General features: G+C 42.2%; 2 protein-coding genes, 2 long non-coding RNA genes and 100 other non-coding genes across 112 annotated transcripts; 101 read left to right on the forward strand and 3 right to left on the reverse strand.

Moving 5' to 3' along the window:
* The first annotated feature begins 26,634 nt into the window (after window positions 1–26,634).
* LOC148780829 (5S ribosomal RNA) lies at window positions 26,635–26,753 on the forward strand. Its single transcript, XR_016039796.1, has one exon. It is a non-coding gene; the product is annotated as a 5S ribosomal RNA (ribosomal RNA).
* A 119-nt stretch (window positions 26,754–26,872) lies between these two features.
* Window positions 26,873–26,991, forward strand: LOC148780830 (5S ribosomal RNA). Its single transcript, XR_016039900.1, has one exon. It is a non-coding gene; the product is annotated as a 5S ribosomal RNA (ribosomal RNA).
* Window positions 26,992–27,338: 347 nt separating this feature from the next.
* Window positions 27,339–27,457, forward strand: LOC148780831 (5S ribosomal RNA). Its single transcript, XR_016039797.1, has one exon. It is a non-coding gene; the product is annotated as a 5S ribosomal RNA (ribosomal RNA).
* Window positions 27,458–27,576: 119 nt separating this feature from the next.
* LOC148780832 (5S ribosomal RNA) lies at window positions 27,577–27,695 on the forward strand. Its single transcript, XR_016039901.1, has one exon. It is a non-coding gene; the product is annotated as a 5S ribosomal RNA (ribosomal RNA).
* Window positions 27,696–28,042: 347 nt separating this feature from the next.
* LOC148780833 (5S ribosomal RNA) lies at window positions 28,043–28,161 on the forward strand. The gene has a single exon (XR_016039798.1). It is a non-coding gene; the product is annotated as a 5S ribosomal RNA (ribosomal RNA).
* Window positions 28,162–28,280: 119 nt separating this feature from the next.
* LOC148780834 (5S ribosomal RNA) lies at window positions 28,281–28,399 on the forward strand. The gene has a single exon (XR_016039902.1). It is a non-coding gene; the product is annotated as a 5S ribosomal RNA (ribosomal RNA).
* A 347-nt stretch (window positions 28,400–28,746) lies between these two features.
* LOC148780835 (5S ribosomal RNA) lies at window positions 28,747–28,865 on the forward strand. Its single transcript, XR_016039800.1, has one exon. It is a non-coding gene; the product is annotated as a 5S ribosomal RNA (ribosomal RNA).
* Window positions 28,866–28,984: 119 nt separating this feature from the next.
* Window positions 28,985–29,103, forward strand: LOC148780836 (5S ribosomal RNA). Its single transcript, XR_016039903.1, has one exon. It is a non-coding gene; the product is annotated as a 5S ribosomal RNA (ribosomal RNA).
* A 347-nt stretch (window positions 29,104–29,450) lies between these two features.
* LOC148780837 (5S ribosomal RNA) lies at window positions 29,451–29,569 on the forward strand. The gene has a single exon (XR_016039801.1). It is a non-coding gene; the product is annotated as a 5S ribosomal RNA (ribosomal RNA).
* Window positions 29,570–29,688: 119 nt separating this feature from the next.
* On the forward strand, window positions 29,689–29,807 carry LOC148780838 (5S ribosomal RNA). The gene has a single exon (XR_016039904.1). It is a non-coding gene; the product is annotated as a 5S ribosomal RNA (ribosomal RNA).
* A 347-nt stretch (window positions 29,808–30,154) lies between these two features.
* On the forward strand, window positions 30,155–30,273 carry LOC148780839 (5S ribosomal RNA). The gene has a single exon (XR_016039802.1). It is a non-coding gene; the product is annotated as a 5S ribosomal RNA (ribosomal RNA).
* Window positions 30,274–30,392: 119 nt separating this feature from the next.
* On the forward strand, window positions 30,393–30,511 carry LOC148780840 (5S ribosomal RNA). Its single transcript, XR_016039905.1, has one exon. It is a non-coding gene; the product is annotated as a 5S ribosomal RNA (ribosomal RNA).
* Window positions 30,512–30,858: 347 nt separating this feature from the next.
* On the forward strand, window positions 30,859–30,977 carry LOC148780841 (5S ribosomal RNA). Its single transcript, XR_016039803.1, has one exon. It is a non-coding gene; the product is annotated as a 5S ribosomal RNA (ribosomal RNA).
* A 119-nt stretch (window positions 30,978–31,096) lies between these two features.
* LOC148780842 (5S ribosomal RNA) lies at window positions 31,097–31,215 on the forward strand. Its single transcript, XR_016039906.1, has one exon. It is a non-coding gene; the product is annotated as a 5S ribosomal RNA (ribosomal RNA).
* A 347-nt stretch (window positions 31,216–31,562) lies between these two features.
* LOC148780843 (5S ribosomal RNA) lies at window positions 31,563–31,681 on the forward strand. The gene has a single exon (XR_016039804.1). It is a non-coding gene; the product is annotated as a 5S ribosomal RNA (ribosomal RNA).
* Window positions 31,682–31,800: 119 nt separating this feature from the next.
* On the forward strand, window positions 31,801–31,919 carry LOC148780844 (5S ribosomal RNA). Its single transcript, XR_016039907.1, has one exon. It is a non-coding gene; the product is annotated as a 5S ribosomal RNA (ribosomal RNA).
* A 347-nt stretch (window positions 31,920–32,266) lies between these two features.
* LOC148780845 (5S ribosomal RNA) lies at window positions 32,267–32,385 on the forward strand. The gene has a single exon (XR_016039807.1). It is a non-coding gene; the product is annotated as a 5S ribosomal RNA (ribosomal RNA).
* Window positions 32,386–32,504: 119 nt separating this feature from the next.
* Window positions 32,505–32,623, forward strand: LOC148780846 (5S ribosomal RNA). Its single transcript, XR_016039908.1, has one exon. It is a non-coding gene; the product is annotated as a 5S ribosomal RNA (ribosomal RNA).
* Window positions 32,624–32,970: 347 nt separating this feature from the next.
* Window positions 32,971–33,089, forward strand: LOC148780847 (5S ribosomal RNA). The gene has a single exon (XR_016039808.1). It is a non-coding gene; the product is annotated as a 5S ribosomal RNA (ribosomal RNA).
* Window positions 33,090–33,208: 119 nt separating this feature from the next.
* LOC148780848 (5S ribosomal RNA) lies at window positions 33,209–33,327 on the forward strand. The gene has a single exon (XR_016039909.1). It is a non-coding gene; the product is annotated as a 5S ribosomal RNA (ribosomal RNA).
* A 351-nt stretch (window positions 33,328–33,678) lies between these two features.
* LOC148780849 (5S ribosomal RNA) lies at window positions 33,679–33,797 on the forward strand. Its single transcript, XR_016039809.1, has one exon. It is a non-coding gene; the product is annotated as a 5S ribosomal RNA (ribosomal RNA).
* Window positions 33,798–33,916: 119 nt separating this feature from the next.
* Window positions 33,917–34,035, forward strand: LOC148780850 (5S ribosomal RNA). Its single transcript, XR_016039910.1, has one exon. It is a non-coding gene; the product is annotated as a 5S ribosomal RNA (ribosomal RNA).
* Window positions 34,036–34,382: 347 nt separating this feature from the next.
* LOC148780851 (5S ribosomal RNA) lies at window positions 34,383–34,502 on the forward strand. Its single transcript, XR_016039851.1, has one exon. It is a non-coding gene; the product is annotated as a 5S ribosomal RNA (ribosomal RNA).
* Window positions 34,503–34,622: 120 nt separating this feature from the next.
* LOC148780852 (5S ribosomal RNA) lies at window positions 34,623–34,741 on the forward strand. The gene has a single exon (XR_016039911.1). It is a non-coding gene; the product is annotated as a 5S ribosomal RNA (ribosomal RNA).
* Window positions 34,742–35,087: 346 nt separating this feature from the next.
* Window positions 35,088–35,206, forward strand: LOC148780853 (5S ribosomal RNA). The gene has a single exon (XR_016039810.1). It is a non-coding gene; the product is annotated as a 5S ribosomal RNA (ribosomal RNA).
* A 119-nt stretch (window positions 35,207–35,325) lies between these two features.
* Window positions 35,326–35,444, forward strand: LOC148780854 (5S ribosomal RNA). The gene has a single exon (XR_016039912.1). It is a non-coding gene; the product is annotated as a 5S ribosomal RNA (ribosomal RNA).
* A 347-nt stretch (window positions 35,445–35,791) lies between these two features.
* On the forward strand, window positions 35,792–35,910 carry LOC148780855 (5S ribosomal RNA). Its single transcript, XR_016039811.1, has one exon. It is a non-coding gene; the product is annotated as a 5S ribosomal RNA (ribosomal RNA).
* A 119-nt stretch (window positions 35,911–36,029) lies between these two features.
* Window positions 36,030–36,148, forward strand: LOC148780856 (5S ribosomal RNA). The gene has a single exon (XR_016039913.1). It is a non-coding gene; the product is annotated as a 5S ribosomal RNA (ribosomal RNA).
* A 348-nt stretch (window positions 36,149–36,496) lies between these two features.
* On the forward strand, window positions 36,497–36,615 carry LOC148780857 (5S ribosomal RNA). The gene has a single exon (XR_016039812.1). It is a non-coding gene; the product is annotated as a 5S ribosomal RNA (ribosomal RNA).
* Window positions 36,616–36,734: 119 nt separating this feature from the next.
* Window positions 36,735–36,853, forward strand: LOC148780858 (5S ribosomal RNA). Its single transcript, XR_016039914.1, has one exon. It is a non-coding gene; the product is annotated as a 5S ribosomal RNA (ribosomal RNA).
* A 347-nt stretch (window positions 36,854–37,200) lies between these two features.
* Window positions 37,201–37,319, forward strand: LOC148780859 (5S ribosomal RNA). Its single transcript, XR_016039813.1, has one exon. It is a non-coding gene; the product is annotated as a 5S ribosomal RNA (ribosomal RNA).
* Window positions 37,320–37,438: 119 nt separating this feature from the next.
* LOC148780860 (5S ribosomal RNA) lies at window positions 37,439–37,557 on the forward strand. Its single transcript, XR_016039766.1, has one exon. It is a non-coding gene; the product is annotated as a 5S ribosomal RNA (ribosomal RNA).
* A 347-nt stretch (window positions 37,558–37,904) lies between these two features.
* Window positions 37,905–38,023, forward strand: LOC148780861 (5S ribosomal RNA). Its single transcript, XR_016039814.1, has one exon. It is a non-coding gene; the product is annotated as a 5S ribosomal RNA (ribosomal RNA).
* Window positions 38,024–38,142: 119 nt separating this feature from the next.
* On the forward strand, window positions 38,143–38,261 carry LOC148780862 (5S ribosomal RNA). Its single transcript, XR_016039767.1, has one exon. It is a non-coding gene; the product is annotated as a 5S ribosomal RNA (ribosomal RNA).
* A 347-nt stretch (window positions 38,262–38,608) lies between these two features.
* Window positions 38,609–38,727, forward strand: LOC148780863 (5S ribosomal RNA). Its single transcript, XR_016039815.1, has one exon. It is a non-coding gene; the product is annotated as a 5S ribosomal RNA (ribosomal RNA).
* A 119-nt stretch (window positions 38,728–38,846) lies between these two features.
* Window positions 38,847–38,965, forward strand: LOC148780864 (5S ribosomal RNA). Its single transcript, XR_016039768.1, has one exon. It is a non-coding gene; the product is annotated as a 5S ribosomal RNA (ribosomal RNA).
* Window positions 38,966–39,313: 348 nt separating this feature from the next.
* LOC148780865 (5S ribosomal RNA) lies at window positions 39,314–39,432 on the forward strand. Its single transcript, XR_016039816.1, has one exon. It is a non-coding gene; the product is annotated as a 5S ribosomal RNA (ribosomal RNA).
* Window positions 39,433–39,551: 119 nt separating this feature from the next.
* Window positions 39,552–39,670, forward strand: LOC148780866 (5S ribosomal RNA). Its single transcript, XR_016039769.1, has one exon. It is a non-coding gene; the product is annotated as a 5S ribosomal RNA (ribosomal RNA).
* Window positions 39,671–40,017: 347 nt separating this feature from the next.
* On the forward strand, window positions 40,018–40,136 carry LOC148780867 (5S ribosomal RNA). The gene has a single exon (XR_016039818.1). It is a non-coding gene; the product is annotated as a 5S ribosomal RNA (ribosomal RNA).
* Window positions 40,137–40,255: 119 nt separating this feature from the next.
* On the forward strand, window positions 40,256–40,374 carry LOC148780868 (5S ribosomal RNA). The gene has a single exon (XR_016039770.1). It is a non-coding gene; the product is annotated as a 5S ribosomal RNA (ribosomal RNA).
* Window positions 40,375–40,721: 347 nt separating this feature from the next.
* Window positions 40,722–40,840, forward strand: LOC148780869 (5S ribosomal RNA). The gene has a single exon (XR_016039819.1). It is a non-coding gene; the product is annotated as a 5S ribosomal RNA (ribosomal RNA).
* Window positions 40,841–40,959: 119 nt separating this feature from the next.
* LOC148780870 (5S ribosomal RNA) lies at window positions 40,960–41,078 on the forward strand. Its single transcript, XR_016039772.1, has one exon. It is a non-coding gene; the product is annotated as a 5S ribosomal RNA (ribosomal RNA).
* Window positions 41,079–41,425: 347 nt separating this feature from the next.
* On the forward strand, window positions 41,426–41,544 carry LOC148780871 (5S ribosomal RNA). Its single transcript, XR_016039820.1, has one exon. It is a non-coding gene; the product is annotated as a 5S ribosomal RNA (ribosomal RNA).
* A 119-nt stretch (window positions 41,545–41,663) lies between these two features.
* LOC148780872 (5S ribosomal RNA) lies at window positions 41,664–41,782 on the forward strand. Its single transcript, XR_016039773.1, has one exon. It is a non-coding gene; the product is annotated as a 5S ribosomal RNA (ribosomal RNA).
* Window positions 41,783–42,129: 347 nt separating this feature from the next.
* On the forward strand, window positions 42,130–42,248 carry LOC148780873 (5S ribosomal RNA). The gene has a single exon (XR_016039821.1). It is a non-coding gene; the product is annotated as a 5S ribosomal RNA (ribosomal RNA).
* A 119-nt stretch (window positions 42,249–42,367) lies between these two features.
* On the forward strand, window positions 42,368–42,486 carry LOC148780874 (5S ribosomal RNA). The gene has a single exon (XR_016039774.1). It is a non-coding gene; the product is annotated as a 5S ribosomal RNA (ribosomal RNA).
* Window positions 42,487–42,833: 347 nt separating this feature from the next.
* Window positions 42,834–42,952, forward strand: LOC148780875 (5S ribosomal RNA). The gene has a single exon (XR_016039822.1). It is a non-coding gene; the product is annotated as a 5S ribosomal RNA (ribosomal RNA).
* A 119-nt stretch (window positions 42,953–43,071) lies between these two features.
* Window positions 43,072–43,190, forward strand: LOC148780876 (5S ribosomal RNA). Its single transcript, XR_016039775.1, has one exon. It is a non-coding gene; the product is annotated as a 5S ribosomal RNA (ribosomal RNA).
* A 347-nt stretch (window positions 43,191–43,537) lies between these two features.
* LOC148780877 (5S ribosomal RNA) lies at window positions 43,538–43,656 on the forward strand. Its single transcript, XR_016039823.1, has one exon. It is a non-coding gene; the product is annotated as a 5S ribosomal RNA (ribosomal RNA).
* Window positions 43,657–43,775: 119 nt separating this feature from the next.
* LOC148780878 (5S ribosomal RNA) lies at window positions 43,776–43,894 on the forward strand. Its single transcript, XR_016039776.1, has one exon. It is a non-coding gene; the product is annotated as a 5S ribosomal RNA (ribosomal RNA).
* A 347-nt stretch (window positions 43,895–44,241) lies between these two features.
* Window positions 44,242–44,360, forward strand: LOC148780879 (5S ribosomal RNA). Its single transcript, XR_016039824.1, has one exon. It is a non-coding gene; the product is annotated as a 5S ribosomal RNA (ribosomal RNA).
* Window positions 44,361–44,479: 119 nt separating this feature from the next.
* LOC148780880 (5S ribosomal RNA) lies at window positions 44,480–44,598 on the forward strand. The gene has a single exon (XR_016039777.1). It is a non-coding gene; the product is annotated as a 5S ribosomal RNA (ribosomal RNA).
* A 347-nt stretch (window positions 44,599–44,945) lies between these two features.
* LOC148780881 (5S ribosomal RNA) lies at window positions 44,946–45,064 on the forward strand. Its single transcript, XR_016039795.1, has one exon. It is a non-coding gene; the product is annotated as a 5S ribosomal RNA (ribosomal RNA).
* A 119-nt stretch (window positions 45,065–45,183) lies between these two features.
* Window positions 45,184–45,302, forward strand: LOC148780882 (5S ribosomal RNA). The gene has a single exon (XR_016039778.1). It is a non-coding gene; the product is annotated as a 5S ribosomal RNA (ribosomal RNA).
* A 347-nt stretch (window positions 45,303–45,649) lies between these two features.
* Window positions 45,650–45,768, forward strand: LOC148780883 (5S ribosomal RNA). Its single transcript, XR_016039825.1, has one exon. It is a non-coding gene; the product is annotated as a 5S ribosomal RNA (ribosomal RNA).
* Window positions 45,769–45,887: 119 nt separating this feature from the next.
* Window positions 45,888–46,006, forward strand: LOC148780884 (5S ribosomal RNA). Its single transcript, XR_016039779.1, has one exon. It is a non-coding gene; the product is annotated as a 5S ribosomal RNA (ribosomal RNA).
* A 347-nt stretch (window positions 46,007–46,353) lies between these two features.
* LOC148780885 (5S ribosomal RNA) lies at window positions 46,354–46,472 on the forward strand. The gene has a single exon (XR_016039826.1). It is a non-coding gene; the product is annotated as a 5S ribosomal RNA (ribosomal RNA).
* A 119-nt stretch (window positions 46,473–46,591) lies between these two features.
* LOC148780886 (5S ribosomal RNA) lies at window positions 46,592–46,710 on the forward strand. Its single transcript, XR_016039780.1, has one exon. It is a non-coding gene; the product is annotated as a 5S ribosomal RNA (ribosomal RNA).
* A 347-nt stretch (window positions 46,711–47,057) lies between these two features.
* On the forward strand, window positions 47,058–47,176 carry LOC148780887 (5S ribosomal RNA). Its single transcript, XR_016039827.1, has one exon. It is a non-coding gene; the product is annotated as a 5S ribosomal RNA (ribosomal RNA).
* Window positions 47,177–47,295: 119 nt separating this feature from the next.
* LOC148780888 (5S ribosomal RNA) lies at window positions 47,296–47,414 on the forward strand. The gene has a single exon (XR_016039781.1). It is a non-coding gene; the product is annotated as a 5S ribosomal RNA (ribosomal RNA).
* A 347-nt stretch (window positions 47,415–47,761) lies between these two features.
* LOC148780889 (5S ribosomal RNA) lies at window positions 47,762–47,880 on the forward strand. Its single transcript, XR_016039829.1, has one exon. It is a non-coding gene; the product is annotated as a 5S ribosomal RNA (ribosomal RNA).
* Window positions 47,881–47,999: 119 nt separating this feature from the next.
* LOC148780890 (5S ribosomal RNA) lies at window positions 48,000–48,118 on the forward strand. Its single transcript, XR_016039891.1, has one exon. It is a non-coding gene; the product is annotated as a 5S ribosomal RNA (ribosomal RNA).
* A 347-nt stretch (window positions 48,119–48,465) lies between these two features.
* On the forward strand, window positions 48,466–48,584 carry LOC148780891 (5S ribosomal RNA). Its single transcript, XR_016039830.1, has one exon. It is a non-coding gene; the product is annotated as a 5S ribosomal RNA (ribosomal RNA).
* Window positions 48,585–48,703: 119 nt separating this feature from the next.
* Window positions 48,704–48,822, forward strand: LOC148780892 (5S ribosomal RNA). The gene has a single exon (XR_016039783.1). It is a non-coding gene; the product is annotated as a 5S ribosomal RNA (ribosomal RNA).
* Window positions 48,823–49,169: 347 nt separating this feature from the next.
* LOC148780893 (5S ribosomal RNA) lies at window positions 49,170–49,288 on the forward strand. Its single transcript, XR_016039831.1, has one exon. It is a non-coding gene; the product is annotated as a 5S ribosomal RNA (ribosomal RNA).
* Window positions 49,289–49,407: 119 nt separating this feature from the next.
* LOC148780894 (5S ribosomal RNA) lies at window positions 49,408–49,526 on the forward strand. Its single transcript, XR_016039785.1, has one exon. It is a non-coding gene; the product is annotated as a 5S ribosomal RNA (ribosomal RNA).
* A 347-nt stretch (window positions 49,527–49,873) lies between these two features.
* On the forward strand, window positions 49,874–49,992 carry LOC148780895 (5S ribosomal RNA). The gene has a single exon (XR_016039832.1). It is a non-coding gene; the product is annotated as a 5S ribosomal RNA (ribosomal RNA).
* Window positions 49,993–50,111: 119 nt separating this feature from the next.
* Window positions 50,112–50,230, forward strand: LOC148780896 (5S ribosomal RNA). Its single transcript, XR_016039792.1, has one exon. It is a non-coding gene; the product is annotated as a 5S ribosomal RNA (ribosomal RNA).
* A 347-nt stretch (window positions 50,231–50,577) lies between these two features.
* On the forward strand, window positions 50,578–50,696 carry LOC148780897 (5S ribosomal RNA). The gene has a single exon (XR_016039833.1). It is a non-coding gene; the product is annotated as a 5S ribosomal RNA (ribosomal RNA).
* A 119-nt stretch (window positions 50,697–50,815) lies between these two features.
* On the forward strand, window positions 50,816–50,934 carry LOC148780898 (5S ribosomal RNA). Its single transcript, XR_016039786.1, has one exon. It is a non-coding gene; the product is annotated as a 5S ribosomal RNA (ribosomal RNA).
* Window positions 50,935–51,281: 347 nt separating this feature from the next.
* On the forward strand, window positions 51,282–51,400 carry LOC148780899 (5S ribosomal RNA). Its single transcript, XR_016039834.1, has one exon. It is a non-coding gene; the product is annotated as a 5S ribosomal RNA (ribosomal RNA).
* A 119-nt stretch (window positions 51,401–51,519) lies between these two features.
* LOC148780900 (5S ribosomal RNA) lies at window positions 51,520–51,638 on the forward strand. Its single transcript, XR_016039892.1, has one exon. It is a non-coding gene; the product is annotated as a 5S ribosomal RNA (ribosomal RNA).
* A 347-nt stretch (window positions 51,639–51,985) lies between these two features.
* LOC148780901 (5S ribosomal RNA) lies at window positions 51,986–52,104 on the forward strand. The gene has a single exon (XR_016039835.1). It is a non-coding gene; the product is annotated as a 5S ribosomal RNA (ribosomal RNA).
* Window positions 52,105–52,223: 119 nt separating this feature from the next.
* Window positions 52,224–52,342, forward strand: LOC148780902 (5S ribosomal RNA). The gene has a single exon (XR_016039893.1). It is a non-coding gene; the product is annotated as a 5S ribosomal RNA (ribosomal RNA).
* Window positions 52,343–52,689: 347 nt separating this feature from the next.
* Window positions 52,690–52,808, forward strand: LOC148780903 (5S ribosomal RNA). Its single transcript, XR_016039836.1, has one exon. It is a non-coding gene; the product is annotated as a 5S ribosomal RNA (ribosomal RNA).
* A 119-nt stretch (window positions 52,809–52,927) lies between these two features.
* Window positions 52,928–53,046, forward strand: LOC148780904 (5S ribosomal RNA). Its single transcript, XR_016039894.1, has one exon. It is a non-coding gene; the product is annotated as a 5S ribosomal RNA (ribosomal RNA).
* A 347-nt stretch (window positions 53,047–53,393) lies between these two features.
* LOC148780905 (5S ribosomal RNA) lies at window positions 53,394–53,512 on the forward strand. The gene has a single exon (XR_016039837.1). It is a non-coding gene; the product is annotated as a 5S ribosomal RNA (ribosomal RNA).
* A 119-nt stretch (window positions 53,513–53,631) lies between these two features.
* On the forward strand, window positions 53,632–53,750 carry LOC148780906 (5S ribosomal RNA). Its single transcript, XR_016039895.1, has one exon. It is a non-coding gene; the product is annotated as a 5S ribosomal RNA (ribosomal RNA).
* Window positions 53,751–54,097: 347 nt separating this feature from the next.
* On the forward strand, window positions 54,098–54,216 carry LOC148780907 (5S ribosomal RNA). Its single transcript, XR_016039838.1, has one exon. It is a non-coding gene; the product is annotated as a 5S ribosomal RNA (ribosomal RNA).
* A 119-nt stretch (window positions 54,217–54,335) lies between these two features.
* On the forward strand, window positions 54,336–54,454 carry LOC148780908 (5S ribosomal RNA). The gene has a single exon (XR_016039896.1). It is a non-coding gene; the product is annotated as a 5S ribosomal RNA (ribosomal RNA).
* Window positions 54,455–54,801: 347 nt separating this feature from the next.
* On the forward strand, window positions 54,802–54,920 carry LOC148780909 (5S ribosomal RNA). The gene has a single exon (XR_016039840.1). It is a non-coding gene; the product is annotated as a 5S ribosomal RNA (ribosomal RNA).
* A 119-nt stretch (window positions 54,921–55,039) lies between these two features.
* On the forward strand, window positions 55,040–55,158 carry LOC148780910 (5S ribosomal RNA). The gene has a single exon (XR_016039897.1). It is a non-coding gene; the product is annotated as a 5S ribosomal RNA (ribosomal RNA).
* A 347-nt stretch (window positions 55,159–55,505) lies between these two features.
* LOC148780911 (5S ribosomal RNA) lies at window positions 55,506–55,624 on the forward strand. The gene has a single exon (XR_016039841.1). It is a non-coding gene; the product is annotated as a 5S ribosomal RNA (ribosomal RNA).
* A 119-nt stretch (window positions 55,625–55,743) lies between these two features.
* On the forward strand, window positions 55,744–55,862 carry LOC148780912 (5S ribosomal RNA). The gene has a single exon (XR_016039898.1). It is a non-coding gene; the product is annotated as a 5S ribosomal RNA (ribosomal RNA).
* A 347-nt stretch (window positions 55,863–56,209) lies between these two features.
* Window positions 56,210–56,328, forward strand: LOC148780913 (5S ribosomal RNA). The gene has a single exon (XR_016039842.1). It is a non-coding gene; the product is annotated as a 5S ribosomal RNA (ribosomal RNA).
* A 187-nt stretch (window positions 56,329–56,515) lies between these two features.
* Window positions 56,516–56,634, forward strand: LOC148780914 (5S ribosomal RNA). The gene has a single exon (XR_016039899.1). It is a non-coding gene; the product is annotated as a 5S ribosomal RNA (ribosomal RNA).
* A 347-nt stretch (window positions 56,635–56,981) lies between these two features.
* LOC148780915 (5S ribosomal RNA) lies at window positions 56,982–57,100 on the forward strand. The gene has a single exon (XR_016039843.1). It is a non-coding gene; the product is annotated as a 5S ribosomal RNA (ribosomal RNA).
* A 119-nt stretch (window positions 57,101–57,219) lies between these two features.
* On the forward strand, window positions 57,220–57,338 carry LOC148780916 (5S ribosomal RNA). Its single transcript, XR_016039793.1, has one exon. It is a non-coding gene; the product is annotated as a 5S ribosomal RNA (ribosomal RNA).
* Window positions 57,339–57,685: 347 nt separating this feature from the next.
* LOC148780917 (5S ribosomal RNA) lies at window positions 57,686–57,804 on the forward strand. The gene has a single exon (XR_016039844.1). It is a non-coding gene; the product is annotated as a 5S ribosomal RNA (ribosomal RNA).
* A 119-nt stretch (window positions 57,805–57,923) lies between these two features.
* Window positions 57,924–58,042, forward strand: LOC148780918 (5S ribosomal RNA). The gene has a single exon (XR_016039787.1). It is a non-coding gene; the product is annotated as a 5S ribosomal RNA (ribosomal RNA).
* A 347-nt stretch (window positions 58,043–58,389) lies between these two features.
* LOC148780919 (5S ribosomal RNA) lies at window positions 58,390–58,508 on the forward strand. The gene has a single exon (XR_016039848.1). It is a non-coding gene; the product is annotated as a 5S ribosomal RNA (ribosomal RNA).
* Window positions 58,509–58,627: 119 nt separating this feature from the next.
* On the forward strand, window positions 58,628–58,746 carry LOC148780920 (5S ribosomal RNA). Its single transcript, XR_016039788.1, has one exon. It is a non-coding gene; the product is annotated as a 5S ribosomal RNA (ribosomal RNA).
* Window positions 58,747–59,092: 346 nt separating this feature from the next.
* Window positions 59,093–59,211, forward strand: LOC148780921 (5S ribosomal RNA). The gene has a single exon (XR_016039845.1). It is a non-coding gene; the product is annotated as a 5S ribosomal RNA (ribosomal RNA).
* Window positions 59,212–59,330: 119 nt separating this feature from the next.
* LOC148780922 (5S ribosomal RNA) lies at window positions 59,331–59,449 on the forward strand. Its single transcript, XR_016039790.1, has one exon. It is a non-coding gene; the product is annotated as a 5S ribosomal RNA (ribosomal RNA).
* Window positions 59,450–59,796: 347 nt separating this feature from the next.
* LOC148780923 (5S ribosomal RNA) lies at window positions 59,797–59,915 on the forward strand. The gene has a single exon (XR_016039846.1). It is a non-coding gene; the product is annotated as a 5S ribosomal RNA (ribosomal RNA).
* Window positions 59,916–60,034: 119 nt separating this feature from the next.
* Window positions 60,035–60,153, forward strand: LOC148780924 (5S ribosomal RNA). The gene has a single exon (XR_016039789.1). It is a non-coding gene; the product is annotated as a 5S ribosomal RNA (ribosomal RNA).
* Window positions 60,154–60,389: 236 nt separating this feature from the next.
* LOC148780925 (5S ribosomal RNA) lies at window positions 60,390–60,508 on the reverse strand. The gene has a single exon (XR_016039794.1). It is a non-coding gene; the product is annotated as a 5S ribosomal RNA (ribosomal RNA).
* A 119-nt stretch (window positions 60,509–60,627) lies between these two features.
* On the reverse strand, window positions 60,628–60,746 carry LOC148780926 (5S ribosomal RNA). The gene has a single exon (XR_016039847.1). It is a non-coding gene; the product is annotated as a 5S ribosomal RNA (ribosomal RNA).
* A 739-nt stretch (window positions 60,747–61,485) lies between these two features.
* On the forward strand, window positions 61,486–61,604 carry LOC148780927 (5S ribosomal RNA). The gene has a single exon (XR_016039849.1). It is a non-coding gene; the product is annotated as a 5S ribosomal RNA (ribosomal RNA).
* Window positions 61,605–61,723: 119 nt separating this feature from the next.
* On the forward strand, window positions 61,724–61,842 carry LOC148780928 (5S ribosomal RNA). Its single transcript, XR_016039791.1, has one exon. It is a non-coding gene; the product is annotated as a 5S ribosomal RNA (ribosomal RNA).
* Window positions 61,843–65,789: 3,947 nt separating this feature from the next.
* LOC18440465 (structural maintenance of chromosomes protein) lies at window positions 65,790–144,095 on the forward strand. Of its 9 annotated transcripts, none has more exons than XM_088873846.1 (18): window positions 65,790–66,006; window positions 71,392–71,613; window positions 72,878–72,973; window positions 93,897–93,972; window positions 100,297–100,393; window positions 104,146–104,219; window positions 105,209–105,314; window positions 106,300–106,410; window positions 109,492–109,568; window positions 115,119–115,185; window positions 139,490–139,558; window positions 141,949–142,056; window positions 142,165–142,295; window positions 142,494–142,560; window positions 142,714–142,781; window positions 142,879–142,978; window positions 143,302–143,372; window positions 143,474–144,095. In XM_088873846.1, exons 4-18 carry the CDS (start codon window positions 93,911–93,913, stop codon window positions 143,856–143,858), a joined length of 1,593 nt encoding a protein of 530 aa, XP_088729972.1. In that variant the 5' UTR covers window positions 65,790–66,006; window positions 71,392–71,613; window positions 72,878–72,973; window positions 93,897–93,910; the 3' UTR covers window positions 143,859–144,095. The 9 variants fall into 9 exon arrangements, with proteins under 9 accessions (XP_088729972.1, XP_088729973.1, XP_088729974.1 ...); XM_088873847.1 differs by having other exon boundaries at window positions 139,490–139,555; XM_088873848.1 differs by having other exon boundaries at window positions 93,920–93,972; window positions 104,146–104,380.
* A 53,134-nt stretch (window positions 144,096–197,229) lies between these two features.
* Window positions 197,230–199,089, forward strand: LOC148780929 (uncharacterized). Its single transcript, XR_016061047.1, has 2 exons — window positions 197,230–197,737; window positions 198,786–199,089. It is a non-coding gene; the product is annotated as an uncharacterized LOC148780929 (long non-coding RNA).
* Window positions 199,090–200,044: 955 nt separating this feature from the next.
* On the reverse strand, window positions 200,045–205,666 carry LOC110007800 (uncharacterized). Its single transcript, XR_016060795.1, has 4 exons — window positions 205,254–205,666; window positions 201,236–201,298; window positions 201,038–201,121; window positions 200,045–200,376 (listed from the first exon to the last, which is right to left on the reverse strand). It is a non-coding gene; the product is annotated as an uncharacterized LOC110007800 (long non-coding RNA).
* Window positions 205,667–211,897: 6,231 nt separating this feature from the next.
* On the forward strand, window positions 211,898–214,277 carry LOC18440463 (putative membrane-associated kinase regulator 4). The gene has a single exon (XM_006850606.4). The coding sequence runs from the start codon at window positions 213,003–213,005 to the stop codon at window positions 214,107–214,109; it is 1,107 nt and encodes a 368-aa protein (XP_006850669.1). The 5' UTR covers window positions 211,898–213,002; the 3' UTR covers window positions 214,110–214,277.
* The last annotated feature ends 42,060 nt before the right edge of the window (window positions 214,278–256,337 follow it).

The following is a 256,337-nucleotide window of genomic DNA, read 5'->3' on the forward strand; positions in this document are numbered from 1 at the left end:
TATTTGCCCCAAAGCATCCCACAATAGTGTTCATGTTTATTTTTTATATAGCCAAGACTTTTTTCAATTATACATCCTTGAGAAAAACCATTTCTTATTTAGGTCAAGCACAATAAGAGTTAGATCTAGACTAAGTGTTGACTCCACATAAACAAAGTTTGATACTTCAACATTTCTTAAAAGCCAGGGGCAACATCTAAAAATCACTCCCTCTAGCATGCATCTTTGACCTTTGGTTGTATAACTGGCCTTGATTCACCCTTACACTTTTTTGCGAGACTATCCAATGATTCACTCTTTTTTACACCACTCTCCAACGTATCCTCATACCAAATACACACTTACCAACAATGTTTATTTTATGCGTCCTGGTGTGTGGAATATCCAAATCCTTTTTCTCATCTCAAGATTTGTTATTGAAAAAAAAAATCCCTTCCTCTGTTCTTTCCCCTCAATCATGAGGACCAGAGTATGTGAATACATCATGGATGAAGCAATCCTATACTTACTGGAGAGGCAAAAGAAGAAATATAAGCTATATCCCTTACTTCACTCTAGAGCATCGTATGGTTAAGCACGTGTTCGACATGGCACGAACATGTTAGCACCCACTAAATGACGTGATGATCGTGCAAAACCACATGTCACTTCAACCACTAGACACACGAGCCACTACACACACTTCACCGAAACTACTGGATATGATCACAATTGCCAAATCAAATTATTTGTTGGTTATAAAAAGAGATCATAAGAAAACATTTTAAATACACAAAAGAGAACTGAGAAAGATACATGCATATGCATAAAATACATACAAGCAGTATTATTAGAGCATAAAAGACCCCTTATATGCAAAGGTATTTACACTTGGATTTGTGCCGATCTCTGAGCAATATCAACTCAAATCTCATGTGGAACGAGTTATTTTAAAAGATCAATAGAGAGATTGGGGTAATTCAATTATGAGATAAAAAACATTACAAATCTGTATAGATTGAGTCCTTTTTTTAATCCACTGACAATGCCAACTCCAAATCCATATATTAGACCTTAAAAAACTTCTAAAATTTAAATAAATATAAAAATAAAAAAAATATCCAGAAAAAATAAGATAAAACTGAAAATAAAGAAATAAAGAAATAAATAAAAATAAAAGAGAGAGAAAGACCACATACCTGAGGAACCCAGAGTTGAGGCCCTTATCAGGACTATATGTTGATTTAGATCTTTTGATGCCTTCTCTTGCTTTCTTGAAGCATGGCTCTAAGACTTATATCTAGGATAACTTGTTTCTAGGGTTTGATCTTGATTTTGGAGAATATTTGAGAGGATTTGGGCTTATGGACTTTTACATATGCCTTTCTAGAGTTTTTTAAAGGTTTTCCTTAATTTTCTAGGGTTTTAGGATTTTTTTCATTTTTTAGTATTTTTGAACACCCTATTTTCATAGTCTTTTTTAGGAATTTACCTATTTTCTAAAATTTCCTAATTATCTAGGATTTTTTCTAAAGATTTTTCTAGTGATTTTCAGTCTATTTTCTGGGATTTTAGAGAGGATATTTAGAAGTTTTAGCTAATGTTAGGGTTGAAATTAATTGATTTAATCTACTAGTTATAGTTTGATTAGGATTAGGCTAATTTTCAAATTTTTCTAGAATATTCCAGTAAAACCCCACCTTAAATCTAGTCAAAATAGGACTCAAAACATGTTTTGGTCCATCCCCAACCCATTCGATCGAGCAACATGTGGCCTGTCGCGCGACCCGATACACGACGAGTCGTGTATCAAGAACGAGACACATGTCGAGTTGTGCACCCACTAAAATGTCATGTTTAAAAAAATATTTCCGGGCCATAACTTTCTAACCATAAGTCGAATTCCGGATATTCTTAGACCATTGGAAATACTTAGACCTCCTCTAAAATTTGGAATCAAATTTGGTCAAATATGGCTTACTTTTGAAGGGTCTATAAGGCTAGGACTTTAAGATTGTGGTTTCAGGTTTTTGTATTTCAGATTGGTGTTCGGGTTAGTTTTCTTGGTTCATAAGGCTCATGAGTGTCTATGATAAATATTTGAGGGTATTAGGGTAGCATTTGGGTGAATTTGGGACAAGTCAAAGGGTTTAGGATCACTATGGTTTACTATGGCTCATGTCGTCCTCAGGGCTCAGAACCCAGGCTTCTGGAAATTCTATTCACCAGAATTTCTAGGGGGGTATCTATAGGTGCCTTTATTTGGCATTCACCTGGGACACTGGTGAATGACAAAGAAGTAGACATCCAAGATATGATGGAAACAAAATGAGTGATCATCGTTTTGCATGACCAGTACCCTATAAGAAGGCGATATGCCGATGTATATTTTTTATTCGTAAGATATCGAACTGGCAATATGCTATCTTTAAGGCAATGGCATTGAGAGGTCTCAGACAATCAGAATCCGAAGTGTCAATTAGCAAGAACTATGTGATATTTGAGCCCGTGACTTCTCCTTGCTGAGGTCACCCCAATGCTTCTAGGGATGCTAGTATAGTCATTTTCATATATTGACCTTTGCTTTTGGGTCTTGGTTTTCAATTGAATGGGGATTCAAATTTTGAGAAGAAATGATGGTGATAAATTTTTTGGCTAGTTGAACTTCCATTCATATTTGATTCTAAAATCATTGGATTCACAAGTTCAAGGTGAGGTTTCGGGAACCTATGGGTTGTTCTTCACAAAAATAAGTTTTCTTAAGGGTTTGAGTCCATGCTTCGATATTTTTTGAGAAGACGGAAATGTGGTAACATCATGTATGGGCTTGTCCAACTCCATTTTTTGTAAAACATTTTTAGCAATTTTGAAAACAAAGAGAGAATTTTTGAAAAAATAGAACAATGTGTCTGGGCATACGATTTTAACAAACAATCTAAGCTTTTTGAAATCTAACAAATACATAGGGGAAAGTTTTTTGAAAAGGGGAAAGAATTTCAAAAAAGGGTTGGTAAGCAATTTGGGCTCATACTACGACAGAGCTTCTCCTTTTTTTTTCTTTTTTTTTTTCGAATATGAACTTGCCTAGCCTCTACTTGGGACCTTCAAGAGGAGAAATCATCAAGTACTCTTTCATCATCCAACCTTGGCTCTTATATGACAACTCAAGGGAGAGTTTTTCTTGAAGTTTTCCAAGCAAGCCAGTGTCTTGGATAATATTTACTCAGACTTATGCCTTCAAATTTCCTTGTTTTTGACACCGTTTTGAATTGAGAAGAGAATTTGAGAATAATTTTTAAAGATTTTAGAGAAGAGCCGCAAAGAGAGAGAAGTTTTCTTTTATTTCTTTTTTTTTCATTGCCCCCAGGGTCCCTTTTGAGTGTTCATTCTAGTGTTTGTTTTTTAACACTTGTGGTTCCTTTCAGATTTTTAGCCCAGTAAAATTTCTTTTCATTTTTCCTTTTTTTTTTGTTTTTGTTTTTTTTATCGCCCCTAGGGTCCCTTTCAGGTATTCTGCCCGTTGGACGTTTTTCCAATGCTCGGGATTCCTTTCGTATTTTCAACATACATAATTTCGTTTTCTTTTCTTTTATTTTCTTTTCACTTTTAAAGAAGATAAAGAAAATAGAAGAGAAGAAAAAGAGGATGAAGAAGAGTCTGTGGTGTTTTTTTCTTTTGTGGTGCTTCGTCCTAAAAATAGATGAGAACTCGATCACCATTCCTTCTTCCAGGTGGTAAACAGGGTCTAGTCTTGGTTATCTTTGGATTTTCCTTGCCTCTCGTTGATATCACATACATCCTTGAAAATGGTTGTTGAATTTTTCTCCTTGAATTGCTTCACTTGAACCTTGGGCTTTAGACTTGGAGTCACTCTCAACTTCTTAGTCCTTCGATCTCCTGTTCAGTTGGCTCAGCTCATTTCTCTTTTTTTGCATTTTTCCTTTTGTTTATGTCCTTAAGCGTACTTGGGATGAGCTTTCGATTTACTCTTTTTAATTATTTTGAGTCCACTACGCATACTTCGGACCAATCCCATTTTTTATTTTTTTTTACTAACTACTTAGGCCATTAATTCCACAGAGTAAGATGCCTAAGTGAATGCCCCACTTGGCTTATTGGGGAGGGAGTAGTTGGCCCTCGATCTCGTTGGGTTGAGGACCGTGAGTGGGGAACCAGATGTGGGGTGAGATTGCTCTCTCGAAAACTACAGTTCGTGTGGTGCCCGTGCGAGTAGGTACCAACTAACGAGAGAGAATTATAGGGTGTGAGGTGGGACCTATCTCACGATGGGTTCGTGACAAGCTTGAGCCTGCGGAGACGGCCTCTTAGATCACAAGGAAAGCCCCCTAGCCTAAGGCTGGTTTGACTTTGGCTCCCTTGCTGCATTATGCGCCTCATGAACACACATGCGTAAGATAACCAGACAAGTGGATCGGAAGACCCTGACTTGTCATTCAATGGGTAGTTTATTGAGGATGTGATGGGGAAAGCTAAAGAAGATAAAAGACAATTTATCAATCTGAGTTCCTTTCGACGTCATCTTAACAAATGGCCTTATAGTAGTAGAAATAATAATAATATTACTAATAATGATAATAATAATAATAATTAATGAGATATCTCATGAAAGGAGTAAAAGAGGGAAAAGAGGACATGCATAAGCAAAAGAAGGATAAAGTAAATAAAGGGAAGAAATTGAGAGATATGGGAGTAGAAGAAACGTAGAAGATGACAGATAGGGATAAGAGAAGAAGAGATGAGATGAGAGGAAGAAAAGATAAAAGAGTGGAAAAGACGGGGAGATTAAAAGAGAACATGGAAGAGAGAGAGAGAGAGAGAGAGAGAGAGAGAGAGAGAAATCGAGAGAGAGAGAGTGGGAGAAGACGAGAGAGAGGAAGAGAGAATGTGAGTGAGAGGCAGAGAGAAAGAGCGAGCAGGAGAGTGTAGGAGAAAGAAACCAATAGAGAGATAGAAAGGAGAAGAGAGAGAGGGTAAGACCAAAAGAGAGAGAGTAAGACTAAAAGAGAGAGAGAGAGAGATTGAGAGCAAGGGAGAGAGAGTAAGAGAGATATCGAGAGAGAGGGAGGAAGAGTGAAGTCGAAAGAGAGTGAGAAAGAGGAAGAATGCAGTAAAGTATGACTGAGAGAGAGAGTGGAGGAAATCAAGAGAGAGATAGAGTAAGACAATAAAAAGAGATCGAGAGAGTGGGAGAGAGTACGACTGAGAAAGAGAGAGGGAGTGAGAGAGATATCAAGAGTAAGAGCGGAAGGGAGTAGGACAAAGAGAAAGAGAACGATTGAGAGTGAGGGAGAGAGAGATAGTGAGAGAAATCGAGAGAAGGAGAGAGAAAAAAGAGAAAATGAGGGGGAGTGAGAGATATGCAGAGAGAGAAGAATAGAGAAAGGGAGAAGGAAAGAAAGGAAAGAAGAGAGAAAAAAGAAAGAATATAGAGTGAAAGAAGAGAGGAGAAAGAGAGAAGGAGAAAGAAAGAGAAGAGAGAAGCCCCCGGTCCGAGACCAAGAGAGAGAGAAAGAGAGAAAGAGAGGAAAAAGAGATAAGAAATCAAGAGAGAGGAAGAAGAGAAAGAGAGAGGAAAAAGAGATAAGAAATAGAGAGAGAGTAAGAAGAGAAAGAGAGAGTGAAGAAGAGAGAGGGAAAGAGAGAGAGAATTGAGAGAGAGGGAGCAAATGAGGTGAGAGGAAGAGAGAAGAAGGAAGCCGGGCCAGTGCCTAGATGTGGGTCCATGATTTTAGATGAGAGATAGAGAGTAAATGAGTAGAGATAAAGATAGAGAAAGAGAGAGAAGAAAGAGAAAGAGAGAAAAAAGAGAAGGAGAGAGGAAAGATAAAGAGAGAACGCGAGGGAAAGTGAGAGAAAAGAAGGAAAGGAAAGAGAAAAAGAAAGAATATGGAGTGAGAGAATAGATGAGAGAGAGAAGAGAGACAAGGAGAGAGAAAGAGAGGACAGAAAGAGAGGGGGACTGGGGGTTAACCCTCGGTCTAAGACCAAGAGAAAGTGAGAGAGAGGGAAAAAGAGGGAGAGGAAATCGAGAGGGAGGAAGAAGAGAAAGAGAGAGAAAGAGAAAGAGAGGGGGACCGGGGGCCTATCCCCCCATCCGAGATCGAGTGAGAGAGAAGAGAAAGATAGAAAGAGAGAGAAGAAGAGAGAGAATGAAAAAGAGAGAGAGAAGAAAGAAAGAGAGGGGGACAAAGAGAGAGATAGAAAGATGACGAAATAAAATAAAATGAAATAAATGAATGGCTTAAAGAGTATTGGTTTAAAGAAAAAAGAATGAAGAATATGGGTGCAAGTGATAAGAGTGGTTAGAGATAATGGGGATACATGGGCGGCTAGAGTTTGGGAGAGTGTTAGGGGTGCATAGAGTTTGGTGAGGATTAGGGGCGGATTGAGTTGGGTGAGGATAAGGGTAGTTGGATGTGTGGGTGTAATGTCGCAGGCAGGGGTGTAAGGTGTGGCTAAGTGCGGATTGAGTGGGGCGAGAGATTTGAGTGAGGGGCGCGATTGGAGAACAAGAGGTGAGCGGAGAGGGGAAAAAGAGGGGAGGAAGCCAAGCCCTCGCCTAGACATGGGTTCGTGATTTTAGACGAGAGAGAGGGAGTGAGTGAGGCGAGAGGGAAGAATGAGGGGAGGAAGCCGGGCCCTCGCCTAGATGCGGGTTTGTGATTTTTAGACAAGAGAGAGGGGCCGAGTGAGGAAGAAAGAGGGCGAGTGAGGAAGAAAGAGGGGAGAAAGCTGGGCCTCCGCCTAGATGTGGGTCTGTGATTTTTTAAACGAGAGAGAGAGCGAGCGAGTGAGGAAGAAAGAGGGGAGGAAGCTGGGCCCACGCCTAGACGCGGGTCCGTGATATTTTTTAGATAAGAGAGAGGGAGCGAGTGAGGAAGAAAGAGGGGAGGAAGCCCGATCCGCACCTAAATGCGGGTCCATGATTTTTTTAAACGAGAGAAAGGGAGCAAGTGAGCAAGGGGGAAGAAAGTGGGGAGGAAGCTGGGACCGCGCCTAGACGCGTGATCGTGATTTTTAGAGGAGAGAGAGGGGGCAAGTGGGTAGAGAGAGAAAAAGAGTGAGAGGTTCTCGACCATAAGTTAGAGAAGGGAGAGAGGGCGAGAGAAAGAGAGAGAAAAAGAGAGAAAGAGAGGAGAGAGAAAAAGATAGAAAAGAGAGAGAAGAGAGAGAAAAAGAGAGAAAGAGAGGAGAGAGAAAAAGAGAAAAAAGAGAGAGAAAGAGAAGAGAGAACGAGAGATTGAGAAAGAAAGGAAAGGAGAGAGAAAAGGAAAAAGGAAAAAAGAAAAAAAGAATAGAGAGTGAGAGAAGAGAGGAGAGAGAAAGAGAAGAGAGAAAGGGAGGGAATCGGGGGCTTAGCCCCAGTCCGAGACCAAGAGTAAGTGAAGATGTCACACCCCAAGAATTTACAATACTATTATTCCTGAGATGTGACGGACAAAACATATATACATCTATTGATAGGACAAATTTACAGTGGCGAGGTCTTACAAAGTAAATAAAGAAAGCTAGTACAACAACAGTATCTTCCAAGGTTGATCTTGACTATTACTCAAAATGAATCCGCAGTTATCCTGAAAAAATGTTTACCATAGTTTGATGAGTTTGGTTACTCAGTAAGTGATCATCATAATCCTAAAAATAATCATGATTGAAAGATATCAATATTTTCCAAAATGAGATCTATTAACAGAAATGCATCAACAGTTTCACTTTCAATAAATGCATAATTAAGTCTAATCCGAGTAATTGAAATGCTTATAACACTTTTAACGGCAGTACATAATTCAAAGGATTTCACAAAATACCCTACTGGCGTCCTAAGTAGATCACCTATATACCCCATCAGCGTCTTGATGAGTCCACTTAATCCCTATCAGCGTCCCAGATAGGTCCACTTAATCCATGCAGGTCCACTTATACCTCACCGGCGTACCGGATGAGTCCACTTAATCGCTACCGGCGTCCCAGATAGGTCCACTTATACCTCACCGGCGAACCGGATGAGTCCACTTGCATACTTAAATTATTTCTTTAAACCTCTTTAAACATTCGAAAGCAGCAATATCATGTACTCAACATATTACTGAAATCATTAATATGAATTTCACTTAAACCATTAATAACAGTCACTCTCTATAACATTTCAAAAAGAACCAATCAAATATTTTGGGCTCAAATTTAGAAAGGTAGCAGTTTGTAAAGGCATTCTAGCATAATTGCCAATTTAATATGTATAGAAAAACTCTTATAAAAATTCAAGAATACGGAATTATCACAATTTATGGAATATCAATTCACAAATAAACATTTCACAACAATACTATAATCAATTGCAAAAATGTCAATTTTTAAATAATAAGGCAGTCATTTGCACATGAATTTTACAATGTCTAAATTTTCAAAACAGTAGAAAGAAATATCACAATTTTACTAAAAGCAGAAATATCACATTTATTTCTAACAATAGACAAGAAAAATAAATAAATTTATTTTTCTAATTTACAGCATTCAAAATTTCTAACATAGATAAAATATCACAATTTTTATTAAAAAGATTATTTTTCAAGATAATGAGGTCACGTGCGCATAAAATTTATCGCGCCTAAAATTCATGATAATAAGCAGAAATAATTATTTCATTTTATTTTTAAAAAGAATGGATTATTTTTTGAGACAATGAGGTCGCTTACACATAAAACTGATAAAATAAAGATCCTAGACGGAAATATCACTATTTATTAAAAATAGACTATTTTTCAGAAAGACGATGTAACTTACCCACAATTATTTGAGAGGGAGCTTCCGATAAAAAAATTCGGTTCGAGAGAGAAGTTCACTGTGTTTCGACCAGGGAGAGAGATCTCAAAATTTTGTTTTAGGGTGGGAGTGCTCACATCCCCTATTTAAATTCTTATAACGTATTATTATATTGTTTTATTACGCTCTACCTCATACCTGAGGTGTCGCGTTAAAAGCAGACTTTTATCGTACAAAAACCACGTCCGCTAAAGGACGTTGCCAGCTGCAAGCAGTAGGAGGCAAAAGCAGGCAAAAGAAAAAAAAGTAAAGGCAAAGGCAAATCTTTTGAAAATAGTGATGGTCCTCAAGGACCATCATATTCAAACAGAACATCACCTATTTAAAAGCATATTTTCTCCTTTTTTTTTTTTTTTTGAAATTTTAGGATTGTTACAGAAGAGAAAGAGAGAGAAAGAGCGAAGAAGAGAGAGAAAAGGAGTAAGGGTGGTTACTTAATGTCCTAACCTTCTTAGTGCATCCTTGAATGCGGGTTGAGTGCTTTGATGTTAAAGTGAGGGTGTAGGGTTGAGGCTTGTGAACTAAGGACTATGGAAAGTGGGCCTAAGGTGTATGGGGTAGGTACTATGGGAGATGTGACTAGGGTGTATGGGAGTAGGGATTAAGGGAGATAGAAGTAAAGGGTTCTAGATTGGGAGTTAGAAGTTCTAAGTTGGAAGTGGGAGATTCTAGGGGAAGTCCACAATGAATGAAAGTTTTCTCTCTCCTCTCTTTAAGGTGAAGAAGATTGATCTAAAATCACAAACTAAGGGGAAGCTCAATGTATTCCATTAATATTTTCCAACACTTTGAACTTACATCCAACTTATATAATTTAGGGTTACAAATGAGAATAAGGTGCTTATATATCATTGGTTAGGTACCTCAATCTCACCTTCCGGATCTAGATGATCTGGCGGCACGTATCTCAGGTTTCTGGCGAATACGAGATTTGAGATCGCTCTCTCATAACCTTGCTCGAGAGCAAGAGCAGGTATACCAACCTATGAAAGAGGAATTGAAGGTGGGTTCGGTACTTACTCGGACTGGCTCTCGTGGGCGCCCTCTTAAATAACGAAGAAAGCTCCCCAGCTGCTTTAACTGGTTCGAAATCGCCTCTCTTGACCTAAAATCCTCTTGCTTTTTGCACAACACTTCTATGGTTAATTTATAAGACAAGTGGGTTAGAAAGACCCACCCTTGTCTTAGGCCAATGTACGTTCATACGAGAGGGTGATGAAGTGTAAGGTTCAAATAAAGATAGAAAAGGGAAGAAAAACTTGATGAAGAGGCGAGACTAGCATGGCAATCGGGAAGTCATCAACTCGGAGTGGTAGCAAGACGGGCATGGTTCTCAAGACCAGTACGACGACAATACTACTCGAAACTGAGACTGATATGGCGATGCTAGGCTAAGTCTACCCTCAGTCAAGTGAGAAGAGGAAAAGAGAATGAAAAGAAAACACGAGACGGCTGAGAGATGGGTTCCCAATGGTGCTAGGCATTGCCACTCACGACCGTGGAATAATAGTGTTGTGGCCCTTGGGCGACGCTCAATACTACTTCTCATGGCTAGAGAGTGAGAAATGAACTACAAATGGAGCTAGGCATCGCCGTTGGCAATAAAAGGAGACAACATGCTCCTACGTCGGTAACAATAGTCTTTGATGAAGCATCCGACAATCTTCCTTCGTAAAGCGCATGACGGTAATCCTCACGAGGCTCACGACGATAGGTGTGGGACGTCAAAAAGATGACGAAAAGCACCGAATATGCGAAGGAAGCTTGCGGACGGCGGTAGATGTTGCCGAGGTCTCTAGCAGGCGGCGGTAGACATTGCCAAGGTCTCTAGCGGGCGGTGAAAGGTATCGTCGCCTATTATAGATGCGCAACAAGGTAGGACCCCTACGGGCAGCACCAAGTTCCGCCGTTTGGGTTCTTCACAAAGATGTCGAAGCTACGTCTGTGAATGGTGATAGGCAGCGCCGTCTATAGGCCTCACTGAGAGAGGAAGATAGAAGAATGGAAGGAGAAGGAGACTCGCGACCCAATAATGAGAAGAAAGAGAAACTTGTATTAAGTAAAAACTCTCTTTTGTGAAAGGTTGAGATTTTTGGTGCGTACAATGCTGGTACGTATATATAGAATTTGTCCTAAATATGGGTAGATGATCAAAAGTAACCCTAATTCCTAGAAATTAAGATTAAATTGAATTCAAAGAAATTAGAAAATAGGGTGAAAAATGACAGATTTGCCCCTTCCTAACAATTCACAAAATTCCAGAACAGTCCATGCGTTGCCCTATAACTTGTGTGATCTTGCATAGCTTATCCGAGGTCATTCTGATGTCCAGTTGATCGTAAGATGATTGTTTTCTTGTAGGACTCGGCATGGCGATCGATTTGATACCAACTTCGAGCCATGGATTGTGGTTTTAGTGTACAATCATGTGACTTGAAATTTGAATGGATCTTGAAACTTCGAATCGATAGTGTACTCTTTCCTTGATGCTTTTTGGTGATTTCTTTATTAAATTATATTGAGCATGCCGTTATGATCGCAGGGCAACAAATGCAGTTCGATTCCGTGCCCGAATGAAGATTTTGCAACTTTAGAATTTCAGCCAAAATATAGAATTCCATTGACAGAATTTACAGTCATTTCATCAGCTTTGTGTGGAGAATCCGATTGTTCATCATGTACGGCGTTCGGGTTAGTGATAATCTGAGACCTTATGCACATGATTGAATTGGACTCGAGAGGATCGGGCTTGGAAACGGCGTGATCTGGCCTCTTAAGCGAGGCACGACGCTGTTGAATTTCTTGCACTTTCTTCACGGATCAGCAACTTTTCTCTAGCTTTTCTTCGCGCTCGGGTGTCGTCACGGGGCGTGCCACATATCGAATCGTTCGTCTTGACTAGACAAACATGCTCACTAAATTTGAGCGCGATCCAATTTGGGACAAATGAGATATGAGCATTGAAAATCACTGGTCATGACTGTCCCTTCCATGGCGTGGAGTTGCAGGGTGGCCGCACGGGAATAGCGTGCAGCCCCTCCGGTTTCACTAGTTTGCCTATAACTTCTTCCTAAAGTGTCCATTTGAGCTAAAATTTGACCCTTGGGAGGTTTTCAACCTTGTCGGATCCAATAGTGGTGGTCCCAAATTAATTTGAGACGCTGAAAATGTATGTCTAGTTATAAGGGCCATTTCAGGGTGCTAGAGACCGATTCTGCTGGAACTGTTTCTCTGTCTACACTGCCTTAGGCATGTCAGACTATGATGAAACTTGGCAGGAGACTTTTGAGAGACCTTATAAAGATCTTGACCGATTTCAAGGCTATTCTAAGACTTCCAAAATTTCCACTGTTTGCTAGGGGTTATTGAGCGGGGCCCCACTGAATGTTGTGCTTCGAGAGAATCGAGAGGTTCAATCATTTGAGAAGTTTTAGGGATCTTGTCAAAGCCCTCACCCTCAAAGGATTATTTGCGATTCTGAAGCGTGAGGCTTGTGCAGGGGCCTCCTCGGACAGAATCAGGCCTTTTCTGAAGGCCTCTGAACCTTAGGGCATTTGATGCTCAGGGTATCTCTGTAGGTCCCGTCAATTGGGGTCCAGTCGAGGGCTTCTGACCCATCCCGAAAGTCTGGTCCCATGTAGGCTAGGGGATTTTGGCGAGGCATACCCTGAAGCCCATAGCAGGTTAGACCCTGACTTCATAAGTTTCTTGCCTTCGTGATAGTTCTTAGCATTTTCAGAGGGGGATCTTTTGGTCATTGTCCTCACCCTTAAGGACTCTTGTTGTTATTGAACTAGGGAGATCTTATGCGGCTCTCACTCCCTGATGAGCTATGTTGAAGCGTGGGGGATCTTATGCAGCCCTCACCCCTTGATGAGCCATGATTGTTGGGAGTTCTCATGTGGCTCTCACTTCCTGATGAGCCATGTTAAAACATGAGGGATCTTATGCGGCTCTCACCCCCTGATGCGTCATGATGGTTGGGAGATCTTATGCGGCTCTCACTCTCTCTCTGATGAGCCATGTTGAAACGTGGGGGATCTTATACGGCTCTCACCCCCTGATGAGCCATGATTGTTGGGAGATCTTATGCTGCTCTCATTCCCTGATGAGCCATGTGGTGTTTAGATGCTGGCATTTGAGGATTTTAGACAGACTTCATTAGTTAGGATTGTGACGATTTGGAGATTGAATGTTGGCTGAGGCGGTGGTCGTGTGTTAACCTGTCTTATCGGTCCAAGCGTCCTTTTGTGGGTTTTCACTTGAACAGGGGAAGTGGCACTGTGAAGATGGTTTTCACCAACTTCTGCTATTTCTGGGGCTCTTTTACCCATGACCTATGATCATTTCCATCATTTTCATCTGTTTTTACTCACGATGCCCTTTTGGGGTTTTCACCGTGCTTGGATTTTATTTTCTACGGAACTCTCTTACTCATGGTTTTGTGACCATGCCCGTCCGTCATTTTTACTTATGGCGTTCCCTTGTCAGGTGTACACCATTCCTTTTTTTTCACATATGAAGGCGTATTTAGAGTCATGCCTTCGAGACCTATGCGAAGCCTTTTAAAGTCATGCGGCTAGGACGTGCACTATAGTTTAGGGTCATACAGCTAGACCATAGCAGTGGTGAATGAAAATTTGTGGAGGCCGTAGAGTGAGCTTAGTGATGACTTTGACCCACTTGGGAAGATGGCATGAAGTTGTCTTGTGAAGAGTTGATGATGCATGGATGGTGGGTGAACAATGGTGACCCACTAGCTGACGGCAAGTATGGCTCGTGAAAGGGTTCGCCATTTGGCGAGCATGGGTAAGACTCACTGGAGGAAAATATGGTACTGATGGTAAAGGTGGTGCATGCACACAAATGGGCCGGCTAAGGAAGGCGTGCGTGAAGATGCATGTAAAGGGCATGTGCGCGTATGTAGGCTCACAGGGGGAGGAAATGGAGGTGGTATACACACATGAGGGGGTCAGTTAGGGAAGACGTGCATGAAGATGTACGTAAAAGGCGTGTGCGCGTGTGTGGGGGTGTCTTTAAGGTCATGCCTCTTGAACCTAGGCAAAGCAGTTTAATGTCATGGGGGATGGGTTGTGGACAACAATCTGACTCCCTGAGAATAAATATAGTTAAGGCTATACACAAGTGAGAGGATATAGATGGCGGCACTCGAGGAGTGGCAGACGGACGTGACTTTACCAGGGATTAAGAGGTCCAGTGTGTCTTATTGGGGATAATGAGCAAAGGCATGCATGTGACTATGTTGAAGATGGCAAGCCAGAGTATAGATGAACCTCATGAGAGTTGAGAGAATAAGAAGGGCCCTAAACTCCCGGGGGATAGTGGGTCATAGTAAGACGTGACTCTTACTGGGATGTTGGTGTGAAACAAACCCATTAGGGGTTAAAGGGGTAGGTATGACTCACATCTAACTCCATTGGGGATGTTGATGAAATGCCCTTTCAGCGAGGAGGTGTTCTATCTCTCTATTGGAGTTGTGCGTATGGACCCTTTGTCGTGACGTGCGTTACAATTTTAGGGTCTCGTAGCTTGGACCATGACTATGCAGTTTAAAGTCATGTGGCTAGGACAGTGCAATTTAAGGTCGTGCAACTCGATCTTCACTACAGTTTAAGGTCGTATAATTTGGCCCATGGCTGTGCAGTTTAAGTTCATGAAGCATGGACCGTGATTGTATAGTTTTGAGTCATGAGACAAAGACTATGCAGTTTATGGTCGTGCCGCTAGACCTTTGCTACAATTTAAGGTCATATAGTTCGGACCGTGGCTGTACAATTTTGAGTCATGGGATAAGGACTATGCAGTTTAAGGTCGTGCAACTAGACCACCACTCTAGTTTAACGTCATATAGTTCAGACCTTGTATTTTAGGGTCGTGCATCTAGACTGTGGCGTGATGAGAGAATTTGACTCCATGGGGAACAGAGCCGTCACCAGAGGCTAGACTCCCCGAGGAGTGAGGCTGTGGTGCAGGGGAATGAACTTCCTGAGAGTAAAGGATGATGGTTCAACTGAGAGTGCCATGGCGTGAGCGTGACACTAAGTGTCGGATGGAGCATGGGGCATTAGGCCCCTTGGTGAAGCGTGCGGCAGTGGCCCTTGGCAAAACTCGCGGCGATAATTCTTTTGAAGAGGCGCGCGACGATGGCCCTTGATGAAGGCGCGCGACGATGATCCTTTGACGAGGGCGTGCAGTGATGGCCCTTGATGGAGGCGCGTGGTGATAGCCCTCTGGATGAAGGGCGCAACTAGAGCCCTCTCGTGCTTGACCCGCCCGAGCCTGGTCTTATTGCCACCAAGAACTGGGGACTAGAGCATCATTTCTTGTTTGTTGAGGGTAGTTTATAGCATTGCTGGGTATAAAAGGGGGGAATACCCCACTTTACTATTTTATCGAAGGGTCAAACATTAGAAGAGTTTTTAGAGAGGGAGGGCCAAAGCTTTTGAAAAGGTTTTATGGCGAGAACTTCCAGGTCAAACTTCGCAGAGACAGGAGGTTAGGAGATTTTTTGGTGAGCGTCAGGAGGTCGTGAAGCTTCATGCCATGATTGCGAACCGTTTTGGGAAGTGTCGAGGCTTTCTGAGCAAGGAACAGGGCTTCTCGAGGCCTTAGCAGGATTTGCAGAGGTGCCCTACCGGGGTTTGAATGCTTCTCCGGTCATTCTGCTGTTGAAGTGGAGATTGCATCAAGTTCAGTGGGCTCTGTAGGTCTTCTGGTTATCGGAGGAGAAGAAGGGAGAACAACAATGAGCTCACTGGCAGCTCAGTAGAATTCTGGTGAGTTGGTGGTGAACTCGCTAAAGGGGGAAGAGCAAGGAGAAGGGAGATCCGCACTCAAGGAAGCCTTCTGAGGATTCCGGTGGTTTTCCGCTAACTCTGACAGCAAGTGGAAGGCAGGGAAGGGGTTTCTCGATTGATGGGGGTGGATTCCCAGCGAGGAGGGGAAACACCGGTGGGAGCCCAAAGGGTTGGGGGACAAGAAGGTGGACGATCGCCACAGGCAGGTAGCTGGGGAAACCGAAGAAACACAAGGGTTAATTCCCTTTGAGAATTGGGGATGGTGGGAACCGAGGTACGTCAAGGTCATGCGCGACATTAAGTCGTATATGGCACCGCCTTCACGTGTCCCTAAGCCACATATGGCGATAGTCGCGTTGAGGAGCATGCTGGTTGTGACAATGGTCTCGCGCAGCATTGGTTTTCCCATGGTGATGGTAGAACGCAGCATTGTGTTGCGCACGGTGATGGTTGTGCATGGTGTTGAGTCACACGCAGTGATGATCATGGATGGCGATGTCTCATGGGGGTCACAAGTTATGGCAAACGAGAAGGTTGTGTTGCCGCAGTCTGTTGGAAGCCAAATTCTCTGGCACAGCCATGAAGTCCATGTTGTTTCTTCATGGGCCGGTCCCTTGGAAACCAACCATGCCTCGTCAGATGAAATTAAGCTGACTCGGAAATGGTTGGCTCCTTCTTTTGGCATGTAACCCTCCTCTTTTGGTGGGACTGAAGCTAACTTCTCCAAGTGGTTTTGCTTCTTCTTCATGAGGAGATTGTTTCTTTTTAGCATGTAGCCGCCCTCTTATCCTCAAATGCAAGTGCGTTGTAACTTCCTTAGTAATGGGCCTTTGATTGTAACTTGTAACTCTTTTTAATGCAATGAAAGAAACAAACTTCTTTTGAACTGGCTCGATGTTCTTCTTTTCCATTTCCTTCTTTTCTTGCAGCACATACCGCCTTTTAGGGATACATCAAGGATAATACTTCTTTAGGTATCGTTCATTGATAGGGGGCATCACCTCTCCTCCAACCGAGTTTGCCAATACATCGGCCTCGTTTGGCATGACCTTTTTTTACTATGAATGGACCTTCCCATTTGGGCTCGAATTTTCCTTTGCGGCGCCTATGCATAATAATCGGTCTCTTGACTGCTAAAATTAGATCCCCACAAGCGAATGAGCGAACCTTGACAGACGTGTCAATGGCTCTCTTCATTCTTCCTTGATTGAGATCGAGGTTCTATTGGGCCTGTAGTCTCTTTTCATTAAGGGCATCCAACTCTTATTAACAGAGATTGACCCTCTCGTTTTCAGTCAGTCCCTGATGTATAGTGACACGGAGTGAGGGTATTTGAACCTTGAGGGGCAAGATCGCCTCACCTCCGTAGATCAAGGAATAAGGAGTGGAGTTTGTAGCATTCCGAGTGCTTCCCGAGATTGCTCTACATGTCGAGGCATCCAATCCACCCTCCATGTCAGAGCTCATCTCCAAGGCAGTTCGTATTGAGGGATTATTCAAGCATCATGGAAACCCTAGGCGCGGTTCCTGAAACCCTATACCTTTTCAAGGCACAGGCGTCTTTGACCATGGGCAAGCAGCAGTCTTACAACAATGTCCCACCTCCTAAAATTTTTAAGTGAAACGACTATTGGGCCCAGCACTAGAATAAGCTTTACTCCTTCGACATAGAGTGCACTACTTTGGTTGCTGTTAGAACAGAACATGATAGAGTTGCCAGAGGCCAATACTGTGGAGTCGGTTGGGCAAGAGGCAAATGAGAAGTATTGCGCTTATCATAGGAGGGTATGCCACCCCACTTATGACTGTTATAAGCTCAATGGCACGATTGAAGCCCTTATCAATCCAAGAGGACAACAGGGAACCCGCTATCCTTCGTGCATTTTTCTCCATAATGCTCGAAGAAGGGCTCGTCATCACTCTCAAGCCGGCAAGGCAGCCCAAGTTCCTGCCTCCAGAAACTGAGAACCTCTAGTGCTCATATCACCACATACGAGGCCATGATGTCAGTGAATGCACTAGCTTCCACAAGCTCTTAGCAGAGAAGATGCAACAATACCATGAAGTTCAAGGCAACCAAGAAGGCACGCTTGAGTCCCTCTTCCGCATGAGCAAGAAGACCTCCTAACGCAAGCCCAAGGAAGCACTGAGCTAGACCCTCTGCAGGCCATCTTCATGGCAATGCTCCAACAAGGCCTTGTCACTCCCAAGCCTGCCAGGTAATCGAGGCGTCTTGCCCAAGGCACGGAAAAACTTTGGTGCCCATATCACCAAGTATGGGGCCACGAACTTAACGAATGCGTGTTCGAAGCTACAGTCTCGGAGAAAGTCCAGCAAGGCCACATCGTTTGTGTTGTTTTCTCCGAACACGTCCAGGGCGTCGCTCCCGTTTCAAAGGAAACCACACTACTAGCCCCTCCTGAGTATACACTGGACCCTTCAGAGCCTTTGACCTCTCAGCCCTGAAAAGTCTACCATGGGCGACCCTTCAGAGCCTTTGACCTCTCAGCCCTGAAAAGTCTACCATGGGCGGAGTAGGCTCAAATCCTTGAAACATGAGGCAGTCTACCAAGCTAGGGCTACTCACCAACCTGATAGGGTGGTCCAGACACCCCCTCAAGGATCCCAAAGGAGACAATGGGCACCTAAGTCAGCCCACCAAAGGAATCGTCCTCCTCAGCCACCAGTCGAGGAGGAATCCCTCAGGCCCCTTCCTCCACTACCTACCTTACAAGACTTTATCCCAAGCACAACTCGCCTCATCCTTTTGTCCAATCAGGCAGACTTCCCTGAGTCATCAACAACTTCGAATTCCCTCAATAGGGGTGACGATGTTAAAAGCACCCCACGACGGTCAAACCCGGGGCATGACCTAAAATATTTGGGCACGTCCAATTCCGGCAACAACGTAAAAAGCTGCCCAGAACGTTCTAAGTCTTCTTCTCCTCCCTCATCTTCTATTTTCTCCACAGGTGCAGCTCGACATGGCTAGACTTCGACACTCTAAGCAAAGAGTTCGGAGACACCAGCCTCACCCAGCCACAGCAAGAGCGCCTTAGAGAGATGCTGGCCCAGGTGACTGGATTCTCGACAGCCGCCGATGCCCTATCAACCCGAGTAAAAAATCGAGTCATCTTCAGGTTCCTACTCCCACGAGGCCTGCCACATGATCCAGGTGCATGAAGCGTCACCTAGCTCGGGGCAAGCACCAAGTGATCCCAGTCACGAGGTCATGGACTCCCCGTTCGAAGTTGACCTTTCCATCGCCTGGACTAGCCCAAGACAGGTACTCCCCACACTGCGCCCCTCCTAGAAGCCAAGATGTCCGGATCATGGGCTTCTACATTCGAGGTCAATGAAAATCCTGGTGAGTCTCCTGACGAGGAACTCTAGGAAGCTCCAGAAGAGTGGGAAGAAGGTGATCAGGCCACGACTGATGAGCTCGAAGAGATCAACCTAGGGGATAAGGCCGACCTAAGGCTGACTTTTATCTCAGCAAAAATGTCCCCAGAGAAGAAAGAAAGTTATATCTCCCTCCTCCGAGCAAATTAGGATGTCTTTGTCTGGCACTATCATGAGATGCCCGGTCTAGACCCTCAGATTGTTGTCCATCACCTTGGTATTGATCCAACCATTAAAACCATGAAGCAGAATTCAAGAACGTTCAGACCCGACCTCGAGATGTAGATCGATGCTGAGGTGAACGAGCTCAGGCAAGCAGGATTCATAAGTGGAGTCAAATACCCAAATGGCTGGTAAATGTTGTCCCAGTCAAAAAGAAGAATGGCAAAATCAGGGCCTATATTGACTTTCACGATTTGAACACGTTACACGAGTTTGACGTTTTTTGTCTCGGTTCTTTTAACGTCACACGAGTTTGACGTTTTTTTCCTCTCTCGGCTCTTTTATGTCGTACGAGTTTGACATTTTTCTGAATTGGACTTTGGGACATCATACGCACACATGGGGATGAACTTGCCTCATTTTGCTTCAGGGGATCCAGTCGAGAGAAAAACGCTCTTAGACTAGCCAATATTGTCATTGGCGAGGTTCACCCATCTCCGATATGTGGTAGGTGGTAGTTATGCTCATACAACTATGGAGTGCCTGACTAGTTTCAAACCTTCATAATAGGTGTAGGAAGTTGGCTTCGAGAATGAGGCCAGATCGACTAACAGTTTAATCTCTTGGAGTGATGGAAGAAGTCCTTTCTAAAAGGGTTTTGGAAATAGACCACTTTAAAAAGGGACGGGGCTTACAGTTTTGCCACCTGTGGCCCCTTTGGTGGTCCCTATGTGAGCGTATCTGATCCTTGCTTGAATCTTCGGGACGAGGAATCATCAAGTATTTCTTTATCTTCAAACCTCAGCTCTTGTATTGCAATTCAAGGAGAGTTCTCTTGAAAATACGGGATACCACCCTTCAGTGTTCAGAATCTCTTTGGATTTTCGATTTCGTTCCTTCACTACTCACCTTTCGAAGTTTCAGACTCTCTAGGTTCTTAACAATGTTTCGTCAGGCTAATGTTTATTGATTTTCTTTTAACACCACTTTAACTCAGGGGGAGGAAGAGAAGATGTTTAGAGATAAAAGACTTTGGAGAGTAGAAAGAAGGAGAGAACTTATTCTTTTTTATAGTCTCAGGGTCCCTTTCGGGTGTTCAGCTCGATAGCCTTTTTCTTCCAATGCTTGGGGTGGTTCCTTTCGGATTTTCAGCCCCGCGTTTTTTTTTTTTTTTTAATCACTTCAGGGTTCCTTTCGGGTGTCCAGCCCAGTAGCCTTTTTTCCAACGCTCGAGGTTTCTTTCGGATTTTCAGCCCAGCGGATTTTTTTTTTTTGTTTTTGAAGAAGAAAACATTGACAAAGGAAGAGGGGGAGGAAGAAGAGTAGTCAAAAGGTGCCCCTTTTTTTTTTTTTTTTTAGCAGCTCACCTTAAGATCATGTAAGAATTCGATCATCTTTCTCTCCTCCAAGTGGCAAGGAGGTTCAAATATCGGTCTTCCTCTTATTTCCCTTAACTGACCACTGGGTTATTATATGCCGAGTATATATAGGCATCCACTAAAACATGGGTGGATGCCTAAAAAACTGTCGAGGTTTTGAGCTGTGAACTTGAGGCGGCAAAAAAGTGAGAAACTTGCGATCTTAGATTCAAGATCTCGCTCATTTCTCAATTTTTTTTTTTCCGTGATTCCTTTGTTGTAGAATGACAAGCAAATCATCATGATCGTTTGGCAACAAGAATGGCTCGATTTGGTGCCCGAATGATCACTTTCTCAATTGGGGAATTTTGGCCGAAATTGGAATTTCGGTGGCCAAAAAATGCCTCTTCTTTGTCCCTGAGATACAACTAATCTAACCGTTCATCATGCACAATGTTTGGCTCGAAAGAAGCCCTCGACCTCATGGTTGTAATGAGTATGCTTTCAATTTGATCCATTACATGAGCGCATGATACAGTTGTTCGATCGAAGGGACATTCTTCTTGAAAGTTTTTGCAACTTATGCATCTCAATGGCGATCTTCTCTTTATGATTTCTCTCGGCTCGGTCCCTGCCGTTGAGCATGCCATATATCAAAATGATCAAGCCGATGAGATGAACATCCGTTCAAAATTTGGGCTCGTTTTGACCTAGGATGAAGGAGATATGACCCTTAGAAGGTAGCCCCATAAATGGAAACTACGTCACCGAGGGTTCACCAGAATTGTGTGCGACCTACCCATTTTTGGTATGTTGGCAGCAGAATGCTCTAGAAGCGTTCGAATGAGCCAAAATTTGGCATCCTTAGGTTTTTGGATGTTCTGAATCCAATAGAAGCAATCTGGTGTTAATTTGAAGCTCCAGTGATAGGGCTGTAGTTATAGGGTCTTCTTTCAGTGTGCTAGAGGCAGAATTCTGAAAACGGTTTTTGCATCTGGCCCACCTTAACTTCGTCTGATTGTGACGAAACTCAGAGGGGACCCTTAGGGCATCAAGAATCGTACTTCCAGGCATTATTGGACCAGAATTGTGTGCGACCTACCCATTTTTGGTATGTTGGCAGCAGAATGCTCTAGAAGCGTTCGAATGAGCCAAAATTTGGCATCCTTAGGTTTTTGGATGTTCTGAATCCAATAGAAGCAATCTGGTGTTAATTTGAAGCTCCAGTGATAGGGCTGTAGTTATAGGGTCTTCTTTCAGTATGCTAGAGGCAGAATTCTGAAAACGGTTTTTGCATCTGGCCCACCTTAACTTCGTCTGATTGTGACGAAACTCAGAGGGGACCTTTAGGGCATCAAGAATCGTACTTCCAGGCATTATTGGACCATTCTAAGGCTTTTGTCATTTCTGCTTAGGATCAGGGCAAGTTGTCGAACTCGTGCGACGTAAAAGAGCCATGGTAGATATTGTCTACCCCCGTATGACATGAAATGTTGAGTGTATCCAGGGCACAACCACCCTATTTGATGGAAAAATGTCAAACTCATATGATGTAAAAGAGTCGAGGTAGGTACCGTCTATCCCTGTATGACGTGAAAGGTCGGATGTATCTAGGGCACAACCACCTTGTTGGATAGATTCCGTCTATCCTCGTATTGATGTAACATGGTCGGGTGTGTGGTCTATCGTTGCATGACGCTAATGGGTCCTATTTCGAGCTAATCCCTTACACGAGCACCATGATACAGTTGTTTGTTCGAATTGACCTTCTTCTTGAAAAATTATGCAACTTATGCATCTCAATGGCGATCTTCTCTCTATAATTTCTCTCAGCTTTGTCCATGCCATCGGGCGTGCCATATATCAAAATGATCAGGCCGATAAGATGAACATCCTTCCAAAATTTGGACTCGTTTCAACCCAAGATGAAGGAGATATGACCATTGGAAGTTTGCCCTGGAAAGCACAATTTTTATGAATGGAAACTGCTTCACTGAGGGTGCACTAGAATTGTGTGCGATCTACCCATTTTTGGGAAGTTAGCCACAAAATGCTCCAGAAGCGTCCAAATGAGCCAAAATTTAGTATCCGATGGTTTTCAGACATTCTGAATCCAATGGAAATGATGTAGCATTGATTTAAAGCTCCTGTGATAGGGCTGTAGTTATAGGGTCTTCTTTCAGCGTGCTAGAGGCAGAATTCTGAAAATGGTTTTTGCATCTGGCCCACCTTAACTTCGTCAAATCGTGACGAAACTCGGCGGGGACCCTTAGGGCATCAATAACCGTGCCTCCAGGCATTATTGGACCATTTTGAGGCTTTTTCCGTTTTTGCTCCGGATCAAGTCTTATTCTACTATTGTTTCCTCTTATTCGTATCGGGGATTACAAGAGTCGAAAAATACCCTTCAACAGTTGAAACAAAAAAGACCTAATGAAGTGGGAAGAAAGCCCTTAAAAAAAACCCTCGTCAGTAGCTCAAGTCTCTTCTCCCCCAAAATTCTTGATGATTATGGGCTTACAAGCCCTTAAACAAGGCTAAAGCCTAGCAAACAGTGGAAATTTCGACTGTCTCAGGATAGCCCTGGAATCAGCCAAGATCTTCATAAGGTATCTCAATAGTCTCCTGCGAAGTTTCCTCTCTCTTCCCGGAGTGGCGGTCTAAGCCTAGCAATCTCGCCCTCCTTGTCCCTTCTTTCTCTTCGCTTTCCCTCTCCATCTCTCTTCCCCTTCTTCCTGTCTCTCTCTTCTCATCCTCTTCTCTCTCTCTCTTCTTCCCTCTTTCCCTGAATAGCAGTCTAAGCCACTGTCTCGCCCTCTCTCTCCCTCTTCTTCTTTCTCCTTCTCTCTCTCTCCCCCCGTCTCTCGCTCTCTTGTCTCTCCCCTCTCCCCAAGCGACGGACTAAGCCGTTGTCTTGCTTCCCCTTCCTTAACTTTCTTTCTCCCTCTCCCCCTTCTTCTTCTTTATTTCTCTCTGTTCTCTCTCTTCTTATCTCTTATTCTTTTTCTCTCCCTTCTTATCTCTTTTTCTTTGTCTCTTCTCTCGCTTTCTCTCTTTCTCTCTCTTCTTATCTCTTATTCTTTCTCTCTCTTCTTATCTCTTATTCTTTCTCTCTCCCTTGTTATCTCTTTTTTCTTTGTCTCTTCTCTCGCTTTCTCACTTTCTCTCTTCTCGACCTCTCTCTCCTTCTTTTCATCTTTTGTTCTCTCTTTCCCTCCCTTCTTTCTTAGCTCTTCTCTCTCTCTCTCCTTTCTTCCCTCTCTTCTTTCTGGGTTCTAATCTCTCTCTCATCTCTTCCTTCTCTTTGATTCCTCCCCCACTCATTGTCTACCCTCCCACCTCCAATTTTCCCTCTCTCCTAAGAGTACCATGAGTCCTTTGTTAAGAAGATGTCATGAGGCTATCTGATTGACACAGACTCTACAACACCATCCCCCCCTTCTTCTTTTGTAAAATATACTCACCCAACGATAAGTCAGGGTCTCACAACCCGCTTGTCTGGACATCTCACATGTGTGTGTGTGGTTGTAGGAGTGCAAAAAGCGGTCAGGGGAGTCGAAGCCGAACTGGTCTTGGGGGCTTTCCGTCGTGATCTAAGAGGGCGCCCATGCGAGCAGCCCGAGCTTGTCACTGACCCAACGTGAGGTAAAGTCCCACTTCACACCCTAATTCCTCTCTCATTAGTTGGCACCCTGCCCGCATCTAGCGTGCATGCCGCCCACGCGCGTCATACTTCCCGAGAGAGCGATCTCCAGTCATGGGCTCTCACGAACTTGGGTCCCTGTCAGCCGGGTCTTCCAGACCCAACCGGCGAGGTCAAGGCACCCAAATAGCTTGGCGACTCCACTGGGGACACGCTACCCCATCGTCGGCTCTTCTTGCTTAACCTTGCTTTCTTTCATTCACACTCTCTTACACACACATGGCTTCGGGGTTGTTTAACCCCTATGTCCGAGTCGGGGATTTTATGATCCCCGCACTTGTGAGTTCATCTTACGGGAGTCAGGTTCTGTGAACCTTGTTTCATGTTTTTCTTTTGAGTGTTGATTTAGCATCACACTCCCGGGTTCTTACCCGGCTTGAGGAGAGGAGGGGCTAGCGAGTCCCTCAGTCCTTACCCTTCGGCATTGGTGGACACCCTCTCGCAACTGGCAATTCACTTGCCATTGCCACTGCGGATCACCGTAAGGCCCCCCCCCACTCTTCATCACTTCGAACCCCCGCAACCGGAGGTTCAACACTACTAGGAGAAGGCTCCAAAGCCACCACATCCCACACACCCACCAAGGCTCGTGGTCTGCCCACTAGAGCCGCACCCCAAAGTTGCCTTCAGGCAGCTTCGGATCACTACTTGGGACTCGACCTTCTAGGACGAAGCCCCATACACCGCATGCATTACCCATCTTGGGGCAACCTTGTCATTGTGCCCCGTCGAGCACATGGACGACGACCTCGTCGCTCCTCTTTACACATATCTGCTCACCTCATGAGGGATGGTCACAAGGCCGCTCCGTCACACACACCTGCTTGCGAAGCTGGGCTTCCGAAAGCCCGATCTATCGCTCAAGCCCGGGTCGACCCCCAAGTCACCCAGAAGCCTTCTTCTAAGGGTGCACACGCACTAGATCCTCAGACTTCTTCAAGCACCTGAGGTAAAGGCCATTGACAGGTCTCCTCTCCCCCTTTCGCCCCTTCCCCCTTGGTGAAACCTCTGACCACCATCTCTATGATCACTCATCACAAGGGTCTTCACGAGTGAGGTCCATGGATGGGTCTAATCAGCACCCTCACATCTCTGACTCCTCGTTGGTGCTGAGGCCTTCTTGGCTAGGAACTTTGTAGTTCTCCCCTAGGCAATACTTCTTATAATAGGTTGTCCCTCGAGCGAAGGCAAGCAATACATCCAACCCCTTGTTATGTGTGGGGTCAACGCAAGGTGGGAAGCGTGACAAGAGGATTGAGGGGTTGTGTCGCAAGTGTGGGGACAACCAATTCCCATGTTAGGTTGTAAAGGTGGCTGAATGTACGCTTGTCTTTCATTGTCATGCCCTAATTAGGTACTAACGAAATTTTGACAATATAACGGCCCAGCTTATCCTTCATGAATAACTCCAATAGTGTCCAATACCCCATAAATGGCTCCCATGGGATCATGGCCTCATTTTGAAGGCGAGTAGAGAGGGTGCATAAAAGTGGAACGAGTGTTAGATGCCACGAACCATAAGGCGGGGAACATAGGTGTGTTGAATGGGGTTGGTGCGGATTTCATATCCCTCATTATAAGGTGGGGATAGAGCAGGTTGATTGCCCACAACCTTGGTTCCATCGAGGATACAGCCGTTGTCCCCACTCAAGAACAGGAGTTTTCAATCTCATCATGAAAATCAGTTCAAACTTCGATGAGAATTTTGGGGCCTTTAAAAGCACTTTTTGGAGAACGCGGTTGGGCCAACCCACCTTCAGGTAGGTTGCCATGGCGTAGAGCTCAGAAAGAGCTTTCCGTAGAGTACCAATATGCCCCAATCGGAATTACGAGCAAAACGTTAGATCATATTGAAGGGACATAGGTCAAAAACGTTCTTTGGCCACCACTAAAAGACCAATCGACCAATAAGCCCCCAGTGACGTAAATGTGTGGCGGGGAGAGGGGGGGAGCAAGTTAAGCGTGCTTGGGCAAGAGTAGTACTAGGATGGGTGACCTCCTGGGAAGTCCTTGTGTCGCACCCCTTTTTGTTGCGGCCGCCAATTCTCTTTCTGCTCCAAATGCGGGCTACAGAGCTTTCGATGCCATTTTTTTCGGAATGGGGTGCCAGTTGCGATTTCGGCATTGGGAGCGAAAAGTTATGCCCGCACGAAGTCATGGGGCCTTCTTGCGAACGATGGGGCCCGCGCGTGCCGTCACCGTCGGTAGGGGCCACATGCGCCCCCACGGACCACGCGTCGTTCGACGGCCCCGACGCCGCTCCCCATACATCCGTGAGCCCTCGGGCCGTGGGGTCCTCGCCTCCGAGCCAATGCCGGGAGGCCATCAATGTCGCGATATTATGTCATTTCTTGCCAGCCCTCTCCATGAGGGGTGCGGTCATACCAGCACTAATGCACCGGATCCCATCAGAACTCCGAAGTTAAGCGTGCTTGGGCAAGAGTAGTACTAGGATGGGTGACCTCTTGGGAAGTCTTTGTGTCGCACCGCTTTTTGTTGCGGCCGCCAATTCTCTTTCCTCGGGCCGTGGGGTCCTCGCCTCCGAGCCAATGCCGGGAGGTCATCAATGTTGCGATAGTATGTCATTTCTTACCAGCCCCCTCCATGTCGGGTGCGGTCATACCAGCACTAATGCACCGGATCCCATCAGAACTCCGAAGTTAAGCGTGCTTGGGCAAGAGTAGTACTAGGATGGGTGACCTCCTGGGAAGTCCTTGTGTCGCACCCCTTTTTGTTGCGGCCGCCAATTCTCTTTCTGCTCCAAATGCGGGCTACAGAGCTTTCGATGCCATTTTTTTCGGAATGGGGTGCCAGTTGCGATTTCGGCATTGGGAGCGAAAAGTTATGCCCGCACGAAGTCATGGGGCCTTCTTGCGAACGATGGGGCCCGCGCGTGCCGTCACCGTCGGTAGGGGCCACATGCGCCCCCACGGACCACGCGTCGTTCGACGGCCCCGACGCCGCTCCCCATACATCCGTGAGCCCTCGGGCCGTGGGGTCCTCGCCTCCGAGCCAATGCCGGGAGGCCATCAATGTCGCGATATTATGTCATTTCTTGCCAGCCCTCTCCATGAGGGGTGCGGTCATACCAGCACTAATGCACCGGATCCCATCAGAACTCCGAAGTTAAGCGTGCTTGGGCAAGAGTAGTACTAGGATGGGTGACCTCTTGGGAAGTCTTTGTGTCGCACCGCTTTTTGTTGCGGCCGCCAATTCTCTTTCCTCGGGCCGTGGGGTCCTCGCCTCCGAGCCAATGCCGGGAGGTCATCAATGTTGCGATAGTATGTCATTTCTTACCAGCCCCCTCCATGTCGGGTGCGGTCATACCAGCACTAATGCACCGGATCCCATCAGAACTCCGAAGTTAAGCGTGCTTGGGCAAGAGTAGTACTAGGATGGGTGACCTCCTGGGAAGTCCTTGTGTCGCACCCCTTTTTGTTGCGGCCGCCAATTCTCTTTCTGCTCCAAATGCGGGCTACAGAGCTTTCGATGCCATTTTTTTCGGAATGGGGTGCCAGTTGCGATTTCGGCATTGGGAGCGAAAAGTTATGCCCGCACGAAGTCATGGGGCCTTCTTGCGAACGATGGGGCCCGCGCGTGCCGTCACCGTCGGTAGGGGCCACATGCGCCCCCACGGACCACGCGTCGTTCGACGGCCCCGACGCCGCTCCCCATACATCCGTGAGCCCTCGGGCCGTGGGGTCCTCGCCTCCGAGCCAATGCCGGGAGGCCATCAATGTCGCGATATTATGTCATTTCTTGCCAGCCCTCTCCATGAGGGGTGCGGTCATACCAGCACTAATGCACCGGATCCCATCAGAACTCCGAAGTTAAGCGTGCTTGGGCAAGAGTAGTACTAGGATGGGTGACCTCTTGGGAAGTCTTTGTGTCGCACCGCTTTTTGTTGCGGCCGCCAATTCTCTTTCCTCGGGCCGTGGGGTCCTCGCCTCCGAGCCAATGCCGGGAGGTCATCAATGTTGCGATAGTATGTCATTTCTTACCAGCCCCCTCCATGTCGGGTGCGGTCATACCAGCACTAATGCACCGGATCCCATCAGAACTCCGAAGTTAAGCGTGCTTGGGCAAGAGTAGTACTAGGATGGGTGACCTCCTGGGAAGTCCTTGTGTCGCACCCCTTTTTGTTGCGGCCGCCAATTCTCTTTCTGCTCCAAATGCGGGCTACGGAGCTTTCGATGCCATTTTTTTCGGAATGGGGTGACAGTTGCGATTTCGGCATTGGGAGCGAAAAGTTATGCCCGCACGAAGTCATGGGGCCTTCTTGCGAACGATGGGGCCCGCGCGTGCCGTCACCGTCGGTAGGGGCCACATGCGCCCCCACGGACCACGCGTCGTTCGACGGCCCCGACGCCGCTCCCCATACATCCGTGAGCCCTCGGGCCGTGGGGTCCTCGCCTCCGAGCCAATGCCGGGAGGCCATCAATGTCGCGATATTATGTCATTTCTTGCCAGCCCTCTCCATGAGGGGTGCGGTCATACCAGCACTAATGCACCGGATCCCATCAGAACTCCGAAGTTAAGCGTGCTTGGGCAAGAGTAGTACTAGGATGGGTGACCTCTTGGGAAGTCTTTGTGTCGCACCGCTTTTTGTTGCGGCCGCCAATTCTCTTTCCTCGGGCCGTGGGGTCCTCGCCTCCGAGCCAATGCCGGGAGGTCATCAATGTTGCGATAGTATGTCATTTCTTACCAGCCCCCTCCATGTCGGGTGCGGTCATACCAGCACTAATGCACCGGATCCCATCAGAACTCCGAAGTTAAGCGTGCTTGGGCAAGAGTAGTACTAGGATGGGTGACCTCCTGGGAAGTCCTTGTGTCGCACCCCTTTTTGTTGCGGCCGCCAATTCTCTTTCTGCTCCAAATGCGGGCTACGGAGCTTTCGATGCCATTTTTTTCGGAATGGGGTGACAGTTGCGATTTCGGCATTGGGAGCGAAAAGTTATGCCCGCACGAAGTCATGGGGCCTTCTTGCGAACGATGGGGCCCGCGCGTGCCGTCACCGTCGGTAGGGGCCACATGCGCCCCCACGGACCACGCGTCGTTCGACGGCCCCGACGCCGCTCCCCATACATCCGTGAGCCCTCGGGCCGTGGGGTCCTCGCCTCCGAGCCAATGCCGGGAGGCCATCAATGTCGCGATATTATGTCATTTCTTGCCAGCCCTCTCCATGAGGGGTGCGGTCATACCAGCACTAATGCACCGGATCCCATCAGAACTCCGAAGTTAAGCGTGCTTGGGCAAGAGTAGTACTAGGATGGGTGACCTCTTGGGAAGTCTTTGTGTCGCACCGCTTTTTGTTGCGGCCGCCAATTCTCTTTCCTCGGGCCGTGGGGTCCTCGCCTCCGAGCCAATGCCGGGAGGTCATCAATGTTGCGATAGTATGTCATTTCTTACCAGCCCCCTCCATGTCGGGTGCGGTCATACCAGCACTAATGCACCGGATCCCATCAGAACTCCGAAGTTAAGCGTGCTTGGGCAAGAGTAGTACTAGGATGGGTGACCTCCTGGGAAGTCCTTGTGTCGCACCCCTTTTTGTTGCGGCCGCCAATTCTCTTTCTGCTCCAAATGCGGGCTACGGAGCTTTCGATGCCATTTTTTTCGGAATGGGGTGACAGTTGCGATTTCGGCATTGGGAGCGAAAAGTTATGCCCGCACGAAGTCATGGGGCCTTCTTGCGAACGATGGGGCCCGCGCGTGCCGTCACCGTCGGTAGGGGCCACATGCGCCCCCACGGACCACGCGTCGTTCGACGGCCCCGACGCCGCTCCCCATACATCCGTGAGCCCTCGGGCCGTGGGGTCCTCGCCTCCGAGCCAATGCCGGGAGGCCATCAATGTCGCGATATTATGTCATTTCTTGCCAGCCCTCTCCATGAGGGGTGCGGTCATACCAGCACTAATGCACCGGATCCCATCAGAACTCCGAAGTTAAGCGTGCTTGGGCAAGAGTAGTACTAGGATGGGTGACCTCTTGGGAAGTCTTTGTGTCGCACCGCTTTTTGTTGCGGCCGCCAATTCTCTTTCCTCGGGCCGTGGGGTCCTCGCCTCCGAGCCAATGCCGGGAGGTCATCAATGTTGCGATAGTATGTCATTTCTTACCAGCCCCCTCCATGTCGGGTGCGGTCATACCAGCACTAATGCACCGGATCCCATCAGAACTCCGAAGTTAAGCGTGCTTGGGCAAGAGTAGTACTAGGATGGGTGACCTCCTGGGAAGTCCTTGTGTCGCACCCCTTTTTGTTGCGGCCGCCAATTCTCTTTCTGCTCCAAATGCGGGCTACGGAGCTTTCGATGCCATTTTTTTCGGAATGGGGTGACAGTTGCGATTTCGGCATTGGGAGCGAAAAGTTATGCCCGCACGAAGTCATGGGGCCTTCTTGCGAACGATGGGGCCCGCGCGTGCCGTCACCGTCGGTAGGGGCCACATGCGCCCCCACGGACCACGCGTCGTTCGACGGCCCCGACGCCGCTCCCCATACATCCGTGAGCCCTCGGGCCGTGGGGTCCTCGCCTCCGAGCCAATGCCGGGAGGCCATCAATGTCGCGATATTATGTCATTTCTTGCCAGCCCTCTCCATGAGGGGTGCGGTCATACCAGCACTAATGCACCGGATCCCATCAGAACTCCGAAGTTAAGCGTGCTTGGGCAAGAGTAGTACTAGGATGGGTGACCTCTTGGGAAGTCTTTGTGTCGCACCGCTTTTTGTTGCGGCCGCCAATTCTCTTTCCTCGGGCCGTGGGGTCCTCGCCTCCGAGCCAATGCCGGGAGGTCATCAATGTTGCGATAGTATGTCATTTCTTACCAGCCCCCTCCATGTCGGGTGCGGTCATACCAGCACTAATGCACCGGATCCCATCAGAACTCCGAAGTTAAGCGTGCTTGGGCAAGAGTAGTACTAGGATGGGTGACCTCCTGGGAAGTCCTTGTGTCGCACCCCTTTTTGTTGCGGCCGCCAATTCTCTTTCTGCTCCAAATGCGGGCTACAGAGCTTTCGATGCCATTTTTTTCGGAATGGGGTGCCAGTTGCGATTTCGGCATTGGGAGCGAAAAGTTATGCCCGCACGAAGTCATGGGGCCTTCTTGCGAACGATGGGGCCCGCGCGTGCCGTCACCGTCGGTAGGGGCCACATGCGCCCCCACGGACCACGCGTCGTTCGACGGCCCCGACGCCGCTCCCCATACATCCGTGAGCCCTCGGGCCGTGGGGTCCTCGCCTCCGAGCCAATGCCGGGAGGCCATCAATGTCGCGATATTATGTCATTTCTTGCCAGCCCTCTCCATGAGGGGTGCGGTCATACCAGCACTAATGCACCGGATCCCATCAGAACTCCGAAGTTAAGCGTGCTTGGGCAAGAGTAGTACTAGGATGGGTGACCTCTTGGGAAGTCTTTGTGTCGCACCGCTTTTTGTTGCGGCCGCCAATTCTCTTTCCTCGGGCCGTGGGGTCCTCGCCTCCGAGCCAATGCCGGGAGGTCATCAATGTTGCGATAGTATGTCATTTCTTACCAGCCCCCTCCATGTCGGGTGCGGTCATACCAGCACTAATGCACCGGATCCCATCAGAACTCCGAAGTTAAGCGTGCTTGGGCAAGAGTAGTACTAGGATGGGTGACCTCCTGGGAAGTCCTTGTGTCGCACCCCTTTTTGTTGCGGCCGCCAATTCTCTTTCTGCTCCAAATGCGGGCTACAGAGCTTTCGATGCCATTTTTTTCGGAATGGGGTGCCAGTTGCGATTTCGGCATTGGGAGCGAAAAGTTATGCCCGCACGAAGTCATGGGGCCTTCTTGCGAACGATGGGGCCCGCGCGTGCCGTCACCGTCGGTAGGGGCCACATGCGCCCCCACGGACCACGCGTCGTTCGACGGCCCCGACGCCGCTCCCCATACATCCGTGAGCCCTCGGGCCGTGGGGTCCTCGCCTCCGAGCCAATGCCGGGAGGCCATCAATGTCGCGATATTATGTCATTTCTTGCCAGCCCTCTCCATGAGGGGTGCGGTCATACCAGCACTAATGCACCGGATCCCATCAGAACTCCGAAGTTAAGCGTGCTTGGGCAAGAGTAGTACTAGGATGGGTGACCTCTTGGGAAGTCTTTGTGTCGCACCGCTTTTTGTTGCGGCCGCCAATTCTCTTTCCTCGGGCCGTGGGGTCCTCGCCTCCGAGCCAATGCCGGGAGGTCATCAATGTTGCGATAGTATGTCATTTCTTACCAGCCCCCTCCATGTCGGGTGCGGTCATACCAGCACTAATGCACCGGATCCCATCAGAACTCCGAAGTTAAGCGTGCTTGGGCAAGAGTAGTACTAGGATGGGTGACCTCCTGGGAAGTCCTTGTGTCGCACCCCTTTTTGTTGCGGCCGCCAATTCTCTTTCTGCTCCAAATGCGGGCTACGGAGCTTTCGATGCCATTTTTTTCGGAATGGGGTGACAGTTGCGATTTCGGCATTGGGAGCGAAAAGTTATGCCCGCACGAAGTCATGGGGCCTTCTTGCGAACGATGGGGCCCGCGCGTGCCGTCACCGTCGGTAGGGGCCACATGCGCCCCCACGGACCACGCGTCGTTCGACGGCCCCGACGCCGCTCCCCATACATCCGTGAGCCCTCGGGCCGTGGGGTCCTCGCCTCCGAGCCAATGCCGGGAGGCCATCAATGTCGCGATATTATGTCATTTCTTGCCAGCCCTCTCCATGAGGGGTGCGGTCATACCAGCACTAATGCACCGGATCCCATCAGAACTCCGAAGTTAAGCGTGCTTGGGCAAGAGTAGTACTAGGATGGGTGACCTCTTGGGAAGTCTTTGTGTCGCACCGCTTTTTGTTGCGGCCGCCAATTCTCTTTCCTCGGGCCGTGGGGTCCTCGCCTCCGAGCCAATGCCGGGAGGTCATCAATGTTGCGATAGTATGTCATTTCTTACCAGCCCCCTCCATGTCGGGTGCGGTCATACCAGCACTAATGCACCGGATCCCATCAGAACTCCGAAGTTAAGCGTGCTTGGGCAAGAGTAGTACTAGGATGGGTGACCTCCTGGGAAGTCCTTGTGTCGCACCCCTTTTTGTTGCGGCCGCCAATTCTCTTTCTGCTCCAAATGCGGGGCTACGGAGCTTTCGATGCCATTTTTTTCGGAATGGGGGTGACAGTTGCGATTTCGGCATTGGGAGCGAAAAGTTATGCCCGCACGAAGTCATGGGGCCTTCTTGCGAACGATGGGGCCCGCGCGTGCCGTCACCGTCGGTAGGGGCCACATGCGCCCCCACGGACCACGCGTCGTTCGACGGCCCCGACGCCGCTCCCCCATACATCCGTGAGCCCTCGGGCCGTGGGGTCCTCGCCTCCGAGCCAATGCCGGGAGGCCATCAATGTCGCGATATTATGTCATTTCTTGCCAGCCCTCTCCATGAGGGGGTGCGGTCATACCAGCACTAATGCACCGGATCCCATCAGAACTCCGAAGTTAAGCGTGCTTGGGCAAGAGTAGTACTAGGATGGGTGACCTCTTGGGAAGTCTTTGTGTCGCACCGCTTTTTGTTGCGGCCGCCAATTCTCTTTCCTCGGGCCGTGGGGTCCTCGCCTCCGAGCCAATGCCGGGAGGTCATCAATGTTGCGATAGTATGTCATTTCTTACCAGCCCCCTCCATGTCGGGTGCGGTCATACCAGCACTAATGCACCGGATCCCATCAGAACTCCGAAGTTAAGCGTGCTTGGGCAAGAGTAGTACTAGGATGGGTGACCTCCTGGGAAGTCCTTGTGTCGCACCCCTTTTTGTTGCGGCCGCCAATTCTCTTTCTGCTCCAAATGCGGGCTACGGAGCTTTCGATGCCATTTTTTTCGAATGGGGTGACAGTTGCGATTTCGGCATTGGGAGCGAAAAGTTATGCCCGCACGAAGTCATGGGGCCTTCTTGCGAACGATGGGGCCCGCGCGTGCCGTCACCGTCGGTAGGGGCCACATGCGCCCCCACGGACCACGCGTCGTTCGACGGCCCCGACGCCGCTCCCCATACATCCGTGAGCCCTCGGGCCGTGGGGTCCTCGCCTCCGAGCCAATGCCGGGAGGCCATCAATGTCGCGATATTATGTCATTTCTTGCCAGCCCCTCTCCATGAGGGGTGCGGTCATACCAGCACTTAATGCACCGGATCCCATCAGAACTCCGAAGTTAAGCGTGCTTGGGCAAGAGTAGTACTAGGATGGGTGACCTCTTGGGAAGTCTTTGTGTCGCACCGCTTTTTGTTGCGGCCGCCAATTCTCTTTCCTCGGGCCGTGGGGTCCTCGCCTCCGAGCCAATGCCGGGAGGTCATCAATGTTGCGATAGTATGTCATTTCTTACCAGCCCCCTCCATGTCGGGGTGCGGTCATACCAGCACTAATGCACCGGATCCCATCAGAACTCCGAAGTTAAGCGTGCTTGGGCAAGAGTAGTACTAGGATGGGTGACCTCCTGGGAAGTCCTTGTGTCGCACCCCTTTTTGTTGCGGCCGCCAATTCTCTTTCTGCTCCAAATGCGGGCTACAGAGCTTTCGATGCCATTTTTTTCGGAATGGGGTGCCAGTTGCGATTTCGGCATTGGGAGCGAAAAGTTATGCCGCACGAAGTCATGGGGCCTTCTTGCGAACGATGGGGCCCGCGCGTGCCGTCACCGTCGGTAGGGGCCACATGCGCCCCCACGGACCACGCGTCGTTCGACGGCCCCGACGCCGCTCCCCATACATCCGTGAGCCCTCGGGCCGTGGGGTCCTCGCCTCCGAGCCAATGCCGGGAGGCCATCAATGTCGCGATATTATGTCATTTCTTGCCAGCCCTCTCCATGAGGGGTGCGGTCATACCAGCACTAATGCACCGGATCCCATCAGAACTCCGAAGTTAAGCGTGCTTGGGCAAGAGTAGTACTAGGATGGGTGACCTCTTGGGAAGTCTTTGTGTCGCACCGCTTTTTGTTGCGGCCGCCAATTCTCTTTCCTCGGGCCGTGGGGTCCTCGCCTCCGAGCCAATGCCGGGAGGTCATCAATGTTGCGATAGTATGTCATTTCTTACCAGCCCCCTCCATGTCGGGTGCGGTCATACCAGCACTAATGCACCGGATCCCATCAGAACTCCGAAGTTAAGCGTGCTTGGGCAAGAGTAGTACTAGGATGGGTGACCTCCTGGGAAGTCCTTGTGTCGCACCCCTTTTTGTTGCGGCCGCCAATTCTCTTTCTGCTCCAAATGCGGGCTACAGAGCTTTCGATGCCATTTTTTTCGGAATGGGGTGCCAGTTGCGATTTCGGCATTGGGAGCGAAAAGTTATGCCCGCACGAAGTCATGGGGCCTTCTTGCGAACGATGGGGCCCGCGCGTGCCGTCACCGTCGGTAGGGGCCACATGCGCCCCCACGGACCACGCGTCGTTCGACGGCCCCGACGCCGCTCCCCATACATCCGTGAGCCCTCGGGCCGTGGGGTCCTCGCCTCCGAGCCAATGCCGGGAGGCCATCAATGTCGCGATATTATGTCATTTCTTGCCAGCCCTCTCCATGAGGGGTGCGGTCATACCAGCACTAATGCACCGGATCCCATCAGAACTCCGAAGTTAAGCGTGCTTGGGCAAGAGTAGTACTAGGATGGGTGACCTCTTGGGAAGTCTTTGTGTCGCACCGCTTTTTGTTGCGGCCGCCAATTCTCTTTCCTCGGGCCGTGGGGTCCTCGCCTCCGAGCCAATGCCGGGAGGTCATCAATGTTGCGATAGTATGTCATTTCTTACCAGCCCCCTCCATGTCGGGTGCGGTCATACCAGCACTAATGCACCGGATCCCATCAGAACTCCGAAGTTAAGCGTGCTTGGGCAAGAGTAGTACTAGGATGGGTGACCTCCTGGGAAGTCCTTGTGTCGCACCCCGTTTTGTTGCGGCCGCCAATTCTCTTTCTGCTCCAAATGCGGGCTACAGAGCTTTCGATGCCATTTTTTTCGGAATGGGGGTGCCAGTTGCGATTTCGGCATTGGGAGCGAAAAGTTATGCCCGCACGAAGTCATGGGGCCTTCTTGCGAACGATGGGGCCCGCGCGTGCCGTCACCGTCGGTAGGGGCCACATGCGCCCCCACGGACCACGCGTCGTTCGACGGCCCCGACGCCGCTCCCCATACATCCGTGAGCCCTCGGGCCGTGGGGTCCTCGCCTCCGAGCCAATGCCGGGAGGCCATCAATGTCGCGATATTATGTCATTTCTTGCCAGCCCTCTCCATGAGGGGTGCGGTCATACCAGCACTAATGCACCGGATCCCATCAGAACTCCGAAGTTAAGCGTGCTTGGGCAAGAGTAGTACTAGGATGGGTGACCTCTTGGGAAGTCTTTGTGTCGCACCGCTTTTTGTTGCGGCCGCCAATTCTCTTTCCTCGGGCCGTGGGGTCCTCGCCTCCGAGCCAATGCCGGGAGGTCATCAATGTTGCGATAGTATGTCATTTCTTACCAGCCCCCTCCATGTCGGGTGCGGTCATACCAGCACTAATGCACCGGATCCCATCAGAACTCCGAAGTTAAGCGTGCTTGGGCAAGAGTAGTACTAGGATGGGTGACCTCCTGGGAAGTCCTTGTGTCGCACCCCTTTTTGTTGCGGCCGCCAATTCTCTTTCTGCTCCAAATGCGGGCTACGGAGCTTTCGATGCCATTTTTTTCGGAATGGGGTGACAGTTGCGATTTCGGCATTGGGAGCGAAAAGTTATGCCCGCACGAAGTCATGGGGCCTTCTTGCGAACGATGGGGCCCGCGCGTGCCGTCACCGTCGGTAGGGGCCACATGCGCCCCCACGGACCACGCGTCGTTCGACGGCCCCGACGCCGCTCCCCATACATCCGTGAGCCCTCGGGCCGTGGGGTCCTCGCCTCCGAGCCAATGCCGGGAGGCCATCAATGTCGCGATATTATGTCATTTCTTGCCAGCCCTCTCCATGAGGGGTGCGGTCATACCAGCACTAATGCACCGGATCCCATCAGAACTCCGAAGTTAAGCGTGCTTGGGCAAGAGTAGTACTAGGATGGGTGACCTCTTGGGAAGTCTTTGTGTCGCACCGCTTTTTGTTGCGGCCGCCAATTCTCTTTCCTCGGGCCGTGGGGTCCTCGCCTCCGAGCCAATGCCGGGAGGTCATCAATGTTGCGATAGTATGTCATTTCTTACCAGCCCCCTCCATGTCGGGTGCGGTCATACCAGCACTAATGCACCGGATCCCATCAGAACTCCGAAGTTAAGCGTGCTTGGGCAAGAGTAGTACTAGGATGGGTGACCTCCTGGGAAGTCCTTGTGTCGCACCCCTTTTTGTTGCGGCCGCCAATTCTCTTTCTGCTCCAAATGCGGGCTACAGAGCTTTCGATGCCATTTTTTTCGGAATGGGGTGCCAGTTGCGATTTCGGCATTGGGAGCGAAAAGTTATGCCCGCACGAAGTCATGGGGCCTTCTTGCGAACGATGGGGCCCGCGCGTGCCGTCACCGTCGGTAGGGGCCACATGCGCCCCCACGGACCACGCGTCGTTCGACGGCCCCGACGCCGCTCCCCATACATCCGTGAGCCCTCGGGCCGTGGGGTCCTCGCCTCCGAGCCAATGCCGGGAGGCCATCAATGTCGCGATATTATGTCATTTCTTGCCAGCCCTCTCCATGAGGGGTGCGGTCATACCAGCACTAATGCACCGGATCCCATCAGAACTCCGAAGTTAAGCGTGCTTGGGCAAGAGTAGTACTAGGATGGGTGACCTCTTGGGAAGTCTTTGTGTCGCACCGCTTTTTGTTGCGGCCGCCAATTCTCTTTCCTCGGGCCGTGGGGTCCTCGCCTCCGAGCCAATGCCGGGAGGTCATCAATGTTGCGATAGTATGTCATTTCTTACCAGCCCCCTCCATGTCGGGTGCGGTCATACCAGCACTAATGCACCGGATCCCATCAGAACTCCGAAGTTAAGCGTGCTTGGGCAAGAGTAGTACTAGGATGGGTGACCTCCTGGGAAGTCCTTGTGTCGCACCCCTTTTTGTTGCGGCCGCCAATTCTCTTTCTGCTCCAAATGCGGGCTACAGAGCTTTCGATGCCATTTTTTTCGGAATGGGGTGCCAGTTGCGATTTCGGCATTGGGAGCGAAAAGTTATGCCCGCACGAAGTCATGGGGCCTTCTTGCGAACGATGGGGCCCGCGCGTGCCGTCACCGTCGGTAGGGGCCACATGCGCCCCCACGGACCACGCGTCGTTCGACGGCCCCGACGCCGCTCCCCATACATCCGTGAGCCCTCGGGCCGTGGGGTCCTCGCCTCCGAGCCAATGCCGGGAGGCCATCAATGTCGCGATATTATGTCATTTCTTGCCAGCCCTCTCCATGAGGGGTGCGGTCATACCAGCACTAATGCACCGGATCCCATCAGAACTCCGAAGTTAAGCGTGCTTGGGCAAGAGTAGTACTAGGATGGGTGACCTCTTGGGAAGTCTTTGTGTCGCACCGCTTTTTGTTGCGGCCGCCAATTCTCTTTCCTCGGGCCGTGGGGTCCTCGCCTCCGAGCCAATGCCGGGAGGTCATCAATGTTGCGATAGTATGTCATTTCTTACCAGCCCCCTCCATGTCGGGTGCGGTCATACCAGCACTAATGCACCGGATCCCATCAGAACTCCGAAGTTAAGCGTGCTTGGGCAAGAGTAGTACTAGGATGGGTGACCTCCTGGGAAGTCCTTGTGTCGCACCCCTTTTTGTTGCGGCCGCCAATTCTCTTTCTGCTCCAAATGCGGGCTACAGAGCTTTCGATGCCATTTTTTTCGGAATGGGGGTGCCAGTTGCGATTTCGGCATTGGGAGCGAAAAGTTATGCCCGCACGAAGTCATGGGGCCTTCTTGCGAACGATGGGGCCCGCGCGTGCCGTCACCGTCGGTAGGGGCCACATGCGCCCCCACGGACCACGCGTCGTTCGACGGCCCCGACGCCGCTCCCCATACATCCGTGAGCCCTCGGGCCGTGGGGTCCTCGCCTCCGAGCCAATGCCGGGAGGCCATCAATGTCGCGATATTATGTCATTTCTTGCCAGCCCTCTCCACGAGGGGTGCGGTCATACCAGCACTAATGCACCGGATCCCATCAGAACTCCGAAGTTAAGCGTGCTTGGGCAAGAGTAGTACTAGGATGGGTGACCTCTTGGGAAGTCTTTGTGTCGCACCGCTTTTTGTTGCGGCCGCCAATTCTCTTTCCTCGGGCCGTGGGGTCCTCGCCTCCGAGCCAATGCCGGGAGGTCATCAATGTTGCGATAGTATGTCATTTCTTACCAGCCCCCTCCATGTCGGGTGCGGTCATACCAGCACTAATGCACCGGATCCCATCAGAACTCCGAAGTTAAGCGTGCTTGGGCAAGAGTAGTACTAGGATGGGTGACCTCCTGGGAAGTCCTTGTGTCGCACCCCTTTTTGTTGCGGCCGCCAATTCTCTTTCTGCTCCAAATGCGGGCTACGGAGCTTTCGATGCCATTTTTTTCGGAATGGGGTGACAGTTGCGATTTCGGCATTGGGAGCGAAAAGTTATGCCCGCACGAAGTCATGGGGCCTTCTTGCGAACGATGGGGCCCGCGCGTGCCGTCACCGTCGGTAGGGGCCACATGCGCCCCCACGGACCACGCGTCGTTCGACGGCCCCGACGCCGCTCCCCATACATCCGTGAGCCCTCGGGCCGTGGGGTCCTCGCCTCCGAGCCAATGCCGGGAGGCCATCAATGTCGCGATATTATGTCATTTCTTGCCAGCCCTCTCCATGAGGGGTGCGGTCATACCAGCACTAATGCACCGGATCCCATCAGAACTCCGAAGTTAAGCGTGCTTGGGCAAGAGTAGTACTAGGATGGGTGACCTCTTGGGAAGTCTTTGTGTCGCACCGCTTTTTGTTGCGGCCGCCAATTCTCTTTCCTCGGGCCGTGGGGTCCTCGCCTCCGAGCCAATGCCGGGAGGTCATCAATGTTGCGATAGTATGTCATTTCTTACCAGCCCCCTCCATGTCGGGTGCGGTCATACCAGCACTAATGCACCGGATCCCATCAGAACTCCGAAGTTAAGCGTGCTTGGGCAAGAGTAGTACTAGGATGGGTGACCTCCTGGGAAGTCCTTGTGTCGCACCCCTTTTTGTTGCGGCCGCCAATTCTCTTTCTGCTCCAAATGCGGGCTACAGAGCTTTCGATGCCATTTTTTTCGGAATGGGGTGACAGTTGCGATTTCGGCATTGGGAGCGAAAAGTTATGCCCGCACGAAGTCATGGGGCCTTCTTGCGAACGATGGGGCCCGCGCGTGCCGTCACCGTCGGTAGGGGCCACATGCGCCCCCACGGACCACGCGTCGTTCGACGGCCCCGACGCCGCTCCCCATACATCCGTGAGCCCTCGGGCCGTGGGGTCCTCGCCTCCGAGCCAATGCCGGGAGGCCATCAATGTCGCGATATTATGTCATTTCTTGCCAGCCCTCTCCATGAGGGGTGCGGTCATACCAGCACTAATGCACCGGATCCCATCAGAACTCCGAAGTTAAGCGTGCTTGGGCAAGAGTAGTACTAGGATGGGTGACCTCTTGGGAAGTCTTTGTGTCGCACCGCTTTTTGTTGCGGCCGCCAATTCTCTTTCCTCGGGCCGTGGGGTCCTCGCCTCCGAGCCAATGCCGGGAGGTCATCAATGTTGCGATAGTATGTCATTTCTTACCAGCCCCCTCCATGTCGGGTGCGGTCATACCAGCACTAATGCACCGGATCCCATCAGAACTCCGAAGTTAAGCGTGCTTGGGCAAGAGTAGTACTAGGATGGGTGACCTCCTGGGAAGTCCTTGTGTCGCACCCCTTTTTGTTGCGGCCGCCAATTCTCTTTCTGCTCCAAATGCGGGCTACAGAGCTTTCGATGCCATTTTTTTCGGAATGGGGTGCCAGTTGCGATTTCGGCATTGGGAGCGAAAAGTTATGCCCGCACGAAGTCATGGGGCCTTCTTGCGAACGATGGGGCCCGCGCGTGCCGTCACCGTCGGTAGGGGCCACATGCGCCCCCACGGACCACGCGTCGTTCGACGGCCCCGACGCCGCTCCCCATACATCCGTGAGCCCTCGGGCCGTGGGGTCCTCGCCTCCGAGCCAATGCCGGGAGGCCATCAATGTCGCGATATTATGTCATTTCTTGCCAGCCCTCTCCATGAGGGGTGCGGTCATACCAGCACTAATGCACCGGATCCCATCAGAACTCCGAAGTTAAGCGTGCTTGGGCAAGAGTAGTACTAGGATGGGTGACCTCTTGGGAAGTCTTTGTGTCGCACCGCTTTTTGTTGCGGCCGCCAATTCTCTTTCCTCGGGCCGTGGGGTCCTCGCCTCCGAGCCAATGCCGGGAGGTCATCAATGTTGCGATAGTATGTCATTTCTTACCAGCCCCCTCCATGTCGGGTGCGGTCATACCAGCACTAATGCACCGGATCCCATCAGAACTCCGAAGTTAAGCGTGCTTGGGCAAGAGTAGTACTAGGATGGGTGACCTCCTGGGAAGTCCTTGTGTCGCACCCCTTTTTGTTGCGGCCGCCAATTCTCTTTCTGCTCCAAATGCGGGCTACAGAGCTTTCGATGCCATTTTTTTCGGAATGGGGTGCCAGTTGCGATTTCGGCATTGGGAGCGAAAAGTTATGCCCGCACGAAGTCATGGGGCCTTCTTGCGAACGATGGGGCCCGCGCGTGCCGTCACCGTCGGTAGGGGCCACATGCGCCCCCACGGACCACGCGTCGTTCGACGGCCCCGACGCCGCTCCCCATACATCCGTGAGCCCTCGGGCCGTGGGGTCCTCGCCTCCGAGCCAATGCCGGGAGGCCATCAATGTCGCGATATTATGTCATTTCTTGCCAGCCCTCTCCATGAGGGGTGCGGTCATACCAGCACTAATGCACCGGATCCCATCAGAACTCCGAAGTTAAGCGTGCTTGGGCAAGAGTAGTACTAGGATGGGTGACCTCTTGGGAAGTCTTTGTGTCGCACCGCTTTTTGTTGCGGCCGCCAATTCTCTTTCCTCGGGCCGTGGGGTCCTCGCCTCCGAGCCAATGCCGGGAGGTCATCAATGTTGCGATAGTATGTCATTTCTTACCAGCCCCCTCCATGTCGGGTGCGGTCATACCAGCACTAATGCACCGGATCCCATCAGAACTCCGAAGTTAAGCGTGCTTGGGCAAGAGTAGTACTAGGATGGGTGACCTCCTGGGAAGTCCTTGTGTCGCACCCCTTTTTGTTGCGGCCGCCAATTCTCTTTCTGCTCCAAATGCGGGCTACAGAGCTTTCGATGCCATTTTTTTCGGAATGGGGTGCCAGTTGCGATTTCGGCATTGGGAGCGAAAAGTTATGCCCGCACGAAGTCATGGGGCCTTCTTGCGAACGATGGGGCCCGCGCGTGCCGTCACCGTCGGTAGGGGCCACATGCGCCCCCACGGACCACGCGTCGTTCGACGGCCCCGACGCCGCTCCCCATACATCCGTGAGCCCTCGGGCCGTGGGGTCCTCGCCTCCGAGCCAATGCCGGGAGGCCATCAATGTCGCGATATTATGTCATTTCTTGCCAGCCCTCTCCACGAGGGGTGCGGTCATACCAGCACTAATGCACCGGATCCCATCAGAACTCCGAAGTTAAGCGTGCTTGGGCAAGAGTAGTACTAGGATGGGTGACCTCTTGGGAAGTCTTTGTGTCGCACCGCTTTTTGTTGCGGCCGCCAATTCTCTTTCCTCGGGCCGTGGGGTCCTCGCCTCCGAGCCAATGCCGGGAGGTCATCAATGTTGCGATAGTATGTCATTTCTTACCAGCCCCCTCCATGTCGGGTGCGGTCATACCAGCACTAATGCACCGGATCCCATCAGAACTCCGAAGTTAAGCGTGCTTGGGCAAGAGTAGTACTAGGATGGGTGACCTCCTGGGAAGTCCTTGTGTCGCACCCCTTTTTGTTGCGGCCGCCAATTCTCTTTCTGCTCCAAATGCGGGCTACGGAGCTTTCGATGCCATTTTTTTCGGAATGGGGTGACAGTTGCGATTTCGGCATTGGGAGCGAAAAGTTATGCCCGCACGAAGTCATGGGGCCTTCTTGCGAACGATGGGGCCCGCGCGTGCCGTCACCGTCGGTAGGGGCCACATGCGCCCCCACGGACCACGCGTCGTTCGACGGCCCCGACGCCGCTCCCCATACATCCGTGAGCCCTCGGGCCGTGGGGTCCTCGCCTCCGAGCCAATGCCGGGAGGCCATCAATGTCGCGATATTATGTCATTTCTTGCCAGCCCTCTCCATGAGGGGTGCGGTCATACCAGCACTAATGCACCGGATCCCATCAGAACTCCGAAGTTAAGCGTGCTTGGGCAAGAGTAGTACTAGGATGGGTGACCTCTTGGGAAGTCTTTGTGTCGCACCGCTTTTTGTTGCGGCCGCCAATTCTCTTTCCTCGGGCCGTGGGGTCCTCGCCTCCGAGCCAATGCCGGGAGGTCATCAATGTTGCGATAGTATGTCATTTCTTACCAGCCCCCTCCATGTCGGGTGCGGTCATACCAGCACTAATGCACCGGATCCCATCAGAACTCCGAAGTTAAGCGTGCTTGGGCAAGAGTAGTACTAGGATGGGTGACCTCCTGGGAAGTCCTTGTGTCGCACCCCTTTTTGTTGCGGCCGCCAATTCTCTTTCTGCTCCAAATGCGGGCTACAGAGCTTTCGATGCCATTTTTTTCGGAATGGGGTGACAGTTGCGATTTCGGCATTGGGAGCGAAAAGTTATGCCCGCACGAAGTCATGGGGCCTTCTTGCGAACGATGGGGCCCGCGCGTGCCGTCACCGTCGGTAGGGGCCACATGCGCCCCCACGGACCACGCGTCGTTCGACGGCCCCGACGCCGCTCCCCATACATCCGTGAGCCCTCGGGCCGTGGGGTCCTCGCCTCCGAGCCAATGCCGGGAGGCCATCAATGTCGCGATATTATGTCATTTCTTGCCAGCCCTCTCCATGAGGGGTGCGGTCATACCAGCACTAATGCACCGGATCCCATCAGAACTCCGAAGTTAAGCGTGCTTGGGCAAGAGTAGTACTAGGATGGGTGACCTCTTGGGAAGTCTTTGTGTCGCACCGCTTTTTGTTGCGGCCGCCAATTCTCTTTCCTCGGGCCGTGGGGTCCTCGCCTCCGAGCCAATGCCGGGAGGTCATCAATGTTGCGATAGTATGTCATTTCTTACCAGCCCCCTCCATGTCGGGTGCGGTCATACCAGCACTAATGCACCGGATCCCATCAGAACTCCGAAGTTAAGCGTGCTTGGGCAAGAGTAGTACTAGGATGGGTGACCTCCTGGGAAGTCCTTGTGTCGCACCCCTTTTTGTTGCGGCCGCCAATTCTCTTTCTGCTCCAAATGCGGGCTACGGAGCTTTCGATGCCATTTTTTTCGGAATGGGGTGACAGTTGCGATTTCGGCATTGGGAGCGAAAAGTTATGCCCGCACGAAGTCATGGGGCCTTCTTGCGAACGATGGGGCCCGCGCGTGCCGTCACCGTCGGTAGGGGCCACATGCGCCCCCACGGACCACGCGTCGTTCGACGGCCCCGACGCCGCTCCCCATACATCCGTGAGCCCTCGGGCCGTGGGGTCCTCGCCTCCGAGCCAATGCCGGGAGGCCATCAATGTCGCGATATTATGTCATTTCTTGCCAGCCCTCTCCATGAGGGGTGCGGTCATACCAGCACTAATGCACCGGATCCCATCAGAACTCCGAAGTTAAGCGTGCTTGGGCAAGAGTAGTACTAGGATGGGTGACCTCTTGGGAAGTCTTTGTGTCGCACCACTTTTTGTTGCGGCCGCCAATTCTCTTTCCTCGGGCCGTGGGGTCCTCGCCTCCGAGCCAATGCCGGGAGGTCATCAATGTTGCGATAGTATGTCATTTCTTACCAGCCCCCTCCATGTCGGGTGCGGTCATACCAGCACTAATGCACCGGATCCCATCAGAACTCCGAAGTTAAGCGTGCTTGGGCAAGAGTAGTACTAGGATGGGTGACCTCCTGGGAAGTCCTTGTGTCGCACCCCTTTTTGTTGCGGCCGCCAATTCTCTTTCTGCTCCAAATGCGGGCTACGGAGCTTTCGATGCCATTTTTTTCGGAATGGGGTGCCAGTTGCGATTTCGGCATTGGGAGCGAAAAGTTATGCCCGCACGAAGTCATGGGGCCTTCTTGCGAACGATGGGGCCCGCGCGTGCCGTCACCGTCGGTAGGGGCCACATGCGCCCCCACGGACCACGCGTCGTTCGACGGCCCCGACGCCGCTCCCCATACATCCGTGAGCCCTCGGGCCGTGGGGTCCTCGCCTCCGAGCCAATGCCGGGAGGCCATCAATGTCGCGATATTATGTCATTTCTTGCCAGCCCTCTCCACGAGGGGTGCGGTCATACCAGCACTAATGCACCGGATCCCATCAGAACTCCGAAGTTAAGCGTGCTTGGGCAAGAGTAGTACTAGGATGGGTGACCTCTTGGGAAGTCTTTGTGTCGCACCGCTTTTTGTTGCGGCCGCCAATTCTCTTTCCTCGGGCCGTGGGGTCCTCGCCTCCGAGCCAATGCCGGGAGGTCATCAATGTTGCGATAGTATGTCATTTCTTACCAGCCCCCTCCATGTCGGGTGCGGTCATACCAGCACTAATGCACCGGATCCCATCAGAACTCCGAAGTTAAGCGTGCTTGGGCAAGAGTAGTACTAGGATGGGTGACCTCCTGGGAAGTCCTTGTGTCGCACCCCTTTTTGTTGCGGCCGCCAATTCTCTTTCTGCTCCAAATGCGGGCTACGGAGCTTTCGATGCCATTTTTTTCGGAATGGGGTGACAGTTGCGATTTCGGCATTGGGAGCGAAAAGTTATGCCCGCACGAAGTCATGGGGCCTTCTTGCGAACGATGGGGCCCGCGCGTGCCGTCACCGTCGGTAGGGGCCACATGCGCCCCCACGGACCACGCGTCGTTCGACGGCCCCGACGCCGCTCCCCATACATCCGTGAGCCCTCGGGCCGTGGGGTCCTCGCCTCCGAGCCAATGCCGGGAGGCCATCAATGTCGCGATATTATGTCATTTCTTGCCAGCCCTCTCCATGAGGGGTGCGGTCATACCAGCACTAATGCACCGGATCCCATCAGAACTCCGAAGTTAAGCGTGCTTGGGCAAGAGTAGTACTAGGATGGGTGACCTCTTGGGAAGTCTTTGTGTCGCACCGCTTTTTGTTGCGGCCGCCAATTCTCTTTCCTCGGGCCGTGGGGTCCTCGCCTCCGAGCCAATGCCGGGAGGTCATCAATGTTGCGATAGTATGTCATTTCTTACCAGCCCCCTCCATGTCGGGTGCGGTCATACCAGCACTAATGCACCGGATCCCATCAGAACTCCGAAGTTAAGCGTGCTTGGGCAAGAGTAGTACTAGGATGGGTGACCTCCTGGGAAGTCCTTGTGTCGCACCCCTTTTTGTTGCGGCCGCCAATTCTCTTTCTGCTCCAAATGCGGGCTACGGAGCTTTCGATGCCATTTTTTTCGGAATGGGGTGACAGTTGCGATTTCGGCATTGGGAGCGAAAAGTTATGCCCGCACGAAGTCATGGGGCCTTCTTGCGAACGATGGGGCCCGCGCGTGCCGTCACCGTCGGTAGGGGCCACATGCGCCCCCACGGACCACGCGTCGTTCGACGGCCCCGACGCCGCTCCCCATACATCCGTGAGCCCTCGGGCCGTGGGGTCCTCGCCTCCGAGCCAATGCCGGGAGGCCATCAATGTCGCGATATTATGTCATTTCTTGCCAGCCCTCTCCATGAGGGGTGCGGTCATACCAGCACTAATGCACCGGATCCCATCAGAACTCCGAAGTTAAGCGTGCTTGGGCAAGAGTAGTACTAGGATGGGTGACCTCTTGGGAAGTCTTTGTGTCGCACCGCTTTTTGTTGCGGCCGCCAATTCTCTTTCCTCGGGCCGTGGGGTCCTCGCCTCCGAGCCAATGCCGGGAGGTCATCAATGTTGCGATAGTATGTCATTTCTTACCAGCCCCCTCCATGTCGGGTGCGGTCATACCAGCACTAATGCACCGGATCCCATCAGAACTCCGAAGTTAAGCGTGCTTGGGCAAGAGTAGTACTAGGATGGGTGACCTCCTGGGAAGTCCTTGTGTCGCACCCCTTTTTGTTGCGGCCGCCAATTCTCTTTCTGCTCCAAATGCGGGCTACGGAGCTTTCGATGCCATTTTTTTCGGAATGGGGTGACAGTTGCGATTTCGGCATTGGGAGCGAAAAGTTATGCCCGCACGAAGTCATGGGGCCTTCTTGCGAACGATGGGGCCCGCGCGTGCCGTCACCGTCGGTAGGGGCCACATGCGCCCCCACGGACCACGCGTCGTTCGACGGCCCCGACGCCGCTCCCCATACATCCGTGAGCCCTCGGGCCGTGGGGTCCTCGCCTCCGAGCCAATGCCGGGAGGCCATCAATGTCGCGATATTATGTCATTTCTTGCCAGCCCTCTCCATGAGGGGTGCGGTCATACCAGCACTAATGCACCGGATCCCATCAGAACTCCGAAGTTAAGCGTGCTTGGGCAAGAGTAGTACTAGGATGGGTGACCTCTTGGGAAGTCTTTGTGTCGCACCGCTTTTTGTTGCGGCCGCCAATTCTCTTTCCTCGGGCCGTGGGGTCCTCGCCTCCGAGCCAATGCCGGGAGGTCATCAATGTTGCGATAGTATGTCATTTCTTACCAGCCCCCTCCATGTCGGGTGCGGTCATACCAGCACTAATGCACCGGATCCCATCAGAACTCCGAAGTTAAGCGTGCTTGGGCAGGAGTAGTACTAGGATGGGTGACCTCCTGGGAAGTCCTTGTGTCGCACCCCTTTTTGTTGCGGCCGCCAATTCTCTTTCTGCTCCAAATGCGGGCTACGGAGCTTTCGATGCCATTTTTTTCGGAATGGGGTGCCAGTTGCGATTTCGGCATTGGGAGCGAAAAGTTATGCCCGCACGAAGTCATGGGGCCTTCTTGCGAACGATGGGGCCCGCGCGTGCCGTCACCGTCGGTAGGGGCCACATGCGCCCCCACGGACCACGCGTCGTTCGACGGCCCCGACGCCGCTCCCCATACATCCGTGAGCCCTCGGGCCGTGGGGTCCTCGCCTCCGAGCCAATGCCGGGAGGCCATCAATGTCGCGATATTATGTCATTTCTTGCCAGCCCTCTCCACGAGGGGTGCGGTCATACCAGCACTAATGCACCGGATCCCATCAGAACTCCGAAGTTAAGCGTGCTTGGGCAAGAGTAGTACTAGGATGGGTGACCTCTTGGGAAGTCTTTGTGTCGCACCGCTTTTTGTTGCGGCCGCCAATTCTCTTTCCTCGGGCCGTGGGGTCCTCGCCTCCGAGCCAATGCCGGGAGGTCATCAATGTTGCGATAGTATGTCATTTCTTACCAGCCCCCTCCATGTCGGGTGCGGTCATACCAGCACTAATGCACCGGATCCCATCAGAACTCCGAAGTTAAGCGTGCTTGGGCAAGAGTAGTACTAGGATGGGTGACCTCCTGGGAAGTCCTTGTGTCGCACCCCTTTTTGTTGCGGCCGCCAATTCTCTTTCTGCTCCAAATGCGGGCTACGGAGCTTTCGATGCCATTTTTTTCGGAATGGGGTGCCAGTTGCGATTTCGGCATTGGGAGCGAAAAGTTATGCCCGCACGAAGTCATGGGGCCTTCTTGCGAACGATGGGACCCGCGCGTGCCGTCACCGTCGGTAGGGGCCACATGCGCCCCCACGGACCACGCGTCGTTCGACGGCCCCGACGCCGCTCCCCATACATCCGTGAGCCCTCGGGCCGTGGGGTCCTCGCCTCCGAGCCAATGCCGGGAGGCCATCAATGTCGCGATATTATGTCATTTCTTGCCAGCCCTCTCCACGAGGGGTGCGGTCATACCAGCACTAATGCACCGGATCCCATCAGAACTCCGAAGTTAAGCGTGCTTGGGCAAGAGTAGTACTAGGATGGGTGACCTCTTGGGAAGTCTTTGTGTCGCACCGCTTTTTGTTGCGGCCGCCAATTCTCTTTCCTCGGGCCGTGGGGTCCTCGCCTCCGAGCCAATGCCGGGAGGTCATCAATGTTGCGATAGTATGTCATTTCTTACCAGCCCCCTCCATGTCGGGTGCGGTCATACCAGCACTAATGCACCGGATCCCATCAGAACTCCGAAGTTAAGCGTGCTTGGGCAAGAGTAGTACTAGGATGGGTGACCTCCTGGGAAGTCCTTGTGTCGCACCCCTTTTTGTTGCGGCCGCCAATTCTCTTTCTGCTCCAAATGCGGGCTACGGAGCTTTCGATGCCATTTTTTTCGGAATGGGGTGCCAGTTGCGATTTCGGCATTGGGAGCGAAAAGTTATGCCCGCACGAAGTCATGGGGCCTTCTTGCGAACGATGGGACCCGCGCGTGCCGTCACCGTCGGTAGGGGCCACATGCGCCCCCACGGACCACGCGTCGTTCGACGGCCCCGACGCCGCTCCCCATACATCCGTGAGCCCTCGGGCCGTGGGGTCCTCGCCTCCGAGCCAATGCCGGGAGGCCATCAATGTCGCGATATTATGTCATTTCTTGCCAGCCCACTCCACGAGGGGTGCGGTCATACCAGCACTAATGCACCGGATCCCATCAGAACTCCGAAGTTAAGCGTGCTTGGGCAAGAGTAGTACTAGGATGGGTGACCTCTTGGGAAGTCTTTGTGTCGCACCGCTTTTTGTTGCGGCCGCCAATTCTCTTTCCTCGGGCCGTGGGGTCCTCGCCTCCGAGCCAATGCCGGGAGGTCATCAATGTTGCGATAGTATGTCATTTCTTACCAGCCCCCTCCATGTCGGGTGCGGTCATACCAGCACTAATGCACCGGATCCCATCAGAACTCCGAAGTTAAGCGTGCTTGGGCAGGAGTAGTACTAGGATGGGTGACCTCCTCGGAAGTCCTTGTGTCGCACCCCTTTTTGTTGCGGCCGCCAATTCTCTTTCTGCTCCAAATGCGGGCTACGGAGCTTTCGATGCCATTTTTTTCGGAATGGGGTGCCAGTTGCGATTTCGGCATTGGGAGCGAAAAGTTATGCCCGCACGAAGTCATGGGGCCTTCTTGCGAACGATGGGGCCCGCGCGTGCCGTCACCGTCGGTAGGGGCCACATGCGCCCCCACGGACCACGCGTCGTTCGACGGCCCCGACGCCGCTCCCCATACATCCGTGAGCCCTCGGGCCGTGGGGTCCTCGCCTCCGAGCCAATGCCGGGAGGCCATCAATGTCGCGATATTATGTCATTTCTTGCCAGCCCACTCCACGAGGGGTGCGGTCATACCAGCACTAATGCACCGGATCCCATCAGAACTCCGAAGTTAAGCGTGCTTGGGCAAGAGTAGTACTAGGATGGGTGACCTCTTGGGAAGTCTTTGTGTCGCACCGCTTTTTGTTGCGGCCGCCAATTCTCTTTCCTCGGGCCGTGGGGTCCTCGCCTCCGAGCCAATGCCGGGAGGTCATCAATGTTGCGATAGTATGTCATTTCTTACCAGCCCCCTCCATGTCGGGTGCGGTCATACCAGCACTAATGCACCGGATCCCATCAGAACTCCGAAGTTAAGCGTGCTTGGGCAAGAGTAGTACTAGGATGGGTGACCTCCTGGGAAGTCCTTGTGTCGCACCCCTTTTTGTTGCGGCCGCCAATTCTCTTTCTGCTCCAAATGCGGGCTACGGAGCTTTCGATGCCATTTTTTTCGGAATGGGGTGCCAGTTGCGATTTCGGCATTGGGAGCGAAAAGTTATGCCCGCACGAAGTCATGGGGCCTTCTTGCGAACGATGGGGCCCGCGCGTGCCGTCACCGTCGGTAGGGGCCACATGCGCCCCCACGGACCACGCGTCGTTCGACGGCCCCGACGCCGCTCCCCATACATCCGTGAGCCCTCGGGCCGTGGGGTCCTCGCCTCCGAGCCAATGCCGGGAGGCCATCAATGTCGCGATATTATGTCATTTCTTGCCAGCCCTCTCCACGAGGGGTGCGGTCATACCAGCACTAATGCACCGGATCCCATCAGAACTCCGAAGTTAAGCGTGCTTGGGCAAGAGTAGTACTAGGATGGGTGACCTCTTGGGAAGTCTTTGTGTCGCACCGCTTTTTGTTGCGGCCGCCAATTCTCTTTCCTCGGGCCGTGGGGTCCTCGCCTCCGAGCCAATGCCGGGAGGTCATCAATGTTGCGATAGTATGTCATTTCTTACCAGCCCCCTCCATGTCGGGTGCGGTCATACCAGCACTAATGCACCGGATCCCATCAGAACTCCGAAGTTAAGCGTGCTTGGGCAGGAGTAGTACTAGGATGGGTGACCTCCTGGGAAGTCCTTGTGTCGCACCCCTTTTTGTTGCGGCCGCCAATTCTCTTTCTGCTCCAAATGCGGGCTACGGAGCTTTCGATGCCATTTTTTTCGGAATGGGGTGCCAGTTGCGATTTCGGCATTGGGAGCGAAAAGTTATGCCCGCACGAAGTCATGGGGCCTTCTTGCGAACGATGGGGCCCGCGCGTGCCGTCACCGTCGGTAGGGGCCACATGCGCCCCCACGGACCACGCGTCGTTCGACGGCCCCGACGCCGCTCCCCATACATCCGTGAGCCCTCGGGCCGTGGGGTCCTCGCCTCCGAGCCAATGCCGGGAGGCCATCAATGTCGCGATATTATGTCATTTCTTGCCAGCCCTCTCCACGAGGGGTGCGGTCATACCAGCACTAATGCACCGGATCCCATCAGAACTCCGAAGTTAAGCGTGCTTGGGCAAGAGTAGTACTAGGATGGGTGACCTCTTGGGAAGTCTTTGTGTCGCACCGCTTTTTGTTGCGGCCGCCAATTCTCTTTCCTCGGGCCGTGGGGTCCTCGCCTCCGAGCCAATGCCGGGAGGTCATCAATGTTGCGATAGTATGTCATTTCTTACCAGCCCCCTCCATGTCGGGTGCGGTCATACCAGCACTAATGCACCGGATCCCATCAGAACTCCGAAGTTAAGCGTGCTTGGGCAGGAGTAGTACTAGGATGGGTGACCTCCTGGGAAGTCCTTGTGTCGCACCCCTTTTTGTTGCGGCCGCCAATTCTCTTTCTGCTCCAAATGCGGGCTACGGAGCTTTCGATGCCATTTTTTTCGGAATGGGGTGCCAGTTGCGATTTCGGCATTGGGAGCGAAAAGTTATGCCCGCACGAAGTCATGGGGCCTTCTTGCGAACGATGGGGCCCGCGCGTGCCGTCACCGTCGGTAGGGGCCACATGCGCCCCCACGGACCACGCGTCGTTCGACGGCCCCGACGCCGCTCCCCATACATCCGTGAGCCCTCGGGCCGTGGGGTCCTCGCCTCCGAGCCAATGCCGGGAGGCCATCAATGTCGCGATATTATGTCATTTCTTGCCAGCCCTCTCCACGAGGGGTGCGGTCATACCAGCACTAATGCACCGGATCCCATCAGAACTCCGAAGTTAAGCGTGCTTGGGCAAGAGTAGTACTAGGATGGGTGACCTCTTGGGAAGTCTTTGTGTCGCACCGCTTTTTGTTGCGGCCGCCAATTCTCTTTCCTCGGGCCGTGGGGTCCTCGCCTCCGAGCCAATGCCGGGAGGTCATCAATGTTGCGATAGTATGTCATTTCTTACCAGCCCCCTCCATGTCGGGTGCGGTCATACCAGCACTAATGCACCGGATCCCATCAGAACTCCGAAGTTAAGCGTGCTTGGGCAGGAGTAGTACTAGGATGGGTGACCTCCTGGGAAGTCCTTGTGTCGCACCCCTTTTTGTTGCGGCCGCCAATTCTCTTTCTGCTCCAAATGCGGGCTACGGAGCTTTCGATGCCATTTTTTTCGGAATGGGGTGCCAGTTGCGATTTCGGCATTGGGAGCGAAAAGTTATGCCCGCACGAAGTCATGGGGCCTTCTTGCGAACGATGGGGCCCGCGCGTGCCGTCACCGTCGGTAGGGGCCACATGCGCCCCCACGGACCACGCGTCGTTCGACGGCCCCGACGCCGCTCCCCATACATCCGTGAGCCCTCGGGCCGTGGGGTCCTCGCCTCCGAGCCAATGCCGGGAGGCCATCAATGTCGCGATATTATGTCATTTCTTGCCAGCCCTCTCCACGAGGGGTGCGGTCATACCAGCACTAATGCACCGGATCCCATCAGAACTCCGAAGTTAAGCGTGCTTGGGCAAGAGTAGTACTAGGATGGGTGACCTCTTGGGAAGTCTTTGTGTCGCACCGCTTTTTGTTGCGGCCGCCAATTCTCTTTCCTCGGGCCGTGGGGTCCTCGCCTCCGAGCCAATGCCGGGAGGTCATCAATGTTGCGATAGTATGTCATTTCTTACCAGCCCCCTCCATGTCGGGTGCGGTCATACCAGCACTAATGCACCGGATCCCATCAGAACTCCGAAGTTAAGCGTGCTTGGGCAGGAGTAGTACTAGGATGGGTGACCTCCTGGGAAGTCCTTGTGTCGCACCCCTTTTTGTTGCGGCCGCCAATTCTCTTTCTGCTCCAAATGCGGGCTACGGAGCTTTCGATGCCATTTTTTTCGGAATGGGGTGCCAGTTGCGATTTCGGCATTGGGAGCGAAAAGTTATGCCCGCACGAAGTCATGGGGCCTTCTTGCGAACGATGGGGCCCGCGCGTGCCGTCACCGTCGGTAGGGGCCACATGCGCCCCCACGGACCACGCGTCGTTCGACGGCCCCGACGCCGCTCCCCATACATCCGTGAGCCCTCGGGCCGTGGGGTCCTCGCCTCCGAGCCAATGCCGGGAGGCCATCAATGTCGCGATATTATGTCATTTCTTGCCAGCCCTCTCCACGAGGGGTGCGGTCATACCAGCACTAATGCACCGGATCCCATCAGAACTCCGAAGTTAAGCGTGCTTGGGCAAGAGTAGTACTAGGATGGGTGACCTCTTGGGAAGTCTTTGTGTCGCACCGCTTTTTGTTGCGGCCGCCAATTCTCTTTCCTCGGGCCGTGGGGTCCTCGCCTCCGAGCCAATGCCGGGAGGTCATCAATGTTGCGATAGTATGTCATTTCTTACCAGCCCCCTCCATGTCGGGTGCGGTCATACCAGCACTAATGCACCGGATCCCATCAGAACTCCGAAGTTAAGCGTGCTTGGGCAGGAGTAGTACTAGGATGGGTGACCTCCTGGGAAGTCCTTGTGTCGCACCCCTTTTTGTTGCGGCCGCCAATTCTCTTTCTGCTCCAAATGCGGGCTACGGAGCTTTCGATGCCATTTTTTTCGGAATGGGGTGCCAGTTGCGATTTCGGCATTGGGAGCGAAAAGTTATGCCCGCACGAAGTCATGGGGCCTTCTTGCGAACGATGGGGCCCGCGCGTGCCGTCACCGTCGGTAGGGGCCACATGCGCCCCCACGGACCACGCGTCGTTCGACGGCCCCGACGCCGCTCCCCATACATCCGTGAGCCCTCGGGCCGTGGGGTCCTCGCCTCCGAGCCAATGCCGGGAGGCCATCAATGTCGCGATATTATGTCATTTCTTGCCAGCCCTCTCCACGAGGGGTGCGGTCATACCAGCACTAATGCACCGGATCCCATCAGAACTCCGAAGTTAAGCGTGCTTGGGCAAGAGTAGTACTAGGATGGGTGACCTCTTGGGAAGTCTTTGTGTCGCACCGCTTTTTGTTGCGGCCGCCAATTCTCTTTCCTCGGGCCGTGGGGTCCTCGCCTCCGAGCCAATGCCGGGAGGTCATCAATGTTGCGATAGTATGTCATTTCTTACCAGCCCCCTCCATGTCGGGTGCGGTCATACCAGCACTAATGCACCGGATCCCATCAGAACTCCGAAGTTAAGCGTGCTTGGGCAGGAGTAGTACTAGGATGGGTGACCTCCTGGGAAGTCCTTGTGTCGCACCCCTTTTTGTTGCGGCCGCCAATTCTCTTTCTGCTCCAAATGCGGGCTACGGAGCTTTCGATGCCATTTTTTTCGGAATGGGGTGCCAGTTGCGATTTCGGCATTGGGAGCGAAAAGTTATGCCCGCACGAAGTCATGGGGCCTTCTTGCGAACGATGGGGCCCGCGCGTGCCGTCACCGTCGGTAGGGGCCACATGCGCCCCCACGGACCACGCGTCGTTCGACGGCCCCGACGCCGCTCCCCATACATCCGTGAGCCCTCGGGCCGTGGGGTCCTCGCCTCCGAGCCAATGCCGGGAGGCCATCAATGTCGCGATATTATGTCATTTCTTGCCAGCCCTCTCCACGAGGGGTGCGGTCATACCAGCACTAATGCACCGGATCCCATCAGAACTCCGAAGTTAAGCGTGCTTGGGCAAGAGTAGTACTAGGATGGGTGACCTCTTGGGAAGTCTTTGTGTCGCACCGCTTTTTGTTGCGGCCGCCAATTCTCTTTCCTCGGGCCGTGGGGTCCTCGCCTCCGAGCCAATGCCGGGAGGTCATCAATGTTGCGATAGTATGTCATTTCTTACCAGCCCCCTCCATGTCGGGTGCGGTCATACCAGCACTAATGCACCGGATCCCATCAGAACTCCGAAGTTAAGCGTGCTTGGGCAGGAGTAGTACTAGGATGGGTGACCTCCTGGGAAGTCCTTGTGTCGCACCCCTTTTTGTTGCGGCCGCCAATTCTCTTTCTGCTCCAAATGCGGGCTACGGAGCTTTCGATGCCATTTTTTTCGGAATGGGGTGCCAGTTGCGATTTCGGCATTGGGAGCGAAAAGTTATGCCCGCACGAAGTCATGGGGCCTTCTTGCGAACGATGGGGCCCGCGCGTGCCGTCACCGTCGGTAGGGGCCACATGCGCCCCCACGGACCACGCGTCGTTCGACGGCCCCGACGCCGCTCCCCATACATCCGTGAGCCCTCGGGCCGTGGGGTCCTCGCCTCCGAGCCAATGCCGGGAGGCCATCAATGTCGCGATATTATGTCATTTCTTGCCAGCCCTCTCCATGAGGGGTGCGGTCATACCAGCACTAATGCACCGGATCCCATCAGAACTCCGAAGTTAAGCGTGCTTGGGCAAGAGTAGTACTAGGATGGGTGACCTCTTGGGAAGTCTTTGTGTCGCACCGCTTTTTGTTGCGGCCGCCAATTCTCTTTCCTCGGGCCGTGGGGTCCTCGCCTCCGAGCCAATGCCGGGAGGTCATCAATGTTGCGATAGTATGTCATTTCTTACCAGCCCCCTCCATGTCGGGTGCGGTCATACCAGCACTAATGCACCGGATCCCATCAGAACTCCGAAGTTAGCCCCCTCCATGTCGGGTGCGGTCATACCAGCACTAATGCACCGGATCCCATCAGAACTCCGAAGTTAAGCGTGCTTGGGCAGGAGTAGTACTAGGATGGGTGACCTCCTGGGAAGTCCTTGTGTCGCACCCCTTTTTGTTGCGGCCGCCAATTCTCTTTCTGCTCCAAATGCGGGCTACAGAGCTTTCGATGCCATTTTTTTCGGAATGGGGTGCCAGTTGCGATTTCGGCATTGGGAGCGAAAAGTTATGCCCGCACGAAGTCATGGGGCCTTCTTGCGAACGATGGGGCCCGCGCGTGCCGTCACCGTCGGTAGGGGCCACATGCGCCCCCACGGACCACGCGTCGTTCGACGGCCCCGACGCCGCTCCCCATACATCCGTGAGCCCTCGGGCCGTGGGGTCCTCGCCTCCGAGCCAATGCCGGGAGGCCATCAATGTCGCGATATTATGTCATTTCTTGCCAGCCCACTCCACGAGGGGTGCGGTCATACCAGCACTAATGCACCGGATCCCATCAGAACTCCGAAGTTAAGCGTGCTTGGGCAAGAGTAGTACTAGGATGGGTGACCTCTTGGGAAGTCTTTGTGTCGCACCGCTTTTTGTTGCGGCCGCCAATTCTCTTTCCTCGGGCCGTGGGGTCCTCGCCTCCGAGCCAATGCCGGGAGGTCATCAATGTTGCGATAGTATGTCATTTCTTACCAGCCCCCTCCATGTCGGGTGCGGTCATACCAGCACTAATGCACCGGATCCCATCAGAACTCCGAAGTTAAGCGTGCTTGGGCAGGAGTAGTACTAGGATGGGTGACCTCCTCGGAAGTCCTTGTGTCGCACCCCTTTTTGTTGCGGCCGCCAATTCTCTTTCTGCTCCAAATGCGGGCTACGGAGCTTTCGATGCCATTTTTTTCGGAATGGGGTGCCAGTTGCGATTTCGGCATTGGGAGCGAAAAGTTATGCCCGCACGAAGTCATGGGGCCTTCTTGCGAACGATGGGGCCCGCGCGTGCCGTCACCGTCGGTAGGGGCCACATGCGCCCCCACGGACCACGCGTCGTTCGACGGCCCCGACGCCGCTCCCCATACATCCGTGAGCCCTCGGGCCGTGGGGTCCTCGCCTCCGAGCCAATGCCGGGAGGCCATCAATGTCGCGATATTATGTCATTTCTTGCCAGCCCTCTCCACGAGGGGTGCGGTCATACCAGCACTAATGCACCGGATCCCATCAGAACTCCGAAGTTAAGCGTGCTTGGGCAAGAGTAGTACTAGGATGGGTGACCTCTTGGGAAGTCTTTGTGTCGCACCGCTTTTTGTTGCGGCCGCCAATTCTCTTTCCTCGGGCCGTGGGGTCCTCGCCTCCGAGCCAATGCCGGGAGGTCATCAATGTTGCGATAGTATGTCATTTCTTACCAGCCCCCTCCATGTCGGGTGCGGTCATACCAGCACTAATGCACCGGATCCCATCAGAACTCCGAAGTTAAGCGTGCTTGGGCAAGAGTAGTACTAGGATGGGTGACCTCCTGGGAAGTCCTTGTGTCGCACCCCTTTTTGTTGCGGCCGCCAATTCTCTTTCTGCTCCAAATGCGGGCTACAGAGCTTTCGATGCCATTTTTTTCGGAATGGGGTGCCAGTTGCGATTTCGGCATTGGGAGCGAAAAGTTATGCCCGCACGAAGTCATGGGGCCTTCTTGCGAACGATGGGGCCCGCGCGTGCCGTCACCGTCGGTAGGGGCCACATGCGCCCCCACGGACCACGCGTCGTTCGACGGCCCCGACGCCGCTCCCCATACATCCGTGAGCCCTCGGGCCGTGGGGTCCTCGCCTCCGAGCCAATGCCGGGAGGCCATCAATGTCGCGATATTATGTCATTTCTTGCCAGCCCTCTCCACGAGGGGTGCGGTCATACCAGCACTAATGCACCGGATCCCATCAGAACTTCGAAGTTAAGCGTGCTTGGGCAAGAGTAGTACTAGGATGGGTGACCTCTTGGGAAGTCTTTGTGTCGCACCGCTTTTTGTTGCGGCCGCCAATTCTCTTTCCTCGGGCCGTGGGGTCCTCGCCTCCGAGCCAATGCCGGGAGGTCATCAATGTTGCGATAGTATGTCATTTCTTACCAGCCCCCTCCATGTCGGGTGCGGTCATACCAGCACTAATGCACCGGATCCCATCAGAACTCCGAAGTTAAGCGTGCTTGGGCAAGAGTAGTACTAGGATGGGTGACCTCCTGGGAAGTCCTTGTGTCGCACCCCTTTTTGTTGCGGCCGCCAATTCTCTTTCTGCTCCAAATGCGGGCTACAGAGCTTTCGATGCCATTTTTTTCGGAATGGGGTGCCAGTTGCGATTTCGGCATTGGGAGCGAAAAGTTATGCCCGCACGAAGTCATGGGGCCTTCTTGCGAACGATGGGGCCCGCGCGTGCCGTCACCGTCGGTAGGGGCCACATGCGCCCCCACGGCCACGCGTCGTTCGACGGCCCCGACGCCGCTCCCCATACATCCGTGAGCCCTCGGGCCGTGGGGTCCTCGCCTCCGAGCCAATGCCGGGAGGCCATCAATGTCGCGATATTATGTCATTTCTTGCCAGCCCTCTCCATGAGGGGTGCGGTCATACCAGCACTAATGCACCGGATCCCATCAGAACTCCGAAGTTAAGCGTGCTTGGGCAAGAGTAGTACTAGGATGGGTGACCTCTTGGGAAGTCTTTGTGTCGCACCGCTTTTTGTTGCGGCCGCCAATTCTCTTTCCTCGGGCCGTGGGGTCCTCGCCTCCGAGCCAATGCCGGGAGGTCATCAATGTTGCGATAGTATGTCATTTCTTACCAGCCCCCTCCATGTCGGGTGCGGTCATACCAGCACTAATGCCCCGGATCCCATCAGAACTCCGAAGTTAAGCGTGCTTGGGCAAGAGTAGTACTAGGATGGGTGACCTCCTGGGAAGTCCTTGTGTCGCACCCCTTTTTGTTGCGGCCGCCAATTCTCTTTCTGCTCCAAATGCGGGCTACAGAGCTTTCGATGCCATTTCTTTTGGAATGGGGTGCCAGTTGCGATTTCGGCATTGGGAGCGAAAAGTTATGCCCGCACGAAGTCATGGGGCCTTCTTGCGAACGATGGGGCCCGCGCGTGCCGTCACCGTCGGTAGGGGCCACATGCGCCCCCACGGACCACGCGTCGTTCGACGGCCCCGACGCCGCTCCCCATACATCCGTGAGCCCTCGGGCCGTGGGGTCCTCGCCTCCGAGCCAATGCCGGGAGGCCATCAATGTCGCGATATTATGTCATTTCTTGCCAGCCCTCTCCACGAGGGGTGCGGTCATACCAGCACTAATGCACCGGATCCCATCAGAACTCCGAAGTTAAGCGTGCTTGGGCAAGAGTAGTACTAGGATGGGTGACCTCTTGGGAAGTCTTTGTGTCGCACCGCTTTTTGTTGCGGCCGCCAATTCTCTTTCCTCGGGCCGTGGGGTCCTCGCCTCCGAGCCAATGCCGGGAGGTCATCAATGTTGCGATAGTATGTCATTTCTTACCAGCCCCCTCCATGTCGGGTGCGGTCATACCAGCACTAATGCACCGGATCCCATCAGAACTCTGAAGTTAAGCGTGCTTGGGCAAGAGTAGTACTAGGATGGGTGACCTCCTGGGAAGTCCTTGTGTCGCACCCCTTTTTGTTGCGGCCGCCAATTCTCTTTCTGCTCCACATGGCGCATGTGGCCCCTATCGACTGTGACGGCACGCGCGGGCCCCATTGTTCGCAAGAAAGCCCCATGACTTCGTGCGGGCATAACTTTTCGCTCCCAATGTCGAAATCGCAATTGGCACCCCATTCCGAAAAAAATGGCATCGAAAGCTCTGTAGCCCGCATTTGGAGCAGAAAGAGAATTGGCGGCCGCAACAAAAAAGGGTGCGACACAAGGACTTCCCAGGAGGTCACCCATCTTAGTACTACTCTTGCCCAAGCACGCTTAACTTCGGAGTTCTGATGGGATCCGGTGCATTAATGCTGGTATGAGCGCACCCGACATGGAGGGGGCTGGTAAGAAATGACATACTATCGCAACATTGATGACCTCCCGGCATTGGCTCGGAGGCGAGGACCCCACGGCCCGAGGAAAGAGAATTGGCGGCCGCAACAAAAAGCGGTGCGACACAAAGACTTCCCAGGAAGTCACCCATCCTAGTACTACTCTTGCCCAAGCACGCTTAACTTCGGAGTTCTGATGGGATCCGGTGCATTAGTGCTGGTATGACCGCACCCCTCATGGAGAGGGCTGGCAAGAAATGACATAATATCGCGACATTGATGGCCTCCCGGCATTGGCTCGGAGGCGAGGACCCCACGGCCCGAGGGCTCACGGATGTATGGGGAGCGGCGTCGGGGCCGTCGAACGACGCGTGGTCCGTGGGGGCGCATGTGGCCCCTACCGACGGTGACGGCAAGCGCGGGCCCCATCGTTCGCAAGAAGGCCCCATGACTTCGTGCGGGCATAACTTTTCGCTCCCAATGCCGAAATCGCAACTGGCACCCCATTCCGAAAAAAATGGCATCGAAAGCTCTGTAGCCCGCATTTGGAGCAGAAAGAGAATTGGCGGCCGCAACAAAAAAGGGTGCGACACAAGGACTTCCCAGGAGGTCACCCATCCTAGTACTATTCTTGCCCAAGCACGCTTAACTACGGAGTCCAAATGCGGGCTACAGAGCTTTCGATGCCATTTTTTTCGGAATGGGGTGCCAATTGCGATTTCGACATTGGGAGCGAAAAGTTATGCCCGCACGAAGTCATGGGGCCTTCTTGCGAACGATGGGCCCCGCGCGTGCCGTCACCGTCGGTAGGGGTCACATGCGCCCCCACGGACCACGCGTCGTTTGACAGCCCCGACGCCGCTCCCCATACATCCGTGAGCCCTCGGGCCGTGGGGTCCTCGCCTCCGAGCCAATGCCGGGAGGCCATCAATGTTGCGATATTATGTCATTTCTTGCCAGCCCTCTCCATGAGGGGTGCGGTCATACCAGCACTAATGCACCGAATCCCATCAGAACTCCGAAGTTAAGCGTGCTTGGGCAAGAGTAGTACTAGGATGGGTGACCTCTTGGGAAGTCTTTGTGTCGCACCGCTTTTTGTTGCGGCCGCCAATTCTCTTTCCTCGGGCCGTGGGGTCCTCGCCTCCGAGCTAATGCCGGGAGGTCATCAATGTTGCGATAGTATGTCATTTCTTACCAGCCCCCTCCATGTCGGGTGCGGTCATACCAGCACTAATGCACCGGATTCCATCAGAACTCCGAAGTTAAGCGTGCTTGGGCAAGAGTAGTACTAGGATGGGTGACCTCTTGGGAAGTCCTTGTGTCGCACCCCTTTTTATTGCGACTGCCAATTCTCTTTGTGCTCGGTAAACCGATTTTGATAGGGACCTCCAAATTCAGGTTATAGAGCTTTCGATGAAATTTTGAAATGGGGTGTCAATTGCGATTTCGACATGGGAGTGAAAAGTTATGCCCGCACGAGTCATGGGGCCTTCTTGCACGGGTCTCGAACCATGGGGCTCACACGTGACCTCACCGTCTATAGGGGCCGCATGCGTCCCCATTGCCTATGCATCATTCGACCGCCCCAACGCTGCTCCCCATATCTCCGTGAGCCCTCGGGCTGCTGGGCCAATGCCTCCGACCCCATGCTGGGATTCCATCAATGTTGAGATGTTATGTTAATCATGGCAGCCCTCTCCATGTCCGGTGCTGTCATAACAACACTAATGCACCGGATCCCATCAGAACTCCGATGTTAAGCTTGCTTTTGCAAGAGTAATACTATGATGGGTGAGCTTCTGGGAATTCCTTGTGCCACACTGCTTTTTGTTGCGACCTCCATTTCTCTTTCTTCTCGGGCAACCGATTTTGACTGGGAGCTCCAAATGCGGGTTATAGAGCATTCGATGGCATTTTCGAAATGGGGTGCCAATTGCGATTTCGACGTTGGAGCAAAAAGCTATTCCCACACAAATTCATGGGGGCCTTCTTGCATGGGTCTCGAACTGTGGGGCCCGTGCGTACCCTCACCATCGGTCGGGGTCGCATGCGTCCCCACTGACTATGAGTCGTTCGACGACCACCACTCCGCTCGCCATATCTCCGTCACCACTCGCGCCACGGGGCCTGCACCTTCGAGCCCATACCAGGAGGTCATCAATGTTGCAATAATATTTCATTCTTGGCAGCCCTCTCCATGTCTGGCGTTGTCATACTAGCATTAATGCATTGGATCCCATCAAAACTCCGAAGTTAAACGTGCTTGGGTAAGAGTAGTATTATGATGGGTGATCTCCTGAGAAGTCCTTGTGTTGCTCCCCTTTTTGTTGCGACCGGAAATTCTCTTTCTGCTCCGGCAATCGATTTTGACTGGGACCTCAAAATGCGGCTTATAGAGCTTTCAATGCCATTTTCCAAAATGTGGTGCCAATAGCAATTTTGACATGGGAGCGAATAGTTTTGCCCGCACGAAGTCATGGTGCCTTCTTGCAAGGGTCTCGAACCATGGGGCCAGTGCTTCTCCTCACCGTCGGTAGGGGTTACATGCGCACCCACGGATTACGTGTCGCTCGACGGCCCTAACACCGCTCCCCATATCTTCGTTAGCCCTCGGGCCGCGGATCCTATGCCTCCGACCCCATGCCGGGAGGCTACCACTGTTGCGACACTATGTCATTCCTGGCAGCCCTCTCCATGTTGGGTGCGGTCATACTTGCTCTAGTGCACCGGATCCTATATGAACTCCGAAGTTAAGCGTGCTTGAGTAAAAGTAGTACTCCAAAGTTAAGCGTGCTTGGGCAAGAGTAGTATTAGGATGGGTGACGTACTGGGAAGTCCTTGTGTCACACCCCTTTTTGTTGCAGTTGTCCCTTCTGTTTTTCCTCGGGCAACCCATGTTGACTAGGATCTCCCAATGAGAGTTATAGAGCTTTCGATGCCATTTCCGAAATGGGATGCCAATAGCGATTTTGATATCAGAGCGAAAAGTTATGCCTGCACGAAGTCTTGGGCCCTTCTTGCAATGGTTTCGAACCATGGGGCCCGCGCATACCCACCCCATGGGTAGGGGTCGCATGCTCCCACACTGACCACGCGTAGTTTGACAGCCATGATGTCGCTCCCCATATCTGTGAGCCCAAGAGCCGCGGGGTCCACGCCTCCGACCCCATTTTGGGAAGCCACCACTGTTGCGATACTATATCATTCCTGGCAGCCCTCTCCCTATCGGTGCTCATACAAGCACTATTGCATCAGATCCCATCAGAACTTCGAAGTTAAGCGTGTTTGTGCAAGAGTAGTACTAGAATGGGTGACCTCATGGGAAGTCCTTGTGTCATAACCCTATTTGTTGCGGCCGCCACTTCTCGTTTTGCTCGAGCTACCCATTTTGACTCAGAGCTCCAAATGCGGGTCATAAAGCTTTCAATGCCATTTTTCGAAATGGGTTTCCAGTAGTGATTTCGACATCAGAGCAAAAAGTAATGCCCGCACGAAGTCTTGGGGCCTTCTTGTAAGGGTCATGAACCCTGGGGCCCGCGGGTGCCCTAACGGTCGGTAGGGGTCGCATGTGCCCCCATGGACTAGACATCACTCGACGGCCCTGACTCCGCTCCCCATATCTCTATGAGCCCTTGGGGTGCGGGACTTGTGCCTCGAACCCCATGCCGGGAGGCCACCACCGTTGCGGTTCTATGTCAATCGTGGCAGCCCTCTCCATGTCTGGTGTGATCATACCAACAGTAATGCAGTAGATTCCATTAGAACTTCGAAGTTAAGCATGCTTGGGCAAGAGTAGTACTAGGATGAGTGTCCTGCTTGGAAGTTTTTGTCTCCACACCCCTTTTTGTTGCGGCCGCCAGTTCTCGTTTTGCTCGGGTAACCCATTTTGACTGGGAGCTCTAAATGCGGGTTATAGAGCTTTTGATGCCATATTTGAAATGGGGTGCCAATAGCAATTTCAACTTCGGTGCACCATTTTAACTGGGCGCTCCTCATATGGGTTATAGAGCTTTTGATGTAATTTTTGAAATGGTGTGCCAACAACGATTTTGACATTGGAGCGAAAAGTTATGCTCGCACATTGTCATGGGGCCTTCTTACAAGGTTATTGAACCGTGGGGCCTACGTGTGCCCTCATTGTCGGTAGGGGCCGCATTCACCCCCATTGACTACGCATTGCTCGACGGCCTTGACGTCGCTCCCCATAGTTCTGTGTGCCCTCGGGCTGCGGGGCCCATGCCTCCGACCTAAACAGCAGAGCACTAAATATATCATCACAATTTACATGCCATCAGAATGTCTTATAGTTTAATTAATCATTGAGGACTACATTTCTTGAACCAATATTTACCTTTTTCATATTGAATACACATTCACTCTCTCTCTCTCATTGTCTAAGATTTTGGGTTATTATGAATTGAAGACAATATTGCAAGAACCAATATTTTATTTTCCATTTTCAACGCTCACTCACTCTCTAATTGTTTAAGATTTTGGGTTGTTATAAATAAATCTGGGTCTAAGTAATATGACTATTTATGGAACATCTATACATCTAATTTTGAAAGGCATGACATTTGAATTTATACATACTAATTGTAGCTTATTTCTTTGTACCAATATCTTGGTATCTTATTTTTGGGAAACATAATTTTGATTTCTTACATGTTTTAAATTTTTTTTTTTTTAACTTTTTATATGCCTCATACTTTTACAAAACACGGGTGCCGAGTGTGCATTTCACTAGTAAAAGCATTCCGACCAATGAAACAATATAATCTTTTGGGATAGTATATAATAAGACAATTTAACTTTTGCAAAAAGTGGTCCCAATTAATCTTTGACCATTGGATGTGAAATTGGGTAGCTGTCAGGCTCTAAGTTCAATTTTTTTTCTGGAACTTTAAGAAACACCTCGGCTATCAGGTGTTACATTGATAAATAATTATGACCTCCCATTAAAAAAAAATAAATAAAAATAAAATATGGGTCTCATTATATACAATCCCCAATCCTACTAACTTCATTAAAGAGGAATCCATTAAATTCCACATACAGGGAGAAGAACCGGAAGTAGCCCCGAAAATCAAGACATCCCAATGGGCCACCGCTGACCCAGGATTTCACGCTTTCGCGTTTAACCTGCCACATAGTCGCCTCCTCCCTCTCTCTCTCTCTCTCTCTCTAACATCTCTCCTCTCTATCCCTTCACCTGAAAGTCTCGCTCTGCTTCTCTCTCTACAATTCTATATACTCTCCACGCTTACATACAAAACCGACGTACTGGTTTGTAGATTAACAATTTCTCTCTCATCTTTTGAGGAGCAAAAAGAAAGCCCAAAGAATGTCGTGGCTGAGATCTGCAGTGAGCAAGGCGGTGGAGGTTGGCGGGAAGAACAACTTGACACGCACCGTCCGCAATTACGCGGACACTGTTGTCCAGCATGCCGGTCAAGCTGTTGCAGAGGGTGCCAAAATCTTCCAAGATCGCATGGTCACTTATTGTCCCTCTTCCGTTTCTTTTTTTCTTTTCTTCGTATCTAATTTATGCTTTTTCTCTTTTTTTTCATGGAGAATTTGTACTTGTGTTTATATAATTTGGGTTTTTATGGTGGCAAATGGGTGGTGTGTAATTAGTAGATTGATCTCATTGAATTGGGATTCCCTTCTATGCTCTCGGCTGTGGAATATTTGGGTCCATTTGGGTTGGCATTTAGGTTTTCTGTTTTCAATCATGGTTCCAGAACGCCTAGCATTGTTTATTATGTGTGGATGCATTGTTGGTTTGCAAGATGTCTTAGTTTTTCAACTGGAGGAGGCTGCATTTGAGTTTGTGAATATTAGATGCAGAAAGAGGATTTCATTGTGGTAGGAAGGATTCATAGCACCATATAAACCTCTGGTTAATTTTGGGATTTTGAATATGAGTTGAGAAATACAATACAGGATTATTGTGTGGGGAATCTGATGTCATAGGAGACAAGGTGGCAAACAACATAAAATATGAATAAAAATCAATTCCTAAAATCAATTCTAGTAATGTCTAAGAAAGTGCAATCCTTTTGGTGATGGACTCTCATTTTCAAACATCTCAGTTTTTGAAATCGTCCCAGTGCATGTGAGATGTTTGACCTCTCTGCTTTAGTGTTAACTCCCATGGAGATGGCTAGTTGGAGAGGCAGAATGAGAGGCAGAATGCTTACTACTGTGTCTAGTATTGGGAATTGAAATCATGATTTCAATGTTATGCATTCTTAATCTGCATTTAATGCATTAGAACCCCTATGAGAAGCGTGTTCTCTATCATACTTGGGGATGTACTTGGTGTTTTAGGGACTATTTTATCTGCTTCAGCAGATTGAATGTTCCATTAGGACAGGTATGGGATACATTTTAACCTTCAAATTATGGATGTACTCATGCATATTGATGTTGTATTTCCACTCTTGAAGAAGATATGTAAGAGTCCTTGAAGTAGCGTAGAGGCTCTAACAAGGTAAGTTCCAAGACAAATAGACTGCTTTTTTATCAACTTTAGAATTATGCAGTGGGTCCCTTCTTATAGCCTTCAAAGTGTGGATCTACATACGTATAATGATGTTGTACTTTCACTCTCGAATAAATATCTAAGAGTCTTCAAAGCTAGTGTAGAGGCTCTAACAAGTTCATTTCCAAGCAAAATAGATTGCTCTCGATAACCTTTGGAATTCAGTTCTAGATCCTCCTTTTTTCTTTTCTTCCATGTATATGTCAGGGAGGGTGTTGCATATATTATGCTCCTCATGTGGAGGTCATGCATTTGATAATGAATGTAATAAGTTAAAGGTCCTAGGTTCTTTCAACTAGGAGTGATGTGAGATTAATTTTTAAATAGGGATCACAATATCATGGGAGTTGTGTATTTTATTGCCAATCTTATTTGCAGTGACATGTTGCCCAATCGGTCCATTTTCTTAAAACTCTTGAGCTTTAACCTTTATGCTTACCAATGCTGGAAAAAGTTGTGCGTGGAATACATGCTCTTACCAATTAGATCCAACCTTCTTGAAACTTACATATTTGAGCATGTGCTCTAGAAATTTGCAGTCAATACGACCATAGGCCTTCTCAAGGTGTACTATACAACTCCAAGATACACGACATTGCATATGGACTAAATGAGTTCATGAGCTACTTGATGGATTATAAGAGCTAGGAGACTAAAAAATTTAATTTAAATTTAGCTTTTAATTAAATAGATATGAGTGTACATTTTATTTTTTATTAGGCTTAATTTTTTAGGGATTGTAACATGAGGTTAATCTCCAAGGCTTAATTTCTATTTTTTTTCTTTTTGTACTATTCGTAGGTTACTATTTATGAGTACTGTTCACAGATGGTATTTATGGGTATTGTTCACAGGTTATTAAGGGATTTTAGTATTAATTAGGGGTATTTTAGAGACTTTAAATTGTGTACTTGGATTTCAAGTTAATTTTAGGGTTTCATAGACTTATAAAAGGTGTGACATTATATTATGGGATGCTTATGTTATTGGAATGAATTTTATTTTATGAAAAAATAAAGTTCTTCTCTTGGCTTGATTTACAGCCATGCTTTTTCTCCATTATTGCTGATTTTTACTTGTTTAAAGTTCGGAAAAAAGGTGGATTTAATTTCTACCTTGCCTTCCTGCATCAAGTGGTATTAGAGCTCGGTTCAAAGACGGTTAGAGATTTCTATGGCTGGTTGCGCAAGCGAGATTAACAACAATGTGCCCTAAATGAAAAGGAATCTACATGGATAGATCTAAATCGTGAATGTTTTTATAAAGATCGACGCAAGGCAGAGTCCGAGTTTGAGTGGGATTAAATTGATGATGTGTCAAGTTTATGAAGATGGGTATGATGCACAATTTCATCGAGGGGAGCATAAGTTTGAAGGAGAACAACAAGGATCCAATTTTCAATTGGATTCAATATTCTTTGAATCAGTAGATGGTCCTATCTTTGATAATGCTCTTATCTTTGATAGTAATCTTAGTTTGGATAAAGAACTAGGTGATCCTATCTTTGATGGTGATTCTATTTTTGATGGACCATTGGATGAAATCGAATAACGTGGATTTCCCATCTTGTCACAGGCGATGGTGATGGTCGCTGCAATGATGGTAATGATTGTGATAGTGGTGGTGATGAAGAGTTAAAAGAGGAGATAATTGGAGGCAGCGACTGAAAAGAGCTCTTTTCTCTCACCAATAGTGGGGTTGACCTTTCCTATTTCCAATTGTAGGATTTCAAACCACAAGGGCAGGGACTACTATTGTTGGGTGCACCAAAATGATCAACTTGTTGGAGAATATTTTCGAGGATATTTTGATCAGGCCCATAACCCATAGGTCCCAGGATCAAGCCCCAATGTCAATGCGTAATATTTGGGTTGAGAGAGGCCTTGTATTTAGAGGATTCATATTTACCCATTTCAAAACTCGAGTGTGAGTTTTCTCCAACTAGGGGAGAATGGTGGAGATCAAGAGCTGGGTGATTCAAAACTTTAATTTAATTTAATTTTTTAACTTCATAGATGTGGTTGTACATTTTTTTATTAGGGTTATTCTTTAGGGATTATAACGTGGCGTTAATTTCCAACACTTAATTTTTATTTTTTATTTTCCTTTTTTACTGTTCTCTGGTTACTATTCATGGGCACTGTTTACAAATACTATTGATGGGTACTATTCAAAGGGGTATTTCTATTGTTTAGGGATACTGTAGAGCCTTAAATTGTTTACTTGGATCTCAAGTTAATTTTAGGTTTCATCGGCTTAAAACAGGTGGAACGTCACATTTTGGGATGCTTATGTTATTGGAATGAATTTTATTTTATGAAAGAAGAAAGTTCTTCTCTTGACTTGATATACAATCATGCTTTTTCTCTATTATTGCTGATTTTTATTTGTTTGAGGTAAAGGGAAAAGGTCGATGTAATTTTCTACCTTGCCTTCCCTACATCACTACTTGAACCCCCTCATGGATTTGCCAGTCCCTTGCTCAAACCCCTTCATTGGGGTATGTGGCAGTACCCCTTCAGCCTCCTTGATGATACCTTCATTTGGATCTTAATCACCAAGATTTGGTTACTCTAAAGTGTTTTTGACAAAAGTTGGCTAAGACTAGGGTAAGACTTAAAAAGGCTGGGATATGACTTGATGAATTAGAACTTGAATCATTAACTCAGTGAATCTTTATGAGACTTGCTGATGTTTTACTCCATATGAGTTCGCTTGTTACGCACAAGAGACCCATCCTAGCTGACTTGGGGAAGTCCCAACTCCTACACCTGAGTTTTTGAACACTTCATAGGGCATGTCAAATTGCCAACACCGTATTTCTATGTATTCGCCTTGGTGAAACAATTTTATGGGATACACAACATGAACATAACCATTATCAAGCTACTTACCGCATTATGGGAGTGTCTTTTATGACCTTAACCTTGAGTCATCAGCTATGCAATATTATATCAAACTCGGTTCTACCAAAATATCCTCTTAGTATGCTTATTCTCTGTTATTGAGACTGATATTTAAATGTCTCATGTGATATTGTGGTGTTGGTGGTTTTCCACATGATCGTTCAAGATCACTTCCCTTTTTTCTGACCAATCTTATTGTCAACTTTTTTTTTGATATGTCAATGGTGGGAATGGAGGCTGGGACATTATGTTGAGGCATCTGGCCCCCCCACCCACCCCCGAACCACCGATTCCCCAATCCATTCCCCACTATCAATTTAATTACTTCATATTAGACTTCTGGGATTGGTGTTATATGGATGGCCACATGCCCAATCTTCCAATATTCGTGTTGCATATTTGTATGCATTTCTACTCATTTGTTTGCTAACTGTGTGCACTTATGCTAGGAGATGTTCTTGCCCTATAGATTTGCAGAATGCCCAGCACCATGAGGAAGGTTCTTTGGCTGTTTAGATAGCAGTTGACATCCTATATCAGATAGAGAAATTATTTCCCTACTCCCCTCGTTTTTAATTGTGGGCTACTGTAATCTACTATTTATGAAAAATCTAAAACTTTTTACTGGAATATAATTGATGCTCGTTTTCTTTTAAAGAATGTACTCAAGCCTTTATGGATATTCCTCTTCGTCTTGTCTTTGGAACTTTTACCATCTAGGTTTGTTGTGAAGTTATTTGTTTGGGACTGTGCTTCACCTATTCAGAAGTTTTGAGTTTGTCACCTTGGCCAGAACAATCTGTGTTTTGCAGTTAGAATGAAGTTTGAAAGGAATTAGGAAATGTACAATGTATAAATACCTTAACAGATGGTTTGAAATGGAATTGATCTGCAAGATGAAGCAAGGGTTGTCAGCAGCATGAGTCACTAGCCTGAGCAAACAAGTGGACCCAAATATCAGCGGTAATACTCACATGTGTTTGATTAAAACTTATGATTATATGGAAAGAACGTGTATGAGTATGCATATAGTCATCTGCGGTCATGGGTAAATTTGCCCTGTGCTGGTTTGGGCCAGAGATGGAAAATGCATGCCCTCTGAGGATCATGAAAATTACTGATGATCAGACATCGTAGCTCTTGTGGACATAGAATGTACCTTAGACTCCCTCTGTTGTGATGTCTTGCTACTTTGTAATGATTTAGGCCCTTCAGTTGTTCCTCGTATTCCTCTCAATGATGATCTGGTAAAATTTGATAATAAAATTTCATATCAACAAGCTTTGGTCTTGTCTGCCATTTGAATTTTTCATCACCTAGTGGCATTGATCCTCATTTTGTCGCAGTAAATGATTAAACCACTAGTAACGTCTTTACATTTTATTTTGTTTGGAATTAATTCAGTTATATGTTTTACTTTTTCCAGGGTGCTCGCAATTTCAAAAGCTTTAAGCATACTGTCAAAAGATTGGAAGAAGTTGCGGTGTCCTGCAGAGGGATGGAAAGGATACAGCTACTAAGAAGATGGTTGCTTGCACTCAAAGAAATTGAAATGGCATCTGAAGTTTCTGGTGATAACAAAGAAAAAAATCAGGAGTCACCTCACGTTCTTGATGACACCAACTTATCACCAAGAAAGGCCCTGTTGGTAAGTTGTAACTTTCAATCTGAAGATTCTATGTTATGTTTCCAATATTCATTTTGCACATACAAATTTGTATGGTTGTTCTTGACTTTATGGTGGTGCTTTCTTTGTATGAAGCCCAAACCTGCTTTTATAGTCCATATGTGTGATATTGATAATAAATCTCGTGAGAAACTGTAAAGAGCAAAATATTGTGTCATCGAATAACATTGTACATTATTCTATGTCATGTTCAGTCACCAACAATTGCATTATTCTTATCACTCTTTTAGAGGTGTCATTTGGCTACATTACTACATATTGTTAACCCAGCCAAAATGCCCATGACACTCTCACTCTCTTTTTTTCCCTGTGACAACAACCCCTCCCCCGCCCCCCCCCCCCCCCCCCCCCCCCCTTAAAAAAAAAACAAAAAAAAACCTTCTTTTCCCTGTTTGATTCTTCAAATTTAGTTTTGTTTTTAGCTGCGGAACGTTAAGATGGCATAGAGGGATTTCCTTCTTTCAGCAGAGTTCATTATATAGGGATTTCTTTCTTCAGAAGAGTTCATTATATTTGTCAATTGAAACAAAAATATGAAGAATTTGTTGTAACTGCTTAATGTAAAATTCTTCTTTTGTTCAGCATAAACTTAAGTCAGACAGATAAATAAATCCTGAATGAGACTGGAGCATTTGTGAGGTATGATATGCCTACTCTTTTTAGAAATTTTCAGGTTTTAATATGACAAGTGGGAGGGGTGGGGTGAGTGTCCTGGTTCGGCTGCCTACTTCTTAGATTTGGAGTTAAGTGTAGGAAGTAATCCATCAATGAATCCATTGGCAGCATGCTTCCACTTCCTGAAATTTGCTAGATTATATATTGGAGTACTCCCTTGAGTGGATTTTGAATCAGAATATTGTGCTGTATTGCTTGTCAGTATTTTCAGTCAAATGCAAAGTGCCTCTCCTACTTATTGGCTGAGAAAGTGTTTGGTTCTTGTGAGAGTCAGGATATTCTATGCCATGTTTTGGCAATTTTTGTTACGTGTAGCTTGTTTTTCTTTCCTGATTGATCTTGATACTGGCCATTTTGGCTTGTTCGTTCAAGGACACATTAATTGCTTGTAATTTGTATGAACCAATTATTCTGTTATGCTCTCACCACAAACTGTGCACAATTTTGGTTTGCAGTTAGATGGTTTTTGGATGTTATTGTCAAATCTAATACTGAGATATGCTACTTTCCATGTGTGTTGTAATCTTGTTCTTCATGGTTATATGAATAGGTCCTATACTTTGATTCTGATATGGTTGGAGAACCGATGAACTTTCGTGACGTCTTTCTTCATAGTCAAGCTATAGAAGGAATAATATTGTCTATGGTGAGCTATCATACAGGAAATATTATTTATGATCATCTAATTTAGTATGTTTATAACTTACAGTGCTAGACTGCATATTATTCTATCAAATGAAACTAAGAGAAGTGATGCAAACTTTTTACGATTTTCATTTTTCTATTTGTTTTACCCTGGCATATGACTAACTGGTGGCTTGTTTGTTGATTTACTTGGAAATCTATGTTTTGTTTCTGTTTGCTGATGCCTATATATTATTTGTGAGTCGTGTCCTGTGAACTATTTTGAAACTGCTGTTGTTTTAAAACAATGAAATAACTCTACTTGAAAATCTATGCGAAACTTCAAAAGTTCAAATGAGATACCATTGTGGATGATGAACGCCTTATAGTTATTATCTGATGGGTCCAAACCTTGTACCACCATGAATCTCCCCAGGGCTGCTTAACCTGTGTCATTTCTGCATGGAAACAAGTTTAAAGCACTGGACCTATTAAGAACCTCTAAAAGGGAGCAAAAAAAAGCGAGAGTATGGACGTACTAATTATCAGACTATAGCTGACAAGAGGTTATAAACTTGATGCAAGTCTTTCTTGAGCAGTGGAGTCTGCTTGTGGAGCACTTGGAGCAGCCACTCTCACTTCCTCCTCAAGTTCTGGTATCATGAGTTCTTCAACTGTGATATCATTTTAAAACCTAGGCCATAGGTGCTTCTTATGTTAATGCTCATGGATCTCTTTTTGAGGAGACAACTTAGCAGGTTTTTAAAGCATTCCTGGCCCTTCATTGTTAGGGTACCTCATGCATTATTCAAATCATCTTAGTCTTCCTGTTTCTTGATTCTGGTCCAACCAGTCATTTGACTAGGAATATAAAATTAATATCCTGTTCAATTTTCTTTGAAGAAAATCAGTCCCTCTCATCTAAACCCAGTATCAATGGAGTAGGCTCAGTTTAACACACTTTTTTTTCCAAGACTTGCATTGTATTATTTGTTTCCTCAGTTTACCATTAATGTGCTATCTGCTTGTCTGTTAACCGATCAAAATTGCTTGGTTCTGTTTATTCGTGATGTTTGCCTAATTTAGAAAATCTTGACAAGGAAGCTGACTGGGAAAGATCATAAAGTGTGTCAACTGTTTTACCTAGATTAGTTTTAGATCCTGTTAGTGGTAGTTCATCAATTGCAGTACCTCAGTGTTCAAGACTTGGCATCTATAGTATAGGCGTCAATGTCATTTTGGCTTTGATAGGCTCAAGAAGTTACTTAAGTTGGAAACTGTTCCTTCTTCATGCAGTTTTCTTCATAATTTTAATAGTGAATTAGTTTGTGATAAGTGTTGGTTGGACACTCTATCGACATTGCCTTTTCTTATCTTTGAAAGTAGAAGTGAGAATATGTTTGGTCCTGTTCATTGTGACGTCTCGGGCCCTTCTCCTGTCTTTTTTCCAAAATTCATCCCCAATATTGTGTTATCGTTGCGGATGATTTCTATCATACTTGGATGTACTTCTTGAAAAATGAATATGATGATTGTGATGTGTTCTTTGCCTTTCACAAAATAATTCAAACCCGGTTTGAAAAGAACATTAAGACTCCCGGGATTGATTCTGGTGGTGAATACCCATCTAGAAGTTTTAAGATATTTTAAGTCATAATGCTATCATCCACCAGTGCACATGTCCACATACCCAATAACAAACTGGTTGGAAGTTGGAACAAGAATTGACATATTATGGAGATGGCTCGTGTGTCAGCAACCCAGTGTTCCTGGTGGTTAGTGGGCAGAGGTTGTTCGGATCTCTGTTCATCTTATAAATGGAATTCCTGCAGATGTTCATGGTGATGTTTCTCCTGCAGATTATTGTGTATTTCATGTTTTTGACTAGTATTGAAGGGAGTAAACTCAGCCCTTATATGTTGTCAACTTATCAATCAGTAACACTGCCTCAAATAATTTTTTGAAATGACAACTGACGGCCAGGTTGAAGAAGGGCAAGGTCCAGAGCCAAGTGAGACAAAAATATTATAAGTTGTTAGGAAAAATAGTGAGCACAGGGTGGTTTCATTCGCTGGTTCAGCCTGGTTCTAGGCCAAACTGGTTTAACCTGGTTCTGAGTTCTGACCCATTCTCTAGATTTACTGAGTTTAGGATCAACTGGACCAGATGATTAGCCTGCTCCAAGGCTTAACAGAAACAGAATTTATTCCATTCCAAGTCAGTCAAACTGGTAGATCCAGTGTGGTTTTCAAAATGCTACAACATCCTCAGGGCACTCTTTTTTTGATTGTTATGGGCAATCCCATAATAAATAAATAAATAATGAACTGACTATCACATTTAGGGAACTAAAAATGATATATTGCAACAACACACTTTAAAATTGAAGCATAAATTTTTCCCTAGGTTGTGTCAAAAACTATGCAAAGTGACCTAGAATAATAAAAAAATAAAGAATCATGTAAAATACTAAATGACGTCTACTACTTTCTCGTGAAACGACCAAATTTATTTTATTTCTTGATATAAACCTGGGATCAACTTTCTTTTATTTATTGATACATAACTGGGTCAACAGATAATAATCGAGTGAAAAATAAATTTTTTCCCAATAGTGGATGAAGCCCGATGTTGTATTCACCAATAGCTGGAGCCACTCATTTTATGGCATGATATCTAGCATTTGGCAGAAGACAACCTAGATTCATTTCTTCATGAAACAGTGGAACTTACAAAATCGGCAAACTTCTGTATAGGAGATTTTGACAGCTGGGCTGTCTCAAGTATTTGATTCAAGGCACCGCTAAATCCCACTTTAGCTGCTTTTATATGAAGGACACGTAAGTCCATAGTTACTCCAATAACTGATGAATTAGGGATCTTTATTACTCAGCGTAAGTATGCTTGTAACCTTATCCCCAAACCCAACAGACTCTGAGATTCTGATTCTGATTTTTGATGAAGAAAACAGAAAAGTAACAGTTCCAAGGGCAAAGCACACACACAAATCTGAAGAAACGTAGGGGGTTGTTCTTCAAACCGCAGCTAGGGTTCAAAGCTAAAGCTTTTCTCTCTGTCTTTTTTTTTGGGTTAAATCATGTGACTAGCCCCAGTAGTGCCCCACACACCTCCTTTATTCATTGTCTAATTACGGAAGTGAATAATGCCCCTAACCAAAATGAAAATGACTAAAACAGTACCAACTTAAAATAACTTAAATAATATAACTTAACTTAAAGTAAAATACCTAGAATGTCTCTCATTGAACTAGAAAATAAAAGAAATTAAAACTAAACAAAAAACAAGTGGAAAAATATCCTAAAATAAACCAAAAATCCCATTCAGCCCTTGTTCTTCTTATTTTTCTTAGTACCTCTGCTTGGGTTGGTATTCTCCGAATAGATGTGTGCATTTGGCTGAATCTACAACTCCCACAGATGATAGTGTTCAATTTCTCCACTTGACACACTTTTCACGTCATCGTTCTCCCCTCGTCGAGGAGATCTCGTCCAGGGGTTGCGAACTTCATCTTCATCAATCTCTGGCCCATGGTACTTGGATAAATCAGCAACGTTGAAGACATCAGAAGTCTCCACATATGAAAGCGAAGTGACCTTGTTGCTGCCCCATCTTGTTCAAACTCTTGAATGGTCATGCTTTCTGGTTTTTCAGCTTGTTGTATTTTTTGGATGCCTCTCCTTTCTAAGATACACCATTACCAAATCATCCACAATTGAATTCCTTGAAATGACGATGTTTATTTGTAGCTTCTTTATACTAGTGATGTAGCTCAGAATACTACTGTGATTATCTAGATGAGAGAGACAATCTTAAAATTTACAAGAGGCGTTGTAGAAGGGGAAAATAGTCATTGAATATGTACTTTTATGTCTTTTATTTATTTTTTGAGTCATTTTATTCACTTAGGGGCGTAAGTAGTAATTTCTAGAGTCTTTTATGTCCTTTTATTCACTTAAAGTCTTTTATAATAAATGGCCATGATTAGATTAGTTGGATGGCTAGGATTAAGTCTTGTTTAGGGTTTTCTTATATAAGAGATGTACTCAAGCATAATGAAGCATCTTGTTATGGAGTTTATTCAAAACCCTAGAGCAGCAAGTGCTCCTTCTTTTATCTCTGGTTTATGAATCTTTCTCTAATTTTGGATCTTCCCTATCTTCTTCTTTGTTAAACCCTAGCTTTGAGCTACTAGGTTTGCACCAACTTGGTTGTGTCGCCTTCCAAATCAGCTTGCACCTGCTCATGAACTTTTTTCATCTGCTTAACGAACTTATCAATAGTAGTTTGACCCTCCTTATTAGTTTGGATAGGAACTGAATCTAGTGAGTGGGTAGGGTTTTGCCCATATGCGACTTCAAATGGATAAGCCTTCCCTTCCTCCTTCCCCTCGTTCAGCATGGAATGCTATCTACAATCTTTATCCCTCAACCTCACACCGCTACTATCGATCAGCTGCTTCCTTGGCCACATACGCTCAAGTAGTAGCCTCCTGCTACCCCTTGCTCAACCAGGTGCCCAAAACATCCGTTAAGGGCCTTGTTAAGGGCGTCACTTGTCTTGTCTCGGAGTCTAGCCCACAGGAAAGGAGCTCACTTTATCAACCTCTGATTCTCTCCACAGCGGAGGAGGTGTCCCACCCCCTAACTGTAAAGTTGCAAGATTCTATCGCGGGATCCTTCTCCCTGAGGAGGGACGATATAAGGGGCATCGAGAAATGGGTGCTGCAACTCTGGGGTGAGCCTTAGGTCACTTGTCAGCCATGGCCAAGGGTACGATCCTCTTCAGCCTCCCCTCGCTCGAGTGTTCCGCGAGAATTTCTCAAGCTAGCTTTCCCCCTTCTTTCAAAAGGGCGGTTCTGAAACTTCGGTCTTGGTCGCCTCTAGAGAGGTCCTTCAGAAAGCAGAGAATCTGGATAGCGGTGGCTGACATCCCTCTTCATGCGTGGTCGCCGATGATTTTCAAGAAAGTGGCCGAAGCCTGTGGCTCCTTGGTTGCCATCCACTGGAAATCTTTAGAGTTTCTTCCTCTCGGCTCCATGCGCCTCCTGGTAGAGGCTTTTAACACTCAGCATATCCCTCACTTCATATGGCTTAGGGTGGGTGACTCTTTCTTCCCCCTCTCAATCTCCTGGTCCATGACGTCTCTGGCCTCTGATTCCTTCTGCAACCAACGACTTGATTGGAAACCTCTAGGGCTCAAACTGTTGGGCTGAAATCTGGTGTCCGGGAAGTGACACACCTCTGGCAGCCATCAACGGTTGGCCCCCTCTGATGTCGTCACCCTTAGGTCGACACGTCCCTATGACAACTGTAAATCAAGGTCAGACCCTAGGCGACCCTGGCGCAAGTCTCGATCGCCGCCTTCAGCGCACATCGCGCCATCTCCGCCGTATTCACCGCCTCACCCTGCAACATCACTTCGCCTAGTGGACCATTGCGCTGACGTTGTCTGGCAATCCTCGCATGGGAACGGGAACAAGGTCGGGCCCCAGCGCGGTATTGTTGGTGGCCCTCAAGTCGAGGGCCCGTCCCTCTCTCACTCTCCAGCCTACTCGGGTCTTCGGGCCCCCTCGGGGTCGGCACCTAGGTCTCCTTCGGTGAGTCACACCGTGCCGCCCCACACGTTTTCTAGGATGTCCCGCGTCGACAAGACCCTTGAGTGCCACCCACCAGGTGTCTCGACCAGAGGGTCTCTTGCTTGTGCCGCTCTGCCCTCGGGCTCCGTACTTGCCACGTCGCTGTCTCTGCCTCCTCTTCCGACCTCGAGCCCCATCATTCGACCTGCCCTCAGAAGGGTCGATTCGATGGCCACTCTGGTCATGTCATATTTCTTGGGTAACATTTCGCAAGCTCCCCCCTCGTTGTATCATGGTGCCTCGGTGTCTAAGGATCAGTCGACGATCCTTGAGAGCCTCGGGACCTCCATCGAGGCGGTTTTTACCCCTGCTACCCTTCCGCCGCCTTTCTTTACCCCTTCGTCTTCCCCGCCCGGTCTGAGCCTTGTTTAGCCCCTCCTCCCTCCCTCTCGCCTCCTCCGCTATTTGGCCCGCGCTCTCCCTCTTCCGCACCCCCGCAACCTCTGACTCCAACTGATGTTTTCCTATTCGCGTTCCTGTCCCCCTGCATACCCCTCCCTTCCCCGGTCCCCCCCCCCCTGGAGTGGCTCATTCTTCCTCCCCCCCTCCCCTTTCTGCGATGGACTGGTCACAGTATCCCTTCGGGGTGGTGGCGGTACAAGTTTTGGACCTCGCTACCAATGACCTCGACCTCCTATCCTCTCTCCTACTTACCCTTCACTCCCCACCTCGAGCCTATATGTGAAGTCTCAACCCCCAATCTTTCCGTTCTCTGTCTTCATGGACACCCTTTGTTACCTCTTTCGGCCATCCCTGCTAACGACTGTCCCCAACCCTGCTTTCATCTTTCCTTCAACCCAACATTCTTTCTTGGTAGGTCCCAGTTTTTTGGCCATTTTCCCTTCGTAGCGGGCTCCCCTCGGCCCTCCCTTCCTCTACCCCTCTGACCCCTGGCTTCCTCCTTTCAGGGTAAGTAGGTCTTACCCTCTCTCCAGGTCCCCTAGCCTCTCTTGGGTAGAATCTACAACCCCTCGTTCTTCCCCATCGCTTCCCCCCCTTCGAGTCCATTCCCCGCGGATTATGAACCCCCTCTCTCGCTCTCTGACTCTCCTCCATTGGCTCAGGCGACATTCCCCCCGCGTCTTCTGCCGACCTCCTTGTTTCTTCCTCTTGTGAGGTTCTGCTACCCCCGGGGGCCCTAGTTCTCTGGCATCCAAGGAAGATAACGACAACCATGAAAGAGAGGATGCTTCTACCAGCAAGTAGGCGAAAATCAAACAGACAAAATGATGTAGATTTTCCGGGTAATGGGTTTTCTCGTCGACGGTCCAGAAGGACCCCTCCACCACTTTTTATCGACGGACGCTGAAGGCCACAAAGAAATTCTTAACCTTTTCTCCTCAGTGAACTACGAGAAAAAAACAACTTTTGGCTTCTCCCTCGTCCTCTCTCACAGGCACCCCGTTGCGGGACTCAGGCACTAGGAGGTCCCCTAGATTGGCTTCCTCATCCTCCTCATAGAGATCATGAAAATACTTTCTTGGAACATTCGTGGCCTGGGACAGCCGCACAAACAAAAGGCAGTGAGAGATGCGTGCTCTATACACCGGCCCCTTGTACTAGCCTTAATTGAGACTAAAAAACATGATACATCTCTTTAGCTGATCCGTCAAGTCTGGGGTAGGAAACCATGTCAGTGGCTCTCTTTGCCAGCGACAAGGGCATGCGGTGGTATCCTGGTGATCTGGGATCCTATGGAGCACAATCTGTGATCCTCCCATATTGGAGATTACTCGGTGACGACGTTACTCTCTAGACGGTCAGATGGGGTATGGTGGAAATTTTTCGCAATGTACGGTCCAAACTCACCCCAGCTTAGAACGCTATTTTGGGCTGAACTGGATCTCGTAGCATCCCTCCCTCACCTCTCGTTTTGCATGGGAGGGGACTTCAATATCACCAGATGGTCTTACGAGAGGAATTCCAATTCCAACATTTCCCAAGGAATGTTGGACTTCTCGGATTTCATATCTCGTAATGAGCTCATAGACATCCCGCTTCAAGGGAACAGGTTTACCTGGTCGGATTGCAGTTCCCAACCTAAACTATCCGAATTGGATGGGTTTCTCATCTCCCCCTACTGGGATGAGTTATTCTTTGGGATTCATGCTGTAGCCCTACCTAAACCTACTTTCGACCACTGCCCTATCCTCCTGGACACCTCAGCTGTCCCTAGAGGTCCCAAATCTTTTAGGTTTGAACCGGCCTGTTTCCAAGTAGTAGCTCTTGCCTCACTAATGCTGATATGGTGGAACACCTAGTTTCAGGAAGAGCAGGCTTTACGCTACAAAAAAAACTTCAACTTCTCAAAGACTCCCTAAAAACATGGAGTTCCTCCCTTCAAGGTGATTTCTCATAGTCGAAGAATAGTTTGTTGGAGGCCATCCAAACCTTAGACGTGATGGAGGAATCGAGGCCTCTTAACCTCTGAGGCTAGCCTTAGATCGAATATAAAGTTGGACTATCTCGCTACCCTAAAAAAAGAAGAGTTGTACTGGTACCAAAGGTCCTGAATTAATTGGCTTAAATCAGGAGAGCAGAGTACAACCTTCTTTCACAGGATAGGTAACTGTCGCAGACGAGATAACTCCATCTCCATGATTAAGGACGACAACCTGATCTTGGACTTGGCCCTGGAAATTGAACGTTCCATCCTTAAGTAGTTCCAGAGCCTCTATTTGGCCCCGTCATATTCCAGACCACGAATGGGAAATCTCCCATTCCGATCTCTTCCATCTCATTGGGTGGATTGGTTGGAACGCTTTTCTCCGAGGCTGAAATCCTTAAAGCGATTGAGGATTTGGGTAAAGATAAGGCCCCTGACCTGGATGGATTCTTAATCGCCCCCTTTAAAACTTTTTGGGATACCTTTAGGAACGACTTCCTTCTTTTCTTTGAGGAATTCTTCCATCATGGAATACTGCACAAAGGCATCAACGCCACCTTCATTGTGCTAGTCCCAAAGATTGAAGGGGCTGAGGAATTAAAGGACTTTCGTCCTATTAGCCTGGTTAACTCCACCTACAAAATCCTTTCAAAAGTGTTGGCCTCCAGACTCAAACAGGTTCTCCCTCTTGTCATCTCCCCTTTGCAGTCAACCTTCATCAAGGACCGGCAGATTCTAGACGGGGTGTTGGTGGGCCCATGGGTGCATACACTCTCGCCACTGCGGGAAAAAACCGGGCTTAATCTTTAAGATAGACTGGGAGAAGGCATACGACCATGTCGACTGGTCCATCCTTGACTTAGCTTTGATGAGGATGGGTTTCGGGGAGTGGTGGAGAAACTGGATGAGGGGATGCTACTCCAATCCTTTCTTTTCCATCCTCATCAACGGGACACCTAAAGCCCCTCTCACCATTCCTCTTTACAGTGGCGGCCGAAGTATTTAGCCAGTCCATTTCCTGCATGTATCAAGAGGGATTCCGCTCTGGCTTCACGAGCAGCAGGAATGGCTCGAGTGTATCTCATCTACAATATGCAGACGATACACTAGTCTTCCTGAATGCAAACCCAGAGGAGGTCGAAAACCTCAGACTCTTTCTGATATGTTTCGAGCATGCCACGGGGTTTAAAGTTAACATGGCGAAATCCAAAATGATAGGGGTAGGCCTACCCAACATCCAAACCAAGAACCTCATCCCTTCTCGGGAATGTAAAGTGGAGATCATGCCCACATTGTACTTGAGTATGCCATTGGGACTGGGGAAGCCAAAGAAAGCCCACTGGTCCAACGTAATAGACAGAGGAGACCGTAGATTGGCAGGATGGAAAGGAAGGTACCTATCCCTTGCAGGGAGAACAACCCTTATCAAAGCAGCCCTAGCCAACTCTCCCGTTTACCTCATGTGCTTTTCCAAATGCTAGCCTCGATAGCCAAACGTCTAGACCAATTGACATGGAACTTCCTCTGGTCAGGTGAAGCGGCGTCAAACAAGATCCACCTGATTACGTGGGATAAAATGTGTCTATCGAAATACTAGGGTGGTCTAGGGATCAAAGTGCTCAGGACTCACAACTAGGTGCTCTTAGGTTGTGGGCCTAGGTCATACGAAGCAAGTATAGTATCCCACATGACCTTTGGCTGCCTGAGGGTTTTCCAACGACAAGGCGCTTGGGAGTATGGAAATCGTTACTCTCCTCCCTCAGACCGTTTAAACAACATATCAGGTTCCATGCTAGAGCCGGGGATAGAGTGCGATTTTGGTCTGATAATTGGTTAGGCCACACCTCGCTTAGAGAACGATTCCACTCCCTTTTTGCTGTAGCAATCAACAAAGCCTCCTTGGTATCGGAGGAAATAGTACCTTTAGGCAACCACAGAGTATGGAACCCATCCTTTAGGAGACCCCTCTCAGATAAAGAAACCTTGGAGTTTATGTCCCTCTCGGACTCCCTCCACTCCACCTTCCTCGCCCTATTAGGCCCAGACACCTTGGTCTGGACTCCATCGCCCACCGGTTCCTTCACGGTGGCCTCCTTCTACAAGAAACTCCTACAGCCTTCTTCCCCCTTAAACCCAAACCCGGCGGTCTCCAAAGTTTGGACATCCATAGCCCCCCCAAACGTTCAAGCCTTCCACGGGATTACGTGCTTTGAACGTGCACTCACGACAGACTTACACCAGAGAAGAGGTGTCCAACCCCCTAACAGGTGTGTCATGTGCCTATATAAGGAAGAAATAAACCCCCACCTGTTCATTCACTGCCAGACGACTCTCCAACTTTGGAGTAAAATTATCCAACTCTTTGGAATATCCTGGGTCACCCCTCCTTCAATCCCTGCGTTGACGTCCTGTTCCTTCGAAGCTTACTAGCCGAGGTCGGGTAGGATCTTCTAGAAAGCTGGTCTAGCTGCTACGGTGTGGTCCATCTGGCTAGAAAGAAATTCATGAATTTTCCGTGGTCTCAAAAGCGAACTCCCAGTTTTGTTCCTCAAGGTAACCTCCATGGTTATCTTTTGAGCTACCTATCACAAACTGTTTACTGGGATTTCGGCGGCCACTTTTCTTCGCAATTGGGTGAACCTCATTCAACTAACCCTTCACCGCAACCCAAGAGTATCGCACTCGTACCACTACCGGTGGGTGAGATTAAGTTCAATTTCGATGAATGCTCCTTGGGAAATCTAGGCCCAGCAGGCGCAAGAGGGGTATTTCGCGACCATAACCGTGTGGTCATCTTATCATTCTCAGAACACCTTGGCCACAAAGACTCACAGTCCGCTGAGGCCACGGCCTTATTGATGGGAACCAAGAAATTTAACCCCTCCTGGGGCCTACGCCTGCACATAGAGGGAGATGCTAAAATCGTAATATTATGGGCCACTAGAAAGGCCCCTCCTCCTTGGTTCCTAGCACACATTTTTGACGAAATTGAGCACACTTGCAGGGGTATAAACGTCTCATGGACACATATTTGGAGGACGCCCAACAACTTCGCAGATCGTCTCGCCAAGGAAGCCGTTAGGAACCAGCGTTTTGTAGTTGTATAGATGCACATAATATGAAGATACAATCACTAACACGGTGGGGAGGCCGCCTCCTTCTAGATTCTGGTCTTTTAGCTTGTAACGGGCAGTTCTTAAAGCCCCTTTCTCTTGCCTCCCTGGAATGTTAGAACTAGTTTTCTAGAATAGGTCACTCCCTAGTGACCATGTTTTAGGTTGAGAGTCCCAGTCTGTGGGTTACCTCAACCCTTGCAGTTGTACAAACTCTTATTACTATAATATTAACCGTCAACTTTCAAGAAAAAAATGAACTCATACTAGTTGACCTGCTAAGAGCACTGTTATTGGCAAATTCTACTTGTGGTGGTGCTAGATGCTATTAATTCTTCGTCTCCCACAATACTTTTGACAAGAGTTCCCAGTGTACGATTCACCACTTCAGTTTGCCCATATCTCTGTGGCTGATGGGAACTATTGAATCGTAATCTAGTACCCTATTTCTTCCAAAAGGTTAGCCAAAAATGACTAAGAAACTTAATATCCAGATCCAAAGTGGTCATTTTTGGAATGCTATGTAATCTCACAACCTCTTTGAAGTACATATTAGCAACATGTGTAGCACCTAATGTCTTCTAGCGAGCTATAAAACAAGAAATTTTTGAAAATCCATCCACTACCACAAATATAAAGTCCATGCCTTGTTGAGTCTGCAAAATACCCATCGCAAAATCCTTGCTAACATCCTTTTAAGGTGCATTAGGAATTGGAAGTGGAGAATAAAGCCTGGTGTTCTATCATTGCCCCTTCGTTGGCTGACACGTATGACACATCTCTACAAATTGAGTACTGTCTCTCTTCAACGTTGGCAAGAAATATTTCGACTCCACCAATTCTATGGTTTTATCTCGCCCAAAATGTCCACCAAGAACTCCTCCATGAAGCTTTGCCATCAGAATCTCTCTAAGTGTACTTGCAAGTATACAACGTCAGTTTCCTTTAAAGAGAAATCCATCTTGAATAAGAAAATTCCCACTGATTTTTGCTCAAAAAAAAAAAAAAAAAAAAAAAAAAAAATCCCAACCGACTTCATCACGACGCTGAACCCATATATCCTTGAAATCAACATCATCTGCACAAAGGTCCTTCATATACTCAAACCATGCAACAATTGCTGTCATAGTAGACAAATTTGGCTTTCTTCGCAAAGCATCTGGCACTCAGTTTTGATTGCCTTCCTTATGTCGAATGACGAAAGTAAACTCCTGCAAATATGCTACCCACCATGCATGTTGTTGATTTAGCTTACGTTGCCCATTAGTATACATTAGCGCTTCATGAACGGAGAACAAAAGAAACTTCTTGTGGATCAAGTAACAATGATAATGCCTTAAAGCTTAAGGATTGAATGATATCATAAACTCCACATCATAGGTAGCGTATCGCGGCTGGGTATAATTTGGATTTTCAGATAAGAGGCAACAGGATGGCCCTCTTGATTCAGCACCATGCCAATTCCGACATATTACACATAATCTAGCTCGAAGACTTTGTCAAAGTCAGGAAGAGCCAAAACAAGAGCCTTATTCATTTTTTGCTTCACTAGTTGAAAACTCTTCTTGGCCTCACCTATCCATACAAATGCCCCCTTCTTTCATGAGTTTGTACTGTAGCTGGATTGGTATGTGAATCAGGACTGGAATGTTAACTTTCTAGGTGGCGTCTGGGATTAGGAGTTTGTAGCTTTATGGATCTTCTCTTTGATGCTGATTTTGTGAATATTGAATTCCGCAATTGTGAGAGTATTTTTTGTTTTCTGCTATGTTGTCTTGCTTCTTGTGGAGTATGATGTCCCCAATGACATTAGATAGAAAGCTTTGTGAAACACCTGTACTTTTGTTTTGGGTAAGTCAATGGGGGAGAAGGCCCCCTACCCGTTTTTCATTACTAAAAAAGCAGAGAAAAACAATTAAGATACAACCCTATGGAAGGGCACTTGTGCCAGATCATGTAATAAAAGAGAGGAAAGAAAATCTGGTGGTCTTTGGCGCCACACAGTAGCACTAGGGCCAGCAGTTGCTCTCTTAGCTAGGGCATAAGAAACCATGTTGGCCTCACGAAAGACATGTGTGATGGACCTTCGATGAGAAGACAGTCTGGTGCAACTATTGTCTACAATTGTCTTTAGTCTCCATGGAGCATTGCATCGATTCTGAATGACATTCACAAGCAAGGCCGAGTCATGTTCAATCTGGATTGGAAAACAATTACTTTGAATAACCAATTGCACTCCTTCCTCAAATGCCAAGAATTCTGCATGGTTATTAGAAGCAAAACCAAAATGCTTTGCAAAAGCAGCAATAAAACCACCCGCACTGTTCCTGATAACTCCACCACCACCTGCTAAACGTGGATTTCTCAAGGAAGCACCATCAATATTGAGTTTGTAATTATGAGTCTCAGGAAAAGACCACGCTACCGAAGGTTACCAATGATAACCTTTTCTGATAAATGAGAAGACCACTTCTTAACTTCTGCTAGTGCCTGAACATGCAGGGTAATTCTTTTCACAATAAGCTCTCACCTGGTGGTCTTGACTCAAAAACTCTTTTGTTGCGCTCATTTCATAGAAACCAAATAACAATAAAAAAGATGGAAGACCAAATATTACGAAGTCCATGTGATTTAAACCTGAAAAGTAACCACCATGTAAGTAAATCAGGGACAGAGGTACCAAGGACAAACCTTTTTCCATATCTCCAAGCAATTGATCTCCATACACCCTGCGAAAAGGGACATTGGAAGAATAGATAAAAAAGATTGTCATCACAGATACTACAAAAGGGACATATAGAGTCCAGTTGCATGCCTCACTGCTGTAGTAAGAATGAAGTGGGTAATCGATTATACAAGGCCAGCCATTAAAACCATTTCGCCCTTGGGTGGCATTTGGGGGACCAAAGTGCACGGAAGATAGGCTGTGATGAACCTTGATGCCTAATAAAATCCCATGCCCTTTTAATAGAGAATGATCCATAATGAATCCAGACCAGTGAATCCTTCTTGGGCTGTAGAGGGAGAGTATAATTCTCAACCTCCCTCTATATATTCCTCAAAGAATCAGATGCGGGATGCAGCAAAACCCGAGCTTGAGGAACTCCTCTGAAAAGTCTGAAATGCTCCTCCCTACAGCAGCCCCCAAATATTCCTGAATGTTATCATCATGGAGATTTGAAAGTGGTTGACCTGCTAACCATGGGTCCATCCAGAAATCCACCATTTGACTATTACCAATATTCCACTTTACATTGCCTCTCAAATGAAATAAGCCAAGTAAAATCCCCTTCCATACATGAGAACATCCTCTTCTGCCTTCAGCCTCCCAAGTAGAGGAATTTCTAAAATATCAATGTTTGAAGAACCGTGCCAACAACGAGGATGGATTTTCCAAAATCCTTCATGCGAACTTCATCATTCCTGCGATATTGAAATCTGCCATATCTCTTACCCCAAGACCTCCTTCAGCCATAGGGAGGCACACCGTTTTCCATTTTATAAGATGAACACCTTTTTTTTCTACTTCCCTAGCCCATAAGAAGTTTCTTTATAGTCTCTCTATCATATTACATGTTTTCTTTGGAAGAATGAAGGATAATAACCAGAAAACCAATGACGCCCTCAGTACAGACTTAAGCAACTGAAGTCGACCGGCATATGAGAGGCATAAAGGCTGCCAAGACCCGATCTTACCGAACACCTTACCCACCAGACTATGACAATAACTGTGCCTTAGATGTCCACGAAATAATGGTAGGCCCAAATAGCGGATAGGAAGAGACCCTTCAACAAACTTTAACTCCCTCAGAATTCGCCCCCGTCCTCCCCATGGTGCACCAAAGAAAAAGACCTTGCTTTTAGATGAGTTCAGAATCTGACCAGTACTCCTCTCAAACTTATGAATAAGTTCACGCATAGTTGTGGCAGTAGAGATGGACGCCTCACAGAAAATAAGCACATCATCAGCATAAAAGAGATGAGAGACCCCATAGTCACACCCTGAAGGAAACGCCTTGGGAAACATGCCTTGCAACATATCACACTCAAGCTGTCTGCTAAAAAGATCCATGATCAGCAAAAAAAGATAAGGAGATAGAGGATCCCCTTGCCTCAAACCTCTCTTACCTTTAAAAAAACCTTTGGGTGAGCCGTTCCTCAGAACAGAGAAAGAAGTAGTAGTAATACACAAGTGAACCCAAGAAACAAATAACTCAGGCAAACTCACTGCATGCATCCTACCCACTATAAAATCCCAGGATACTTTGTCATATGCACTGCTCAAATCGATTTGCAGACACATTTTAGGTCGATCCGAGTTCCTATGGCAAAGAGACATAAGTTCGTTTGCCATGAGAATATTATCAGTAATAAGCCTACCTTTCAAAAATGCAGCTTGCTTAGGGTCAATAAAATCAGCAAGAACTACTCGTAGGCGATTAGAAATTATTTTGATGATGATTTTGTATAAGACATTACACAACCCTATAGGTCGAAAGTCTTTCATCACCCTAGGTGCATCCACTTTAGGAATCAGACAAATAAAGGTGGAATTGATTTGCTTGAGCAGCTTACCCTAAGTGAAGAAATCTTTAAGGGCCAGAAAAAGATCCTTTTTAATGACTTCCCATCCCAAATGCATGCTTTAATCTCCTCCATAGATACTGCATCCACTAGCTTGTCCTTTGAGAAGAATTGAGATGGAATGGTTGCAAGACCTGATCAATATTGCTCTCCTGAGCCAATAAGTCTTTGAAATAGCCAATCTTATGATTTTCAATATCATCCTCAGTAGACAAGAGATTCCCATTCTGATCTTTCAAAGAGATAATTCTATCAGTCCTCCTTCTGACCACAGTCGATAAGTGAAAATATTTGGTGTTGGAGTCCCCCTCTTTTAACCAGTTTTGTCTTGATTTTTGCCTCTAGAATCTTTCTTCATTGGCCAGAAGAGTTTGCAATTTCTGAGTATACTCGTTTTCCTGAGAATGGAATGTCTCATTAGAAGGATCCATGTGTAGGCTATCATTCTAAGATGATAGTTGGTGTCGAACTACAGCAATGGATTTCCCAACAAAGCCAAACACCTCCTTGCTCCTCAATCGTAGGTCAGCCTTGAGCCTCTTAAGTATAACAACAAAGCGATACATGGGAGTACCCCCCCACTTGGCCTCGCCACGAATTACAAATAACATCTGGAAAACCTTGATGCTGCTCCCACATAGAAATACTTAAAAAGGCTTGGGCCCAACTGGACCCAGATCAGAAATAGAGACAAGTAAGGGACAATGATTTGAGGTACCTTTAGGGAGTAACTGGACTTTGGATTCAGGGAAGGCCAAAATCCAATCAGTGGTTGCTAATGCTCGGTCCAACCTTCTTCGAATGCATCTTCTGCTCAACTGGTTATTGGACTAGAAGAACCATCCTCTGACTACACTAAGATCAGCAAGAGCACAATCCATCATTACTTGAGCAAAATTGCCCGAGTCTGGTGGTAGAGAATTGCTCCCTCCCACTAATTCCGAGGGATCCAATAGCGTATTAAAATCCCCCAGTAACAGCCAGGGAAGAGCAATAGTTGCTCCTAAGGTTCTCAAATGGTACCATAGTTGGGACACATAATTAAAGGCATAGACTCTTGAAATCACTGAAATGTTTCCATTACAGATACGGGTAGCCTCCACAGTAATCATTTGATCATTTACATCAATCAATTTGATTGAGTAAATTAGAGGATTCCGAAGGACTAAAATTCTGGATCTACCCTCAATCTCATTAGCAATAAAGTTATTATAGAATCCCAACTTTTTTGACCAACTACAGCTCAGCTCCACAAGACAACTACGACTCAGCTCCACAAGAAGTTTAGTTTCCAATAAGAAAATAAGACCAAGATTATGTTGTCCTTTTAAAACCCCAATATCCGATATTCTACCCTGGCCCCGAAGGCCCCTGACATTCTAAGCAGCAATAGACATAAATAAAATCAAAGGTTTGGACGTTTGGTAAGTGGGACCTTACCTTCAGGAGCTGTAAGAGCACTCTGAGCCTTATGGGTTAACCCCATTTTGTCACCAATAGAAGCTGGAGTTAATCCTTTTGTATTATCTATACCTGGTGAAGAATGGCCCCTCTTGTCACCAGAAGCTGCCAAATAAGCTTTTAATTGCGACCTAGTTCGAGCTTGAGGAAGCTTTTCACTATTCGCATGATCCTGCACTCGTTTACTAGAAACATCCACCTTATCGGCTATGTGCTTAGGGTTGTGATCACCAACAATATTCCCCATGCCATCCTCTAGCGTGTCCCCCTGTGGCCATGACCAAGGGTTTTCGGATCCTTAATAAGCAAGTGATCTAAACGGCCCTCAACATCATACTCCTCCCCATCATTCTCTACAATGGCAGTGACGTTAACCTGCTTGGGACTGTGCTCACATATCTTCTTAGAATGGGCAACATGTTTATCATCAGCCTGTTTGTCCAGAGACAATAACGAGGAGTCGCCATCCTCAACAGGTGCCGTCCCAATCACTGGCGATGGAACCACGACCTCTCCAGACACACCAATATTATCAACATGAGTCATAACTGTCACCTCATACTCTTGTTGCATATCAAAATCGCCTATCGGAATGCAAGTGTTGACTGTATTTTGCTCAGAAGAGCTAACTGCTTGCTCGATAAGAGACCCCTCGTTATCCTCATGGACATTGGCTAGAATTGCAAAAGCATTAGAAATGATATCCTTCGGATCTACTCTGTTGTTAGCAAGAGAGACAACAACATTATTCTTCTCTGACAAAGTGGGAAGGGTGGAACAGCAACAATGCTTTCGTTCCCCTTCCTTTTGTAAACTAACTGCTGTCTCCCTTTGACTACCTTCCATCAACCTTCTTCCCCTGAGGGTAATTTAACAGAAATATCACCATTGGGAACAATTGTTGCACTGGCCTTGATGGAAACCTTTGCACTAAAGCCTGCTCGACATAATTCGGGCTTGTGGCCTGCCCTCTGACACGTGGAACAGATCGAGGGTATGAACTCATGGACTATCTCTTGCCTATACTCCTTCCCAAAAAAGTCCGGCCAAACTTCAGTCTAACAAATGGTATATAGATCCAATGCATCACACACCCTTGGCTTAGCCCTTGATCTTAGTTTTGTCGGTTTGTCCACGAAGATGGGTTTGCCAACATTGGAGGCAATACAAAAAAGAATTTCTGGTTCCCAATATACCAATGGTAACCTTGTCAATTTGATCCAAACTGGCACAATATGACGGGTACGCCTAGAGGGTTGAATTGAAGGATCCCATTCTTGAAGCACCAAGCATTTTTTGTTGATAAACCAAGGTCCCCCCATACGGGCAACCTCCATCTCCTTACTAGAATGGAAACGAAAAATAAAAGAAGCCCCCATCAGCGGAGAATACTTCAACATCCCGCTCAAGCCTCCACATCTTCTTCAACATCTCTTTCATGTAGTTCCAATCAGGTTGGCGGCCCAAGAAGTATCCCATTAGACAGTTTTTCCACCGGCTCCAACATGAATCCATCACCTTCTTGTCAATTTTGACAAATTTTTTACCATTGATAATTTCAGTAGGTGAAGTATCCATCTCCTCAAAGACTCCATTTTGGACACCCTTGGCACCAAATAACAGGTCTGAGGACCTACCCGAGCCCCAACAGCTGTTAGCTAAATTATCATTCTTGTTCTTTGGAACCAAGGATGGAAACTCTTCCCGTACGACACCTTCACCATGAAGACCCGAGGTAGATCCTAGGTCGTTCTTACTACCCAAATTTTTTTCCAAAGAGTAGCAGCCACCTCCTTGCCTTTGCTAGAAACGCCCATCATGAGAGGAGAGGCCTCCCTTACAGGTCTCCTAATGACCCTATCAAGAACAACTGTAGATCTCGGGGCAGGACCCGTACGAGGATTTTCAAAGCCAGAATCTGGAAGAAAATCATCGCAAGGGGCAGAACTATGAACACCCAAACCTTCCCCAAAGTGGGCAGCTTCATAATCATCTTCTGTAGACAAAAGATTGTGACCCATAACATTAACTTTCACAATACTATCATCAGCTACCACACGAAAGGCAGCACCATTACTCCTTTGAATTGTTATTCTTCGCAGGCATCTCCCCAAAACCAGACCCAGAAACCACACGATAGGCAGCATGAGAATCTGGCTTCAAAGCTAGAACATCAGAGACTATAGACCCAGATCCATCTCTGCTGATGTATCTTTGGTCAGAAATGATAGGATCATGACCAGATCCATCCCCATCACTACCGAGATGACGCCCACCATTAGAAATACGAACAGATTTGGTTCTATCCTTAAGGGGCTCAGCACCACCAAAACAAATAGCAGTACTACTTCCACATAGATGAGAAAGAAGCTCTTGAAGATCAGGAGGTTTTCTCTCCAAAGGGAGAGGCACACCAGAAGGGGGTGGGCAAGCCATCAAAACATACACGCTTCAGAAAGCAGCATCTCTGGAGCCCTGAGTGGAGAGGCTCTCGCTCCTCGCAGATCTGGTGGCTCTCGCAGTACTCGCTGGTGGCTGGTGGCTTGCAGGAATGGCTCTCGCAGATCTTGGTGGCTCCTCTCCTCGTAGATCTGGTGACTCTCGCAGTATGGCTCTCGCAGATCTGGTGGCTATTGGACCCAGATCTGGTGGCTCATGCTGGTGGCACTCGCTCTTGCTGGTGAAATTTTTTTTTTTTGTCTTATCTTCGTATGTCCTCGATGGGACGAAAAAGTGGTAAGTCAGTGGGGAAAAATTATGGGTAAGTCAATAGGGATTTGGGCCCTTACCCTTTGGTGAAAATGGAGTGAAACACCCGTACTTGTTAAGAAGTATGTGCACAATTGCTCTTTAACTTTTGTTAGAAGAGCTTCATAAGCATATGGCGAGAGACTAATGATGAGGCTGATTACTAACTTATGTGCTACGCATCTGGACCTGCTGTTTTGCATGAGTCACCTCCATTTGGCAGTTTGGAAGGCATCTCTGATTCATTGAAGGGCCCTAAGATTTCTCTGATACAACAATAGTTTCTTGTGGTTTCGTTATAACTATAAGAATACTATAAGAAGAATGTCATTAATGCTATGGATCCTCCATTTTCTTCATTTTTAATTGGAGTAGTCCCCATATCACACATAATGTGATTCCTGGATTGCATTGATGAGTGCATATTCAAAGTCTGGTTTCAGAATTGTGACCTATAAAGTTGCTTGACTGTATCACCCAGACTTATAGTTTTTATAGTAAGTGAATCTGAATAGATAAAATTTACATAATATCAGTGCAGTGCCTCTTCTCTACTGCTTTTCATGTAATTTTTATTTAGGGAAAAGTTTATATAGAGCCAAGGCTTGAAGCAATCACATTAGAGCCTACCTAAAAAATTTCACTAGATGAGGTTATTTTGATACTCAAATATATTCAAATTGATCATCTCGACATCAAGATGCATGGACATAAGAGAAAAATGGATTTCAGGTTTTATAAATAGTGTATTTTGTAATGCTTTTTGGTCCGTCAATTTTCAAGATTTTCAAGTTTTCATAGATCTGTCGATCTACACTATTTTTGAAGCATTTAAACTTTATAAATTAAAATTAAAATATATTTTAAGGCTATCACAAAGATTTTCAGTATTGAAACCACATTTCTGGATACTATTTGAAGGTAGGCTCTAATTTGATTTATCATTATTTAGTTGAGGCTCTGTCATATATTTTCTGATATGTGAGGTTAACCGCAGGTTAACTCTTTTCTATGAATCAGATTCTTGAAGCACCAAGTGACGATGAAGTGTCCCTACTGCTGGAGATATTTGGGTTAGTGCAGTTGTGCTTTTCCTCCTACATGTATCACAACTTTCTCATGCAAATTTCAAAAAATGAAAATTCTGGTGCTTATATGATCTCTCTTTTTTCTCAATTCTGCAAGCTGTAGAGGTAAGATGCTTTGCTTTAAAAAACATGCATAAGAGTATAATCATTATACACCTTTAACGGCTGTTGCGTGTTTTTATTTATTATTATTATTATTATTATTATTATTATTTTTTGGGGGGGGGGGGGGGGGGGGGGATGATGGTTGAAAAGTTGCCTGATCGAGGCAGGCTTTGCCCAAACTCTCAAAGGATTCCAAAAGGGTTGCCATGGGTGGCAACCTCGTAGTGTTTGAAAAGATGATAAATAGATTCCTCTTTGCACATAATGCATCAATTAGGGAGTTGATAACCCCCTTGTAGCTGATCCATGGTGAGAGCAGGTTGGATAATGCGATCCAATTAAAAAGTTGTACATTGTAGTGGATCGGGATGATCCATACTTTATTTGTAATGCAGGGGACCGAAGGGCTTGAGTTAAGGGCCTTATTGAAGGAGACTGTAAATTTTCCACTGGGAATGGTGGCCCAGATAATATAGTCCATTCCCTCTCGAGGCAGGAATAAGGTCTTTAGGTGTTGTATCAGCACAACTTCGTCTTAGATAGCCCTATGGAAAGTGGGATTCCACAGAATAGAGCCCATCTTGATTTCCGAAGAGAGCGTTATGGTGATATGGGGATTTGCTTCTATCGTCATTAGGGGGCCGTTTGGATACCTGAAAATATATTGTCTGTGAAATATATTACGGGCGTAATACATTACTTGCAAATGGATTGTCACTGTTTAGGTAGTATTTAGATGCAACTTGGGAAATACATTGCTACTGTTTGGCTATGTATGGAAGAAATATGAAAAATGCATTACCATCAAAATATGAAAAATATGGCTATGTTTGGTTAACATGATTAGACTTTGGTTTCAACATGATAAGTCATTGGAATAATATGATTGGAATAACATGATTTTATTGTGATAAGCCTTATTTTTATTTATTTTTTATAGAAGTCTTTCAAATGTCTCTCTATATATAATTTCAAATATGCAATAAATTTATGATACTAAAATCAAAATCTTTACGGTACAAGTTAAAAAATAGGAAGAAGTTTGATTAGTAAACTAGAAGGTTTGGTAATTGCAGTAGAAATTTTTGAAGGAGACTAAAGAGGTATCTTATTTCAATTGAGCTTTTACTAATCTCTTATGAGGATTATGTTGTGTGGAATTTTTTATTATGATTGTGTGGTGTAATTTCTCATCGATTACCAATTATTATTTTTATTAGTTTTGTTTTTATACAAGAGGTGATGGCGGGCTACCACCTAAATTGGAGATAAAGGGATGTATAAATTTTTTTATTAAGATTGCAGTAGAAAATTGTCCCTCATCAAGTTCTACAACTGTTCAAATCAATTTAGATTTCCCCTCACTTTCACTTACCAATTCTTAAAAATAAAAATTTTTGTTTTTACATGAGAGTCAAATGAGGGTTACAACCAAATTGGCGATAGAGGAAAGTAAAATTTTTTTATTATGATTGTAGTAGAAAATTGGTCTCGTACACCTATTCAAATCAATTTAGATTCCCCTTTTCATATCCCCTAACTTTCACTTTCTATTTAGTTTAATTATACAATACAACGTATACTTGAGAGAGGGAAATATTTTTTTTAAGCGGGTATAGGGCAGAGAGACCCACGCGAAATATTTTCAAAGATTACCCGTCAACCTCGTAATAGATTTTTCACCTCTTACCGCACGTAATGGATTTCGTTATTTTTGGAGAAATCTCATGTAATCTCGGGTAATGTCTTTCCATTTCTTTACTAGTAAAGTGTACCCAAACAGTGTAAATGCCATATTTCCTTGTAATCTATTGTCACGTAATAGATTTTCACGTACCCTAACGGCCCTTAGATTTGGCCAATGGTTTCCCAAAGTAAAATCTCTGAGCCATAGGTCTTTCCAAAAGCTTTGATTAAACGTTGGAACTAATACCCATAACAACCAGTTCATACCAGCTTGTAGAAACAAACCATCTCAAAGATCTATATGGTCTAAAATAGTTAATTAGAATGTGGCCTATGAAGTGAACGAGAATAGAAGTATTCAAGAGTTTGTTCACCTATGCAAGTCTTTGCCACACAACTGAACCTGTATTCGATATGACTTGGTTAGTCTTCCCTCACCCTATTCGAATACTAAGTATAATTGGTCCATAGTTGTTGGGAGCGGGAGCTTTGGATTGATCAAAGCTTAAGCTCTCTACCTTGAGAGCCTTAGACAGCGTTGTTTAGGAAGCAAGCCTCTATGTGTGTGTTAAATTGATTTAAAAAATTGAAAAATGTACAGTCCACTTTTTAGCATTATCTAGACATGCATAATGAAAACTCCATAATCTAAAAGTCCCATAAAAAAATTGAGAAAAATGGAGATTGGAGGGCCTTGATAAGAGCTTAACTTAGGAATTCCCCGAGAACCTAACTGTACGAGACCAAAGTGATTCGCCGTAGGGAGAACCAGTGGTTTAAAAAACGAATTGGTGCCATGGATTGGGCATCCCAAAAACCCATCCGGATTAGTGAAGTGACGGTTCTGATCGGGAATCGGCCGAATTGGTCAATAAAAAAATCCAAAAAAATTATTAAAAATCATTATAAATGTTGTTTTTTAGGAATCCAATAAGAAATGGGGTACTACATTATTAACTTACATTCTTTTTCATCAATATGTGAATACTGAGATGTTCTATCTTTATATGAATGTTAACCATTAAATTTACATCACACAAAAGAAAAATCTTAGATTTATCATGGATGAAGTATATAATCATACATGGACTACAATAAAGAATAGATTAAATTGATGAAAATATAGCCACCAAAATCTCGAATTGGTGAAAAACCCTAATCCACTAAAAAAAAACCCAAATTATTACAACCTAACTAACTATAATCCAAAATTATTACAACTTAACTAACTATAATATTATATACTGAAATTGAAATTGTTGGTTTACATTTTATAATTATTTTACTATATAAATAATAACAAATCCAAAATATCTTATAATATCATCTAATTTAAAATATATTATTGACAACTGTAAGAAAACTAGTATATTACATAATTTATAATGTAAAAAAATTAATAAATAAAATACAAGATTTGGGTATCAATGTAGAAATTATTAGAATGCATACCAATTTTTGAAATAACACTTTAATTTTTCAAAAATTCTAATTTATTAGGTTTCTAGAATAAATTTAGTGGAAGAGATTGTTAGTATATATATATATTTCAAATGGCCTCATTGTAAGAACCCTATGTTTAAATTAATATTCCTAAATTTATGTTAAAGACCACCATGTTCTAAAGATAAAAAATATAATTAGACCATTTATTTCTAAGAAAAAAAAAAAATCTAACAATAGGCATTCATATATGAGAGAGAGAAAAAGAGCTAACATGCTCCATGCTTATATTGTATTACCTTTACATATCTAATTTAAGCTTACGATAACTTTTTTATTTAACAAGAAATACTTGTTTTCTTTTGACAAGAAAAATAAGAAGATGGTGCTGCCCAGGTTTGGACTAGGGACCTTTAATTGTGTGACAGAAGTGATAACCAACTACACCACAACACCACTTGTTGCATTGCTTTTTATAATAAAAGCCTATATTGTATTACCTTTTCAAGCGTATTACCTTTTATTCACAATAAGTTCCATGCTCAAATCCCACATTGAAAAATAAAAGACATTAGACGTGAATAAAACCCTCCTCAGTACCACATTTAATCGCGTGTTTGAAAAGCATGATGAGGCATGAGGCAGTGTGCCCATAGTTGATAGGGACACGTGGTGCTAAGGAGCTGTGGTTGACAAAGGCACACATGACTACAATAGCCCCGATTTTTAAACAAAAATACAAAAATGCCCTCCCAAGTCATTTGATGATGTCATAATACCAATTTCTTGTGCAGACACGGTCAGATCCCGTTTTATGGCTGAATCCGGAACGACCCAGTCAATACCCGATCCAGATTACCCGGTTTCGGATCGGATCGATGTTTTTTTGATCACTGGGGAGAATTGCTTGGTTCTGCATAACCTTATCAACTTCCTTGTTCAGGACTATCCAGGACAAGGGAGCCCCATAGGTTCGACTGACTCAGGGGATTCCGAGTCGGTTTGCCAGTTTTCAATCACTTAGGCAAAAAACATTCCACAAAAATGGAAAATAAAAATTGTCTGCAGGTTAACTTAGATAGAAAGTTGACAGAAAACAAAAAGAAAAAAGCACAAAATCAATGACGTTTGGTTCAATTTTTCTAAAAAGAAAAATGTTGTTGGTTTAATTTTCAAATTTTTTGAAACTTCTAGAACTGAGATCGTTTCATACCATTTTCAGTGGTGTTGCGATCTCCTTCCAAAGCGATCCAAAACCCTTTTAATTACTGATCGAGATCCTTCTAAGATAGATATCGAGGTATCCCTTGATGGGAGGAGCGAGCTCCACTCGGGCTTTGGCTCCGAAATTGTTTGAGTTAGATCCTGAGGGAGGACCGCCACCCCCCCCAAGCAAGTTCCCCACATATATTGTTTGTTCCCTATTTTAACATATGCTCTCCTTGATTTCATCAAACAATTTTACTCTTTTTAAAATAGGGAAAATTTCGTAGAGACTCTTAATTCCCCATCTTATTTCACGGTAGACCCTCCTTCTATATTTTTTTCAAGCTACATAAAACAACCCTCAAGTATTTAACCGTACCCCCTCTTCTCTTCTCTCCATCGTTTATTCACTTTGGGCCACAAAAACTAGCCCCAACAAATTGTTTTATTCCATCTCAATTCAAAAACTTTTTTAACCCATATTTCAACTAACTTATGAATATAGGACCAATAATAATAAATTTTTTTCAATAATATAATTTTTACAATGGTACCAATAATAATAATAATAAAAAAAAGTTGTGGCTCATCAATAATGTAATATTTATATCACCTCTATGATTTAGTCAAAATAGAGTTAAAAAGGTTTTTGGATTGAGATGGAATAAAACAATTTGTTGGGGCTAGTTTTTGTGGAAAACAGTGAATAAACGTGGGAGAAGATATGAGGGGGTACGGTGAAATACTTTAGGGTTTTTTTATACCGCTTGAAATAAAAATAGGAGGGTCTACTGTGAAATAAGATGGGGAATTAGGGATCTGTACAAAATTTTCCCTTTAAAATATATATTTTATTAACAAGTTGGAATACAATTGTTTCTTGAACTCATGGGTGCTAATCTCTCTGTCTTTCTCTCTCTCTCTCTCTCTCTCTCTCTCTCTCTCTCTCTCTCTTTTTGTCTATATATATTTTAAAGATCACCTCGGACGAGGCGAGTAAGTTGTCCAAGTTTGAGTGGACTCGGCTGAGTTATGTACCCTTAAAAATAAAAAAAAGGGGTAAAAAGTTTATAACAAATAGTTAAAAATAAGAAAAAATTGAAAGTGTTAATATAAATCTTTAGAAGACTAATATATATATATATATATATATATATATATATATATATATATAAGCGATGGATTATTGAACTTTGATTTATACCTTGAACATTTCAGAAAAATTGAAAGAAAAAAAAAAAGAAAATAGGAAAGTTCCTAAATCATCATGAAAACTATCAATATCATCTAAAAGCAAAAATTGTAACTAATATATTATTGGTTTTTTCTAATTTTTTGTAATTTGTTGACCATTTTTTTATTTATTTGTCATTGTTTGGTGGTCGGTGGGTACCTAGTCGCCCCCAATTCGCATCAGCGCCAACAAGGTGAGGCCGAGCTACTCAGCTGAATCCAAAAACGCTAATATATAACAATGGCCAAGATCGAAGGGGCAAGAGTTGAAAAGTCATGATTTTTGGAGTAATGGAACAAGGATTTTGAATGAGTAGCGGTCTGATGGACCGCAAGTTTTGCATGCATGTTCTCCTCCTCTAGGTGCTCCGGGGAAAAGAAATTGAATTTGCATGAAAAATTGGGGGTAAAACGGGTTCTCCATTCTCGGTCGTCCATTTTGTCTCTTCTCCTTTGATCTTGGCCGTCCAGCCCATATATATATATATATATATTGTGTGTATGTGTGTGCTTAGGCACATGCACATGTGCATTTAAACCTATAAATATTAGTCATAGAAATGATGTTTGTGCTTAGACACTCAAGGTTGGCTTGGAATTTTCAATCTGAATATATTTTGGTTTGATTATATGCAGACTCTGTTTTACAGGAGGAAGGGAAGTTCACAATGCAATACTGAGTAGTATACAAGATTTGGCAAAAGCTTTTGAAAGTTACAATGAAGAAGTTCTGGTAGAGCACGAGCACATTACTTTGTCATTCGTCAATGATTAAATTAGATAAAAGTGGCAACATGCATGGATTAAATTTGACTGATTCGTTGCGGAACTGTCTGTGGATAAATTCCTCTTTCATTTTAAAAGTATTGAATAGATCTGGAATTAGCAACTGTAAACTGCATCACATCTGATCTTCAATAGCTTAGGTGCCCTTGAGAGCAACCTTTCTACGACGAATTCCTTCTTCTGAGTGTTTTTGACTGATATTTATCTCCAGTAAAACTCTATATTTGCAATGATACCCTCTGGTATAAACTCAACATTAGCTAATAGCCTAATATACCTTATTGCATGTACTTGTAAAAAAAAAAAAAAAATCGTCTCGTGGAACCTTTTGATCATGAATTTTTGGAAGACATGTAAATCTTACACCATTGGTTTTAGTCATATAATACTGTGAAACACACTTGTTCCAGTTTTTGGCTGTTATTTTGATGTCCCTTGTGCTGGTGTTGTTGTAAGACATTTAGTTTAAGCGAAGTCAAAGTTACGCGAATTGTCGAAGTTTGTCTCAAAACCAAGCCAAGCTGAACCACCTTTTTTCATCAACAATTTTTGCAAATTCCTTTTAGGGATCAAGAGGTATAGAAGAGCTGGGTATTAGATACTTAAGAGCGATGAATGAATATCTTCTAGGATAGTGGCAATGGGGCATTTTCTGGATTTGGATAGTCTAACGTTGACTTTAATGGCACGCACTTAGGAAGTTTTGACAGGGGGCTGTTTGGAGAATTAAGTAGGCTGTCTTGGTGTTAAGTATCTGGTGGAGTAAATTTTACCATTGTCAGAGAGTTCCAGAAAAAAGAATAGATTCATGATAGTCGATGGGAATGGGGTAAGTTTAATACTACCAGTGTTTTAAAACATGAAGGCCGCCTAGGAGGCCAAGGGTTCTCTTACCATAGGTGGCAACCTTGGCCACCTAGGCAGGCGCCTCATGAATTAGGTGCCATAAAGGGAACATACATTGGGAGGGTGTGTGTGTGTGTGTGTGTGTGTGTGAGAGAGAGAGAGAGAGAGAGAGAGAGAGAGAGAGAGAGGGCACATTTTTTGATGGACCCTCATGGTTTTCCTCTGTGCAAAAATATTTTGCTAGTGCAGAAGATATATCAAGTATCTGAAAGTAAGGTGATAAGTTAAAATAGTTTCAGTACTAGTTTGACTTGTGGCATCAAAGTGACTGATTCAAGGACTTGTTCTGCATGAAGTCTATGTTGGAAGAGGAGAAGGTACAGTTCATCTCAGTCCTTTCTTTACTATATGTTTCCACCTCTTCCCTTCCTGTTTTATCTTTTCATGGACTAGAGAAATTGTGTGAGGTTGCTCAGGCATTGAGGATGGTGGTGGTGGTGGTGATGGTGCAGAAATTGGGGACTCTAACCCTTTGACTTAATAGGCTGCCTTTTGCTAGATGCATTGCAGGCCCTTGAATTCGAATAGTTGGACACATTGGGCTTCTATGACCATTTCACCATAAAAATCATAATAAGGTGGTGGGCTACTCATTGGAGACACTTGTTCTTCATCAAGAGGAGGCCTGGAGGACCATGCTGTTAGAATGCAATCAAGGGCAGTTCTGTAATTTCTGTGTATTTAAGTGGTTTATATTGTAAAGTCATTTGCTGTAAGGCATAAGGGAAAATCTGTCGTCACCCAAGACGTAACATTATACATACTCTAATACGAGAATTAGGGCTGGCCCTGGTGTGTGTTTTCAATTGTGTGCCTCTTTTCTCTCTTCTTCTCTATGTTTTTCATCGTATCAGAGCAAGGTTTGAATATGACCTCATTGTGATCAACTCTAATCAAGGTAATCCATATTTTCTCCTCCTTGAAGATTTATTAGACCCTGATCTTTCTTTCTTAATCTTTATCCTCTTTCATTATTTTGATCCTCCTTTCCTGAATTGTAATCTTTCTCTCTCATATTTCCACATTAGGGTCACCTATTGTTCATGCTAGTATTCATGCTACTGTCCACTCAATTTTCTTTCTTTCTTTCAAAGCTTAAATTTCTGCCACAAAACTCTTGGTTCTATCTTCATTCAATATAAAATCCTAGATCTTGTTTGAAGTCTATTATACTACTCTTATCGACCTATTTCTTTTTCTTTACCAAAAAAAATAAAAAATTGTTCCCCGTTTTGGTTCACTAAAATGAAATATCCTGAGAGGTCTAAAAATTCATTTTATTATTTAAAATATAATTAAAACATAAGTAAACATATATTAGAAGTTTTGATGGGATTTGGATCCAAAAAGTTGAGAATATCACAAATATATTGAGGACTCCATCCCTTATAGAGATCACATCTCACAGTCATCTTCTCAAATTGACCCAACAGTTCTCATGACCCACAATATGCTTAGACTATCAAAGTCAGCCAATAAATAAAAGAGACAATCCAAGCCCACGAATTACAGGTTCCTTCCTGAGGACAAGTACAAGCCTCATTCTAGCATTATACCTCATGGGTCCTTTCAATACAATCCAATGTTGCATGGAGACATCTCTTCGACACATTTACACGACACTCCCTCACCCAGAGGGCTGCTTCTCGAACGACTATCTAGTGCAGATGTCATGCGATGGTAGGCCTTTGTCCTCTCTGGCCAACCACCGCTCACATGGGTCACATCCAGTCCCCTGGCCAAACCACCCTGGGCTCAACTCCGACCTCATCAAGGGATGACTCTACATTAAAACCCTCATATGCTGTACACAAATGCCCAATGCTACAGGTTTTTAAACATCAACTTGAATCATAGCCTGTCAAAACTCAGGTGAGTCATGGCATTGGCATCAATGATGCCTCACTATCCACCCTGGACCATGCCACATAGTCCATCCGGACCACGCTCTCACTGGAGCTATCACATCACTATAGTCATAGTTTTACATGCTCTCATAAGGCCTTTAAATGGTCACATAACCTCAACAGGCCAAGGTGTTTGTGAGCATTACATATGTCTTTTGGCCATTTTTGATAGCCAAGCAGATGATGTTGTTCTCCCATAGATGCGGGCAACTTGGTTGGGGGTGGCAGCTCCCCTTTGGAGTCTCATTCCAGTGATCTTGGAGCTAGAGCCTGAGTGCAGCTCGTTTCTTCCATCAAGGGAGCTCAATTTTTAATTGAAAGGGATTTCTGATTGCTTTGGTAGGGGCTTATGATCCCATAGAAAATGGGGTGCGAATGTGTCTCGAAGGAATCTTTATCTTTTGAAGTTTCAAAAGTTCTTCAATTTTGATCCCCACGTCTTTGATGTTTTGTTTTTTTATTAATAATCTTGTTATCATTGAATATTAAGATTTACTTCGACACAGGCTTGATGATTCTTGGCTCTCTTATTTGAATCTCGTTAGCTCTTTTTGTTTGATTTCTATTACGATGTAATTGAAATTCCACTTTGATTGCCTAATATAAAATTTGTCGATTTTTTTTTTATGTCCATATTTCTAGATATTTTTGATGTCTAGAACATATTACTGTTTGGTTTTTGTCCTTGATACATTGATGTAGTGAACCTCTGTTGCTTTGTTATGATCACTTCTTTTTTAGGGGATGCATTGGCCTTCCTTATAAATGGCATTTTTGTTTGAGTTTGGTTCTTGGCATAATCGCCTTGTATCTATAAAGAGTACAAATGAACTCAATTTTTAGCCTGGGCTTTCTCTCCCTTTTATCATTTTATATTCTCGCACAGGTCAAGCGGGAGGAATTGCTTCAGTTTGTAAAGGGTGCCATTTCGGGGTTGAAGTTACATGCAGACATTCCGAGGTACTAAGGCATTCTTAACTGCTTATGGGGGCAAAGGATGTTTATGGGAGAGACAGTGAGACAGACTCCTTCCTTGACCCCTCATCACTAGGGGATTTTTTAATGTTGTCCATGGGCTTCTCAAGAATGGACTCTCTTACTACATTGTTGGGTAGATATAGGTAGCAAATTGTAATTGATTCTCTTACTATATTGTTGGTAGCAAATTTTAATTTACTTATGTTTGATTCAAATAATTTGAATCTCTTTCTAAAAATCTTGAACAGTTATTTACATAGTGTTGGTTTATTTATGTTTTGGTTTTCTATTTCTTTTCATATTTGAATTTATGTTGTGGTTTTAAATGCTTAAAATTTGTAATTAGTCAGCAATATACCTTGTATTGATTTGGATCCTGTGTGTATGGGAAAGACAGTATATTACTTGAGACATCTTTCTTCTTCAGATTATTTTATAGAATTTGACAAGGATGATTATGTAAGATGTAACTAAACGACATCATGTGTTTGTATTTATAATTACCTTATGCATATACTATCTGGAGTGTTTAGCTCCTAAATAATTCAGGCCATTATTCAAAACTAGAATTTGGTTGCGGCTTGGTTGTTACCAAACCAAGTCAACTTGCCAAGTAGAACTGTCAACTCAGGAAAACTTGGGCGGTTTTTCAAACTTCTTGTTTGCAGAATTCTAAAATAATAAATATCTATAGTGGGATTGGAATCAGGTTGTTACAATAATGGCAATGCTACAGTACTGATCAACAACTTGTTATGTGACAAAATAGCAAAAAAATATATATAGGACCAAAATCTTGGACATGCCAGCTTTTTTATTTATGGAATTTGCCCATTGAACATTTTGAGTGGACTAGGGTAGGTTTTTCTGACATTGAATAAACTTTGATTCAATATTAAATAGAAACGTTTGTTATCGTCGCTAATAATTATATTTCTTGTTTTCTTTTCTAATTTTAATTGGTTTTACAGAATAGACGCTGAAGCGGCAGCCTTGCAACAAAAACTCTATGCAAAGAAAGAATCACATGAAACTCAAGAAGCAGCATCTGAAAAAACAACACTTGCCACATTTGAAGTGAGCATTGCTTTTCACTGATGTTATCTCTTTATGTGTGATTGTGAGTTTTTACAATGCATTAGCCATTAGGCATTATAGGCAATTTCACTGTAGAGATTAAGCATTACTTGGTACTGTTAATTAAGAGAACATCAAGCCCTGACAGGAAGGTCATGTGTGGCTGCAAATTGTCTACTTCTTACTTCTTGTTTCACATTGTGTTTCATGCTTCTATATCATATTCACTAGTTTATGGAACTGTAGACTCCTAACTTTTGAATAAGTGTGTTTTTGGGGATAGTATTTCTGGCATTGATACTGAGATACTATCTTTTGTAACACATTTTTCTTGGCTATACATCAAAAGTGTACTCCTAATTTTTGAATATGTGTGTTTTTGGGGAAAGTATTTCCGGCATTGATACTGAGTTACAACCTTTTATAACACATTTTTGTTGGCTATACATCAAAAGCAGCAAGTCTAGATTAATTTGACTATATAACATCACTAGCAGGTATGGTAGTTGATCGAACCATTCTAGTGTTCCTTATATTTTCTATGAGGTTAGTGAGGCTGGAAGGCTGCTGGTGTCCTGTGTATGAAGTTGTAGGATGTCCTATCCTCTTTTCTATGTCCATGGCATGTAGATGTTTGTTTTTGTTATTTTTTCCTTGAGCAGTTTGTTTGTGCTTCATTTTATTTCAGGTACATCTGTAATTCTGTACAATTAGGAAATGAAACAATTAATTTCATAGTTATATGACCAAAAATGGTTAGCTTGATGTGTTACAGTCATGGGAGCTACCCTACGACTACTAAGTAGATTTACAAAAGTTCTATAGTTCCTGCTTTTGTTCTTCTCCTTTTTAATGATAACACAAATACTTTTATTTAGTCTTTGTAGGTGTTATGCTTACTCATATTGTAGTTAACTGGAATTGTTCAGATTCCTTTATTCTTCCAGTTCCACTATTTTATAACAAATGTATGTCTGTAAACTAGGCTTTGAAGGAAGCTCTTGCAGAAGTTACGTCATGTTCTAGACTGGAGGTGCTCTTTCTGAAGAAAAAGGTCCTAAGCAGTGGAGATTCACCTGAGATCCATTCTCAGAAGGTATGGTGAATTTCGTTTCTGATTTGTGACAATTATACTTTTATAACCTTTCCTTGGGTAATTTGCATGGACCCTCAAATGGTAATTGGACATCCTCACCCCTCATATCTCCCCCAATAAATGTTGATTCAGTGTGATGTTCTTATAGGATGCCATGCAAGTGTTTTGTCTCTTTGTACATCTTGTATTGGTGGTTGTGTGTGTAGTTCTGAAGTAATGCTTCCCATGCACTTCCTGTTTGCTCTTTCTCTTCTCCCAACTACACCTGTAGCATTCATAGGCATTTCATATGCTTCTATTGTATAAGATTAAAGACATTCTAAACATTATTATTTCTAATGGAAGTTTTTTGTTTATTGACGTTTTAATTGTGGAGTCTATTTATTCCCTATTTTCCTTTGTAATCATGATCGAATCTTGTATGTGGATATTATATGATGTTTTCATCCCTGGGTCGAGATTCAGTATGTATATTTATACTTGCTTAAAGAAAAATTGTGTATTATTAGGATGGTTTTCTCTGGATTGTCAACATCACATTTGACAAAATTGTCTGAAATCTTCTGTTTTACTATAGTGAATTGTTGGAAATATAGTTGCTATATAAATTAGGAGTTCTCCAACATAATTTTTCCTTTGAAAGTCTACTTATTTGTTTCGTTCACTTCATGATGTAAGTATCAGTTTGGTCTATCAAAATTTATCAATAATGACGGTCAAGAAATACAAAAAAAAAGCGCACTTTCGATATCTTGGGTTGATAATCCAGGAAAATGGAGAGCTTGATGAAGATGTTGCACATAGAATTAGAGCTGGGTGGGCGAAATGGAGATGTGCAACCGAAGTTATGTGATTGCATACCAATGAAGCTGAAGGGCAAGTTTTATAAGATAGCTCTGAGAGCAGCTTTGTTTTATGGGGCGTAATGATGTGCGGTCAAGAAACAACATATACATAAGATCAGTGTAGCTGAGATGAGGATGTTGAGATGGATGAGTGGCAAGGCAAGAAGGGATAGAATTCGAAATGAATACATTTGGTAAAACATAGATGTGGTTCTAAAAGATGATAAGATGAGAGAAAGCAGACTTAAGTGGACTGGACTTGCACAACGCATACCCAATACAACACCGGTTAGGAGGTATGAGTTAGTTCAAGTGGAAGGCTCAAAAAGGCAAATGGTAGGCTAAAAGGACATAGTTGGAAGTAGTAAGAAACACTGTTGGGGCTTATAGCCTCACTGAGGATATGGCCCTTGATAGAGCAAAATGGCGGACCACGATTCATGTAGCTGACCCCAAATAGTTAGGGAAAGGCGTTGATGATGATGATATTATTAAGCCACAGTTAAGGGGTTGACACATGTTGCAAGAATAAAAGAGGACCCAGTCCCAAGAGAGGATATAGGGCCTGTGACCTAGAAAGGTGGGTAGTTGACAAATATAGTAAGGTACATGTCTATATAGAAAGAGTGCCTAGATCTATCTGTATCTTTCTTAAATTGTACTCTCCCTTTTGATCCAAAGTTATCATGATAGTAATTACAGTACACTTCTAATATTATATAATTTTCTTAAACCTATTAAGAGAGTAAGTCTACCTGTCTTTCTTATAGTATTGATTTCTAGGCCCAAAGGAATATGATAGAGATTGAATGCGCCTCTTCCTAGAGAATCCAAAATAGAAATTGTTTATTGCTTTATACACACAAGTGAAGAAACAAAGGTGAAAATAAGTCTGAAGGGTTACATGCTTCGAAGTTCATGAATGAACTTATGTCTCGTTCTAAATTAAGTAGAATTAATATCAAATTTTAAGTTTAAGTTGGGATATATGGGTAAATGCATTATTTGTTTTGACACTTTTTGTACTTGGAATGTTAAATGATATTATAAAGAGGTACGTAGGGGGCCTAGGAGAAGGCAGTCATGTGATTTTCCAGAATTGAGAAAAAGAAAAGCTCACATTTTGCATCCTAGCTTGGATGTGGAGAAAAACCCTTGGTTTTTTGAATTTGTGCTTGTGTTTGGCTTTGTTTCTTGCTATTTTACTGTTTTCTCAAATTTCCTGCATCACATTGTCAACTTCTTAACCAATTAAGTGAAAGGAAAAGATCGGATAAGTGGGGAACTTTCTCCACCTCATTCGTCGAAGGTTAGGAAGGCGGCTATTTGCTGAATTGGGCAATTTGTGACATTTGAGTGGCAGCTCTATGTGTTGCTCGGCCAAGGCATGAGTATCAACTGGATGTCAAGATGGAAAGGAAAATTTAGGTCAGAATCCTGAGGATAGAACTTCTAAAAATTTGGCTCTAAAGGGTAACTTCCAAATCCTGTGTGGACCTTGCTGCAACTCGCTCTTATTCAAACAGATTCTCATATGGAACTGAAGGTGCATGTTCCGCGTGCATGCAATATAACCATGGGCCTTTCTGTGAATTTTCTCACAAATAATTTATTCAATAAAGATTCATTGCATGGATTTCATATTGAAAAAACAACATATTGATAGGCTTATTTATTGTTTTGCATGCAAACATAATTTCTTCAGCATGCAAAGAATATTTTCAACACAAGAATTTATTTTGAAATCGGGATTACTTTACTGACAGGTAATTAAATTGCAGCAAGGTGGGTTTATTGTTTTGAACCTGGAATGTAATATAATACTTCATGGTCACCATAGGAAAATTATAAGTGTTGTTTAAAAGCTTCCCAGGCAATTGAGTACTATAAAATCAGATACAAATCAGAAGGCTTGCTGGAATGAGGGTTCCAAGAAGTGAAATTCTATGCATACACATATGTATTTGTTTTATCTTTTGAATTAATTAAACCTAGTACTAGGGTTCTCCATCTACCTTAAATCAAGTCTATGTATAATCAGCTCTAGCAATTTTTGTCTGAATCTGAATCCCTGCGTTCTATCTCATATGGTCTCTGGGAATAAGATAAGTGTGATTGTCATTAATTATTGGTCCTAGCTAAGTGACAAGCAGGTAGTTCATGGGTATTTTTTTTTTCTTCCTGGATTGTTGGCAAAGGAAGTCTCACATTTTGATTTACTTTGTTGATCATGCAGGTTGATAAGATGAAAATCTTAGCAGAGTCTCTTGCAAACTCAATGTTAAAGGCAGAGAAGCGAATTGCAGATAATAGGTCCAATAACCAGCCCATTTGTGATTTCACTACTGCATATACCTGCCTTTTGGGATTTGTTTCCTTGGATGTTTTTGGAAAGCATCATGAGCACAATATTTAGTCGGATATGTTACCAGTTGTTTGCCTGTTATTTGTGGTTTGGAAACCATGTGGTTTGACTTTCGAAGAAATGTGTGATTTTGTGGTTGGGATAAAAGCAGGCACTTTCTGTTTTTTTTTTGAGATAGTTGACTCAAGAAGTACTTACTGTTTTTATCCCACTGACAAAGCACATACTTTTTGAAAGTGAGTGTGCACGTGAAAAGGCCAAAAATCATCTTCCAAGTAGCCACCGAACCACAAATGGGTCCTTTTGCAAAATGCTGCCCTGAACCATGGTTGAACAGATCTGTGGTCGCATACATATGAGCTACTAGCTTTGTGTTGGTCTTTTTTCCCTCTATAATGGGTTTTTGTTTCCTTGATTGATTGGCTTTCTCTGTTTGTAGGGTATGTCTTATATCTTTCTTAAGGGAACTATCATCATATTTTGGGGCAAGTAAAGTAGTAGGAGGAGATTTACCCGATGGGAAATCAAGGAGAAAGAGCTGTTCATGTCTGAGCCCCATCCAACTACCTTCCTAGTACGAAGATTTTGTATCGAACACAACGAGATAAATGAAATAAGATATGAAATTTATTATCAACAAGCTGTGACTCAGATATGAAAATTTTTGAGTATTAGCCTTTTGGAAAGAGAGAAGAGAGGAGGCGGAAGGAAAACAGATAGGGCTGCAACACTGATATTGGAAGAGAAATTCCATCCGTAGTATACATTTTGGAATCACCATTATAGAAAGATGTGTTTACTTTTCTGCACATCATTTGTCCCATGGGACTAGAATCGATGACCCAAGAGTTAGATGAAAACATGAGGAGGCTCCCTTGTCCTCAATTGCCTTGAGGACCAGATTCCAAAGAAAGCAGCTGAGATGTCCTTGATGCCAGTGGTGGTGTAGACATGGGATTTGTATTTTGTTACCATCTTGCATATGAGTGGAGCTCTCACCAACATTAGCAATCAATGCGTGGGTCTTTGGATTCTTGGGAGGCCTCTTCCTGCTTATGGATATAACACGACCAAATTCATTACAATAGCAACATATGGCACTTGGATTCTTGAGACATTAGGATGACATATGGCCATACTCTTTGCAGGTGTACAGTGGACAACTAACATCCCTTGCTTTTCTCCCTTAAAAATTCCAAAAGAGTTGCATCATGAGGAGATTCGTTACATCCCCTTTATCTGTGTTTCTTTGGTCCGCGGCTCCTCTAGTGCAGTGTCCTAATCTGGCATAATGGGTCTATTCACGATTGAAGATCTGGTGAACTGGAACACATTTTGAAGTCCCATTAGGAACAGGAGCGGACGAAATCTCGCTCTCAAGTAGGCCATAGTCTCCGTGGGTGCTTGAGGAACTAATGGCCTTCTAGTGCAGTGCTCTTCCAGTGCAGTGTGATACTTTTGTATGCTCCTTATTCCATTCAAGTTTATCTGCTAGATTTGTTGGAGTTGAGCATAATTAGTCTGCGTAGATCTTCTTCAGCTAATTTTACCTGTCCTTGCATGTGGCAGGAGTCTAGTGTAGGGCAATGTTGTCCTCAACTGATTGGGGAATCTAGGTTTTAATTTTGGCTGTCATTTCTCCATTTTTAGGCACCTCTGTCTTCAACAGGTCTAGATTTAGAGCCATCAAATGCCCCAAACAAATCTATGCCCTGTAGAAAGTTACTCATGATGGATGAACAGCGGAAATAGTTTCTTCCATTGCATTTGGAAGGCACAACATGTGATGTTCCATTCGTCCTAGCCATTATAAAGCATCACTGGTGTTCAATAGCACAATAATCTAAGAAAAACCAGCTGGAGAAGAATATATAACCAGGAAATAAATGTTGGATTGCCAGTAAATTCTGATTGAGCAATCACCAGACCTCAAAATACTAAAAGAAGTCAGGAAATTAGTGCTGGACTGCCAATAAATTCTTATCAAGCAATAAGTAGCCCTCAAAATACTAATGAAGGGCAAATTTAGAAACCAATCTCCCCCCAGAAAGTGATTGAAGGTTCATCAAAGTCTGCAAATAACCATAAGAAAAACTCTGTCCCTCTATGGAAAGAGCATTCTGTATCAAAATGAGTAGGAAAAGGGGGTTTGGAGATCCACCTATTCTCTATCGAATTTAGTAGAAAATCCCTTAGTTCAAACAACCAGAGTGATAAGCTTAACCAAGAAAGCAAAGGATCTTTACAGCAAAGTTACAGGGTACAAAATCCTGAATTTGATCACCAAGAGGGACAATTGAAACTTTGCAACAGAGAGAAAGGGTGAAAAAGTTCTTATTTGATCACCAAAAAACAACCAAAACTTAATAAATATGCTTTGATACCATATTAGATCATTAAAGGATACTTTTGATCTTATAGATCTGCTCTAAGATTCATCATATAGGTGAAGAATCAAATCCCAAAGAGTTTCCGCGAGCCAGGTTCTATATAGTAAGCAAGGTTCTATACAGTCAAGAGAAGCTGTGAAAACGTTGTCCCACTGGATCACACAATTTTTCATAATATTATTATTAAATAGTAGAAGTACACGATTAACCCGTTGTGATTCCGAATCGTTGTGATTCCGAATCGTTGTGATTCCGAATCGTATCAAGAATTGGAATCGTGGGTGGCCAGATGATTCCTCTTGTCGAAATCATCGTCCATATAATGCATATCACATGAAGCAGGATTTGTACTATTTTGAAATTATGCTTCGATCCAATAGGAATCAAGATTCCTACCTTATGGAATCACAATCCCATCAACTAGTAATCGAGATTTCTAATTACAGGAATCGCACACCAAACCACATAGAACTGGGCTAGAAATTGTCAAGAAACGGGTTCCGGAAGGCAAAAGATTTTTTAGACTGTTTGGAAGAAAGAATTCCTTCGTATTGGATTCCATATATCAAGTATGCTTACCTAGGGCTCCCCTATTCTTGGAATCAATGTCTTTGACAGCCATCGCCTAACATTGGAGTCAATGTATTAGATGTCCTTTATCATAGTTCTCTGAAAACTATTAGAAACAAGTTTGAATACCCTTAACTTAACTAAGTACTTACCTAGAGTTTCTAGATTGAATCATCATCATCATCATTTTAACCTTTTCCCAATTAATTGGGGTCTGCTACATGAATCTTGATTCTCCATTCTCCATTCTGCTCTATTAAAGGTCATATCCTCAGTGAGACTATAAGCCCCCATATCTTTTAGGACTACTTCCAACCACGTTCTTTTGGGCCTACCCCTTGCCCTTTTCAGTCTTCCACTTAAACTAATTCGCCCTCGTAACAAGTGCTGTACTTGGTTGGTGCCATACATGGCCAGCCCACCTTAGTCTACTATTTCTCATTTTATCGCTTATTGGTGCTACGCCTAAATTCTCTCGAATAGATTCATTATGAATTCTATCCCCTCTTGTCTTGCCACTCATCCATCTCAACATCCTCATCTTCGCTACACTCATTCTATGGGTATATCGTTTTTTTTCCGCCCAACATTTCGCTCCATAGTGCAATGCTGGTCTCACCGTTGTCCTATAGTACTTGCCTTTCAGCCTCATTGGTATGCGGCGATTATATAAAATTCGAGTTGCACATCTCCACTTCGCCCATCCAGCTCTAATTCTATTTGCGACATCTTCCTTGATGTCAAAAATACGGTCTTTTTTGTACTTCCTGGTCGTCAATCTTAACTACTTCCTCGTCTCTACTTCTATTATTACTAAACTTGCACTCCATATACTCTGTCTTAGTTCAACTAATTTTAAAACCTTTGGATTCCAGAGTATCCCTCAAAGTTCGAACTTTGTGTCAACGCCGTTTCGGGTCTCATCAATCAAAACTATGTCATCTGCGAACAACATGCACCACGGTACCTCATCCTGTAGGTGCCTAGTTAAGTCGTCCATAACTAAGACAAAGAGGTACGGGCTCAATGCTAACCCTTGATATAGATCTATTGTCACTGAAAATTCACTCGTCTCTCCACTAGTTCATACATTAGTTACCGCTACATTGTACATATCCCTCACCAAGTTGATATAGTGTTTAGAAGCGCCTTTCTTTACCAACACTCGCCAAATTAAATCTCGACTCTATCATAAGCTTTCTCTAGATCAATAAAGACCACATGGAGGTCTTTTCCCTTCGCCCTAAACTTCTGAATTAGTTGCCTAAGTAGGAAAAATTTTAGTTAGGCAAAATTATACGTTGGCTGCCTACCTAACGTAACCATGCCCTTTTACCTGGGCATAGGATGGGTTTAAGGAAAAGTTTAAGGTCATCACCTTCTTAGACCAGTTTTTAGATTTAATATAGAAAATAAAATTAAATATCAGAAATTTTCAAATATTGTTTAAAATATTTCAAGCATTCCATAAGATTTTGGCAATCATTTTGATGTTGTGGATTTAGATTCCTAAAATCTCTGATCGCTACTTCTAAAAATTGGAAGCGAGGTCTCATTGGTTGAATCACGGTTTGTGTGCCCACAATCCCAAACTTTGGTGATGTGGAATCTAGTTTTCAAAAACATTAGAACGAGATTAAAAAATGTGGAGTCGTGATTCCAAACTTGCAGGAATCAGGATTTGTGGTGAGTGCTTCATAGAAACGCAAAATCGCGGTTCCAACCAGAATCGCTAGCTAGGGTTGACGATTCCGGTAACCATAATTTGGCCATATTTCCATTTACTAAATTGATCTCAAGAAGAAAAATTAACAATCAAATTACAAATGAGTTACATCTTTTCACTTCCCAAACTACCCTTCTCTTTATAGAGTATGCCTCTTTCATCAATGAGGTTGTGTTTCTTCTATGCGCCTGCCTCCTTTGGCTTTGTGAAGCGGATCAACTCTGCTACTTCTTATGAATTTGTCATGTCATTTTCTAGCTTATTCCTGGTTTCACATTGTGAACCATCTGGCTCTAATTGTATTAACAGTTCTAGGAAATGATTTTAACATAAATGGGATTTAAAGTGGGTTTGCTGGGGTTGCAACATGAAATGTGATTTTCAATGCGTCGTCATTCAGAGGTCCCGTTTGCATGAGATTTTACTGCTGGAAGTTATGCTAATTTTGATGGCCATCCAAATGATATTACAGAATATCAATCCAGAAAGGGTTTCTTGACTGGGGCCAGAGGCTTCAAACTAATTCCTTGATGCATATTTCTTGGAGTTGCAAGGCTTTATTAGCGTCATAGGGATTTTCTTAAGTATTATTTATCACTGACTTTGCTAAGTTTATTTGCTCTTCATTAATTAAATAATTACACTTCAATGTTTATATCTTATTGTAATGTTATCTCATGTTCGATGATAACGCTTCAAATGACTTGTTCCATGAAAATTGAGGCTCTTTGATATTAATGTATTTCTCCTTTAATTAGGAAAGGTATTAATGATTGCAAGCCTTATCATTGAGTTGCTGCATATTTAAGCAGGCATCTGAAAGAAGAGGCACTTAATTTTCGTGTGGCTAAAGCCAATGAAGTTAGTGAAATTGAAAAGGTACGTTCCTACAATTTTGCTGTGTACTTCTTCAATGAATGCCAGGAAAGCTTTAATACTTTAAGATTTTCAGCCTTCATAGATCCCCTCTATCCTTTGAACTTTATCAAAGTTATGTCATGTTTATCTTATATATAATTTCTTCTTTAATGTTTTTCTTTTTTCTACTGGAAAAAATCCTCTTTTATTAGAATCAAATGTAATTAGAGAGTCTGATGTTTGTATCTTATTCATCCTTCTTTAAATAATTTTTATTAGATTTTGAGAAATCTTAAAAAAATTGTGTGAAAAAAAAATTCTTATAGTTTCATATTAGTGTAATTTTGCTTTTAGAAAATTTTAAACCTATTATAAATTTTTTAAACCTACTTGAGTATTGAGAAAATTTTAAACCTATTATAAATTTTTTAAACCTACTTGAGTATATCACTTGATTGTTTATTTATATAACTCATTGTTTGATCTTCATAGCAGTAGTTGTAGTTTGCAAGTTTGTGATATTTCACCCCGGTGCAATATTATTGTTCTTCTTTGCCTGAATTAGCTACAATGTGGATCCATTTCTCTAGCAACTTGAGGGAAAGCAAGCCTAACTGAGAATTCAATTAAGCGTGTGGTATAGCTCAACATAAACTCCTACCACCTAGCTGAATATGGAGGGATTTACTTTATATACTAATTGACTATCTAATGTGACCAAAGTACCTATTGAATTGAAATTAGATGACACAATAATTGACGAAACATCCCAAAAGTATTGCTTTTTTCAACAAAATCTTTGGTTCAAAGGGGTAACTTTCTGTCGGGGCACATTTGAGAACTGGAAGCTTGGGATTCCTTGGAACTTGGAAGTTTTAGTTCCCTGGAAATTGGAACTATTGATATCTAGAAGTTTTTGAATACTTGTTTGATAGCCTATTTGGACGTTCTCGAACACAAATCAGGCTTCACAATTGTCTAACAAAGCTTCACAGCGATGGCTACATGGCTTCATAGAGAGAGAAAGACAGAGAAAGTGATAGAAGAGAACTATATATATATATATATATAGCCAACCCCAAATCATTGGGATAAGGCTTGGATGGCGATATATATATATATATATATATATAGAGAGAGAGAGAGAGAGAGAGAGAGAGGACTTAGAGAGAAATGACATGGTTAGAGATAGAGGAGTTAGAGAGAAAGGGCACATTTAGTGGGAGAGAGGATTTAAAGAAAAAGGACTTGGTAAAGTGATAAAAGGATACTGTTGGAGAGAGTTAGTAGTGGATAGAGTTAGAGAGAGTAGGACAATGATGAGAGAGAAAGAGAGAGAGAGAGAGAGAGAGAGAGAGAGAGAGAGAGAGAGAGAGAGAGAGAGAGAACATGATTCCGGGGAGCATGGAGAGAAAGGGTAAGGTTAGAGAAAGAAGGGGCATGATTGAGAGAAAAAGGACTTAAAGAGAATGTTAGAGAAAGGCATGGTTAGAGAGAGGGATTTAGGGGATAACACCATGTCTAGAGAGAATGACACAATTAGTTATAGGAAAAGGGTATAATGACAGAGAGAGAGAGAGAGAGAGAGAGAGAGAGAGAGAGAGAGAGAGAGAGAGTTAAGTAGAGAAAGGTGTTTGAGAGAAGTTAAAGAAAGAAGGGGAAACATTAAAAAAGGGGTTGAAACTTCTTACGATATCATTAAAGGGTTCAAAAAATTACAAATTACACTTGACGGTATGCTTTTAACTTTAATTCCCAAATCGCTGTTATTTGGCAATTTGAAGCCCTAATTAGGAGTACTTTGATAATTTTACCTCTAGAGGCCTTAACGAAATGATAATTGGGGGTAAAATTACCAAAGTACCCCTAATTGTTCTAGCTCCCAACACGCAACATGGGTAATTTGGACATTTTGAACAATTTTTTGAGGACATAGCTGATTGATGTCAAAAGTTAAAAGCATTACCCGCAAATGTAATTTGTAATCTTTTCATCCCTTTAGTGATATTGTAAGGGGTTTCAACCTGTTCGATCTATTAACATATACCTTAGCTTATTGCCAATGTCATAGTTATAATATAGTTTAATAAATATCATAAATTTGGTTACTGTGATATTAAACTGTAGTTTTTTAATACCACAATTCTAGTATGCCATGATTTGATATGCACTGCTGTTTAATATATTCTAAAGAAATAAATGTATAATACCAAGGAGAGCAACAATAATTCAATTAATAGTATAATGCTTCTCCTCGGAGGGATCCTACAAGCATGTAGATCGAGATTTAATTTTATAAGTAGCGAGATCCCTATTTCTCTAAACCCACCTTTTCTAAGATCCGTTAGAGGAACTGTGGGATCGAGTTCCTGAGGTGGGATTGTTGCCTTCCCCCCCAAGGTTCCTGCAACTATGGTCCAAGTTCAAACTATTTCCCCCATGCAAAAAGATAAGAATAGGTTTCAACATAATTCGTGTGAAAATAGTTACAATGCTGGATTACATCGAGTAAAGAAATATTTTGTCGGTTTTGAGAGGTGATGTAGCCCCATATAAGGTGGTAACACCAGATGCCAGGGTGAGAAAAGTTTGCCCATTTGGTGGTGGGCCAAAAAACGAAGATGAAAACAATAAATATGAGATTGTTAGATCAATGGATGTGTTTGGGAAAAAAGAAAAAAGATGATTATTAGGGAGAGGCATGTTTAGACAAAGGTACAAAGGTCCTATGATTTGTTATGTTACACGGTCAAGAGGCCGTGGTGAGAATTTGGGAAACAAACTGCTGTAGAGAATCACTTCAAGGAGGACGATGTAAACACATAGCCCAATGGATATACCAAGTGGGAATTTCTTCTAATGTTGCTAGCTTGAAGCTCAGTCAAGTATTTTGAAAGGAGTGAGACAATTTGAGCCTGTTGGTGGCCCATATTCCGTTTGAGCCTAAGTAGCCATTGCCAAAGGAGGTGGAGCTCACAAATGGTTATTTGAAGACCCATAAGATACATGGGGAAATATGGCGCACCATAATAACTGATTCATGGACTGATAGGAAGGGAGAAGTATTATGGAGTTTATGCTGCGTTGTCCAATGGGGATAGTGTTTTTTGAAGTCCATTGATGCATCTGAGGAGACACAATGCAAAATTCATTTATAGCATTGTGGACTAATGTATAGTGTAGGTGGAAGAGCAATGTATCACTAGGTTGTCACAAACATGGTTGTGGCCTATTTTTGGGACACCATGCACAACAACATCATATGGGCCTCATGCTTGAGGTGATTGGTAAGTTGGAAATTGTCATGGGGACAATAAAGGTCAAACACCATTACTATTTTCATTTATGACCACACACATGTCCTTGCCATGATGAGGTTGTTCATTAAGAAGAGGAAGTTCATAAGGCAAGGGATGATGCGGTTTGCCACTTCATACTTGACACTACAATCTACTATTGCACAAATAACAGATCAAGAGCAAGTGGACCAAGCACAAAAGGAAAGGCGGCATTTCGTATTATTCTAGAACCCCAATTTGAGAATGGGGTGGCCTACTCCTACCAAGTGTTCAATCCCTTGATAAAGGTGTTGCATTTGATGGATGGTGAAAAGGAAGATGAGGAACTTTCGGTATGATGAGAAAAAATATTCACCAATTTAAAAGATTGCAGATGAAAAGTGGCGTACCTGCATAGGCCCTTGAGTGGAGTGGGGTATTTTATCAAACCACACTACTTTTATACTAGTTATGAGATTGATTTTAAGAGTCAGATCATGGAACAATTTAATATGTGCGCCATTATGCTCAATACAATGTGAACATTCAAGTGCTCCTAACAATAAAGTTGAATTTGTACGAGTTTTAGATTGTGCCACTAGGGACAAATAATATCAATAAGGCATAAAATTAAAGTCCATCGAGGTAATCTTTGTTCTTACTTATTCCCAGCGTTTAAAAAAGTGTATCGGTGACCCGAATCGGTCATACCCATACCCGTGTCGGATCGGTGGATCGGTTCGAAGAATTGCTGAATCGGCCAGTTTTGTAACGAATTTTTTTCAAAAAATTGCTATAAATCTAAATATAGTGTTCTTTTAGTTTCTAAAAGAAATAGTGACAATTGCATTATGTTTTTTCATTATTGTGTAAAAAAATGTAAACACTGAGAATCTGTTTCATGTCAAGTGTTTGTTGTCTGTATTTTATAATAAAAATAAAAATAAAAATGCAACATGGCAATAAAATGAATATCTCTAACTCAATTTATTTATTTTATTATTATATTAACTTAGGAGTCTTGAATTTTGAAAGAAGATATATGGAACAAGTTTAATGTAATTAATTAGTTAGAATATATTTTTTATAATTATATGTAATTAAAACTTAACTATATGTACTTTTATTTTTTGTAAATTATAAAAAAGAAATTAATATTATTAATTTTAAAAAACATTATTTTATAGATTGTTTCATGTAGGCGAATATAAGCAAGAGAGATAGAAGCAATCAAGAAAAGTTGATGAGTGCCCTTTTACCCTGCCTGAACTCTCTCTTTCCGACGCTACTCATATTTTCCCATGTTCTTGCAACAATTCCATCAAAACCCTAACATCAAACCTCCCATTGACCTTACTAGAATAAGCGCAGGCTCTATCTCTCTACTCTTAATCCGAAGTTTCTCCATTATGATTATAATTTCCTCTGTATCTCTGGCTTCAATCTCCCTCTTTCTGAGCATTCATGTATTAGGGCCCAGCCTTTGTCCTTTTGCTCCCTACGGCATGCCAAATCATTTCTTTCTCTCCCGGTAACTACTCTTTCACTTTTTGTCTCTCTCTAAACATGTAATCTCTCACGAAGCAGAAAGTCCCTTTTAATTCTGTGAAATCAAACATGTAATCTGTTATCGATCCAAAATCCTATTGTTGTTTCAAGGAATCAAAGGTTCTGGGTTTTAATTCCCATTCATGAGGCAATATTTGGTTCCTTGGGTTCCTTTTTTGAGGATTTCTAAGGTTTCTGACTAAAACTCTGCTTGCTGTTCATTATCAAAATAAAAAATAAAAAAATCCCACATCGAAGGATGTGGGGAGCAATCCTTGACGAACTTGCCCTTGTTGAAATGTAGAAGCAATCCCACATCGAAGGATGTGGGGAGGGCATGCCACCATAAAAGGGTGTCGTCAACATCGATGGGTACCATGTGGTACTTAAGACGTAAGCGTGGCATAAGGGAAAGAGCTGACTGTTTGATGAGGCATGTGATGAGACTTGTAGTTGGTGGGGCCCATTACCACATTTTTTATCAGAAAATGGTTCATAAATTCGGCTATACTGTAGCGAATCGGTCAAAAAATCCGGTTTACTGTAGCAAATCGTTCAAAAAGTCCGGATTACTATAGGGAGTGGCTGTTCCATGACATCATCCACCAATTTACTGTAGTGGATCCTGTTTTATTAACGGATCCGGAATGGTACTGGCGATACTTGATTTGGATCACCCGATTTCGGATCGGGTCACCGATTTTTTAAACGCTGCTTATTCCTCATAAATTTGTGATTTGAGTTGAGTTCTACAATGCTATAAGCCTACTATAGTCTATGTATCTATCTTTAAGAAATGTTATTTCTTTGTAATGTAGCTCAACGGGGGGCTGCACATGTTGTAAACGGGTGGCACTTCCAGATGACGGCCCTTTAAATATTGGGCCTAATTGTAGTTCTGTCGCTTGAGACTGCAACTTTAGCTCATCTAAGTCTGTACTTTCGTAACTCACATGGATGTATCAACCTTCAGATACCTTCTACCCCTAACTTTTATTGAATTTTAAATCATGCATTCATGCTTTATCCAACAGATTTACATATAAAAGAGAAACAAACTCGTGCAAAGAGAGGCTGAATGTTCCAATATACATTCATTGATAATCTATATCAGGAGTGTTTTCATATTGACCCCATTGCTTTTAGAGCTTTGGATGATTGAAGTCCGATGCTGGGGACGATCACATGTTCCTTGGAGAGAGTCGGGGTTGTGCTAAGTTTGTAAGGCTGCAAGAGTTCCATGGGACTGTGTGGGTCACTAGATCATCAAAGAAGAGGTTGACATTAGAGGAAGAGGAAGAGTAGGCTGATTGAGAGAAGACAGAAGAGCAAGAGCAATATGTCTCGGAGGGTGACTACTCTGATGATGATAGCTTGGAATCAGATGCAGTGGATAGTGATGATGGAGATGGTGGTAATGCTTCTGTTTTTAAATATCTATGAGATGATTTTATGATGTAAAAGTTGAAATGGTCTTACTATGAAGAAGTTGAAACATGCAATACTACATCAGCATTGTGTTGGAGATGAAAATAAAATGCTTGAGGTGGATGCATCATGGGATACATCAATTGGTCACGACAAAACATTCATGCTTGAGGGGTGTTTTCAACCATTATATAAGGATGAATGTGTTAAGGGGATTTAGGATGATAAGATGGAAGCAGGAAGAAAAGCGCATGTAATTCTATGGATTTGCTGTATGATTAGAGGCGATTCTAGATGTTTTTAAGGACTAGAGAAATCATGTGTGTTCCTCTTGTTGACTCAAGGTCCTATCTTAATATTCTTTCAGATTTCACTCTAATGTCCAGCCATGTGTTTCGCCCCCACTTCCACATGCTTTAAACCTTTGTACCCCCACCCACATCCCACTGTTCCTGATTCAAGCCACGTATCCTCCTCCCGTAGCGAACTGTCCTCCCTTGTCAACTATCCACATTGCTAGGTGGCTCACATCCCTAACTCCTCTTTGACAACCTCGAACCCTATCTCAAGGCGGCCATCCAAACCTCACCCCCCCCCGCTTCCCCTTCTTCCCTCTGCCTCAGCTCATCAACCTTCCACGCTAGCCCCTCCCTCAATTTCCAGCTCAGAGTCTATCCAGCCAGTAAGACCCACCCTTTGGAGCTGGACAATCTTCCAACCCCTCTCCCGCTTTTCCCGATGTCTATTCACACATTCTTGAAGATGCTGTAGACCTTCATCCCGTTTGCATACCTCCCAAGCCCCACTAAGATCCCCTCCTCCTTCGTGGAAGCTTTGCTGCCCCTCGAGTGAAGAACGCCCCTCCCCCCCCTTCTTCACTGTAGGTCACCCCCCTTTCCACCCCTTCCTTTTCTATCCCCTCCCCCCCCCCCCCTTTCTTCACCGTAGGCCACCCCCCTTTCCACCCCTTCCTTTTCTATCCCCTCCCCCTTCCCTTCCCTCCCCTTCCCTCTTCTCTTGGCTTACCCCTTCCCTCGCTCTCCCTTAACCCACTATCCACTCCATCTTCTCCTTGCTTCCCTTCTCGCTCTCCCTCTCCACTGCCTTCGTCTACTATGGCCCTCATTCCTTATTCTGAACCTTCCTTTCCCTAGACCTTGGCCACTCAACCCGTAACGCTGCTTTCTTGACCATCATCTCTATTGAAACGCTCCACGCCTGTCCTGTGGCCATCCCCTCACCTCCAAACCCCGCTTATCATATGGGCATGCTCTAGCACCCTCTTCCCCTCGTCATTTCACCTGTTTATGTGGATACTTCCTTGTCACTTCAGCCCTCTCTTTTCCTCCATCTCTCCCTCCTAACCTTGGACTCCTCCGAGGTTTTACCCTCTCCTTCCACCTCGGTCGCACACTGTGGCCTACATCTCAGCTCTGCACCCTTCCCCTCTGGATCCGCCCTCTACCCTCAACACTACCCTCACCCTAAACCCTTATTCTTTTCCCCTCCTCTGGCACCCATCCCTGGACGCTCCCCTCGGCACCCCCTCCCCTCGTCCCAACCATGTGGACCCAACATTTACAAGCCTTTGGACTCTTGCTGCAGGTTGAGAAAAGTCCCGGTTGGTAAGGAGACACCACCACTTCTATCCTTCGCTTCTCCTGTGGGCTTTCAGATCTTGCCTTCAACCTTTGACCCTGCAGAAAGTTCGTCTTTGGCCTCGCCTCCATCATTGAAGTCCCAATTCATGGAGAACATGGACAAGGCTCAAGGATACCTCCTAACTATGCTGCAGGTTATGGGCTTCTAGTATGACAGGCCCAAAGAAGCTCTAGAGGCGTTTGTCTCAGCCGATGCCCATATTTGATTTGACCCTTCCACCTCGTCAGGCCTCACCTCTCGACGCTCCCTCAGAAGTGTCTCCTTCTCTCCTATCCCATGAAGCTGCTTGCCTGACATGTGCGGGGCTTGTGAATGTAGGACCGCCCACAACTTTTGTGCCTCTTATCCCCTTGCGGTTCTGACCCTTGTCGAGACCAAGCTCCCTAAACCCGCCCTTTCCCTATTTTGCTAGATTTGGGGGTCCAGACCTTGCAATTGGTTAGCCCTGCATGCTCAGGAAGCCTCGGGAGGAATTTGCATCGTTTGGGATCCAACCCTTCACTCACTCACTTCCTCGCATGTTAGTATTTCTCAGTTACTGCCTCCTTTTCTAGGATCTCAGATGACCTTCTTTGGAAGTATACAACAGTGTAGGGCCCGAATGCTAACTCCCTCATAGATCTCTTTCGGCAAGAGTTCGTTCCTTGGGGTGACTTCAACATCACAAGGTGGTCGCTTAGATGTAACTCTAACCCTCCTTTAACCTTCCATGGCCCAGTTCTCTAATTTTGTTGCTAGAACCCATCTACTTGATATCCCTCTTTAGGGGGCCATCCACATGTGGTCCAACCACTCTCATAGTCCCTCTCTATCTAAACTTGACAAGTATCTTACTTCTTTAGAATGGGATTCCTAATTTCTTGGCACTAATGCCCTTGCCCTCCCCAAACTCACCTCATACCACCAACCCATTCTTTTGGGCACCATATCGGCTCGTCAGTGCCCTAAGCCTTTCTGGTTTGAACTTGCTTGGCTAGAAGAGCCCAACGTTTTGTCCCTTATCCCTTCTTGGTTAGAGTCTTTCTCCTCGCAAGTTTAAGGTAGAGCAGGCTTTCGATTGCAGTGCAAACTCAAAATGCTCAAAGGCTCCCTTAAAGAACTAGGCAAGGCAGCTTTGTGGTAATTTCAGAAACCAGAAGGAGGCCCTTCTCGGCTCGATTCAGCACTGAATTCCATCGAAGAGACTCTCCTTCTTTCCTTGGGGAATGCAACCTTCGAAACGAATATAAAATTTCCTTCCATGACATCTTCGCAAGTAGGAAATCTATTGGTCTCAGCAGTCTAGAGTCAAGTGGCGTAAACAAGGCAATCAAAACACTGCCTTCTTCGACAAAATCACCAACTGTTGCCTGACGGATAACACCATCTCCCACATCAAAGTGGGTGACCTTGTTCTGGATCAAATCCCTCTAGTGTAGAGAGACATCTTCAACTTCTTTCAAGCTCTGTTTGCTCAACCCTCTGACCCTATACCTACCATGGCAAATCTCTCCTTTCGCTCCATTCCCCATGCTCAAGTTGACTGGCTAAAACTCAGAGGAGGAAATCCTCAAAGCCGTAAAGGACCTCGGCTAAGATTGTGCCCCCAGGCCGGCGACTATCCTGTGGCCCTATTCAATATCTTTTGGGACTCCCTCAGAGGGGATGTCATATCCTTTTCTGAAGAATTTCACGTTGTGTGGTCATTCACTAGGCCATGAACGCCATGTTTATTGCCTTGATCCCCAAAGTTGAAGGAGCGGAGGAGCTCAAAGACATCAGACCCATTAGTTTGGTAAACTCCTCATACAAACTGCTCTCCAAAGCCCTGGCCTCCAAACTTAAGAAGTCCTTTACTGAGTCATCTGCTCCACTCAAGGGGCCTTTGTTAAAGACCAACAGATTCTTGACGGAGCTCTGGTTGCCCCTTATTATTCACTCTAGGCACCTTGCAAAAGTCTCGGGGCTAATCATCAAATTGGATTGGGAGAACGCGTACGACCATTTGGATTGGTCCATACTCGATTAAGCGTAGGGTAGGATGGGCTTTGGGCCTCGTTGGTTGTGCAATTGGATCCTGGGCTGTGTATCCAATGCCTCCTTCTTCATACTTCTCAACAGAACTCCTAAAGGCTACTTCCCCTCTTCAAGGGGTCTGAGGCAGGGTGACCCCCTCTCACCCTTCTTGTTTGCCTAGCGGCTGAGGTTTTCAGCCGCTCTATCTCGGGGCTTTACAATAATAGCCTCCTCTCAGGCTTCAAACTTGGTAGCCAAGGCCCTGAGATCTACCAACTAGCCCTGAGATCTCCCATCTACAATATGAAGATGAGATGCTACTGTTCTGGGAAGCGACGACTCAATAGGTTGAAACTTTGGTCCTTTTCCTTAAATGCTTTGAGATAGCCATGGGATTCCATGTAAATTTAGCCAAACAACAATGACGGGCATTTCATTGGACCCCCAAACTGTCAAAATCCTAGCCTACCATTCGGGCGGTAAGGTCATACCCTCTACCTATTTAGGCCTACCTCTCTATATAGGCAAGCGCAAAACACAGGCTCTAGCGTCATATTATAGACAACTTCGATCTTCGCTTTGTGTGCTGGAAGGGTGGGTTCTTGTCCTCCGCTGGCCGCATCACTCTCAGAAAGGTGACCCTTTCCAACATCCCAATCTTCCAAATGTCTCTCTTCCACATGCTTGCCTTAGCGGTCGCTCGCCTTGAACAACTCATGAGGAACTTCCTTTGGTCATGGGAAGGCAGCAAGAAATTCCATCTTATCTCATGAAATATAGTTTGCTCATCTAAATCAGCATGGAGAGTGAAAACTTGCAATCTAGCTCTGCTGGGGAAATGGTGGCGGCGTTTTGTGACCCAAGAGAACCATATTTGGAGGAAGGTCCTGAAATCTAAGGATCATTGTGAGGACCTTGCTTGGCTCCCTGGGGGGAGGATCAATAGTAACTCCGAGGGTGTGGAAGGCCCTTAACTGCCTTGAACTCTTCAAGGTCCATATTCGCTTTCGGCCCAAAGCCGGTACTAGAGTTCAGTTCTGATTGGACCTGTGGATAGGTCATACACTGTTGAGAGATATGTTTCATAACCTATACCTCCTGGCTATCAACCGTAATGCGACAGTTGCAGAGCAATTTGACTGCGTGGGACATAGGTTGTGGAACCTGGGATTTAGAAGGCCCCAGATGGACCACAAAGTGCTGGACTTCTTATCGCTTTATTCCCTCCACTCCTTACTCCCTAGTCAGGGCCTAATAAAATAGTGTGGGCCACTTGTACCCTTAGGGTGTCCTCAGTCTCTTCATTTTACCGTGTTCTTTACTCCTCGGTCAACCTCCCTGCCCCCATCCCTGCCACCGCAACCAGAGCTTGGTCTACCCTTTCCTTACCAAAAATTCAAGTTTTCAGCTGGATTGCCATCTCAGAATGGGCTCTCACAGTGGACCAACTGCAGCAGAGAGGCATACAAACCCCAAATCGGTGCATCATGTGCACCAACGACGAAGAAACAAATGCTCACCTCTTTATCCACTGCGCCTTGCACATGCCCTTTGGGGAGTCATCTTAAAGATCATTGGGCGGCAATGTGTGACTCCACCTTGTATCCCTGTCTTTTTAGCCACCTCTACTCTCCCCCTAGGCCCAAATCGGGGCTACTCTTTTGGAGAACTGTTGTGGCAGCCCTCCTGTGGACCGTGGAACGAAAGGAATCAGAGGATCTTTCAAGGGGAATACCCGTCCTTTGACGCCCTCAAAGACCAAGTTAGATCCTCCATTATCTGCTTGGCCAAAAAAAACAATCACTTTAGGCATTCATTCTCATCCAACTTTTACCAGAACTGGCAGGCTTTATTGCGTTTGCGGCCCACCAGGGTACCCAGTTTCACCCTTTCGAGGCCACCCGACCCCGACCAGATCAAGCTAAATTTGACGGGTGTTCCCTAGGCAATCCTGGACCCCCAAGGCATCGGGGGTCCCTTTAGCGATAAGGATGGCTGTACACTATTCTCCTACTCTCGACCTATTGGTTTTGCTGATTCCAATACAGCTGAGGCCACGACACTTCTTGAAGGCCTTAAAGCCTTTGACCCCTCATGGAATCCATTCCTGGTCATTGAGGGGACTCCAAAAATTTGATAGCTTAGGCATTTGGTTCTGCCCCCTGCCCTTAGAGATTTGAACATATCTTTGATGAGATTTCCCAACTCTGCTGGGCCACTCACGTCTCATGGATGCATATCTTATGGGAAGCCAGCGCTGCCACTGACTCCCTCGCAAAAGATGGAGCTACACGGTCAACAAGCATGCGATATAATCTTCAGGGGACTCACTAGCATGCATGGATAACCCATTTTTGTACCTCGCAGTTGTTACTGAATGGCATCTTTCAATAGCCCTCCTAAGGGTGCACATTTTTTGGACCCTTGTGGTTTTTGTACAGGGCCCCAGGTTCATAGGGTATCTTTTACATGCACTTTTATTTACTCTCGCGTACTCAATACAACAATTAACATATTTAAAAAAATAGATAGATACTTTAATTTGGCCTCAGGATCATAGACATGAAGAAAATGCAAATCCGCCTATCAAGAAGTTCCTGAGTCTCACTTCTCGATTCCATGCTGCAGAGACACATTATGATATCCTCAATTTTATGACTATGAGACAGAGATATTGCATCACAAGCGGCTTTGATACCACATATTTAAATTATAGTGGCAAGAGATGCATGTTTTGACATCACTATCAAGTGGCTTACACTGAAATTACAGCAGAGTTTTTCTAGCTCGGATAACTTGTGATTGAGGCTCTCATAGTGCTTTCCAAAAGCTCTTGTAGGTTGTGAGATTGGCATAGAGCTCTTTCTGTCTATCTCTCTCTCTCTCTCTCTCTCTCTCTCTCTCTCTCTTTCTCTCTCCCCCCTTGTGTAGAGATTTTCTCGTTAGAGGTTCACATTTAGCAATAGTCCATGGTGTAGAGAGAGTTTAAGAAACATAGAACTATAAATTTCTGTTTTATTCTACTAGAGCAGAGATATTTAGGTTTTGTTACAAGTGGTCTCCTACCTCTTTTAGACAAAGAAGGGGTTGTCACATCTTATCTCTTTTCATGTGGGTGTCAACTTACAAAAGAAAGAAGAACAAAATTTCCTTCTAAACAAGGGTGATGTCACCTACTTCTTTCGCCCATGTCTTTCGCCCACGTTTTTCGCCCACGTTTTTCGCCCATGTCCCCCACCTTCTTGCTCTGCCATCGCTGCCTCTCAACCACATCTGTCGGCACTTACTTCTCCTCCCAACCTGGCTCTTGTGCATCCTGTCTCTTCTCCCCCTGTTACTGGTTTTGCTCTCCCAAACTTTTGTTCGTCTCCTCGTTTGATCTCCATTTCCCCAATGTCCTCTTTCAAGCTCACCAATCAATTCTGGTCGTCTTAGTGGGAGTTTTCCATCCCCAGAGATGATTTTAGAGGTATTGAAAAATGGGGCAAAAATTTCTGGAAGGAGTCTGATTTGGGCTGCTGGAAACTTTTGGATGGATCAATCTTGTTTTCTTTTCCGTCAGAGAACAGTGCCCTCAGAGTGTTAAAGAGTCCATCTTGTGGTTCCTTTCGGGGAGCAACCCTCTCTCTCTCCATATTGTCAGAAGAAGTAGGTGCCTTCCTTTGCTAGAAGATTTGGCATATGGCCTCATCCATACCTTCACACTCTTGGTGCTTAGAAACCTTCAAGGCCATTGGGAACACCTGTGGCTCTTTTGTGGCGGTCCATTAGCAATCCCTTGAAACCCTCCCTTTACGATACATTTTGATGGTCGTTGACATCCTGGATCTCCAATTCATTCCACCTTTCTCTGGCTCGAGACAGCAAGGTCGTTTTACTAGGTGTTCCTTTCTTGGTCCTTTGCATCCCCCCCTTTGCCTCATTTTGTCTCAGCCTTTGGCTTAGCTTTGAACTCGGGTTCTACCACCCAAACTCGGTGCCCCCTTGCCTGAAGCATCAGGTTCCTTGGACTGTCGTTTCCGGAAGACAGAAGTATCCCCAGTGCCTTCAACTGCTTCAGCATCGCCGTCATCCCTCTCATTTGATGGCCCATGTTATTCAGAGGCTGCCACCCCCCCCTCTCCTCAACAAGCAATCACAATCCTTTTAGCCCCCCTCACCTCGTTACCCGAGACAACTTCTGGTGATTGGAGGGCCTGCCCCCCAATTGACATGTGTCTACCCCTGCTTGACATCCCGTTACCTCCCTTGTTGCGTCTTGTCCAGCCCGTGATGGTCCAGCCGCCTTCTAAGTTATTCTCTGACATCCCTCCTAGCCCTCCTTTGGGGATTGGATCCCCTCGTTGACCCACCACTGCCACCTAGCCCCAGCTTTTTCCCCAATCCCGAGGCTTCCCCTCCTAAGGCTAGCCAAGTGTTCCCCCTTCTCACCTTTCCCCCCATTATTTTTGGTTCCCTTCCTCAGCCACCCCTTCGTCCTCCCTTGGTCTCTAACCTTAATCTTTCCCCCCCCTTTCGTTAGCTCCTCCTCTTCGAGCCTTGTGCCATCGATTGAATCCCCCTCATCCTTATACTGTGAGCCCCATGCGTTGCCTTCATCATTGCAGCCGCCTTTGGAGGCCGTATCGCCTCTTCCCCTTGTTCCCTCCTCAGGTGTCCCCATTCTTCCCTCTCCTTCTCCCCCTTCTCTTCCTCCGTTTGACTTTGTCCCCCTTCCGCCCCTTCCCTCATGACCCCTCCCTTTTGGTGGCTTCTGGGGATATGGATCCCCATCTGTTTGCTTCTCCTGTTCTCGTTGCTCTGATCATCATTGGGATCTCGGCTGACCCTTTCCGTGGTGATCCTCTTATTGTTTCTATTCTGGTTGCTCATCCTCCTCCTACCCTGGCCTATTTACCTATCCCTGTCCCTGTCCCTGTCCCCTTCGTGCCATCCCCTTTTGATCTTGGGCCGAGTAGCACCTGTCTCCCTCTTACCCTGCTCCCTTCCCCGTCCTTTCTTCCTCCCACGGAAACCCCTGTTATATGGGATTCCCTAACTCGCCTTTTGACTCTCTCCCCCTACCAGGTGCCTTGTAACATTATCCCTACTCTTATCACCCACTCCTCGCCCCACTATCACACCTTTCCCAGCCACTCCTCTCTCAACCTACTCGGACCCCCAATCAAACCCTGATTTCTTCAACCCCCCACCCTTGGCAGATATTCTGCAACCCCCACCTTCCCTCCCTTCTCCACCCCATGCTGAGAACCCTTTCGAGCCTCCTTGGACGCTTTCAGGTCACCCCTTGCTGTGGACCCTTTTGGTTTAGCCTCTTCCATTTTTCACATAACCCCATCGGATCGGCTCCCCTCGCTCGGTTTGCCAGCCCCTTCTTCTCATGTGCTATCGCCTTTCGATCCTTCTTCAAGTGTTGCAGGTTCGTTTGAAGATCGAGGTATCACTGATTCCATAGAAACTGCTGAGTCGAAGCATTTTCTTCCATCGGTGGACTCTAATTACGTCGATTGAATGGATGCTGCCCAAGGCAATATACACAATGTGTTGAAAGTGATGGGCTTTCCATACAATGATCCTAAAGGACCTTTCCAGGAATTCTTCAAAGCCTATGCCCAGTCTAGGTTCTGGGAAAGTCGGAAGGCCAATCGTGAGGTTGTAAACCTCGCCTGCAGTATCAATTACGACAGAGCTTCAAGTATTCCCCTCTCTATTTCCCCTTTCCCATTGGAGATACCTTCCAATGGGCTCCTGTTGAGGCGTTCCCCTCAGAACTCCCCCGTTCTTTATCTCCTAAATGTTAATACTCTTGGAATATCCGTGGGTGGGTTTGCCATACAAGAAACAAACGGTCTACTATCTCAAATATCACCCCTCCATCCTTGCTTTAACTGAAACCAAATTACCCTCCCCTTCTCTTCTTCAGGTTAGGCAAGTGTGGGGCTGTCATCCCTGTCAGTGGGAAGCTCTTTCTACTGAAGGGGCTTCGGGTGGTATTTGGGTGATTTGGGACCCTACTGCCCATTCACTCACCTCTACCCACATTGCACGTTTTTCGGCTTCTGTTTTGTTTGCCAGAATCCCCGATGGCTTCCTGTGGAAGTTTTCTACTGTCCATAGACCGAATGTTGACTCTCATAGACCTTTTTTATGGGATGAGCTTAACCTGGTTGCCTCCCTCCCCCTCTTCATTTGGTGCGTTGGTGGGGATTTCAATGTCACAAGGTGGTTCTTTGAAATAAACACTTCCTCTAGGATTACTCTGGGTATGATTCTTTTTAAGGCTTTGTAGCTCTAAACAACCTTATTGACCTTCCCATTCAAGGAACTTAATACATGTGGCCTAATCACTCTTCCTCTCCTTCTCTTTCAAAATTGGATCGCTTTTTGATTAAGCTTGTGGTAGAAAGAGGAGATAGTGAAGGCACCTGAGGCATTTGGGGTCCAAATTATATGGTCCAAACCTTGTGTGGTAATGAAATAGGCTTAAAGAACAGTTGCAAGGTTTGAGAAATGAAAAATCTCGGAGTCATTAAGCGCATGTCTGAACATAGGTTCCAAGAGCAAGATGACCCAGCCACCGTCGTCTCATCTGCCACTGTTGCCCCTTGTGAACAAGCGAGCAAGCAAAGGTTTGGGTACCTCTCCATGAGAGGTGCTTGACCGAGCCAAAGGTCTTTCTAAAAGAGAACCCGACTGCCAACTTTTAGGTGAAACTGAATGCATCTTTTGAACATCTGAAAGGAAGAGCAAATAGATCTCCAAATCCCAGATGGGCTATAATTTGTACTGCATTTGGGTAACCATGGGAAGGAGGATGCGATATTTGTACCTGCGGATATCGATTCACAACTGACCCCTTTTCTAAAGCGATCTTGTTTTGAATCCCCAATAGGATTTTTTGGGGAGAGCACTGCGTCAAGTTTAAATCCTCGGTGGTGTCTTGGGCAACCAACCACAAATGCTTCAAAGGGGTCCCCACTTCTGCCTTTTATCAGGATTGGGCTCCTACCCTTCAATATAGTCAAAATGCCTACCTCAGGCGTCAAATTGGAGACCACCTGACCAAGGCCAATTTACACTTAACTTCGATGGGTGCTCCTTTAGAAACCTCGGGCCTGCAGGTATAGTGCGATACTCAGAGACTATTCTGGCTCAATTGTCGCCTCCATCTCTAAAAATATTAGTTATACTGACTCAACGGAAGTGGAGGCGATAGCACTATTAGAACGGTTCAAGCTTCTTCAACCACACTGGATAGAATCCATTATAATAGAGGGAGATTCTAAGAATGTAATTGCCTGGGCTACAAATTCTAACCCCCTCCCCTTTGGGTTTTGGTTCACATTTTTATGAGATTAACCACGTTTGCAGGGATATGCACATCTTATGGAGGCATACCTGGAGGGAAGCAAACCAAGCAGTGGACACTCTAGCTAAAGAGGCGGCTACCTTGGATTGTTTATAGGATCGATGTTTTGGATCGGCTTCTTTTTGTTGGTTTCTTTGCTTTATAGATATTGTAACTTATATAAAGATGGCTTTTTGATTCTTCTCTCACCCCCTTTTTTCAAAAGGTTTTTTGTACTTTGAGCTTCCGCCTTGTGGATAGCTTATACTTTGTGGTTCGTTGTACTCTTTTCATTCATCAACTATAGGTTAACATTCTAAAAAAAAAAAAAAAAAAGCTTAATCAACCACCCACGTTCCCCATGTCTCCCATATCTCTTGTAGCCCAAGCTTGGTCCTCTTCCCCCCCACCCCCCGCCCCAAATTCAGGTCTTCATGTGGTTAGCCCTCTCCCAGCACACGGTCGACAGCTACAAAAAAGAGGAATCCCATTACCTAATCGATGTGCTCTCTGTATGGCCGATGAGGAAACCGATGCCCACCTTTTCTTACAGTGCCTGTTTGTTTTTAAGATATGGGGAGAACGTCTTCAGCTCTTCACTGTTCAGTGGGTGTACCAGCCACTGTACCCCTTATCCTTACCTGTCTCCAGCCTTTCCCCTAGCCTAAAGCAAGAATTTTGTTATGCAAAATTCCAGCGGCAGCCTCTCTTTGGGAAATCTAGATAGAGTTAAACAATAGGATCTTTTGGGGAGAACACTTCTTGTGGTACGATACTTTCGTCAAGCTTAAATCCTCGGTGGTACGATACTTTTTTCCCTGTGGGTAGCCTATACTTTGTGGTTCATTGTACTCTTTTCCATTAATTGAAAATTCTTTCTAAAGAAAATACTTGGAATCAATACCATTGTTCAAAAAAATGGACAGCCCAGCGCCTAGGCGACCGGCGACTGCCTAGGCGGTCCAGAAGGCCTGGGCGCATTGCCCAGGCTTAGGCGGCCAAACTGGGCGGTGGTCCCTAGGCGGCCGCCCAGCGCCCAGCCCTGGGTGGCCGCCTAGGGCTTGCGCCCCGCTCAGAGGCAGAGAAGTAATTTTTTTTTTTTTGTCTTTTTCAAGATATAAAAGTTTAGAAAGATGGGTTTTAGGGTCATTTGAAACCTAAACCCACAAGAAACCTATTAGAGAGAAAGAAACCTCCAAAAAACTACATTTCATTGGATCGAATCGTCGAAGTGTTTCTCAAAGTTTGGAGTTCTAGCAACCAAAGTAAGTGCATTTTTAGATTGCTTGTTTTATTTTGAGATGTCTTCTTCGGGACTTAGTTGGAGTGGAGATCCGGGTTGGAAATATGGATACAGCCCAAATCCAAATGACAAAAATTGTGTTAGATGCAATTTTTTTGAAAAAGATATAAAATGAGGCATAAACCAGTTTAAGAAACATCTTGCCAGTATTAAGGGGGATGTTTCCCTTTGTAAAAATGTTTCTGAAGCTATCAGAGAGGAGATTAAGCAATTTATAAGTTATGTAAAATAAAAACAAGAGTAAAATCCTTGTCATGGATCTATTTCTACTACTTTTAGAAAAAGTGATCTGGGTTGGAAGTATGGGTACAACCCAAAACCAAATGATAAAAATTGTATAAGGTGTATTTTTTGTGAAAAGATACCAATGGGGGTATTAGTCGATTCAAAAAACACCTTGCTGGTGTTAGAGGTAATGTTGCTTTTTGTACAAAGTTCCTGAAGGAGTTCGGGATGAGATTAGACATCTTTTGAATTTTGAATAACCAGGAAAGGATGAAAATAAGCCTTGTTCTATAGAAGTATCTTCTCTAGATTCTAGACGGAGTAGTGATCCGGGTTGGAAGTATGGTTATAACCCGAATCCAAGTGATAAAAATCGTATTAAATATAATTATTGTGGAAAGGATACTAATGGGGGCATTTACCGGTTTAAAAAATACCTTGTCGGCATTAAGGGGGATGTTGCCCGTTGTAAAAATGTTCTTGAGGCTACCAAGGAGAAAATTATACAATATTTGAGTTCAGAGAAGCACAAAGAAAATGTTAGAGCAGTCAAGACTCCTAGGGCCTCATCTGCACAGACTAGTAAGAGGAAGGTAGAAGAAGAGGAGGAGGAAGAGGCAGATTCAAAAGAAACAGAGGAGGACAAGCGTTATATTGAAGAGGGAGATGACTCTGATGATGGTGGCCTCGACTCTGATGCGTAGGATGAGGCTTTCCCTATTGATATTCCTTCTGATGATGATGATGACGACTACTGAAGACTCTTGCCTCTTGGTGCTAAGTGTTGAGTGTTGAGTCTGTTGACTGTTGTGTTGAGTCATGAGTGTTGACTTTTGTTATACTGTATATTTTTTAAATTTCTGTTGTGTTGAGTGTTGACTTTATATCCTACCTACACTAGTATGGTTTTACAGTTTACTGTTTTAATGATATGGATTATGAAAATTCTCTTCTCAACGTCTATCTTTTTTTTTTTTCAACTTGGAATATGGTATTATATTGGTAATTTGGTATGGCTTTTATTTTTCGCAAATTTCAACTGGTAGCCGCCCAGGTTCTGGGCGGCCGCCTAGGCACTGGGCGGCTTGGATCCCCCCGGCTGCCTAGGACCCGCCTAGTGCTTTTTGATGCACTGATGTGATGGTACCAATGCCAACTAAGAAGAAACTTGAAGATTGTGAAAATGGCGATAGGACTATCATCATCATCATTATCATCATCATAGCCTTTTCCAATTAATTGGGGTCGGCTACATGAATCTTAGTCCACCATTCTCCTTTATTAAATGCCATAAATTCCCATATCTTTCCGAACTACCTCCAACCGCGTCCTTTTGGGCGTACCCCTTGCCCTTTTAAGTCCTTCTACCTGAACTAACTCGCACCTCCTAACAGTTGTTGTACTTGGTCGGCGCTACAAATGGCCAACCCACCTAAGTCTACTTTCTATCATCTAGAACTGTAGTTTTTTTGAACTCTTGTTAATATAGTCAACAAAGAATGTTGCATTGTTGGATTCACCAAGTCTTGTGACCTGAATTCAAGAAATTGTGGAAGCAATATTGCTGCTACAAAAGCTCCAATATGCAATAAAGAATGAACCATATTATGAGTTAGAAAGCTCACTAAGCTTTTGGGAATATTGGAATAGCTACAAGATTCGGCCACATTGTCGGAAGATGGGAGTTTCACCAACAATTCTTTGGCCTGAAGGAAGGGGCAAAATTGGCCAACATACATTGTTCCAAAAAATGACGGGCGGCGCCTAGGCGGCCGCCCAGAACTTGGGCAGCGTAGGTTCAAAAGGAGGCAAATTGTATCCAGTAACCCTATTTTAGGTACATATTTTGTACAAAATATGCATATTCCTGCATTTTTTTATAATCCAAACAAAAAAACACCAAAAATAACCCACCTGATGGGTACCTTTTCACTTAGTCAGGCGCAGTTCCCTGGGCGTCCGCCCAAGTACCTTAGGCACTTCCCCAGGTACAGCTCGCGTAGTTGGTCCGCCCAAGACTGAGTGGTGCGCCCAAGCCCCCCATCGCTCCTAGGCGCTGGGCAGATCGCTTTTTGAATCAATGCCAACATTTGCTAGAGATTATGGAAATCAAATTGGAGAAAGTGAATAATGAGTGTTCTAAAAAATGTCAGGCGACACCTAGGCAGTCGGGGGGGTCTAGGCCGCCCAGCGCCTAGGCGGTCGCCCAGAACCTAGGCAACCTAGGTTCAAAAGGAGGCAAATTGTGTCCAGTAACCTGTTTTAGGTAAATGTTTTGTACGAAATATGTATATTCTTGTTTTTTTTATAATCCAAACAAAAAAAAAACCAAAAATGCCCCACTTGATGGGTATATTTCACCTAGTCAGGCGTAGTCCCCTGGGCGCCCGCCGAAGTACCCTAGTTGCCTACCCAGGGACAGCCCGCCTAGTTTGTCAGCCCAGTACTGGGTGGTGTGTCTAGGCCCCCCTTCCTTCCTAGGCGGCCGCCTAGGCACTGGGCGGACCACTTTTTTAATCAATGCCGACATATGCTAGAGATTCTGGAAATCAAATTGGAGAAAGTGAAATGACTGCAACTTGAAGCACTAACACAACTAGAAGAGGTTGAAGTCTATATAGCGCCATGACGATCATCATGGTTACGGGGGCTCAAACCAAAGTATGCAGATATAGAATTTGCTAAGAAGTTTTTTGGTTCATATGAAATCTCTATGTTATAAGAAGAGAGTCAATATTAAGGTGACTCTTTTAAGTGTCAATGCTGACTCTAGCATGCACCAGAGAAGTCAATGTGCCTTGTGATCAACAATGAAAAATAGTGGGTAGTTTAGGAATTGCAGGTATCTAATTTGTGAAGTTATATTCTTTTTTGTTCTGTATATTATCCTTTACATTTTATTTAATGTCAACTTCTAGAAGGACAAGATCTAGCAACCCTCTACTATATAGGGAAGGTCGATAACCTTTGGAATGCAATGCCATTCTCTCTCTCCCTCTCTCCCGCACACACACACATCCAAGCATGAAAATTTTTATTTTGCTTTCTTTGTCGCTCTATTTATATTGTGGATCTCTCTCTTCTCTCTCTTTCTCATATACAAGTATGAAAATATTTATTTGGCTTTCTGTCTCTCTCTTCTTATATTGTGGATTTCTCCCAGTGTAGCATATGTGTGACTTCTAATGAGCTTCATGTGAGCCTATACACAAGTTATCATGGCTAAATGTTGCCAACATCTCCTTGTGAGCCCTGCAATAGTGGTGCCATAGTTTGCATATGCTGTGCTTGTCTCAACTAGAAAGCTTTTGAGAAGCCTGAAAGCCTACAGATAAAGTCCAAATGAAACAACTCCTTAGCATGGCGATCGAGATTCTATGAAATATTGGAAGGTAATATGACCAGCACAGTAGGATTATTACAAAAGGAGAGGCCATCATAATGACGCCCTGGAGGATCATATGTCAAGGCAAGTGAAGAGGAGATTTAGTAAGGCCTGACAAAATAACGGTACTGAACTGTGTGGAAGAATGAAAAAAGGGGCATAGGCTGGGGCCACTCTTTAAAAACTATTTAGCAAGCTTTGTTGGCATTGGCAAAGGAACAGAGAGAGAATAAGAGACTAAGGGGGCTATTTGGATACCTGGAAATATATTGTCTGTGAAATATATTACGGGTGTAATACAGTACCTGCAAATGGATTCACTGTTTGGGTAGTATTTAAATGCAACTTGGGAAATGCATTGGTACTGTTTGGCTATGTCTGGAAGAAATATGAGAAATGCATTGCCATCCAAATATGAAAAACATGGCTATCTTTGGCTAATATGATTAGACTTTGGTTTCAACATGATAAGTCATTGGAATAATATGATTAGAATAACACGATTTTATTGTGATAAGCCTTAGTTTTATTTATTTTTTATGGAAGTTTTTCAAATGTCTCTCTATATATAGCTTCAAATAAGCAATAAATTTATGATACCGAAATCAAAATCTTTATGGTACAAGTTAAACAATGGGAAAAAGTTTGATTAGTAAATTAGAAGGTTTGATAATCGCAATAGAAATTTTGAAGCATTGGAGGAGACTAAAGAGGTATCTTATTTCAATTGAGCTTCTACTAATGTCTTATGAGAATTATATTGTGTGAAATTTTTTTATTATGATTGTGTTGTGTTATTTCTCATCGATTACCAATTATTATTTTTATTATTTTTGTTTTTATACAAGAGAGAATGGCGGGCTACAACCCAAATTGGGGATACAGGGATGTAGATATGTTTTTATTATGATTGCAGTAGAAAATTGTCAATCATCAAGTTCTACAACTGTTGACATCAATTTAGATTTCCCCTTACTTTCACTTACCAATTATTTAAATTTTTTGTTTTTATATGAGAGTCAGATGAGGGCTACAATCGAAATTGGGGATAGAAATTTTTTTATTATGATTGCAGTAGAAAATTGTCTTCGTACACCTGTTCAAATCAATTTAGATTCCCCTTTCCATATCCCCTACTTTCACTTCTACTTACCTTCATAATTATACAATACAATGTATACTTGAGAGAGGGAAATGTTTTTTTAAGTGGGGATAGGGTAGAGAGACGCACACGAAAGATTTCCAAAGATTACCCGTCAACTTCGTAATAAATTTTTCACCCCTCGCCACGTGTAATTTGGGGAAATCTCGGGTAATGTTTTTTCATTTCCTTATTATTAAAGTGTACCCAAACAGTGTAATGTTATATTTTCTTGTAATTTATTGTCACGTAATAGATTTCCACGTACCCAAACGGCTCCTAAAAGGTGAAGAATGGGAGAGATTGATGTGGAGAAGAGGCAAATAAATGGTAAAGTGCAGAGAGGGAAAGAAGTGCAAAAAAAGAGGAAGCGTTGAGGTACATGTGTGCCTCTGGGTTTCCACCTAAAGTTTCATGCAACCCCATATGTTTGGGAGACATTACAATGTAAAGGTTAATGGGAGCAAGAAGTCATGCAAAAAAAAAAAGAAGTTGATATGATGATATAGGTGGAGGTGAAGGAGAGCGTGTTGGAGTCTTGCAGTGATCACAAATCAGAGGGAATAAAAAAGGAAATTGGAAGATTTGTGAGAGGAGAGATAGAGTGGGGATGAGGTGGATGATTTTTACATGGGAAAATTCTCTGACAGCCCTGTACATACTGTTTATCTCTGGCAGTCCCATATACATCGTGTTGCTTATAAAAGAAATAGGTAGAAGTTAAGTTTCAGGATTTGTTTTAGAGACTAAATTAGCCATGGATTGCATATGATCACCGTTATTGTCTTTGGGGAATGGAATTTTTGTAATATTAATACAACTTTGTACTATTAGTAGATTCTCGTGCAGAAAAGGTTTACCTTGTTCATGTGAATATTTATAGGGAATAAAAACATATAATGTCATTAATGATTTGTCTAATTTTTTACAACAATTTGTGCGAACTTGATTGTATTGTGATCTCAAGTACTGTGTCTGTTAACTAAAATCTGTTCTGTTGTCTCTATAATAGGAAATGGCAGCAGAAATCGGAGAGCTTGAAAAACAAAGGGCTGAGCTTGAAGCTGCACTGAAAAGGGTAGTCGTGCATATATCTGTTTCTTTCATTTTGAACTCTTGCATGCCTAGTGATAATGGATATATTGCTCTTTCTGATCCAATTCAGGTTTTATTTTACATTTGTCAATTCTCTGAGCACCTTTTAACTGGTTGTATACTTTTTTGATGCAGAAGAACTTGAAGAAACATAGAAAATCAACAATAAGCACCTTGAAACAAGCAATTTTGGAGAAACCTAAGGCTTTCTCCCACCTAGGGCTCAAGCCTTAGTCTTCTTTTACAAAACAAAGTTTTTTTTTTCTTAAAGAGGAATACATGAATGACTCTCTAGCCCATCCATGCCCTTAATTATATTGGAAAATTATTGATTTGGACAATATTTATCCATGCAATTAACTTTTGATAAAAAAAGGTCCTAACTTAAGTATAACTTGAAACTAAATTCCCTAACTTTAATTAAAATATCTAAAAAGTCCCTACCTAGTCTAGCAAATAAATAAAAAAAAAAAAAAAATCTTAAATAGCCTCAAAAAACTAAAAAAAGAAACCAAACTATTTCTTGCCCTTCTTGTTCTTCTTGGAAGCCCGCCTAGGGTTTTCATCTTTCAAATATGTGCGAAAATTAGGAGGAATTTGTCACTCCAAAAGAAGATACTTGTGGCTACTTGTTGTGCTTAGACACTTCAAAAGAAGATGCTCGTGGCTACTTGTTGTGCTTAGATCTCTATCAGTATATCTTCTATACATTTTGATTCCAATGTTGATTTTCTTGATCGTGTTGTACAAGCCTTTCATGCCTTCTATGTTGGGTTTCAAAATTTTTGTTGCAAATGACTATTTTGTATCACTTATCTGCCCAACATTTTTGGTACTGCGCTTTCTATCTTATCTGAATTTCCTGGTTTTGAAATAAATGTTTCTCTATTTTGAATAGCTTCTCAAATCTCTTAAGAAGATTAATGTAGATGGTGTAGGAACCACGGCTCAGGCTCTCTTTGACAATTTCTTGCGAAATTTTAAGGAAATCCTTATCAGAGATTTTATTAATAATTGAACTGTATTTTTTAGAGCCTTTTATACATGGTTCCTTTTCAGGGTACACTAATATGCTTTTAATATTTTGTTTGTGAAGCCTTTAGACTAGATGCCTGCCTAATTCACTCTTGTTCTCGATTGATTGTTCTTATGCTAAAAAGAACCAGATAAGAAATTATGTGACGAGCATTATTGGACCTTGAATTTTTTGCACAAGAAATGTACATATAGTTGTATGTATGCAAAACGTTTATGCAAATTTTCTCAGTTGTATATATGTGACTTGTCCTTTTTTGTATTACATTAGTGACTTGGATCACTCTTTGCATCTTATATGTTCACTCTATTTGTTTCACTCTTGTCATCACATATTGACTGGATGGATCTTTTCTTTCAATGTGACGGTTTTTTTACATAGGGAAATATTATGAATCAATCACATATTGACTGGATGGATCTTTTCTTTCAATGTAACTCTTTTTTTACATAGGGAAATATTATGAATCTTGAAACTACCCTATTCGTACTTAGTTCTTTCTCATTTTCTTGTCTCGCCTCCTTAAGATTTTGTCCTTAATATATTTGCCCCCCTTTTTCACGTTGCGGGTCTTGAGAAGGTGGAAGGAAACCTCATTTTTGGATTTTCATAGCAATCCTTTGAGGATCCCCTTCTCATAACCTGTGTTAAACCTGAGAAGACACTTTCTAGTGAGCCATACCTGGGGGTTTAGCTGGTTGATCTTGCATGTCTGATGATTGGCTGAGATGTGATGCTAAGGTGACTTCATTGCCTGGCATTCAGGTGTGATTGTATTGGTTGTCCTTTGGCATGTTCTCTCATCCCTGTTGCTAAAGAAAGTAATTATACCTTCTGGGCTGTATATCGGTCTGCTATTTATTGAATGAATAATAATTTGCTTAGCAAAGGCTGTTCCTTTATGGGGAAATGATAACTTGTCTGGAGAAACTATTGCAATTGGATGTTTGGTTTCCTTTACTTCGTCCATACCTCTCTCTATGGTTCTTAGTTCATTTATGAGCCTTTGGGGTTCTCTATGAATAGATTTTTGAATTCAATTCTCCCCATCCATATTAGATCTGCACATTGTTTTGTCAAATTTGTAATCCTTTTGCTATTTTTAGTGTGACTATTACTCCTTTTTTAAAGTAATGTGATACACACCAACACACACACAAGCACATTATGAACCAGTTATCTTTAGATGGGGATATCACTCACATAATAAATTTTTGGTCCATCCACGTAAATGATTTTTGAAAGAGACCACCTACGTTGCTTTATATTCTTCATTCATTGTGTTAATTCTTTTGAAGGGGAGACCTAATGAAGGTTTGCCATCGTATTTCTTTGCACAGATTAATATTTCCCTGGCAGCTGCACTTGTACGACTCAACAATATGAGGGAGGAGAAAGAGCAATTTGATCAAGCAAACAAACAAATTGTAGGACACTTGAAAACAAAGGTCCTAACCACATTAATTCATGAATTTTTTCCATAATGCATGTAACAGTAACTTAGTAATAGTATCTTAGAAAATATAAAGTAACTCTTTATATGAGATATGTACCAGGAAGATGATCTCTTGAGATCAGTGGCTTCTTGTAAGACAGAAGCAAATGTTGTCCAGACATGGATAAATTTCTTGGAAGACACATGGCATCTTCAGTCCTCATTCACCGAAGAGAAGGACAAACTGATTGAGTACTTATACATCTCCTCTTTTTTCATGAAAGAACATAATTTAGTATTACTGTCTTCAACAAGAAACTGTGATGATGTCCATCTTGTTCGTTGTGTTTGAAGTTTATAAGCTCTCTACATTTTGGTAAATGCATTTCCTCAACTTATCTATTTACTTTTTTTTGGTTTTTTTTGTGTTGTCTACCACCACTATTCAAGAGATGAACTGGAGAAATCTGAAAAGTTTTTTGTGAAGTTGGTGCTTGACTACCTTTCTGCTTACAAGGTACTTCCCCTTGGGTTTCATATATTTTAAAATATAAGCAGGCTGGACATAACATAATCTGTTTGGAAAGCATAATATTTGAAAGACCCAGTATTTTATTGCCGCATGCATGGTAGCCATTTTTAACAATATTGAGTTACCATATGTACATAGGAAGACCTGTGCAATTCCATCATGGATATCAGAAAATGTGTCGATGAACTAGACAATTTAAGAAAGAGGTATGAACATTGTGGCTAAAAGTATGGCAAATGGTAGAATTTGGTAATATTTAATCCAATTTGTAGTTGCTGGCAATCTGTTCATCTTATTTTGCAGGTCCTTTTCAGCCTCTGACGTAAACAATGAGAATCCTGATGCTAAAGAAGCAAAGCAAATAAGGCACCTTGAAGAGGGATATTTGAATGCCGAAGCAAAGGTTAAATATCAGCTCTCTCTTGTGTTTTCTAATATTGTTCACACTCACTTGTATGTGTGTTTGCATGTTGGGTCCACATATAGACAACATGCATGTCCATGTATATTTCTCTAGGTATGATATTTTATATTAAAACTCGGCAATAGTCCTAATTTTGAATGGTTTGAGGAAGAACAATAGTTTGCCACGCTCTCTCATGTTGTTACTTTCATATCAATCTTCAAGATGGTCCCTGGCCCTTGGGAGTCTCAAGTACCACTTTCTACACTACGTTTAAATGCCTTTTTAACATGAGGGCTTAAAATATTCTTTTGCCTGAACAGATTATTACCACCTTCAGTGTTGTGGATAACATGAGGGAGCAGTTTTATTCTCAACAGGGAAGTTCTTCTAGGTATCCCACCTCAATCGATGTATTATTCACTCTTTGGAACATGTTTTCTTGCGTTGTCTTCTTCCTTATATGGATAGCATTTTGGTTTGTTGCTATACCAGGCGAGATACTTCCCTAGTGCAAAATGCGTTTGATGAACTTGAGAAGATGAGGCAGGAGTTTGAGTCAATTCCAAGACCAACTTTGGAAATTGAAACCCCATCCCCAAGAGTAGGAGAGACCACCACAGTATTTGATCCTAAAACACCCAAAACTCCCAAATCACCGCAAGTTGCAAAGCACATAGAGGAGACACCCCCATCAAAAGCAGAAGCATCTGCAGATCAACCAGCAGCATTGGATCCAGAGGCCGAGCTTGCGAAGCTTGAGTCAGAATTTGGGAAGTTGGGCAGAGACTATTCAGCCGAAGAGATTAGTGGATGGGAGTTCGATGAACTTGAACAAGAGCTCAAATCTGGGGATACAACACGCAAGGATGATAAATAGATGCCCTCTGCTTCTTACATTCCGACTTCTCCTGGTCTGAGCATCCTGGTCAATGTTATTTTCTAATTCAATTCACGAAGTTGTGGATTGTATAAAATAAATGCCGTAGGAGGATGGGTGTTTGATTGTGTGTGTGACTAGCGCAGGAGGGAATTTCTTGAAGCCAAGTTGCATGTATCTTTGTGGTCTATGGTCAATTCTTTGGTTGCGTTTATAATATTACCTCGGTTTTTCATATTTGAAATTTTCATGCTGCATACGGTCATTCACATTGATTCATCAAATAACAGGCTATCAAGTGCCATTTAGGTGGCTAACAGTGGACATTTATATTAAATCTAAGAATAGTGTTTAGGGACTTGGCCGAGTCATTGGCAACCTGCCAAGGCGAGTGTTACTGCCCAACTCACTTTTCTTAAAAAATCAAATAATTTTGTTAAAACTCTAATATACAATTTATAAATATTTTTCTAAATGTTTTTTTATATTTTCTTATGATGATTCATGAATTTTCTTACTATATGCTCTAATTGTTTATTTTCCCCCATTTTTTATTGTTCTGAGATATTGCAAAGATAAATCATTTTTTTCAATAATGCAGCTTGTTTATAACTTTTCAAATTTTTTTATGGACTTATAATATTTTATATTACTTATTTTAGTTCTTGCTGAGTTTTAGTTATTTTAAACAAGTTTTTAGCACTCTTTTTATGGATTTTTGGACCTATTTTGGACTCCTGCAGAAGTTGGTTGAGTCCACATGGACTGGGCCGGGTTACTCGTCCGGCCATGGCTGAGTTCAAAGCACAAGCGAGTTTCACTACATTGGATAGCTTTGCCAAATTTATGTAGTCTTTGGCAAAAATATTTTAAGGGTTGAAAAGAGTTGTGTTTTCTGTTTCACTTTGGGGAAAGGTTTCTGTACTTGCCCTACTGTATGGAAGATGTATATTTCTCCCCATCCAGCCATCCAATTTTGACCAAGTGAGTCACTGACCATTTGACTTAGATTTAACACTTCAGAGTATTTTATTTTTAATTTTTTATACAAATTATATACAAGATGAAATTTTGTACCTGCCACCATCTCAATGGGGCGTATCTAAAAAAAATTTTAAAAATATTTTTGGTAAAATACAATGGCCAAAATACCTTTGAGACTTTTAGGTTTATTGAGAAATTTTTTTTTAATGTTGTTTACAAGTGCGAGTTTAAAAGAGGAGTAGACGCCTAAATTTTGGTGTCAAAATGTTTTGTGAAAGCAATTAAAAATAAAATAGTGGAGGCGTGACATTGTGATTGGGGCCATATCTCAGTTGGAGGAAGTATATAAATTTTATACATTAGGGGAAGTATAGGGGAAGTATAGAAAGTTTGACCTTTCTAAGGTTAGTAGGGTATCTGAGTAAGTTAATTTCAAAGTGTGATGGTTACGTTGATAGATATTAGGGAAGCAATCTTAGGTTTAGTCGTCAAGCGTTTCTCTTATGCATCTTCCTGTTGAAGGGGCTGTGATGCTAGAGGGTGTAGCCCCGATGAAACAACCTCTTGCGCTGGTAGAGGCAGACTTTCTTTCTCCCCTGTCGACGGTTAATTCCGGAGACCTCTCACTCCGGCTGACTGTTCAACGGGAGGACCAAACGCTAGCACATTCCAACCCTCCTCCCGTCGGTGCCCTGGACTTGGATGAGGTGAAAGTTTCCTCGATTGTTGAAGATAGCAGTATGGACTTTTGACGTTCCTGTTGGAGTCGTCTTAAGGGGATTGTCAGGAAGTTGAAGACGGAATATGAGACCCATCGTGCAAAGGAGGTTGATAACACTGGTCCCAAGAAATCTATGGAAAACTCCTTTGTGACGGATGCGGTTTTGAAGAAGAAAAAAGGCAAAGCTACTATGAAAGGTGCCCGATCTTCGGTGAGGCCTCAGGCTAAAGGACAGCGTCAAGGGGAGGCTCAGGGTTTCGTGATCCATGATGTTAATTATGTTGGTAGTTCTTCATCCTCTGCATCTTTGGAGATTGCTTTTGAAGCTGCAATGGAGGATTCATTTGAGGATGATGCTGAGAACCACGGTGGTTCTCTTGGTGATGGGCCTGGTCCTTTCTTTTCTTAATTTATGTTTAGTATTTTGTCTTGGAATGTGAGAGGTTTGGGCGACCTCAAACGTAAGAAGGACGTCTTGTTTTTAGTATCTAAATATAAACCTGTTGTGCTTATTCTTCAGGAAACCAAACTTCCTTGTCCTAATTTACAAGGGGCTAGGGAAGTGTGGGGTCCTGGAGCCTTGAATTTTGCTAGGATGGCTCTGTTGGAGCTTCTGGGGGCTTGTAGGTCATTTGGGATCCTACTTTTTTGCTTTCTTTTTCCTTGCTAAAAAAAGATAACTTTCTGCATATTGGTTTTGTGGGTCCTATGGATGGTTTTCAATGGGGTTTGATCAATGTGTATGGGCCCCAATCTATGGTCCAAAAAGTTTCTTTCATTTCGGAATTGTCTGTTGTTATTTTAGAGTGTCAATTTCCAATCTGTATTGTGGGGGGGGGGGATGTTAACCTAATTAGGTGGCCAGAGGAAACTTCCAAGGGTGGGGGAATCACTTAGGCTATGAGTTTGTTTAATCGCTTTATTGAGTCCAATGCCTTGATTGATCTTCCAATCTTAGGCACAAATTTCACTTGGACCAATTTTAGTTTGGTTCATCTTTCAATGCCTAAGTTGGATAGGTTTTTGGTGTCTAGGGAGTAGTCTGAATTGTTTCATTTAGCTTCGGTCAGAGGTCTTTCCAGATCGTCCTCTGACCATTGTCCAATTTTGCTTTCTTCCAAAGTACGATCTGGGAGTCCTAAGCCTTTTAGATTTGAAATTGGGTGGTTCAAAGAAAAAGAAGTGACTGATATTATCAGGAGTACGTGGGAAAATTCCATTTTCCTAGGCTCTATTGATTTTCAACTCCAAAAGCTTATTCGTATTAGACAGAAAATCTTGGATTAGAAGATTGCAAATGCTTATTCGCATTAGACAGAAAATCTTGGATTGGAAGATTGCAAATTGTTACGCTGTTAAAAGGAAAATCCATGAGCTCATGACGAGTATAGAGGTGTCTGATGGTATTATGCAAAAGATAGCGATGTGGAAGGAGGAACATGCTTTGATTAGGAAAAATAATATGGAGGATCTAGCTGAGCTTAAAAGGGTGGAAGAGATATATTGGCATCAAAGATCTGGGATAAAGTGGCTAAAGGAGGGTGATTTGAACACGAAGTTTTTCCATGCCATAGCTAATGGTTGTAGGCGGCATAATGATTTGGATGGGCTTTCGGTAGTGGGAGTAAATAATGATGACCAAGAAGACTTGTCCACAGCCATTGTGTCTCATTTTCAGAAAGCATTCACGTCTAAAATTCTTTCTCCTCCCCGACTCGATAGGGTTGGTTTTAGAGTCCTGGCCCTTAATCTGATTTCCTCTTTGGATAAGGAGGTCACTTTGGAGGAATTAAAATGTGTTGTTTTTGCTCTCCTTGGGGACAAGGCATCGGGTCTTGATGGTTTTCCATTAGTATTTTTCCAACGCTTCTGGAATTTGGATAATGGTGAACTATTGGAGTTGATTAAGGACTTTATAAGGCGGGGACAAATTTTTAAGGGTATTAATTCAACCTATATAGCACTTATTCCGAAAAAATCCACTATTGCGCAGTTGGGAAACATTAGGCCCATCAGTTTACTTACAAGTCTTTATAAAATTGTGGCCAAGGTGCTGGCTGTGAGGCTTAAGGAGGTTCTCCTGGCCATCATCTTAGGACCGCAGGCAGCATTCATTAAGGACATGCTTATCTCGGATAGTGTTTTTGTTGTGCAAGAGTGTAGTCATGCTCAAATTAGTAGTGGACGTTCAGGGGTGGTGATTAAACTTGACATGGAGAAGGCTTACGATAGGGTTGAATGGGCAGTTCTTTTAGAAATTATGAAGCATATGAGTTTTACTGTGAAGTGGAGGAGCTGGATTTTTGGGTGTTAACTTCTGCCCAGATATCTATTCTTTTTAAAGGAAGCGCAACTGGTTTTTTTAAAGCTTACCTATGGGCTCAAATAAGGTTACCCTTTATCACCTTTCCTATTCACGTTATATGCTAAATGTTTTTACCTGATGTTGTCCAACGTTGCTAATGGACGTCATTTTTCAGGTTTTAAGCTCCCTAATGGAGGACCTTCTATCTCCCACTTACAATATGCTGATGACACATTACTGTTTTGTGATCATCGTTGGAACAGGTGTCCAACATTGGAGTCTTCCTTAAATGCTGTGAAATGGGTTTAGGGCTGAAGGTAAACTTTGCTAAAACTTCTATTATTGGAATTAACTGGTCAGAGGAGGTGGTGAACTTGGCTAATGCTTGGTGTTGCAAAGTTGAGAAGTTCCCGATTGAATATCTGGGGATACCCATTTCGGATGGACGACTTCCCATAACAGCTTGGGATACAATTATCCAGCGTATTCAGATCAAATTGGATTTAAATACCTTTCTTGTTACCCTTATAAAAGCATGTCTTTCAAATCTCCCAATCTATCAAATGTCTATACTCCTTATTCCCTCTTCGGTTGCTAGAAGAATTAAATCTATGATGAGGGATTTTTTATGGGGCTCATCTATAGAAGCATGTAAGTTTCATTTGCTTCGATGGGACAAAGTTTGTAACCGAGAAGTGAAGGGGGTCTTGGTATTAGGAGAATTCGTACTATGAATCAAGCATTATTGTGTAAATGGGGGTGGAGAAGTCCCACTGGCAAAGATAACCTGTAGTATCAAGTTGTTATTTCTAAGTATTAGAAGGGGAGGGACGCACTTGTCTTCCTGTTGGAATTCGATCAAGAACTGTAAATCGCTGATCCACAGGGATGTTCGTTGGTTTGTTGGGAGTGGGACTTATATCTCGTTTTGGCATCATAAATGGATTGGGGAGGCACTTTTAAAACTATTCTTCTCAAATATTTTCAATAAGGTAACTAACCCATACGTGCTTGTCTCTGAATGATATGAGTGTAGAGGCAAGCAAATACTGTGGAATATAGATCTCCCCTACAATAGAATCTCGGATTCACTCTTCATTGAACTTTCTAACTTGCTTACTCTTCTTGAAGGGGTGTATATTTCATGAAATGCTGCTGATGAGGTGATATGGGAATTGATAAGAGTGGTATTTTTTCAGTGAATGCAATGTATCACTTACTTTTCTACGACAGATGGCGGTGGGCGAGGCCTGACTTGGCAGTCATCTGGAAGTGGCCTTTGCCACTTAAGATCTAAGGCTTTATTTGGCTGGCAGCCCAAAACAAAATTTTAACACTTGATAAACTTTTCAAGAGAGAAAAGTGCTGCCTAATATCTGCTTACTTTGTAAGAATGATGGAGAATCTGGCTCTCACCTTTTCTTGCATTGCTCCTTCGTTGGGCAGTTGTGGAGAAGTAGTTTTTGATATGTTGGGTGTCTCTACCGCTATGCCTTGTGATGTTGTAGGTATTTTACATTAGTTGTCATTTGATCTACCTAAGGTTGGTTCTATTTTATGGCAAATTTCCAGAGGAGCCTTATTATGGGAAGTGTGGAAAGAGCGAAATAGACGAACTTTTGATAGTAAGTGTTTGCCTTTTGAGATGATTTGGGGGAAGATTTTGCATTCCATTTGGTTATTCTTTTCGGTGACCAAAATTGGGGAGAATATTTTGGAAGTGGATGTGCGGAGTAACATGCGTAGCCTGTTCCTTTAGGCTTTTGAAAATGCAAACCTAAAGGTAGGTGGTTGACACCTTCAAAAGGTTTTTTTAAGCTCAACTTTGATAGAAGCTCCCTGGGGAATCCGAGGCCTGCGGGTTTTGGTGGGGTGCTTCGTGACTGGGTTGGGAATGTCGTCTTTTCCTTTGCTGGTCCGTTGGGTGTTCGTATAGCCAACTTTGCTGAGTTGTAAACTCTATTTTTTGTTATGCGTATTTTTTTGGAAAGACAACTAGGTAGTCATTGTATTTTTTAAGGTGACTCCTTAAATGTGATCAAATGGTGTGTAGAGGGGAGCAGAGGGCTCCTTGGGAGTTTAAGATGCTTCTCTGCAAGATCCTGGATCTCTCTATTTCTCTTCATGTCTCTTTTTGTTCATGTTTATAGGGAAGCCAATGTTTTGGCTGGTACCCTTGCTAAAGGAGGCGTTAATCTTCCAGAGATTGTCGTCTCCAACTCTGTAATTATGTTTTGATCTAATAAATTCTAGAATTTCTCTAAAAAAAAAAAAGAGTACAGGATAGTAGTAGTGAATAAATTATTTTTTGGGCATTTGTATGAACCGCTAAATGGAAACTCTACTATTTCTCTCTTTCACTTGCTTGTTGCTGGTGTGGTTTTCATCCCATTTCTATCACCATTTTGCATAAAACGTGCAAAATAGTGATCGATGATGGAAGGAATTTTTTAGTATTATGTAATTGAGATTGCATATAGTAAGAGACTATTTATTTTGAAAAATGTTTATTTAAGTGTGAGGCTCTAAACAATCTAATTTGGGTGCACTTCAAAAATCTTCAAATTGATCATCTGGACCTCAAGGATGCATGGACTGTCTATTTTCAAATTTTTTAGAAATAGTGCATCTTGTAATGCATTTTTGGACTGTCTATTTTCAAAATTTTCAAGCTTTCATAGATCTCCTTGATCTACACTATTTTTGAAGCTTTAAATTTTATAATTAAAGAATGAAAATATATTTTAAGGCTATCACAAAGATTTTTAATATTGAAATCACATTTCTCAATACTATTTGAAAGTGCGCTTTACTTTAATTGTTTAGAGCCTCGACTCTATACAAGCCGCACCCATTTATTTTTAGTATAAGGAGGTCACACTCGCTTTTAGCCGTTCGATGTGAAATCCAATATATTAAAGTGCGTCAACAGTCAAGGAAATTTTTATTTTGTGCCCAAACAATGAATTTCAAATTAACGTCAGCGATGATTGCGACCTCTTTGTATCAAAAGTAAATGATCTCATTATATACATTTCCTATATAAATTATCACTATTGTATCTTCCTAAATGTGTATGGAAGGTGTACAATAAGATTGTTTGTCTTTGGTTTAGATGTCATAATCACCCTTGGTCGTTAGATGTGAAACGAGTAGAAGAGTTGTCCCATTTGACTTTACTTCAAGCCTTGAAAATTTTTTCGAACTCGGATTTTGTGCAGACAGAAGCTACACCCATGCTGTCCAATTTTATATCCATCAGCCATTTTACAGTGTTTGTAGCTGTTTCAATGTATACAATCATATCATCATCCTCCAAGCCTTATCCTAGTTCATCATCCTCCAAGCTTTATCCTAGTTCTTTGGGGTCAGCTAATATAACATAGGTTTAGGATTCATGATGTAGCAAAATCTTATGCTAGCTGCCTACCTAATGTAACCCACCTTTAACCAGGCTTGGGATGGATTAAAGGAAAAATTCAAGATCCTCACCCTTATTAGACCATGGGTTAAGGAAAAGTTTAATGCATACAACCATGTATATTTAAACCAAAATTTTCGCCTGGCTGAAGTGACGATCATAATGGTTCACTTTTAGTTTAGTTATTATTTTTTCTTCTTAAAATGCACAGTTTGAAGTCACTGCTAGTTTTCCTTTTAGGAAAATTTATATTTGGGGCTTTCTTCCAATTTAATTTTTGCAGTACATGTTTGCATTGAATGAGCACCTGAAGAGGGATAGCGAGAGAGGAGGGGTCTAGGCATAGGTGGTTAGGGCAGTGGGTGCCGCATGATATTTAGGTCACAAGTGATATATATATATATATATATATATATATATATATATATATATATATATATATGATTTCCCCTACCCTTATCACCATCCATACTTCATCGCACAGTCACAGTTGTCCGGTAGTGTTTTAATTTTCATGTTTTTCTTACTAATCAGAATGATATGAAATTGGAGCAGATATACATCTTAGTGAGGCGCACCTAACAAAAATTTTAAAAAAATAATTCATAAAATATAAATTGACCAAAATACCGCAAAAAATTTACGGGGATATTTTGGTCAATTTATATTTTACGAATTATTTTTTTTATATTTTTATTAGGTGCGCCTTACTAAGGTGTACACACGCTCCAAATTTCAAGTAATTTGGATTTGTAGAAATAAACTTGAATTTGAAAAACTACCAAACAACTGTGACCGTGCGATGAAGTTTGGATGGTGATGAGGCTAGGCGAAATCATTGTTCATTTTCGCCTATAGGCGTTGGGAAGAGTTTTCCTATATATATACACATGCACTTTAAAAATCCATCGAAAAAAGCAGTTTTAGTGTTGAAAAACCTTTTGATTGATCATATCGACATCGAGATGTATGGCCATGAAAAATAGAAGGATTTTAAGTATCAGAAATAGTGTATTTTACAACATATTATCTGCACCGTCCATTTTCAAGATTTTCATATGTTTATAGATCTACTTGATTTTAACCATTTTTGAAATTTAAAATTTTATAATTAGATATAAAAATAGATTTTGAGATAATCTTAAGAACATTTTACATCAAAATTATATACCATGATAAAATTTGAAAGTGCACCTTACCTCTACAGCTACGGAGGCATCCATATGCCAACTGCACCCATATATATTTGGGCAATGATTTCATTTAATGGTTGTATCATAGTATAAGGCAACCACACTTCTAGAAAACTATATTTACGGCATTTGTATGACCCAAAATTTTACACACACACTCTCTTTATCTTAATAATCAATTCCCAAAAAAAAAAAGAGTTCAATTTAAACCCTAGATATGGTCAAAATTAGTCCTCTCCAACAACGAATCTAGGCCATTCATTTGGTAAATATCAAGATCTTAGCCGTTACAAGCTCAAAACCTTTTTTTTTTAACATGTTCATCTAATGATAATAAAGCCATCTTAAAAAAATTAAAAATAAAAAATAATAAAATCCTTCTAAGGCCTAGATCTGAGCATCTTATCAAATTGGGTTAAAAAACTACTTTCTAAGTTCCATTTTCAAATTTTTATTTTTTGTGATTGTTCATTAGAATGAAAAGAGTGTATATTTCAAATTTGGATCAAACAAATGGCCCTAACATGATTTTTGAAGATTGTTGCATTATGCTAAGATACAACCGTTGTATGAAATCATTGCTATATATATATATATATATATATATATATATATATATTTAATTTCTTGTTTAAGAGTACAAAGAAATCTTTCTTTGTTTTGTAACTGACTTATTGATAATTGTAACACTTGTAACACTTGTTTACAATACTCTTAGCACACTATTGTACAGTCATACTTATTATAGAGAATCATATTACAATAAAACAAACTGGAAATAAAGATAGAAACAGAAACTAGAAAACAGACAGAATAAAAATAAACAGAGATAGGGAAGGTAAAAAGGTTAACAGAGAGAATTATGAAAACTTACTGGGTGCATATACAGTAGCTAGAAAATAATTTCCAGTGTTCTGGGCAATATGAAGGAAGGGAAGTAATATTGCAGTCACACATAAATTCAGAAAGAGAAAAGATATTGAACCTGAATATTGAGGCTACGAGGTCAGGGTAGCTGGATATTTCTGATTATGATGGTTCAGAGTGATCAGAGCAGAAGGCTATTTCAGAGTAGCAGTAGAGGAGAACTTGAGGTCTGAGGTCTGTGAAGAGCAGAGTAGAAGAAAACTAAGAGAGAGAGAGAGAGGAAGGAGAAGAAAGACGACCTGCTTCAAATGAGAGGTCTCCAGTCCTTTTATAAGCGAGCCTTGGTTGCTTCGTTAATAAGTAACGAATAAAGCAAAAGTATAGGGATGAGACGTAAAGAGGATTAAGATGACTTAAAGGAAAAGTGAGATGACTTAAAGGAAAAGTGAGATGACTTAAAGAAAAGAAAAGCAGACTGACTTGATTTAAATAAGAAAAGACAAAAGAAAAGCTGCCGACAAAGCATCTTTGTACAATAATCTTTTTGTCGATATTCCTGGCTACAGTGTTTCTTGTTGGCCATCTTCTTGTCTTATATGTGAGTGGCTACAGTGTTCTTGAACAGTCTTTTGTCGTTTTTCGTCGGCGGCTTCCTGAACCTACTATTTCTTCTTTTTGATGATTGATTTATTGATGAAGACTTTTTCATGGTCTTTGGCTAAATTCATCCGGATCTTCTTCTGGATCTGATTCTTCCTCCAGATCTTCTATGGGGAGATTGAGATATTGGTTGGTATGTAAGGGAGATGATTGTACGGTTTCTTCTGAGGAAACTGGTTTTTTCCCAGCTTCAGCAAAGATTTCTTTCATTTGTTTTTCTAGTGTTTCCTTAGAAGCATTAGGGTTTGACTGAAGCATGTTTCGGAGATATGTTGGGAAATCAAAGGATGTATTGGCTGTATGCTGGCTTGGTTGATTTTCAAGAGTTTTTGGTGGTATTCTTTTAGATGTAAGTGCTGTGGGGTCCATATTGAAAATGTCCCACCACTTAACAGATATGGTTTTTCCAAGCCTAGGGATATAGGAATTAATTCATCAAATTCTATTTCATCTGTTTCTGAATCTTGTTGAGACAATTGTTGTAATTCCAAAGATTTAATTCTATTTTTTAATTGAACTATTTCAGTCTTTATTTCTTTGATTTCTTTTTTGAGATCTGAAATGGTAGGTTCTTTTTGTTGAGAAGTAAGTTGGTCACTTACTCTCTTCATAATATACGAACTGACTGCAAAGTAGCCAAAGATATCTTGCAAAAAGATGTTCAAAATTTGGTTTCTAAACAAATATTGATGATGTATTAATATTCTCTGAATCGATAGACCAACAAATTAAACATATTAATACTTTTATACATGCAGTCCAGAATGCTGGATTAGCTTACCTTATTATATCCTTTAACCATAGATGAAACAGGAATATCTTCAACTATTCAAAATATTCCAATACATTTTAATTTTATACATAAACCAAAATTAAAAGAACTAAATAGTGTTAAGTGTCAGTTACAAAACAAAGAAAGATTTCTTTGTACTCTTAAACAAGAAATTAAATATAATTTTATTGAAGAACAATTACAAACTTATTTAATACAACAAAAAATTCAAGCATTACAACAACATATAGAAACTTCAATATGTAGTGAGCATTCCAATGCTTTTTGGGAAAGAAAAAAGCATAGTATTAGTTTACCCTATGAATCAGGGTTTGATGAAAAACAAATACCTACAAAAGCTAGACCAATACAAATGAATACTATCCAATTAGATATGTGTCGAAAAGAGATAGGTGATCTTCAAACTAAAAAACTTATAAGACCAAGCTCCTCACCTTGGAGCTGTGCAGCCTTTTATGTCAATGGATTTACTGGCTGGCTACGAGGTTGGTGGGATTTCTATGTAGATGATGAAACCAAACACAGAATCCTCAATAACACTAGGCAATGGACCGCCAGAAATGAACAAAACCAAGAAATAATTTATACTGAGAGTGATGCTGTTAACACTCTAATATATACCATTACACTCCACTTTGTAGCCAGTACAGCCTTACTAGCAGCAAGATCGGAAGATCTGTTATCTAATCTACGCTGTCCTACCCTATCTCATTATAAATGGTATAAAGATGTATTTTTCTCAAGATTATTAATAAGAGAAGATTGTCAGCTAGACCACTGGAAAGAGAAATTTATAGCTGGTCTACCATATTTATTTGCTGAAAAAGTCAAGGAAAGACTAAGGAAAAAACATAATGGAATTATTGTTTATTCATCATATACAGTCGGAGAACTCTCCGTAGAAATATGTGCTGAGGGTTTAGCCTTATGCACAGATATGAAGTTAAAGAAACAATTAGATAAACAAAAAATCATTAAGCGAAAAGAACTTGGTGATTTCTGTGAACAGTTTGGTTATTACCTTGATAAGAAACATATACCTGACAATTTATACAAGAAAAAGAAAAAATCTAAAAAGGAAAAATATAAATCCAAAAATAAAGATAAAGATAGGAAATATTATAAAAAGACTAAAAGAAAACTAATCAATAAATTTTCTCCCAATAAATCTAAAAGAAAATTACCAGTTTGTTATAAGTGTGGTAAAGTAGGACATTATAAGCATCAATGTAAATTAAAGAAGAAAATAGAATCATTAAATTTAGATGACACAATAAAATCAAAATTATATAATATATTCAATTATGATTCTTCATCCTCTACTTCTTCTGATTCTCATATAGATCAAATCCAAGATGATGATCTCATGTGGACAGAATCTTCTGACTCCACTCATTATTCAAATACAGAATCATCCAGCTCAAAGGATGATTGTAGTTGTCCAATATCAACACATAATGTTTACAAACAGTAGAACTGTCCAACAGTGAAACTGTGTAAACAGTTAGACTGTCAAAACAGTAATACTGTTCTTTATCAATAAACCTCTAAGCAAGAGATAAAAGTTACATTTATACTAAAGAAACCAAGTTAAGTTTACATCCCAGAAAGTTGGTCCGAGAGTTAAGACAAGAGACAAGGGAAAGCCTATTGCAAAGTACCGCCAAGGCCAGGAAGAGCCGCTTAGGGAAAACGTTGGGCCCCTGAATGTCCAGATTGTTATTATCAGCAACCTACGGATGGCAAATTTAATAAGGAATCTTACAAGTAAACTGCAACTTCATCTCAAACACTTAGAGTAAAAAATAAAGAACAAATTATCATCAATGAAATTGAAGAAAATATCCAAAATTGGAACATACCAAAGGTACCAATAAATGACATATATCAAAAGGGATCATTTAAATTCAAGATGGGCTATGCCATCAAGACAGTAGAAGAAAGTTTATCTGTCACTCAAAATCAAGAAGACTTTCAACTACTATCAAAGAAAATTATTGAAAAACATAAAGAAAATAATTACAAATATTTACACGTCGGATTAATCCAAATAGCAGTGAAACCTTTAACCCGATTAGGGTTGAACACCTCTGTGCTTGTATGCCTAAGAGATACAAGACACAATATTTTCATAGACTCGCTACTTGGCACGGTTGAATCCAGCCTCTGTAGTGGTCCAACATATTTTAATTGCTTTCCTAATTTTTCTGTTTCTTTGACTGACCCAAATATTTTAGATATATTAACAATAAATTTAAAAACACATGGTTTTAATATGATTCATGGTTCTCAAAATTTAGCAATAGTTTATCGAATATACTATAAAGTCATGAATACTTTATGCCCAAATATTATGAAAATTGATCAAAAAGATCAAACCATATTATTCCAAATAAATATAGAAAAATCTAATATGATTGTTCCTAAGACAATAAAATGGTCAGATAACCACAGTCATGGGCATTACAACATGCCAATCAACCCCAAGAGATTTCTCAAAATCATATTCCAAACCAAATAATAGAACATCCAGATGGAAATATTGAAATAAAATTTCAACAATTACAAGTTCAAGATGACATTAATATTCATAGAAAAAAGAACATAAAAAATAAAATACCAAGTAGAAAATCGTATTCTCAAAATCCTAATGTAATCATACTACCTCCTCCAGCTTCTTTATCTAATTCCGATTTACAATTCCAAGGAACAAGAAGAACAACAGATCATGTTGTTATTCCCACATATACTGCTGAATCTAGTATAACAAATACTCCTGAACCGAGGATAGAAGATTTACAAGATTTCCAAATATTAACTTTACAAATAGAAGATGATATAGAAGAAGACCTAAATTCATATGAACAATATTCTGATGAATATATGGCAGCATATTTAGCAGCAAAATTAGAAAGGAGAAGGCGAAAAGTTAATAAAGAATATATCAGACAAGATTATTTATCTGAAGAAAATAAACATATTCGTGAATGGTATTTACAAACATTTCAACCAAGGTTGATAGAATTAATGCATAAAAATTATAATAAATTCCTTAAAAAAGAAAAATTAAATAAAGGATTTTTTATTTGGTTGAAAGAAATATGTATTGAATATAATATTACTATTCCTTCATTTGACAATATTCAAACAATAGAAGAAAAAACTTATATCAGTACGGATGGTACTACAACTGCTAGTACTCACCCTCCTGAGAAAAGTCTAATACTTAAAGCAGCTGTCCCATCCAAGGATGAATCGCCACAACCTCAATCATTATATGATATAATAGCCACACCTTATAAAATCTTACCTAAAGAACTTGGTAAGAAACAAGAACTGATTCCTCATATTGTGGAACAAAATAATTATACAAATTTATATATACAATCTTTAGGAAAACAAGCAGAAAGGATAGAAAAACTTGTTTCCAAGGAACAGCCTTCTGCTGCTACATCTATTCCTAAAGCAGTTTTGTTTAAACCACCTCCAGAGTTAAATAAAAATAAATTTCATATTGGAGATAATAATAAATCTTTAATGGATCAATTAATATCCAAATTATCCCAACTAGATATTAAAGGAATACCTTCTCTCAAAATAAATATTCCTCCTCCAAACATTATCAATCCACCACCTGAATCTTCGGATAAAGGCAAAGCAAAACTACCTGAGCATGAAACAATGATGCTTCAGGAAGAAGAACCACTTATCGAAGATACTATCCAAAATCAAGAAAAAACATTTATGGATACTACTCCTATTTCTGAAACTATAAACAGAACTGCCTATGGAAAATATTGGAAACATATAACAGCTTTACCATATCATAAAAGACTTACACCTGTTGATATACAAATGGAAGAAGATGCCATACAACAGGCAGTATCATATTCAGGAAGATCAATAGTAAACTGACAAATAGACGGATTATCAAAATTAAAAATATTGGATGTTATGAGACATATGACAATGTATGCTTCTGCAAATAATATGGCAGGCAACCCTGATCAAGAGGTTGCAAAAGCAAGCTGAAAAGGAACGAGAAGTTCCTAGACTCGTTATCAATTATAAACCTTTGAATAAAGTTTTAAAATGGATTCGATATCCTATTCCCAATAAAAAAGACTTATTAGATAGAGTTGCTCAAGCATGTATCTTTTCCAAATTTGATATGAAATCTGGCTATTGGCAAATACAAATCCAAGAATAAGATAAATATAAAACTGCATTTAAAACTCAGAGAACTCTCCACAGAAATATGTGCTGAGGGATTAGCCTTATGCATAGATATGAAGTTAAAGAAACAATTAGATAAACAAAAAATCACTAAGCGAAAAGAACTTGGTGATTTCTGTGAACAGTATGGTTATTACCTTGATAAGAAACATATACTTGACAATTTATACAAGAAAAAGAAAAAATCTAAAAAGGAAAAATATAAATCCAAAAATAAAGACAAAGATAGGACATATTATAAAAAGACTAAAAGAAAACTAATCAATAAATTTTCTCCCAATAAATCTAAAAGAAAATTACCAGTTTGTTATAAGTGTGGTAAAGTAGGACATTATAAGAATCAATGTAAATTAAAGAAGAAAATAGAATCATTAAATTTAGATGACACAATAAAATCAAAATTATATAATATATTCAATTATGATTCTTCATCCTCTACTTCTTCTGATTCTCATATAGATCAAATCCAAGATGATGATCTCATGTGGACAGAATCTTCTGACTCCACTCATTATTCAAATACATAATCATCCAGCTCAAAGGATGATCGTAGTTGTCCAATATCAACACATAATGTTTACACACTCACTCAAGAAGATAATTTCATCTTAGACATTATTGAAAAAATTATTGATCCAGATGAAAAAAGAGCTGTCATTACTCAATTTATTTCTATTACAAAAAGTAAAGCAAAATCCCTGCCGATCAATAAAACTCCTGATGAATACAATTTTGCTTCTATTATGAAGAGAGTAAGTGACCAACATACTTCTCAACAAAAAGAACCTACCATTTCAGATCTCAAAAAAGAAATCAAAGAAATAAAGACTGAAATAGTTCAATTAAAAAATAAAATTAAATCTTTGGAATTACAACAATTGTCTCAACAAGATTCAGAAACAGATGAAATAGAATTTGATGAATTAATGAAAAATGATCTAAATCCATCAGATATCCCTGAATCCTTAGAAGCCAAAATAATACCTATTCCTTCTGTCAATTTAATAAACAAAATAGTAATACAAAAATGGTTTGTGCAGGTTAAAATTATTGTTGCCAAAGATTATAGTTTTGAAACATCAGCTTTAATAGACTCAAGAGCTGATTTAAATTGTATCAATGAGGGACTTGTACCCTCCAGATATTTTGACAAAACTACTCAAATATTGAATACAGCAGATGGAAGTAGATTATTTATTAAATACAAATTATCCAATGCCTCTGTTTGTAACAACCACCAATATATTGATACACCATTCAACTTCGGCCCGGATCTATAGTACTGTCTTTAATTTGAAATGTTTTGTTTTATAAGAACTATTACAGTAAATAGGTGAATATCATACTATTGTATTTGATTAATTCTTGCAGGATTCTATAATAATTTAGCACGAACAATATTATACAGATAAAGGGAATAATAGAAATATCTATTACTAACCATTGAGCATATGTAATTTCTCTAAATTTTATACTAAACAGTATTTTGAATTGCATAACGAAATTTCATAATAAAAATTTATTGATAATTGTAACACTTGTAACACTTGTTTACAATACTCTTAGCACACTATTGTACAGTCATACTTATTACAGAGAATCATATTACAATAAAACAAACTGGAAATAAAGATAGAAACAGAAACTAGAAAACAGACAGAATAAAAATAAACAGAGATAGGGAAGGTAAAAAGGTTAACAGAGAGAATTATGAAAACTTACTGAGTGCATATACAGTTGCTAGAAAATAATTTCCAGTGTTCTGGGCAATATGCAGGAAGGGAAGTAATATTGCAGTCACACATAAATTCAGAAAGAGAAAAGATATTGAACCTGAATATTGAGGCTACGAGGTCAGGGTAGCTGGATATTTCTGATTATGATGGTTCAGAGTGATCAGAGCAGAAGGCTATTTCAGAGTAGCAGTAGAGGAGAACTTGAGGTCTGAGGTCTGTGAAGAGCAGAGTAGAAGAAAACTAAGAGAGAGAGAGAGAGGAAGGAGAAGAAAGACGACCTGCTTCAAATGAGAGGTCTCTAGTCCTTTTATAGGCGAGCCTTGGTTGCTTCGTTAAGAAGTAACCAATAAAGCAAAAGTATAGGGATGAGACGTAAAGAGGATTGAGATGTCTTAAAGGAAAAGTGAGATGACTTAAAGAAAAGAAAAGCAGACTGACTTGATTTAAATAAGAAAAGACAAAAGAAAAGCTGCGAACAAAGCATCTTTGTACAGTAATCTTTTTGTCGATATTCCTGGCTACAGTGTTTCTTGTCGGCCATCTTCTTGTCTTATATGTGAGTGGCTACAGTGTTACTGAACAGTCTTTTGTCGTTTTTCGTCGGTGGCTTCCTGGAACCTGCTATTTCTTCTTTTTGATGATTGATTTATTGATGAAGACTTTTTCATGGTCTTTGGCTAAATTCATCCGGATCTTCTTCTGGATCTGATTCTTCCTCCGGATCTTCTATGGGGAGATTGAGATATTAGTTGGTATGTAAGGGAGATGATTGTACGGTTTCTTATGAGGAAACTGGTTTTTTCCCAGCTTCAGCAAAGATTTCTTTCATTTGTTTTTCTAGTGTTTCCTTAGAAGCATTAGGGTTTGACTGAAGCATGTTTCGGAGATATGTTGGGAAATCAAAGGATGTATTGGCTGTATGCTGGCTTGGTTGATTTTCAGGAGTTTTTGGTGGTATTCTTTTAGGTGTAAGTGTTGTGGGGTCCATATTGAAAATGTCCCACCACTTAACAGATATGGTTTTTCCAAGCCTAGGGATAGAAGAATAATCCCCATTAGTATCAACAGATATCGAATAATCCCATTTCATTATCCAAGGGATTTGGTATAAGGATATGAAATATAAATGGATATCAATGGAGTGGTCAGCCTGGTTATATTCTTGGAATTGGTCCTGCACTATTTTGAAAGCAGGAGGCAAAAGTTGAGAAGTTGAGCCCCACACAAAAAACCAATTTTTGAACCAGGTGGGGAATCTTTCGAAAATAGGAAGTCTAAACTGGATATACCAGCTGTGTGTATTATTGAGGTTTTGATAATAGAAAAACTTGTGCCATGCCTCTATGTATTCGGCATACTTATAATATTTGTAAGAAAATTCTGGATTATGAAGTTTCTTCCCTTGCGTGGGATTGCAACCCCACTCTTCATAGGAAAGTAATTTTTTGATTTGGACCTTAGAATATGCAATGGTCCGAGTATTTTGTTGGTAATAGTGGACAACGGAAATAGATCCCGTTTCCATTAGAATGGCCTCAAAATATTCTCTTGTCTTAACCCCATTAGAAGGGTTCAGATGGTTGAGTAAATATATAGGAGCAAGTTTTATTGGCTCAGAATTGATGTGTTTCTCATCGATAGTAATATCCATGAGATAGGCCCTTTCTATGTATGGTGATTTGGGTATATTGGTTTGTTGAGCAGACTTGGTCTGGGCCGGAGAATATATGGGTTTTGAAGCCGTAGCCTCAGGGTATGTAATTTGATGAATGGGTGATTGTGAAGGTGACCTTATTGCCAAAGGCGATGGTTCCCCTTCGTATGGTATTATATTTCTCATGAGCTGTTTGTCTCGGCGAGAATTGCCTCGAGAACCCATATTAGGTGAAGGTGAAAATGATATATAAGTATTATTCTTATTTTCTTCGAACAATTGTATAGCAAGGGATAAGGGTGATTCGTCGTTGGCTTCAGTGTTGCCCCCCTGCAAAAATTCACGGGTTAGAAAATCAGGTAAAGAATTGGATGACCCGGGAAGGTGTTCGATGGAAAAGTCAAAGGCGGACAAGATAGCCTGCCATCGAGCAAATATTTGTTTGGAAACCAAATTTTGAACATCTTTTTGCAAGATATCTTTGGCTGCTTTGCAGTTAGTTCGTATTAAGAAATGTTGGTTTAAAATATCACTTTGAAATTTAGTAACACAATGAACTATTGCTAAGAGTTCTTTTTTTACAATGGAATAATTTAATTGAGTAGTATTCCAAGCTTTTGATGTATAACGAAGTAATTGTTCTTGATAATCAATTTTTTGTTTAAGAATGCCACCTAGGCCTTTATCAGAAGCATCACATTCTATAATTTTGAAAGCAGTTGGATGGGGAAGGGAGAGACATTCGAGTGTCTTTACCTTACTTTTGATTACCTGTACTGCATGAGTGTGAATATTCGTCCATGGTGGAGGATTCTTTTTGAGTTTATCATATAACTATTTAGAATCTAAGGCAAGGTTAGGATAGAAATCACTAACATAATTTAAACAACCTAGGAATCTTTGAAGTTCCTTTTTATCAAGTATTTGATCAGAGAATTTATCAGCAAATTGGATTGATCTGTCTATGGGAATGATAGTTCCATGATGGATCATATGTCCTAGAAATCTTATATTGGTTTTGAATAATGTTATTTTTTTGGTTGAAACAACTAATCCAGCATTCTGGACTGCATGTATAAAAGTATTAATGTGTTTAATATGTTGGTCTATCGATTCAGAGAATATTAATACATCATCAATATAAACAATCATGAAATGATGATAGGCATTAAAAACATCATTCATTATTTTTTGAAATTCTGATGGAGCATTCTTTAAACCAAATGGCATAACATTCCATTCATATTGACCAAATGGAACATTAAATGCAGTTTTATATTTATCTTGTTCTTGGATTTGTATTTGCCAATAGCCAGATTTCATATCAAATTTGGAAAAGATACATGCTTGAGCAACTCTATCTAATAAGTCTTTTTTATTGGGAATAGGATATCGAATCCATTTTAAAACTTTATTCAAAGGTTTATAATTGATAACGAGTCTAGGAACTCCTCGTTCCTTTTCATCATTCTTGTTGACATAAAAGGCTGCACAGCTCCAAGGTGAGGAGCTTGGTCTTATAAGTTTTTTAGTTTGAAGATCATCTATCTCTTTTCGACACATATCTAATAGGATAGTATTCATTTGTATTGGTCTAGCTTTTGTAGGTATTTGTTTTTCATCAAACCCTGGTTCATAGGGTAAACTAATACTATGCTTTTTTCTTTCCCAAAAAGCATTGGGATGGTCACTACATATTGAAGTTTCTATATGTTGTTGTAATGCTTGAATTTTTTGTTGTATTAAATAAGTTTGTAATTGTTCTTCAATAAACTTATATTTAATTTCTTGTTTAAGAGTACAAAGAAATCTTTCTTTGTTTTGTAACTGACTCTTAACATTATTTAGTTCTTTTAATTTTGGTTTATGTATAAAATTAAAATGTATTGGAATATTTTGAATAGTTGAAGATATTCCTGTTTCATCTATGGTTAAAGGATATAATAAGGTAAGAAATTATACTCCAAGAATTGCTGCTTGGCTTAATCCTTTGACCATAATGAATGGTGTATCAATACATTGGTGGTTGTTACAAACAGAGGCATTGGATAATTTGTATTTAATAAATAATCTACTTCCATCTGCTGTATTCAATATTTGAGTAGTTTTGTCAAAATATCTGGAGGGTACAAGTCCCTCATTGATACAATTTAAATCAGCTCCTGAGTCTATTAAAGCTGATGTTTCAAAACTATAATCTTTGGCAACAATAATTTTAACCTGCACAAACCATTTTTGTATTACTATTTTGTTTATTAAATTGACAGAAGGAATAGGTATTATTTTGGCTTCTGAGGATTCAGGGATATCTGATGGATTTAGATCATTTTTCATTAATTCATCAAATTCTATTTCATCTGTTTTTGAATCTTGTTGAGACAATTGTTGTAATTCCAAAGATTTAATTTTATTTTTTAATTGAACTATTTCAGTCTTTGTTTCTTTGATTTCTTTTTTGAGATCTGAAATGGTAGGTTCTTTTTGTTGAGAAGTATGTTGGTCACTTACTCTCTTCATAATAAAAGCAAAATTGTATTCATCAGGAGTTTTATTGATAGGAATGGATTTTGCTTTATTTTTTGTAATAGAAATAAATTGAGTAATGACAGCTCTTTTTTCATCGGGATCAATAATTTTGTCAATAATGTCTAAGATGAAATTATCTTCTTGAGTGAGTGTGTAAACATTATGTGTTGATTTTAGACAACTACAATCATCCTTTGAGCTGGATGATTATGTATTTGAATAATGAGTGGAGTCAGAAGATTCTGTCCACATGAGATCATCATCTTGGATTTGATCTATATGAGAATCAGAAGAAGTAGAGGATGAAGAATCATAATTGAATATATTATATAATTTTGATTTTATTGTGTCATCTAAATTAATGATTCTATTTTCTTCTTTAATTTACATTGATGCTTATAAGGTCCTACTTTACCACACTTATAACAAACTGGTAATTTTCTTTTAGATTTATTGGGAGAAAATTTATTGATTAGTTTTGTTTTAGTCTTTTTGTAATATTTCCTATCTTTATCTTCATTTTTGGATTTATATTTTTCCTTTTTATATTTTTTCTTTTTCTTGTATAAATTGTCAGGTATATGTTTCTTATCAAGGTAATAACCAAACTGTTCACAGAAATCACCAAGTTTTTTTCGCTTAGTGATTTTTTGTTTATTTAATTATTTCTTTAACTTTATATCTGTGCATAAGGCTAATCCCTCAGCACATATTTCTGCGGAGAGTTCTCCGAGTGTATATGATGAATAAACAATGATTCCATTATGTTTTTTCCTTAGTCTTTCCTTGACTTTTTCAGCAAATAAATATGGTAGACCAGCTATAAATTTCTCTTTCCAGTGGTCTAGCTGACAATCTTCTCTTATTAATAATCTTGAGAAAAATACATCTTTATACTATTTATAATGAGATATGGTAGGACAGCGTAAATTAGATAACAGATCTTCCGATCTTGCAGCTAGTAAGGCTGTACTGCTTACAAAGTGGAGTGTAATGGTATATATTAGAGTGTTAACAACATCACTCTCAATATAAATTATTTCTTGGTTTTGTTCATTTCTGGCGGTCCATTGCCTAATGTTATTGAGGATTCTGTGTTTGGTTTCATCAACTACATAGAAATCCCACCAACCTCGTAGCCAGCCAGTAAATCCATTGACTATTGCTTTTGCAACCTCTTGATCAGGGTTGCCTGCCATTTTATTTTCTTAGGAACAATCATATTAGATTTTTCTATATTTGTTTGGAATAATATGGTTTGATCTTTTTGATCAATTTTCATAATATTTGGGCATAAAGTATTCATGACTTTATAGTATATTCGATAAACTATTGCTAAATTTTGAGAACCATGAATCATATTAATACCATGTGTTTTTAAATTTATTGTTAATATATCTAAAATATTTGGGTCAGTCAAAGAAACAGAAAAATTAGGAGAGCAATTAAGATATATTGGACCACTACAGAGGCTGGATTCAACCATGCCAAGTAGCGAGTCTGTGAAAATATTGTGTCTTGTATCTCTTAGGCATACAAGCACAGAGGTGTTCAACCCTAATCGGGTTAAAGGTTTCACTGCTATTTGGATTAATCCGATGTATAAATATTTGTAATTATTTTCTTTATGTTTTTCAATAATTTTCTTTAATAGTAGTTGAAAGTCTTCTTGATTTTGAGTGACAGATAAACTTTCTTCTACTGTCTTGAATTTAAATGATCCCTTTTGATATATGTCATTTATTGATGATAATTTGTTCTTTATTTTTTACTCTAAGTGTTTGAGATGAAGTTGCAGTTTTACTTGTAAGATTCCTTATTAAATTTGCCATCCGTAGGTTGCGGATAATAACAATCTGGACATTCAGGGGCCCATCGTTTTCCCTAAGCGGCTCTTCCTGGCCTTGGCGGTACTTTGCAATGCGCTTTCCCTTGTCTCTTGTCTTAACTCTCGGACCAACTTTCTGGGATGTAAACTTAACTTGGATTCTTTAGTATAAATGTAACTTTTATCTCTTGCTTAGAGGTTTATTGATAAAGAACAGTATTACTGTTTTGACAGTCTAACTGTTTACACAGTTTCACTGTTGGACAGTTCTACTATTTTGTTTTGACAGTTTATATATATATATATATATATATATATATATATATATATATATATATATATATATATATATATATATATATATATATATATATGAGAGAGAGAAAGAGAGAGAGAGAGAAGGTAAGGTCAGCCCACCAGCTGATGCAATATTGTAAGCCCAACAGTGCAGATGCCCACTAGCTGATGGAATAGTGTAAGCCCAACGGTGCTTATTAAATCTGGGCTAATTTGTTCGTCACAACTGCATTTTGTAATATAATTTTAATATTTTTTACATAAATCCAAATAACATGAAATTTGGGGCATCCGTTCTTCTCATTAAGACGCACCTAATAAATACTGAAATAATAGTTCACAAAAAATAAATTGAAAAAAATACCCCTAAAACTTGTTAGGCATATTTTAGTCAATTTATTTTTTACGAATTATTTTTTGATATTTTTATTAGATTATACTTTTTTGAAAGAAAAAACCTCTAAATTTCAAGCGATTTAGATTTATAGAAAATCAATTAACATTTAAATATAGAGTGCAATTGTGATCACTGGATTGATTCAGATTCAATTCCACTATTCCATCAGCCCATAGGCTGACAATAACTTTGTCCTTTTATATATGGGAAAAGTTTATATAAGGTTGCAACCTTAAAATGGAGAATCACAGATGCACCTCAAAAAGCTATCGAAAATGTTGTTTTAATGTTGAATAAACCCTCTAATCGATCATCTCGACATTGAGATATATGAATATGAAAAAAAACAGTTTTTGAGTCCCGAAAATAGTGCATCTTGTAACACATTATCTAGATCGTCCATTTTCAAGATTTTCATATATTTATAGATCGACTTGATTTTAACCATTTTTGAATTTAAAATTTTCTAATTAGGTATGAAAATAGATTTTACGATAAGACTAAGAAGTTTTAATAACAAAATTACATGTTATGATAAAATTTTCAAGAGCGCCTTAAATAGATTGTTTAAGGTTGCATCCTTATAGAAACCCGCACCCTTTATATATATATATATATATATATATATATATATAGCAATGATTCCATACAACCGTTGTATAGTAATATGAATCAACAACCTTAAAAAACCATCTTATGACCATTTGTTTGATCCAAATTTTGACATATACACTCTTTTCATTCTAATGATCAATCACAAAAAAAGAAAAAATAGAAAACACAACCTAGAAAGCATTTTTTTAGCCCAATTAACATAAGTCGTTCATTTTGGTGAGATGCTTAGATCTAGGCATTAGAAGGATGTTTTTCACTTCCAATTATTTTGGATGGATTTATTATCATTAGATGAAAAATATTTAAAAATAAAAAAAATTATTTTAAGTTTATAAAGGCTAAGATCTTGAAACTCACAAAATAAATGGTCTAGATTTGTTTTTGGAGGGGACTCATTTTGACCACATCTAGGGTTCAAATTGAACAAATTTTTTTTTTGGGGGATTGATTATTGAGATGAAGAGAGTGTGTGTGTAAAATTTGGGGTCATACAAATACCACAAACATGGTTTTCTAGAAGTGTCGTTTCATTATACTATGATACAACTAGCTCACTAGCTCATATGAACATATGAGCCCGACGTTCCAGATTGAATCTGAGCCGATTTGACGATCACGGATGTCCGATAGTGTTTGAATTTTAGTTTTTTTTTTACAAATCCAAATCACTTGAAATTTTAGCCGTGTATTCATAAAAAATATTTTAATCTTTGAAAAATATCAGAAAAATATTTGACAGGAAATAAATTGACTAAAATAGCCTCAAAAAGTTTCGGGGGTATTTTGATCATTTGGTTTTTTGCAAATAATTTTTTTATATTTTTATTAGGTGCACCTTGATGAGAAAAACACATACTTAAAATTTCAAGTGATTTGGATTTGTAGAAAAATAAAATAAAATTCAAGCACTACCAGACATTTGTGATCGTCAGATCGGCCCAGATTCAATCTGGGCCATTGGCCTCATATGTTCATATGAGCTAGTGGGCTAATCCCATCTTTTCCCACACACACACATACACACACACACACACACAAACACACACACACACACACACACACACACACACACACACACACACATATATATATATATATATATATATATATGGAAGATACTACATGAATAGTGATTTCGCCTATCCTCATCACCGTCCAAAGTTCATCGCACAGTCATGATTGTCTGTTGGTGTTTTATTTTTCATTTTTTTTACAAATCAGAATGATCTGAAATTTGGAGTGTGTGTTCATAAAAAATAGGTGAATCTATGAAAAATATCAAAAAAATTATTTTACATGAAATAAATTGACCAAAATACCCCCAAAAAGTTTCAGGGGTATTTTGATCAATTTTGTTTTCGTGAATTATTTTTTTTATATTTTTATTAGGTGCACCTCACTAAGATCTACATACACTCCAAATTTCAGATTATTCCGATTTGTAAAAAAATAAAATACTATCGGACAATCGTAGCCGTACGATGAACTTTGGACGGTGATGAAGGTCGGCAAAATAACTGTTTATTTATGTCTATAGGCGTTGGGAAGACTTTTCCATATATATATATATATATAGGGTGGGGGCTTGGGGTTACCTACGTCTTAATCTTCGTCCAAAAATTCAAAGTGGGTAAGCTTTGGGGTGGCCTCTCCCAATTTGAGAAGCCATTTAAGAAAGTGAGTGTCTTCTCACCTTTCTACCCCCAACAATTAGAGTGTAGCAACGGCGAAGAGCAACATCTGTTCCGACACATGGGTCATGGATTTTTGTTGTTGAGGCAAGCAAAAGATTAATAAAACAAGCGCAAAATTCATAAAATCAGGGGACATGGGTGGCACTCCCATCATTGTATGCTCCAGCCACAAGAAGCAAAGTTTGGTGGTTGATTTTTTTTCTCTTTCTTTCCTTTTTCATCAAAGGCCCAAAAAGTTGTGTCCAAATAAAGGCTTACAAACAACTCCCAAGCCATACGATATCATTTCTTTTTTGTTTTTGGGAATAGGTACACCAGAGCAGCTCCCTTTGTATGAGAGCTAAAGCAAAGTCTCTTGCTTCTTCTTGCACATATCTTTACTTTGCTCCTCAATTCTTTTCAGCTAGCCCCCAACACGTGCATCCAATCACCTGTCCTGACCATGAAAAGGAAAATAATTAGTGTTCCTTCATTTCAATGGCAGGAGTGGAGAAGACAAAAGAATACTACGTGTGTCTTGTCCCAAGTAAATTTGATTTATGAGGTACTAAAAATATTTCAGGCCAAATACTTTTGTCTTACCTACAACTGATTTAAGAGGTTCTAAAAGTTCCAACCCTAAAACTTCCTTATTGCCTTGGGTTTCAAGCTATGTCTGGTTTGGTTAGACTGTGTCTTTCTCACATCTCCATTGAGCCATCGCGACTTTTTTTGACAAGTAAACTTTTGCGTTCATTTTTTATTTTTATTTTTATTTTTTGAGCAAAATTACTTTTTTCTTGTACAGTACTTATTTATTTGGGGAATGGGTTCAAGGCTTGTGATAGGGTGTTATAATATGACGTCTTGAGTTCCATTCTTAAGTAATAGACCAAAAAAATGCTTATTTATTTTCTATAGTTTCACATTAGGTCAAGTGAACTTCTCTTCTTACTAGAGGTGTAGCTCTCTCTCTCTATTTATCTCTTATATGAGCTACAATTGAAAACAAGAAAGTTTCCGTACATATCTTTTAACATTATGTGTATTTAAAAAAGGACCCGGTTTTTATACGGCCAGCCCACATATTGTAGAAATGCGGGCTTGGCAATAAATATATTTTTAAATATAATTTGATTCTTATTTTTAGAGAATATATAATCTTTTAACATAGAGATCATTAGTTACAATTTTTTAAAAAATAAAAACTAGAAATACTAATTATATTAAAAAACAACATTTGGACCATTAGTTATATTTTTTTAGATGGACCACCTACTTGCATCCATCTTTAAGATAAATGTTTTATACCTCTGGACCGCATAATATAGAAATATGGTCCACCCCGCATGAAATAATTTTCCTTTAAAAATGCTACTCATATTTACAGTGTACCCTCATACAATTTTTCTTTTAATTTAATTTTTCTAAAAATACTCTAGTTTCGAAATTATTAATTTCAATATGTTCTCTAGAATTGCAGCTAATAGCTTTAGACCGCTTTGATATATACCATCTTTGTTAGGAGCCAAAGCCATCAGAAACGATTATTCCCAAAGCACTTTGACTCCTTACAATGTGCGATTTGGAGGGGTCCCGTGCGGCTTTGATTCCTTCCCAGCATAGTTCTAGACCGCCTTGATTCCTTACATGAGCAGTTTTGAAATATTAGTTTAGGACCAGTTTGATTTCTTACATGTGGTGGTTGGAATTCATAGCTCCTAAGGGGTATTGTAGAAGGCTGAGGTTTGTATAAGGTGCCCAACTAATACTATACCAGTACGGCACATCTCTAAAATCTGCTCGAAGATGTAATTCGAGTGTCATAAATCTTGCGATAGCTTGAAAGCCCATGTTTAATTTTAATTATGAAATTTAAAATTTTAAAAAATGTGTAGATTGAATAGATCTATAAAAGCTTAAATCTTAAAATTAGGCGGTCTCAATAACTTGCTACAAAATAGACTATGTTTAGAATCTGAAATTCTCTTTTTTCTTTCTATTCATTCATCTCAAAGTAGAGATGACCAATAAGAAGATTTTCCATCTTTGGAACACTCGTTTCTATTGGATTTTTGAAGTGCACCTTACTTCTATAGTATAAGGTTCCAACCGTATATAAAATTTTTTCATTCTAAAAATAAATAAATAAAAACACAAAAAAAGAAGAAGAAAGTGAACATAAAATATTAAAAATATTATTGAAATACCTCTAATTATAAAAGATCTCACCCGAATTTTTCCCTTGAAAGTAACAGAAAAGGGCTTTCTAATTAATTAATTAATTAATTTATTTTTCTGGAAAAGGCTTTCTAAAGCTATTGCCGTGGAATACAATGTAATTATGAGGATTGCTACAACATTAAGTGGTCCTTTCCTTCACAAGCTCAAAGTGAGCCATAACAGTAGCCCCAGCCCCACTCCATGCTTGTTTGTAGTACTACTAGTAAGTGAGTGAATATATGAGCTTCTGGTTTCTACCAAACTGTGAAAGGGACAAATGGGTCCATGACCCCCACCTATCTTGGACAAGACAAGAGGAGAGAGAAAGTGTTGAAAAGCAGTGGCAGAGAGCTGCTGCCCTCTCTTTGCTCTCACATGAACATGTTTGCTTTTTTCTGGATTGCTTCCTTTCCAGTTTCAAGTGACGACGTAAAGAATTCTTGAAAAGGAATCTTATTTATGATCTGAGTTCTAAACGACACTCATTTGGGTCCAATTTGAATGCACGGCCTCAAATACTTGGGGGTGGAGGAATTTTTTTTTTTTTTTTTCAATGTGAAATTTTGGTAACCACCTAACACTAACTAGATGATTATATTCAAAAGAAATAAGAAAAAAAGTGAATTTAGAGCTTTTTGAATACTTAGATCTTCTCCTTAAAAAATTGTATGGTCTCTGTTCAATATTAAGACATTACTTTTCCTTTTTAGTATATGAAGATTTCAATTTGAAATCATTTTTATTGAGGTTAGTGTAAGGGTTGAAGAGGCTACATCTTCAAAATTTGGGATCATAAAATTAATCTTATGTTAGATTTTACTTGAGGGAGTAAATGGACACTATACTTTAGTGGGAGTATAAAAAATCTTTTGGCTTTGCTAGTTTAAATTAAAATTGGCGGATTGAGTGCAATACCCTACCCTAAGTGGTATGCATTGTTTGTGTTTTTATTTTGAGAAAACAAAAAACGGTCAGGTGGGCATGTTTGGGATTTTTTGGGATAAATTTCTTGACTGCCAATTCTTGGCCTCTTTTGCTTAGATCAATATCCCAGGTCTACTTTTGACCGCCTTTACCCTAACTAATATATAAGCCCAAGAATACAATAATCACTCACATCATTCATGTTCTTGGGAAAAATACCTTAAGAAAATATTGCGAAGAGAGGAAAGAGCATTTAAATCCAATTTAGCCATGCCCCCATGCGCGTTATCCTTAACCCTCGTCCTTGTTTCTGTTTGCATTTAAGGCACCGTTTGGTTCCTTGGAAAATGGGTGTCCCGGGGATGTATCTCTCCTAGAATTGGTATCTCCTAGAATATAGGTGTTTGTCATTTAGATAGCATCTGGTAAGAAACCTGGAAGATGCATGTTCACTTATTTGGAAATTTTATTGTACTTGCGTTTTTTTTTTTTTTTTTTAAGTTCTACCATTCTCATTATTGTGTAATTTTTATTATTATAGGTGGACTTTTTTATAATATATTTTTTGTAGCTTTTAATAAGTGATAAATAAATAGCAACACAAGTGGGAAAATAGAGATAGAGAGAGAGGTTATGGGTTACAAAGATAGAGAAAGAGTGGAAAAGATAGAGAAAAAAATTACAGGTTGTCAAGGAAAAAGAGAGCATAAGAGAGAGAGAGAGAGAGAGAGAGAGAGAGAGAGATGAGACTTGACAAAGAAACTGAGACATACAGGTTACACAGATAGAAAGAGATAAGAAAGAGAGGGAAAGATAAAGTAAGAGATAATGGGTTGCCAAAGATAAAGAGAGAGAGAGAGAGAAAGTTTATATAGAGAGATTACAGAGAACGAAAGAGATAGGAGAGAGAGGGAAAGATGGATAGAGAGATAAGGTTATGAAGAGTGAGAAAAATAGGGAGAGAGATGGATTACATAGAGAAAGAGAAAGAGAGAGAGGGAGAGAGAGAGATATAGAGAGAGGTACGATGAGGGTTTAGGGTCTTTTTTATAGGCAGAGCTCAATTTAATCTATAAAATATAACTTATTGTAGTTTCTTGGGCAGTTCACTTTCAATCTCCAAGAAATATTAATTCTACCTATTTTGGTGGAATTGATATTTCCACAAAAAAGGCTTAAAATATGGAAACCGGTCTCCATCGAGAAATACAAATCCTGCCCTCTCCACGCATCCAACTAGGAAACGAGTTGTTTCCACTAGAAATGGGTCTCCCAGAAATCCATTTCCAAGAAAAAACGAACCTTAAGGGCAAAGTACATTTTGACTCATGACAAAAAGAGACCTACCCTCTTATTTATATGTATAAGGGAGTGATTTCATGTATTGTTCTTATAATAATATAATTAAACAATCTTAAAACACTCCACTAGGACCATTTGTTTGACCCTAAATTTTAAACATATACTCTTTTCATTTTGATGGACAGCCACAAAAAAACAAAATTTAAAAATTCACCCTAAAGAGTTTTTTTTATCCCACTTAAAATAGGTCTAGGCCTTAGAAGGAACTTCTTCTTTTACTAAATTTTGTATATTGACTTTGTTATCATTAGATGAACAATGTTAAAAAAGGAAAAAATTGATTTTAAGTTCCTAAAAGAAGTTTTAAACTCGTCGTTGGAGGGGCTTATTTGACCATATTTAAAGCACAAATTGAATTTTATTTTTTTTAGATTGATTATTAGGATGAAGGGAGTGCTTATGCAAAATTTGGGGTAATATGAATGTCGCAAACATAGTATTCGAGGAATGTGGTGTCATTGTAATACATTGATACAATGGCATGAAATCAAATATATATATTGGGTAATCATTACTTTTTGTTTAAAAAATTATTTTAATAGGTACCTTAACCATTAAGCAAGGAAAAATTTAAAATTTTTACACAAGTACGATGACATTTTGGAAGTTACAAAATTGTCCTTACTTAATGATGAAGATATCACAAAAAATAAATTTTTTTAAAAAATAGACTGCAAAATTAGTAAATCTACTCTTCACAACTCTCTCTATCTTTAACCTTTGTAATTTGAAGGGTTGTGAAGTTTAGATTATCTCATATATATATATATATATATATATATATATATATATATATATATATATATATATATATATATATATATATATATATATATGGGAAATGCTAGCTTAGGCCAGTGGGCATACAACTACATATGAGACCAACGACCTAGATTCAATATGGGTCAATCTGACGACACGACTTCATTTTATATTTGAATTTTAATTTTTTTTATAAATTAAAATTACGTGAAATTTTAAGCGTCTATTCTTTTCATCAAGACGCACCTAATAAAAATATTAAAAAAATAATTCATAATATATAAATTGACCAAAATATCCCTGAAATATTTTAGGGGTATTTTGGTCAATTTATTTCTCACGTAATATTTTTTTGATATCTTTATTGGATTATAATAGTTTGAAAGAACACATGCTCATGTTCAAGTAATTTGAGTTTATAGAGAAAATATTAAAATTCAAATACGAAATGCAATCGTGCTCATTGGATCAGCCTAGATTGAATCTGAGCCGTTGGGCTCATATATAGCCGTAGGCTCACTAGCCTAAGCTAGTATTTCTTTTATATATATATATATATATATATATATATATATATATATATGCAACGGGGGGGACATACCCATGTATAAACCATCCATCCCAAAGATTGATGTAAGTGGTGTCCATCAAAATATAAAAAAATGAAATGAATGGTCCAAATGTTTTCTTGAAAGTATGTGGATGGTACACAAAAAAGGTGTTGTACGTGTATGTGGAGGCGTGTTTAAAGTCCTGTCACCGGGACTTGGGCAAAGCAGTTTAGCGTCATGCGGCTAGGACGTACATTATAGTTTAGGGTCATAGAGTTGGACCATTGTGTTAAGCCTTTTAACGTCATGCGGCCAAGATGTGCACTACAGTTTAAGGTCATGTAGCTGGACCATGGCTGCAATTTAAGGTTGCATCATTGCTGCAGTTTAGGGTCATACAACTGGACCATGCCTGTACAGTTTAGGGTCATGCAGCACGGACCATGCAGTTTAAGGTCATGCAACTAAACCTCCGCAACAGTTTAAAGTCGTATAGTTTGGACCATGCAATTTAGGGTTGTGCCTCTAGACCACGGCTGTGCAGTTTAGGGTCATGCAGCACAAACCGTATAGTTTAAGGTCATGCAACTAGACCTCCGCTATAGTTTAAGGTCGTATAGTTTGGACCATGTAGTTTAGGGTCATGCATTTAGACCACGGCCGAGTGAGAGGGATGAGACTGTATGGGGAATAAGGTTATCGATGACAACCTCCCTCACCGAGGAATGTTCGTACTACAAACGCCTTGGAATTAAAAGTAGGTAGGACTCCTTGGGGATGAAGGGTTGTGGCATGCTTGTAGCTCTGGTGGCGATAACAGGCCAGGGCACATGTGTAACTCCACTGGGGGTAGTAGCAAAACACTCATGACACTAGCATGGGCGACAGTAACATGCGCGGTGTTAGCCTGAGTGACAGTTGCACGAATGACGCTAGCATGGGTGATAGTGACACGCTCAGCGCTAGCATAAGTTGCATGCATGACGTTAGTTAGAGTTCAGGCCTCGGCCTGGACTTGACCCGATCCTGGTCCATTTGATGCTTGATGCTCGGTGCTACATGGGCAGCAGTGACTTGTGTTCGGGCTTTGGACCTGAGCCCGACCCGGTCCGGCCCATTGTCGTTTGGTCTTCAGGGACTTGTCTGGTATTTTTCACTTGTGAGGGGCATTTCGGTGAACACCATTTATATTAAGAGTAAAACCCCAATTCACCGTTTTACCTTTGGTAAAATGGTACTGAGGTTAACAGTGAGAGAAGGAACTTTTTCGACGAGAACTCCGATGAGGTTGACGCAAGGCACAGGAGGGTTCACAGGGGTCTGCCGATGAGAACTCCATAAGGCACACAAGACAGTTCATAGGGATCCGTCAGTGAGTGCAGAAGTTTCCGATGAGGACTCCAGCAAGGGGTTACAGTGGTATTTCGGCTGGCATAGAGATTCCAATGGTGGCTCTGAAACACCGGAGAAGTGAGAGAAGGAAGCCGAGTTCTTAACAGGGGACTGCCGGTGGATTTTCACGTGTTTTCGAGGAATTTTTTGGTGACTTTCCGTCATCGGAAAGGAAAGAGAAGATTCGACAAAAGGTTTATGACAAGAAATTAGACGACGGGAGGTTTAAATAGCCGCGAGAAGTAAATCAACGCAGATAGTGAACGATCACTGGGGATTGAACGATCACCGTCCACACGTGTGTGTGTTAGGCCATGTGACGACCATCAGCTGTTAGACGGCGTGTCTAGGATTCGAGGTGACACGTGCACAATCTGTGGCACGTGCGAGAGATTTGAACACGAACGACGCTGAGCAGTGATCATAGATGGTGTTGGTCACTCGCGGTGTTGGTCAGTGACTTTCACGTGCGGTGTTAGTGACAGACGACATTAGTCATGTGCAGCATTGATCGTACACTTTCACATGCGGCGATAGTCACAGACGACATTAGTCACACATGACGTTGGAGTTCATGTGAGGGCGTTGGTCAGTGTGACTTTCACGTTCGGCGTTGGTCGTACACTGCAATGACTTTTTCAAGTGTCGATAGTCACACGCGGCGGGAGTTCACACATGGCAATAGTCGCTCTCGACAGTGACATTCACGCGTGGCGATAGTGATGTGCAACAGTAATTTACGCGCGGCAGTATCTTCAGTTACGTGCTGCAGTGAGTTTTGGGCCCAGCCTTGATGGCCGAGTCTTCTTGTAGCATCCCAGAAGTGAAGAATCTTCCGAGGGGGGAGAGCTTGGGACCAACGAGTTTACTAGTGAGAGCCTGGTCAGGGGTGAACCCATTTGTTTGACGGAATTAACATGCAAACCAGAGTGGCCCATTAGTGTCACTTTCATTACCGACCCGGTTCGTTTTGAGGTCCGAGAAGGCGACGGTGGGAATGTCAGTATTGAAGAAGGGGTGGCCCTCCTCCATTGCATGCACATGAACGTGGCTTTTGGTGAGAATTGGCCCACGTTGGGGAAGAGGATGGTAAAGACGAAGGGGCTGATATGATCTCCTGCTGGTCTCCGAGTGCAAGGGGAGCACCAGTATTTGAAGGGGTACTCTTCTTGGACCATTAATGTGCTGGGGTTGTATAGAAATATTCTCAAGCGTGCCTCTCTATTAGCTGCAGTGCATTTTTTAGGAAGCTATTATGACCGATGTTTGAATATCATCAAAGTATTACTAAAGACATGGAGTCATGTAAGTAATACATGGCTCCTCGGTCATGATGAAGCAAGGATCCCCTTACTAGATCTTCATTTTATCGGCGAGCTCCCGCTTATAGGCGTGATATATGACCATTTCGTGCCTCAGAAGTCGGTGATTTTTCGTGGTGTCCACCTTGGGGAAGAGGAACCAATCGCTGGTCTTTAGGAGATCTTTAAAATTTACCAGCTGCTTACCTCCAAGTCCAGCAATGGTCGTGTGACCTTCGTCGAATGGTTGAAGTTCTTTTGCAGGGATTACCCTGAGGAGGCTGGTCCAGGTATTTCAAGAGAAAAAGGGAAGATAGTTGTGAAGGGGACGCCTCTAGTTTACCTATCCCAAACCAGTGACAACTGTGTCTTTTGGCTGGATACCTGGCCTTGTTCCTATGCATGGATACCTGGAGGAACAGATGTTATCCGTCTAAGTACGTTCTATGTGGATCGTGACATGGCGAGGGGGCGTCAGTATGTCAATGCGCAACTAGTCCTATGCAGCATCTACCATGGACTGGGAGCTATCTCAAGAGGGAAGGCCTATAAAGGCAAGGAGGGGGGGTAATGGCCTTGTCAGAGGCGAAGCTTTCCTGGGGACTTCAAGATACCATTCCCCATTCACTATATGTATGGGTGGCTAGGAGCTTATTTCCCCGCCACATATGTTAGAAACCCGGTCGTTGAGGAGAACATGTGCTCCTTACTGATGAGGATTGCCGGCTTGAAGACTGTCTTTAACACCCTGGGGCATGCTCGTAATTTTTTCGGGAATGAGACTTCAAGCATGCGTCGGGTCCCCTTTCCCGTCGGGGGCCATACCGATCGGGTTTTTATTAGCGAGATGGGTAAGGAGCTAGATGGTGCTCCTGCTACCATCAAGGAGCTCATGTTTATCTTGAGTATCAGAGGCAGAGTTTTGCCCTATCGGACCCCCTATCGCATCAGGCTTGAAGGGTACTTCCCCCATCGTTTCGCTCGTTAGCACGGGCTTGATCAGGGTTGCCCCCTCTCTGTATTCTTCGAGAAGCGCCATGACAGAGTGAACACAAGAAAGAAGGAAGAGCTAGGGACTCTTCGTGAATCGTGGCTGCCGGAGAACACTCGCACCACATGGTTCACATGTTTAGAAATGACAGTGCTCAGCAAATATGTGGTACCGCACTTTGGCAGAAGGGTCCGAGCGAACGAGGCCTATGCTTGCTGGTGGAGGATCACCAGCCGGGGGTATTGAGAGGTTAATCACCCCAAGAAAGGGGAGAACTGCAACTGGTGCCAAGATATTAGGCAAAAGAAGATCTTTAAGACTCCTCCTCTAGGCGAGGTTTTTACCTTGGACTACCCCTAGAACTGGCAGGCTCTTGGGATATCCCAAGAGATAGCAGTGGACGAATCTTTGTCGTAGTTTCTTACCATGGAAAAGAAGATGGGAGCCTTTTTGAAAACCTCACCTCTATCTTTCAATGGAAGGAGGGTCGAAAGGTCCCTGATGATGAAGGGCACCCAATTCAAGACTTGAATGCATTGATAGGAAGCGGCCCACACAAAGCTCTTGCTGCAGGCTCTTCTCGTGGGACGAGTTCTGAGATGACTGCTCCTTCCCAGGCAAGAGAAAAGAAAAGGAAGCGTGTTGACCCCACTGGTACTCGTGCACCGCCTCGTGCTTTTAGGCCCCCTCCAAAACATAGGAGTGATAGGCTTCCCATCATTTTAGAAACGGCAAATAGCTCTTCATCTTCCACCTCCTTAGATTCATTTGCTACTCCTTTCGAGTCATCATCTGCCCTTTTTCTGTCATCTTCTACCTCTCCTGAGCCTTTTTCTACCTCTTCAGAGACTCAGGTAACTGACTTCGGCTCCTCCAAGCCCATTGTCATTGCTTCTGACAGAGAGAGGACACCTGAGCTTGGGGTGGTGTCCCAGTTTCCAAGAGTGACTCTTGAGTTAGATCTGGTTCCAATGAACATTAATGGGGTTGGAGATATTGATGTTAATGAAGGCTCTGCAGTTGCTACTAGGGGAGGAACCTGAAGTTGACAGGGCCTTTGAACCTCAGAGGTTGCTGCCCCGACTGAGACAGGTTCTGTAGTCACGGGTAATGAAGGCCCATGCATCCCTCAGGAGGAGGAACTCGAGGTTGATTATGCACTTGAGCATGAGGAAACTGCTACCCCTGGTGATGAAGTTATGGGTGATGCAGACCAGGCCACTCTTAGGGGGAAGATCTTGAGGGCTCAGAGGCAATGGCCCTAGAGAGCGTAGATCCTGAAGATGAAGGAATAGAATGCTTTGTGGCAGAGGTTCTGGTTGTGGGGATGTGGGCCAGGTAGGAGAGGTTGCGGCTGAGACTGGAGTGGTGGTCCCAAAGGATGAAGGCCAAAGGGAGGAGGTGGGCCTTGAACTTGTTGAGGCTGAGGTGGCAGTTGGGCAAGGAAAAGAAGCTGGCCCTGAATTTATCGAGGCCGTACCAGAGGGTGAGAGGCAAGGAGAAGAGGCTGCTTTGGAGCATACTGAGACTGAAGTGGTGGCCCTAGCTGGTGAAGGTCAAAATAAGGAGGTTGTTCCTAACCTTGTTGAGACTGCACCAGAAAGTGAGGAGCAAGGAGAAGAAGTTGGCCCTGAAGGGGCCGAGCCTGTTGAGATTGATGTGGTGGCTTCAAAGGTTGAGAGCCAAGGAGAAGCTGGTCTTGTGAGGATTGAGCTTGCTGAGGGTGAAACTGTGATTGAGGGTCCAGAAGTAGAATCTAGTCCCGAGAGGGTTGAACTTAATGAGAACAGGACCGTGAGTGAAGGGCCAAGCAAGGAGGCTAATGCTGAGGGGACCGAGCAACCTGAGACTGGGGTTCCCTCTAAATCTGAGGAGCTTGAGGCTTTGGGCTTCACGATTGCTCCAGAAGAGCCAGTGATTCACATGGCTATCATCCCTTTAAGCTTCGCCATTGAAACCGATGCTTCTTTAATTATGGTTGTCCCAGCTGCATCATCCAAGCCTAGCTTCAGCGGGATGCCTGGCATAATTATGGACGTGCTTCGCTTGGGCGTTCAGAAACTGAAGGATCTGCCTTTTACTTAACTTGATGGTGCGATCCAGAGGTTAAGGCATATCACCCTTCTAGGGGGTGTGCCAGAGGTTCTCCCTTATTTTGATGGCATCCTGAATGAGCTAGAAGGGTGGAAAATAAGGGCTTTGCAGGAGGAAGCAACTACATAGCTATTGGAGGACTCCCAATTGGCTTCTTTAGAGGCTTCGCTCCTACGCCACCGTGAACTGGTGGAGGCCCATACACAGGAGAAGGATGTCGCGGTCTCCCAAAGATCTAGCCTTGCTGAAGAAGCTATTGCTCGCCATAACAAAGATGACACGAGAATTTGACAGGCTGGAGGAGGAGACCACAACCTGGGAAGCAGAGGATGGGGTCCTTGCTGAGAAGATATTGACCCTTGAGTACTCCTTGGAGGGGGAGACCACCTCTTTGGAACAAGAGGCTCAGTCTTTGATTGATCTGAAGAGGCTCATTCAGCAGGCTAAGGCTTCTTCTATAGCCTACAGGGCGAAGATTTATGAAGTCATTGATCAATTTTGAAAGTGTCACTTTTGTCTTTTTCTTCTTTTTCTTTCTTTGTATAATGACACTTGTAACGATCTCTGAATTTATGAATTGAATACTTACATTTTCTCCTCTATCTCATTCTGATGCGTGAATTTATTCTTTCTTTTTGCTTCTCTGCATTTCATCTCTTGCTCTTGGATACGCCATGTTTCAGGGCATTCACTGTTTCTGCCCTTTTGCGAAGGAAAATCGTATGCCTTGCTTTGTCTTATGACAAGTTGTTGTGGTTTCAATGACCTCGAATGGGGGAGCGGTTACCTCGTCCCCTCTTAACGTTTGGTTTGACAGGGGCTCATAATTCATTGTTCTCATTATTTAATGAGCCTGCTCACTGTAAATAGTCCAATCAGGAGGGGCTTTGGTTTCTATTCAAGGTGCATTCACTTTAAGCTCGTCATAGCTTTTGGTCTCATGAACGAACTCTTTTAGATGTTCTATGGTGAAACACATAACCTCCAATTGGTTATGGAGACTACGAACTTCGCTTCTTAACTCTACCAGGGTCTCCTGCTCTTGAGGGCGAGAGGGTTGTCCTTACTCTGACTGCTCTCCTCCCACAGAGTCAGGGAAGTGAAAGATCTGTAGCTGACTACTGGCTTGAGCTGACCCTACGATGTGATGAGGAGCATCCTCTTTGCTTTGGAAAATCAGGATTTGGAGTACCTTCCACGGTGGCTGGTGCGCCAGTTCTGCTTTCAAGAGAATAATGGGGACATGCAGGACTCTTTGATAGTTTGGCATGTAGGTGACCTTTGGGACCGAGAGATCTATCCTCATAACTTCCTCAGTCTCAGGAGTTACTTTTGGTTCATCTTCTTATAGAGGTGGCTCATAACTGGAAACAAAGGGAGAAGCCTCATCTTCAGGCAAAGGTGGAGTTTCCTCAGAGATGGTGGATGGCATACTGGGATGAATGAGAGTCAAAGGGAGGATTTTGCCTTATCTTTCTTCCTCTTTGAACATGTTCACGAGTGTTCGGCCGATGTCCTCAACATCTTCATGAGGCGAGGGTTCTGTCTTCCTCATAGGCTTTCGATCACCATCATTTGGCTTTTGGGGTGACACCAAATCTGTGAAGTAATACTTGGCATCAGCATAGTGAGTTTCGGCTATAGGAAACGGTCTTTTATCGGCATAGACAGTGTACTGTCTCCCATCTCGACTATACTTGAATCACAGATGCAATGTGAACAAAACCACCCCTGATCATGGAGCCAAGGGTGGCTGAGAATGAAGTTGTAGGAGGTGTCGGTGTCGATTACATGAAATTGAGTGTAATCGTTTAATTCATCGATTTGAGACGAAGGTGAACTGTGCCAGCCGGCTTCTCTCCTGACTGGTTGAAACCCTGGACTGTGATGTGATTCACAATGAGATCTTTAGACCCTAATTCCAATCTAGTGAGATTCTCCTTGAGACAAAGTTGATTGTTGACCCTCCATCCAACATAATTCGGTTGATGGGGCATGCATGTAACTCACCAGTCATGAAGAGAGGGTGGTTGTGAAATTTTCCTCCTAATTGAAGATCATCCTTTGAGAAAGTGATCGCCATACATCCACTCAATATTGCCGGGTCCACCTCAATTGGTTCCACCTCGGTCTCGTACACCTTATGGATTAGAAAGAGTCTGAACCAGAGCCATACAGTAATCCCTTGAGAGCATGAGAGCATCATAGATGCTGAGAAGGGCTGGAAGCTTCGTCAGGTTCCCTATCACATAGTATTTCACCTTTTCCTCGTCAGCCTTTTGTGCTCCTGGTCCCACCATTGGCTTGGGTGGTATAGTAGATTGAGAAGCAGGCTTAGATGAAGGAAGTCTGTTTTGGGATGCTGGTTGGCTTTGTTGTGTAGCCAGCATGGCTTGGGAGGTTTGGGTGAATTGGGCAGGAAGAGTTTGTTTGGGCTTAGTAGAGGTCTGAGGTTGAACCTTAGGAGGTGGTTGGGTGTACATGGGACCAGAGGCATCCTAGCAAACTTGAGGATGGGTGGATTGTCTCGGGTATTTGGGCAAGGAAGGAGTGATGGAACAGGAAACTTCAGAACTTTGGCTTCTGAGGTGGAGGTTGCAGCGTCTTCCCAAATCTCAAGCTCATTTGCCCCGTGCTGGGTAATGCTTCCGAGATCTGTACCATATGACAAACTTCATGAGAATTGAATCTCTGTCCTCTTGATTCTCTCAACCTCTGCTCAGATTCAAGCTCAGGAGGCCACCGGGGTTTCTTCGGCTTAGACCTCTTGTGCTTCTCAGTGGAAGAAGATGGCTCTATTTTGGCTTGGATCGCCAGGGCGTCAGCAACTGTTAAGAATCCGGCCGCTTGGGCCAGAGTCTTTCTCAGCTGCGTCCGGTGCGTCTTGCTGATATTAGTTCCCTCGAGTTCTCTGTCAAGGGCCTTGAAATCTGGATATTCTTGATTGGACCTGAAATATATATAGAAAAGGAATGGGAAGAAAAAGAAGAGGAAGAATAAGAAGAGGGGTTAGTAGGTGAGGGACCTTTAAGGTCATTCTCCTCATCGGACCGATTTGAGCAGCTTTTTACATCATCACCAGTGTTGGACATGTGTGCAGGGTCTTTTGGGTCTTTCCCTTGTTTAGATCGTTGGGGGGTGCTTTTAACGTCGTCACCCTTATTGGACGTGCCCCGAGTAGAAGATGGCTCAGGGATGTCCTCTTGATGAGATGAGGAAGTAAGGATGATCACGCCAGGGACGAAGTCTTGTAAGGTGTGCAATGGAGGAAGAGGCTCGAGAAATTCTTGCTCGACCGGTGGTTGAGGAATCTTGTTCTTCCGACGAGCTTCCCTTAGCGCCCGTCTCCTCCTGGTTCTATTTAGAGGTGCGTGATCCATGTTGCTAGGTTTGTGAGCAGCCTTAGCTTGATGAATTACCTCTCGCTTTAATGACTTGTGTCTGCTCCCCCCGTGATAGACTCTTCATGGTTGGGAAGTCGAGGGTTCAGCGGGATCAGAGGCATCATCACGGGAATATTGCACTGAAACACTCTCCTGGATGGGAGTACTGACTTGCGGGTGTTCTTCTATAACGGTGTAAGCAATGTGACCTCTCTGCACTTTCTTCGCAACCACAGCTTCAAACCCATAGCATTCGCTCAGCTCATGGCCCCATATCTGATGGTATGGGCACTAGTGATTCTCAGTTCCCTGAGCAAGGTGCCTAGGTTGCCTCACCGGCTTTGGTGTGATGAGTCCTTGTTGGATCATCATACTGAATAGATCCTGAAGGAGATCTGATAGCAGCTCATCGGGAGAGTGCGGGCCTTCATCTTGCTCCTGTACTGTCACCGCGTGGGAGGCCTCTGCTCCCCCGAATGCCTTCTTAAGTCCTTTGAGCTTTATCAGACCCTTCTAGATCAAAGCTTTGATGTAGTCTTTGAGTGTGAGCATTCCTCTGTGGGGTGGTTTATCCTCTGATGATAAGCACTGTAGTTTGCATGAGTATCTAGACCATGTTGATCAGGGAACTTGATCTCAGGTAGCTCAATCATATTTTTCTCCAGCAATAGTCGGAGTAGTGCAGGAATCCATTCCTTTTTGAAAGGATAGACCTTGTTCTTATGCTTGGCCCAATAGTTGTTTCGATTAAGGTTTGCAAGTGGGGGTACCCGGTTGTATGATTGTTGCTTCTTACCTCCCTGAGGCACTGTCTGCGTATTTGCTGTGCTTACCCCTTTGGAGGGGTCCAAAGTTTGAGGGTCAGCCTTCTTCGGATCACTAACGGTGACAGCCGCACTGATTACCCCTTTCTGCTGATTACCCCAAGCGTTAGTCGGAGAATTACCATTGCTCCGATTGTTTCTCGAGCTCGAAGACTGTTGGTGTGTCCCACCATGGTGGTGTGACAGGCTCTCTATGCAAACTGACTTAGAGATTAGCTCTGACATGGAGGTCGGATTGGAGGCCTCAACATGTAGGGCAATCTTGGGTTGCATGTTTCGTATACAGGTCTGAACTGCTTCTTTCTCTGACATAGGATTGGCGTGGTAAGTAGCCAAATCCCTCCATCTAAATATAAATTGGTCTACAGGCTCGTCCGGCTCTTGGGTCAGGGTGAGAAGCTCAATGGTTTGAACGCCTCTTTGAACCTCATAGAAGCCCTGGTAGAATAGTTGTTTCATCTCTTCCCAAGTGTGTACTGAATTTGGGGGAAGCCGAGCATACCACTGAAAGGTCGAGCCATCAAGAGTTTCAACAAACTGACGGAGGAGGAGTCTCCCATCAGCCAATGTCTCTCGACATGCTGTTTGGAAATGCACGATATGTTGGTGCAAGGATGTTTTACCATTGGACAGGGGAAGCTTCCCCTTTTGGTAATCTAGGGGAAACGGAACCTGATCAATGTAGGAGGGGTATGGCTTTTGGTAAAGTGTTGTCCCCTGCATTCCCAAGATCTGTATGTTCTTCAAGCTATGGGTTACCATGGCCTTGATGTCTGCTTGTGAGACAGGGTGAGGGACGAAATTGTCTTGTGAGGCAGGAGGAGGAGGCTGCCTTGGAGCTTCATCATCCGGGTGATGGGAGTTGGCCTCATGATGGGACAAATTGGCTGAGGATCACATGCTTTCTATGTGGTCAATCTTCTCCATCATTGCTCTCCCTATGTGTTCGAACATATCCATGTGTTCTTCTTGGCTGTCGTTAGGTTTGTTCACGACCATAATGCTGACCGTTTCTTCAAGGAGGTCAGCCTTAGGTGCAGTTGAAGGCTTTCGAGCTTGGCGGGTCGAGCGCTGCACATCAGTCATCAAGGGCTCAGCATGCCCCAACTGAACTCAAGTCTTATATGCCGATCGCGTGAGGGCCGGTTCTCGACATTCTTGGGACCATGGCTGCTGGGTGGTTGGGTCATCTTCTATGACGCTTACCATTGTGCAGGATTCTCGCACCTCCTCTTTGAGCTCTGTCATCTGAAATGGGTAGAAGGGGCTCTTGTGAAGAGGGTCATCGGAGTTGGTTGCCCCTACTATTTGACTGGCCTCTATGGTCAGGATTTGCAGACCTTGTTGCACTTGGCTTTGAGGCTTTGATGGATCTCACGCTCGAACTACGATCGGGATTGCGGCTGGCCGACTTTTCTTTTACAAGAAAGAGATGTCTTCATCAGATGAAGCAATGGGTGTGGACTAGGAACTGGGTTCAACTTAGGCCGGGAAGGATGAAGGACTTGATCTCTCAGCAGGTCTTTACCCCGAGCTCTTTTATGGGCTCTAGAGACATGACCGAGCTGATGGGGCAGGCTCAAGATGGTACTCTTGGGGAAGGTCTTTGAGTACCAGGGTTCGAGGTGCTCTCCTGAAAGAGAAGGGGCAAACGGGAGAGGGATCAGCTCATGATGGTGTCTAAGTCAGGAGCGAGCGGTAGTCCAGGAACGCGGCGTTTGTGCGCCCCTTGAAGAAGGATCACGAGTGAATTGGGAGTTGACCCGGGCTCGAACAGCTGTTCTGGTCTTAGTAGGCCGAGAACAACGAGCATGTGTCTGTAAGGGAACAGGAGGGAGCCTGCCTCTTATAAAGTACGTGGGGGTTGTCTCCTGTGTACATGGGTTGGCGCAGCAACAACGTCGCCCCTAGTGGTGGGATGCTCATGCAAAATGTGTACAGGACCTGGCCCGAGGAGGCTCAATTCTAGACACAGACTTGGAGCAATACAAGGGTTGCCCCGAGGTGTGGCTCAAGTGGACGACCCACAAGCCTTAGTGTGCGTGCGAGAGGTGGAGGCCTCAGGGTCCCTGCCTCAGTGTGTTGAACTTTTAAGCATACAAGCCCGAGGTGGTGCACGAACATGGGGGGTAGACTTTCGGCGACACACAGGAGCAAAGGTAACTTTCTTGCCTTTTGCATTAGAGGACAAGGTAGCCTTTTGGCGTACCTTGGCAATATGACTGGCAAGAGACTTGTCAGTAATAAGGTGCATGCTGTGAGTGGTAGTAGATGTGCTACTGATGCAAAGTGCTTTAGTGGGGGTTCCACCAGAGCTATAGATGGGGAGTTAGGGACCTTTAAGTCCCTTCTCACGCCAATCCAGGTCAAGACATGGGAGCTAGACACTAGGTCTTTGCTCAGGAGGAAAGTCGGGAATGAAGTTCGAGAACCTGTTCCCGAGAGGAACTTATGAATGCGAGGATCAGAAAGTCCCCGATTTGGATAAATGGGTTAGAGAACCCTGAAGCCATGTGAATGCAATGCAGAAAAACAAAGGAGAGACTAGCCAAACAAGTATGATTTGACAAAGGGGTAGTGTGTCTCCAATGGAGTCGCCAAGCTGGTTAGATGCCTCGATCTCACCCCTGGATCTAAATGATCTGGTGGCATGTGTCGCGAGTTTTAAGAAAAACTCGAGACTTGAGATCGCTCTCTCGGGAACCTTATGAAGAACAAGGGTAGGTACACCAACTGGTGAGAGAGGAATTTGATGTGAGGCGGGAAACACCTCACTTGGGTCTGTGACTCACTCGGGCTAACTCGTATGGGCACCCTCTTAGATCACAGTGGAAAGCCCCCCAGTCCTACAATTAGATCTAAATCGCATCCTGTGACCTATACTCTCTTATTTTTGTGATCATACACACATGGTTAATTTACAAGACAAGTGGGCCAAGGGACCCCCACCTTGTCTTTGGGCGAATGCGTGCGAGCGTGCGGATTCAAATGAAGAAAGAAAGAATAGGAGGATAGAGATTGGGGTGATTGAGAGAAAAATAAGGAAGAAATAGAATGGGGAAAGGAAAGAGAAGAAAGAGAAGTTTGACCAGATGGCTAAATTGACACAGTGGCTAAACCAGTACATTGACTGATTTTACGTGGTAGCAAGACGGGTATGGTAACTCAGACCGACACGATGGCTTAACTACTCGACGACATAACCAACATCAACCAGCTTGGCACGATGACTAGTCAGACATGACAACAAGACGGGTACGGTAACTCAGACCGACACGACGGCTAAACTTCTCAATGACGAGACTACTATGACAATGCTCGACTTAGCCTGTCCCTTAGTCAAACGAGAGAGGAAGAAGAAAGAAGAGAGCGAAGAAAGAGAGGGAGAAATGAGAAGAGAGGAAGGAATAAGAGAAGAATAATGAGAGAAAAGAAGGAAGAAAAGCAGAGAGAGAAAGAGAGATAGAAGAAGTGAGAAGTAGAAGAGAAGAGAAGGGAGAGAGAGGAGAGATAAGTGAGAAGAAAGAAAAATAAGAAGACAAAGAGTGGAGAGATAAGAGAGAAGACATAAGAGAGAGAAAAAGAAGAGAGATTAAGAGAGAAGACAGAAGAGAGAGAGGAAGAAGTGAAGAGAAGAAAAGAAGAAGAGAAGAGAAGGGAGGAGAAGAAAAAGAGAAGAAGAGAACAGAGAAGAAGAAGAAGAAGAGAAGAACAGAGGAGAGAGAGAAGAGAGATAAAGAACAGAAGAGAGGGAGTGATAAAGAGGAAAGATTGGAGAGAGAGGAGAGAATAGAAGTGTGAGAGAGAAAGAGAAGGGCTGGGAGAGAGGAGAGAGATGAGGAAGAAAAGAAGAAGATCAGAAGAGAGAGAAAAGGGAGAAGAAAGAGAGAAGAAAATTAGGGAAGAGTTGAGAGATATGTCATGGATGACGATGGTCATTATCGTTCATGACAGGAGGGAGAGGAAGAAGGTAACATGGACGACAATGGGTTCTACCGTCCATCATAGAAGAGATAGAAAGAAGAAAGGAGCATGGATGGCGATGGGTTCTGCCATCCATGACAGAGGAGAGAGAAAAGGGGAAAGAGACAAGAAACATGGACGATGATGGGCTCAACCGTCCATGACAAGAGAGAGAGAGAGTAAGAGAGAATATGGACGATGATGGGTTCCGCTGTCCATGATCAGGGAGAAAGAGATAAGAGAGAGAAAAGAAGGGACACGCTCAGTTATAGGCATCGTTGTGCGTGTCAGAAGAGACTCAGACATGACCCTGCCCGTCACTTGCGAAAGGGCCGGGCTCTATGCCTTTATCAGAGGATAAGAGAAGAAATGTCATGCGCGACGATGAGCATCGCCATGCACAACATGGAGAAATAGGAACTTAGACAAAGGCCCAGCTCGCCACTTGGGTTAGGGCCCAACTCACTGTGTTTATTCCAGGAGATCAGAAGAGAAGGACAATGTCGTGCTCGCCGATGGGTACCGTCGTGCATGACTAGGGAGGAGAGAGAAAAAAAGAATAGAGAGAAAAAGAATATGAGAGAGTGGAGAAAAGGAAAGAAGGAAGAGAGAGGGAGAGAGTAGGGAGAGACAAGAAGAAAGAAAGAGAGGGATTAGGAAAGAAGAGAGAGATGGCAAGGAAAGTAAAGAGAAAAAGAAAATAGAGAGAGATAGAGAAAGAAGAGATTAAGAAAGAGAGTAGAGAGAAAAGAAATAAGAGAATGAAATAGGAGAAAGAAGAAAGGAAAGTAGAGAGAAGATTAAGAAAGAGAGAGAGAAGATTGGGAAAGGGAGCGAATGAGATAGGAAAGAGTAGGAGAAAGAAAAGGAAAGGAGAAGTGAAAAGATTAGGAAAGAGAGAACATGCACAGCGGTACTTACGGCTATGCATATTGAGAGAGATGAAGAGAGAGAAAGAGAGAAGAGAAGAGAGCGTCAGAGAGGGGAAGAGAGAGAAAGAAAGAAGAGAAAAAAAAAGAGGAAAATAGGCATACACATCATTTCTCACTACTGTGCATGTTGAGAGAGGTATGAGAGGAAAAATGGCAGAAGAGAGAGATAAGAAAAGAAGAAGAAGAGAGAGAAAGAAAGAGAAGAAAAAGAAGAGAGAAAAAAAGAGAAAAGAGAAGAAGAGAGAGAAAGAGAGAAGAAGAAGAAGAGAGAGGAAGAAAGAAGAAGAAGAAGAGAGGGAAAGAAAGAAGAGACGAGAAGAGAAGAGAGAAGAGATGAGGAGAGAGATGAGAGGAGGAGAGAGAAAATTATCTAAGGGTAACATGCACTTTCTTCTTTCTCCTCTCTCTCTCCAAGACGTGCCCACAATCTCAATCTAAAATCTAAATTTTATTCATCCAGTTGAAGGTCCTTTACAATGAGGTATAATGTGATATATATAGAGGTGGATCCAAAACATGGGTAGATGCTCAAAATTTACCCTAATTACTAAAAAATACAATTTATTTGAATTAAAATAAAATCTAAAAATGGGTGTAAAATTACAATTTTATCCCTACCAAACAATACATGGAATTTCAAAATAGTCCCTGCTACAGCCCTTGAAAGTGTGCAATCTTCTAGGGCTGATTCGAGGTTGCTCCGGTGCTCGTTTGGCCAAAAGATAATTATTTTTTTGTTGAGCTCGGCATGACGATCGATTTGGTATCAACTTCAAACCACGGATCGCGTTTTTAAGCCATGATCATGCTACTTGAAGTTTGTAAGAAACTTGTAAACTTTGAATCGATATTGTACTCGTTTCTTGATGTATTTTCTTGGTTTCTTCACTGAATTGCACTGAGCATGCTGTCATGATAGTGTTGCAACAAACATAGCTCCATTTCGTGCCCGAACGAAGATTTTACAATTTTGGGGTTTTTGTCGAAACTTGGATTCTGGTTGCCGAAACTTGGATTCTGGCCGCCAGAATTCTACAGAAAACTAAACATCATCGTACGCAAAATCCAACTGTTCATCATGCACAAAGTTTGGCCCAGATGTAGCCTCAGACCTTACGCATGCAATGGGACTGGTTTCGCATCGATCGGATGCGTGAGCGTCGTGATATGGCCGTTCGAGTGAGACGCGTTACTGCTGATTTTCTGCAACTCTTGTTCTCGAATCATCATTTTCTATCTAGTTTTTCTCCCTGCTCAGACATCATCACGGAGCGTGCCACATATCAAAACGCTCATCTTGACGTAAAATTTGAGCGTGACCCGACTTGTAACGAGGGAGATATGATTCTCGAAAGGTACTGGCCATGACTTTAAAAACCAGTCCCCTTTAATGGAGACTGGTGCAGGGAGAGAGTACGGAAATAACGTGTGGCTTACCCCTCTTCAATCTTTCACCTGTAACTTCGTCCTGGAGTGTCCGTTAAAGCTAAAACTTGACCACTAGTGGCTTTTGACCATTTTGTATCCAATGACTGTGGTCCTACAGCCATTTAACGCTCTGAAAATAGGGTTCCAGTTGCAGGGTCCGTTAAGGGTGTTAGAGGCTGATTTTTCAAAATTGTTTCTTTTTTGGCATTGCCTTCGATACGTCGGATTGTGATGAAACTTGGTAGGTAGCCTTTTGGGATCCTTAGGAAGATCGTCACTCGTTCTAAGTAATTCTCAGACTATCGAAAATTCCACTATAAATTAAGGCTTTATTGACCAGCTTCTCTTTTATTCCGCATCGGGGACCCAAGGTGCTGAAAAATCTCTCCAAACACTCTCGATCTACACTATTTTTGAAGCTTTAAACTTTATAAAAAAAGATGAAAATATACTTTAAGGCTATCAAATAGATTTCCAGTATTGAAACTACATTTCTTGACACTATTTGAAGGTAGGCTCTAATTTGATTGTTTAGAGCCTAGGCTCTATACAAACCACACCATATATATATATATATATATATATATATAGGGAGAATACGAGGTTAGCCCAATTGCTAACCACTACAATGTTAGCCCAATGACCCAAACTGAATCTGGGCAAATTTGATGGTCATGATCTTTTTTGTAATATAATTATAATATTTTTTTCTAAAAATCCAAATCATATTAAATTTTTAGTGTCTATTATTATCAGCAAGACGCACATCAAAAAATTATAAAAAATAAATTGACCAAAATGCCCGAAAAACGTATGGGAGTATTTTGATCAATTTTTTTTTTGGGAATTATATTTTGATATTTTTATTAATTCTTCTATTTTTAAAGGAATACATGCTCAAAATTTCAAGTGATTTTGATTTATAAAAAAAAATAAAAAACAAAATACAATTGTGACCATTGGATTAGCCCTGATTCAATTTATGCCATTGGGCTAACACTGTAGTTGTTACCTATTGGGCAAACAACATCATTTGCCAAGACTAGAAAATGATGTTTTTCAAGACTTAGATGCTTAACACTCTTAGCCAGTTGAGTTACAAAACTCTAAATACCTTGGTATAGAGCACAACTGATGAGGGTTAGCAGGGTTATCCCTTAATGAGGTCCGAGTTGTCCAGGGTAATGAGCTAAGAGAATATGCAACCCTTGTATGTAATGGCAGGCCTGTAGGGACGATGGCTAAAGCTTCATATTTAACCATTACATGGCATGTATTTAGGAAATAAAATCACCATTGAAGGTGATGTATATACATGTTCGAGAGATGATCATCATATACACCGTAGAGTTGTGGTTGCATCAGGTGTATGTGACATTGGACTTGTCCTTAGAGGGGAACCTGTAATCCATAGACGAGGATTGTGTCCCCTCACCTATTGGCTGACTTTGACGGCCTAATCATGAAGCCTTGCGATGGTTTATAAGTCATGTGAATTACTGAGTCAGTTTGAGAAAGTGAGTGTGGATTATAGTCATCAGTAAAAAATAGAGTGCTTCACCAAAATTAGTATTTCTTTAACATGGTTGGATCCAAATCCTATCAAATTAATTTAGAATTAATTATTTAGATCTTAGATGATTTTTAGATTAATAGATTGAATTTTTAAAAGTCTCAAGATATTTTATTTTCATAAAATGGATTTATAATTAGTGAAAAACTGATTTTTCAGCCTTTTAAATATTCAGAGAGAAAAATAAAATAATTATTTTTTTCTAAAAATCAATTTCTACATTTTATAAATCATAATACAAATGAGAGCCCATTTTGGTCCATGGGCCCCACCATAAATATGCATATGAAAATTACTTGGGGCCCACATATTGGCACCATCATGCCCCACTTTGTGCATGAGTGATGAGGCCATCTAGACACTCAATCAATTTGAAACAAAATAGAAGAATTGAGAATTAATGATATTTGATTTTCAAAACAAGCATATGTAAGAGAGACTATGAAAATAAAGGGATTGTATACAGTGAGGCCATTTACGTTTGGTTTAAGGAGTTCATAAGTACTTATAATCTGATGTGATATCAGATGGCTTGGGTGTCATGAAGTTTGAGAAATTTTTTTCTTTACTTCGAGTTTGGTCAATAGAAAAATAAAGCCAACAAATTTAACATCCAATGGTTAAGATTAATTGTGACCACCTTGAAATACGGGTAAATGGTCTCATTGCATACTTTCCTAGAAATAAAATGAATATATAATATATTTTTATATTTTATTTATGGGATTAGGTTAAGGAAGTAGAAGAATAAAATTCTAACACATTTTTTTTACCATGATGCTTGATTTAAGGATGGTAAGACTCAGATCTCTCACCCCACAGGTCTCCTATAATCAATGGTCCAGATCTGATCTACATAAGGATGATTAACCCTAAGAAACTCTAACCCTATAAAAAGTTTATAAAAAAACCCTATAGAGGACATTTTCTTTACAGATCTCTTCTCTCTCTCTCTCTCTCTCTGTTTTCTTTCACAAGGTGACACACCACCCTCTCTCTATCTCTATCTCGATCTCTCATCTCTCCAGCCTCCCTTGGAAAATATTTGAGAAAGAAAACAAAAGGGTCATGCCCCAAACCCTAGGAGTTTAGGAAAGGGGCATGCCCCATGCAAGGTATCGAGGCCATCTAGCTTGTGCTTTTGTTCTACCATTGCTCTCTGATTTGAAATGGGTGATAGCCTAAGGTTTTCTATACTTTGAAGATTTGAGATAAACCATGGATCCCATATGTCATTGGAAGAGGAGACCCAGAGTGAGGTGTGCAAACTCCAGTTGATGAAATCTTCTGGCAAGCATAATTTTAAGTTGTCTAATTTATGTTTCTTTTTCCCAAGAGTCGGACAAAATTTTATTAATTGAATAAAATAAGCTTTAGTAAAAGAAGCAAGGGAGAACCTCTTTTGTAGTTGATTTTTGTTTATTTTGAGTTGATTTTATTGTATTTGGACCTCTGTAAGTATTCTAGCTGGTAAAACGAAAAAAAATTAAAAACAATATATACCGTGCTAGATCACCATGTTCAACTTTCAAAAAATAGTGTCAACAAATGGCTCTAACATAGTTTTTAAAGATGGATTCATTATATTACTATACAACCATTGCATGAAATCATTCATCATATATATAAGGAATTTCTATAGTTAACAACCCCATCATATATATAAGGAATTTCTACGGTTAACAACCCCGTCATATATATATATATATAAGGAATTTCTATAGTTAACAACCCCCCCCCCCCCCCCCCACCAATTAACATAAGTTTAGCTTAGAATGCCTTGTGATAGTCTTTTTTTATTTTTATTGCCCTTATTCTTTTAAATGTTGAAGTTCAACTAAAAAGGTATTTTTACCATCGTTACAAATTTAAAAGAGGAGAGAAATTTTGAAATTTGGAACCCTCCTCCATCTCTCGCAATCCACTGCCTCCGCCCCTCTTCCTCTCTCCGGCGTCTTCCATCCTACTATCGTTCTCTCCTGCTCCCCATATCTATTTTTCTTGTTACATTTTCTGCACAATGAAATTAGATGGAAAACCAAGCTAACCTCATGGTGAGTAGCGTTCAGAATCAAATCTTATTGTGGTTTTCTGACGACTGTGTATAGGATATGGAGATGAGATTTTACTTATATTCTTCTGCCCCACCACTTCCTTTGTCCTTGGTAGCGATTGAATTGATGAGGAATTTGGATGACGGGTTAGAAGCTAGGGTTAGATTTTTATCTGGATCTAACTGTGAGATTCCAAGAGGGACTCACGAGCCTCTTCTTTTGAAACTTCAGCACTCGGAACTATGGTTTCCGTGGAATGTTCATGATCTTAAGTGCCTTTCTTTCTGTAGTCCATAATAGTCTGAGTAAGTGGGTATTAGTTTTATTATTTACAGAGGTTTTTAACATTTTCAATTTGTATATGTCAGCCATTTGCATTTAACTGTGTATTATAGAATATAAAATAGAGCTAAGAATTGGCTTTCAATACCACTAAATGATTGATCATATAAAAAGGAAAATAGGTTGGAGAGCAGCAGTTATACAACCACAAGGCTAGATCCTTCTAAAAATTAAATAGAAACAAGGAATAACTCTTGTTTGTATGACTAAATTTCCATCTTGGTAGGTGAGAAAAATAGATATGGGGAGCGGGAGAAATCGGCACTAGGATGGAAGAAGGGACACGAAAGAGAGTAAGAGGGGTGGAGGCATTAGAGAGAGAGGGAGGAGGGTTCCCAAATTTTAATTTTTTTTTTTTTTTATTTGAATGGATGGTTAAAATACCCTTTTAGTTGAGCTTTAACATTTTTTAAAAAAAGGACAATAAAGGTCAAAAAGACCATCACAAGACATTTTAACTTTAACCTATATTATTTGAGGAGTTATTAACTTTAGAAAATCTCATATATATATATATATATATATATATATATATATATATATATATATATAACTCTTCCCAACGCTTATAGGAGAACATGAACAGTGATTTCGCCTACCATCATCACCATCAAAACTTCATCGTACGGTCACAATTGTTTGGTAGTGTTTCAATTTTCATTTTTTTTTTCTGAAAATCCAAATTACTTGAAATTCGAAGCGTGTGTACATCTTAGTGAGGAGCACCTAATAAAATAATGAAAAAAATAATTCGTAAAATATAAATTAACCAAAATACCCCCATAAATTTATGGGGGTATTTTGATCAATTTATATTTTACGAATTATTCTTTTCATATTTTTTTTAGGTGTGCCTGATTAATATGTAAACAAGCTCAAATTTCAGATCATTCCGATAAGTAAACAAAAAATGAGAATTGAAACACTATCGGACAATTATGACCGTACGATAAAGTTTGGATGGTAATGAGGGTAGGCAAAATCACTTTTCATTTTCACTTATAGGTGTTTTGCAGTATCTTTATTTTATATATATATATATATATATATATATATATATATATATATATATATATATATATATATATATATATATATATATATATATATATATATATATATATATATATATATATATATATATATATATATATATATATATATATATATATATATATATATATAGGGAAAAGCTGGGGTTGGCTCACTCGCGCACCCCGTTCAAATACGCTAACGGTCTGGATCAAAAATTTGTTCGATGGACAGTCTTTAAAGCTTTTGGAAAAGGCGGCCTTTTCCACTCAATTTTTTTTTTTATAATAGAGATGACATCTCGTACTGACTCCTTTTGAAATGGTGCTGACAATTTGTCTCTCTCTCTCTCTCTCTTCGAAACAACCTCTCTCCTCCTCTTCTCTCTCTCTCCGTTCATTTACCCAAAAAAAAGATCTCTCTCTTCCAACAAAAAACACTACTGGGTCTCACCTGCCCCTGGTTTCTTTCTTTCTCCATTCATTTACCAAAAAAGAAGCTCTTCTCTCTCTTCTACAACCTTTCTCTCACTTGCGCCTGGTTTCTTTCTCTCTCCATTTACCCAAAAAGAAGGCCCTCTCTCTCTCTCTCTATCTCTTCCACACCCCTGCTCTCACTTGCGCCTGGTTTCTTCCTCTCGCTCGAGCTGAAGAAACTCCTTTGCTGCCCCTGCTCACGCAGAAGGAACCCCTCCCTTGCCTCTGATTCTACGGAAGAAACCCCTGCTCGTGCCGAAGAAAACCCTGCTGATTGAGAAAAGCCCCTCCCTCGCATGTGCACCTGTTTCTCTCTCTTGCCCTTGCTTAAAGCCTGCTCGTCTGCCTTGTGCCCCATCACAGAAGGTATGCTCTCTCTATATTTGACCTAGATCTGCAGTCAGCCAAACCTAGTTCTCTGTATTCCACCCATGATTTCCATTCTTGATTGTCAATTTCTGATTTGGATCAGCAGTTTCTATAATCCCTCATGGGTGGTAATTTTATGAACATTATCTTCCATGAATTAGCAATAACAAATGATAAATAATACAATCCCTCTAACTAATTGCCACCTTTTCGCTTTTACTTTTCATTTAAATGGAAAGCAAACTTCTTTAGGGCATGTTTCATTATGCAGTTGTGTAACAAGGGGCACTTTTGGTGTTTTGTTATGAGAAAATGCCTTGGCACCAGTACATTGTACCAACATTTAGATTTTGGGACATTGTGTGTTTGATTGAATTCACCTCATCCTATTTGATTCTGGCTTACTTCTAAAAACAACTATTTTTGTAACAACTAAGGTAAGAAGCCCGACAAAAAATACCCAAAGTTTTACTTTTATCAATATTTATGTATTGATTGTGGTTTTTTTATGGAGAACATCTGTGTGAATGTTGTTTTTTATTGTTTACTTTCTTGAAAATTTAATGATTTGGAGATAGGCACAACATATACTCGTTGAAATTCTTCGAGAACCAATTGGGGCAATGTGTAACCCATATTCATTAATTTAGAAGTTTGTTTTTGATTTGGTTTCTTATGCTCATATTCCTAGTCTTAATGATCCTTTGTATTTAATGGTTTGGAGATAGTCTTATGATGATTTTGGTTTGCACCATCAAATCCAAGTCCTAATATTTATTATTGTTTTTAACATGACTTATATTATGCAAAATCCTTTTAGCTAATGTGAATTGTAATTATATTGCTGTTATGTTCACCACAAATATGCAGTTTGCTTCTTTAGTTAACTCATTCATTTTTTTTTTTTATGGAATACTTTTTATAGAATCCTAATAACCTATTTTCTTTTATGTATTATGAAACTCTTAATATTCAATTTCATTGAATTTGACAAGAACACAAATTGTTTTTCCTTCTTCCTGATGAATTTAATTATATCTATTAGGTTTGTTACCCATTGGCAACCATCTCAGAATAAAGGTTCGTGTCTCAGAAGCCAGATGCTTGTGGTGTTGATGGAGTGGATGCATCTTTATCTAAAAAAGAGGAACACAAATCTGTTGCTATGGTCCGTGAGAAAGCATACCTTCAAAAAATTATTCTCATATGTGTAATTTTATTTATGATATTGATGTTTACTCTTCTATTTTTTGTAAAAGGAATGGGTATATGTTTTATGGTATCTATATATTTATAATTGTATACACTTATTGTTCTCTACCTTCTATGGAAGAACAATCTTCAATTTAGTTTATTTGTACATTAATGTAAGTTGGAACTATCTAATTCTTTCTCTCTCTCTCTCTCTCTCTCTCTCTCTCTCTCTCTCTCTCAAGCATCAGATATTTTTAAATGGTTTGAATATCTCTTTCAAGCATCGAATATTCTTAAGTGGTTTGAATCTCTCACTCTCTCTTTCTCAAGCATAAGATATTCTTAAGTGGTTTGAATGGGGAAAGCACCAGATAGACCGACAAAGTGACAATGAATATTATTTGGTGATACCACACAAGCAATGCCTTGTTTGAGAAACTTTGACATGCCTTCACTTAACAAATTACTAGGTCCCTTTTCATTAACTTGAAGTCTCCCTGGTGAGAACCAAAATTTCTCAGATTAAACAACCTTCACTTTCAAACAAGGTCGGGCGTTCCCACAAAAGATTTACTTCAATGGCGATGAGTGTATGCTGCGGCCATCATTTACATATCCCTCACAACTGTTCGGGCCATGTATAAAATTTTGAGAGCGAGGGAGAGAGAGAGATTCTAGGCTAGATCTCAGCTAGTGGAATGTTGCTTCTTCTAAAACAGTATATTACAAATGTCTTGATTAGGCAATTGGGGTGGTAAAATGCTTACACCAAATTGTCCACACAAACACGCATTTAAACCATAGCTTAACAGTAAGAGTGATGTTTTATCAAAAGTATAATTCAAGCGAGTGCATTTGGTTCCACAACTATTGTAATTACAACATGTGTATAAGATTGAAAAAGCACACCGAATTGTCGAAATTGTCCACAAGAAAGAAAAAAGAAAATAAAAGAAAAAGAATGTGTATAAGGCTTTCTCTCTCTCTCACTCACACACACTCACGTGTGGGCAAACACACATCCTCGGTTATAATTTAACCAGAAAAGAAATGTTGGTTTCAAAGGTACCAAGTGAGGAATGCGTACAAAATGTTTTTCAAAGCAAATAATTTGCACATCAATAGCATTCTCTCCAATACATTGAAAATAACCAATAACATTTAGAGTATCTTATCATATGCTACTCAATTCTGAGGTGGAGTTGCAATCCAAGTGGGGGTGAACAAAAGTCATTCTACATAATTTCAAAACAACTAATAACATTTATAGCGTCTTCATATATGAGAAAGTTCGACCAAGTTTTCACAAGTTCCCATAATATATTTAGAAGCTTTCCATTTTAGCAGAGCTTTTCCAGAGCCAAGTTTTCATCTCCTCCACAGTTTTCTAATGCAGTTTGCACCTGGCTCTCTGAAAACCCCATCTCCACCAACTTTTGAACCTGTTCAATAACCCACACCATTCAAGAGCCAAATAGAATGTTTCATGATTTTATGTTAATGTATTGTGCCTTGTGAAAAAGATCAACCAAGATTAGACAGATGGAAAAAATTGAGAGTGAGAGAGAGAGAGAGAGAGAGAGAGAGAGAGAGGGAGGGAAAGAGAGAGAGAGAGAGAGAGAGAGAGAGAGAGAGAGAGAGAGAGAGAGAGCTTCATGTTACCATAGGCAGCTAGAAAAGTAAAAACATTAAGGTAATTATGGGCATCTCACACAAGGAATTGAAAAATATTAAAGTAAATACCCCACTGTAATGCCCAAGTAGCCTTGGTACAAGTCAAAGAAACAACTAGAGAGCTAATGAAAAAAGTTTTCCCAATCAATTTGCTTAGCAAAAAACTGATAATTATTCAGACCTCATGGAAATGCTCATAAAATACAATATTAATCCCCTAAATTGCCAAGAATGAAATATTATTTCAGTTCCACTGCAATGACTGATACAATTATGATTCATTAATCCCCTAATTTACCAAAAAAAATTTGTATCTTCCATTTATCAGAACAAAGACGGCAATAACGCAATGATCGTTAGGCTATATATATATATATATATATATATATATATATATATATATATATATATATATATATACACACATACAATGTCTGAGACATAAAATTTGTATCTCTGCAGCGACATAGCCCGCTCCTTTGAAGTATTTCCATATGAATTTGTCCTCTCTGTCTGAGACATAAAATTCATTATGATGAGTGACAATAGTATTACAAATGAAATTACAGATAAGAACTTACATGCATATAAAAATGTTTCAAAATGAATTTAAAAAGTTGAACTTACTATTGTAGCACATCTACTGCCTTTTTATGGGTCCGAAGATTACGATGTGTTTTGTCCTTAGCTCTGTAAGAAGAAGATAAATTTATATGTTAGCATTTCAACTGAAGCGTTGTCTTTAGCCCTGTAAAAGCATGCAGAAAACAAACGATGGACAGTTCTTTTTATCACGACCATTGCCATTGCAGATTGCACATTTTCTTTGTTTTGTCTTCGGCTTCCATCCCTCAGAAAAAGCTTTCAGTCTTTTATTGGCTGATCGTCCCTTTGTCCGTGCTCATGTAGATTCAAGGACATTGAAGCAATGGTTACTTCCACTTGGTGTGTTACTACAACTAGCAGAATTGTTTATCTTTATTGATATGGCTCATGGCATTATCTTGGGGACCTCTCTTGCACACAAACTTTTCATCAAACTGACAAATTTCATTTTGTATTATGGACATTACAAACTTATAGCCCTCTACACTTTGTGAAGCACGCTCGGCAAAGGATCGACTTGCCGACATAACCTCATTATATCTAATGGAACGTGGTAGTTCAGATGTTACATGAATTTGTTCCCCAATGTCATCAAGAAAAACTCCCTTCTTTACATCCTTGGTCCAACGCTTCATTATATATTGTGGAGGGATTTCAAACACATCTTTCACCATAAAAATCTTCAATAAATGCCTACAAAAAAGGCCTGTCCTCTCAAAGAAGTGGCAACTGCAAAAAACAGAATTGTCATGACAACTGAATTTCACTAAGTAGGGTCTAGATCCGGTCCCCGTGACTGCCACCTTAAATGTAGCAACCTATCCATTGTCTTCAACTATCTCCCTAGCAAAATTAAAGCAATTAGCCACCTCTTCACCAAATATCTTTAAAATATTTTGATTTTGATTTTTGATGCATGTGACTCAATGAAAATGGTTGTCCGCAATACTGGAGTAGTTTGAATATCTTTCAAATCATTTTCACTCTCTTTGCACACCTTCTTATCTTGGACTTTTGCAACTACTTCTAATAATATGCGCAAGCTTGTTATGGGTGTCGAGTATGTTTTGAAGTGTGTATTCATCCCTTCACTCCTTTGAGTAGAGGTCATACCCGCAATAAATGTGCCAGCCAAGTATGTATCAACCCATTGCATGCGACAACCATAAAGCCTACTTAGTCATTCATTATCTTCCAGCTTATAATTCTCAATCATTGATTTCCATCTCGATTCAAATTCTTCAATTGCTGGGCTAGCCACACACCTCGTAAAGATATCTGAATAAGAAGGATGCATAAGCAAGACAAGGCACATTTTTTCTTTGATCTTCACAAATATGTGTCACTTACAATAATGATGCTTACTTTGGTAAAGAACTTGTCTCACTGCATATGAAATTGCAGGATCTTGATCAATGAGAATAACACTTGGTTGTCGTTCACCTATGGCTTCCAACCAATTTTCAAATACCCATATAAATGATTCTATTTTCTCATCAAATATGAGTGTAAGTCCAAAGAAAGTTGTACTGAAATAGTGATTTACACTGCAAAGGGCATACCAAACGTATTTGTCTTATATGTGGTATCAAAGATAACCAAATTAGAAAAACACTCGTAGGAAACTCTAATGTAGAATCTACTCATAATATACTGTGAATGTGATCTTCATCATCTAATCTCAATCTATAGAAAAATGATGGGTTTGATTGGTTCCTTTTATAGCCATTGCAAAATTAAATTGCCATCTTCTCCTCTAAGTTTTCTTTTAGCACTTGCTATTCCATTTTGGATGTCCTTTTGTGTACAAGGGACATTATCGATCCCTTCTGCCTGCTTCATGAATATGTCTAGGCTTAACCATTGCAGAACTCATTGAGTGTATCAATAACTTTGTAGCACTCGACAAGGATCAATGCGTACGAATTAGACGAGAATTTATTGGACTAAGTAGATCATGATTATGATCTTTAACATTGCTAGTCACTTTCCACTCGCCATCTTCTTGACAACTTATGCACATTCTAACTTTGCACTAACACCTTAATTCAGGGTAAACCTTTCCACCTTTATTAGGTCTTTCTTGTATATACCTTTCTTTCGAGCAAACATAAACCCTGTCGATCCGTTTACCTTCCTTATTATGAGTAGTCCCCCTACGAATACCAAAACCTTTGGTCAATGCATAAGACTTACAGAACTCATATGCATCATCCTCTGATCCAAACATCAATCCTACACATGGTTCTTCTATTTCTTAGCCTATGTTTGGTAAGCCACAACCACCATCTGGGATTTCTTCAATACTGCCTACATTGGGCATGTGCTAGATGTCACACTGACTGAATTCGTGGGATCCATCTCAGTTTTTTGACTTACCCAACATGAAACTAAAAACTATAAAAATACATGTATTCAAACCTTAATGTTAAGAATACAAATCCTATTTTTCTCAACCCACCTTGCCACATGCAAAAATTGTAACAAATAGATACTACATACTTGTAATATAAACTCAATGTAGTAGGGGCAAAAAAACCCAATTGAAAAAAAAAATACAACAATAAAGCAACAAAGGAAAAAAATGAGGGAAAAATACACAATTGAAAAAATAAATAAATTTTTGCAATAGACGTATTCTAATTTCTAAGAGTAAGTGATATACTATATGGTGCATCAGATGCCACATGAAGATATTGGACTTGGACACAACATATGATATAAAAATAAACATAACAGAGCTTAGGAAATTTGTAATCTCTCTTGCTTAGGACATAATTCATAATAGATACATAAACCAAATTCCTTAAACTTAACATCCAATTTATTTCATCATCATGAATATCTCTTTCTTTTTGGGTCAACAACCATTGGGACTGAAACCATGTCTAGTTTTTGCAACATATCAAAAACTTTTAAAGCATATTTTGTGCACTACTAAATTTTGCATACACAATCAAAATATTAGCCACAAAGGCTATGAAATTGCAGGCAAACTTTTAAAACATCAAAATATTGCCCTAGTGGCAAGCATATTACCATCCTGAAGCCATTAGATTTGCAAAAACAAATTGAACATGGCTAAAAAACCTATTCATGTCATGAACACTCATACGACAGTTCCTTGGTGAAACTGTGTAGAAAAATGCCCCTTTTCCTGGTCTTGATCCCATTCACACAGATGTTCAGTTGTTTAAATAACAAAATATACATTTCACAATGCATCCCCTTTGACAAATCAAAATGTTGATAACAAATTTTCATTGCCACCCCTACCTTAATCAATTCCAACTATCTCTCTCTCTCAATCAATTCATTCTAAGGTCCACTAACAAATTTGGGGTCTTTTCCTTCTCTCTAGATCGCATATTCTGTTAAAATCTATTGATGCTTTAAATTTGGGCAATCTAATTTTCGAAAGTATGGATTGAAAATTCTTTCAATTCATCATAAGCTTGTATTTAATGATGTGGAGGCTCCAAGAAACAGAGAGGATCTAGTATTGTCGGATAGCTAAGAAGAAATGTAATAAATAAATAAATTTGGTTTGTTGGGTATTTTTTGTGGGGCTTCTTTCCTTTAGTTGTTACAAAAATAGTTGTTGGTAGGGAGACAAGGGGGCTAGAAGATAATAAGCAAGAATAAAATAGGATGAGGTGAATTCAATCAAACATGCAATGTCCCAAAATCTAAATGTTCGTACAAAGTATTGGTGCGAAGGCATTTTCTCATAACAAAACACCAAAAGTTCTCCCTGTTACACAACAGCACAATGAAACATGCCCTAATGAAGTTTGCTTTCCATTTAAATGGGAAGTAAAAGCGAAAGGGTGGCAATTAGTTAGAGGGATTGTATTATTTATCATTTGTTATTGCCAATTCATGGAAGATAATGTGTATAAAATTACCACCCATGAGGGATAATAGAAACTGCCAATCCAAATCGGAATTTGACAATCCAAAATGGAAATCATAGGTAGAATACAAAGAACTAGGTTTGGCTGACTGCAGATCTGGGTCAAATACAGAGAGAGAGTACCTTTAGTGATGGGGCATAGGGCAGACAAGCAGGCTTTGAGCAGGGGCAAGAGAGAGACAGGTGCACATGCGAGGGAGGGGCTTTTCTCAGCCAGCAGGGTTTTCTTCGACAAGAGCACAAGTTTCTTCCGCCCGAGCAGAGGCAATAGAGGGGTTTCTTCTGCTCGAGCGAGATGAAGAAACTAGGCGCAAGTGAGAACGGGGCTGTGGAAGAGAGAGACAGAGAGAAGAACTTCTTTTTGGGTAAATAGAGAGAGAAAGAAACCAAACACAAGTGAGAGAAGGGCTATAGAGGAGAGAGAGAGAGAGAGAGAGAGAGAGAGAAAAGAGCTTCTTTTTGGTAAATGATTGGAGAGAGAAAGAAACCAGGCGTAGGTAAGACCCAGTCGTGTTTTCTGTTGGAAGAGAGAGAGAGAGAAGAGCTTCTTTTTGGGTAAATGAATGGAGAGAGAGAAGAGGAAGAGAGAAGTCGTTCCGAAGAGAGAGAGGGAGATAAATTATCAGTGCCATTTCAAAGGAGTCAATGCTCAGTATACGAGGTGTAAACGCTATTATAAAATTCTTTTTTTGAATGGAAAATGTTGTTCTTTCCAAAAGCTTTAAAGACCGTCCATCGAACAGATTTTTTATCCAGACCGTTGGCATATGTGAACAGGGTGCGTGAGAGGGAAAACCCTAGTTTTTCCCATATATATATATATATATATATCTGGGCCGATCTGACGATCACGGATGTTCGATAATTCTTGAATTTTATTATTTTTTCAACAAATCAAAGTCACTTGAAATTTTAGGTGTGTACCTCTCATCAAGGTGTACCTAATAAAAATATAAAAAAATGTATTTGTGAAAATGATCAAAATACCCCCGAAATGTTTTGGGGGTATTTTGGTCAATTTTTTTCATGTAAAATATGCTTTTGATATTTTTCAAAGATTCAACTATTTTTTATAAACACACCCCTAAAATTTCAAGTGATTTGAAGTTATAGAAAAAAAAATAGAATTCAAACACTATCAGACATCCGTGATCATGAGATTGACCCATATTCATTATGGACCATTGGGCTCATATGTTCATATGAGCTAGTGGGCTAATCCTAGCTTTTTTCATGTGTATATATATATATATATATATATATATATATATATATATATATGTAGTTATGTTAAGGCGCTTACACTATAGAGTAGTTTATAATTGTACTCAACAAATTTTGGACTCTGATATACCCTTGTTTGTACATGAAGCATCAACATGAGCGTGACATTATCTACATGAGGTGTAATAGCACCCCACATGGAGCACTTTAGTGATATTTAATGCTCTATTTGGATGCTGTCATACTCCATGTGGGCGATGTCACATGCCTCCTAATGATAAAAAATACCCTTAATAAAAAAATAGGGCCCGGTTTCTATAGCACCAAGCCCGCATATGTAGAAATGCAGGGCCTCTTAATAAATCTATTTTTGAGATGGATTTTAAGATATAATTTTTAAGGACATGTAATCTCTAACATGGAGATCATGAATACGAAAAAACAAATAAATTTTAAAAACTAAAAATAATATTTCTAATAAGAAAACATTTGGACCATTTGTTTCGATTGTTTTTAGATGAAACACTTACTTTTTAAGATGGATATTTTACAGTTTTTGGACAGCATATGTAGAAATACGGTCCAACCCGCATGAAACAATTTCCCAAAAAAATATTGTATTACAAAATAATGGTATATAAGTATCTAAAATTTATTAAGTACAATTATAAAATGCTTTATAATGTGAGCACCCTAATATATATGTGTGTGTGTGTGAGTGTGTGAAAAACTCTTTAAAACACCTATAGGTGAAATTGATTAGTGTTTCATCCCACCACCTACATGCTATATCTGTTGCGGTTTTTCCTTAAAAACCGTCGGATCTACGGGAGTTGTGGCAGTTTCTGGTATTTTTTGCGTGAAAACATGCCGCCACGTACATGCTATGTCTATTGCGGTACCGCAACGGACATAGTAGATATGTTGTGGTCTTTTAATCCACGCCATCCAAAAAAATTGAACGGCGTTGAGCTTATAAGCGAAAATAATGTTCATTTTTGCCCATAGTGACATCATATATATATATATATATATATATATATATATATATATATATATATATATATATATATATATATATATATATATATATATATATATATATATATATATATGTATATATGAAAAACGTTTATATAAGATGGAGGCCTTAAACAATGAACTGAGGAAAAAATTTATGCAAGTGTGAGGCTTTAAACAATCAAATTAGGGCACATAAAAAAAATCACTGGAAGAGATTGTTTTGATGCTCAAATATCCTCAAATCGATCATCTTGACCTCAAGATGCATGGACATCAGAAAAAAAAAAGGATTTCAAGTTTTGGAAATAGTGCATCTTGTAATGCATTTTTGGACTGTCAATTATCAATTTTTTCATAGATCTGCTCGATCTGTACTATTTTTGAAACTTTAAATTTTATAATTAGTGATGAAAATATATATTAAGGCTATCACAAAGATGTCCAGTATTGAAACCACGTTTTTCGATACTATTTGAAGGTGCACTTTACTTTGATTGTTTAGAGCCTCAGGTCTATGCAAACCGCACCCATCAAATTAAGGCACACATAAAAAATTTATTATAAGAAGTTGTTTCAGTGCCAAAAAAATCCTCAAATCTTATACTCTCGACCTTGAGATAATGGATTTCAAGTCTTGAAAATAATACAAATTGTAATGCATTATCTAGACCGTCAATTTTAAAAAATATCAAGTATTCATATATATGCTTGATCTACACTAATTTTTAAGCTTTAAATTTTATAATTAGATATAAAAATAAGTTTTTAGGCTATCATAAAAAAAATTTAGCATTGAAACATCTTTCAACATTATTTTACAGGTGCGCCTTACTATGATTATTTATGGCCACAGCGCTATACAATATTATTGTGCAAGGTTGCTTTTACATTTTCTTCATTTTTTTTCTTGGTTTGCAATTTAAAAACTAAGTGGGAAGAGTAAGTCCTTAGAAAACAAGCACCTAATCATAGTCATTTATTAGGTGACACAAGGTTCTTTTGCATGTTTGTTAATTTATTTGTCATTTGTTTTGGGGTAGGGTTAGAACAGTAATAAACACTAGGAGAAAAACAAGCAAAACTGGATTCCATCTTTCTTCTCATGTAGCTGCCATTTGTTTACTAAAATGTAATTTTATTCCCTCATGTTTTGCTGCTGTCCCACTTAAAAACAGGGGTGCCAAGATTACTTTTGGCCTAACTTGCATTCCCGCCCAAAACTTATTGTGGGACTAGAAATATTGGAGCAAATAGCACTGCAAAGAATTTATGTAAGTTTGTAACCTTATACTAATAAAAGTATACATATAAAGGAAAAAAAAAATAGTGCATATTGTAACTAGTTACAATATACCTTCAACTTCGAGAAGTATAGATATAAAAGAAAAAAGAAAAAAAATTTAAGTCCAACAAATAATGCTTATTGTAATTAGTTATCTAGACCGTCTGTTTTCAAGATTTTACATATTATTTTTATAATTTTAAATTTAATAATTGAACATCAATTTTCAAACCATTGTAAGTTTTCCGATACTGCAACTATATCTTTGGACAAAATTTAGAGGTGCATCTTACTAGGGTGGCCGCACTCAATAGCATTCATTCGAATTATAAGAGACAAGTGATCGTCCCTATCCTTACCCAAGAAATTCCCACAATATATTTTCAAACTAACCCTATCACATGCAAAAATATACATCATACCCCTCTTCCGCACTAAAATTATTGCTTTCTTCTTGTTCGGTAGAAAGGAGCAGCCTTTCGCAAAACGACGCCCACCTCCTCCAGCAGCTCTGACAAGTTTAATTTTGAAATTCATTTATTAAAAAGCTTAATTTTGAAATTCATTTATTAAAGTAGGGAACACAAAAGGAAAAGAAGAATAACGGGATATAACTTAATGCTAATACATGGCCTATAAAGAGACTATATATCTTTTGTACGTGGAGGTCAAAATCTTTTTTATCCTTTAAATTTTAAAATGGGTGGTTGTCAAAGTGTCATTGAATAGACAAAAAGTTTTAAAAAAAATTCTCATACTTCGTGACTCATCTCAAGCCATTCAATTTGATATCTAATAAACGTGACCTCCATGTATAGAAGATAAATAATCTCTTTGTCGACAATCTCATTTTGTTGGTTTGATCTATCTCATGACAATAAATCAAATTTTCCCATGGCCATGGTAAAACAAAGATAATTGCAAGGCTGGAAAAATACTGTAAAAATCTAAGGGTGCCATTATTTTTGTTTCACTCATCTATTCTTTGGGTCACAACTCACAAAATTTGAATGATCGACTCGGGCCAGGCTCGAGCAAAGTACTCGGCCTGAGTCCAAATAACTCGGTCCAAGTTGGCCTTTGGGCAAGCCAAAAAGCTACAAAAAAAAGAGGCAAAAATTAAAATAAAAACAAGAAAAATATATTTAAAATAAAATTAAACAAAACACATCTAAATTTCGTAATATAAAAAAAAGAGAGAACATATAAAAATAAGTATTCATAGCCAAACACTTTCTAAACTTTGCGAAAATATTAAAAGCATAAAAAAAAAAAAAAAGAAGTAAAATAAATAAATTTCTTATTTTTAATTTAACTTATTTTTTATTTTTTAAGATCCCCAATTTGCACAACCAATTCCGAGATTGGGCGAGTCCGAGCTGGCGCGCCCAAATAATAAAAAAACTGACAAGATGTATCACTAACCAAGGAAAGTTAGCGAAAAGCATATGGAAAGCAAATAATAAAATAACAATGGCAAGAGTAGTAAAGCTGATGAAAAGCGTGGAGATAATGCGCGGAAAACCAGATTTTGAGATTCCAACTCATCTCTCCTTCAAATTTCAAATAAAAACTAAAAAAATGCTACCATTCTATTTCTTTTTTTTTGGGTGGGTGTCTTGAAAGTAGCAATATAAAATCAATCTCTAATGTTTTATGGGTATAATCCAAATCACAAAAATTAAGTCCCACCCGACAACCGGCTAATGACTTTTTCTATTGAATTCTTTTGACAAAAGATTCTGTGCCCTAACCCCAATTTCATATTATTTTAAAATTTGAAACTTTGGAGTGTTACCTTTTCGACCTAGGGACCAACTCCAAGGGAAAAAAAAGAAGAAAATTTTGAAGGCACAATCCATGTGTTTGAAAAACATAACATCCTAAATTTGAAAAGAGACAGTCTAATATAAAATCCTAAAATTGAACAAAAAATAGTCAAAACTAAGTTTTTAAAACAAAAAATCAATTTCTTTGAAAATAATCCTATGGTGATTCTTAGCTCAAAGTTAAAATTGAAATTACCTTCCTATATCGCTCTTGCAAGAGGTTTAATTATACTAAGAAAACATCGATTTGGATCAAAATTGCCTTATTCAGATAGGTTTTCAAGAGAAGCCGTCCGGTTCCCTTTACATCGAGAATTGGGCGGTTCCTAATGGGTACTACCTAGTTTTGTTAGATAACATAAGTTCTGCCTATAAACTGCATGAGTTAATTTTTTATTTTTATTTTATTCAAATTGTATATTTTATAATTTATTATTTACACATCTCTTTGTGAGAGATGGCCCATCAATCCCATCCAATGGAGGCAGCCCTTGACCCAGTTAGCCACTCGTCCCTTAGCCCCCTTTTTATAGGTTGTTGCCTCCCATTATCTTTCCTAACTCCCCAATGTTTCTGAGTGGACTACAAATATTGGTTTTGCTCCTTAAAATTGTTTACCCAATAAACCAAAACTTGTTGGAATATCTCTCGCTCTCTTGTGCAGTAACCACTCAAGCCACAACAATCACAACAACGATGTCAAAACCTATAAACAATATCATATTTCCCTCTTCTTTGATACTACTATTATTATTATTATTATTTATTTTAATAATAATAATAATAATAATATTATTATTATTATTAGTATTATTATTATGTATTTTAATAATAATAATAATATAATTATTACTATTTATTTTATTATTATTATTATTGTTAAAGGCAATCCAAACCATTTTTCTAGATTTTAAAACGTTGAATTATACATTATGCTCGAGCAAGAGTAGCTTCACTTCCTCTTATATTTGAGTACTTGCTGTGTGATAATCAATTTGAGAGCCAATCTTTCTTGGAAAAAGGTTTATATAGAGCCGGGCTCTAAACAATCAAATTTAAGTTTTCATAGATTTGTTCGATCTACACTATTTTTGAAGCTTTAAATTTTGAAAAAGGTTTCTATACTTCCCCTATAGCATAGAATATCTATGCTTCTCCTACCATCTAGCCGTCCAATTTTGATCAAGAGAGCCACTCATCTTTTGATCTTAGATCTGACGTCCCAAAGTATTTTATTTTTAGTATTTTTTATACAAATTGTACGACTATGAAATTTGGTACATACCATCTTATCAATGGGGCACACCTATAAAAAATATTAAAAATAAATTTTCAATAAAATATAATAACCAAAATACCCCTTTAAACTTTCAGGGGTATTTTGATCATTTATTTTATTGGAAATATTTTTTTTTTATATTTTTTGCTAGTATGAGTTTAATAGAGGATTTGATGTCCCAAATTTGGTGTCAAAATAGTTTATAAGAAAACAATTAAAAGTAAAATAGTGTAGAGACGTGACATTGTGATTGGAACAATCTTAGCCCTCCATTCAGAATGGACGGTTGGATAAAGGGAGTATATAAATTTTATGCTGTAAGAGAAGCATAGAAAGCTTGCCCTTAAATTTTATAATTAAAGATGAAATGTATTTCAAAGCTATCACAAAGATTTTCGGTATTGAAACCATAATTGTCGACACTATTATAAGGTACGCTTTATGTTGATTGTTTAGAGCCTAGGCTCTCCACAAACCGCACCCATCGTTCTTTACTTCTAGAAATCTAATACGATGTTATCCTCACTCTAAATCCAAGCTAACAAATCTAAGTCCTAAGCCCACGTATAAAGCGTTGTACGGACGACGGAGTACTGCTAACCTCCTCTAATCTTCTTATCATCCATCATACTCTGCACGCAATCACACGCTCTCTTTGAGATTGTCGGATAGAATATTGGGATACCGCGATAGAGACTATCATAGAGAGAGAAAGTGAGGGAGAAATGTCTGATACCATGATAAATTGTGGTCCATGGCAAAAAGAGAGAGAACGGGAACATGTGGAGGAGAGAGAATAGTTGTCGAGAAATAATGGAGAGAGGGGAAAATAAATGATGGAGCTTGGAATCTGGGAGGGGCTCAGGGCAGAGGTGCTGTGGGTTGGGTAGCACAGATGTGGCAAGTCAAGGGGCTGGCCCATGCATTTTCCTCCCAATTTCCCAAAATTTTCATAAAATTTTGTCTTCTTTATCACACTTCTCCCCCCCCCCCCCCCCCCCCCACCTCCTCCCCAAATTGTTTTTCCTCTCTTTTGTCATCCCCTGCCCATTTAAGCTCCACCACCACCACCACCATCAGAAACAGAGCACCAACAATGAGGTAGAGGTAGAGGTAGAGGAAGAGAATGCAAGATAAGGCAGAGATTGGAGGAGGAAGAAAGTGGGGTAGGCCTAAACAAAGAGCACTGTAAGAAGAGGTATACTTCTCTCTCTCTCTCTCAAACCAGTAGAAGGATGCAGAGTAGCCAATGTGGGGTGGAAGAAGAGTACATAGACATGGAGGTGAGCTCCACACACCCCATTGAAACCACCACCACCTCCACCAGCACTATAGAATTTGATTTCCACCGCCCCAACTCTGGTTCGGACCACAACAACCACTCTGCACCCTCCCCTGCTGATGAGCTCTTCTACATGGGCAACCTCCTCCCCCTCCACCTCCCGCCTCGCCTCCATATGCTCCATTCCCTCCTCATCTCTTCGTCTTCGAGGCAACAACAACATCAGACTACCTCAGCTGATGCTTCTTCCATTGTCCCCCCCCTCTCTTTATCAGAGGGAGCCACTCCTTTTGAATCCTGCGACGCCACACCCTTGGATTCCTGCCATGTTAGCGGTGAGCTCAAGCCCGAATGCTACTTCGATGTGAGATATTTCGATGCCAAGGATACCTTGTACACTTCCATTGCTTTAGAGAGAGAGGGGGAGGAAGAAGGGGTGGAAACTAAGAAGAAGTGGTCTAAGAAGCTTAAGCTGATTAATCCTTACTCTTCTCTGGGTCTCAAGCTCAAGGCATCCAGAGCTTATATTAAGTCCCTCTTCACCAGGTTAACCGGCAACGAGCCGAGCCAACCTCACTGCAAGCAGCCGCCTCCCCCTCCTCCGAATTCTTCCAGTGTGAAAAAGAAGAAGAAGAATCCATTTGGGCAGATAGAGAGAGAAAGCTATTACCAGTCATTGTCAAGGAAAACCACCAAGGAAGAGAAGTCATCTTCCTTGGCATTGGCTGATGGTTTGGAGACACACAGGAGATCTTTTTCTGGCGCCACTAAAACCCATTTGAACTCTGCAACTCACAGGCATGCTCCTCCCCCTCCTCCTCCTCCTTGTCTCTCTAATTCCTCTTCTCTTATGTTGGGGGGAGAGTGGGTGGTGCTTAAGAGGAGCAGCAGTACAAACTCAGAGGTGGAGTGCTCGATACAGGGGGCCATTGCTTACTGTAAGCAGTCACAGTTGATGCCGTCGAGGAAGAGTGATGCAAGCAGTCATTGTTCTTTGTCTATGTCGAGGATTGCTGCAGCTTGTGAACACCAAGAGAGGCCCGGCCTATGCAGAGGCTGAAATTTTGAACACTCCATTGTATAAAGGCATCAGTGGTTCTGAAAGAACATTAAAAAACAAAAAAAACCAGAGCCATTTTGTATACAGTGTGAAGTTACAGGGGAGGTTGCAGTTCAAGATCCAGTTAAGCAAGATCAGTCTTCAATTATAACCCTCTCACTTTCTCTCTCTCTTTGTGCAATTGCCATTCTTTTCACTCTGTTTCTCTCCTGTGAAATCCCCTCTCGAGAAAATAATGGTGAATATCCCACAATTGCCTGTAAATGGCAAGAGAAATTACCTTTTCAAATGTTAGGGAAATTTATCAAAAAGTGTTGGATATCAACTATTTAACATCTAAAACATTTTTTATTTAATTACAAAAATCTCAATGACAATCATGAGCCACAAAAGTTGATATTTAGGTGGATTTTTATCTTAAAAGCAAAAAGTTTATATTAGATGTCAACCTCGTACTACAGAAGTGAGGTGCTACTAAATAACCGTTGTCCTAATTTTGGAAAGTCTCCCAATTGATCATAACAACTTTAATATATATATATATATATATATATATATATATATATATATATATATATATATATCTATCGAGGATAAGTCCTCTTTCAATGTTTATAAGTGAAAATAAATAGTGATTTCGCTTGTCCTCATCACCATTCTAATTTCATCGTACAGGCACGATTGTTTAGTAATGTTTCATTTTTCATTTGTTTCTATGAATTGGAATGACCTGAAATTTGAAGTGTGTGTACATCTTAGTGAGGGGCACCCAATAAAAATATAAAAAAAATAATTCGTGAAAACAAAATTGATCAAAATACCCTTGAAACGTTTTGGGGATAATTTGGTCAATGTTTTTCATGTAAAATATTTTTTTGATATTTTTCATAGATTCACCTATTTGTTTTGAACATACTCTCCAAATTTCAGATCATTTCAATTTGTAGAAAAAAGTTGAAAAATGAAATACTACCGGACAATCGTGACCGTACGATGAACTTTGAACGGTGATGAGGATAGGCGAAATCGCTGTTCATTTTCGTCTATAGGGGTTTCTTAGTATCTTCCACTCTCTCGCCTATAGGTGAAAATGAACATTGATTTCGCATACCCTCATTACCGTCTAAAGTTCATCGCACGGTTACGATTGTTCCGTAGTATTTCAATTTTTTTTTTTTTTACAAGTCGAAATGACCTGAAATTTGGTGTGTGTGTTCATAAAAAATAAAAAAATCTAAGAAAAATATAAAAAAAATATATTTTAAATGAAAACAATTGACCATAATGTACCCAAAAAGTTTCAGGGGTATTTTGGTCAATTTATTTTTCACGAATTTTTTTTAAATATTTTTATTAGTGAGCTTCAGTGAGATATACACACTTTTCAAATTTCAGGTCATTCCAATTTGTAAAAAAAATTAAAAATGAAGCACTATCCGACAATCGTTACCGTGCGATGAACTTTGGACAGTGATAAGGATAGGCGAAATCACTGTTCATTTTCGCCTATAAGTGTTAGGAAGATTTTTTCATATATATATATATATATATAGATCAACAGATTTTAAGTCTTGAAAATATTGTATTTTGTAAAACATTATTCGCTTGATCGAAAATATTTTCGGTGCTTTAATTTAACAATTATGAGTGAAGCATACTTTCAGGCCATTATAAAATTTCTTGACACCAGAACTGTATTTGCCAGCAAGGTTTAGAGGTGAGGTTTACTTTGTTTAAACAACGATGAATGAAGCGAAATTGGAGGCACTAGAGCAAGGATTGCAGCTGGTGGTCCAAAGGAGTATGCAAAACCCCTGTATGTTTGACTAAGATTCTCTAAATATTACAAATTAATGCAACCACGTTTCGAGGCCTCCACGGCATTTGAGAAGGAAGTGGATGAAAATCATGGATCTGCAAGTTTCTTTTGAGCATGTTTACATGGAGGCGAATAACATAGCAGATGGTCTTGCAAAAAGAGGAGTGGATTTTCATTCCCTTAATATCTCTGATGTAATTTTGTCTTGAACTTTCGTATCTCTCGTTATTAATAAACAGTGAGTAATCTTATAAAAAAGAAAAAGTTGCTTTATATAAGAGAGCTTAAAAATCCCCACTCATATATATTTTGTATATATCCATCATTTGGATGAGTGACAAAACAAGAATGATAGAATTCGAAATGAATCAATTTGGGAGAATTTAAGTGTGGCATCAATAGACGATAATATGAGAGAGAATAGACTTAAGTGGGCTGACCATGTGTAGTATCGACTAAGTACAACACCTGTTAGGAGATGCGAGTTAGTTCAAGTAGAATGACTGAAAAGGGTAAAGGGTCGGCTTAAAAAGACGTGGTTAGAAGTAATCCGTAAAGATATGAGAACTTATGGCTTCACTGAGGGTATGACCTTTAATAGAGTAGAATGACTTTTCCAGGATTCTTGTGGTTGAACCCAATTAATTGCGAAAATTCTATGATTAAGACAATGATGATGATATATCCCCTATCTCCAAACTGTCTGATTTGAATGGACAGCTGAGATGACATCAATCGTAATTTCATGTCAAAACAATAGTTTATTTTTAATTTGTTTATAAATGACACTGACACCAAATTTGGGGCCTCATCCCCTATTAAGCTTGCACCAACAAAAAATATGAAAAAGTATTCCTGATATAATAAAATAACCAAATTACTCAAAGTTCTAAAGGTATTTTGGTCATTTTATTTTTAAAAAAGTATTTTTAAATTTATCTTTTTTAAGTGTACCCTATTTGAGATGATGATCCATACCAAATTTCATATTCATATGATTTGTTGAAGAAATTAAAATTAAAATACTCTGAGATGTCAAATCTTAGATCAAATGGTCAGTTGCTCACTTGTGACATTATTGTTGAAGCTTTCCCATCCATCCATTAAATCAGACGGCTAAGAGATGAGAAATGCCGATAAAATATATATGGCTGAGGATGTATAGTGAGCTCTCCTTTTATATAAAAGGATTATACACAATGAGACCATTTACCTTGGATAAAAGGTGGTCACAATTACTTACAACCATCCTATACAAAATTTGATAGCTTAGGTTTGTCACAAAGTTTGAAAAAATTCTTTTGAACTTTGAACTTGGTCAACAAAATAAGTACAGCCACCAAATTTCACATCCAATAGTCAAGATTAGTTTTAACCACCTTTTACCAAAGATTAATGAACCTATTCTATACTTTTCCGTATATAAACCCCACCCGATAAATATGGAGTGAGAGAGAGAGAATCAAATACAATCTCAACCACCATAGCTTCTTGAAACCCAACCTTTAAATACCTACAAATAAGCTGCTAAATGTCCTCAATAACAATCTATCACACCGTCAAAACCTCTCTCAAACCGCCCCCTCGTCCTTTTGCTTCCACAAAAGTGAAACGGCGGTTGGATCAGAATTGGCCGATTTGAATTAAGAATTGGTGAAGCCAATCTAGTTCCTCGCGCGAGAACTATATAGATCCCCAGAGAACTGGTGGATGCAACCTCACCCTCTTTTTTTATTAGTATTATTCAATTTTGTTTTTCCTTCTTTTTTGCCCGGTTCTCTTATAATCACTGATTTAAATTAATTGGCTTTTAGGACTGGCGACCCAAGTCCCAAACCTGTTTTTAAACCTTGGCTTCCATAAAGCAACGAGTCCAAATTACTTACAAATTTCCTTTAAATGAATTCTAAATCAATTTGCATTTGATAAACCCTAGGTTTCAAATGCCATCAATCATCACCATCCATTTTCCAAATCAATGATTTTCAAAAGATCTCATAAAAGCATCTCTCCGTGGGGCGTCCCACTCTTTCTTTTTCTAAGATTCAAATTTGAAATAAAAACTATCACATGTCACTTTCCACATATGCCATGTCATAAGCTCACCCATGCACATTCTCTTCAAAAACCAATTACGCTCATCAAAGATAAGTGTACCAACAAACATCTCATGAGAGGCACTCCACACTAAGGGCTGCACATCATATCCATGTGGAATGATGTGACAATCATGTGGGGTCATGTGGCGGACATTGGCTACTTGTGTGTTATCCTTCACCTGTGTGTGGCCTTGTAATTGATTGGAAGTTTGCTCAAAAAAATTTAAAACTCCATTCTATTCAAATAAAATTTTTTATAATTTTTTTTAAAAATTACTAATATCCAATCTCAATTGTTCCCTATCGAAATAAAGCAGTTTTGCCTCTAGAAAATCATAAAATAGGGTAATTAATCCTTCTTAAAATAAAATCTGGTAGTAGGGTTCCATTGGGCTAGCTTTGGAACCCTAGACCATTATCTCAAGTTTCCCCTACAAGACCTATCTACCACAACCTTTGGCTACGGTATATGCTTGGCTTATTGAAGCTTACCTAATACATGGACAAATCTCGAAATAACAGTGGATTGCAAGTACACCCCCAAGGACATGACTGTTGCTGATGTAGGGACCCTCTCTCTAGTACATGTGTATAATTCTAAAAAGTGGATCATACATTGAAAGAGCGGCTTCTCATTTGAGATGATATATGCACATGTTGTGAGAAGGCTCGAGGTTAGGGATTTCGGCCCATGTCCTCTCAATGCCTAGTCTTCTTACTCAGTTTTTATTCTCACACGAATCCTTAGAACAATTAGATTCTCAACTCCATCACTCATGCCTTGGCTTGCACAATCATGAGGCCCTTTTGCACCAAGCATGACCAGAGGAGACCTTCAAAACTCTCTGTTTTGTTAAGGTCCTCGGACATGCCTCATAACTCGGGGTTTTGCGACATTTTAGATGCCAATTTACCAAATTTTGGTAAGTCCACCGTTATTGTTCGCTCCCATTGTGACTATTGTGGAACAATGGAGTCAAAGTCTTGAAAGGCCATAACTCCAACAATATTGGCTCCACAAAGGCGTAGATGATTGATATAAGAGTACTTTGCAATAAAGTTCATCCAAAATCTCCAAAATTTAAGAGAGTTAAAGATGTTTTGTAAATGTGTCTCTAAAAATTAGCTAAATCAAATTTCCATAAACTTTACTTGCTTGTTACACCACCTTTTGGCCGGCTTTTGCTTATCTCAGCTCTATAGAATCGTGGGGCATCGGTCTATGAGCATTTTTCCTCATATCTTAACCAAAAACTCCAAGTATGGAAAGCGTTATAAGTGTTTATGTTGGTGTGAATTCATGGTTTCTGCTCTATCATAGTATGTAGCAACACTAAAGCTAAAAGAAGTCTACTAATCTCCAAAAGGATCATGGCATATCCTACATGAATAGAAAGACGACCGAATCAGGAATTCTCACAATGAAGTTTAATATTAAAACTTCAATTAGAATAAGGAGAAATTTCCAAAGAAGTGAGTAGAGGTCAAGTAGTTCATTTACACCCCAATGTCTTTAAATATTTTCTCCAATGCTCATATATACCTTGATAGAAAGCTCTTGCAGCAAGGAACAACATATCCAAAATCCAAGTCATGTGTTTTGGGATATATGGCCTTCGCAAGATCACCACTTTGGCTTTGCAGTATTGTTGTTGGGTTGTGGCATTTCAAGGCTTTGAGACCAAAATTTTTTATGGTTATTGTAGGGGGAAATATCAAGACCATGCGACTTATTGGATTTGTGCCAACTGTAATATGGAGTTGTGTCCATAAAGTCACAAAACCTAGATCCTAAAGAGCAAGTCTGTAGGGCAACAAACCGAAAGGGTTAGGGGTTACCCCTAGTCATCAACAGTGTACGAGTACCTCCTAATCAATTAAGCCAGGGCATGAGTGTTTCTATTACTATATGACAAAATGTATATGTGGATCAAAGTACTTCCATATTGTAGTAATTCTAGCACTATCACAGATTAATGAGAAAAATCTCATGTGAGAAGGATACGCTCTTAGATGACATAAATCAAATCCTTGACATCAAGTCTTCCCATGGCATGCACATGAGCAGTTGCAAACAGAAAGTTGCTCTCTCACAGTTAGATCCACTAGAGAGAGCACATGTGCTAGAGAGAGTCCCCCCCTCCGCATCTACAAGAGTACATGCCCTTAGAGTACAACTGTAATTTACTATAATTCTAGTACTCGCCCATCTATTGGGCTAGTCTTGATAAGCTAAGAATGAGCTCCTCATGAAGTAAGTATGACGTAGATTGTCACGACCCCCTCCCCCTGACCCCTACCCTTCCAAATCGGAGGGCTACAGAGTGCAGGATCGCGACCGGAGGTCGCATACATCACTCAGGTGGGAGTGGCATCAACATGTGTTATAATTACAGAATCAAAGCAAACCATGAATTAAATAATAATAATACACACATAATCACATGGCTACAGATAGAGAAAAATAGAAACCATTTATATAGATCCAACCCTCAAAATTCTTTTACAAAGGTTCAACATGTTATCGACCCAACAACAAAATGCACTTCATCAAAATACATTGTGGCACAGCCACCAGACACCTACAGTCAAAAGATTCCTGGACAGAACTTGAGCTTCAAAGATCTGCTACCACCGTCCAGCAGTCCACACACGAGCTATCGACTCTCACTCTACAAAGAAGGGAAAAAGAGGGGTATGAGCTAAAGCCTAGTATGTAAGTCACTATTCTCATATTCCTGACTATTAGCATATATGTCATAACGTAGCCGATGGATTCTCAAAGACCGTACTGGCATCAAAAAGTAGAGTCATGCATCATAATATACACACTAACAATATAAAATGAGTATTGTTTAGAAGTCAAAGTATTTACTATTTCCTGAAATGGCAGTTACATTGATGCTTATCTCAGTCACAATCAGATAGTCATAGAGAGTACTTAACTCAAACAGACAAAAAAAAAATCAGAATTAGAAATAGAATCAAGAACATAATCATTTACTCTCGAAGTAGAAGTCACATCCATCAAGCTAAGCCAATCCTACAACTTGAAACTTTCACCCTCATTCGGGAAGGAGGACAATGATAAATGGAGGTCCCATTTCGTAGTGTCCACACTCACACACTCGATCCCCAGCGTGCTTTGGGTTTTGATAGGCTGAGGCCTTGCAAGACATGACCATCTCTTTGCGCCTTTAGGTGAGAGGGCATTACACTGCCATTGGAGGACCCAATACGTAGTGCCCATAACAATTTGGGGGGCACGACCCACCCTGTTATTTATAATTATCTCCCGGCTCCACTCTTATCGTTGGAGTGGAGGCAGAATCAGAACTTGCCGGCAAAACAAAATATCCACTATCAATTGAAGACCCGTTGCGTAGTAGTCAAAAGTCACATATAACAGAATTCATATGATAGAAACATAATATCCACTACCAATGCAGGACCCATTGCGTAGTGGTCAGAAGTCGCATATAACAGAGTTCACATAACAGAAAGAGAATATTCACTACCAATGGAGGACCCATTGCGTAGTGGCTAAAAGTCGATTATAACAGAGTTCATATAACAGAAACAAAATATCCACTACCAATGGAGGACCTATTGCTTAGTGGCCAGAAGTCACATATAATAGAGTTCATATAACAGAAACAAAATATCCACTACCAATGGATGACCCGTTACATATTGGTCAGAAGTCGCATATAACAGAGTTCATATAACAGAAATAGAATTTACACTACCAATAGAGGACCCTTTGCCTAGCTGCCAGAAAACAGAGTTCATAAAACAGAAACAGAATATCCCCTACCAATGGAGGACCCATTGCATAGTGGCCAGAAGTCTCATATAACAAAAACATAATATCCACTACCAATGGAAGACTCATTACGTAGTGGCCAGAAGTCGCATAGAACAGAGTTCCATGTCTATGCATGCATAGCATTCATTCATTCATACTTTACTCTTTTCAAAAGGTCAGGAGCATTCAACATTTGTGGGATCATAAGCATGTTATTTAAATCACCTTGCAAAAGGGATTAAGCTATGTTCAGAAAGAGGCATCGATGCATGATATGTGCATAATTCATGCACAACTTAAAATTTATTGTTGTCCTTATCAATGATAGGCATCTACAAAACGAGGAACGACACCTAAAATATGAAGGCAACTAAATTCTGAATCCAGTTTGCTAACTGAACAATACTTGATCAATTGACGGTTCAGTGTATCATTCTGAACCTTGCTGAATTCAGCCAATAGTGACATATGTTCACAATTCGAAACATAACTTGCAATCCATCCGAAATTTCAAAACAATTTAAACATGCAACTTTTAATAGGAATTCATATCTTTCAAATGGATGTAGTTTCGGAGCATATGGACCTCGTTTGGCCAGCCAAAATTCGTGGCCATAGAGACCAAAATTTTGCTTTTCTATAAGGTCTATCAACAGTGACATGCTGGAGCATTTTTTAGTATAACTCCTCATCTACACAGAATTTAGGCAAGGTTAAAACATTAAAATCATAGAAGACTCATGCATCTGTCAAATAGTTATATTTTTGTGTCATTTGGACTCCAATAGACCAGGCAAAGTCTTAGTACAACAGAAGCAATATTTATGGAACTTATCACAGTTTGCTAACAATGACATATATGCATAACATAAAATATAAATTCCAAACTAGCAAGAATCTCAACTGGACATAAACATCAAACTCAAAGTAGTCTTAGCGATCTTTCAAATGGTCGTAATTTGAGGCTAAATGGATATTATTTTCTTAGTCAAAATCTCATTACAAGAACATGTAAAATCCCTGGAAAATCACAGTCCAGCCATGACATCCCTTCTAAAATCATCTCCTAACTCTTAATCTATGCAAGATAACAATATGAAACCAATTCTAGATTGAATTAGACTCAGAAGAGTATCATCCTATAGAAATTTAGGGCCATCAAAAATGATTTCAGTGCTCATTTTTATCATGCAAAAGAAGGTAAGCTTTCTGGAAAATGCAGTTACCAATTTTGCACTTGCTTATGCTCTACTAGGCTCAAACCATACTTTATTCATGTTCCATGCTTATTGGTCTGCAAGGTAGTGATCTACTTACTTCTTTGTGTCCCCAAAGGTGATCCTAAATCTCTTTCCACAGGCCCCCCTATCATCAAGCTTCTCAAGATCCTCAACAATGGCACAAAAGCTAAACTTGGGCTCCAAAAACATGAAGTGTAGAGAGGGAAAGAGTGGTTTTGCAGTCCAAAGGTGGGAAGGTGGTTTTCTATGTTTGCCAAGTGGCCTTTGCATTGAAGGAAGGTTGACATTTGGTGCACAAGGCAGCATGCATTCAACAGGTGGCCGGCTTGCTTCATGCACGACCTTCTCTTTTTCTACTTCGCCGCGCACATTCTTCCTCCATCGCCGCACGCTCTCTTCCTTCTCTCCTTATCGTCGCGCGACTTCTTCTCCAATCGCCACGCGCTCTCTTCCTTCTCTCCTTATTGTCGCGCGCCTTCTTCCTCTATCGTCGCACGCTCTCTTTCTTCTCTCCTTATCGTCGTTCACCTTCTTCCTCTATCACTGTGTGCCTTCTTCCTCTATCACCGCGCACTCTCTTCCTTCTCCCCTTATCGCCGCTCGCCTTCTTCCGCTATCTGTGCACGCTCTCTTCCTTCTCTCCGTATCGCCGCGTGCCTTCTTCCCCTATCGTTGCTCTCTCTCTTCCTTCTCTCCTTATCGCCTTTTGCCGTGCGCCTTCTTCCCCTAGCGCCGTGCACTCTCTTCCTTCTCTCTTTATCATCATGCATCGTCTTTCCTTATTGCCGCGCGACAACAACTTCATCATGCTCAAGAAATTTGGGACGTTACATTATCCCCCCCTAAAAAAAAATTATGTCCTCAAAATCATGTCTCAATTAATTAAACAACTGGGGGTGCTTATTTTAAATCTCATCTTCTCGTTCCCATGTTGATTTTTCCTTTGAGTGGTACTGCCATAGAACATGAACCAAGGGGATTTCTTTATTGTAGAAAACTTGCACTCTGCTCTCTAGAATTTCAATTGGCTATTCAATATAAGTCAAGTCTTCCTTGACTGTTAAAGTCTCATACTTCAAAATATGGGACGGATCTGGCTGATATTTCCTCAATAAAGGCACATGAAACACATCATGGATATTTGCTAACTCAGGTGGTAGGGCAAGCAGATAACCATACTTCATACTCTTTCCAAAATCTCAAACAGTCCAATAAAATGTGGGCTCAACTTTCCTATCTTGTTGAACCTCATAATACCCTTGGTCGGTGATACCTTCAAGAAAACCCGATCACCTACCTCAAATTCAAGGCTTCTTCTTCGGTTGTCGGTGTAACTCTTTTACCGACTCTGAGCAGTTTTGAGCCTATCTCGAATTAAAGCAATATTTTCTGAGGTCACTTGAACAATTTCGAGACTTAACAACCTTTTTTCATCGACCTCATCCCAACAGATAGGTGATCGAAACTTCCTTCCATATAGAGCTTCAAAAGGTGCCATCTAAATACTGGCATGAAAACTATTATTATAAGCAAATTATATCAGAGGTAGATGATCCTCTCAGCTCTCCTTAAAATCAATAATATAGGCTCTTAACATGTCTTCTAGGGTCTGAATTGTTCTTTCTGATTGCCCATCCTTCTGGGGGTGAAAGGCAGTACTAAAAGTGAGTCTTATTCCCAATGCTGATTGTAAGCTGTCCCAAAATCTTGAAGCAAATCTAGTTTCCCTGTCGGATACGATACTGACAGGCGTTCCATGTAATCTTATAATTTTGTTAATGTATAGTTGGGCCAATTTGTTCAAAGTATAAGTTGTGCGGACCTGTAAGAAATGAGCTGCTTTCATCAGTTGGTCCACAATGATCCGAATACTATCATGTCCAGTACTTGTCCTGGGTAATCCGAAGACAAAATCCATGGTAATGTGCTCCCACTTCCACTTTGGCACGGGCAGGGGTTACAACAGTACGGTGGGTTTTTGATGTTCAGCCTTCACTTGCTGACATATTAAGCACTTGGAAACAAACTTTGCTACTTCCTTTTTCATACACAAACCCGACCTTTAAATCTTAACAGACCGTCCCCACTAACAGAGAAATCTTCTTTTCTTCCCAGCTTTATGTCTTCAAGAATCTTCATAAGTTGGGGATCCTCTTTCTGCACTTTACGAATCTGTCGAAAGAGCTGGCGCTCTGCCCTCATACTAGCAGTTATTCCTTCCTTAACACTAAGGGGCAGAGTTGGGTGCCACTCCACCGCATCTTTTATCAGTTTCATCTCTCGAGTCATCAAGGTATGCTATTGATGCTAAGGGCTTTCGACTTAAAGCGTCGGCCACTACATTAGTCTTGCCCGGTTGATAATTGATGGTACAATCATAGTCATTCAGTAGATCCATCCATCTTCTTTGTCTCATATTTAACTCTTTCTGAGAGAACAAATACTTGAGGCTTTTATGATTTGTAAATATCTTAAACTAGGCCCCATATATGTAATGTCTCAAGATCTTCAAGGAAAACACTACAACCGCAAGTTCCAAGTCATGGGTTGGGTAATTTTGCTCGTACGGCTTCAATTGTCTGGAGGCATAGGCTATAACCTTCCCTCGCTGCATCAATACACATCCAAGTCCTTTATGGAAAGCGTCAGTATAGACCACAAGGTCTTTGTTTCCTTCTGGTTAGGTCATTATTGGGTTGTGGTCAGTCTCTTCTTTAGCTCTTGAAAGCTTGTCTCACAATTATCTGACCATTCAAACTTTACCTTTTTCTGAGTTAAGCGAGTCAGGGAAAGCGCTATCTTTGAGAACCCTTCAACAAAGCATCTGTAATTACCCTGGACACATTTGTCGTCCTTTCCCACTTCAGAAACAACTTCAATTTTAATGCGAATCCATCCTTAAAAATAACATGTCCAAGGAAGGCCACACTGGAAAGCGAAAACTCGCTTTTCTCCAGCTTAGCATATAACTTTTCCGTCTTAGGATCTGTAGGACCATCCTGAAGTGTTGTTCATGCTTTTCCAGATTCTTTGCATATACCAGAATGTCATCTAACAAAACCACTACAAAATCATCCAAAAAGGGCCTAAACACCCTATTCATCAAATCCATAAAGGAAGTCGAGGCATTAGTTAACCCGAACGACATTACCAAGAACTCAAAATGTCCATATCAGGTTCTGAATGCGGTCTTAGAAACATCTTCTTCTTTGACCCGTAGTTGATAATAACCCGACTGAAGGTCAATTTTAGAAAACACTTGAGCCCCTTGAAGCAGATAAAAAAGGTCTTTAATTCTAGGCAAGGGGTACTTATTCTTTACCGTGACTTGATTCAACTGTCTATAATCTATACAAAGCCTTAGGGACCCATCTTTCTTTTTCACAAATAAAACTGGTGCACCCCATGGTGACACACTAGGTCGAATGAATCCCCTTTCCAATAAATCTTGCAGTTGCTCCTTCGGTTCTTTAGAATCGGCTAGGGTCATCTTATAAGGGGCATTAAAAATGGGTGCAGTGCCAGAAACCACCTTTGTTTCAAATTCTATACCCCTGACTGGAGGCAGAGTGGTTAACTCTTCAGGAAAAAGTTCTGGATACTCCCTTACTACTGGTATCTCATCTAACTTTGACTGGGCATCTCGATTCTCTACTACATGAGCCAAATACCCAATACATTGTTTAGCCAACAGTCGGGAAACCTGAAGAGCTGAGATAAGGTGCATAGTAGAAATATCCTTAATGCCAACAAAATTCAATTCAGGCTGATTAGGGTGTCTAAAAGTTACAGTTTTGTCATAACAATTCACTGTCGTATAATGAGCAGACAACCAGTTCATACCCAAAATCACATCAAAGTCTCGGATGTCTAATATTATCTAGGCTATAGGTAGAACATGCCCTTCAAGCAAAACCTCACAGTGTTTATAAACAAGATCAGTCTCTATAGATTCTCCCATAGGTGTGCCTACAGTCAATGTCCAGTCAAGAAGTGCAAGTCTAACATTTATGTGGCATGCAAAGTGAGGTGCAACAAAAGAGTGTGTGGATCCAGGGTCAATCAACACTTTAGCTTCCATCTTACAGACAGAAAGCGTACCTCGAATTACAGAGGTGGACGCCTTGGCTTCTCGTTCTGTAAGGGAAAACACCCGACCTTGAGTCTTTGGTCGGTTTCCTGGTCCCTTCATCAGACAGTCCTTGATCATGTGGTCAGGCTTGCCACACCTGAAACATGTTCTTGTCTTCCTTCCGCACTCGACTGCCAAGTGATTGTCATTTCCGTAATATGGACATGTCAGGCACTTGTTCACTCTTACTTCGCCCAAAAAGGTTTTCTCGATCTTCTTGCTTCCTTGATTATTATTTTCCCAAAAACTTCTCTTTGGGGGTGGCCGAGTCCTTCTTCCAAAACTTCTAAACTGAGTCGGTCCCATCCTTCCCTCTTTCTTGAACCAGGACCCTTCGTCTTCCCTTTCTATCTTGATGGCCAGATCCACGAGAGGGGAGAAGGACTTTAAATTGGCCGATATTACCCCCCTCCTTATTTCTGGCCTTAGGCCTCTTTCAAACTTACTAGCCTTCCACACCTCATTGTTAAAGATGTGCGGCGCATATCTTGACAATTCAGCGAACTTGGCTGCATACTGTTCTACGGATAGTCCCCCTTACTATAGTGCAATAAATGCCTTTTCCTTTCTTTCTCGTACTGAGTCAGGGAAGTACTTCTCATTAAAGGCTTCTAAGAAATTTTCCCAAGTCACTTCTGTCGTTGACCTTTCCCAAGATTGCTTTACTGAGCCCCACCAGTGCTCAGCATCTCCTTTTAACATGAAGGCCTCACTTCTGTCGTTGACCTTTCCCAAGATTGCTTTACTGAGCCCCACCAGTGCTCAGCATGTCCTTTTAACATGAAGGCCCCTAACTTAACCTTTTGCTCATGACTGCAAGGAAACACTTCAAATATCTTCTCCACCTGCCTTATCCATTGTTATGCTTTTTCTACTCCCCCATGCCTTAGGAATGTCAGTGGCGCTAGCCTCCTGAACCTTTCTATTAGTCCACCGTCGGTCTGTTCCGGGGCAGAGGTAACCGGGGTCAGCACTATCTTTCATCATCTGAGTCATGGCCCCCAATGTTTTGAAGAATTCTCCAAGAGCTTCTGTATTCTCGTTACTGGAGCTGGCATTATTAGCATGAGTCATAGGCCTCTTTTTCCTACAACAGGAGCACTTCAGTCACTAGTCTACTCAAAACTATTCTAGAGACACCTCTATTCTAGGCCAAGAATCCTAGCTTAGCTGCTTCATAACTATCACAACGCCGCCCCCGGACCCCTACCCTTCCCAACCGGAGGGCGACAGAGTGCGGGATTACGACCGAAGGTCGCGTACGTCACTCAGGTGAGAGTGGCATCAACACATGTTATATTTACGGAATCAAAGCAAACCATGAATTATAAAATAATAATAAACACATAACCACATGGCTACAGACAGAGCAAAATAGAAACCATTTATACAGATCCAGACCTCAAAATTCTTTTACAAAGGTTCAAGGCGCTATCAACACGACAACAAAATACAATTCATCAAAATACATTGTGGCACAGCCACCAGACACCTACAGTTAAATGATTCCTGGACTGAACTTGAGCTTCAAAGATCTGCTACCACCGTCCAGCAGTCCACACACGAGCTATCGGCTCTCACTCGGAAAAGAAGGGAAAAAGAGGGGTACGAGCTAAAGCCCAATAAGTAGGTCACTATTCTTGTATTCTTGACTATTAGCATATATGTCATAATATAGCCAATGGATGGTCAAAGACCGTACTGGCATCAGAAAGTATAGTCATGCATCAAAATATGCACATTAATAGTATAAAATGAGTCTTCTTAAGAAGTTGAACTATTTACTATTTCCTGGAATGACAGTTACATTGATGCTTATCTCAGTCACAGTCAGATAGTCATATAGAGTATTTAATTCAAATAGACAGAAACATAATCAGAATCAGAAATAGAATCAGGAACAGAGTCAGGGATAAAATCATTTACTCCCGAAGTAGAAGTCACATCGATCAGGCTAAGCCAATCCGGCAACTTGAAACTTCTACCCTCATTCGGAAGGGAGGACAATGACAAATGGAGGTCCCCTTTCATATTGTCCTCACTCACACATCTGATCCCCAACGCGCTTTAGGGTTTTGATAGGCTAAGGTCTTGCAAGACACGACCATCTCCTTGCGCCTTTAGGCGAGAGGGCGTTACACTACCATTGGATGATCTAATGCGTAGTGCCCATAACAATTTGGGGAGTGTGTCCCACCCTGTTATTTATAATTATTTCTCGACTCTACTCTTACCATTGGAGTCAGAGCAGAATCAGAACTTGCCGGTAAAACAGAATGTCCACTATCAATGGAGGACCCATTGCTTAGTGGCCAGAAGTCACATATAACAGAAACAGAATATCCATTACCAATGGAGGACCAATTGCGTTGTGGCCAGAAGTCGCATTTAATAGAGTTCATATAACAGAAATAGAATATCCACTACCAACGGAGGACCCATTGTGTAGTGGCCAGAAGTCGCATATAACAGAAACAAAATATCCACTACCAATGGAGGACCCATTGCGCAGTGGCCAGAAGTCGCCTATAACATAGTTCATATAACAGAAACAAAATATCCACTACCAATGGAGGACCCATTGCGTAGCGGCCAAAATTCGCATATAGTAGAGTTCATATAACAGAAACAGAATATCCACTGCCAATGGAGGACCCATTGTGTAGTGGCCAAAAGTCGCATATAACAGAGTTCATATAAACGAAATAGAATATCCACTGCCAATGGAGGACCCATTGCATAGTGGCCAGAAGTCGCATATAACGGAGTTTATATAACAGAAACAAAATATCCACTACTAATGGAGGACCCATTGCGTAGTGCCCAGAAGTCACATATAACAGAGTTCCATGTATATGCATACATAACATTCATTCATTCATACTTTACTCTTTTCAAATGGTCAGAAGCATTCAATATTTGTGGGATCATAAGCATGCTATTTAAATCACCTTGCAAAAGGGATTAAGTTGTGTTCAGAAAGAGGCATCGATGCATGACATGTGCATAATTCATATGCAACTTAAAATTTATTGTTGTCCTTATCAATGATGGGCATGTACAAAATGAGGCATGGCACCCAAAATATGAAGGGAAATTCAACTAAATTCTGAATTCAATTTGCTAACTGAACAATACTTGATCAAGCGTTCTGAACCTTGCTGAATTTAGCTAATAGTGACCTATGTTCACAATTCGAAACATAACTTGCAATCCGGCCGGAATTTCAAAACAATTTAAACATGTAACTTTTAGTAGGCATTCAGATATTTCAAATGGCTATAGGTTCGGAGCATATGGACCCCGTTTGGCTAGCCAAAATTCATGGCCACAGACACCAAAATTCTTAGTTTCTATAAGGTCTGTCAACAATGACATACTGGAGCATTTTTTTAGTATAGCTCCTCATCTACACAGAATTTGGGCAAGGTTAAAACATGAAAATCATAGAAGACATGCATCTGTCAAATGATTATGTTTTTGTATCATTTGGACTTCAATAGGTCAGGCAAAATCTTAGTACAACAGGAGAAATAGTTTTTGAAATTATCACAATTTGCTAACAATGACCTACATGCATAAAATAAAACATATCTTCCAAACTAGCAAGAATCTCAACTGGACATAAACATCAAACTAAAAGTAACTCAGAGATATTTCAAATGGCGGTAATTTAAGGCCAAATGGATATCATTTGCTTCGTCAAAATCTCATTACAAGAACTTGTAAAATCCCGGAAAAATCATTGTCCAGCCATGACATCCCTTCTAAAATCATCTCCTAACTTTTAATCTATGAAAGATAACAATATGAAACCAATTCTAGATTGAACTAGACTCAGAAGAGTATCATCGCATAGAAATTTAGCGCCATCAAAAAGGATTTCAGTGCTTATTTTTATCATAGAAAAGAAGGTAAGCTTTCTGGAAAATACAGTTACCATTTTTGCACTTGCTTATGCTCAACTAGGCTCGAACCATACTTTATTCATGTTCCATGCTTATTAGTCTGCGTGGTAGTGATCTACTTACTTCTTTGTGTCCCCAAAGGTGATCCTATAGCTAAACTTGGGCTGTAAAAATGTGAAGTGTAGAGAGAGAAAGTGTGGTTTTGCACTCCAAAGGTAGGGAGGTGGCTTTTTATGTTCACCAAGTGGCCTTTGCATGGAAGGAAGGTTGACATTTGGCGCACAAGGCAGCATGCAGCCAACAGGTGGCTGGTTTGCTTCATGCACGGCCTTCTTTTCTTCTACTTTGTTGCACTCTCTCTTCCTTCTCTCCTTATCGCCGCGTGCCTTCTTCCCCTATCGCCGCACGCTCTCTTCTCTCTCTCTTTATTGCTGCAGGCTCTCTTCTTTACCTCCTTATCACTACGCGCCTTCTTCCCCTATCGCCACGTGCTTTCTTCCTTCTCTCCTTATCGTCGCGCTCCTTTCTCTATCGTCGCGTGCTCTCTTCCTTCTCTCCTTATCACCGCACGCCTTCTTCCTCTATTGTGACGCGCCTTTTTCCCCTATTACCACGTGCTCTCTTCCTTCTCTCCTTATCGTTGCACGCCTTCTTCCCCTATCACCACGTGCTCTCTTTCTTCTCTTCTTATGCCGCGCGCCTTCTTCTCCTATTGTCGCGCACTCTCTTCCTTCTCTCCTTATCATCGCACGCCTTCTTCCCTTATCGCTACGCAGCAGCAACTTCATCATGCTCAAGAAATTTGGGTCGTTACATAGATCTTTGGATGAATTTTGTGAAAGTGAAAGGGTCTTGGGAGTAGCCTTGTGGAGCGCCTAAACTCTCAAATTTAACTTCTTTAGGGATCCTATTTTCCTCTAGACATTGTTATTGAGCCAATATCAATGGAGAGACAGACTATTATTCAATTTTGGAGAATGTTAGCGTAGTATGGAATTTTTCTTAGGTAAAAAAGGTTATAAAAATAAATTGTTTGTAAAAGTTTCAAATAAAAAAAATGCCATGTGGGGCCCAAATGGGGAATAGTCTCCACAGTAAATGTCCACGTGGCTACACATCAGCACCACATAAGCACTATGGCTGATGTGGAGATCACATCAACAACTAGTGTGGCAAGGCAATGCCCACTTATTTATGTTTTGTGGGCGTTTTGTATTAGCATATGAATGCCTTTGGACACATGTGACATGCCACCGAATTTTTTAAATGGAGAGTAGTAGAGTATTATTGAAAATAATTCTGGATAATTTTAATATTTTTCTAGGATTTTTTGAGGTAAATAATGTTATTACAACAAATTATTTGCAAAAGATTCAAATAAGAAAAACTCCTTGTGGGGCTCAAATAGTCGATGGGCCCCACAAGAATTCCCCTTGTAGTTGCACGTCAATGCCACGTCAGCACCATGGCTGTCAGCACCTAATGTGGCATGGCATGATGACTTATTTGTGTTTTGTGTGTCTTTTGTATTAGTATACGTGTGCCTGACACATGTGACTTGCTACTTAAGTTTTGAGTAGGACCCCAAATGATCACCATCAAATTTGGCACAGATATCTAAAAAAATGAAGTCTCACATCCGTGTGATAAATTTTCTAGAGATCTGTGTCAAATTTAATGGTGATCCTTTAAGATCCTACACACATGGGTGTGGGAGGGTCTCATAGGATCATTACTCTTTCTTATGAGTAATGATCCTACGAGACCCTCCCACACCTATGTGAGTAGGATCCCAAATGATCACCACCAAATTTAGCACAGATATATAGAAAAGTCAAGTCCTACACCCATGTAATAACTTTTCTAGAGATTTGTGCCAAATTTAATGGTGATCCTTTGGGGTCCTACACACATGGGTGTGGGAGGGTCTCATAGGATTATTACTCTTTCTGAGTAATGATCCTATGAGACCCTCCCACACCCATATGTGTAGGGCCCCAAATGATCACCATCAAATTTGGATCAGATATCTAGAAAAGTCAAATGCCACTATCATATGATAACTTTTCTAGAGATTTGGACCAAATTTAATGGTGATCCTTTGAGGTCTTACACACATGGGCGTGGGAGGGTATCATAGGAGCATTACTCTTTTCTTATTTTAAGAATTTTACACTAATGAGAATTTAGATCTAAAAGTGTTTCTTAAGGTGTTTTTCATTTGTTAAATTTGTGATCCAATGGCATAAAGTGTGTGCCTATGACACCAAGAGTGTGAAGTATCACACCAAGCGTGTGGAAAGTAACATCTTGTGAGGCAAAGGAGCAAGTTTAAGATTTGAATTTGACTAAGGAGAAAAATATAGAGATTTGAGGGACATGTCACTCTCTTAATTTTATCTCTCACACAATTATTTCAAGACCATTGACAAATGTGGGAAATGAATTTTTATTTTTTTCAAAAATTGAAATATTACAAGGACATTTGAAGTTGACTAGTATTATGGGGATAAAGTTGGTTAAAATTATAACCAATCATCAATGATAGCTTATGAGTGGATATGGAGCTATGATCATCTCTCTCTCCAAGCAATTGATGCCCTTATATAAACGATCTATATTTAATCTAGGAATAGTAGCAACTAGAAACTCTCGGGGGCATCAATAATAAAATCCAAAACCTTAACCTAATGTTTGCTTCAACTCTATTAAGAGAGTGAAACAAGGAAAAAGTTTATATAAGGCTGCAACCTTGTATTATTGAAGTAAGGTGGACCTCAAAAAATCTTACACTGGAGACAATTCCACTATAGGAAAATCCTCTAATTGATCATCTCAACCTTGAGATGAATGGACATGAAGTACAAAAAAATTCCAAGTCAAAAAAATAATGCATTTTGTAACAATTTATCTGGACCCTCTACTTTCAAGATTTTTAAGTGTTTTTTGATCTGCCCGATCTTTATCATTTTTTAATTTTTAAATTTTATAAATGAGGATAAAAAGAGATTGTGAAGCCATCATAATGTTTTCGGCCTCCAAATAACATCTTTAAGTAAATTTTATAAGTGCACTGGAACCTTATACAAACCTCACCCGTGAAACAAAGACCCCAACGTGCCCCTCTTGTGAGCTTGCCTTTGAGAGAGAGAGAGACTAATGAGTGGGGCTCACCCTTCATGGCCTTCAACTTCATGGTGTTTTATATTGGCTAAAACTCGGCCGACGAGTTTTGGGCAAGTCCGGTGTACAAGGTTGTTTTTAGTTCAATTGTCTTAAGAACTCAAATTTAAGTGATATGTATTATAAAGTATTTTTGGATAGTATTACAAAATAAGTTTTAACCCTGTCAAGTTCGAATCCTATTGTGCACTACTTTTATGCCATTTTAAGATGTATATGATAAAGATAGCGCTTATAATATATAGCCATTATTTTATCTTCATTTTTTTTCTTAAAAAAAGAGTTGGATTCGGGCGAGTTACTCAGTTACTCGGACGAATAAATCGCCTCGGCCAGGCCAAGTACCTTGGCCAAGTCAATTTTTTTAAGACTAAGCATGGCATTCAAAGAGCTCTTCCTACATTTTGAGCAACTTCACTCTTGTTGACCACCCACTTTAATAGCAAGGCATTCTCATTTTATTATTTTTTATTCATACTTTCATGCCTCCAAGCCTTAGTTTCACGAGTTGACTATAGTTGATATCGGTGACATTTTGAGTAGTTTTAGTTGAGTAATTCCTTGTTGAAATTTGTCATATATATTTGGATCAAAATCAGCAAGGTTTTATGCTCCTTGTGAGATTCAAATCGCCAGTTTACATGTCCTCATAAAATTTCTCTCCCACCATATTGAACCAAATGTAGGCATCTTCTATGCACCAAATACCACTATCTTAAGTTTTCTTTATAGAACATTGCATGAATTCTTTTGAGTACCTTGAGAATATTTTAGAGCTTGCTGTCCTATTTCATTGCTTCCTACTATTTAGATTAGATTAGATCTTATTCTCGTACTATTAGAATGTAATTTGTTTGTGTTTAAAAGACCAATCTTTATGGGCTGTTTTGGATATGTAATATTGAATGTGTTATTGTTTAGCCAATCTCTAAGTGTTATCTTGAGTATTGGCCAAGTTGAAGTATTGTATGTCTTTAGGAGTATTTATAATTTGAAAATTTTGGTTTATGTAGGTCTGAATGCTGCTGTCATTTCTGGAAAACTGTTGAATTTGGCAAGAATTGAGTAAAATTTTAAGTTCCTCTATACACTCCATCAAGTGATTAAGGGCTGACCCTCAAGAAGGGTCTATAGTAGTTCCACTCTTAGATTGTATTAGGGTGCGCACACATTACATGACATCAGGGACTTGGCACGAAGAACTTTCAAATGTTCTAAGGGAATTTCTACTGCCAAATTCTTTCCCTGTACCACGGACTTGGTATGAAGAACTTATAATTGTTCATACGGCATTTCGTCTATTTTTATGGGTATGGTTATTTCAAGAGGCTTTATTTTGGACAAGAGTGGAGCTAGATCCGTTGACAAAAAGGCAAACCTGGTTGTCGCTGCTGCAGCAGGGGTCTGCACTGTATAGTACCACAAGTGAAGCACCTCTTTGGCATTTTTCTTTAGGGTGGTTCAGTGTTATGAATTGATGAATCGAACTTGGATTGCAGTGTTGCAGTTGTCAACCAACTACCCTATAATGCTCAACCAAACTGCTATCCCTTTATCATTTTATATGGATTGGAGAAAAATTTTCAGCATATATTATTCTTATTTGATAATTACAGATGTTCTAAGAAGGGTGAGGACTTTAAACTTTCCCTTAGCCCGTCCTATGCCTGGGTAAAGGGGTTGGGTTGTGTTAGGTAGACAACGAACATAAAATTTTGCTAAAACTTGTCATGAATCATGAATCTATAATATTTGCTTATGCTAGGGGGTTCCCCAGAAGTGGCGTGTTGTACCAGAATCCAGGTAAAAGGAGAAATGAGCAAGGGTCAACTAGGACGTTCCCAAGAAATGACATGCCTTAGCATCTCCTGGTTGTGGTAATAAATGGGCAAGGGTTCCCGCGATATTCTGGAGGAGCGCAAGTAAAAAAGCTAGTCCAAGAGAATATGATTCTTTTAGACACATGGAATGTAAGAATGCTTACATGTAAGAGTAGGGAGTTAGTGGATACAATGAGATGAATGAGCGTAACATAGCTTTTCTATAGGGAACTAAGTGGAAAGTAGATGGGTATAAACTTTAGTACACAACAAAGGATAATACTAGAAATGACGTAGGCAAAATTGGCAAAGATTTAAAATATAAAGTAATTAACGTGAAGAGAATAGGTGATAGGCTTATGTTAATTAAAATTGTATTAGGGGAAGAGATAATTAACGTAATTAGTGCTTATGCCCCACCAGTAAAATTAGAGGATAGAATTAAGAAATTTTGGAACAACACAGATGAAATAGTCCAAGATATACCAAATGGAAAAAGGACTTTTTTAGGAGGGGAATAAAATGATCATGTAGGGAAAGATAATAGAGGTTATGAAGATGTAGATGGTGGATATGAGTTTGGGGAAATGAAATGAGATGAGTGAGGCTATTCTAGATTTTATTATAACCTATGACCTAGTAATAGAAAATACTTACTTTAAAAAGCAAGATGAACACTTAATAACCTATAAAAGTGGATCACACAAAAGTCAGATAGACTTCTTTTTAGTTAAGAAGGTAGAACAACCATCATGCAAAGATTGTGTGGTTATCCAACAGATAGTTTGACTACCCAACATAGGCTAATAGTTATTGTTTACGATGTAAAATCTGACCGATCTTCTGATGAAGATCTCTTGGATCTTGACACCTTAAACTGATAAAAAGTTGTGATAGAGAAAGTGGGACCAATTGGATTCAGATCTGAGGCCAGATCTATCTAGAAACAAGTAGATCTACTCTCAGATCTGTGGCAGCGCCATCATGATCCAAACCATTAAAAACAGATGTTTTAAGAAAACTATTCAAAATAAGATCAAAATAAAATTAAAATAGTAAAAGAAGAATAAAAAGGGAAGAAAACGATACCGAACCAGGCCGGATGGCTCGAGACTCCCAAGCCTTCAAAGGCTCACCCGTATCAATATCAGTGTCCTCTTTGCCTCTTTGATTCGGATATTGACCAGTAGATCTCCTGTGTAGAAGGGTTGTTGTGCCCTAATGATAGTTTAGATATAGGGTTATTGTACCCTAGGTCTAGGGTTTTTCAAGCTAAAGGTTCGGGTTAAGTTTTTCCTTAGCTAACTCTGTTCTAGTGTTTTCCTCCTTCTCTAGGGTTTCAATCCTTCTGAAGCAGTCCCCCTTGAATGACAACGAAAAGAGATTATAAAGGGACCAAGGATTTGTTGGGAAGGATAACTTTCCATAACCAACAGATCCTCAGTCAAAATTGCAATTTTGGGGATCTAGAACTGGATGACACGCATAGTGTTGCCCAAACAAAATGGGCAAAAATCATCCAAAAGGGCAAGGAATCGAAATCTTAGGGAAAAATTTCCATTTATGACAAAAGGGGTTGTGCGACACCAATGGTGTCGCTCGGGGGACACTAGCATTGTCGCCCAAGTTTGGGCGGCACCCCTCGTGTCGCCCAGTCTGGGTTGAGCGACACTCCTAGCGTCTCCTAAATAAAATTTTGTCCAAATTAAAAAATCCTAATTTGAGTGTGTTCTTTAGCCTCTTGTGAACCTATCAGAGAAAATTTGGGTCAAAACAGATTTGTTTACTATTTTTAATGATTTTCTTGGTTAAACAGGGCATCTGCAAGATTCTGGGTCAAAACAGGGTATTTGCAGGGTTCTGGGTCAATGGGTAGGCTGTGTGAACTACGAAATTTGGGTTTACTAGGATAATGTGGTCCTAAGGGTTCAGGAAACCATAGAGTTTTTTAGATTTAAAATGGGGTGTCTATAGTTGCCCCTCTTTGGCACTCCCTGTCTTTCGAGGGACAGGTGAGTGACAAAAAGGTAGACACTTTGGCTTTCAATGTCCTTCGAGGGGCAGTTGAACGTCAAAGATATTGCAGACATTTTTAATTTCTTTATGAGATCACGTGTTAGAGGACACATCAACTAATCCCTCCAAATCATTGCGCTCACCAAGCTCACCCACCTAGGGAATTTTTCTCCCTAGGGTTTTCGGTGTGAGATGTCAGTGAGTTACACAAACATGAAACTCGAGTTGGATTTTCTGGTGATGCCACTTAACTTCAGGGGTTTCATAGTTTGAACATTTTTTAATGTTGACATCTTCTTTGATTTCCTTAGGGCTTCCTAAGGCTGTCTATAGGAAAAGGCTTTTTATGGGAAGAGACTTGTATGGTCAATTTCAAAGAGAGAGACGAGGCAGCAACGGAGTAATCATCATATACGGGTGCCCAAGCTCTTTCGTTTTAAAAGACATTTTAGAATTTTTGAAGATAGGGGGATATTTGAAATAGAACCCGGAGCAAGGACAGGTTACGATTTTAACAAAGAAATCAAATTTTTTGAAAACACAAGACATATAGTGAAAAATTTGAAAAGAGAAAGATATTTCGAAAAACAAGGTTGGTTAGCAATTTTAACTCCTGCAACCATAAAGCCCTTTAAGCAGTTTAGCATCATGCAGCGATGGACCACACACTCGACCCTTTTATGTCATACGGGGTAGACGGAATACACCCGACCGTTTTACGTCATACGGGGAAAGACAGAATACACCGGACCTTTTACGTCCTACAAGGCTAGACAGAATACACCCGACTTTTCACATCATATGGGGCTAGATGGAATACACCAGACCTTTTACGTCATACAGGGATAGACGTTACCTGCCTCGACTCTTTTACGTTGCACGAGTTTGACGTTGAACTAGATACACGTGACCTTTTGCGTCATACGGGACTAGACGGTACCTATCTCGACTCTTTTACATCGCACGAGTTTGACGTTGAACTGGATACACCCAACCTTTCACCTCATACGAGACTAGATGGTACTTGTCTTGACTCTTTTATGTCATACGAGTTTGACGTTTTTTCCTATCACGGCTCTTTTGTGTCACACGAGTTTGATGTTTTCTGAATTAGACTTTGGTTGGCAGTTTAGGCTCATGCCACCGAGGAACATTTTCTTTTTGAATTTTTGAATTTTTTATTTTTTATTTTTTGAAAATTGATTAGCAGTTTAGGCTCGTGCCATCGAGGAGAGAGTTAAATTTTTTGAAAATTAGTTTAAATATTTGAAAACAGTCATAAAAACCAATGGTAAAAGAAAAATGAATCCCTGAGAGATTCTAAAATTGAATGGGGGTTTTTTGACAAAAATATTTTTGGGTGAGACTATTGGTGTCGCCCGGTTGGAATTGGTGTCACCCATATAATTTTTCTTTTTTTTTATTGTGTTTTGCTGGAAATTGAAAAAGAGTATGAAAGATTTGTGCGACATGAGTAGTGTCGCCCACACAAGCTGGGCGACACTAGGTGTGTCGCCCATGTAATTTTTTTTTTTTTTATATGCGGAAAGTTGGGGGATTGAAAAAATAGGTTTTTGGCAAAAAGATTTGAGCGACACCAGTGGTGTCACTCAGGTTACACAAGGAGTGTCGCTCTCATAGGCTGGGTGACACTAGGTGTGTCGCCCATGAAATTTTTTTTTATTATTTTTTTTATTTTTTTATTAAGTGTTTTGGCTGAGATTATTGAAAAAGGGTATTATTTTGCAAAAATATTTGGGCTACACGAGGAGTGTCGCCCTCACAAGTTGGGTGACACTAGATGTGTCGCCCATGAAATATTATTTATCTATTTATTTATTTTATTGTGTTGGAAAATAGGATGAAGTAGGGGTCTTTTTTTCAAAAATTTTGGGCGACACTAGTAGTGCCGCCCAGGTGACGCTCAACCTGGGTACGGAATTGGTCGACACCACGCATGTCGCCCATACCACCAACCACCAAAAGTGACATTTATCATTTTTGAAGGTTTTAGAGTTATCTAAATCTTCTGTTGGCCGAAGTGGATAGCTGCGGGATGAGTTTTAGGTCGGATTTCCTATTTTATATAAAAATCATCTTCCTTCCCATTCTCCCTTCATCTTTCAAGATCATCTTTCTTCTTCCTATCTCCATCTTCTTTCTTCTTCATCATCTTCCCTTTGATCTTACTGATTTTTCTTGCTCTCACCCTTAGTCTTTCATGGCTCCTAGAAAGGATAATGCTATTTCCAAGGGCAAGGGGAAGGTTTATGAGCGGACTGATAATGGAGGAGAGGAGGAGGCTTCCTCTCTATTTCCTAGGGTTAGGCACTTCCTTGAAGGTCTGGCCTCCCATATCTCGCAGGGCCTTCGATCGGGTGAAGTTCCTCGACGTGTCAATGGCTTCCCTGTTATCGGACCCTGGTTCAGGGACTGGTTTCTTTTCGCTCGGCAATGGCTCGAGCTCATGGCCTTCTTGACCTCAATTTCAATGATAGGCGTCTTGAACATGACTTGTTGCCATGTGAACTTTCCACTCCTTGAGGTTCAACTATCAAACAAGCACCTTCTTCCTTCCTACGGGCAAGACACCTCCATCTTTGGAGGAAATAGCCAGGGTTTCTAGCTTGAGCTTGTTCGGGATTGCCTATCAACCTTCTACTGCCACCGACGATCATTCCATCATGGGGGTGTGGCTGTTGGGGGCTGCTTACTCTTCACACGGTCAATGGGTCGATATGGAATTGCTGGTCCGGAATCGGGAGTGATCTTGGGCCACCGAACAGATCCGTATCTTCCTTTTTGTGGAATTAGGGTCTGTTCTTTTTCCAAGCAGTCGTAAGATGGTTCGTAGTTCTCTTATTCCTTTAGCCCATGCATTGTGGGAGCTAGCTCGTTACACCATTGTTCCAACCGTGTTGGCAGGCATTTACTGGGGTCTTCATGATAGGGTCACGCGAGGTGACCGATTCATTGAGGGTAGTATCCTAATTTTGCAGGTATATTTTCGAACTCATTTTTGCTTTATTTATGCCCCTGCAACTCAGTTTGTTTTTTTTTTCTGGTCCTTGGACCCCACATTCTTGCAACATATGTTCATTGACACTGGTGGTGTCGTTCGGGCGACACTGCTAGTGTCAACCACATAGGCTGGGAGACACCAATAGTGTCGCCCACATAGGCTGGGTGACACTGCTAGTGTCACCCACACAGGCCGGGTGACACCAATAGTGTCACCCAGGTCCATCTGCCCCGGATGGTTTCGGGTTTTTGGGCTTCTGTCTTGTGACCCGTTGGGGTGATTTTGGATTCTGTTTTTCTACAAATTTGGGCCTATGAACACATAGCCATCGTCCGTCCTCCTCGATCCACAACAGCTGTGTCTGTCGCTCTAGGTTTGGCATATGTCAATGATACCACCCACCCTTAAGATGTCAATTATTATCACCGAGTTTTGGACGAGTTGACGTCAATTATTATTGCCTCATTTTGCCTCAGGGGATCCAATCGAGAGAAAAACGCTCCCAGACTAGCCAATTTCATCATTGGCGAGGCTCACCCATCTCCGATATGTGGTAGTTGGCAGTTATACTCATACAACCATGGAGTGCCTGACTAGTTTCAAGCCTTCATAATAGGCATAGGAAGTTGGCTTCAAGAATGAGGTTAGATGACTAACAGTTTAACCTCTTGTAGTGATGGAGGAAGTCCTTCTAAAAGGGTTTTGGAAATGGAAGGTTTTTATAATTAAATTGAAAAGCATTTTCAAAAAGGACGGGCGTTACAATTTTGCCACCTGTGGCCCCTTTGGTGGTCATTTTCCTTATTATGCTTTACCCAAAGATGATGAAAGGATTTCTTTGTGGGATCATGAGAACTCAAAAGTCTCGAAGTTGTCCTTTTACCTTTAGAGCTTTCATCTTGTGCCTCACTGGTCCATGAAGAGTTCTCTGGATTATTACGGGGCTTCCATCTTGGAGATGTCTCGACGTTCTTCTAGGGTTCGTCGAAGTCACTTTTGTTTTTCATTCATGTCACGCTCCCGCATCTTTCTGAATTCGTTATGTTGGGAACTTGCAGGGTTTATAAGGAGTCTTCGTTCTCAAGGTCTGCTTGTGCAATATTATTGAACTTGCAAGTATTTGTTTGTACTTGAGTATTTGACTCAGAAGCTCCTCTTGGAGATTTCTTTTTTATTCTCTTTTTTTTTTTAGCCCGTGATGCCTTTTCAGGTTTTCACCACATCCTTTTTTTATGTTTTTGTTTTTTTTGTTTTTCTTTGTGATGCCTTTTCAGGTTTTCACCACACTTTTGAGCTCGTTACGGGTAGTATTTTCTGAGATACATCACATTAATGGGGTCGTTGAGTTCGTACCCCTCCTGATTTTTAATCTTTTAAGAATTGCCTGCGTGCAAAGGGTGTGGATTTGCAAGAGTGTGGAAGATTTTCTTGAGTACCATGTCCTCTTCTTTGAATAGTCGAGGAACAACTTTTCTTTAGTATGCCCTCTCGATTCTACACTGGTAAGCAATGATATTTTGCGTTGCTTGTAGTCATCTTTCATCCAAAGTAATGAGGGCAGCAATTCATGCTTCGATCTTTTGTTCCTCATCTGAATTTTTATGAATAAGCACTTAGAGAGATGGTATCTCAACTTTAATGGATAGCACTGCTTCCATGCCATACATCAATGCGTATGGGGTCATTCCAGTAGGAGTCTTCTCAGTGGTCCGGTAGGCCCATAGCGCATCGTTTAGCTTTTCGTGCCAATCCTGCCACCTTCAATTATTCTGTCTATATAATTTTAGGAAGTCCTTTGTTTGTGGCCTTTGCTTGTCCATTTCCTTGACGGTAGTAAGGTGCGAAGAATTTTTGCATTATCCCGAACTTTTTGCACACCTTGGTGACCTTTTCATTTTTAAAATATGATCTATTGTCAGTAATGATTGACTCAAGAGCATCAAATCTAAATGCAATGTTATTCTTTATGAAAGGGGCAACATGTTGTCCATCAATTTTGACAAATGATGCAGCCTTTACCCATTTGGTGAAGAACTCTGTAGCCATTAACATAAAACGGTGACCGTTGGAGGCTTTTAGTGAGATCATTCAAATGATATCAAGACCCCACCTGGCAAAGGGCCATACGAGCAGTGTTGAGTTGAGTGGCACAGACGGTGCATGGATGAGGTCTCCATAAAGTTGATATTTGGGATAGTTCTTGATGAGCTTCCAACAATCTTTGGCCATGGTGGTCTAGTAAAAGCCTTGGCGCCTGATTTTCTAAGCTAAGTTGACTGCCCCAGAATGACCTCCTTCATTGTGTAACTCTGTCAATACTTGATCGATTTTTGGTTGATCGAGACACCGTAAAATGATGCCATCGAAGGATTTCTGGAACAGGAGATCACCTCTTACTAAGAATCCCATAGAAAACCTTTGAAGGGCTTCTTTATCCTTTTTGGTGTCTCCTTCGGGCTATAACCCATCTTTCAACAGGGATAGAACAACGTGAAACCATGGTTTTGCCTTAACTAGCGCATCTGAAGCCACGAGAGACACTTCCCCATTGTTCTCATTTTCTTACTCTATTTCATTTTTGATCTTTGGTGGGGAAGGGTCATGTTTGTTCCTGATGTAGAATGGCAACATGGTGATTTCTGAAAGAATATCAACCATTGAAGCAAGGGTCGCAAGGGTGTCGGTGAACCAATTATTTTCCCTAATTACGTGCTGAAAAGTGATTTTCTTGAAATATGGGATCATCTTTTCCACCTTTTCTTGATAGGGTTTGACATTTTCTTCTTTCACCTTTTAAATCCCTTGAACTTGATATATGACGAGTAAGGTGTCACCAATCACTCGTGTTTGCTGGATTTTCATTCCCATGGCGTTCTCAAGCCCGGCTATCAAAGCTTCATATTCAGCAATGTTATTGGTACATGGTAAATTCAATCTGATGGCTTTTGTCATTAAAATCTTCTCGGGTAAGGACAGTATGACTCCTAAACCTGACCCATATTTATTGCTTGCATCATAGAAGTATAGCTCCCAAATTGAGTCTTCAATTGTGAAAAAGTTTTCATCAAGGAGATCCATGTTGATGAGAGTGTTATCTCGGAGTGCGTGTTTAGCCAAGTGGTTAGTAATGACATGTCCTTTGATCAATTGTTGAGTAACGTATTCGATCTCAAACTCGCTCAATAGCATTCTCCACTTCGCCAAACGTCCATTAAGGATTGATCTGTCCAATAGGTACTTGAGTGGGTCTATTTTTGAGATGAACTTGACTGTATGAGATAAGACATAGTGTCTTAATTTCTGCATAGACCACATAAGCGTTAAGTAATGCTTCTCCACATCCGTGTATCTTATCTCATAGTCGACCATGGTTTTGCTGATGTAGTATATTGTGTGTTCTTTTCCATGGTCGTCGAATTGTCCTAACATTGCCCTCTAATCTTGTCTTTCAAAGATATGTATAGGAATAGGGGTTTATCTAGACTTGGAGGACTAAGGACGAGAGGTTTGATGAGGTACTCCTTAATTTGGTCGAACACCTCTTGGCATTAGTTGTCACATATGAATGGGGTATCTTTCTTAAGGAGCATATTGAGCGGTGCGCACTTGTCTGCCAGTTGTGAAATGAAATGCTTTATGGCTTGTATGCGACCTTGAAGCCCACAAATTTCTCTAATGTTCCGGGGAGGGGGCATTTCGATGATGGTTCGTATTTTGGACGGGTCCACCTCAATGCCCCTTTGGCTTAGTATAAAGCCTAGTACTTTGCCGGATTAATCACCAAAGGCGCATTTATGTGGATTGAGTTTGAGTTGATGTTTTCGGAGTCTTTCGAAAATGGTTCTCAGGTTGGTGAGATGATCAGACCTGGTCTTCAACTTGACCAAAATGTCATCGACATAGTCCTCCATGATGATGTGCATCAAGTCGTGGAAGATGCTAGTCATTGCCCATTGATAAGTTGTCCCTGCATTTCTTAGGCCAAAGGGCATGACACAGTAGCAGTAAGTTCCCCATTGCGTTATCAATGAAGTCTTGATTTGGTCTTCTTTTGCCATGAGGATCTGGTTGTAGCCTGAGAAGTCGTCCATGAATGACAACATCTTGTACCCCATAGTGTTGTCAACCAAGGCATCTATATCTGATAACGGGAAGTTGAATTTGGGACCTGCCTTATTGAGGTTTCTGAAGTCGACACACACTCAGATCTTCCTTTCTTTCTTGGGTACGACCACTATGTTGGCCAACCACTCTGAGTAATCGATGGGGGTAATGAATTTCACCTTGAGCAGTTTGTCGATTTCTTCCTTAATTTTGAGCTCAAGGTGGGTCTTTTGACGTCGAAGTTTCTGCCTTACAGGCTTTGCTCCTTCGTTAAATATAAGGTGATGTTGCACCAATGTGGGATCTAGCTCTGGCATATCATCATATGACCAGGCGAAGACATCGCGATATTCCTTGAGAAAGAAAATCATATTTTCCCGCTCCTCAGGAGACAGGGAGGTTCTAATCTTGGTTAACCTTAGGTCCTTCTCAGTTCCTAGGTTTACGTTGATCGTCTCTTTGATGATAGCCGTTGGGTCACCATTGAACCTCTTCTTGATTTGCTCAACATGAGAAGTGAGTTCCTCAGGTTGAGGGATTTATTCAGACTCTTGATTCTCTTGATCTTCGTTTTGATCGTCCAATTCATCATCTTGGGTATTGTGCACCGTTATTGGGCTATCTTGAGTAATCATTGTTTTTTAAACTTATTTTTCATTATTATCAATTTTATAATATTTTGAATTTTCAACGGTTTTGAAATGACACCAGAGGTGTCCCTTATTTGACTCGTGAGAGAATCTTGGACGCGCAGGGTGGTTAGATAGCCACCCTACGCTTATCAATTTTGGCACTGGGACTTGAAGGCGCCACTGATATGCTTCCAACGATTCTCGAGATAGAGGAATGATCGACCAATTCCGTTCCTTGGTTTGTTTCGATGGATGAGCATGATTGGCTGTGTTACAACCAATTGTGCATACCTTCAAATCTAGGTCAGCAAAAAGGACTTCAATCGCTAGTTTTTTTGGGTGTTGAGGTGTGGAAGAAGGATTTCCGACCGTTGGGGAATCAAGGATCACCTTTGGCTATTTTGAAGGACGGGCATCGCGAGGATTGAGGCTTTGAGTGCCTCCAGATACAAAGTCCGGATAGCTTGAAGGCTTCATCCGGCTTTGAAATAGGGTGAGAGTACACCGGAGACCTCTTAGATCCCCGTTTTCAGTTTTGGCTTGGGATGATTCAGAGATTGCCTTCCGTTACACCTTTCCCTTAACTTCCCAAGCCTTGGCCTGGTTGGAACCCTTGGGAGATGAGCATGTGCCAAGCCTCAAGGGACCCGAAATCGTATCGATGTTAACATTGGATAATATCATCCATTGATGCAGAAGTTTGCAAGATTTGAGGAACAAGGTCACCGGCCTCTAGGCGTAAGGTGGCACATTCGGCTTGCTCGATGGAAGCGAGTGGGATTTCTTCAAGCTCGACCCCTACAGCTAGCTTCCCATTATGCATACTAGGATTGAGGAAGAAGGTGGTTCAACATCTTCGCGACACCATTTTTAGTCAGAAATTTGAGGCATTGTTGTAGTGTAGAGGTGACCATGAGGTTTTCATATAGCCATGGTCTTCCTAGCAGCATGTTGAATGAAGGTTTTGTGTCCAAGACAAGAAACTTTATCACTTAGATGGTGGGGCTGATCTTGAGTGAGAGAGGCAGTATGCCTTCAGCTTGTCTCTTGGTCCCGTTGTATGCAGCGATAGTTAGTTGACATGGCTCAAAGTCATCCAGGCTTTTTCCTATCTGCTTCACAGTTTTCATAGGGCATATGTTTAAGGATACCCCATTATCAACAAGCACTCTCTGTATCTCATATCGTTGCATGAAAACGGTGATGTGCAGAGGTTGGACATGAAAGCGGTTGAAGCTGGCTGAGATGTCATCGCCTGTGAACACGATTGGCGTTAGGGCCATTAGTTGGTTGATCATTCCACACAACTCATTTGGCTGTGTGTTTCTCGGGATGTGTGTCTTGACAAGGACCTTTTCGATCTAATCTTTGTGTGTTGCTGAATTGGCAAGCAGCTCCAAGATGGAGATTTGAGCCTGAATCTTCTCGAGATGAATTGGTAGATTGTAGGTGGTTGCAGATCCTTGAATTTCTTTATTTGATTCATGATGTGCGACCCCTGCTGGTTGTCTGGCTTTTGAGGTGTTTCCCAGTCTTTCATCGAGAGTATCGGCCATCAATTGAATGGGTTTGAACACTCGGTCTCTTCGGGTTAGGGAATCAACCTCGTCAGCATGAAGCTCGATAGGGTCAACCCTAGCAAGACTAATGGGAGACTTTGGGGTGTTGGCCCATTGTTTGGAAGATGGTCGCTTTTCGTTGATCCTAACCATATCGATCTCTAGTGTGTCATCTTCGTCATATCAATCCTATTTGGGTGGATCATCAAAGGTTTGAGGTGAAGGGTTTCCTCTTAGAAGGCCCAAAAGATCTTCTTCGGACTCTCTAAAGTGATGATCACAAGAAAATATGAATTGTCTAGGATCATCTTCTTCATCTCCACTCTCAACCATGTGAATGACGACGTTCTCTTTTGAGTTATCTTGAGCTCTTGGCTTTTCGGTCATTGTGACCACATTTTTAGGGAGAGGATTTGTGAAGATACCCGTCTTTTGATTAGGTTCTTCGACAAGTTGATTTCTAGGTGCGATAGTGATGTCCCCCTATTTATTAGGCCTTGAATCACTCGTTCAGATACAAGCAGTTTTGAGTATCATGAGCATGGTTTTAATTCCATTTGCACCACCTGCTCTTATCCATGACTTGAAATGGTGGTTCAGATGGTGGCGGGAGATAAACCATGTTTCTAGCCATAAGTAATTCCTGCACCTTTTCTAATGGGTCTTTGAGAGGGGTGAAGTTATCCTCTCCCCTTTGGTTATTATTTTGAGCGTTGGCTTTAGGCTAACCCCTTCGGTTTTCGTTTTGATTGTTGCGCTGAACAGCTGAACCTTAAGCCGGTCCATTAACGACAATTTCATTAACTTGGTCGGAAGCATGCCCCTTGTTATTGTTTTTATTCTTATTTTTGGGAGTCGTTACCGGTTTTTTGTTGGGCTTGGTGCTAAGGGGTGTCCCTCTGACCCTTTCATATCACGCCACCCGCTCAATCATGGAGTCGAAGGAGTGGGGGATAAGACCTTGGCTGAAGAAAGTCATGTATTCAGGAGTGTCATTCTCTAAGACTATGGAGATTTTGGCTTGGTCCGTAAGTGGACATTCTATGACCCACATTGCCGCCTCACAAAATCGATAGATGAAATCCTCGAAGGATTCTCTTGGGTTTTATTTTGTTGCACTGAGCTTGCCCAGAGAGAGAGGTCTTGGTGTCGACCAGCGGTAGTGAGAGACGAATAGGTTGAACATTTTGTCTGGAGTGATGTGTAGTTGAGCAGACATTGTTCTCTGATGCCAGTTCAAGACCTCGCCGGTCAATGTTTGCGAAAATATGGCTTTAAGTTGTTTAGGTCTGTCTCGAAAAGCTTGAACGAAGAGGAGGTACGCGTTGACGTGAGTAGCTGGATCGCTCTTCCCATTGAACTTGTTTCTAAATTCTGCGACAACAAATCCCAGGGGAAGGTCTTCCATGCCTCCAAGGGTCTCATGAATATAGGCTTTCGGGGGTAGGATTTCATGCATTCCCATTCTTACAAGCATATCATGCATTGCTTTTAAGGTGCCTTTGTATTGCATATTTGGCATGATAGAGGCCCACTAGTCAATGGGTTCCCAATCGTAGAGTAATGAGTCGAGACTTGGGGTACATGTTGGTCTGCATGAGCCTGAGATTGATGAGCCGCATTCAGCGCGGCAGTTTGATACATTTGAGCCTGAAGGGCGTACTGACATAGGCGTCGCCATTGGTTGCAAAAATTACACGGTTTGTTGGACTGGATGAACTAGAGGGGCCGATTGAAGAATCGACTGACTCGGTTGTGCTAGGGGTTGACCTATACTACTAAGTTGGTTTGGGATCGACCTGTAAGCTGGGGCATGAACATTGTAACCTAGGTCAACTACACTTTTAAGGGTGGCTTGGATGCCCATCTCGCTTAAGGGGTCGGTCTAGATTGATACCTCTTCTTCGTACAATGTTGAGGACAACATGAATTGTACTATGGTAGCTCGAGGTTGGGTTGGATCCCCTAGACCTAGGTGGGTCTTGGTTTTGAGGTCACTGTGCCTCAGGGTTATCTTGGTTTGAGTTACGGGAATTGGCGTTTTATACTGCATGAACATCTTCCCTCACTTGGCTCCTACTTTGGTTGCCTAAAAGCCCCTATAGGATGACCCTCAGTCGGACCCCCTGATTATTCAAAGTTTTTTGGGCGGAGCCGACGTTTTGGGCCACACAGATTTAGGTAAGATCTATACTCGACAGCTTATGGCAGACGTAACCTGACTCTAGGGGTAAAACCTTAACTAAGACCTAGGCTAAGACTAGATTGGACCCTAGACTTACTATACTCAATGGGTTTTGGTTCAGACCCTGAACTAGGGTAAGCCTAATCTAGCTCTAGAGGCAACACTAAGCATAGACCTATGCTAGAACCTAGATTAAGATCTAAACTAGATGGGTATGAGTCTCGGCTCGGACCAGAGTGGGTCTAGGTTCGGACCTGGGTGTGAGCCTGGTCAGACTTGAACTGAGCTATGTGCAAGCTTGGGCTTAGACCAAGAGGTTTGTGATAATCAGACTGTGTATGGGCCCGGACTGGATCAAAGTTGAGCTAGCCACGAGCCCTAAGCTCGAACCAAGAGGGGGCTTAGGTTCGGACTTGGGTGTGAACCTGGTTCGGACCTAGGCTAGGCTGGGTATAAGCCCGAACTTGGACCTAGAGAGTTTTGATGATCAGACCAGGTATGGACCCGGACTGGATCAAAGATGAGCTAAGAATGAGCCTACGACTCGAACCAAGAGGGGGCCCAAGTTCGGACCATGGTGAAACCTGGTTCGGACCTGAGCTAAGTTGGGTAGAAGCCTCGATTTGGACCTAGGTGCTCAGTTCGAACTAAAAGCGGGTCCGGACTGAGATCTAAGATTAACCAACAAAAATAAGCAAGCACAACACACAAAATTGTTTGACCTAGATTATGGGTAGGCTTAGCTTGAAAGTGGGTTCCTAACTATTGAAATACGGCTAGGCTGATATAGGTTCCCACATAGGCCCTAGATTCCTGTTATAGGATGTTCACCAGGTCCTACTATACATAGAGTTGCTTTGAGGAAAAGGATTACGGAGGGGCGCTCACAGTTAAAGTTACGCAAATCCCAACCTCCTCAACTCTCGAAGCTAGGTTCCCTTCACGCCTTTAACGTAGATTTTGGGGTTTTTTGAAATATTTGTTTTTTGGTTTCCTAGGCATTCCCGATCTGATGTGTGCTGGAGTGTGCAAAGAAGCATGCAATCAAAATTAATTTTCAAGCACACAATGCAATGAAGAAATAAAGCGAGTGCTTGGCACTAATCATGCCTAGTAATGCGCACTTCGTGGCGAACTCACTCGAAGCATAGTATATATGGAGGAGTAAGAAACCCCTAAGAAGGTATAGTCAAGACAATGAAACCAAGCACAGTCCATGCTAAGTCGAACGCTACCCGAGTCGAGGGTGACTCGAATGGGACACGGTTTAGAGAGGGTGGAAGCAACCTCAATGAATTTTTTTTTATTTTTTAATTTTTTTTATCTTTTTAACTTTGACGAAACACAGTTAAACTAAGCATGGTGAAAGTAGGAAAAACATGATTTCATTCAAAATTAACAAACTAAAATAAAGTTAGAAAGCCAGTAACAAGACATACCTATATGAAGAAAAATACTTTTTGTATACTTTTAAAAATTTTATTTTGAGCCAAAATTTGGTGAAAAAAAAGCCAAAAGCCCTTGGAAGTGGCCTGTGGGGTCCCAAAATTTTGCTGGGACCACTACAACTGGGTGACATTGATGGTGTCGCCCGGGCGGCACTATTGATGTCGCCCTTGCAGGCTAGTGTCGCCCAAAAAAAAAAAAACAAATTATATTTTTTTATTTTGTTAACCTTGATTAAATGAGTCTACAATAAACTTTCAGAACCAGGGAAAACAATATTTATGATGAAATAATTAAAACAGATTAAAATTGAACAGTGCAAATAGAACATACCTATATTAAGTAATTTTTTTTTTGTATTTTTAGAAAAATTATTTTGATTTGAAATTTTTTGATCAGTCACAAGAGAGTCCCTAGAACAAAACTGCAAAGTTTCAGAATATTCTGAAACTTCAAAATTTGGACAACACTGTTAGTGTCGCCCAAAACAAACAGGGTTTCGCAGCACCGAAACCCTGGATCCTGGTCACAGCTGAATTTTGAGACCTTTTGCGACTAAAATCAATAAAAAACATATTTTGGCGCTTGGATCCAGCTCAAAACGCCCTACGGTGGCCGCCACACCAATTTCGATGCAAAATCTGACCGTCGGATCTGGACACCTTGAACTGATAAAGGTGATAGAGAAAGTGGGACAAATCGAATTCAGATCTGAGGCCAGATTTGCTCTCAGATCTGTGGCAGAGGGAGCATGATCCAAAGTATTAAAAACACGAGTTTTAAGATAACTAATCAAAATAAGATCAAAATTAAATTAAAATAACAAACGAAGAATATAAAAAGGGAAGAAAACGATACCGAACCGGGTTGGATGGCTCGGGACTCCCGAGCCTTCGAGGGCTCTCCCGTATTAGCATCAGTGTCCTCTTGGCCTCTCTGATTCGGATATTGACTAGAAGATATCTAGTGTAGAAGGGTTGTTGTGCCCTAAGGATAGTTTAGTTAGATCTAGGGTTATTGTGCCTTAGAGCTAGGGTTTTTCAGGCTTAAGGTTCGGGTTAAAGGTTTTCCTTAGCTAACTCTGTTCTAGGGTTTTCCTCCTTCTCTAGGGTTTCAGTCTTTCTAAAGTAGTCCCCCTTGAATGACCACGAAAACATATTATAAAGGGGCCAAGGATTTGTTGGGAAGGATAACTTTCCATAACCAACAGATCCTTAGTCAAAGATTGTAATTTTGGGGATCCGAAACTGGGGAACACTAGTGGGGTCGCTCAAAAAAAATGGGTAAAAATCATCCAAAAGGGAAAGGAATAGAAATCTTAGGGAAAAATTCCCATTTAGGACAAAGTGGGTTGAGCGACCGCAGTGGTGTCGCCCAAGTCTAGGCGGCACCACTCGTGTCGCCCAGTCTGGGCTGGGTGACACTCCTAGTGTCGCCTAAATAAAATTTTCTTCAAATTAAAAAATTCTAATTTGGGTGTGTTCTTTAGCCTCTTGTAAAGCTCTCAAAGAAAATTTGGGTCAAAACGGAGTTTTTTACTATTTTTAATGAGTTTTTTGGTAAAACAGGACATCTACAGGATTCTATGTCAAAACAGGGTATCTGCAGGGTTCTGAGTAGGTAGATTGGTTCTAGGTCACAGGGTAGGCTGTGTGAACTATGGATTTTGGGTTTACTAGGACAATGTGGTCCTAAGGGTTCAGGAAACCATAGAATTTTCCAGATTTAAAATGGGGTGTCTACAATTATGGATGTTTGCGTAAAGATATGGACGAGAATAAGTAAAATTAATAAATACCCAAGAACAAGGTGGTGGAATTTAAAAAATGACAAAATAGACTTATTTAGGGATAAATTATCTAAAGACGGAAAATAGAACTCCAAATATATGGTAAATTTTATCTAGAATGAGTTGGCATATAAATTTTAGGAGAATCTAGAGGGATAAGAAATTCTGATATGGAAACTTGGTGGTTGAGTGATGAGGTTCAGAAGACCATTAGTAAAAACCAATCGTGCTATAAAACTTGGCAATATAATTGAAATGATCAAAATTTAGAATAATATAAAAATATTGACAAAAATGCTAAACACATAGTAATTAAAGCTAAACTTAAGGCATATGATAGTCCATACAGTAAATTGGGAACAAGAAAAGGTAAAAAAGATGTCTTCAAATTAGCAAAAATGAGAGAGAAAAAGTGTAGAGATCTAGACCATGTTAAATACATTAGGAGTGAAGATCAAAGAGTCTTGGTAAAGGATGAAGGGGTCAACGAAAGGTGGAAAGTTTATTTTCAAACATTATTAAATCACGAACACAATGGGTAGAAGGGACCATTGGCATAAATGAGGGTGGAGGTCATCGATACATTTGTAGGATTAGGATATCAGAAGTTAAAGAAGCTTTGAAAATGATGAAGGTAGGAAAGACTCTAGGACTAGATGGTATCCTGATGGAGGTTCGGAAGTGCATGGGCAAGATTGATTGACTGATTGGCCAAGCTGATCAACAAGATATTGAGAACAAAGAAAATGCTAGATAAATGAAGGAAAAGTACTGTGCTACCTATTTGCAAGAATAAAAGAGACATATAGAATTATGGGAACTATCGAGGGATAAAACTGATGAGCGACATTATAAAGCTCTGAAAGAGAGTGATTGAGCAACGACTAAGGCATGAAACAAGGAATAAAATACTCAATTCGATTTATGCTAGGGAGGTCAAGAACTGATGCTATATTCCTACGTAAGAAATTGATTGAGAAGTTTAGGGTGAAGAAAAGATCTTCACATAGTCTTTATTGATATAGAGAAATCTTATGATAGAGTACCTCGAGATTTGATTTGGTGGGTGTCGAAAAAGAAAGGAGTCTCCAAACACTACATAAACTAGGTAAGAGACATGTACCATGGAGCATTAACTAGTGTATCGACAATTAATGGAGAAATAAGTGAGTTTTCAGTGCTAATAGGTCTACATCTAAGGTCACCATTGAGCCCATACATATTTGGACAATTTAAATAGACACCTACAAAATGAGGTATCATCTAAATATTATTTGCATATGACATAGTTTTGATCAATGAGACTAAAAATAACGCCAACACAAAGTTTGAAGTTTGAAGGGATGCTCTAGAATCTAGAGGTTTTAAAATTGACCAGATTAAGATAGAGTATATGAAATGCAAGTCTAGTAATAATAAGAGTAAAGACGATGATGTACTTAAGATTGACAACCATGAAATACTAAAAAGAATGCACTTTCGATATCCTAGTCGATAATCTAGGAAAATAGAGACATTGGGGAAGATATTGCACATAGAATTAGGCTGGGTTGGCAAAGTGGAGATGTATAACCAGAATTTTATGTTATCGTCGCATACCAATGAAATTGAAGGACAAGTTCTATATCAAAACTGTGAGGCCATCTTTGCTCTATAGGGCAGACTGTTGAGCAGTCAAAAAACGACATACTCATAGAATTAGGCTGGTTGTCCTATTATTCAAAGACAACAAATGGTTCTAGAAATTTATCCATAATTTTTGTTGCCTAACTTTAAATCTTATGTTTTTGGGCATATTGTTTCCCCTTGAACCAAAAAGTCCAAGCAAAGTGGCCTTTGCCGCGATGACATGTGATGCATCATCATTATCATTTTTGTCAAAGCCTTTCCCAACTAACTAGGATTGGCTACACAAATACTAGTGTTATATGTCATTTTTGATGTACTTACATCCCTAGTACAAATAAGAGGACAGCCAGTAACAACCTGATCATACCGGTACCGAAGACACCACCAGACCAAGGGAACACTACAAAATAAGCCTAAAATTGGGCAACCATGAAAAAGTATTGGAACGACTTTAAAAGTAATGAAAATGGTAGTTTAAGATACCCAAAGAACACTCACAAAGTTTTGTTACATTCAGAAAAGTTTTGACCCGATCAACATGAAATTCGGTTCTAAAAGACCAGTTCCTATCATGTCGCAAAGAGACCTTATAACTATAGCCTTATGATAAGGGCTTCAAAAAAGTACTAAACCATTACCATTGCATCCAGAACGTCGAAAAATTCCCAAGAACCAAATATGGGCTCAATTGGATCTCCTAGGAAAATTCTGGGCCCAAATTACCACAAATGGGTAGTTTCACACTATTGAAGTGCGACCTCATCAAACCAGTTTCCAATCATGGAGGTTGTGTTTTCACATACCGAGATGATCTGCATGCGCCCACAGGTCACTTGTTTGGAATCGAAACAAGCTCAAATTCAGACATAAGCTAGGTCTCGACGTCTTGGTCATTTTGACATATGGCACGCATCTTGACGTGACCCAGAACCAAAGTTTTCTAGAGAGAAGATGAGCCCGAAACCATAGAAATCAGAGTTTTGAAAGACGAAATCTCGAACTTCGTGAAATAATAACTTGAGATCCATACATCGGATCATCGCAAAGTCGAGTCTGATGCCACCGTATCACGAAGGACTACAAGCTGGTACAACGTTTGCACTCATTCTAAGGTCGGATAACGCAAATTCCATTGTTGAAGATGGCAAGATTTCCCGATTACTGGAATCCAGTTTTTCGACGACCTCACGAATTCATAAATACTTTGAACAAAAATCAGATCGAACAAAATTTGGTACAAAGCAATTGTGACAGTCTTCCCTTTAATTTACAAGCAAAATAAAGACTTTGAGCACTATGAATCGCATTGCATTGACACCAAAGTTCACAACCTAGTCAGATTTTTACCCTTCGGGAAAAGTCTGTCTCAAGAAGATCAAAAGATATCAAACTCTTCAGAATCAAGTAAGCATCAAGACCAGGGGTTTAAAACATAGCAACTCGACCTAGAATCGCCAATTCCAATGTTGAAGAAGGCAAGATTTCCTGATCATCGGAATCCCTTTTTCCAGCGACCTCACAAATTCATAAATACTTCAAGCAAGAGTTAGATCGGACAAAATTTGGTACAAAGAAATTGTGACAGTCTCCTCTTTAATGTTCAATCAAAATAAAGACTCGAAGCACCATGAATCGCATTGCATTGACATCCAAAGTTCACAACCTAGTCAGATTTTTTATCCCTCGGGAAAAGTCCGTCTCAAGATCAAAAGACATCAAACTCTTCAGAATAAAGCAAGCATCAAGACCAGGGGTTTATAAAACAGTGACTCGTCCCGGAATCGCTTAGGTCGACACAGGAATCGGCCACCTCGTGATGAATCCTACGAAATACCG

The sequence above is a fragment of the Amborella trichopoda genome, chromosome 8 (assembly GCF_054954075.1).
Source record: "Amborella trichopoda isolate Santa Cruz 75 chromosome 8, AtrichopodaSantaCruz75HAP2 v2.0, whole genome shotgun sequence".
Lineage (NCBI taxonomy): Eukaryota > Viridiplantae > Streptophyta > Magnoliopsida > Amborellales > Amborellaceae > Amborella > Amborella trichopoda.

Excerpts from the sequence above, each read along its gene's own strand:
- LOC18440465 (XM_011627348.3), top strand. The coding sequence starts at position 65,857 with ATGTCGTGGCTGAGATCTGCAGTGAGCAAGGCGGTGGAGGTTGGCGGG. Across the intron at positions 109,569-115,118 it reads AAGCGAATTGCAGATAATAG|GCATCTGAAAGAAGAGGCAC; the intron begins GTCCAATAACCA and ends ATATTTAAGCAG. Across the intron at positions 142,979-143,301 it reads ATTTGAATGCCGAAGCAAAG|ATTATTACCACCTTCAGTGT; the intron begins GTTAAATATCAG and ends TTGCCTGAACAG.
- LOC18440463 (XM_006850606.4), top strand. The coding sequence starts at position 213,003 with ATGCAGAGTAGCCAATGTGGGGTGGAAGAAGAGTACATAGACATGGAG.